General features: G+C 39.9%; 4 protein-coding genes, 2 long non-coding RNA genes and 2 pseudogenes across 34 annotated transcripts; 6 read left to right on the top strand and 2 right to left on the bottom strand.

The window, feature by feature from the left end:
- Positions 1-7,075: 7,075 nt before the first annotated feature.
- Znf655 (zinc finger protein 655) lies at positions 7,076-24,956 on the top strand. 9 transcript variants are annotated; one of them, XM_013364935.4, is made up of 6 exons: positions 7,093-7,369; positions 8,340-8,502; positions 9,892-9,977; positions 10,377-10,503; positions 20,532-20,636; positions 21,200-24,956. In XM_013364935.4, exons 2-6 carry the CDS (start codon positions 8,367-8,369, stop codon positions 22,591-22,593), a joined length of 1,848 nt encoding a protein of 615 aa, XP_013220389.1. In that variant the 5' UTR covers positions 7,093-7,369; positions 8,340-8,366; the 3' UTR covers positions 22,594-24,956. The 9 variants fall into 9 exon arrangements, with proteins under 9 accessions (XP_077879873.1, XP_077879872.1, XP_077879868.1 ...); XM_013364933.4 differs by lacking the exon at positions 7,093-7,369 and adding an exon at positions 7,376-7,586; XM_040277730.2 differs by lacking the exon at positions 7,093-7,369 and adding an exon at positions 7,376-7,575.
- A 2,614-nt stretch (positions 24,957-27,570) lies between these two features.
- LOC144367449 (uncharacterized) lies at positions 27,571-28,501 on the top strand. The gene is made up of 2 exons (XR_013426833.1): positions 27,571-27,883; positions 28,160-28,501. It is a non-coding gene; the product is annotated as an uncharacterized LOC144367449 (long non-coding RNA).
- A 1,059-nt stretch (positions 28,502-29,560) lies between these two features.
- Positions 29,561-32,394, bottom strand: LOC144367624 (mitochondrial import inner membrane translocase subunit Tim8 B pseudogene; annotated as a pseudogene).
- A 7,563-nt stretch (positions 32,395-39,957) lies between these two features.
- Positions 39,958-53,228, top strand: Tmem225b (transmembrane protein 225B). 10 transcript variants are annotated; one of them, XM_078023764.1, is made up of 6 exons: positions 39,958-40,358; positions 41,110-41,189; positions 43,225-43,613; positions 45,191-45,380; positions 46,388-46,525; positions 52,845-53,228. In XM_078023764.1, the coding sequence occupies exons 3-6, from the start codon at positions 43,545-43,547 to the stop codon at positions 53,015-53,017; spliced, it is 570 nt and encodes a 189-aa protein (XP_077879890.1). In that variant the 5' UTR covers positions 39,958-40,358; positions 41,110-41,189; positions 43,225-43,544; the 3' UTR covers positions 53,018-53,228. The 10 variants fall into 10 exon arrangements, with proteins under 10 accessions (XP_077879890.1, XP_040133671.1, XP_077879887.1 ...); XM_040277737.2 differs by having other exon boundaries at positions 45,234-45,380; XM_078023761.1 differs by having other exon boundaries at positions 43,225-43,402; positions 45,196-45,380.
- On the bottom strand, positions 44,883-61,791 carry LOC120887397 (uncharacterized). The gene is made up of 3 exons (XR_013426832.1): positions 61,516-61,791; positions 56,391-56,467; positions 44,883-45,856 (listed from the first exon to the last, which is right to left on the bottom strand). It is a non-coding gene; the product is annotated as an uncharacterized LOC120887397 (long non-coding RNA).
- On the top strand, positions 61,734-106,251 carry Zscan25 (zinc finger and SCAN domain containing 25). 11 transcript variants are annotated; one of them, XR_013426830.1, is made up of 7 exons: positions 62,023-62,370; positions 64,554-64,962; positions 66,010-66,211; positions 66,793-66,884; positions 68,032-68,155; positions 79,261-82,990; positions 83,295-86,152. XR_013426830.1 is itself a non-coding variant. In XM_078023756.1 (7 exons), the coding sequence occupies exons 1-6, from the start codon at positions 62,300-62,302 to the stop codon at positions 103,685-103,687; spliced, it is 936 nt and encodes a 311-aa protein (XP_077879882.1). In that variant the 5' UTR covers positions 62,023-62,299; the 3' UTR covers positions 103,688-103,707; positions 106,115-106,251. The 11 variants fall into 11 exon arrangements, 10 of the variants coding, with proteins under 10 accessions (XP_077879875.1, XP_077879882.1, XP_077879879.1 ...); XM_078023756.1 differs by lacking the exons at positions 79,261-82,990; positions 83,295-86,152 and adding exons at positions 103,650-103,707; positions 106,115-106,251; XM_078023753.1 differs by having other exon boundaries at positions 79,261-79,350; positions 80,137-86,152.
- Positions 106,252-129,428: 23,177 nt separating this feature from the next.
- Positions 129,429-157,196, top strand: LOC101966962 (cytochrome P450 3A9-like; annotated as a pseudogene). Its single transcript, XR_013426831.1, has 11 exons — positions 129,429-129,481; positions 130,293-130,392; positions 139,397-139,510; positions 139,774-139,862; positions 140,555-140,703; positions 147,599-147,727; positions 149,365-149,431; positions 151,706-151,865; positions 153,239-153,463; positions 155,849-156,011; positions 156,634-157,196. The product of XR_013426831.1 is annotated as a cytochrome P450 3A9-like (transcript).
- Positions 157,197-237,077: 79,881 nt separating this feature from the next.
- Positions 237,078-269,773, top strand: LOC101975961 (cytochrome P450 3A9). Its single transcript, XM_005342122.4, has 13 exons — positions 237,078-237,238; positions 239,130-239,223; positions 240,237-240,289; positions 241,830-241,929; positions 244,115-244,228; positions 244,486-244,574; positions 245,883-246,031; positions 259,771-259,898; positions 261,481-261,547; positions 264,180-264,340; positions 265,652-265,878; positions 268,413-268,575; positions 269,212-269,773. The coding sequence occupies exons 1-13, from the start codon at positions 237,168-237,170 to the stop codon at positions 269,305-269,307; spliced, it is 1,512 nt and encodes a 503-aa protein (XP_005342179.2). The 5' UTR covers positions 237,078-237,167; the 3' UTR covers positions 269,308-269,773.
- The last annotated feature ends 18,585 nt before the right edge of the window (positions 269,774-288,358 follow it).

Raw genomic sequence — 288,358 nt, forward strand, 5'->3', positions numbered from 1 at the left:
GACTCCCTCTTATCTTAGCAACAGGATAACTTTTAGCACCCCTATTAGAGATGCCTCTGGTGTAGCCAGTCCCACAGGGACCTTGGTGATGTCTTACCAGGTCCTTATTGTTGTCCCTTGATAGAAGCAGTGATATCCCAGTTTTGTGGCAGCAGCACCCTCAAGCCTATATGTACCCTGCTATAGGGCTGTAGAATCATGCTTTGGTGAATAAGGAAACCCAGCATTGGGTGCCTCTCCACACAGGTGTGGGACAGGCCTCTCCCCAGGTCGATGGACTTCGCAGGGTGGGGCGGGCCTCCTCTTTCAACTATATATATATATATATATATATTTTAAATATTTATTTATTTATTTTAGTTTTTTCGGTGGACACAACATCTTTGTTTGTATGTGGTGCTGAGGATCGAACCCGGGCCACACGCATGCCAGGCGATCGCGCTACCACTTGAGCCACATCCCCAACCCCTTTCAACTATATTTTATTTGTTGATTTTCCTTCAATTTTAGCGATAGATCTCCTGAAATCCCATTCAGTCTTAGGTATTTTAAAATGGAGGAAATATTTTTGAAATCTGAGTCAAAGTTCTAATAGTGAGGAAGGAGAAAACAGTCCTACAAACCTTTGCTCATAGTGGTAGTATGAATCAAAATGAATGCACTCCAACAAGGTGGTGAAACTGAGAGCTAGGGCTGCTGTCAGGATCAGTCACTTATCCCTGATTTGGACAGGTCGTTGTGGGAATATTTTCCTGCTCCAATTCAGTTCTGGCAAAAGTAGAAAGATAGGGTTTTACTTTACATTTCTCAAATGATCCCAGCACCTTAAAATTTAATTTTTTTAAAAAATATTTTTTAGTTGCCTGTGGACCTTTATTTTATTATTTAAATGTGCTGCTGAGAATTGAATCCAGTGCCTCATTCACACATGCTAGGCAAGTGCTGTACCACTGAGCCACAACCCCAACCCCTCTGAAATTTTATTCTTAATGCTTTCCTACTTTATATCAACTAGGCTACTCGAGAAAAAAGACTTTCTGGGTGCAGTGGCATTCCTGTAATCCCAGTGATTTAGGATGCTGAGACAGGAGGATGGCAAGTTCAAAACCAGTCTCAGCAACTTAGAGAGGCCCTAAATAACTTAGCAAGACTCTGTCTCAAAAAATAAAAAGGGCTGGGAATGTGGCTCAGTGGTAGAGTGCTTTCCTGGCATGCATAAAACGTGTGTTAGATTCCCAGCATCACAGGAAAAAAAAAGTGTAAAAACTGGCTGAAGCCAGGTGCAGTGGTGTATGCCTGTATTCCCAATGGTTCAGGAGGCTTAGGCAGGAGGATCACCAAGTTCAAAGCCATCCTCAGCAATGGCAAAATGCTAAGCAACTCAGTAAGACCCTGTATATAAATAAAATACAAAATAGGGCTGGGGATGTGGTTCAGTTGCCTAGTGCTCCTGAGTTCAATCTTCCATACCCTCCTCAAGCCCCCAAAACCTGGATGAGTGAAGTAGTGTTCTTTTGTACTGCCAATGACCCATGAGGCTGAAGCAGGAGGATCCCAAGTTTTAGGCCAGACTCAGCAAATTAGAGACCCTGTCTCAAAGTAAAAACTGAAAATGGCTGGTGATATAATTCAGTGGTAAAGTACTCATGGGCTCAATCCCCAGTATAAAAAACAGAAAAATAAAATTTTTATTTTTAACATAACATTTAACATGGTTCTTCATAAAGCAGTTGACATTTAAAAAATATTTGTTCAAATGGATACAGTATCAATGTTTTTTTTGCTCACTGGTAGAAAGTATAAAGTTCAATAAAGTTCATTCTAGGCCTGCTATTTCAATTCTTGCAAGGGCATGTCTTATATAAGTTAAAGAGATTTCACTATATTACAAATGCAAGGTTATTTATGAAAGATCCAATGAGAAAGAAAACAGTATTATTTAAAATACACATTTCCCTGTGTAATAAACCTATTGCTTCAGCAAATTCTAAGATTTCATTGATCTGTTTACAGTGTATTCTATACAATTCATTTATTGCTTACTTCTTGTCTACTTAGCACTGACCTGTATAATGAAGTTTTTATTTGGTCCTCTCTCATTTAGTAGCTCTCAGTAAAAGAAACATCTTTCATGTGCTAGTGGCACAACAAGAAATGGAGTTGGACATTAGGTTTTAGCTAGCTGAATTTTTCACAGTGAAGTTCAGTCTATCATTGAATTTCAAAATTGAAGAGCCTTTAACATAGCTTATTTTATTTAGGGAAAATTTCAGACCTGGTGGGCTTACAGTTTTCACCCAAGACCACCCTGGTAACCAGACTCCTAATGGCCCAACTCACATTCTATACAAACCCTTCACTAGGAACCTTTGTGAGTTGAAGAGTTATCCCCCCATAAATGACAAAATCCACCTATGGTCTACAGTTTCTCGTTTAAAAGCCTCACAAAGCCCTAAAACTGAAAGGAAAATGGTTTTATACGCACAATCTTTCCTATTGCATCCAAAACGTTTTTTAATTCAATAGGCTTCATCCTGTAATTACCATTAGTGGTCGTGGGTTCTGGGAGGAACTGATGATGTACAACACTTTTGATATGTAATAAACCTGGGTACTTAAAAAAACTGGGGTCCTATGAAACTCCAGAAATTAGAGTGATTTCATCCAAGTTGCTGATACCGCCAGTTATCGGTGATGAGTCCTGTTTCCCCACCTGTTGAAGTTTGAACATTAGAGAAGCATGCTGAGGCAAGCATATAAAGCAGGGTTTATTTAAAAAGGGGTAACAGACTTCTCCCAGGAGGGAGAAGGGGGCCATAGCTGGTATCCTGGTATCCCAAGAAGCAGGTGTTCTGCCCTTTTTATATGCCCCGGGCTTCCTGTGTATGTCACTAGGCCCAGGAATGCTCAGTGGGAGGGCCCAAAGTTGGGAAAAAAGTGGGCTGAAGCGGGAAGGGCAGGATGGAGTAGCCAAGGGCTTGTTAACAATAAAAGGGGCAATTCCTGGGACAGGTTACCTTGACAACTGGTTGGAGCTGGGGCAGGTTCCTGATAAGGGTGGAGGAAGGGCTCTGAAGGAATTAACATTTCAATCCCTCTGGGGACAGTCTCCAACTTCCCAGACTCACTCAAAATTGGCCTCTTTGACCCGAACTGACTCGATTTATCTATACTGACTGCCTAATTCTGGCTTCAACCCCACAGCGGGGAGATCAGGAGCAAGTGGGCCCCAGAAGGGTGCGCAGACTCCTCTATCTGGTCTCTGAAACATCTCACCCGAGCCCCTTATCCAAACTTTGCACCCTTCTGGCCAGGATCCAGTGTGTCCCCGAAGGGAGCAGGGGCTTCTGGGGCCAAGGTGGGGAGTCAGGACACGTGTGAGGACCCTCCTCCATCCACATCATGGGTAGCCAGGGGCACGGGGGACACCTCAACCTTTGCCGCACCCATTTGGCCCCTACCACATTTCAAGGTAATCCCTGGAGAAATCTGGAGTGCCCGACAGAAAAAGGGGCTGATGCGAGCAACCTGGACCCTCAGGTCACGAGAACCCAGAGGAAAGAAATAGTGCTCTAATCGGAAATGTGTCAGCACCCCGCACTGAGCTCAGGATCCTCTCTAGGATCTTGGGAGGTATTTGCATCCGATTTCTGGACTTCCTTGGTACTAAATTCTGGCTTGGGGGATCTCTTTGTTCAGCTTGCCCGCTTTGAGGACAGGGAAACTTGCCTTCACAGATATTTATATTTCACAGATACTTATATTTTTCTTATTGATGGCAGTAATTAATAGTTATAATTATTATCGGTCAATAATAATAATGTGTATGGCTGAGGCTCTGATGCAAGAGTATAGGTAATCGAAGATCAAGGATAAATGGTTTCACAAATTGAAGTGGCTGCTTCTCTTTGGGGCCATGATTATGTGTTGCCAGTTGCGCGGACACTATTTTCAAATATCTGATTTATGTCGTAGATTTTTTTATTATTATAGTGTTAGCTTTGAATTACTGTAACAAGATAACCTGAGATGATTTTTAAAGGAGGAAAATTTTATTTTGGCTGAGTTTCAAAGTTTTCAGTCCATGATTAGCTGGCCCTGTTGTTTTGGGGCCTGTGGTGAGGCAGCACACCATGGCAGGTGGCAAAGGAAGTTACTCATCCCATGGCAGCAGGGAAGTAAAGAGAGAGAAGAAAGTGTTGGAAGTGAGGATCTCAATATCCCCTAGGAGAATGAGCCCCAGCCAGCAAACTTCCTCCCGCTAGGCCTCACCTCTTAAAGTTTTCATCACTTCCCAAGAGTGCCAGTCTTTAATATACTTCTTCTCCTCTCAGCACTTCTCCAGGGATCTGGTTAAAATAGCAGTTTGCTACTTTTATTTTTTTTGGTTCTGGGGATTGACCCCATTGCGGAAAGGATTGTGAAGAAAGAGGACCATTCCTTGTGACTCAAGGAATGAGTCACTGAGTTGTATCCCCAGCCCTTTTTATTTTGAGATAGGGCCTTGCTAAGTGCTGAGGCTGCCCTTGAACTTGCAATCCTCCTTTACAGAGCTGGTGCCATCTGGGAAACTGAGGTAGCACAAAGATTCCCCCCACCTTCAAACCTCAATTCTTGTGATCAAGTCCGAAAGATTTCAGACATATCACAAAGAGTAAAAGGCATGAGTTTACTGAAGGGATAAGAAAAGGGTAAAGGGGACACTCTCAAGGGAAAGTTTTTCCTCTTGGAGAGAAGAGGGACAGCGTGACTCTCCTGTATTCTAGTTTAATTAGGGAACCCAGAGAAACTTTCCAGAGAGTCCCATGCAGGTCTGACTTTTGACTAATAGCAGGATGACACCAGACTTTCCCCTCTGCCATGCCAACTCTGGCTCACTGTGGCCCATACCACTTCTAATTGAATTCTTAACCATAAATTCTTATGGTTAGGATGAATTATTCTTATCTCCCTGGTTTTCAGAATATGGTCTATGAAAGGGCACACACAAGTCACCCCCCCCATACACCCCTTTCAGGGTAACTTGGGTTCCTCTTATCAACATTATTTTGGGCCTGCATTTCTCCTATAGATAACAGTTTGCTGAGGAATGTGACACAACCTGTCCATTTAAGCTAGGCAAGGCTGCAGGCAAATTGCTTCTGGAAATGGGCCTCTTAATGAAGTATTCCCTTAACCTCGTGTCTCAGTTGTCTGTCCCACAACTCCAGCCTCAGTCTCCTGGGATTACAGGAGTGTGCCATCTTGTGCCCAGCAACAGTTTGTTGCTTTGTTCAGATTCCAACTCAAATCTTTTCTCCAGCTGTTCCAAATTGCCCTAGTTACCCCATGTTTCCTCAGCAATTTATCTTAGCTCCCCTGCCCTGGCACTGATGTTTGAATTGAGGTCTTTAAACACGCTTGGCAAGTGCTCTACAACTGAGCTACATTCTCAGACCTTTTTATTTTGAGACATGCACCGTTTTGCTAAATTGCCCAGGCTGGCCTTGGGTTTGTGATCCTCCTGCCTTAGCTTCCCCAGTAGCTGAGATTATAGGCATGTGCCACTTTACCCGACTAGCTTAGTTTTATGTACACATGTCTATCTCAAACTACAAAAGTATAGGGGTGTAATATTTTACTTCTTTTGTGCCTATCCATGATAAGTGCAATAGGGGGCTTATGGTAAAAATTAATGAAGTACTCAATCCCTTGGGAATAGTTGCACGTTAAGCAATGTAGTTAGTGCTAAAAATCATAAATTTTATGAGTTGGTTGTTTCCACCTGTGTCATCTGAAGAAGTGTTGAAAGACCACTTTGCTCAAAAGCAAAATGATAGCTACTGTTTCTTAGAGAACCCTGCTCTGTTAGGGCTCAACAGCTATTGGAGGGAAGGGGACTCTTGAATGGGTCTCCTGTGGTCCTTTCATTGGAAAAAACTGCCTGAATCTGCTAAAACTTGGAAACACTGTATGTACATCACTTTCAGTTTGCTCGTCTCTTCTACCTCTCTGCTTACAGTGTGAGGCACTTTGAAGTGGAGAAATAGCAACTCAGTAAAGAAATCCAAACCTACAGCTACCCTATAATATTAAAACAGCTAGTTATAAAAAGGAGAAATTCATGTGTCATCTGTTGTCCCAGGGACTGTCAATAGGAACAATAGTTAGACATCACCCAAAGGTATATTTCTGTTTAACACAAGACACAGTTTTCAACTGGAGCTGGCCAGCAAGCAATAAACTAAGCAGTGTATTATCTGTCTCTAGTCCTGACTCCATTGTGCCAGGATATTAGAGACTAAAGAACTGTGTCACAGTATGAAGTTGGACTAGATCAATGATGCCCAAGAAGGAAAGACAAAGATGGCAAAATCTCTCAGAAGTTGATGCAGTTTAAAAAGCATACAGAGGGGTTGGGGTTGTGGCTCATTGGTAGAGCACTTGCCTAGTATGTGTGAGGCCCTGGGTTTGATCCTTAGCACCACATAAAAATAAAATAAAGGTCCATTGACAACTAAAAAAAATATATTTAAAAAAAGCATACTGGATGCTGCACATTTCAGATTTTTCTTAATTTGAAATGACAAGTAACAGTAAAGGATAGCATTTGACTTACTATAGACAATGTTTAAAGTTTCTTCCAAATCACTTTTTTTAGTTTTGATTCTGTTAAAAGGTCTTAAGATCCAAGAATACCAGGGGATGCAAAAATGCCCAGGCTCTCCGCCTGCCCAGGTAAGGCACTACCCTATACCCATCCCTGTTTCTGCGTGGCTGAGGCTTTGCACCAGAAACCCAACTGCCTTCCTCAGTCTCGCTTCCATTTCAACTTACACAAGGCTCCCCACCCCCACATTACCCAAGGTCCACAAATTTCAGCCGATCCCAGGATTTGGTGGTCCTCCTTTCGCAGAGGCGCTACTCGGCGTAGGCACCCTTGTGCTAGCTCCCTACTATGACCATTAGCTCAGTCATTGTTCCTCAGGGTGATGGGCCTACTAGGGCGGGCCACCTCCCTGCGGGGAGTCCGAAGGGTCGGCTGGCGTCTGAGAAGGGCCGGTGGGGGGCGCTTTCCTAACGTCTGTCGCAGTCATAGGTGGTGTGATGGCTAAAAGCGCCCATCAGGTGAGTGCGACCGCAGAAGGACGAAGAAAAATCATATGAGAGAGGGTTTACGGCCCTTACTAGAGTACCCACTCCCCTATCCAGGACCCTCCTTCAACGGCACCATCCGGGGCTCTCATCCGGGGCCTTTCTTTCGCCGCCGGAAGTGAAAACGAGGAGCGCCGCCTCCGGGTTGTCTAGAGCGGTCCCGGAAAGGCTGGCGCGGCTACGCGAACGAAGGTGTTCGTGACGGGACGGTCGTTAGGTCCGCCTCTCTGCTCTGGTGAGTCCCCCGGAAGCCGTTCTCGCGTCGCCGTGGGAGCGGCCCGTTGTTTCGCTTCCCCAGGAGGAGGAGGCGGCCCCGGCTGGGGCTGAAGGCTGTTCCCGTCTCTAGGAGCGCGCGAGGGCCTGTTTCTCCTCGATCCTGGTTCTCCCGGAAGCCCGGCGCGGACTGAGGGCCCCGCGGTCAGAACTCGGTGTCGTGCCTTGGTGTGAGCTGGGTCTGTATGGCCCGCTTCGCCTTTTTTGGGACTCTGTTTTCGCCTAAAAGGGAAGTGGGAGGAGGGCAGCATTAGGCGAGGCCTTTCGCGCACCAAGCTAGGAGCCTGGCGAGGGCCTTAACACCGGGTTGTGGAAGGAGGACGTAACCCTGTGGCGTCCTTGGGTTTGAAGGACACTAGTCAAACCTCTTTGAGCCTCAGGTCTTCTGTATGTTCCTCTCAGACTGCCCACCCAGTCGGACGAAGGGTCTGACCCCAAAAGTGGAGTTTTATTATTCTTTAGGCCTGTTCAGTAATTCAAGTGGGCTGTCGTCGTTACCAAAATTGTTCCTAAGGGGCCTCCTTTAGAAAACAATGAGTAATCACAACGAGCATGTTTCTCTTGGGTACGAATTTGAGACTCCAAAACAAGGTTGTACATTTAATTCTTTAAACTCTCTACAGGAAGCTTTACAACATTCACTTGTAGTATATATATATATATTTTTTTTTTTCTTAATGAAATCCTATAAGTTCAGATTTAGTGGATTTCAAATACACCTATGAACCAGGACCTAATGATTTGGATCTTAAGTATCTGAAACTGAGTAATATCTGTTTTTCTTTGTGTTGTTTATTTGGAGTGGGTAATCGTTGTTAACTAGTTTTTATTGAGTACCTACAGTGTGTAAAATACTTTGCTAAGTCTAGAGGATATAAATCAATGTGATGTTTTAATGTATTGCAATAATTTCTCCTAATCTCACCCTGCAGTGATGGTCATTGTCCTCCAGAACAGGGATGGAGGAAATATCGGCCCAGGAAGCAGCAGGATCACCAAGGGTCCAGTTTCAGTCTTTGGAGACACAGTCTGAGTGTTTTCCCCCAGAACCTCAGTTCCTGCAGGACACCGACATGGAACAGGGACTCACTGGGGGTAAGGCAGAGATAGCATTTATAACCAGGAGAATGGGAGTGTAGAGTCTCCTGGGCCTGCCAGGGTGAGGCCAGGAATTTGAATAAGAATTATCCCCTAGAGGGAGGACTGGAAGGGACAGATGTGGCTCAGATCATTCCTAGTTTGGACCTCTTGGTTAAAAATTATTCTTCTTTCTTTTTTCTTCTTTCTTTCTCTCTTTTTTAGTATTGGGGATTGAACCCAGGGATGCTTTACCACTGAGCTACATCCCTAATCCATTTTACTTTTTATTTTGAGACAGGGTCTCCTAAATTGCTAGGTTTCACTGAGTTGAAGGATCTCATTAAATTGCTGAGGTTGGCCTGGAATTTGCCAATCCTTCTGCCTTAGCTTCCTGAGTCACTGGGATTACAGGCATGCACCACTGTGCTCGGCTCATCTTTCTTTAATAAGCAGAGTGGTAGTCATTCATTCTGTTCTGGGTGTTTGTCTTTCAGACAGCCTTCACTTTATCCCACTTAATATATCCAAAATAATTTCTAAGATTTGCTGCTTTTGCTATATCTCACAATCCTTGCTTGACTCTCACTTCCTCTTAGATCCAGGACCTTTCCCTTCCCCTATTCACTTTACTTGCTTTGCCACTTGCCTTTCTGTTGCAGCTGCAGTGTTTGTGACTAACTTAATTCCTTGGTTGAGCACAGTGCCCATTTGAATGCATATGTGTTATATATTGACTGTAGAGTCATATTGTTATCTATAGATAGATTGTCAAGAATTTTTTTTTTCCCCTTTGTTTTTTGAGAATTATGTCTTAGATTGCTGTGCCCAGCTTCAGTGCCTGAAACACTTGTGTGTTGCAATATAGATTGCACCATAGGGTGTAGGGTGCTGTGGGGCATTGTGGGAGTGCAGAAAGGATTGTGAAGAAAGAGGGCCATTCCTTGTTCCTGGGAGCCTAACACACTGGTTGCAGAGACAGTGCCCATTCACAAAAGAGAGAGGCTTAATGGAATTTATAGAGCAGTGTCTGGGAAAGTGTCAGAAGTCTTTTAAATAACCTTGGTCTTGGATAAGTCACTACAAGTCTTTATGCTTTGCCCATCTATAGAACAGGTATAATGCTTGTTCTTCTGTGAGAGCAATATCATGTCAAGGGGTTAAAGTAAAATAGGAGGATTTCTAATAAAATCCTGTATCACAGGTCTAAACATGTGTGAGTAGGGCATGAAGTACTGTGCAGGAGCAGAGAAGACACACCCATTGCTTGATAAATGTTCATTGGTTTTACTAGAATATTGATGTAAAGGAGGTCCCACTGACATCCCTTGGGCGAGAGAGGCCTCTTCTGAAAGGGAGCCCTGGGGAGGGGCTGCTCTCACTCTTGGCTCCTTTCTCCTCCCTCAGCTCCACCTGTTCCCCAGGTGCCTGCTCTTCCCCACGAGGGAAGCCCAGGAGACCAGGCAGCTGCGCTGCTGACAGCCAGGTACCAGGTGAGCTGAGGAACCCTCTGCTTTTCCTCAGTGGCTTTTGCTGCTGATATGAGTGTGACTACTCCCTCATCCCATCCATTAATCCTTGCCTAGATTTTTTTTTTTTTTTTCAATAGCAGACCCCAGTTTGGGAACTGGTCCTCTTCAGAGATCTGCACTTTACACAAAACACTTTTCCATCTCCCCAATACCTGAGCAGACCTTCTTTGACCCTGGTCCTATGGTGGCCACTTACTCGATATTTAAGGGTTATGGGATTTATTCCCTAGGTTCTAATCTGTTTTCCCTCCTCCCCAATGTAAATACACACTGGATACCTTCTCTGTCATCATCCTCATTTTCTGGCCATGGTGCTACAGTGGCCTCATTCCCCAGAGCAGCCAGAATGTGTTATTTCAGGAGTTTGTGACATTCGAGGATGTGGCTGTGCACCTTACTCGAGAGGAATGGGGATGCCTGGACCCTGTTCAGAGGGACCTCTACAGAGAAGTGATGTTAGAGAATTATGAGAACGTGGTCTCACTGGGTAAGGACCGTCTTTCTTATTTCTCAATTTATCTGTTTCTGAGGAGGTGTGAGGTTTCTGAGAAGGTCAGTAGGGTGTGGCTCAGATTTCAGTTTTTTTTTTTCCCCCTGGGGAATTGAACTCAGGGGGGCTTTACCACTGAGCTACATCCCCAGTCCTTTTAAGTTTTTTAGAAACAGGGTCTTTTTTTTTTTTTTTTTTCTTCCCCCTAGGCAAGTGGGCACCAGGGATTGAACCCAAGGGTGCTTAACCACTGAGCCACATCCCTAACCCTTTTTTATTTTGAGTCAGGGTCTCACTAGGTTGCTTACCCCTTGCTAAATTGCTAAGACTGGCTTTGAACCTGCGATCCTCCTGCCTCAGCCTCCCCAGACCTGAGATTACAGGCGTGTGCCACCCTGCCTGGCTAGAGACAGGGTCTCACTAAGTTGTCGAAGCTGGCCTTGAACCTGAGATCCTCTTGCCTCAGCCCTTTGAGTAACTGGGATTACAAGGCATGCACTACTGTGCTTGGAAGATTTCAGTTCTTATAACTTTTGAATTTTCTATTTTTAAAGTTGGCTCCTGAGGGATGGTAATTAAGATTCCTTAGGGGTGTCAAGAGGAGACATTCTGCTTCTTATCCCCACTTCATGTTTCATGGGACTTTTTATTGCCTGTTAGCAAAGAGAAACTTGCTTGTGCTTTGCTTAAGTTCTCACCTTATCTTTCTTTGCGCGAGACTCTAGAGCAGCCTCCCAACCCCCAACTAGACTCTTTGCTTTTGGTATTTCAGTGTCCCCATACCTGATATTTTTCTCATTTTCGTAGGAAGAAGTACCTTTCTAAAAGATAGACTAGGGCTGGGGAAGTATTTCAGTAGTAGTGCTCTTGCCCAGCATGTGCAAGGTCCTGGGTTCCATCTCCCTACCAGGGCCAAGACCTCAGCTCCTCTCTTTTTGATACTTTATATCCAACCTGTTAACTGTTTATAGTGTATCCAAATTTAGCCACTGTTAACTGCCTTCACTGGTACTCCCTTGTGCAAGCCACCATTATGCCTCCCTGGAGTACTGCATAATTTCAAAAGAGTTTCCCTGTTTCTACATACCTTCAGTTTATTCTTATCACAACGTCCTGAGTAGCCCTTTAAAAATATAAATCAAATCAAGTCACTTTTCTGCTTGAAGACTTGCAGTGAGTCCATATTTCATGTAAATAAAAGGCATATAGTTTTATGACTTTCAGAGTACCTCAGCGATCTTGCCTCCCATTACCTTTTTTCCGCATCTCTTCTGTCTTCTTCTTTTTGTTGAGTAGTCAATTCATCTCTAGTCAGGCAAATTTAAGAGACTTTGCTTAAAAGCATGACTCACTATAAATTCATTCCAGTGAGTCACCTAGATGATAATCCCAAGTAACCACACCCAGGGCAACAGAAGTCTTAGATGTTTACCCCACCTTAGTGGGATAATTGAACTGTCTTTCTTTTGTCATTTTGAGTGGTGTAGTAGTAGTGAGGATTAGGCAGCCTTATAGTACTGTTGAGGGGCATCAGTGGGGAGTTGTTGGCAGTCTCCTTGATGAGCATGGTTCCTTATTTCCCAGTCTGTACTCTGTGTGTGTGTGTATACACACATTTATTTACTCATAGCTTTTTTTCTTTTCTCTCTCTCTTTTTTTTTCCTTTTGCTTTGCCTGTTTGGGTGGTGGCATCTAGCACATTTCTTTATTTCCCAGATTACACACAGGAAGGATTCAAGAGGCCTTCTTACCTGCGGGGTGGCAGTCTGTCCACTGGGAAAGTTTTTAGTGTGTTTTCCATTCCTGGCTCTTTGATCTTTATAGGCATACTTCTTCGCCTTCCCATCACCCGGATTCATTGTGTGAATTCCTGCCCAGCCCTGAGTCATACCCAGGCAAGTGCTTTCTCTGGAGAAACACTTGCAGTTCTTACAGCAGGAATCTCCAAGAGATGGTGGCCCAAGTATCGGATTTTCATCGGTAGTGCTCGGCCCTGCTCGGAAACTCCTTTTCCAGGATTGTAAGATAATAAACTTGATTAATTGGATTAGATGCTTCCCGAATGCCACCACTGTGTAAAATTGCAGTTCTTCAAATGAGCTTTGTTAAATTTCTAATATAAGGGACAAAAGAAACCCTTTCTTTGCAAACAGATGGATTTTTGAACCTAGTTTATTTAGAAACCATGCTTGGTGGTCATTTGCATATGTTCTGAGAAACTAAAAAGTTCAACCCCATCTCTTCAGTTATGGTCTTTTCCTGTGGTTTTAGAGTGTGGAATATGTGCTCTGTGTAGCCCCTTTGCTGTAGTAAACATGACCTGCCCCTTGTGTTGCCTCACACTTTTGTGAACCTTTGTCTTTCTTCATTTTTAACATAATTTTCTCCTTCAAGGGCCTGCCTTCTTCCCCTTGATTCTTTGTGGCACTATGTAGATTGATGTATTTATATTAGCTTTGCTGATTAAGTATTCCTTTGTTCCTTAGAACTATTCTCTTTTTTTGTATGGGGGATTGAACCTGGGGACACTTTACCTCTAGGCTACATTTCCTGTCCTTTTTAGTTTTTATTTTGAGACAAGGCTTTGCTCATTTGCTGAGGCTGGCCTTGAATTTGCAATCCTGCCTCAGCTTCCCAGAGTGCTGGGATTACAGGTGTGCACCACAGTGCCCAACTCCTTAGAACTATTTTTAATGGAGGGGAAGTGGGAGGGCCAAAGAGTTAAATCTATTTCAGGGCATCAAAAAAATGTATATTAATAAGTTTGTAAATTGTAAAGTGATATACATAATTGTAAACTGTTAATTTTACCTAATAATTACAGAATTTCCAACAGTTAACCTGTCTATTTTTTGGAGTAAAGAAACTTTGTAGCAGTTTATTGCAGTCATATAGCACAATATGCCGTGAGGCTGAACTACATCCTATTTCCTCTTTCATTTCTGCATACACAGTGCATGCATGCACACTGACAGTACCAGACACACAACAAGAAACCTTCTTACTCAACCTGCTTTTGTGACCAAGTCAGTAGCATCTCCTTAGCAATTATTTTTACAGTCCCTGAGAAGTAATTTTCATATTTGTGGGTTCAGCACGTTCGAAATTAAAAGTTATATATTTATTTATTTTACTTACTGTTTAGGATTGTAACATATAAAGACTTTATGATTATTCCCTGATTTAGCAGTCCTACTGTCTAGTTTATCTCTCTTACCTCTGGCAGTAGCTCTGAACTATGTTTGACACAAGTCATCAGAACTTTGGTCCTTTGGTTATGTGCTTCTACTAGATAGTAAATATATAAACTATAAATGAGTAAAAAAGTAGAAAAATGTTCTTATTATCAAATTTAAAAAGAAGCATGTTCTGTTGAAGTGAATGAATAAATGGTTTAAGGATTGTACCCAAAGAGAGGTGACCTGTGAGTGAGTGCTAGATTCAGGCCCAGAAAGGGTAGGATTGTATTCCACTTGGGTCATGGTAGATGCCCTGTTAGATAATGGTGTTAGAAACATTCTTGTCAGAATTTTTGATGAAGATAAATAAGTCTATAGATCTTGAATGTTTTGTACATACCAGTTGCTTTTTGAACTTGATGCCATGGAGGACAACAGTAATTTTGCACAGAATGTTTTTTACTGTCATGGCTATTTACCATTTACTGAGCAGACAATGTGTTACTAGGTATTTTATATATCTCTCTCATTTAGACCTTAGCATAATCGTGTTTATAGAGGATACTATCCTTACGTGGGGCCCAGGAAAGTTAAGTGATTTTTGCAGGAACAGTGATGGGCTTGGGACACAGTTCTATCTCAAGCCTATGCTTTTTTTTCTTCCTGTTTCCAGGGTTTAAAGCCCCGGGGGCGCTTAACCCCTGAGCCACATTCCCAGCTCTTTAAAATATTTTATTTAGAGACAGGGTCTCGCTAAATTGCTGAGGCAGGTTTTAAACTTGTAGTCCTCCTGCATCAGCCTCCCCAGCCACTGGGATTATAGGCATGCACCACCATGCCTAGTGCCTATGTTCTTTTTGGTGTTTCAGGGAATTAGGTCAATAAATTCAAACACATATGGCATTCTTTTTTTTTTTTTTTTTTTTTTTTGTATTTTTAATGGTTGTCTATTTTGAATGGCAAGAAAACCTCAAAATAACTGTGGTAAATTAGATAAACAGGCCTATTTGTACAGTTCAGAACCAGGAAGAATATGCATTCAAGAAACAAAACCATTTAGGGATTCATTTTAGCTCAATAGGTGTCTACAAAAGAATGCTATTGCTGAGGAAAGATTTTATTTGCATATTTATTAAGGATCAAGAAGAAAAACATGAAGATTCCAGATGGCTAAAGTCTTAGCACAACTCTGGTAAGAGCAATAAGCCAAATAATAAGGTAAATTCTAAATGTTGTTTTTAAAGGCAGTTTAGAATAAATCTCATTTAAAAACTCAAATGAAAAAGGTAAAAAGGTTTGAATAGAAAATTGAGTTATACTTTAAATAAAAGTATAAATAATTTATTTTTTAAAAAATATATATTTTTTTTACCTATAGTTGGACACAATACCTTTATTTTATTTATTTATTTTTATGGGGTGCTGAGGATTGAACCCAGTGCCTCGCATGCGCTAGGCCAGCGCTCTACCACTGAGCCCGAGTTATAATTTTAAATAGGAAAAAATTTAAAGCAAGTGTATGGTTAGAAAGCATAGTATTTTGGGGCTGGGGTTGTAGCTCAGTGGTAGAGTGCTTGCGTAGCATGTGTGAAGCACTGGGTTCCATTCTCAGCACCACATATAAGGAAATTAAATAAAGGTCCATCAACAACTAAAAAATATATATAAAGAAAAAAAAAAAGAAAGCACAGTGTTTCAAGTTAAAATTGTAGAAAAAGACATTCAGGTCATTTGCAACAAAACCTACCATTAATGCTTTCTGTGACAGGCAGTATTGATAGATGGACAAACTATGGATTGTGGAACCAAACATTGATTCTGTTTACCAACTGTGATATGTTACGCAAATTATTTAATCCACACTTGGTTTCTTCATCTATAATACATGAAAAATAATGTCTACTTTTCTGGGTTATGCTGAGGATTAAATTGTACATATTATATAAATTAAATTGTAGATTTTTAATGTGTATAAGTATCTGGTTTATGCTAGTTATTTCAGTTTTTTGGAAAGCACAGCAAGTGGTATGAGCTATAGAGGAGATTTACTAATCCAAATAAAAATTTAGGAACATACTCAAATTATTTCTTTATAGTGGAATTTTCTCAAATTGGACATTGGTTAGACTCTTGCCTAGGAGTTTGAATTTTTATTATAGGAGATTTGTATGTCATTAAGATGAAATGATCTTGTAGATCCCTTTTAGTTAAAATTCCTGTGATTCCAAAATCTTAGGATCTTGGCTCTCCATGTTTTATTCTATTTACCACCCTCCCCCTCTTTTTTTTTTTTTTTTTTTTTAACCTTTTTCTCTACTGTAAATATGGTGGTCTTCTGTTTGTTTGTTTTTCCATATGTATTTTTGAGGGAGGGATGGGTTTCACTTCACAATTGTTTCCTCCTTTCCTTTTGGGTACTGGGGATTAAACCCAGGGTGCTTAATCCTGCTGAGCTATATCCCCAGTCCTTTTTATTTTTTTTATTTTGTGACAGGGTCTTGCTAAATTGCTGGGGCTGGCCTTGAACTTGTATTCCTCTTGCCTTAGCCTCCCAAGTGCCTGGGATTACAGGTCTCTGCCACTGTGCCTAGCACAATTATTATTTTTTTCTAGTAGAATGTTTAAAAGACAGGTTTTTTTTTTTTTTTTTTTTGCTGGTGTTGCAGGTATCAGGGATTGAACCAGGAGTGCTTTACCACTGAGCTAAGTCCCCAGTCCTTTAAACATTTTAAAATAGGCTCTTACTAAGTTGCTTAGGGCTTCACTAAATTGCTGAGGCTGACTTCAAACTTGTGATCCTCCTGCTTCAGTGTCTTGAGTTGCTGGGATTATAGGCCTGCACCTGTAATCTTGGCATCTAAAAGCCAGATTCTGAAATAACACTGAATTTGAATCTTAGCTTTCTTCATCACTTATTTTGACTTGGGGAAGTTACTTAGACTTCTCAGAATCTTAGTATTTCCATTTGTTCAGCGAGAAAAATAATAGTTTCTGTCTCATAAAATTATGGTGAGTGTTAAATGAATGAAAACTTGTAAAGCTCCTGGCATGGTACTTTATACCCACTGAGTCCTTAGTAAACCTTAATACTTTGATTATACTTATATAGTTGACTTTTAGTCTATTTCAAACTATTTTTCTCTTCTATAGTTTTTTAAAAAGTATTTTTAGTTATAGATGGACATAATAACTTTACATTCTTATATTACCTTAAATATGAGTCTAAAATCAGATACTTTACTGGGTGCGTGGCACATGCCTGTTCCCAGCAGCTCAGGATGCCGAGGTAGGAAGATTGCAAATTCAAAGCCAGCCTCCGAAACTTAACAAGGCCCTAAGCAACTCAGCAAGACTGTTTCTTGAATTCCAATTTGGGATTAATAGAGTCAGTTCTTTTCAAAACATACAAACAAGGGCTGAGTATGTGGCTCAGTGATGAAGTGCCCCTGGATTCCATCCCCCATACAACAACAACAACAAAAATCAGATTAACTTCATCCCACATGAAAACATCCTTTTATTGTGCATTTGTATTTTAAATGTAACTGTAGAGTAAATAACCAAAATGTGTTTCGGTTATTAGATACTGAGAAACACCTTAATAAATATCTCAAAGTTAAATGTTACAAATTATGTTATTAAAAGTCCAAGGAGGACTGGGCTTGGGATGTAGCTCAGTGGTATAGCACTTGCCTAGCATGTGTTTGCAGCTCTGAGTTCAATCAGGGAAAAATAAGAATTCTGAATACAATATTTGTTCCTCTCTGCACACCTTGACTTAAGCTTTCATATCTTTCTCTTTTGAGGGAGGGATACTGGAGAGCAAACCCAGGGCCTTGTGAATTGTAGTCAAGTGCTCTACCACTAGGCTACATTCTCATCCCAGCAAAACTATTTTATTTGATGTGAAAGAGCTTAATTAACTGAGTCCAAAAGAACTGACTCTTATTAATCCTCAGCTGGAATTCAGAAACAGTAAGTGCCTTTCATGGCTTTGTTTTGATTTCTTTGCTCATAGGCTCTTATATGGGGCAGCTGTTGTTCATGATATTTTTCAGGCCCAGTGCCATTTTTATATAAGTTGGTAGCTGTTCATATGTTGATACATGGGCACAAAGTTGGGATAAGATAGGTGTTGCGTACATTAATCAAAAGAATTGCAAGATAACATGGTCCCTGCTATCAAAGAGTTTATAAATTGGGCTGGGGTTGTGGCTCAGTGGTAGAGCGCTTGCCTAGCATGTGTGAGGCCCTGGGTTTAATCCTTAGCACCACATAAAGATAAATAAAGGTACACTAAAAAAATATTGGAAAAAAAAAAGTATAAATCAAGTGAGGATAATAATGCCTGAAATTTTTAAGAATGTAGCCAGGTGCACACACCTTTAAATTCCAGCACCTTGGGAGGCTGAGGCAGGAGGATCACAAGTTCAGAGCCAGCCTTAGCAGCTTTTTTTTTTTTTTTTTGCTCATTAATATATATCTCTTTATTAATAAATTTTTTTTGCAATTTTCCATTTTATTTATTTATTTTTTATTAGTTGTTCAAAACATTACAAAGCTCATGACGTATCATCTTTCATACATTTGATTCAAGTGGGTTATGAACTCCCATTTTTACCCCAAATACAAGTTGCAGAATCACATCGGTTACACATCCACATTTTTACATAATACCATATTAGTGACTGTTGTATTCTGCTACCTTTCCTATCCCCTACTATCCCCCCTCCCCTTCCGTCTCATCTTCCCTCTCTACCCCATCTGCTGTTATTCAGTTCTCTCCCTTGTTTTTTATTTTTTCCTTTTCCCCTCACAAACTCTTATATGTAATTTTGTGTAACAGTGAGGGTCTCCTTCCATTTCCATAGTTTCCCTTCTCTCTCCCTTTCTCTCCCCCCACTCGTCTCTGTTGAATGTTAATCTTTTCCTCATGCTCTTCTTCCCTGTTCTGTTCTTAGTTGCTCTCTTTATATCAAAGAAGACATTTGGCATTTGTTTTTTAAGAATTGGCTAGCTTCACTTAGCATAATCTGCTCTAATGCCATCCATTTCCCTGCAAAATCCATGATTTTGTCGTTTTTTAGTGCTGCGTAATACTCCATTGTGTATAAATGCCACATATTTTAATCCATTCATCTATTGAAGGGCATCTAGGTTGATTCCAGAGTCTAGCTATTGTGAATTGTGTTGCTATGATCATTGATGTGGCAGTATCCCTATAGTATGCTCTTTTAAGGCCCTCAGGGAATAGACCGAGGAGGGCAATATCTGGGTCAAATGGTGGTTCCATTCCCAGCTTTCCCAGGAATCTCCATACTGCTTTCTATATTGGCCGCACCAGTTTGCAGTCCCACGAGCAATGTACAAGTGTACCCTTTTCCCCACATCCTCACCAGCACTTATTGTTGTTTGACTTCATAATGGCTGCCAATCTTACTGGAGTGAGATGGTATCTTAGCAGCCTCAGCAACTTAAGGAGACCCCAAGCAACGAAGCAAGACCTTGCCTCAAAAAATAAATAAATAAATAAATAAATAGGGCTGAGGATGTGGCTCAATAGTTAAGTGCTCCTTGGTTTAATCCCTGGTACCAAAAAAAAAAAAAAATCTATAAACAATATTATACAGTGGCATGTCAAGATAAGGAGAACAAATAATAAGTTTTGAAGAGACAAGGGCTTGAGCAAGACCTTGCATGTGTGCTACTAGACATTTGCCAGGGCCAGCACATATAAAAACAGCCTCTTTTTTTTTTTTTTTTGATACTATCAAAGTTCTATTCCCTTAGAAGCAGACTGTTTGTTGTTTTAGCATTGAAAGAGACCTTAAACCATTATGCAAGCCATAGAAGACCATTTTATGTTTGAATGCACTTTTATTGTATTTTTTCTCATTGTATGATATTGTAGTTAGTTATTTATAGCTGTCTCTGCAGTTGGAGTGTGAGGTTCTTGAGAACTTTCAGGGGATGAACCTTTTACGTGGGTTCTCCATCCCCTACATTCTCTCTATATAAGGGCACTTCCTAAATGCTTGTTGAATAAAGAATAATGTACAGTAATTCTAATAGGTAAGGATATTCTTTTGTTTTCCCTCATATGCACTGGAATTGTTTTTTTCCTTTATTTTTAAGAAAATTGAGTTGTAATATTTGTATATCTTGGGCACATTTATGTAATGTTAGGAAAATAAGCCTTTCCATCTTTTCAAATATTAATCATTTTTATGTGTTAGGAAATTCATTCTCTCCTAGTCATTTTGAAATATGGATTATTTTAACCTATGGTTACCCTACTTTGCTAAAGAAGTAATTCCTCCTTTTTGTGTCTTGGTGCTCCTTATTGAGCATCTTCTAATTGTTTCCTGAGATTGGTCCTTGGAGTAGCTAATCTTTATTTATTCTGTTGTTACAATTTAGCTCACTAGGCAGCAGCAGGTGCTTGGGTTTCACCTTTCTCCAGTCAGCAAAGTGATGTTTTGATGATCTCCATTTGATACTTGTAAACCAAGTTTAATACAAAGATTGATCTTTAGGTCACAGATAATGGTAATGATAACTTCTGTGATGACAGGTTCACCCCCATGCACAAATTCCCTTGTCTGAAGAGGGTTTAAATGAATATTGTTGCTCACAAATTATCAACTTACCCTTAACATACCTCGTTCTGGAGCACAAATCTGTGCTCCTTGTGGCAGATCTTTGCCTTCCTTACTTTCCAGGCTTTTCTAACTAATGTCTTCTCAGAACTTAACTTTTCTCTATTAATCACGAGTTAAAAGCGAAAGTGACTGGTTTAGCATCTGGGGGTAAATTGCCACATCCCATTTCCTTCTCTATGAGCAGGATTTCCAATTTCCAAGCCTGATGGGATCTCCCAGCTGGAACAAAATCAACAAGTCTTTGATCTGGACATTAAGAATAGAGAAGTCTTAAAAGATGACTGCTCAGGTGAGTAAGGCAGAATCAATCAGATGGAATTAGTAGGGAAGTGAAGTCCGCTTGTTGAGCCATGTTGTGGCTGCATTGGTACTCAAAACAAAGAGCTCTGCCTGTCCCAGACTGGAGAGCTCCTGCCTCTCTTTTTGATGTGGGGGGCTTGCTGGGAATTGAACTCAGGGCCTCATGCATGTTAGGCAGAGTTCCTGCCTTCCCTTTGTATTTGTTTAGCCCCTTATGCACAAGTTGTGCTAGGTCCCATTCAAGTTGCTTATCTAAAATTCTTTTGGAAGAATTTTATTATTACCTTCTTTGAAAAACCTTAACTGATTATCTTCTTACTCTGCCAGATATTCTATCTATTCCTACCACTCCCTTATCCATTTGGGTCCTACCTGACTGCTCTGTTCATGCCCTTATCTGCTATTGAGATTTTGTGCCTGTTTTTTTTTTAGAGTAAATAAACTTCTCATCCTTGTAGATATTACATCATTTAGTTTCCTCCTTTCTGAGTTCTCATTAAGCACAGGGTACTACAGATTACATTTGCATTTTCTATTTATGTATTGTATCAGATGGAGAGACCAGAGAAGAGAACAAGCTGTTGATTGCTAAGCAGAGAATTTCGGAAGAAGTACATTCATACAAAGTGAGAGTAGGAAGACTCAAACAAGATATTGCTCAAGTTCCTGAGACTAGAGAAGTATATAAATCTGAGGACAGATTAGAAAGACTTCAGGAAATCCTAAGGAAATTTCTTTTTCTGGAGAGAGAGTTTAGGCAAATAACAATCAGCAAGAAAACCTTCACCAGTGAGAAGAACAGTGAATGTAATGAACCCGAAAAAAGCTTCAGTCTGGACCCTACCCTTGATGCAGATCAGAGAGTTCTTAGAATACAGAATATTGATGATAATAAGTACGACATGAACTTCAGCCAGGACTCAGCTGCTGGTAAACATGAACACATTAACCTGACACAGAATTTTCAGAGTAGTGAAAATAAAGAAAGCTTAATGGATCTCTCCCACCTTAGTAAATGGGAAAGCATTCCTACCACTGAGAAATCGTACAAATGTGATGCTTGTGGGAAAATCTTCCATCAGAGCTCAGCCCTTACTAGACATCAGAGAATCCATACTAGAGAGAAACCTTACAAATGTAAAGAATGTGAAAAATCTTTCAGTCAGAGCTCAAGTCTTAGTCGACATAAAAGAATACACACTAGAGAAAAATCCTATAAATGTGAAGTGTCTGATAAATCCTGCGAAACATCTGATAAATCCTGTAGTCAGAGCTCAGAAGTAATTCCGCATAAGAAGAGTCACACCAAAGGCAAATCTTATAAATGTGGCAGTTGTGAAAGAGTCTTCAGTCGTAGTGTACACCTTACTCAACATCAGAGAATTCACAGAGACATGCCCTGTAGGTGTACTATTTGTGGCAGAGACTTCTGTCATACTTCATATCTAGTTGAACATCAGAGGGTCCATCATCCAGAGAAATCCTATGAGTATGATGAATGTGGGTTGGCTTATGTTAAACATCAAGGAATTCGTTTCAGAGAAAAGCCCTATACTTGTAGTGAATGTGGAAAAGACTTCAGATTGAATTCACATCTAATTCAGCATCAACGAATTCACACAGGAGAGAAACCACATGAATGCAATGAATGTGGAAAAGCTTTCAGTCAAACTTCATGCCTTATTCAGCATCACAAAATACACAGAAAAGAGAAAGCATATGAATGTAATGATTATGAAGAAAGTTTCAGTCATAGCTCAGATCTTACCCTGCAACAAGAGGTTCTCACCAGAGAAAAAGTCTTTGATTGCGATGCATGGGAAAAGAACTTCAGTCAGAGAGCACATGTTGTTCAACATCAAAGAATTCATACCAAAGAGAAACCTTATGAATGCGATGAACGTGGGAAGACATTTAGTCATGTTCAGGCCTCATTTGACATCTGAGAGTTCACACCAGGGAGAAGTCGTGTACGTATTGAACGTGGCCAAGCTTTCACTCATAGTCTGACCCTTATCAGCATGAGAGATTCTCACCACAGAGAAACCCTTTGACGATGACAAATGTTGGAAAGCTTTTAATGTTTAAACTCTTAATTGGCTCTTGCATGTCCATACCAGTGAGAATGTGGTAAATTATTTACACTATTTTCATACCTTAGTCACAATTGAGGAAATCATACTAGAATAAAATTCCATTACTGTAATTAATGTGAAGAATTCATTAGACTACCCTGGGTCAGTATCAGATTCATGCCATGCAGAAAAGCTGTCAATGTAATAAATGAGTATGTGTGTGAAGAAATTCACTCATAACCCAACATTCAGTATTAAAGAATCTATACCAAGAGAAGTCATTTGAGTGTAGTAAACATGGCAGATACTTCCATAGATATTAATCCAGTCTTTGTCATAAGAACATTTGTACCAGATGAGAACCTAATACAATGCAGACAGAAATTTGCCACTGTATTTCAGGCTTTAGCCAACCAACATCAAAGTATGGGAGATAAGTTGTTATTATTTGTATATGAAATTGTTAGTATTTAGTTCCAATCTTTTCCATTACAGAAGCCAGACTGAACTTGATAAATGCAGTCCTGTTTTCTCATGGCATTCTTGAATTTAATAAGAGATCTAAATAGTTATGTATATTTTATTTATAGAATTCATTTAAGCTATTTTTTATTTTAACATGGTCTATACACATTTTTATTTTTCCAGAAATTGGTTGTTTATTCACAGCTTTTCTAAGATATTGTTAACACAATACACCATTGTTAAAACACTCCAACTTCTGGAAAGTAGCTCAGTTAATTTTTTTGCTGTTCTGGGCCCAAGTTCCCTCCACAACAGACTCTGGCTGCGTTTTTCTGAGGAACTTTACAGACATAACCTTTGGTTTTTCTGAATTAAGCACCTTCAGATGATGGTTTCTTAGTTTTAAGCTTTTAATCAACTGGTATGCTATTCCTATTTTGATGTTGCTAGTCTGGTATCTTCTTTCCTAAAACAAAGCATTGTCTTTTAAGAAAATTGGATATCAATATGCAGCCAATCTATAAATATGGGGGATTTAATCTCCCTGAGTTTGTGGCAGGCAGCTAAACATTTTCAAGTGACATCCAAGTTTTTAGCTGCCTTGTCTGCATCCACAGCTCTCCAAAAGAGATGCTAAGGACATCAGGGAGCCCATCAGACTCCTAGTAGCCTAGCTACATTCATTCAGTGCCTGTTCTGCATGTCTAAGTTTAGGATTCTTTTATATGCCTCTATTGAAGGCCAGCAATATGCTCAGGTCTGCTTTTGATAGGGCAAACATAAAGAACATTAAAAAAAAATCAGAAAACTTCATAAGGGAATACAGCCTTCCAACAAAGATGTTATGTAATTCTCTAGAGACTATTTCAAGAGTATGGCAGGTCTGTTCTTAGTAAAGATTTAACCGTTAGGATTACTTTATCTGTTTGTATCCCCCACCCCTTTCAATCCAGGATAGTATTTGAAGTGTGGGGCCTTTTGTATAATTATTTGTGTGTCATCATTTTTATTTTCTTTTGAGAGAGGATCTCACTTTGTTGCCCAGGCTGGCCTTGAACTCCTGGACTCAAGCAAGCCTCCTGCCTCAGCCTCCTAAATAGTTGGAACTATAGCCATGGCATTGGCTTATATTTTTGTATTTTAATAGAATCTACAGGCCCTATAAAAGAACATAGATTTTTATTTGATAAAACTGATTACAGATATTGTCTCCAGAGTTCTGGGTCACTGTCATATACCTAAAGAGTTTATAATTTTTTAGATGTGGTCAAAGCATTTTATTGTTTTTCTGTCTTAAGTTTCATAACACCTTGTGAATAAAACAAGTGTTACTTAAAATTCTAGTTGTCAGTCCAGCAGTTGAGACTTTCATTGTTCAGATGTTATAATATTCACTAGAGATCCTTAACAAATATATAAAAATAAATTGCTCTATAAGCCTTTAGTGGCTAACCTCTATTCCAGTTCTGCCACTATATTTTGCTTCTGTGCCATCAGCAAGCTTAGAATCTCATCAGGGCAAGGTAGGGATCTAAATGAAATTGATATATAATGATCTAAATGTAAAAGCAACTGAAAAATGCATGTTTTTTTCCTATCAAATATGTATACCCTTACTTATAGAGACCAATAGTCATCTCTGGTGACTATGTTACAGAGGATTAAGAAATACCTAAATAGCATAAAATGTAAATCACATGTATGCATTTGGTTTAGGAATGTGCTTTTGTACTTCTACTTGAATAAAGGTGTGCTTAATATTCTGAGAATCTGTTTCAAACAAAATCTGAAGGCCTCCGCCAGAAGCATTCAAAAGTCTTCGAATCACCTTCCTGACTGCAACTTTCTTTTTTCCTGAAACTTGCTCTATACAAAAGTGAATCAGCCTGTCTTGTAGGGATACAAAATTTGCTTTTCCACAGACCTCTATAACCCAGCTGAATATTTAGGATTTAAAGGGCTATTCAGTTGGGATGTTATCAGTACATGAAATGAGAGTAAATAGTTTCATGTTTTAGAACTAGAAAGAGTATTTTTTCTTTGTAAGTAAAATACATTTTAAAAAACAAGAAGCCAAAATAGTCCTTGAGTATGAGTAACTTGCCTTTTCAAGCAGATGTTTAATTAGTCCAATATAATTTGAGTTTGTTTAGTCTTTTATGGTCTTGAAGCGGGAGGGAAGAGAAGAAATATATGGAAGGTCATCCAGTTTATCTTTTCTTCTGTTGCTCTACTTAACTTACATGTGCATTTACGTAATATGTACATATTCAAACAATTCTCACCACAATTCTGCAAGAGAGCTGGCTTCTTATAGAGTAACTGAGGTGGAAAGGAGGTAAGCATGCTATCAGATACATCTCAGAGCTCAGCAGTTTTCTTTGATAGCCTTTCACTTCCTCCAGTGATTCAGTGCTGCATTTGCAGCTGATCCCAAGACTCCCAGAGCTCTGGGATCCTGCCTAGGAGAGGATATCTGTTTTTAAGGAGCTAATCAAAGCCCTTCCTTGACACAGGCTTACATAATTTCAGCAGTGTCAGGTTATTAATTAAAAACTCCCAATCCTGATGTGATATCCCTGTTTCATCAGCTAGTTGCACATTTCCATTTCTCAGTGTTCCATGTTTTGTTCTTAAGTTTTTCTGCTAACTAGAACTTGCTGATGGATACAAGTTAATTGCTTCTGGTTAAAGCAGTGGAGCAAAACAGGTAACAAGCAAATTTGATTTTAGGCATTGAAAAGGATACAGGTAGACCATAAAGGTCGGGGTATACTGGAACAGGATCAGAGAATAAGCAAAAGTTGTAGCATGTCAGACTTACACATGGGAATATGGCATTTTCAAGGTAATGAATAAGGGTGCTTCTTACAGAAAAGCCTTACCCTATGAAATTGTATGTAGACAAATGAGCAGCCACCCGCTTTCCCAGTGTTTGAATCCAGATTCTTGCTTTCCATATGCTTCCCACTGAGCTACACCCCTAGTCCTGCCAAGCAGGTTTAAGAGTAGTTCAAAGCAGGTCTTGAGGGAGTCAGCAAAGTACAATGGAATTCTCATGTCTGAAAATGTAACCTCATTCTTTAGAAATTGCCAGGCACTGATATCAATAATAGCCAAAGGGTGCATTTCACTTAATAAAATCAAACTGTTAAGAGGATTACAAGTTAGAGTAGCAGTCAAAGCAATGACTGGAATCATATACACATTTGAGATTTTATTTGGAAAGTGAACCTCTGGTTTCCTTGTCTATACAATATCATGAAAGTTACATGAGATAATGTAAAAGGTGTTGATCACTACTAATAAGTTAATATAAGGGCTGGGATTGTGGCTCAGTGGTAGAGTGCTTGTGTAGCATGTGTGAGGCACTGCTTTTGGTCCTCAGCACCACATAAAACTAAGCAAAATAAAGATCTGTTTCAAAAATTGTTCTTGAAACATTTTTAAAAGGTTACACAAATATTAATATAAAAACCAATAAATTTAGAAAAGAGCTGAGTTCTTTTACATTTAGCAATGTAAGACCAGCATTGTCTGAGGAGGGATACCTTGGATTTGGATAACTGGAGAAAGGATTGGGCATTTTGGGTTTTGATAGGAACTGCCTCCTGTCACTCCCTCCCTGCTGGAACTAGCAAACTGACACCTGTCCCTAACATTTGTAGTACAGTATCAAGTCAGAACTCCCTTTCAATATGATTGTGTGAAGGAATCAATGTTTAATCCAAGACTAAATGATTTCAGATAATGCAATTTACAAATCAACAAGAAAATAAGTACTGTAATTTTTTATTTGCTGACATTTCTCATTCACTCTGCTTTTAGAAAAGTTTAGCCTATATATATTTTTAGCTTGTATTTGTATTTCATTCATGTTATAAAATTACACCTTGGTTATAATTTCCAGCTTGTGTCTTTTTTTTTTTTTTTTTAATAACAGCCTCCAGTTTTGTTCCATTGTCCTTCATGGGGGTAGTTAGTAGCCCTGGCTCTGGTTGGAGTAGGCCAGAGTTCAAACATGCTGTTTTTGGTGCTTATTCTATGTAGCTGCTGGCATGGTAAAATAGGGAAACTACCTGCTTTGTAGGTTTGTGGGGATAATGACCTAACATCAGCCCAAGTGTACCATAACCGGAAGCTGCTGTATGTTAAACAGAACTGTTTATCTCATTCTCAAATAGCTTCAATATGTCAAATAGGCCTCTGGCAAACCCATACTTCTGGCAGGATAGGCCGATTGGTGGCCTTTTCTCCAAGGCTTCCTATTCCGGCCTGCTGGTGGAGGCTGGTCTTCTTATTTACTTATATACTCCAGGCAAAACGGGTAGCAGCTGAGGTGAAAAGGGCTCGCTGGACGGCGACAGAGCTCTGTTCCCACAGGTTAGCCTGGCCTTGGCATGATAAGGGAGGTGGAGATGGCGAGGAGTCACCGACGGAGTACACACGGAGCAGTGGCAAAGGAAGCCTACAACCAAACCAGACTGGGTCCGCTTGGCAAAGAAGGGGAGGTAAAGGGATCGGTCCCACCCCCTACCCCTCTTCAGGGACAGACGGAGGTCCTACTTGATCCAGCTCTGGCCTGCCTTCCCCACTTGCTCCTCGAGAACTTGCATCTGAGTTATCTCTCCGAGCCGCCTAGAGGGGACCCGGAAGTGCAGGCGGAGGACGCTGAGACCCCTCTGGGGATGAGCGAGTGAGTTTCTCGGCTTCGCGGCGTTGCGCTGTCCGCGGCAGAGACCCCGGGCCCAGAGGCTGCTGTGTGGCTGCCGGACCCCCCAAATGGGGTCCGGGTCTGGGTCCAGGCGGTGGGGGGTATCTTCTGTTTCTGCAGGCTGGCTGCACCCCGCTTTCGATCATCCTGCTAGGACAAAGAATGGGGCTTCTGACATCTCCTGCGTTGGGAGCCCCCCTCGGGAAAACGTCACCGTTTCCCGAAATGACTGTGCATCCCTTGTATTCTTTTCTGAAGAATTTTCAGAGAAGATCTTGTCCTTGTGGCAACATCAGACGTTGGACCCAGCCGGTGGAAAGGCCACGTTTCCAGTCTGTGAAAGCACTGTTGGGAGGATCTGCCCTTCCAGCATCAGTTCACTTGCACCAGTTAACTTGCTTGGCGCTTGGAGAGAAGCTCAATAAATGTGTGAATAAATAAATGCGTGAACTCGAGCTGGGGTTGTGGCTCAGTGGTAGAGTGCTCGCCTAGCATGCATGAGGCACTTGGTTTGATCCTCAGCACCACCTAAATGTAAAAATATATTGTGTCCACCTAAAACTTAAGAATAAACATTAAAAAAATAATTGCATCAACTCATATCAACTTCCTGGAAAAGATTGGATTCCTGGCACTCCTGCCCCCTTTACCTGAGGTATAAACTCCAAGGGGGTGCCTCATCCGTGGAGTACAATAGGTCAGCCACCTGCTATTGAAAATGAGGTTGAACTACTATTTTTTAAAATATTTTTTTTAGTTGTAGATGGACACAATACCTTTATTTTTATGTGGTACTGAGGTTCTAACCCAGTGCCTCACAGCACAAGTTTTGTGCTCTACCACTGAGCCATAACCCCAGCCCCAAGGTTGAACTACTTTTATCAGTATTTCTATTTCAATCTGCCAGTTAATCTGGTGCATGGCCATTAAAAAAAATGGAGTTGATTATTTAATTGGGGCACAAAGGTTTAGATAATCCACATCATGGCTTATGTTTGGGAATTTTTCTTGCACAAATTTAGTCTTCTAATTACGTTCAGTTTAACTTAATTTAAACTTTCATAGATAATTACTACCAGATGCTGGTGTTACCCATATGAATTGTAGGCAAGAGGCCTGACATGGGTGGGTGGGGGTTTTTAAACAAACCAGGTCGGGCCACTTGTCCCCAAAACCAAACAGTAAAGATAATGGTGAAAAATTGGAAAATAACTTTAGTCAGTATGTCCATATTGGGAAGATAAAATGAGATCGGGCATCTCAGTCCTGTCTTCAGGGTCCTGAGAGGATCTGTAGGTTTAAGGACCTTAGATGAGCACTCCTCTGGTGATTAACATGCCTGTGTGCAGGGCTGAGTGGGGTCAAGGAGACAGATACAGAATGAAGGTAGAGATGCCAAGCTTTATCCTGCTTTTTGTTACCTACAGGGCATCTGCAGGCCTAAATGAAGAGCCACTACTTTTAGAAAAAGCAGCATCTCTAAGTCCCTGTTATGTGGGGACTAAGTTAAGAGAAAACCTAATCCCTGTTCATCCATGAATGTGGAGTTGAGGTGGGAATAGTCAGTGATGAAGGTCTATGGGACAATAAGCAATGATGAAGTTCTCAAAAGGTGCCAAGGTCTCGGCTTGGCACCAGAATCACGAGCCACCACACACCTTTGCAGGTTCAAACAGCAATTCTTTATTCCAGCTCTCACACCGCCTCCACATAGGTCCAGGGACAATCGCGTTCTGCCGTCTCCCGCACAATTCACCTACCCCACGAGGCTATCTCCAAATCCCATTTTAATTTCACGAGAACTCAACGGGAACAAGCAGCAGGAACACCCTAATCCCAGCAATAATCTTCAACCTCTAACTTCCCTAAAACCCATTATCTTAAACTGGCAACGCCTTAAACTCAAGGAGCCGGTTACTTCCTCAAACCTGATCAGCTCTAAACCCGGATCCGCCTTGGTCCTTGAGCAAGGTCACCTTATTAAAGCATGCATGCAATGTCCCATCGAATGTCCTCTAAGCAGCATGGGGTACGCTTGGCAAGGAAATTTCGATGCGTTATTCCTACTTGGTAATGGCCCTCAGCAAAAAGGAGCTCAGGGCCAACTGGACATTGGATCAGGAAGCATTAAGAAACTCAAGGGCTTGGCTGTGAAAGAATGTATAGTAAAAAAAGAATCAGATTTTAATTGAGGGGGAATAAGACTTGAGGAGCCAAGTGTCCTTGTTAGCCTGCTTAAAGGACTCAGTTATTCCTGATAGTTCACAGGACTTATGCATTCAGTACATGCTCCATAACCTGATTCCGGATACTCTGCCATGTGGCCTCAACCCAACTTCAAGGTCTTACTTCACTGTTCTCCAGACAGACCCAGCAAGATTGTTGTGAAATGCACTACCGAACTGTGCCTTTGTGTCCTTTTTCTCACGAAACTTGCTGTCCCTATACTGCCCTAGTCCTACACATCCCATGACTCAGAGTAGGGCAGTCTTCTCTATGAAGCTTCTGAAGCTAAGTAGACAAACAGATACAAGACATTTACAGGGAAACCTGGAACCTGGTGGCTGATTAAGCAGCAGGGGAAGTTGATACACTTGCCAGTGTTCCCAGTTGTACTGCTCAAACAAACAAACAAAAACAAAACAAAACCTCCAAAACTTTGCTGTTACCCCCCACCCCTAGAGAATTCACATTATTGAATAACTGGTGTGACACAACCTGGAATTTCTTAATTACAGATAAATAAATTTCATTTTTTGAATATTTGATCTGTTATTTTTTAGCACCAGCAAACTTGGTAACAGCGTGATGCTAACCTGACAGTGGATTGACAGCTTTCCCCCACAGGCACTTCAGTCTGCTTAATAACGAGTTTTTGGCTGCTTTTGTCATTCTCCCAGGGGATAACCCCCTTTCTGTACAATCTGGAGTACAAACCACCAAGTGACAGCAAGAGTAGTGTCACTGAAGTGGTCCACACAGCAAGAGTCTAGGCAATTCCTTGGCTTCTCCACACAATTCCTTGGATCCCAACACAGCTCCATAAAGTGATGCACCTGTGCAGTGAACTGTGCCTTCTGTTCTTGGTGGCCACCAGACACCTCAGCCCCCCTCCCTCTGCCTCATCCAGCTTTGCTCTTGTCAGATCGAAATATTCTTAATCCTTATTCATTTTTCAAAGCAGGGCACAGCTTCTGCTCCTTTAGAACTGTGTTGGGGATGTAGCTCAATGGCAAAACACTTGTCTAGTATGCATGGATTTGATTTCCAGTACCTACAAAAACAAAGCAAGATTTTTTTTTTCCAAGTTACCAGTGGCTTAACATACAGATCAGGGCCTTGTGCATGGAAGACAAGCACACTAACACTGAGCCCCACCCCCCAGCCACACCCCAATACTGGGCACATTTTTCAACCCTTAGTATTTTCTGTTGATGTTATTACTCTTTGTCACTCTTGTTCCTTGGTTTTAGAAGTGAGGGTTTCTCCTGGTCTACCTCCTGCCTTCTCAGGGCCTCTACTGACTCCTGTCTACAGGTGTGTGTGTGTGTGTGTGTGTGTGTGTGTGTGTGTGTGTGTGTGTTTTCTTTCTCCAAATGGTACTGGAAATAGAACCCAAGAACACTCTACCATTGAGCTACATCCCCAGATTTTTATTTATTTATTTATATTTTATTTTTAAAATTTTTTCTTCTTTTCTTCCTCTTCCTCCTCCTCTTTTTCTTCTTCATCAGGGATTGAACCCAGGGGCGCTTTACCTGGGTAAAGCCACATCTACAACCCCCCCCCCTTTTAAAAAATGTTTATTTTTTAGTTTTAGGTGGACACAATATTTTTATTTTATTTTTATGTGGTGCTGAGGATCGAACCAGTGCTTCACGCATTGCCGGGCCAGCGTGCTACCACTTGAGCCACACCCTGAGCCTCCCCATCCCCCTTTTTTAAAATATTTTTTTAGTTGTAGTTGGATACAATACCTTTATTTTATTTATTTATTTTTATGTGTTGCTGAGGATCGAACCCAGCGCCTCACAAATGCTAGGTGAGTGCTCTACTGCTGAGCCACAACCCCAGACCTATCCAGCCCTTTTTAATGTTTTATTTAGAGACAGGGGCTTGTCGAGTTGCTTAGGGCCTCACTAAGTTGCTGAGGCTGGTTTTGAACTTGCAATCCTCCTGCCTCAGCCTCCTGAGCCATTGGGATTATAGGCATGCACCACCACACCTGGCCTCATGCCTTTTAAAAAAAAAAATTGAGATAGGGTCTGGTTAAGTTGCCAAGGGCTGGCCCTGAACTTGTGGTTCCCGTGCCCCAGCCTCCTGAATTGCTGGCGTAGGCCGCACACTTAGCTCTAGCTGTTTCTTAAAGATTGATTTCCACCAGTAGCGTCCCCAGCCCTTTCACTTGTCACTTCTGTGGTTGAGCTACCTTCTTCCATGACTTTGGCTGCTCTTTTAGCTGACTCATGAACATATGCGATGTTGACCGGCATTCACAGGTGCATGTCTGAATTCATCTTTTCCCATCACCTCTCTACCTCCCAAGGTTAATTTTAGTAACTGTTTTTCCCAGGTTCACAGAGCCGTGAAGTTATTCTCCTTCCCTGCATATCCAATCAATCACCAAAGATTTTTTCAGGAATATTTCATTCTGTTGTTGCCTGTCACTGCCAATTCCTCTTTTTTAGATGATGTTATAGTTTTCCTGCATTGTTAACATATCCTGTGCCAGTCAGCTTTCTGACACTATGGCAAATACCTGAGCTAATCATCTTGGAAAGAAAAAGTTTATATTGGCTCATAGTCTTGGAGGCTTCAGTCTGTGATTGGTTGGCCCTGTTGCTTTTGTGCCTGTGACAAAGCAACACATCATGATGGAAGCTTGTGGTAAAGCAAAATCGCTCATTTCATGGCTGGAAGAAGAGGAAGAGGGTTGGGGTTCCACTATCCCTTTCAAGGGCACATTCACTCAGTGACCAGAAGACATCCTACTAGGTCTTACCCCTAAAGGGGTAAGTTTCCATCATCTCCCACTAGTGCCTCCTGGGGACTAATCTTTAACACAGGGGCCTGTGAGGGACATTCTTGATCCAAACAATAGCATATCCCTCTCCCACCCAGACTCTCCCCCACACTGCTGTCAGAATGAACTTCCCTGGACATTAATTTTGATAATGTTATTCTCTACCTGTAGGATAAAGTCTAAAATTCTGAGTGAGGCTTGTAAGTTTTTTTTTTCCTGATACCAGGGATTGAATCCAAGGGTGCTTAACCACTCAGCCACATCCCCAGTCTATTTTTATATTTTATTTAGAAACAGGGTCTCACTAAGATGCTTAGGGCCTCTCAAAGTTGCTGAGGTTGGCTTTGAACTTTCAATCCTCCTGCATCAGCCTCTCAAGTCGCTGGGGTCATGGGCACCATGGTGCCAGGTGTAAGTCTCTTCTTTATCTGTTTTTTCCTTATTTTTCTGCCATAACTCTTGCTTCCTTACCACATGGAGCATACATTTTAGTCACATTGAATTTTTTCCTCACTACTCCTTAAACTTAGTATTTCATTTTATGTTTTGGAGGCTTAACATATGCTATTATTTTTGTTAACCTTCTTGAGCATGGTTCAGCTTCCAGCTTACTGTCATCCTTGCTGCCACCCCCAACTCACCTAGGTGGAGGTTGTTATTCCTAATTTTGTTTCTTGAAACACCTGGGTCATATGTGTCCATTATAATCCATCTACTTGTATCTGTGTTATAGTAGTACGTTCATAGATCTTTATGGATTGAACGAACAGAAAGTGTCTAGGATTGCTGTCACAAATTACCACAACTGCATGGCTTCAAAGAAATGTATGCTCACAATTCTGGAGGTTAGAAGTTAAAAATCAAGGTGTGGCCAGGCCCCTGCTCCAAAGCTCTAGGGAAGGACCCTGCTTTGCCTCTTCCTGTCTGAGGTTCCCAGAAGTCCTTGGGGGCTCCTTGGCTTATAGCTTCAGAACCCCAGTCTCTGCCTCCCATTTCACAGAACTGTCTTCCCTCTGTGTCTCTGTATTTGAATCTCCATGTTTTATCTTATAAAGATACCAACCCCTGAATTCAGGGCCTCCTAATGTATTTTTATCTCATCTTAACTAATTACCTCTGCAAAGACCCTCATGTCCAGGTAGACCTGAGTTTTGGTGGGGCTGAGAGGTCCATGTGCCCTAGTACAAGAAGCATTGCTCTTTTTTTCTGTTGTTTGCTTGGATCACATAGCTCGGTAGTTAAACTACTGAAAGAACTTATAGGTTCCTCCTTCCTTTGGCAGATCAGTCAAAGCCACGTGCAGTGGGTGGTGCATGCCTATAATCCCAGTGGCTTGGGAGGCTGAGGCAGGAGGATCTCAAGTTCAAAGCCAGCCTCAGCAAAAGCGAGGTACTAAGCAACTCAGTGAGACTCTGTCTGTAAATAAAATACAAAATAGGGCTGGGGATGTGGCTCAGTGGTTGACTGCCCCTGAATTCAATCTCTAATACCCACCCCCACCCCAAAAAAAAGATCAGTCAAAATACTTTTAAAATCACCTTCACCCATAAGGACATACTTGATATGCCTCTTATTTCAGAGGGTAGCTCCTTTCTTCTGTGGCTTCTCTAGCTCTGTCCCACATTGGCTAGGTATTCTAGGGTTCCAGCCATCTACCAGAATTTGAATCCAAGTTTTGGGCATTTTTTTTACAAGTAGTTCAGACCCCTGAGGAGATGTATCTCTCTGAATTCAGAGTCTCAGTCCTAAAGACTTTTTAAAGAAATATGTTTTTAGTTGTTAATGGAACTTTATTTATTTATTAATTTATATATGGTGCTGAATCAAACCCAGTGCCTCATACATGATAGGCAAGCGCTCTACCACTGAGTCACAACCCCAGCCCAGTCCTAAATATTTTTGAAAATAAATGGTATATTTGGAACCCTCAGTGATTTATACATTTGATTATTTTATTTTTTATTTGTTTATTTATTTTATTTTTATTTATTTATTTTTTGTATGTGTCCATCTAAACTAAATATATATATATATATATATATATATATATTATTGGTTGTTCAAAACATTACAAAGCTCTTGACTTTTCATACTGCTCATGATTCTTTCGAGCTTTGTGAAATTGTTGTGTTAATGTTTTCCCCCTTATATATTTGTATTGTTCTTGTATAGCTCCAAAATCCCTCTTTTTCGGAGAAAGATAATGTTAACAGTTCCCAATATCAACAGTACATCATCTAAGCACAAGTTTTCATTATTAATACATTTATAGTTAGATTCTAAGTCTATAGATATTGATTTTAATTATTACTTAAGAATATAGTCATTAGTTTCATAAAAGGCATACCATATCTGATGGCATATAGAAAACTTAATTTCAGACGAAGGATGTTATACTTAGAGGGAAAGGAGTGAGGGTATGAGGTTAAATTAGCACCTTTGGAGAACTCTAAGCAATAGACTGGTAATTTATGGAAGAATATATAGACTCAACCTCCTATCTGTATTTAGATAGTTACCCTATGTATAGATAGCAAAAGTTAGGAGATTGAAAGTGGGATAGAGGGAATACGAATGAAAAAAAGAAAAAATAACAAGGAAGAAAAGAGAAATAAGAGAGAAGGAAAAAGAAATTAAGATAGAAATAAATAAAAAAATGGGGGGAATGTGGGGTATATGCAATTCTTCTATATTATATTATTTTGGTAATTTGGTTGTTCATGCACAGTTCTTGGTTTCACATATGTTGAAGTTGTGGAAGAGCGAGAAGAAAGGGAGAAAGAAAGAGAAAAAAAAGTCTCTCAGAACACTGTTTTCCTTGCTTCCAGTAGGTGGCGTTGTCTTTTCCTAGCTTGAGCCTCTGTATTCAGGGTGGTGGGTATAGCCAGTGTGGAAGGAAATGAGCTTCCACCTGTATCTTCCCTACTCTAGTCTCTGAGGTAGAAACCAGGTGCCTGTACAGTTGTTGTTTTGCATTGATAGCTACAACCCCCAAAAGCTTGTGGAAAATATTTTGAGCTATTGCAGCTAAGGGTGGGGGAGTTGGAAACCAGGTACCTGGATTAGCCACAGAACCGTGCTGGTAGCCACACCCACTTTGATGGGTTTTAAGGGTTGATGGGCTTCCTCCGGACTAGCACGGTGGGGCAGGGCTGGGCTTCCTCCTCTGGTCTGGCTTGGCTGGCGCCGAGCTTCCTCCTTAGGTCTGGCTTGATTATTTTATTTTTTTCTCTTTCTTTCTTTTATGGTTCAAGAGATTGAACCCAGGAGCACTTTACCATTTAGCCACATCCCCAGCACATTTTATTATTTTTATTTTGAATTAAGTTGCTTAGGGCCTCACCAATTTGCTGAGACTGGCCTCGAACTTGTGATCTTCCTGCCTCAGCTGCCTGAGTCGCTGGAATTATAGGTATGTGCCACTATGCCCACTTGTCATAGATTCTTTTCTTGTGGAGTCAAATTTCCTTTTTTAAAAAATATTTTTTAGTGTTGATGGACCTTTATTTTATTCATTTATTTATATATGGTGCTGAGAATTGAACCCAGAGCCTCACACATATGAGGCAAGCATTCTACCACTGAGCCAAATGGGTTGTTGGGAAATCATTGGGAGCATTTTAAAGTATCTAATGTGTGCAGAGGTCTTTTACCCTGTACTGGGATTGGAGAAAAAGAAACAGAGGAGAGATGGAAGCATCTAGAGGTAGATGACAGTAAGGGAGTAAGTTGCTTGACACTGAGAATATGGGCTGTGATTTTTGGTCAATACCATGATCATAGAGTGAGGGGTTGAAGTAAAGAGAAGGAATTGAGGCTGAGAGGCCAGGATATGAGAAATATCATTTATACAGATAATGGAAATATTACTAAGAGTTGTGAGAAAGGTGTTGGCAAGGCTAACAATGAGGTAGGAGATAAATCTGCAAGGAATTGAGAAAGATAACTGAGAGGTCTCTAGATGTCTACAACAGGACAAGCTCTAGCTGTTGGATGGCCAGGAAACAGCTGAATTCAATTTGTTACCATTGAAAACTTGATATCATTATACCAATTTAAACAACCTTTTTAGTGCTGGGCAAACAGACTAAAGTTTTGAGCATGCCAACCAAGCATTTTACCATTGATCTACACCCCCAGCCCTTTTATTTATTTTAAAATTTTGGAGACAAGGTTTTGCCAAGTTGCCCAGGCTGGCCTCAAACTTGTGACTCTCCTGCCACAGCCTCCTGAATAGCTGGGTGTGCCATTCCACTCAGCAGGATTTACATTCTTTGACTATGTCAGATTGGCTGTTAGATCTCTGGCAATGGACCAACTAGAAGGCAGTTCCTCTAGAACATGTGATCCTTAGCATGCTGTGGGAGAGAATGACTGAGTGTTTCATAGTGGAAGAGGCTTTGTGTGGGGAAGAACAGAATGAGTCTGGAAAGACAGGGAGAGGCTTGGTGTGGAGATGGAGAAGAAATCCTGTTTTCTGAGCTGGGCCTGGTGGTACAGGCCTGGAATCCCAGAGGCATGGGAAGCCCTTTCTTTCTTTCTTTCTATGGTGATGAAGTTCCTGTTTTCTTTGGTATTTCATTTTTAAAATGAATCCAGTTTTGCAGGACTTCTAAGTTTTGGTGATCTGGTCCTGTAGGATAGATTTGGCAGGTTTAGAATGCACCAGAATTTTACTGTCCAGTAGGGTGGCTACTAGCCACAAGTCGCCATCTAAATTTAATTAAATTTAAATTTTAATTAAAAATTTAAAAATCAGCTGCCCAGTCATCAGTAGCCACATTTTGGTATGGCTCTTGGTTATCATATTGGAAAATGCATGTATAGAACATTTTCATAACTGTGGAAAGTTCTGGTAGACTGGAGCCTTTCTAGGCATTAATGAATTATTTGAGTTTATTATGGTGTCTTGCTAAAAAGAATTGTCCTTTATAGCTAGTGTTTAGAACCTTGATGGCCTTATTCATATTCTTAAGAGCCTTTTCCCTACCAAGGTGACTGTCCCTGCCTTGATGACTCATGCTTGTAATCCCAGTGATATGGGAGGCTGAGGCAGATGAATTGAAAGTTCAAAGCCAGCCATGGTGACTTGGCAAAATCCTGTCAAAACAAAAACAAAAACAAAACAAAATATCTTATCCCTGCATTTCAGGACTTGCCATCTGTTTGGCACACAAGGCGAATACATGTGCAAGGGATATAAAAATGTTAGACCCAGCATCCAAAATGAACATGCAGAAGAAAAGGATGGATCTGGAGTTAGGGGAATGAGTGTGTATATTGTTCCATGATACAGTATCACAGCTAATTTTGAAATAATTTGAAGGCCATGACCATTATCTAATAAAATCAGGGCTGTCCATGTTTTAGGCTTTCAATGATGATAGAAATACTGCATTGAGTATTCCTCAGCACCCATTTTTTTGGAAAGATTCCTCTAAGCAGATGACCAACTCTCTCTAATATTATTATAAAACAACTTCTCTAGCTTCAGTAAGCATTTTTTTTTTTTTTTACCAGAGATTGAACCCAGGGGCACTTAACTACTGAGTCATATCACCGGCCCTTTTATTTTTCATTTTGAGACAGGGTCTCACTAAGTTACTTAGGGCCTCACTAAGTTACTTAGGGCCTTGAGAAGTTGCTGAGGCTGGCCTCAAACCTGCGATCATCCTACCTTAGCATCTGAATCACTGGGATTATAGGCATGTGCCACTGGGCCTAGCTAGAAAGCCTTTTTTTTAAAAGTATTTTTTAGTTGTAGATGGACATAATACCTTTATTTTATTTATTTATTTTTATATGGTGCTGAGGATTGAACCCAGTGCCTCACATGTGCTAGGCAAGCGCTCTACCATTGAGCTACAACCCAAGCCCCTAGTAAGCCATCTTTAACAATTAAAATTTGAGAGGAGAATTCTTTCCCCTCAGGACACAGGACAGGACTCAGGGCCTTGCATATTCTAGGCAAGTGCTTTGCTATGGAGTTAAATCCCCAACCCCAGGAGAAATTTTTAAAAGTAAGTTGAAAATGTTTTTCTATTATCTCCCTTAGATACAGCAAAAAGTACATTTTTTTTTTTAAGATGCCAAGTCTCACTATGTTGCTCGGGCTGGCCCTGAAATCCTGGGCTCAAGTGAATCTCCTTCCTCAGTCTCAGCTGGGACTATAGGACTGTGCCATCACACCCTGTGGAATTTGTTTTAGTATATATATATATATATATATATATATATATATATATATATATATATACACACACACACACACACACACACACACATATTTAATCTTTATTCTTATTTTTAAAAATATTTATTTTTTAGTTGTAGTTGGACACATACCTTTATTTCATTTATTAATTTTTATGTGGTGCTGAGGATGGAACCTAGGGCCTCACACATGCTAGGCGAGTGCTCTACCACTGAGCTACAACCCCAGCCCTAGAATACATATTCTTTTAGAATAAATATATTTTAGAATTCTTTTAGAATATATATATATATATATATTAATTTTTTTTTTTTTTGCAACTGGAGATGGAACCCAGGGTGCTTTACCGCTGAGCTATATCCTCAGTCCTTTTTATTTTATTTTGATACATGGTTTCGTTAAAAGTTGCTGAGGCTGGCCTCCAGTTTGTGATACACCTGCCTCAACCTCCCAAGTCTCTGAGTCAGGTGAGCTCTTGCCGCAAGACCCCCGCCCTTGTCTCTGGCCTGGAAGCTCTCGCCTCCAGCCACCTTTTTTGAAGAGTCTTCCGCAGGTTAAAACCAGCGGTGAGAGGGGCAGATGGCCTTCTGCGAAGGCAGAGAGGAAGATGACTACGAGAGGCTGCAGGGGACCCAGGGATGAGAGTAGGAGTCAGGTGAGAGCACGGGTCGCTAGGAGTCAGAGACTCCCGGCTTCCTTCCCGCCCTAGATAATAGCTGTTGCTTATTGGGCGCTGTTTGCTGGCGTCTTTTCCAGGGTCATCCTTGGACCCTTCCAGCCATCCAACAGGAGGAGTTACTATTGCCATTCTACTTTGAGAAAACTGAGACCTAAAGTCTGCCTGCCAGTGATGGTGGAGCTGGAATTAGAATTCAGATCTGGCTGCTCTTGATGACTCTGATCCCCACCCGTCTGTGAGCCTGTGAGCGAGGCCAGTACCGGGAACAAATGTGAGGCTTGGGACCCACCGAGGGAGGTGAGCAGACCGCGGGGAGGGCGGGCAGATCCCCTAGTTTCTGCAGCGCAGGGGGCTGGACCGCGAGGCTCGGCGCCAGGGGGCCTGCTGAGCGGTCTCTGCCAAGAGGGGGCGCGCGGGACGCCCCAACGGAAGCTCCGGGACGCGATCGCTGTCCAGGTTTGAAAGGGTTGACCACTGGCCAAGGGACCCGCCTGGAGGGAGACCCTGCTCAGGACTGGAGGAGACCTCTCAAGTGCCCCAGGTAGGGACGGAGGTGGGCCTCTCAGGGTGGGAGAGTGGGAGGGTGGAGGGCGTGGAGACGTCCCCCTGCCCAAACCCGGATCCCCAGACTCAGCACCACCTGACCCACCCTGGTGCAGGGCAGGGTCCGTAGCCGGGTAGCTAGGTTAGGGTCCATCTTGGGTTCTGTAAAACATCCCTGAGGCTTTGGGGCCCTGGAAGGGTGGAGTTCTGGCATTGAGGGACTATAGGGTTGTCAAGGACTATAGGGTTGTCTGAGACACCCTAGTCAGTGGGAACTAGGCCTCAACCCCAGGCCTACCTGGGAGGTGCTTTAAATCGCCCCTTTTCAGCGTCCAGAGTATTTGGAAATCACTCAATCGAACTGAGGCCATTGGTGGTTGGTGAGGTGAGTGGGCAGCCATGCAGAATTCTGGTTCCCACTCTGATACTGACTGTGACTCCTCTATCAGTCATTCCCTCTCTCTGGCTCTCTTTTTCTTTTTCAATTAAAATTCCTAGGATCCTAGAGTATGGCCTATATCCATGCATATCTTAGATTGCATGTCCTTGGAGCACAGTTATCCAGTACTTGTACTAAGGGCAGTTTTCTGCAGGGTCCTGGACTAGGGCCTGGGGAGGAGAACATGGGCTTCATCACTGGACAGCTACCTTGCTAGGGAGGGAGCACACTGCAGGTAGTGCCTTGGGTCGCCCCAGGTTGGGGAGCAAAGCACTGTGCCATGTGACATGTTGATGTGTCTCTCCTCCAGTAGCTTCCAAGAGCCACTGAGTCCTGTGTGTTTTCATCCCTGAGCCCCACCATTGGCCCAAGCTGGGCAAGGAGCAACCAGTAAGTGCATAGTTGGTTTTTGTTGATGGAACAGAGTATGGCCGTTGCCTGGGAGAGCTGCAGAGTGGACCAAGTGGCACTCTTCAGGGGAAATGGTATCTGAAGGGCTTCGGAGAGCAGAGAGGGCACCTTGGGAAGGAACCCAAGGAGGCTGCGGTGCTCCCGATTGACTGGTGTTCCCCATCAGGGTGGGGACAGGAAGGATGGGTACTCAGAAATTTTATGAAAGGAACATAGTGTGTGAGGCAGGGTGATAAGATGGAAGCATCATGGGCTGGGGATGTGGCTCAAGCGGTAGTGTGTTCTCCAGGCGTGCCTGCAGCCCGGGTTCGATCCTCAGCACCACATACAAAGATGTTGTGTCCACCGAAAACTAAAAAATAAATTTTAAAATTCCCTCTCTCTTTCTCTTAAAAAAAAAGATAGAAGCATCGTGGGGGGAGGAGAAAGCAGTATAACCTCAAGGCTGGAGCTGGGATGAGTGAGGGAATGTTGGAAATAGAGAAAGACAGATGTCACTTCTAGACAGGTTGAGGTTGGAGGGTGGATAGCTGTCAAATGAGATACCCAGTGTACACCATCCCATGCAGTGGCTGTGACTCCTTCCTGTTGAGTTTTAGAGCTAGAAGGGCTCCTCAGCATTCATCACTGTAGAGTGAAGGAGACTGGCCCTGAAATTGACATGACTCATCAGTGTGGCCTGGAGAGTGGAAGATAGAAAGGGGAGACTTAGAGAGAGGGGAGAGTACAATTCTTCAGGTGAAAAGAGGAACTGGTGATTGACAGAAAGGAGGAGAAATTACATTCAAACATTTCCAGGTCACCTTGACAGCACTGAGGAGGAATACCTGTTTAGGCATTAGTATTGGTCAGCATGTTTGGGTGTGGGGATGCAGGAGGGACCCACACCTCTACCCTCTATCATCAGGCTTGTTGGGCTACAGTGATCAGCAGCTCTCAAAGACACCTGTCCCCTTGGCTGAAGCAAAAGAGTCTGCATCTGGACTGTGAAGGGGTCTCAGGGCCTGGCACTGGGCATGAGCCTGCACACCCGGCACAGGGTGCAGGGACCTAGGGAGGTTTGAATTTTAGATGTTTGCCCTCCACCCTGCCCTTAATCCTGAGCTCATCTTTAACTGAGCACCTGAGCACAAAGCACTGAGTTTGGCACTTTGCTATGTATTGCTTCATTTGGTCCTTCCACTGGTCTCAATGGGCAGGTGATATATATATATATATATATATATATATATATATATATATATATATATATATATACACACATTATGCATACATCTATATGTAGTATACACCACACACACACACACACACACACACACACACACACACACACACATTTTTGCTTTTTACCCAAATGAGGAAGCCAGGGCATAGGGAGTTTGAGTTTGAGCAAGTTCCCAGGATGACACAGTTATCGACAGGGGAAGCTGTGCAACAGTCAAGGGTTCCTGATCGAGACTTGCCTAGTATGGCCTAGCTGCTCTTTTAGAAGAAAATATACTGACTGATGGTAGCAAAAGAGAAAATATTTTGGGATGAGAGATTCCATGGAAGAGGGCTCCTTGGATGAGGGCCTTGACTTCCAGGATTAGAGGGAACCTGGGACTTCAGGAGGCTCTCTGTGGAGCACTGAAATTATGAGTAAATCTTTCTTTAGTAAATCTGCTCATTTTTCAGCAGAGGCCTCCTCCTAGCCCAATGGACCCCATCCCCAGTTTCCTGTGGTCAGAAGGCTTGTCATTGAGCAAGGGCACTTGGGGTTCTGGCCTCACGGCCTCCCCCAGGCCCTCATTCTGCAATCTAAAGAAAAACAACTGACACAAAAGAGGCTGATGGAGGTGTGTTTTGTTGGCAGTGGCATGGGGGTTAACAGAATTGAAAAATTGAAACTGTAGAGGTTAATGACCTTGGGAAGGGCTGGGCTGATCTCCTCTTTGTGGAGGAAGTTGGGGCTCCCACCGTGCCCAAGGCCACCCAGTGAATTAGTGCAGACAACATTTCCTGCATGTTTTAGGTCAACCTCAGAGGCCTGGAGGCTGTAAAGTTAAGCAAGACAAAGAAATCCCCATGGACAAGCCTCACCTATGTGCCATACGCAGTGCCTGCATTTCCACGGTCATCATTTCCTTCACCCCGAGCCACGGGAGGATGTGGAGAAGTCCCACCTCTGCCATCACTTTTCCCTTGCACAGGTGATGCTGACTTTAGAGGACAAGAACATGAAGGGACTCACCTGGGCCATAGTCCTGGTCTTGACCTCCCTGGGCTACCTGCTCATACTGCTGGTCTCCATCTTTCCCTTCTGGGTGCGGCTCATGGACGAGGAGACCCAGGATGTGTTTTTCAGTGGCCTGTTTGAGAACTGCTTCCATATCAAATGCTGGAAGCCTCGACCCTTATCCAGTAAGGAGGGCTGGGGGTAAGATGAAGAAAGGGGAGATGGGACCAGTTTGATGGCTGGGTGGAGATAGATAGGGCAGGTTGGGGGCAGAGGACCAAATTTAATAAGCCCATAAGCGCATTTTCTCTGAATCTTCACTCTTTTGGGGTGAGAGGAATGTAGGGCACTGTGAAAGGGTGATCATGTCATGTTGACCACTGAAGTAGGGGCATATGTGTTAGGAACCAAGTTTATTTCCAAGCCATGATTCTCTGTGGGGGTGAGGAAGGGTTTCTGCTGTGCTCCTCAAGGTTGAAGTAGCTCCTAGTGGAGCTGAATTTCAGCTTCCCCAGTGACCGTGAAGTGACAGTCCTGCAGATACTGTGCTCAGGCCTGAGGACCACATTTGAGATGAAATGGACACAAATACTTGAGTTCAGAGGATGGTGAAAGCACTTGAGACTATTTTTACCAACCCCCCCCCAAAACAAACAAACAAAACACCAAAAAACAACCCTTTTCTTTCTTTTGGTTCTGGGGATTGAACCCAGGGTCTTGCATAGACAAAGCATGTGCTGTCATCACTGAGCTACTTTCCTAGCCCCTTTAAGGAAAATTCTGAAGGCCCCAAGGATGTCTGTCTTGGAAAAGACGCGACCCAGGGAAACCCAGGGACTACTTTCTTGGGAATAGGAGAGGCCTCCTTGGGGGAAGATGGCCTGACTATGTGAGCTCTTTGACCTAACGTTCCTCAATCTTGGTGCTACTGACATTTTGGGATGGGTAATCTTTGATATGGGGGCTCTCCTGTTTCTTGCAGGATGGGAAATAGAACCCCTGCCCTCTTCTACCCATGAGATGCCTGTAGTACCACTCCCCACTTAGTTGTGACAACCCAAATTGTCTCCAGGTATTTTCAAATACTTAAGGGACAAGTAAAGGAGAACCATCACTGATTTAACCCAAGGGTAGATTCTGGAATGTCTGGGTGTTCAGAAACACCTTTGCCTTTTGTCTTCTTCCCAGATGTCCATCTCTGTTTGCTAAGAAGGGCATTCAAACTAAATTTCACATGGTGGAAATCATCAATGGGAGAGCAAATCACCCCATATCCAAAAATATATTATTTTTGGTCTATTTCACTTCTCCTATTAAGAGAAAAATTAAATAAGGCTGAGGGGATTCCCTGTGAAGTTGAACATTTCGACCTCATGGAGTTCTGAATTTCCACGGGTAGTTATTTTAGCATAACCAACATAGATGTGAGTTTTCACGATTGCACACACAACCAATTTTTATCAGGAGAGTTTGCTTTTATGTGTTTTATGAAAACCATTGTTTTTCCCAAATGGAAGATACATGATTTCCTCATACATCATCATATATGTTAAGAACTGATGAATGACTCTCATGTCTGACATTGTCAATCTAACTTTCTCCCCATATGCTTCCACTTTGTTGGGAACAAAATGGTGAGGCCGGAGCATTCTTGGGGGGCAAAGTGGCAGGGTCACAGCTTTGGTCCCAGGCTGTGATCTGAGGGTGGTGGAGGCTCTGGGGCCCCCTGTGCCAGGCTCTGAGGGTCTCTTGCCTTTTGGAGGGCAGGGTCTCCAGCTCCAGCCCTGGCTCTTCCTCTCCTGCAGTCTACATCCTCCTGGGCCGGTTCTTCCTGATCTCTGCAGTTATCTTGGCTTTCCTCACCATCTTCCTCACGGTGTCCTCTGCATCTGAACTCTTCCCAAGGACTTGGAAGCACAATGTTGTGTCAGCCACTGTCAGCTTCCTCACAGGTGTGCAACAGCCAGGCAGTCCCTGACCTCTGAGGGCCCTTGAAGGGATGCAAAGGGAGTGGGTGGGTGGTTTCTGTGATATGAAGAGTCATGTGATTTTTAAGGTTCCTCCTCTATGAATTAATTGACCCCCCACACCTGCCCTATTAGAATTTATGATGCCTCTTCCTTGGGGCTTCTCAACACTCTACATTTTCCTCTTTGACCCTGTTGCCGGGGTCATATGCCTGGTAGGTCACCTGGCTAGCCAGGGACTGTCATAGAATCTGGCAAAGAATTGTAATTGAGCTGGGTGCAGTGGCGCTTGCCTGTAATCCCAGAATATCAGGAGGCTGAGGCAGGAGGATCGTGAGTTCAAAGCCAGCCTCAGCAACTTGGTGAGGCACTAAACTACTTAGTGAGAACTTGTCTCTAAATAGAATTCAAAATAAGGCTGGGGATGTGGCTCAATGGTTGAGTGCTCCTGAGTTAAATTCCTGGTACAAAAAAAAAAAAAAAAGAAAAGAAAGAAAGAAAAATAATTGTAATTGAAATATATAAGTGAACTATCAATGTTTCTTGAATGAATGAATGGAAGAGACCTTCTTTGCTCTTTTGAACTTTTTGACATTTGAAAAGAGTGACCAGGCTCCAGGCTGGGAAGCTCCCAGGACTCTGGAGAAGTAGAATACATGCAGGGGGTGGGGAATCTGGTTGAGTTTCATCCAAAGTGTTTTACCTAGAGGGCCCAACCTGAACTGAACCAAGGGCATATACACCAGGGGTCCCAAGAAAGGGGTTTCTGTTGGCGGGACCCCTGGGTGGTGAGGCACATGTCTTTGAGATGAGCTGGGAATGATTGATAGTGTGCTGAGCGGGTGGTCGTTGGCTCAGAGTGAGCGAGGGGGTAGATAGGAAGGAGCCATTAAGCAGGAGCCACATGGGCTCTGTCTGATTCAGTGTGAGGAAGGTTGGGTGAAGACAGGTAGCCCAGGAAGAGAGCAATCATGCTTCCCATGATCCTACAGGGATCTGTGCCTTCCTGGCCATGTTGCTGCATGCCTTGGAGATCCGGGATCTGAGGATGAAGCCCAGTCCACCACAGTTCTCCATGCAGTGGCCTTACTACATCCTGGGCTTTGACATCCTTCTGTTCCTGGTGGCTGGTAAGGTCCTATGGCTGTTACCCACTCCTTGCCCTCTTGTCTGCAATTAGGAGCTTCTCTGGGGGAGCTGCACTGTTCCAAACTATAGCCACTAGCTACAAATAGCTATTTAACTTTAATTAAAATAAAATACAGTTAAAAATTCACTTCCTCAGCCATATTAGCCCCATTTCAGATTTTCAACAACCACACATATCTGGTGGCTACCACATTGGACAGTGTAGTGTGATTTCCATCTCTGCAGAAAGTTCTGCTGGACTGCATGACCTCAAACCTATCCCCAAACTTGGCCTTCGGGTTCTTATCCTTCTTGGTACTAGAAAGAAAACTTCCACATGTCTGTGCTGTCCCTTACACCATCCTGATTTCTAAGGCTCTCTATTCCTGTCCATTTTTATCTTGAAATCTATCAATCTTGTTCCTCACTTTAACCTATTATCTTGAAACATTATCATCACCTTCTAGATTCTTAATCCTGTCTGATTTTGTCCCTACTCCTAATCCTTCCTCTGCTACGTTAACCTGACCCACGATCATGTTCTATTTCTAATTTAAAATATACCAAAAATATACAAAGGAATATTATTTATAGCCAGCCATGGTGGTATACACCTATAATCCCAGCAACTTGGGAGCCTGGGCAGGAGGAACACAAGTTCAGGACTGCAGCAAAATAAAAAAATAAAAAGGGTGGGGGATGTAGTGGAGCATTCCTGTGTTCAATCCCCTGTATCACACATGCACACATACATTTATGAGATATCCGTAAGATACAAGTAATTAAAAATAGAGACACGCAGTTCCCACCATAGATAAGAACTAGCCATATTTCAGTGAATCCGTTGTTCATAAGTTAAACCATTATTTTATGTACCAATGAGAAAAGAGAAACTGGTGTAATTCTAAGATTCTTTGACTTGTAAAACATCCTCATTTCAGAGATGTTAAAATAAGAAAAAAATTTGGAATTGGCTTCTCAAAATTAATGAAATGCGGTAGAACAGTCAGTATCTTTGAAGGTCCCTCACCCCTAGCTCTTCTTGACTTCATCATCTTCTCTCCATTCCAGAACCAGTGATTCTGAGATTTACACTAATTACATTTCCTACTCACTTGTATCCTTAACCAGCAATTTGTTTAGTTTTCCATGTTTTAAAACGTTATATTAATACATTTTACTGTGTTTATTCTTCTGGAACTTGTTATGTTTGATCAATATTATACCCCTTAGAATCCTCCATGTTAATTAAGAGTAACTGAGATTCATTAATTTTTACTACCTTAAATATTTAATTGTATAAATATTTTACAATTTGCCCATTTTCTTATCAATGGACATTGAGGGTTTCCAGTTTTGTTTCCTACTGTCACTGACTGACCTTTGAACTTTTTGTACTTATGTCCTATTGCATTTGTGCTGGATGCTCTTGAGGACATATGCCTAGGACTGAAATTCTTGTATTGAGATGATGCATATTTTCAGGTTTTCCAGATGATGCCAAATAGATTTCCCAAGGGATGATAACAATTTGCATTCCTACAGGCAGGGCAGGACAAGAGAATTCCTATTGCCCCATCTCCTTGTCAATATTTGAAATTATCAGGTTTTTTAAACCTTTGCCAGTTTAACTGGTGTAAACTGTTATGTTATTAATGTGTGTTTCCTTGATTATTAATCACGTTGAACATCTTTGAATAGCTTTATTGACCATTTTTCCTTTTCAAATTGATTTGTCAGAGGTGTTTATATATTTTATTTATTTATTATTTTTTTGTAGTTGTAGACAGCATATCTTCATTTTATTTGTTTATTTTTATGTGGTGCTGAGGATCGAGCCCAGTGCCTCATATGTGCTAGGCACATTTGAACTACATCCCCAGCCCCAGCCGTTTTTATATTTTAAATCATGAACTACATCCCCAGCCCCAGTCGTTTTTATATTTTAAATATTAATCTATTATTATTCTATCTATTATTATTGTTATTGGTACCAGAGATTGAACCCAGGGGAGCTTAACCACTGAGCCACACCCCAGCCCCTCTTTTAAAAAATATGTTGTATATATTTTATTTAGAGACAGGGTCTTGCTAACTTGCTTAGGGCCTCACTAAGTTGCTGAGGCTGGCTTTGAACTTTCAATCCTCCTTCCTCAACTTCCAGAGCTGCTGAGATTACGGGCCTGTGCCATTACACCCAGCTGGTAGTTTTGCCATCTTTATTTAAGTTTTCAATCCATCTTGAATTGACTTATGGTGTGAAGTCGGGCTGCTTTCATTTTTCAAATGAACAGCTGGTTACCATAGTACTATGTGTCGACTACTCTGTCCTTTTGCTCTGACCTGCAGTGCCATTTTTGTTAGTAATCCAGTTCTTGTGTTCCACTCATTTATATCTATCCTGGTGGACAAACCACGCTTTCACTGTTGCTCTAACTTTATACTATTCCTGACATTGTATATCTTGATATCTTGTTGGAAAAATCCTTGCATTTGTTTTCCAAATGTATTTGGTTTTTCTTGGCATTGTTTCCTTACATAGAAATTCAATAATCAGCTTGTGACAATTCACAAAAAATATGATATTTTCTTTGAATTATATTGAATGGTCAATTTAGGAAGCATTGATTTTTTAAAAACTCTTTTCAATAATATTGAATCATCCTATCCATAAAAATGATATTTTCTTCCTATTTCCTTGGGTGTTCTTTAGTGAGTTTTGAAAAATCTCATGGTTTTTCTTTTTGTTTGTATTTTATCCCTTAAATATTTATGCTTCCAGTATGATGATAATAGAAGTGGCAATAATTAAGGGGATTTTTTTTGGGGGGGGTAACGGGGATTGAACTTAGGGGTTTTCAACCACTGAGCCACATCTCCAGCCCTATTTTGTATTTTATTTAGAGACAGGGTCTCACTGAGTTTCTCAGTGTCTCGCTGTTGCTGAGGCTGGCTTTGAACTCTGTCCTCCTGCCTCAGGCTCCCGGGCTGCTGGGATTACTGGTGTGTGCCACCGTGCCTGGCTAATATTTGCTCTTATTTTGAATTCTCCTCCCTCCTACTGTCATTGTGTCTATTCTGCTATTCTTTTTTCCAACTTATTCCCCCCACTCCAACTCAATTTACTCACAGCATCCAGGCATTGGTCAAAACTAATTTAATATATGCAAAGTCCTGAGAAGGGTGTGTTTTGTCAACTTTTTCACTACTATGATCTTTTTTCCCCAACTTCTTAAAATCAGGTCTATGTTCATTGATTATTTCTGCTTTTTCTATTTAGGTAGCTAAGGCTTTAATTTTTCTCTAAAAATTACTTTTGTCTACATCTCCCATTCTGATGTGTAATATTTCAGTTATTGTTCTATTTGAAATATTTTCTAGTTCCCCCTTTTTTGTGGGGGGGGAAGGGGTACCAAGGATTAAACTCAGGGGCATTCCACCACTGAGCCATTTCTCCAGCCCTATTTTGTATTTTATTATAGAGACAGGGTCTCACTGAGTTGTTTAGTGCTTTGCTGTTGCCAAGGCTGGCTTTGAACTTACAATCCAGAGCTGGGGATATAGCTCAGTTGGTAGAGTGCTTGCCTCCCATACACAAAGCCCTGGGTTCAATCCCTGGCACTGCAAAAAAAAATTTTTATATATATATTGACCTCGCTATCCTCCTGTCTCAACCTCCCTAGCCACTCTGATTACAGACCTGTGCCACCATGCTTAGCTATATTTTCTAGTTCCCTTTATGATATATTCTTTTTTAAAAATTTTTTTTAGTTGTTGATAGATTTTTATTTTATTTATTAATATGTGGTGCTGAGAATTGAACCCAGTGCCTCACACATGCCAGGCAAGTGTGCTACTGCTGAGCCACAGCCTAGCCCATGATATATTCTTTGATTCATGATCATTTTATATTTTCTAAATATAAAAAATTTGCATCTTTGTGTTGGCTATTTTTTTTTAAAATTAGAGCTTGATAGTTATGTATAGTAGTTTGGTTCATCCTGACAAAATTATACACGTGTGGAATTAGATTTCAGTTCAAGAGCCCCCCTTTCTGTCATCCTCCCATCCCCATTCTTTTCTTCCACTCTGCTAGATGTCCTTTTGCTCCTCTATTTATTTATATTTGATCAGTTCTCCTTACTTATACACAAAGGTGAAATTCCCTGGGGTATTTTTATATATGCACATGACATGATTTTTAAAGGATTCGTTCTGCATTGCTTTCCCATTCTCATCCCTCCGCTCTCCCTCTTGATCTCAAAGCTTCTTCTACACCACTGATCTGCCCTATGTTTATGGTATCCTTTCCTTCCCTTCAGTTTACTCTAGCTTCCGTATATGAGAGAAAATATTTGGCCTTTGAGTTTCTGAGTCTCACTTATTTCCCGTGGTGTTATGCTCTCCATTCCCACTCATTTACCAGCAAATGCCACACTTTCATGTGTTGGTTATTCTTAACTCCAGTTTGGTGAAACAGCATGAACTGTGTAATCCTATATCTTTAAATTTTTGAAACTTGTTTTATAGCCTATTTTGAGGTCCCTTTGCACAAATGTTAAATGTAAGCTTTTGCGGGGCATGATTGTGCATGCCTGTGATTTCAGCAACTTGGGAGGCTGAGGCAGGAGGGTCACAAATTTGAGGCCAGCCTCAGTAACTTAGTGAAGCCCTAAGCAACTTAGTGATAGCAAGACCCTGTCTCAAAATAAAAAATAACAAGGGCAGGGGAGGTGGGTCAGAGGTAAAGCACCTCTGGTTCAATTCCTAGTACCACAAAAAATTCATCAGTTTTCATAACTGAAAGTGATATTTTCCCATAAATCTTGTCATTTTATACCCTCTTTTTCCTTACATATATAAACATGTTATAAACATGTTACATTTTGTAAATGTATTTTTATTAGAAATGTAAAACATACCTATTTTACACTCTGTGTCTCATAAATTTACTAACTGAATTTATTTGCAGGACTGAGTCTGTTTCTACCATGTGTGCAGGCTCTTGTGGTGGTGTCTGGTTTCCAGGTGTCTGTGTCTGTGTGTATGTGAGTTTCTTCCCACTTGCAGGAATTTTACCAGTGGAGTCTTTGAGACCTGAATTTAAAGTGTTTCCTCCCCAAGGACCTATAGTTGCTTCTGCCTGGTGCAGGGAAACTCGGGGTCACCTAAGTTGAGTGTGTATCTCCAAGATGCAGCTGAATGTGTGCTAAACTATCTTTTACTTTGGTTTTGGCTTCTAAGAATACCTTTCATTGGTGCCAGCTTGGTGGTTAATTTAAAAATAATTTTTAAAAAAATATTTATTTTTTATTGTAATTGGACACAATACCTTTATTTATTTATTTTTATGCGGTGCTGATGGTTGAATTGAGGGCCTTGCATGTGCTAAGCGAGTGCTGTACCACCAAGCCACAACCCCAGCCCTAAAAATAATTTTTTAAAGTAATAATTTATTTAGAATTTTTTGCTGTTTTAAGTGTGAGAGTATCTGGTCTGCTTTAATGCTGAAAATAAAATATGTCTTTTATCTTTGTCTTAGTACATCATTCATTACTTGCTTAAGAGATCTCCATTCCTCTTCCTCCACCTCCCTTCTCCTGATCTTCTTCCCTCTCTTTTTCCTCCCCCTTCTTTCCCCCTCCCCCCTCCCCATCCCCCAGCCAGGGCTTCATGTATGCTAGGGAAGCCCTCTACCACTGAGCTAAACCCCAACCCCTCCATTTGTTCTTATGGACATGGATTGCCCTTTTTCTCTCTTACTTTCCTGAGGGTCTTGAGTTAGGCAACAAGAGCCTGGGTTTTCTGTTGGGTCTTCCTCTCTCTAAAGCTTCTTTGCTCACATTTTATTGGTAGACAATTGCTATGATGCCGTTCAGTCCTGGCCATGGTCCTGTGATTTTTATCCACCTGTTTTTTTTTTTTCTGGCAGTGGGTACTGGGGATTGAACTCAGGGGCACTTGGCCACTGAGCCCCATCCCTAGCCCTATTTTTGTATTTTATTTAGAGGCAGAGTCTCACTGAGTTGCTAAGTACCTCGCTTTTTGCTGAGGCTGGCTTGAACTCATGATCTTCCTGCCTCGGCCTCCCAAGCTGCTGGGATTACAGGAGTGTGCCACCATGCCTGGCTGTGTTCCTTGTTGTATGACATGTTCTGTTTCCCCTTCTATCTCTGTAATGCTCTGTTGGAGAGAAGGACTATGGAGGGTAGATCCAGAACCAGAGTGGCTCACAATTAGAGGAGGGAGCCCCTGACCTCTGATCTACAGCACAGAGCCTGACATACTCTCTCTGATCTCACGTTTTTTGCTGTTACCTAGGTGCCATTTGCCTTTCTCAAGGAAAAATCTGCCTTAGATGTCGCTTGTTGCCCATTTACCAGAGCACTGAAGACGTCCAGGGGACCCTACACTTGGAAAAGCTGGAAAGTTTGGGAGGAAAACTGAGCTGGGTACAAAAGGAGACCCAGCTGAGGGAAGCAACAGTAATCTAGCCCAGGACATTGTCTCTGCCCTTCCTGAAGCTGTGTGGCGACGCTTGCAGGTGTGTGCGGCAACTCCTTCTCTGCCAGTCTCTGCTGCCTTGAGGAGGTGGAGCATCAAGCCAACCTTCCACGCCCTGACATGCACAGACAGTCCATCTTGCCGATGTTTAAAATTTTTTAAAAGTTCTTTGGAAAAAAAAAGTTCTTTGAACTCTTCTGAGCTTCTTGAGTGATTATTATTACTTTTTTTGGAAGGTATATTAAAGAAATAAAAGGGTAATTTGTATTGATCCATACCTCAAAAACCAAGCCTGGAGTCCAGGAGGGGAAGAATTTGACAAGATGAGCAAGTGAAGTAGGGTTTTAGAGAACAAAAACCTCACAGAATATAACTGCAATAGAAGGTGTTTGAGTTAATAATAAAAAAAGTGACATCTCGGGGCTGGGCCTGGGGCTCAGTGGAAGAGTGCTTGCCTGGCATGTGTGAGGCACTGGGTTCCATCCTCAGCACCACATAAAAATAAACAAATCCAATAAAGGCATTGTGTCCATCTGCAACATATATATATATATATATATATATATATATATATATGTATGTGTGTGTGTGTGTGTGTATACACCCACACACCCACACACATACACATACACACACAAACTGACATCTCCAGATAAAACTGTGACTCAATGCAGAAAACTTTTCTTGAGTATATGTTTATGGGAAGGGTTGAGTCTGGTTGAAGGTGAAATCTTCCCCAAGATTGAGCTCCTGAGACTGGATGCTGTAGCTCAGGAAAGTGAGCCAACAGCATATGGACACTTACTTTCTCTCTCCTTCATGGAGCCAGATGGGGCCCTAACTATAGCCAGTCAGCTTATCTCTCTCATATTGACATGAATTTGAATGACATTCTTCAAGTATATCTCATTTGCTGAATAATGGGGCTCTTCTGAGTGGCAGTCTCTCTGATTCCAGTGTCTTTCATCATTTCTACATCTTGGGAAAATCCTGTTCATCTCGACAATCCCAGCTGAAAAGTCACCCATTTTGCAACACCTTATACAACTCTCCTGTCAAAACAGGATTAAATGCTTCTTTATTTCTCTTGCCAGATGATTTGGTATGCATTTCTTCCAAAGTGCTTTTATTATAGATAAACACTAAAATTAGTAAGTTAAAAATAAACAGTCATGCTTTCTCCTGTAGGTATCATGGAATAATTTGAAATAGACTAATGCTGCTGTCAATAATGAGAAAATAGGGTCACACATGCCTGTAATTTCAGCAGCTCCAGAGCCTCAGCAAAAGCAAGGTGCTAAGCAACTCAGTGAGATCCTGTCTCTAAATAAAAAACACTAAATAGGGCTGGGGATGTGGCTCAGTGCCCCTGAGTTCAATACCCAGTATTAAAAAAAAGAATGAGAGTATGTTGATAAAATATAAATATTATTCTAATTTGATGAAATATAAATATTATTCTAATTTAGGATACAAAAACATTAAGAAAAAAGCAAGTAATTGGGCTACATTAAGGACTTAATTATGGCTCATTAAAATTTAGAACTTTATTTTCAGCAAAAGGCGACTTTAAGAGAGTGAAAAGGTAAGCCATAAAGTGGCAGAAGATATTAGCAATACATATGTCTGACAATGGACCCTCTGTCAAATGACAAAAGGAAGGAATACCTCAGTAAGAAAAAGATACAACTGAATAAAAAACGGACAAAAGAATGAATATAGAGAATAAACATATAAGAATGATTAATTCCATTGGTCATATGGAAACCCAAATTAAAACTACCACATCATAATACTACACACACATCAAAATCAATAAGAAAAAAAAAAGACCCTGTTGCACACCTGTAATTCCAGTTGCTAAGGAGGCTGAGGTAGGAAGATCACAAATTGAAGGCTAGTCTCAGCAATTTAGCAAGACCCTCTCTCAAAACAACAACAACAAAAAAGAGTTGGGGATGTAGCTCCGTGGTAGAGTCTCTCTGGGTTCAATCCCTAGTACCGTTAAAAAAAAAAAAGGAAAAAAGAAGAATCATCTAAGAGAACAAAACACATATTGATATTGGCCCAAATGCGGAACAACAGTACTTTATATACATGGCAGGTGAAAATACAGCAGTACAATGTACATATATACCATACAGCTCAGCAACCCTCCTTGGTGATCACTCAGTGAAACTGTGAACATGTGCTCACCCAAACACCTATTTACAGCTTCACCATTCCCCAAAGCCCCAGACTGGAAGTAACCCAAACTCAATAGTAGAATGGAGTAGTATATTTTGATATATAAGACATTGTACAGTAGTTAGAATCAAAGGATAAGTTTGGATATTTGGCATCAACCACAGATTGAGAACAACAATGAATCACAAGTTATTTTCTTTTTTTAAATTTTTTTTAGAGAGAGATAGAGAATTTATTTTTAATATTCATTTTTAGTTTTTGGCGGACACAACATCTTTCTTTATATGTGGTGCTGAGGATGAACCCGGGTCGCACACATGCCAGGCGAGAGCGCTACCGCTTGAGCCACATCCCCAGCCCTGAATTTTTTTTAATATTTAGTTTTTACTTATAGGTGGACACATATCTTTATTTTTATTCTATTTTTTTAATGTGGTGCTGAGGATTGAACCCAGGGCCTCACATGTGCTAGGCAAGTGCTCTACCACTGAGCCCCAGCCCCAGCCCCATCCCACAAGTGGTTTTCAAATGAAAGAATAACCAATAATTATGGAGGCCTAATTGAGTGACTCCATTGTATATATAGCAGGAATTCCCAAAGAGAGTAGGCAAGAGGATAGGCGGAGTGCCAAGGAGACAGTGCCAAAGACACCTTGGCTGCAATAACAGGATTAAAAAGGAAGAGAAATCTCAAAAGAAAGTAGGGAGAAAATGCAGATTGCCTACAAAAGAACGATAATTTGAAAGTTTCTTATCAGTGATGATAGTTAAAATAGAGTAATAGCTTTAAGGTGTCAAGGAAAAATTACAGAAAACATAGAAGTGTATATCGAGTCGAGGGCAAAAATACAGTTACAGAATAAAAGAAAGATAAAGATTAACAAAATTTATTAACCACAGACTCAATAAAATACTAAAGTATGTCTATAAGAAGGGACATAACAAGGAAAGCAGAAGGAGAAATGGGGCTGTGAGACAGAAATATGAGCATAATAACTCTCCGGGATACATAAATTATGACATAGTTATAAATTTGTGTTCAAAAAGGTAAAGCAAAACCTCGACAAATGAGATGGTTAGTTTAAGATATTAAATGAACCCTTTCCATTAGGACTTGTGTTTTGATTGAGAATCCCAATAACAGTGACTTAACCAAATGTAGCTTTGCTTCCTCACCTGAGAACTTTGGAATCTTCTTGCTCTTTCTGTGATGGTCAGGAGATAGTGTCAGCTCCAACCACTATGGTCATGTTCTAGCCAGGAGGATGGGAAAGAAAGAAAAAGTTGGAAAGACCACAGCTAGATGAATCAGCGCTGTCTCACCCTCTCATTTTTTTTTTGTATTCCTGTTTAAAAACATTTAACAGCTGCATTGAGGTACAACTGACATATAATAAAATGCACATAAAGCACACAATTTGATGCATTTTGACTGACATCACTGTGGTGAAGAGAATAAACAGATCTTAGAAGACTTCTTGAGTACATTTTTGTCAATGAAAATTCACTAAGAAAGAATTTAAGACAAAAAAAAAAAAGGAGAGACTTTATTTCTACAAGCAGTTTGCAATTGGCACAAGAGGGATGTAAGTGTATGGCTAGAAGTGCCCAGTCCTGATTGGTCAATACTTAAATGTGTCTGTCAGCAGGTCACAACTCATTGGACAGATCTGGATAGTGAAAGGGACTTTCTGGGGACTGGTGTATCTTGGCTGTTCAAAGAGGATCATGCCTGGGCAAGGGTTGCGAAGCTCAGTTTGTGGTTCTTCCAGGAACACAGAGTAATGTGTGACCCTGGTCACTAAAAGACTCCCAGTCTTCATTTTGAATTTAGGCCCAATTAATTACTTGGTTCCTTTCTTGGAGATTCCTCTTTTCTTAAAGTCCACAATTTGTATCTCTGCCTTCCTTTTATGCTGCGCATCTCCATTCCATTTCTGATTTGCTTTCTGTTACCATATGATGAATTTCTTAGAGTTTTATATCAATAGAATTCAGTATAATTTTTTCAGGCTCACCCATGGTGTGGCATGAATTAATAGTTCATTTCTTTTTATTGCATGGATATACATTACACCACTTACTTTATCCATTCACCCATTGATGGACATGTGGAATTCACAAGGACAAACTGCAACCTACATCCATCTCTCTCCTCCAATATCGATATCATGGGTAACTTGTTGAAGAAACTGGTGCTCTTTGCCACACCTGGCTGCACCTGGCCCAGGTTCAGTGAAGTTAAAGTATGATGAAAGCTTTAGGATCTTTGAGCCAGCTGTTGTCTACATGTGACTGGACTTCTCATAGTTTCATTTCTGCCCTTGTTACCATCTTGGAAGTACTCTGGCAAAGGATACCAAGAGCCCTCATGGCTAAGGCCAAAGGGCAATGCTCAGTTAAAAAAATTTTTTTTAGTTGTAGATGGATACCACACCTTTATATATATATATATATATATATATATATATATATATATATATATATATTAGTTGTAGATGAACATTTATTTTATTTATTGTGGTGCTGAGGATCAAACCCAGTGCCTCACACGTGCCAGGCAAGCACTCTACCACTGAGCCTCAACCCCAGCCCCCAATGCTCAGTTTTGACCTGGAACTTGTTTAAAAAAAATCTGAGCTATGTTAAATTTAACAAAGTCCTTTTGAGCAAGAAAAAGTTTCTAGAATCAGTCAGCTAGTTTCAAATGCTCCGTCTGGCTACTCCAGGAGGTTATGTAAGTCAGAGAAAAGAAAGTGTCATACAGGAACATCTGATTGGCATCATTTGCCTTATATAGGCATAGTGCAATGAGACACTTGCCTTCTGTGGACACAGCCTGTCATTAGCTGAGACTCATTATCTGTTACAAGAATATACTCAATTTTGTTTGTAGCTTTTTACATACTGTGTTAGCCAAATTTGGGCCAAATTTTATACCCAAGCAGAAAAAGACTGATCAGTTTAACATCCTTCACACACTCATCTCCCAAATTCTGAGCCATTTCAGGCCAGCCAACTCCATCTTCTCTTCAAACAAATATGCCCTGAGCAGAATGACCTTGGGTGACTCCTTCACTAACCTGATATTAGCTCCCACCTGTGTATTAATGACTTCCCCATCTGCCTCTCCAGGCCAAACTCTTCTCAGAGTTTCCCAGAAGGACACCTTTGCGGAATAATCTAGAAGCACTTCAAACTCAACATATCCTAAATTGAACCTATTTATTATTTTAACCCTAAAGCTACACCTCCTCCAGTTTCTTCTAACCTAGAATACATCACCCTCTGCCACCACCACCCCACCACCTCTCAGTCAATTAAACTAGAGCCCCAGGAATCAATTTAGAATTACATTTTATTTCAGCAGGTATTATATTCATATGGTACAAAATCCAAAACAATATAAATAGGCATAGAATAGGAAATCAATTTTGCTCCTGTCTATATCTCTCTTCCCATTATTTTTAGTAACTACTTTTCTTAGTTTCCTAGTGTGTTAGTCAGCTTTTCATTACTGTACCAAGTACCTGTGGTAGTCATGCTATAAGAAAAAAAAGTTTATTTTTGTTGGGAGTTGCCCTGGTTCCAAAGACTAACTTCCCCATACCCCAGAAGAGCTGTCCAATAGTGAGCCCTGCTGGTTCACATGATCCTTACCCACCAATCAGACTAGCCCTGCTGGCTCACATGATCCTTACCCGCCAATCAGAAAGCACCCCATGCCAACTATCAAACCGTTTAACCATTAAACTGTCATAACTGTCAAACCACTCCCGCTCTATAAATATGCAGAGCTGTTCCTTAATAAAGGGGCATTTTCTCCGACTTTGAGCCTTGTTTGTTCTTTCAATTTTGAGTCACAATTTTGGAGTGTGTGGTGTAGCAAGCTGTTCATCTCATGGCATTTGGGAAGTAAAGAGAAGAGGAAGTCGCTGGGGTCCCTTCAAGGGCACACTCCCAGATACTGAAAGACTTCTTACCTCTTTTTTTGGGTACTGGGGATTGAATCTGGGGCATTTAACCATGGAGCCACATTTCCAGCCCTGTTTTGTATTTTATTTAGAGAAAGGGTCTCACTGAATTGCTTAGGGCCTTGCTAAATTGCTGAGGCTGTCTTTGAACGTGTGATCCTCCAGCCTCAGCCTCTTGAGTCGTTGGGATTACAGGCACGAGCCACTCACCCTACAACCTCTCACCTCTTAAAAGTTCTACAACTTCTTAATAATGCCAAGCAGTGGGCATTATTAATATCTGAGCTGTTGGGGGGGCACTACCTATCAAAGAATAGTCCTAGGGTGACATAAATAGGATTACCTTATGTATATTTGTGCTAAGACAAGAAAATATTTTTTTTTCTTTTTTAGTACTGGGGATTGAACCCAGAAACCCTTTAATATTGAACTACATTCCTAGCTCTTTTTATTATTTTAATTTAGGGTCTTGCTAAATTACTGAGGTAGGCCTTGAACTTGTGATCCTCTCACTATAGACTCTTGAGTCACTGGGATTACAGGCATGTTGAAAACATTGTTGTTTTAATCTTTTATTATTTCTACAGATATTCATATTACAGTACTGATACATGTTTTATATGCATTTTTGGTCCCTTGCTTTTATTTCTTTATATCTTATAGATCTTGGTGCTTCCTTTTTATAGCTATATATTGTGCTGCATTATGTGGATATATCCTAGTTGGTTTATCCAGTCCCTTATTGAGATACATTTGTTGCCACTGTTTCACACTATCAAGGATACTGCAGTGAATAAACCTGTACATAAATGTGTATATGTATCTACAGAGTAATTTCCCAGGATATCCTCAAAGAGTAAATACTTTTGTAATTATTTAAACAGGCCTTTCCTCCCACAGTTTTATCAAGAGACTGTGTTAAACTTTTTTTTTTAAATTGGATAAGTAAGAAATTGTATCTTAGTAGTGTTTTAATTTGCACTGCTCATATTACCAGCAAAAGTGAGTTTATATTTCATATATTTTTCTTAAACATCTTTTTTTTCAGTTGTTGATAGACCTTTATTTTATTTATTTATATGTGGTGTTGAGAAACGAACCCAGTGCCTCACATGCCAGGAAAGTGTTCTATCACTGAGCCCCAGCCCCAGCTATATTTCATATTTTTAGCAGCCATTTGCATTATTTTCTGTGAGCTCATTTCCCTCCACGGTTGGTGATCTTTTTATTTGTGAAATCGAGGCACTCTTCATCTATTCGTGAAATTAACTTATTTTCCCCCTGTAATGTATTTTCTCCATGATTTGTCTTTGATTTTCTAGGCAAAAGTTTTTGACATCGATATGGTAAAATGTACCCATCTTCCATGTCTCCTGGATCATAATTTGAACTTTCTCCTTTCTTTAATTTTTTGACACTGTTATAAAGGTTTCATGTTTCATATTATAATCTTTGATTTATTTGGAATTTGCCTCCTGTCCCCTTCACACTTCCACATGTGGCTAAGGTATGGATGCAGTATTTTATCTTTTATCTTTCCTGATGACAAATTGGTTCCATTCTTACAAGATGTGTCCTATCATTCAATAAATAACTCCATTTTTTCTTCTTCTTCCTCCTCTTCCCTCTCTCCCCTCCTCCTCTTCCCCCTCCCTGGGGAGTCATAGTTTTTATTTTTGGAATAGAGTCCAGCTAAGTTCCTTAGGGCCTCGCTAAATTGCTGAGGCTTGTGATCCTCCTGCCTCAGCCTCCCTAGTTGCTGGAATTACCGCCGCGGGCCACCGGGTAGGCTAACTCCACCCTTTTGATCAACCTCCAATCTCCAATCAATCTTCCAATTTTACCTCCCAAATAGGTTTCACCTCTAAACCCTTCTGGCAATCTCTAGTCTCACGACTGCCCCAGTTTTGTCTCACCTTTTCACTCCTGGATTACATTACTCAAACTCTCTGGTCCGATCAGTCAGTTTATTTCCCCTATTCCTCTCTCTTATTCAGTTCTCCGGGAGGGTTTCTCTGCAGCCTCCTTCTAAAATCTGCCCTTTTCCGCCTTTAAGCTTTTCGGCAGCTTTCCATACTCTGAGTGATATGCCAGTGTGGCCGGTGGTTCCCGTGGCTCTGCGGTGTGGAAATGCCATCAGTCCCTTTGCATGCACTCTCTGGGCTCGATATGCGTCCTCTTGTGGAAACCTTTTTTGATCCACCTTCCCAAACTGAGCGCAGGTGCTTCCAGGGAGCCCTCCCCGAGCACTCCTACCCCGCCCCCACCTCCAGCACCGCAGGGTCCACGCCACACGGTAAGAACCCATGCTGTCCAGCACTCCCTACCTCGGGCTTTGCCCTTGGGCCTCGCACAAAGCCCTGGCGGCACAGAACGGACACGTGTCCATCGACCAACTCTAAAGCCCCTGGAGAGAGGCGCTGTGTCCAGTGGTTCGTCTGGCGATGCACCGAGTCCTCTTCCCAGGGAGGGGAAGCAGGTGCAGTGGAACCTGTTCTTCGCCAGCCCGGGAGGAGCAGCCTCTGGCGGTCCCGCCACGCAACAATCGAGACGCACCTCTGAGACCTCCGGGAGTCCTAGAGGGGAAACGGAAGGGGCCCTTTCCGGGCGCACCTGTCTGACAGCGTTCTTCACTCACTTCCGGTCCGCCTAGGGCACAAGCGAACCTGGTGCTGGTGGCGGGCGGGTGAACTGGAACCGGGCCGGGCCGGGCCCGTGGCGGGCAGCGGGCGGCGGGAAGGGCTGCGGATGTGCGGCGGGGCCGGACTGCGGCGCAGAGGCCTCGCGGGTCGGGATCCGCAAGTCCGCGCCGCGGCCGACTCAGGTAGGAGCCAGGCTGATCCCGCCCCGTCAGGCTTGGCCTAATGCCGGTGGTCCAGGAGCCCCAGGAGATCTCGAACTGAGGCCGAACTCTTGGAAAAGCGAAAGTAAATTAGGATAGGACGTAGTACAGCCATCTAAAGAACAGCTTCGCAGCGCGTTCTGTTTATCCAGTGCAGAAATGAAAGATGAATGAGGCCCTCTTCATGCTTGCCTGCAGGGGATCAGGTAGACAGACGCTGGTAAACGGTTGCATCTGCAGAGCAGTAGATACCCTAATGGAGTGAACCCATGCAACAGCTAGAAAGTCATGAAAGAGAAATTCGATGCAGCAGAGGAAATACATACTGTAGCCTGGAAAGGTAAAATCGGTTTAAGGGTGGTAGTTAAATGCACAAACGCCCAAGAGAATATTTAGCAGAGGCTCCAGGGGCCGCCTGCTACTTATTCTCTGCTCCAATCGGGGTGATCTGCCCTAGCAAGCCCATATCCTTCCCTGCTTCCTTGGACTCCTTAGCCTAAGGCCTCTCATTCTCCAGTCTATTACAAGCCTCTTTCTCAGTATTACTTGGACTTACATTAATCTCTCCTTTTCAACGCCTCATGTTTTTTTATTTATTTTTTTTAAGAGAGAGAGAGAGAGAGAGAGAGAGAGAGAGAGAGAGAGAGAGAAAATATTTTTTAATATTTATTTTTCGGTTTTTGGCGGACACAACATCTTTGTATGTGGTGCTGAGGATGGAACCTGGGCCGCAAGCATGGCAGGCAAGCGCGCTACTGCTTGAGCCACATCCCCAGCCCCAACTCCCCATGTTTTTCATCTATACCAAGTATTTGGGGAGGCAGACCTTGGCATATATTTTTCTCTGTTTTCTTCTTTAGCCAAACACATCATCACATCCAAGCCACTAGCAAAGTTGTTAATTTTGCCTCAAAATGTTTTGATTTTTGTCTGCTTTGTCACCACCCTAACCTAAAGACCTGTCATCTTTTGCTTGAACCATCTGAAATACTGCTTCCCTTTTTGTATCCTCTATTCTCTGTTGACACACAGTGTGATTTTTTAAAAAATACGTAGTTCCCCACTACACTAAGAAATAAGTGTAAAGCCCATAATTCTTATGGTGGCGCAGGCCCTGGGTAATCTGATTTCTGTCTGGCTCTGGGAGCTTTTCTCATGCAGCTCTGCCCCTCACTCTGCTGAAGCCACTTTGGCTTGTTCTTGATCATACAGAGTGATTTCTAGGTGGGAATGCTCTTTGAATGACTGGCTCACTCTCTATCCTGTAGGTTTCAATTAAGTATCATGTCTTAAGAAAAAACTTCTTCCAGCAAGTTACATAACTGGAAGTAGTTTTTTTCTGCTGTTCCCTGCATGTTTCAAGAGTCAGTGTACTTAGAGTCTGTGCTTGTACAGCATTCTGACATTCTCAGCTGAACAGGGCTAGATGAGTGTAAAATTTTATAACTAGTGGAATCCATTTGAACAACATTGTAATAAATGGTCTTGCTGCTGATACTGCAACAAACAAAACAAACAACAAAAAAACTCTTCAACCTCTTCAAGTCTGTTGTCGCCACTAACAGAGCACCTTATTTATTCCATTTCTAGAACTTGTCCTCACTTGTAATTTTATGTATTTTCTTCGTTATTTTTTGTCTGCTGTATTAGTATGAGTTTCAAGAAGACAAGTTCCTTGTCTTTTTCTTGTTTCTGCATGCCTGGGAAAATGTGTACACACACACACACACACACACACACACACACACACACACATACACACATACACACACACATACACACAGTCATGCATTGCTTAACCATGGAGACACGTCCTGATAAATGCATTTTGTGTTGACATCATTGAATATGATGTCACAGACTTGGAATGACCTTGTGATACAATCAAGAGATGTGGGAAACACAAGATGTATGAGATTGCTTTTGGTGCAATACAGCATACTGTTTTATAGTAAATTTTTGTATTTTAATAGTAGAAGGAGGGTACTCTGAACATAACAATGAAAAGTATAGACTAGTAAATATGTGAGCTAATAACATAGTCATTTATTATTAGTAGAAGTAGGCTATGCTTTTTCACTAGTCAGTGAAAATACTTCAGGTCTATTATAATCTTAAGGGACCAATGTCATATAGACCACTGTTATGTGGTATGTGATTATGTGTGTGTGTTGAATGTGTTTCCTTTAGTATTGAAAGAGTGGGCCCTCATGACTAACCTAGTTATATAGTCCAGTTTATATTATTCCCTGATTGTTTTATTTTGTCTCCAGTGAGGTCTTAAGCTACTTTGGGATGTAAGCTCTTATATATTTTCTATTTATTCTCTGTATCTAATAGGTGCTTGGCAAAATCATTTAGCTGACTTGACGTTCAAGGCATACTTTCAGCCTTTTGAAAATGCATCATTGCAGGTCATTGCCATGTTATTCTGCAGAATGTTCATTAATGTAGACAAAAGTGGGATGGTCTGAGCTTTCATGTGTTTTGTGTTCTCAAAAAAATTTATGCTGTCATTCTCAGTCTTCTGAGAGGGAATGTGAAGATGCTTAAAGAGCGTCCAGGGATGGCGGAAGATTCTCAGCAGCAAATGGGTATTCCTGTGGTGAAAATGGAGAAAGAGTTGCCATGGGGCAGGGCAAGAGAAGACTCCAGTCCTGAGACTTTTCGCCTGAGGTTTCGGCAGTTCCGCTACCAGGAGGCAGCGGGTCCCCAAGAAGCCCTCAGGGAGCTCCAAGAGCTCTGTCGTGGGTGGCTGAGGCCTGAGCTGCACACCAAGGAGCAGATCCTGGAGCTTCTGGTGCTGGAGCAGTTCCTGACCATCCTGCCTAGGGAGTTTTATTCCTGGATCCGAGATCACGGCCTGGAGAGTGGCAAGGCTTTGGTGACCATGGTGGAGGACTTGACAGAGAATGCGCTGGAGGCCAAGGCGGTGGGTGAGAAGAGGGTATCCGGGTCTTTTGCTGTTGCCATGGGAAGGGGTTCTAAAGAATTGAGAGGTTTGAGGAAGCAGTGGAGTGGATGAGGTGTAGAACCACCCCTCTGCTCCTAGACTGCTGAGGAACTTTTTGGAGAGTGGTGGGTTTTTCAGCTGGAAGAGCTGTTCCCAGGGAAGATGCTGGTGTGCAGATGGTCCTGATGCTCCTCTTCAGGCCTTAGAGCAGAGGTCTGGCCCTGATTCCTTTGTGAGTTTCAGGCCTTAAGAAAGCAATTGTGATTGTTTTTAGGTCCCCAGCCCTGCCTTGGGGGAGATACCTGTGGGTACAGGGAACCCACTGGTTGCCCATATCTGTACTGTTTCCATGTTGGCCACTTCAGCTCTTGGGGCTCCTGTGTGATTTTGTGGTGCTGTTCTGATGATATCAGCTGACGGCACCATAAATGTTGCCTGGGACTCTGGCCATGTTGCTCTCATTGTGTGGCACAGTCACCTGATTGATGGCTGGGAAAAGAGGGCAAGGGACAATCAGCCTTCCTCCCACACAGGAGCTTAAAAGAGGACCAGGAAGGACTTTGTTTTTGTGAGTGCGTCTCAGTGTGAGTCCTCCTGGTTGTCCTTGCTCTTTGTAGAACTGCTGTTTTCATTAGCTAATTTATTACAGTGTCTGGGCTTTGCAGTTAAAAAATTTTTGCTTTTACAACTGGGAAGTTTATTTTCTAATAGTGTGTTTTGCTTAGGTTCTCAGCAGGACAGCATTTGGGCTCTTAGAAATAGTATTCATGGGAAATTTGATCAGTGTCAAGGCAGTTAACAACTTAAGCTTGTCAAATAGCATGGGCAGAGACAGTTGCTCAGGGCCTGATAAAGGGAGTGTCACTTCCTTTCCACCTCCTGTCTGATGTTGGAGGAGGAGCTCAGCTGGCTTTTCCTTTGTCTCTCTTGAAGCCACAGTGGTTCTCCTTTTAGGTTTTAATTCAACTCCCATCATAACAGTCTTGACTCAGCCTCATTTTAATTGATGTTGGGAATTTTTCTTAGGTTCCATGCCACATGCAGGGAGAACAGCAGAAGACAGCCCTTGGCAGAGGTGCTTGGGAGCCAGGCGTCCACCTGGAGCCAGTGGAGGTCAAGCCTGAGTGGGGGATGCCCCACGGGGAAGGAATTCAAGTCCTAGACCAAAGAACGGAAGAGCAGCTAAGTCAGGACCCTGGAGATGGGACACAGGCCTTCCAAGAACAGGGTAAGATGCAGATAGCGAAGATGGAAGGGCACAGGGAACTGCTCTGTACCAACTGTCACCACCCTGTCCTTCAAAAAACCCAGCAGTAGTATGTGCAAGGTGTAATTCTGAATGTTCCCGGTTATTTCCTTGACCTCAGTAGGAAACTGAGATGAAATCGTGTACTGTGCCTTGACCCTGGTTTCGGGAAGGCATGTCTAGAATCATGTTCTTTTATTGTTTCTACTTCCTCATATGCCTTCTAGAAACTACCAGGAACTGTGCAATGGATGTGGGAATGTTTATTAAGTGGGAAGACAAACCATACCCCTCAAAGTAATAAGTGACTTTTTTTTGTTACTGAATCTCAAAGAAGTTATTCCTGAGTGTGGCCAGGGAGCATGACAGAGTTGGGACAGTCTTCACTGCTGAAGACAGGGTAGGGGACACTCAGATACCCCTGTGTGGGTCATTGTGGCACCAAGGCACTTTTCTCTGGAGTTTGCAGGTTTCTGAGGTTGTGTGACTTGGATGGGGGACATCTTTGAATGGGATGATTGTCAACAATGTTGATCTTTCTCCTGCTTTTTGTCTCTACTCAGCACTCCCTCTTCTTCAGATGGGTCCAGGCCTCCCTCCAATGAACACCAGAGACCAAGAGATGGCAGCTGGGTTTCTTTCAGCAGGAGCACAGGTGAACCATGCCTCTGCCCTTTTGGAGATCCTGATGCTACTTTGACTAATGTACATTTTCCCCAAAGCTCCACTATGCAAAGCGCCATCCAGAGAGTGGAGTCGCTTGGCCTTTCTACCTCTGCTAATACAGCTGTGTCGTTTTCTCCATTCTGCCACCATCCCCAGTTGTTAATTTGCACTGACTCTTATACCTGGACCTTAAGCCACTGATTGATGTGTTGGTATTTCTCTTACCATGAGGAGGAAGACATTGAGAGAATCCCTGTAGGTGTGTGTCTGCTACGGTGGTTACCCCAGAGATAGATGTCCTTTGTGGGTGCTTCTGCTGCTGCTGCTCTGGAGATGTCCCAGGGATGGCAGCTGGCTCAGGCTGGGGCTCCTGGAGCCCTGAGCAGTGTCTCTTGGTCTATATTTGCCATCCCAGGAGTGGAGGCCCTGTTAATACTTGCAAACCTGCTGCACAGGGTAATGAGAGCACAGATGGGAGGCTCTCGCCCCAGTTGGAATCCCTTCCACAGGGTGCTAAGTATGACCAGGGATGTGGGATTTCCCATGGGACACTTTTCTGAAGGATGTGAGTCTTAAGTTAAGGACTTTCTTGAAGAAGTAAAATAATTATTTGACAGAACAAAAAAAGAAGCAAGTCATATCTTACCTATGGCTAAAGCCATATTTGGGCATCGAGGCTGGGCTATTTCCCGTTCCTGAGGTTTGCAGGGTCGAGGAGCGACAGTGTTTTTTCCAGTTGGTTAGACCAATCCCTTCTGCCATAGAGTTTCTTCCTGGTGTAGTGAATGAGAAAATGAGGACCCAATTCTTTTAATGTGGTGTCATTCTTAAGATGGGGCTTGAGAGGGTGTGGGGCAACTCCCAGGCTCTGTGATGCCTGATGATGCAGGTGACCAAGTGGCATGGCAGCTGGAGTTGTGGGGACAAGCTGAGCTGCTGAAGCAGAGACTCAAGTCAATTACTCTTTCACTGAATTGTCAGGAGGTAGTTGGTTCATTTCCCAGGGCACTGAGAGGCTGGTTTCCTTCTGTTGTCTTACTCTGCTCAGCCCTGTGCTGTTCCCTCTGATCACTGTGGCCATTAGATGGTTCTTCTTTAGGGACTGTCTCTTTATTTATAGCAATCTGTTGTTTCAGGGATTGGGGACCTTTAAAGACATGGCCCTGCCTTTTCCTGAGGAGGAGTGGAGGCATGTGACCCCAGCCCAGATTGACTGCTTTGGGGAATATGTGGAACCACAGAACTGTGGGGTCTCTTCAGGTAAGGCTCTGTCTCCACCCCAAAGGTGAGAGGCTGAGGTGTTTTGAAAGCTCCAGGTCAGGGATCTTGCCCTAACCTGGTGTTGCTGACAAAGGAAGTGGATTTCATGGCAGGTGAGGAGGGAACATGGGCCAGCTGTAGGGAGCATTCCTTTGTCAAGAGGAGGCAGACAGGGGCTGGGGATGTGGCTCAAGCGGTAGCGCGCTCGCCTGGCATGCGTGCGGCCCGGGTTCGATCCTAAGCACCACATACCAACAAAGATGTTGTGTCCGCCGAGAACTAAAAAATAAATATAAAAAATTCTCTCTCTCTCCTCTCTCGCTCTTTCTTAAAAAAAAATAAATAAATATTTTTAAAAAAAAAAAAAAAAAAAAAAGAGGAGGCAGACAATAGAGCAGGAAAACACGAGGCAGCTCTTCTGGCTCCAATGAGACAGGTCAGTCATTAGCATCCCTAGACATCTGTGTGTGTCCCTAGCTGCCTTCGGAGCAAGAGGGAAAACAGCCAAAAAGGAGCACCTGGTCTTATTCATTCAGCAAGTGTTTATTGAGCACTCCCTGAGTGCAGGCCTCACACAGTAGCTTTGTGTTGGGGCAGGAAGTGGCCTGGACTAAAATACAGGAGAGAATTGGAGCATTCTCTGTGTGTATGTGTGCACACGTGCGGTAAGAATTTAGAAATGGGACAGGTAAGTGTGGGCTTGTGTCACAGAGGAAGCAGACTCTCGATGGGCCTGCCTCAGGTGGTGGCTGGGTTTGACCTGTGGTTGCACTGATAGGAGCCCATAGGGGAGGAGGGAGCAGGAGTGAGGCCAGGACTGGCAGTGCAGGGTGAGGGCCTGTGGGGAAGCCAGCAGAGTGCACTACAGGGCATGGGGACTAGGGACCAAGGAGCAGGGGGGAGAATCTTTGTGGGTTGAATGAGAACAGTGGGGAGAAGAAGAAAACGTGGCTGGGAACAAGCCTCCCCTGTTCCCCGCTAACTCTTTTTCCTTTCAAAACCTTGTATTTTATGTGTTGACCCTTCATCTGTACAGACTCCATCTGACCTTTCTCACCTTGAAATACATTGAAGGATGAGCAAGAGGGTCATGTGCTTCTTTCAGGATGCAAGAGGCTCCATCCTGACTTTCTCTCTTCCTAACCATGACCATCTAATTTGACCTCTTCAGGTCTCAGTTTCTTCAGTCATGAAATGACTCACATGGCCTCATGGCATTGTGAGCACAAAATGTGTGGCAAACATGGTGCTAGCACATATTTTTTTTTTTTTTTTTTTGTGGTGCGGGGGGTCGACCCAGGGCCTTGTGTATGGAAGGCAAGCACTCTACCAACTGAGCTATATCCTCAGCCCACATGTTTTTATTAGTTGTGCAAATATTGTTTTTTGGGAGGGGGTTTTGCCCAACTTTGATTTTTTTCCACAATTTTTATTCATGCATTATAGTTGTACATAACGATGGGTTTGTTGTTCCGTGTTTGTACATGCACACATAGAACAATGTAGTTTGGCCAGGATCATTCCCTGGCACTTCCCTTTCTCCCTGCCTTCCACCCCTGGGTCCTTTTCCTCCACTGATCTCCCTTGGATTTTCATGAAAGATCCCCCGCCTTTTCTTTTCATTTTTTCTCTCTAGCTTCCACATAGGAGAGAAAACATTTGACTCTAGACCTGAATTTGACTTATTTTGCCTAACATAATGGTCTCTAGTTCCATCCATTTTCCTGCAAATGACAGAATTTCATTTTTCTTTATGGCTGAGTAAAACTCCCTGTGCATATATACCACATTTTCTTTATCCATTCATCTGTTGATGGACATCTGGTTCCATAGTTTGGCTGTTGTGAATTGTGCTGTTATAAACATGGGTATGCCTTATCACTATAGTGTGATCACTTTAATTCTTTAGGGTAAATACTGAGGAGTGGTATAGCTGGGTCACATACTGTTTCCATTACTAGTCTTTTGAGGAACCTTCATATTGATTTTAATAGTGGTTGTATTATAATCCCACCAACAGTGTAAAAATTGTTTTTCTTTTTCTCCACATTCTCTCCAGCATTTATTTTTGTATTCTTGATGACTGCCATCCTGATTGGTGTGAGATGAAATCTCAGTGCAGTTTTGATTTACATTTCCCTAATTACAAATGATGTTGAACATTTTTGCAAATATTTGTTGGTCATACTTGTACAAATATTATTAACTGATTCTTTCATAAGTCAGCATTCATTCATTTTATTTACCCACAGAGATTTATTTGTCACTTACTATATGGCCAGTGCTTTACCATTCACTATGAAGAGTTAAAATGCTTTCCTCCAGGGTCTTAGAGTTCTGGTGAAGAGGCCAGGTGCATGGTCATTTTGGAATAGGGTGGAGCACCAGGTAGGGGGAATTGGGGACCTGTGTCCAGGGCAAGGTGATGTGGGTGGCAAAAGATGCTGGTGTGTTTTACATAGAAGTTTGTAATTGCAACAGGGTAAAAGATGTGCAAACTTTGGAGATAAATACACAAGGCAGGGGCTCCCGTGATGTGCCCTGGATAGAAGTCCCAGCTTCCCAGAGCTCTAATCCCCATTAGCTGTGTGCCTCTGCAGTGATGCCTTTCCATCCTCAAGAGTGCTTACCCTGTCCTGGCTATTTCTGACTTCTAGAGACCCTGGTGCGTGTTTGTCCTCTCACCAGCCCCGCGTCTCCAAACAGCCTGGATACACATCCCTAAGTGTTTCTGCTAGGTGGCATGGTGTGCCTCTGTTTGGGTACATCACAGGAGCCCCTGCTTTGTGCAGTTATCTCTGTTTTCCAAGTGTACCATCTGCTATGAATTCCAGCCTTCAGGTCTACCTGGGATTCAGTCCCAGAACTTGCAAAGATAGCAGTGTGGGACAGGACCAAGCTGCTTAATTTATAAGGAGGAGATGAGTTTGGGGAGACTGCTGGGCCAGGTGGGTTCTCAGCTCCCTTTCAGGCCTTGGTCTGTTGTCATTAGAGAGTGACTAACTGCCAGCCTTATGGTCTGGATCATAAATGCAGTTATGGGAGCAAACAGATGGAGGTTGGGCTGGTGCAGGAATTTGGAAGCTGATTTGGAATAATGGATGCAGAGAGTAGCATATGCACACACTGACTCCAGGAGACTTGTTTGCAAGATGGTTAAGACCCTGGGGTGAAAGATGAGTGTTCAGAAGAGAAAGAAAGAGGGGTTGCGTAAGTAGGGTGAGACTAGCTGAGGGCTGTGGGCTCTGGTAGAAGTTTGCAGTGTTGAGTAATGTGATGAAAGTGTTATTGCAATTGACCTCTAGGGTGAAGGAGATACAGGCATAGGGCCAGAGCAGGAACCAGACTTGGCAGTGGTGAAGAAGGTGGTTTACCAAGACGTTTTTCCAAGGATTGGTCACCAATTAGCTAGAGAAGAGGAGAGAGTAGAGTCAAAGAGGAGGCTGAGATCCTGGCTATTGGACTGGAAAACTGGTGCTACTGTGAGAAAGGAAGGGAAGTGCTTTCCTAAGGGGGAGGAGAATGGAGGGTTCCATCTTGAGTTTGAGATCCAGGGGGAGATTCTCTGGAAGTAGCTGGAAATCAGTGCCTGGTCTAAGGGCTAAAATCATACCACCTACCATTGCATACCTGCTGTGTATACAGGAACCTTTATCAGTATACTATCCATTTTGAAGATGAAGAAAGTAAAGCTCAGAGAGATTAATTGATTTTTTCCATAATCCCATAGCTATTAAGTAGCCAGTGCCACATTCAAAACCAGTTCTCTGACTCCATTCTCTTTGTAGTAATGTGTCTTTGTCTTAGTGTTTTCATTTCTGCCTAGATATTTTATTTATTTCCCTCCAGCTTTATATTTAAACATTTGCTGTAAAAACTTTCAAACCTACAAAAAAATCCCACAAAAATCACTAAGACTAGTGTACCGTTATAGTGAACACACTTATACCTTTGTTTTTTCAATAATTGTTAATATTTGCCATATTTATCTATAAAATGCATTTTCAGAATAATTTTGGAAATGGAGCCATTTGATCTTTCACTCCTAAATACTTCAACATGCGTCTCCTAACAAGGACATGTGACCTTCATGACCTCATGGTGTGGAGCTGTAATTAATTTGTTTTTTCATGGAGAGGATCCACACAGGAGAAAAGGTTCATTTGGGTAGTTTCCAGTTTTGAAGTGTTAGGAGTAGGAAAACTGAAACTAAGTACCACGTATGAACTTTAACTAGCCCCTGGGGAAATCTGCACATGAACTCAATATTATGTACGTGGAACTTATATTTATTTTCTTAGGTGGAGTTATGATCCTAAATATATGTAGTCCTGGTAGCTGTACCAGCACAGAATTGGTTTGTAACTGGAGCTTCAGTTACAGATTGGGCTCCTTCCTTCAGCCAGCATCTCCCTGCGCAGTTCCCTGCCAGGCTCCTAGGGGGCCCAGATTAATGATACTTGGTTAGGTAGAGGGAGCAGGGTATGCAGGGCCAGGTTATTGGAATGGGTTTGTAATTATTTGAGGAAGGCAGAACATGTAGGTGAATGTAAATTAGCATTTGCAGCAAAGTTATGTGTAAATAAGTGCTAATTGAGGATATCAGTGCAGAAGAGGCTAGGGGACGAGAATAACCAGGGTGTATTTCTCAGAATCACTGAGCTAGATTTTGAAGAAAAGTCTGAAAATGAGAGGGGATTAAAATTTGGCATATATTCTGTATGAGGGTAGGGAGTGGGAAGAAGTAAAGGAAGTTCTGAGTTTAGGATCCACAGAAGTGAAAGGTGTTGAAGTTGTTAGTCACAGGGAAAAGAGAAGCTGCTCTCAGTGGGCCATCCTTGGAAGCAAAGCTCTGACACATAAATTACCTTTGGTAGCTACCATGGAATCAGTCTTGGTCTCTTTTCTCCTGTAGGCATTGGGAGCAAGGAAAAGGAGTCAAAACCCCAGCAGGAAGACCTTAAAGGGGCATTTGCTGGGCTGTCAACTGAGAGGTTTGGGGAAGCTGCTGTCCCTGGACCTGGGCTGGGAGGAGCCTGTGAACAGGAGCCTGGGGAATCCGGGAGTGGCCTGCTAGGACTTCCTGCTTCGCAGCACAGTGTCTCCTTGCCTGAGGATCTCAAAGCGCAGAGTTCCTTCTGGAAGCCTTTCCAGTGCCCCGAGTGTGGGAAAGGCTTCAGTCGGAGCTCCAATCTCGTCAGACACCAGCGAACCCATGAAGAGGAGAAGTCCTATGGCTGCATGGAGTGTGGGAAGGGCTTCACCTTGAGGGAGTACCTCATGAAGCACCAGAGGACCCATCTGGGAAAGAGGCCCTACGTGTGCAATGAGTGCTGGAAGACCTTCAGCCAGAGACACCACCTGGAGGTCCACCAGCGGAGCCACACAGGGGAGAAGCCCTACAAGTGCGGGGACTGTTGGAAGAGCTTCAGCCGGAGGCAGCACCTGCAGGTGCACCGGAGGACGCACACCGGTGAGAAGCCCTACACCTGCGAGTGCGGCAAGAGTTTCAGCAGGAATGCCAACCTGGCTGTGCATCGGCGAGCCCACACCGGGGAGAAGCCCTATGGGTGCCAGGTGTGCGGGAAGCGGTTCAGCAAAGGGGAGCGGCTGGTCCGACACCAGAGGATCCACACGGGAGAGAAGCCTTACCACTGCCCCGCCTGCGGTCGGAGCTTCAACCAGAGGTCCATTCTCAACCGGCACCAGAAGACCCAGCATCGCCTGGAGCCCCCGGTGCAGTGAGGGCACCACCTGAGGAATCCCTGCCCCAGGGTATCCTTCATCTTTTTGATGGGCTTGGAGGACAAGCAGTGATGGCATGCAGGAAGGCTCTCGGGCCATTTCCTTTCCACTGACTCAGACCCAGGCGGAGGACAAGTCTGGCTTATTGAGAGCTCCCAGAGGGCACAGCCACCCATGCCTCCTATCTAAGTGGTGCCTATGGTTTTTCTGGTAACCTTTAAGGGAAACAGTATTCTGAACTTTAGTTCAGGCTGGGATTTTTCCGTCAGTTGAGTGTTTGGACACACCTCCAAGTCCAGTAGTAGGGGCAGAATTTTGTCAGTGGTTGGCAGCTTGAAGCTCATTATCCTGGGTCTCTATCCTGCCTGTGAGATCTGGCTCAGACTCACCCCACACTTTTCCATTTACAAATATTTATTAAACACCTACTATGCTCCTGGCACTGAGAATACCGTGGTGAATGACAGACACAGATAATCCTTGTTATCACAGAGGATTCCAAAGTGCGTTGTGTTGCAAGGGCCATGTGAGGGCCTCCTGTCACATTCTGCCAGCCTGCTCCTTGCTGGACCTCACCTCGGCCTCCACCCCGCTGGGATCTTCTCTCAGGCAGCCTCCTTTGTTTTGCTTCATTTGTAGCCTTTTTCTCTGATTGTAATATTCTTCCCTCATCTGTAAAGTTTTCCCATCCCAGCATATTCCTTGCACTATAACAACAGCTATTAGGAAATTAATATTTTGCTATTGATCATGAATAAACATAAACCGTATTTTTAAAAAATGTTGCATTCTGCCAAAAGATTAGATTAAATGAGTCTGAAAGGTGAACTAGTATTAATGCCCTATATCATGGCACTTTATCTGACATATAAAAATGCTTTTCTATATTTTTTAAAAAATTTTTTTTATTGTTTTAGTTTTAGGTGGACACAGTATCTTTATTTAATTTTATGTGGTGCTGAGGATTGAACTCAGTGCCTCATGTATGTTAAGTGAGTGCTCTACCACTGAGCCACAACCCCAGCCCTTTCTATATGTTCTTATCTGATTCATTTCATAAGTAATTAGGCCCTGCAATGTGCCTGGAACTCTTCTGGTACTTGAGATACATCAGTGAATGTGATAGGGGAAAATTTCTAACTCTGCAGATTGCGTGTTTTAGTGATGCACTTGATCTTCAGAATCTGTGGATACTTCCATGAGCCCTCTGGGCCTGGCAGGTGTTCTTGGTCCTGTTGGCGTACTTCCCTGAGTTGCAGTCACCACCTATCTCTTAATAGTCTCTGTCCTTTTCATCTGGACCCTTACTTCCCGAGATACTTGGGGTCCTGGACACCAATTAGAGATGATAAAGTGGTAGTGACCTATTTTTCATGAGTGCTGATTCAGGAAAACTGATGTTTGTAGGCATTTATAACATTTCTTTAAGAATTAGAAGCTGCAGTATTTTTAACTGTGTTTACATTTTCTTATATTATTTTGCCATCAAAAAGGGTTTTCTTGCTGTTTAAGATTCTGGGCCCGGCATAATGAGGATGAATTGCACTGCAGCAACATTGTTATGCTGTGCCTTGAACACTGGCTGCTAAGTTTTTCTTTTGTCAACTGTGTGTCATTATAATTGCAAGATGTCATTTGTTTGATGGTACCTTGTAATGTCATATTCTTTGAGATTTCTTTCCCCCATTCTGCACTGCAAATGAGATAAGTGGTAGTGATGAGCATTTGTATTACGCAGTCCACTTGGAAACATGTGCTTTTATCACCTATTTCCTGGCAGGCAGCCACAAGTTTACTTTTGACTTAGCAAATAACCCTTTTGGTCCTCCTGGCTTATCTGTGGGGACTGTGAAGTTGTGCTAAACTAGGGTGAAGTGTTATTGAGTCATCCACACAGGGCTGCTGCAGAGGTCCATATGGAAAACCAGTCTCCCAGCCCCCCAATTCTTAGACAAGTTTGGCAAGACAGCCAGTGCCCTGCCAGCCAAGCCCAGTTGGAGGCTTCCTGTCCTCAGGATTTGGGATAGACTCGCTTGAGTGTATTTTTTCCAAAAAATCTGTCTCTCAAAGCCAGGCAGGGACCATGGAGGCTGCTGTATTAGTGTCTGTATTTACTTGAATTAAGTTATTGATTGATTTTGATCATGCACTTAGCTGAACAGGCCTCTGGGTTTTCAGCCAGTTGGAATCTCTTGAGAGAAACTTCAGTAGGAGCTGAGCCTTGCCTTCCTGCTCATTTGTCCTCTTCCATGTCTGCTCTGAGGCCAAAGCATATGGACAATGTTTTCAAAAAGCTTCCATTAAAAGGGAGTTTTTCCCATGGAATTATAGTAGCCTTGTTTTTTATACCCATTGAAATGTCAAATATTTTGCTGTTTTCTATACATTTCTATTCTTCTGGAATTTTATTTCATACCTCTCTCTGTTTATTATCTACCTATCTGTAAATTTTCTGAAGTCTAGGACATGTGAAAGAAAGCTCAGGAGAAATCTTTCATTAGGAAGTTAATGATCTTGTATCTTTGGGCACAGTTGGGGTTCACCACTAATACAAAAAAGTGATATCTAAAATTTTGAACTGTTTAATATAAAAATCTATAACAGAATTGCCAACCCTCAGAATTTCCTTGATGGCTACCTTCTCTCTTTTCATGGGAACCATTTTATAATAGAAAATTTCAAACGTGTAAATGAATCCTTGTGTAGTCATCATTTGACTTTTATTTTAAACTCAGCCAATCTTGATTTCTCTCTACCCACTGCTTCCTCCTTGTCTTCTTCCCTCACTGAAGTGTTTTAAAGCACATTCCAGATGTTTATAAATATTTTGGTATGTGCCTCTGAAAAGTAAGAGCTCTTTAAAAAGATGAATAATTCTTTAGTGTCAAAATATCCAATGATTTTTAAAAACACTAAAATTTTAAAATTACAATTTGTTGGGCCGGGGATGTGGCTCAAGCGGTAGCGCGCTCGCCTGGCATGCGTGCGGCCCGGGTTCAATCCTCAGCACCACATACAAACAAAGATGTTGTGTTCGCCAAAAACTAAAAAATAAATATTAAAATTCTCTCTCTCTCTCTCTCTCTCTCTCTCTCTCTCTCTCTGTCTGTCTTAAAAAACAAAACAATTTGTTGCTTTGTCTTCTAAATTTCATAACCATCTGTCCTTCATTTCCTTGAAATTTATCATTGAGAAAACTGTATTATTTATACTATATACTTTTTTTTAACATTCTGAATTTTGTTATTTGCATATCCCTGACATTATTTAACTATTTCTCTGCCCTCTGTATTAACTGAGAACTCAGAGATATAGAGGTATAGCCAGATTTGTCTTTCCCATTTTGGCAAGAACACATTACAATGGTGGCACATATGGCTATTTCTCTTTATATGATGTTAGGAGTCTAGATCATATATTTCATTAGTAATAATGATGAACAATTATAAAGTACTTAAAATTTATAAATAAATTATCATTTAATAGCTGGAATACTTCTGTAAGAAATTTCCCCTCATTTACCTGTTTTCACGTTAATGAACTGATAGATTTGCTTCCTGTAAAGGTGATCCTTTTTTGTTGTTTTTGCAGAGCTGGGGATGGAAACCAGGGTCTCATTCCTAGGCAAGCACTCCACCACTAGTGTTGGTGAGGAGGTGGAGAGTTGGCACTCTCCCATTTGCTAAAATGGTACAGGTGATGTAGAAAACAAATTTGGTGCTTCCTCAAAAAGTTAGACATAAGTAACCATATGACCTAGTAATTCCACTTCTAGTTATATACCTGCGAGAATTGAAAATCAAACAGATTCATGTACCCACATATTCATAGCAGTGCAATTCACAATAGTCAAAAGATGGAAGCAACCCAAATGTCCATCAGCAGATGAATGTACAGACAAATTGTGGCTTGTGGCACATGATGGAACATGATTCAGTCAAAGATTGAAATGAAGAACTGACACCTGCCACAACATGGATGAACCTTAAAAATATGCTAAGTTAAAGAAGCTAGTCATAGCCTGGGAATATAGACTATAGTGCATTGGTAGAGTGCTTGCCTTGCATGCACAAGACCCTAGGTTCAATTCCCAGCATTGCCTCCCCCCGCCCCCCCCCCCCAAAATGCCAGTCATGAAAAATCCACATAGGGAAGTGTCTAGAATGGATAAACCCATAGAGGGAGACACCTAATGGTTGTTATCAGTGCATGGAAGAGGGGAGAGTGAGGAGGAACAGCTTAATGGGTATAAGATTTTATGTTGGGGTGATGGGTATGTTTTGGAACCAGGCAGAAGGGGTGGTTGTATAACACTCTTTGAGTATAACACATGCCACTGACTTATTCATAATAAAATGATTCATTTTATATTATATGAATTTTACCTTTGTACATTAAAAAAATCTCAGAAATATTAACATTATAAGACATGTTGCTATGGTGCTTATCCAAACCAGTGATGTATGCAGGGTCCCTGCCTAGCCTCCAGCCTCCTGCTTACTGAGGTCAAGTCTTAATTCCAGACACACAAAATCTATAGCCTGATTTGTAAACTGATTGCTTCCTTATTAGTCGTAATTAAAATTCAGGCCCTATACCTTGCAACCAAGAATTGGTGCACATGCTCAATAATTCTTACAGTTTGACTGTGTTTTCCAAAGTTCATATGTTGGACTCCTAATCCCCAAAGCAGCAGAGTGAAGACATGGAACCTTTAAGAATTGTTTAGGCCATGAATGGATTAATGTATTATGGCAGGAATGGACCAGTTATTATGGGATTGGTTCCTGATGAATGGATGAGTTTGGATACCTTCCCTTCTTATGCATGTTTTCTTGTTCTTGTACTTTCTTCATGGAGTAGCAAGGGGACCCAACCCAGATTTGGGTCTCTAGACCTTGGACTTCCCAGGCAGTAAAAATAAATTTGTGTTCTTTTTATTTCCAGTCACAAGTATTCCAAGATAGCAGCACAAAATGAAGACAAGAGTGATTGCTTAGGTATCCAATTGGAAAATGGCATCTTGCATGGAAGGTCAGGATTGGGCTGATCTTGGCTGGGCAGAGCCCCAGGAAAAAAATTACTCAGGTTGGCAGGCACCAAGGTGATTATATCTTCTTGGGGACTCTGGAAACTGTATACAAAAGTGGCAGGTGCTTTTTTTCTGGAGTGATGGTAATTATGAAAGAAGCCCTTGTCTCCAGATCTTGCTAACAGTCTGAATTACAGCTTATGAACTGAGTCACTCCTGAGTGAATGAACCTAAGGGCACTCTCTTCCTTCAGCCCTTGCTACCTTTGACATCAGGTTTGTTTAGGCAGTCCCAGGAAGCAGAAAAATATTTCTTTCTTTTTTTCTAGAAATTTTCAAACTTTGCCCTTCGAATCACCTTGGGCTTCACAACCTGGATTTGAGGAATGATGTTTGTGTCATGTAAAACAAAAAGCAAGGTAATTTAATTGATGATGTTTTGCTTTTAGAAAGGTTATATGTGCAGGGATAAAACATTCAAATGGTATAAGAGGATAATGCTTTATACTATTAAAAATTATGTTTTTCTGGGGGTGGTGGCACATGTCTGTAATTCCAGGAGCTCAGAAGCTGAGACAGGAGGATCACAAGTTCAAGGCCAGGGGCTGGGGATGTGGCTCAAGGGGTAGTGCGCTTGCCTGGCATGCGTGCGGCCTGGGTTCGATCCTCAGCACCACATACAAACAAAGATGTTGTGTCGGCCGAAAACTAAAAAATAAAATTCTCTCTCTCTAAAAAAAAAAAAAAAAAAAAAAAAAAAAAAAAAGTTCAAGGCCAGCCTCAGCAACTTAGGGAGGCTTTAAACAGTTCAGAGTGAAACTGTCTCAAATTAAAAAAAGGATTGGGGATGTGGCTCAGTGGTCAGGTGCCCCTGGTTCAATCTCCAGTATAAAAAAAAAAAAGAATTAAGTTTTTGATAGATAATGTTTATTAGATTGGGGAATTCTATCCTATTGGTTTGAGTTTGTATACTCTAAATGGTTGTTGAATATTATCAAGTTTTATTTCCCCTGAAACTATTGGGAATGTATTGACTATTAATTTTTAATTGATGTCTATGTTTTTAATTGGTTAACTGCCTTTGAGTCAATAAACCCAACTTTGGCAGAGTCCTTTATGGGGCACAAATGCATTCTAAATGGAGGAACCTGCATGGGTGAAGATCTTCAGATGTACCTTGTTTGAATGGATTTCATGTATTTCAGAATAAGGATCGCCATGGAGACAAGAATAGGTGGAGGAAATTTAAGGCCAGTGACTTAGTGAGTTCCTGAAAAGAATAAATGGCCTTTGGACTTAGTGATGATGCTGATTGAGTTGTTTATTTCCCACAGATGATGCACACAAAGGAGGTCCAAGTAGGAGGTTCACAATTCTTTGCCACATTTTTAGGTGAAGAGGGCACCTGATTTTTCCAACTCCAGGTGATGCATAGGCAGCCCTTCTACTGGCTGCGGTCCTGGTCACACTTTCTTTCCAGCATATAAACACATGAGGTTGGTCACACTGAATCACAGCTTGGCCCAGGATGGAAGGCACAGTCCCACTAAGGGCAGCACATGCTCAGCTGAAGGAAAAACTTAGGAGAGAACCACTGAAGGCATTGCTGAAAGCTTGGTCCTTTTCTGATGTTGAAGACAAGGTTTTGAGAAAAAGTTTTATTGCTTTGCTAGCAAAGGAAAAACACAGGGGACTCCTGTCCCAGAGTCTAGTTCTCCCCATCAGGGGAAACAGAGAGTTTTTAAAGAGATGATTCAAAGGCTATATTCCAGGTATGCCCTGGGAGGTTGTAATTCACCTGTTAATTTTGAGCTAGCTATTTCTTAGATCTTCTGGCCTACCCCTGGAGACTGAATTACTTCATTTTTTGTGGTATGTGTTTACTTAAGGACAGATACCCTAGGACGGGAAGAAGGGTAGTCTTGTTTCCCCTAAGATTAGGGATGGGGAGAGGGAGAAGAGAAAAAAAAATGTTTGTTTTAAAAAAAGTAACAGTGGCAGAGCAGCAAGGCCTATATTCAAATCATGAAGTGGACCACTGTTAAAAAGGAAAGCACCACAGACCTGATTCAGAACTTGACCCCAGAAACCTAGGTCCTCCTGGCTATCAGCCCAGTGCTTCTCTGGGAGTATCTCTCTAGGATCCTCCTCTGTAACCTTGGAGTGGGGTGTTAATCAGGCCCCTCCTCACTTCATCAGTTCTGAAGGTCAAAAGAGAATTGAGGGAAAGTTGCTACAAACACAGAAGTTCCTATTGATCTCATGCAGATTCCTTGAGCTTCTCCCAACCGTCTCCTTACTCTTGTGACTAAGAGGGTTACTGACAAGATTTGTTCTTAGGGATGATCTGATTGGCTCTCAGATATACCTGGAGTAATGTAACAGAATTCAGCAGAAGCATATTATAAATTACTGATCACCCTGTGTAACCAGGAACCTCACCCCCTCCCCAAACTTTGGGAATTCTGGTGGCAGCTGGGTTATTTGGGTTTTTGTCTTATTATCTTTATCTTCTCCATCTTCCTGGAAGAGATGTGTGGAAGGCTTGACCTTGGAGCCTGTGAGTGTTTCCTTTTCTCCCCCTTCCACCTTGCAGCTCAGTTTACAAAAGGCTCCACTGTGTGTCCTAGACTTCATGGGGGGGGGGCAGACTCTACTCTTATCTTTTTTCTGCAACTGTTTTTGGGAACAGTGTATCCTAAAATTCACTTTCTCCACTCTGCAAAAACGCAGAACTGTGCACCTCCAAATGATGACATTTTAGAGCACAGGGCACTTGGCAGACGTCCTGGGCAGGGATCTTAGACCCTGCTGGGCCTAGCTGAGGTGTCCCTGGGGATCCTTCATACATATGACCTTTTGTGCAAATATTTTTCTTTTGACTTTATGACATTTTACAAGAATTAGTGGATTTGTATAGAATATTTAAACTATGTTACCTCAACAGCTTGCCTCTGGAGAAGAGGAAACAAGGTATTAATTTAACTCTCTGGAATGTTTTGTGGTTTCTTATTTGATGTTTGCATAATTTATCTATTTATTATCAACAGGAAAGTGGCTGACTGTTGGAAGGCCCGTTCTCTTGTAGCTAAAAGCACTCCTTGGACATGTTGCACCATTTATACATATTGTACATTTCAGCAGTATCTTTCTCCCTTGCTGCTAAGGGGCCACCCCTTTGGGAATAGCAATCTACTGCATGTCAGTCACGTTGGAGTAGACAGGTTTGCAGGATCCAGGACCCACAGCTCTGGGGCTCAGAACAGGATGCATCAAAGATGAGTTGCAGGCAGGCCTGCCCTAGGGAGCACCAGCCCTAATGGGTTTTCATACAGAGGTAGTTGATGGACAGAGGCAGCAAATGAATGGCTTTGTGACCAACCCTCTTGATAAGTGTGAACACAGCTGCCACTATGCTTACAGGTGAGCATAATCAGCTGGAGATCCAGATTCCCTGAGAAGAGGAATGGCCTCAACATTGGTTCCATCATTTATTCCTATGCACAGCATCACTCAAGGAACATATGGGAAATCAGCCTTCCCTAAAGTTCAAGTCATCCAAATTGTCTGACAACAGAGATTTGGATGTCTCTGAAGGTATTAAAACTTCTTTTAATCCAATGGAAGCCTTGAACACAATCATTATTCTATACAAATAAGAATACTGTGAGCATTTCTGAGTGTTTCTGGGAAGGCAGATTAAAGAAGGACCAGGCTGGGCATGGTGGTGCACGCCTGTAATCCCAGTGGCTTGGGAGGCTGAGATAGGAGAATTGTGAATTCAAAGCCAGCCTCAGCAACTGTGAAGCACTAAGCAACTCAGTGAGACCCTGTCTCTAAATAAAATACAAAATAGGGCTGGGGATGTGGCTCAGTGATCAAGTACCTCTGGGTCAATCCCCACTACCAAAAAAAAACTTATGTAAGATCAGTGTTACCACAGGTACTCCATGATCTGCACTGTTGAAATTTGAAGTTAAGCAAAATCTTATCATTGGAGCAGAAGAAAAACATTTCCCCTCTCTGGCCTAGAGTGAGGATCTGTACTTCATGGAAGAGGTAATTTCTTAAACCAATGCCTGAATCTCCAAGGAACATTTACATTTGGGGACTCTTATAAAATATTTACTCTAGGATTGAAAGCACAAAAACGTTAGCTATTTTTAGCCAATTGTGAGTTTTGGAGATCTCAGTGGAGGTGGAGGAGGAGATGGTGAGAGAATGTGATTATTGCTTTTGGGGTTTTGTTGGTACTGCTTGTCTACATGTCATGGACTCTTCTGGTCTCTGAGTTTGTGACTGGTGAGTCCCAGATATATATGCTCACAATCTCTGTGACCTGGCTTTATCTTTAACTTTCTAGGTTTGGTACTATGGACTTCTTTAGAATCCGGAAATTCCTGGGCCCAAACTACTGCTTCTTCTAGGAACTATTCTCTGTCTTACTGCAAGGTGGATGTTACTCGAGTGCCCTCCTTTGCTTCTCATGGTTGCAAAGAGGGAGAAAATTCAAGAATGATTTTTATATTGTCCATTTAAATGTCTCCTGTGTTTTCTCTCTTTTCCCCTCTGACATCCCTGAATACGAGCTGCCTTGTAACCACCACAGTGAGGGACAACACGGTTTCATTAGATTCCAGTCCATTCGTTCCTTTAGAGATGCATTCAGTACATTTGGAACAACCATGGATTTTTATTTTTTTTCTGTTTCCAGAGTGTGTAAAAATTTGATGTAGGGTGCTAAAAAAATATGGACAAATAAGGGGACAAATATTGAAACTTCCCTTGGGTTGACTTGTTATGGTGAGGCACCTTGCTACATGAGATCAATGTCAGCCTAGAGTGTTAGTCATAGCTCTCTGGAGTAAAGCCTCTGGAGTCTGATCCTACCAGTGGTCCCACATGTCACCAGCTGTTGAGGTCCACAGTCTGAATCGGTTTGAGAATGTTACAGGAAATGAATTTTCTCCAGGCTTTGATGGCCCAAGGACTCCCAAGATCACCTTCTGTCTAGCATCTGGCTATTCCTCTGTTCTCTGTTTTCCTTTCCTTAGGTTTCCCCTTAATTGCATGATATACATGATTCAGGTCCTTCTAATATATCCTTTAAATGCATGCTAGCATCTCCTTCCTACATTGATAAACTTTTAGTGAAACTCCTTTATGTCAATTTTGACTTTAATATATATATTTTAAAGATGGGCTGGGAGATATTGGAAGTAATTTATGCTCAGCTTTTTTATAAATTTGTTTTTTTACTTCCTCTGCAAGTGTAGAGTTTTTGTTTTGTTTACTGTTTATTTCAAACCAAGACTTTGTTTTTGTACCAGCGATTGAACTCAAGGATGTTTAACCCCTGAACCACATCTCCAGCTTCTTTTAAAATATTTTATTTAGAGTCTTGCTGAGTTGCTTAGGGTCTCAGTAAGTTTCTGTGGCTGGCTTTAAACTTGCAATCCTCCTGCCTCAGCTTCCTGAGCTGCTGGGATTACAGGTGTGTGCCACCTGCACCCGGCTGAAGCCAAGACTTTTAAATTGAAGTGTTATGGCTATTTCCTTGTCTAACTCATTCTACTGACTTTGAAGAAGTGATGTGGGATCTTTTTAATCCACTGTGTTTCCCTGTGGGCTATGCACTTAATACCTTTGTAAGGTAGTCTGAGCCATTGCAGCAACTGTTTCCTTTGAGAGCAGCTGGAGGTTTGCTGAGAGCAGCACAAGAGGTAGAATTACGCTTTTATGGCAAAAGCAAGCAAGAGCAGTCTTTGCCTCTTCATACCCCTTCTGTGATCAGTGCAGAAACTGCAAGGCTGGTCACAAGGTTTGCTGGGTTGGCATGGCATGTAACAGGGCCAAGAGGCGATGGCAAGAGCTCATAGTGCTGGATCTCCTGTGGCCCAACCCCAAGTGCCCCTTGCCATATACTCATGAGTACTGATCTAATATCTTTATTGATTTTGAAATAATTTAATTTTAATTTTTTTGCAGTTCTGGGATTTAGCCCAGGGCCTTATACTTGCTATGCAAGTGCTCTACTACTGAGCTATACCCCCAGCTCTGATACTGAAATATTTTCTTTTTTTTTTTTTTTAAAAGAGAGAGTGAGAGAGGACAGAGAGAGAGAGAGAGAGAGAGAGAGAGAGAGAGAGAGAGAGAGAGAGAGAGAATTTTTAATATTTATTTTTTAGTTCTCGGCAGACACAACATCTTTGTTGGTATGTGGTGCTGAGGATCGAACCCGGGCCTCACGCATGCCAGGCGAGCGCGCTACCGCTTGAGCCACATCCCCAGCCCCCTGAAATATTTTCATATATAAACTTTTTGGAGAATGGTATAGACAATACCCATGTATGTACCACCTAGACTTTATAAAAGTTGCAATGTTATTTCTAATTGTGATCTCTTTAAAGATCTACTTTGCCTTTAAGTGTTTATTCCCCAATTGACCCATGTTACCCTTCATTTTAGAAAGGAATCAGTGGCTTCCGAGGTCAGAATCCCTAGCTTGAACTAGGAGTTAATGTTGTACAGCTGAGCATATGGAGTGTGTCCATAGTCAGAGATCCAGGCCTTTGGGAGTGGCATATGGAAAGAGCTGGAGCAGGAAGTGAGGGCACCATCAACAGCTGGCAGGCAGCGGGGAAATGCTGAACTTACAAAGGCCCTTGTTGCCATCGGATTGGATTGTTACACACTCCTAAGCTCTCTTGCCAGGCATGGTACTTGGTGGTGGAGAAATAAAATAGTTTTTCTTCTACCAATATTTCCAATTCCTTATCAATGCATTTCATTCTCCCGAGATGTTATATATTCCAGTCAAAATGGACCAAAGTGATGTAGATGCTTCTGTTCCACATCTGTTTGAGTAAGCACTTTCAGTTCCACACATAATCCTGAAGATGGTTTCCATGCTGGGGCATCTCCCATGACTCTGTTATTGAGGGAATTCTCCCTAGGGCATATGTTTGGCTGAGGGACAGGTGGAATGTGCCAGGGGATTCATGCCCAAATGAGCAACACTTCTCTATGAAAAAGGCAGTAATTGGTGGCAGAAATTCTAGCTTCCTGCTCCTTTACCCTCTGTTGGAAGGTCCCAGTTATCAGCAGCAGTGACCTGCTCATTGTCATGCACTGTCTGTTTCCCAATTTCCTTGAGTCACATCTTCATTCTTTCAAAATTCTTCCTGATATTACCTCTCCAATAAACTATTTACATCAAAATCTTTGTTTCATGGTCTGTATATGGGGGAAACCAAGACAGAGAGCCCTATTATATGCTAGTTTTATTTTTAGTTGTAGATGGGTAGCATGCCTTTATTTTATTTGTTTATTTTTATGTGGTTCTAAGGATTGAACCCAGTGCCTCACATGTGCTAGCCAAGCACTCTGCCACTGAGCTACAGCCCCAGCCCCTATGCTAGGGGTTTTATATTCATTTTGTCAGTTAAATTTCACATGAGCCAAGAAGTAGGTATCAGTTTCTTTTCAGAGATGAGCATGCTGAAGTTAGGAGAGGTTCAATAGGATTTAAGACCATGTATGTGCAACTCCCAAGCAGGCTTGTCCCCCATTCCAGGCTGTATTAGGTAAAACCCTTGTATGGGGCTCAGCAGATGTACCCTCTGGATCAAATCTTCCTTTGCATCAGTGTGTGATCTTGGACAGACACGTTGGCTGTTCTTGGTCTAACTCTCATTGCTTTCCTCCAGGATGATCTTCCTTCAGAATATGTCTGTGTCAGTGGTCCCGGAGACCTTGCTCAGATTCATATCTTCTCTACAAGGACTCAAAGAAATCAGCAAAACAGATGCACTATCACACTATCAGTTATAGTTTATTAAAGCAAAAAATATCTTGTTCATCTACCTATCTATATCTATCTATCTGTCTATATCTATCTATCTATCTATCTATCTATCTATCTATCTATCTATCTATCTATCTATCTATCTATCTATTTTCTTTTCTTTTTTCTTCCCACTGAGGATGGCTGTGTAGGCATGGAGCACCCATGTGACTGATTTTGGTTCTTTGGTCTGCAGCTTTAATAAAAGTCAAACCAATACAGCATGGTCCAAGACCTGCATCCTAAATTACAATAGTAGCAAAATTTCTCTGGCACAGTGAAATCCCTCCAGATATGCTAATATTCTCTTACCAGGAATGATTTTCTAAGAGCTAAAAGGTTATCTCCCCAAATGTGGCTAAGAGTCAGTCATTTCTTTGAACACACAGGGTTTGGGCAACCTAGGCCTGCTGTGTTAACCTATCACTGCCTGCTCTCATGGCTTTTTTTTGTCATCAAAACTCAGCACAAACATGAGCTCCTCAGAAAGACCTTTGACAACCAAGTAATCTAGATTACTATCTATTGCTTTCTATCACTTTCCATTGGTTTATTCTCCTCTTTACTCTTCTGACCACTGTATATTTTCTAGCCTGTTTATCATCTACCTCCTCTGTGTAGAATGTAAGCTTCCAGAGAGTAGAGTCTTTATTTCTTGTGGGGACAAGTGCATGGAGTACTGCATACATGGCATACGTTAAGGGTGTCTGAGTGGCAAACCACTCCCCTTGTGCTAGGCATGTGAGTGGCAGGCTGCTTTTCCTGTAGGCATAGCATTGGATGTGAGGCCACATGTTGCTCCATAGCCCACTCCTCACCTTGACTGGTTGCTGCAAGGACAGTTAACAGAAATTGCATTGGTGGCTGCCTGTAATCTGCTTAGCTACTGCCTGAGTATATATACATGGTAACTGCACAATAAAATCAGACCTGCTTCCTGGTTGGTCTCTGGAGGTCTTGATTAGTGACTCCACAGCCACACTCTCCTCTACCCTGTTCTGTGGACCTCCTCGCTGGATGAGAGAGAGCCCATGTAGTTTCTCACTCCTTGTATCTCAAATATCAAAAAGATAGAATGTCAATACACAGGCATTCAGTAAACACTCATTAATGAATGAAGGAGTCCGGAGAACACCACTGTTATGGTTTAAATGGGAGGTGTCCCCCCAAACTCATGTGTTAGACAATGCAAGAATTTTCAGAAATGATTGGGTTATGAGAATCTTAACCAGTGGATTAATTCACTGATATGGATCAACTGGAGGGTAACTGTTGGCAGGTAGGGTTTGGCTGGAGGAGACTAGGTCAATGGGGGCATACTCTTGGGTTTCTGTTTTGTCCTTGGTGATTGCAGCTGTCTCTGTTCCCTGGTTCCATGTCCTGAGCTGCTTTCCTCCACAGCTTTCCACTGTGATGTTCTGCTTCACTCTGCGCCTAAAACAATGGAGTTGGCTGTGTATGGACTGAGACCTCTGAAACTGTGAACCCCAAATAAAATTTTTCTCCTTTAAAATTGTTCTTGTCAAGTCTTTTGGTCCCAGTAGTGAAAAAGCTGACTATAACATACAGATTTTATTTATTTATTTATTTATTTTTTTGTGGCCTAATATATGATCTCCTATGAGGAAAGTTCCACTTGTGCTTGAGAAAAATCGGTCTTCTCTGGTTGTTGGGTGAAGTCTTTTTTTAAATTTTTTATTGTTGGTTGTTCAAAACATTACATAGTTCTTGATATATCATATTTCACACTTTGATTCAAGTGGGTTATGAACTCCCATTTTTACCCCGTATACAAATTGCAGAATCACATCAGTTACACTTCCATTGATTTACATATTGCCATACTCATGTCTGTTGTATTCTGCTGCCTTTCCTATCCTCTACTATCCCACCCACCCCTTCCCTCCCCTCCCCTCTTCTCTCTCTACCCCCTCTACTGTAATTCATTTCTCCCCCTTGTATTATTTTTCCCTTTCCCCTCACTTTCTTTTGTATGTAATTTTGTATAACCCTGAGGGTCTCCTTCCATTTCCATGCAATTTCCCTTTTCTCTCCCTTTCCCTCCCACCTCTCATCCCTGTTTAATGTTAGTCTTCTTCTCATGCTCTTCTTCCCTACTCTGTTCTTAGTTACTCTCCTTATATCAAAGAAGACATTTGGCATTTGTTTTTTAGGGATTGGCTAGCTTCACTTAGCATAATCTGCTCTAATGCCATCCACTTCCCTCCAAATTCTATGATTTTGTCATTTTTTAATGTAGAGTAATACTCCATTGTGTATAAATGCCACATTTTTTTATCCATTCGTCTATTGAAGGGCATCTAGGTTGCTTCCACAGTCTTGCTATTGTGAATTGTGCTGCTATGAACATCGTTGTAGCAGTGTCCCTGTAGCATGCTCTTTTTAGGTCTTTAGGGAATAGACCCAGAAGGGGAATAGCTGGGTCAAATGGTGGTTCCATTCCCAGCTTTCCAAGAAATCTCCATACTGCTTTCCAAATTGGCTGCACCAATTTGCAGTCCCACCAACAATGTACAAGTGTACCCTTTTCCCCACATCCTCACCAGCACTTGTTGTTGTTTGACTTCCTAATGGCTGCCAATCTTACTGGAGTGAGATGGTATCTTAGGGTGGTTTTGATTTGCATTTCTCTGACTGCTAGAGATGGTGAGCATTTTTTCATGTACTTGTTGATTGATTGTATGTCCTCCTCTGAGAAGTGTCTGTTCAGGTCCTTGGCCCATTTGCTGATTGGGTTATTTGTTATCTTATTGTCTAATTTTTTGAGTTCTTTGTATACTCTGGATATTAGGGCTCTATCTGAAGTGTAAGGAGTAAAGATTTGTTCCCAGGATGTAGGCTCCCTATTTACCTCTCTTATTGTTTATGTTACTAAACATGGTTTGTTTTCCTCTTTGATTATTTTCCCCCCTTTACTGTCCTACCTCCCACTGTTGGTTTTCATTGTTATTTTCCATTTCCTCTTCCTGTAATGTTTTGCCGAGGATTTTTTGGAGAGATGGTTTTCTAGCTGCAAATTCTTTTAACTTTTGTTTATCTTGGAAGGTTTTAATTTCATCTTCCATCCTGAAGCTTAATTTTGCTGGATACACAATTCTTGGTTGGAACCCATTTTCTTTCAGTGTTTGAAATATGTTATTCCAGGATCTTCTAGCTTTCAAAGTCTGTGTTGAGAGATCAGCTGTTATCCTGATTGGTTTACCCCTAAATGTAATCTGCTTCCTTTCTCTTGTAGCTTTTAAAATTCTCTCCTTATTCTGTATGTTGGGCATCTTCATTATATTGTGTCTAGGTGTGGATCTCTTATGATTTTGCACATTTGGTGTCCTGTAGGCTTCCAGGATTTGGGATTCTATCTCATTCTTCAAGTGTGGGAAGTTTTCTTGTATTATTTCATTGAATAGATTGCTCATTCCTTTGGTTTGGACCTCTATACCTTCCTGTATCCCAATGACTCTTAAGTTTGGTCTCTTTATGTTATCCCATATTTCTTGGATGTTCTGCTCATGGTTTATTAACAGTCTTGCTGAGCTGTCTATGTTCTTTTCAAGTTGAAATACTTTGTCTTCATTGTCTGATGTTCTCTCTTCTAAGTGTTCTACTCTGTTGGTAGTATTCTCAATTGAGTTTTTAAGTTGGTTTATTGCTTCCTGCATTTCTAGGATTTCTGTTTGTTTGTTTTTTATAACCTCTATCTCCCTGTATAGTTGATCTTTTGCTTCCTGGAATTGTTTATGTAATTCATTGTTGAAGTGATCTTTCATTGTCTGATTTTGCTGTCTAATGTCTTCCTTGAGACTCCAGATCATCTGAAGCATGTATATGCTGAATTCTTTATCTGACATTCCATCTGCTGCAGATATTACCTCTTCTAATGTTGAGTTGACCTGCATTGCTTGTGGTCCTTTCTTTCCTTGTCTCTTCATACTGTTCGTGTTTCTTTCTGCTTGGTGAAACTGTTGTGTTATTGAATTTTCCCCCTATATATTTGTATTACTCTTGTATAGTTTCAGTCTCCCGAGAAGGCGAGGGCGGCAGCTCTGCTCCTCCTCCAATTGGGGCAATGTGCCTACCACACCGGCAGGCCGCTGGGCCTGTTCTGCTGGTTGATAGCAGGTGCGCCTACCTTGCAGGCACGGGCAGTGGCTCTGTCCCTCTGCGGGCCGCTGGGCCTGTTCTGTCGGTGGTCGCAGTTCCGCCTACTTTGCAGGCGCGGGGGGAGGGGGCGGCTCTGCCCCTCTGAAGGCCGCTGGGCCTGTTCTTCCGGTGGGTCACAGGTCTGCCTACCTTGCAGGTGTGGGCGGCAGCTCTGCTCCTCTGCGGGTCGCTGGGCCTGTTCTGTCTGTCGGTTGCAGGTCTGGCCTGTTCTCTTGGTGGTCGCAGTTCTGCCTACTTTGCAGGCGCACGGGGGCGGGGGTATCTCTGCCCCTCCGCAGGCCTCTGGGCCTGTTCTGCCGGTGGGTCACAGGTCTGCCTACCTTGCAGGCGCGGGAGGCGTCTCTGCCCTTCCGCAGGCTGCTGGGCCTGGTCTGCAGGTGGGTCGCAGGTCCACCTACCTTGCAGGCGCGTAGGGCGACTTTGCCCCTCCGCGGGTTGCTGGGCCTATTTTTCCAGTGGATTGCAGGTCAACCTATTGTGCAGGCGTGGTTGACAGCTCTGCCCCTCTGTGGGCCACTGGGCCTGTTCTGTCAGTGGTCACAGTTCCGCCTACCTTGCAGGCGTGGGGGGGAGGGGGCCGCTCTGCCCCTCCGCGGGTTGCTGGGCCTGTTCTGCAGGTGAGTCGCAGGTCCGCCTAACTTGCAGGCGTGGTTGGCAGCTCTGCCCCTCCGTGGACCACTGGGCCTGTTCTGTTGGTGGTTACAGTTCCGCCTACCTTGCAGGTGTGGGGGGAGGGGGCAGCTCTGCCCCTCAGCAGGCCTCTGGGCCTGATCTGCCAGTGGGTCGCAGGTCCACCTAACTTGCAGATGCGTGGGGCGTCTCTGCCCCTCCGCGGGTTGCTGGGCCTGACCTGCCAGTGGGTCGCAGGTCTGCCTACCTTGCAGGCATTGGGGCGGCTCTGCCCTTCTGCAGGCCACTGAGCTTGTTCTGCCAGTGGGTCGCAGGTCCGCCTACATTGCAGGCTCAGTTGGCGGCTCTACCCCTCCGCTGGCCGCTGGGCCTGTTCTGTTGGTGGTCACAGTTCCGCCTACCTTGCAGGCATGGGGGGAGGGGGCCGGGTGAAGTCTTTATATATATTTTTTATTGGGTCCAATTAATCTGTATTGTTGTTCAAATCTTATTTTTCCTTATTTAATGCTTTGTGTCAATGGTTGAATGAGGAGTATTGACATGATGCACTGTTACTATAGTATTGTATTCATTTCTTCATTCCATTCTGTCAAATTTGCTTCCTATATTTAGGAGCTCTGATATTTGATATGTATAGGTTTATATTGACTTAAATTGTGTTGAATCCACCTTTTTATTATAAAATGTCCATCTTTGTTTCTTTAATTTTTAAAAAATTTTTAGTTGTGGATGGACACAATACCTTGATTTTATTTATTTATTTTATGTGGTGCTTGCCACAGTCTGGCTGGGCACAAATAATTGAGAGGTCATGAGCCACTTGTAGGTTCAAACAGGAACTACTTTATTGCCTGAACCCAATGGGAACTCTCCAGAACTCCACCAAAACTCCGCAAGAACCAAGGGGAACTCAATGGGAACTCTGTGAGAACTCAAAAGTAGCGGGCACCCGAGGCAGCAGGAGCCACCCCTTCTGGCAAAATGCCAGGCACCATGTTGACCTGGCCATGGCTCTCAACATCTCCCCCCTTTTGTTTAATTAAACAACAAGTATGTGGCTTAGGGACCGTGCCTGTCTTAGGTTGTCCAATACTACATATAATCCTTACCTGTCATCGGATCAGCTGACCTCAAGGCGTCAGCCTCCATTGCAATTGGTTCTTATTCATCATTGACTACTGGCCCAGCATTATTTAGCCACCTTGTGGATAATGGTTTTTACACAAACACCATAAACAACCTGCTACAAACAGAAAGGGGAGGATACAAAACGTCACAATATCAAATCATTGACAGCTCCTTGTGGAAAAATTGTACCATCGATGACACCATCAGCAAAGATACTCTGGCACTACCACAATTCACTGCACCAACAGAAAATTGACAATGCATACAAGCGATACATAGTCCAGGCAAATTCTGCAAGTAGTTCATAGCAGAGGAATCCATTAATATGTCCATTTCCTCCCAAAGTAAATCGACCCCTTGATTGAGCATCACTTGTTGAGTTACATTATTCATTGATGCATCAGTTTATACAGTTTGTTGTGATAGCTATCGCAGAAGCTGTAGTTTGGTTTTATCTTTGTCTTCACTGGCACTGGGATGAAGATAAGAATTCTGGCAATGATGGCTAAAAAAAATTATGTAACATTCCAGCAGGCACTAAAAAAAAAGCAATTTTCTAAACAATTTAGTATCCTGAATAGAATTAGATATAATGAAAAGGAAAGCTGAAAGTAAACAAATAGATCTGTTAACATCCTTTTTTGTTTACATTTAAAAAAAATCCTCAACAGCTGTTTACCCAATTTAAATCAAACCATTTAAATCATGTGAATAAAAAAATATTTGGATCCATTTTTTATGAGCGCTCCTCATATATGATATATAAACATACACACATACAGACATACAACACAAAATACAAGTGTGCACACATAACACAATACATACAACACATAACATAATAGTAAAGGCCTTGTAGCTTTTCACAGGTGAAATCTCCATTGCAATGTTTAAAAACTCCATAGTCAAAAAATATAACTGATCAGAAAAACATTAACCTAGGTCTGTATGAGCTCAAAAAATAAAGTAGAATTTCATGATGTGGGAGAGGGCAATAATAAAATAGGTATTGAAAAAAGCATCCTGGTTACCACCTGGATTTGACTCTTCTTTTGATATCCCATCCTTCTTCCTGTAACTTGCATATGGGTCTGAAGGTATTCCCACAAGCAAGCCCCAAGGTTTTTTTTTACATTTGAAATAGGCCTTAATGGTGTTCATTATTCATTAGCCTCCAGGTGTGGGAGAACCACTGTCCCAGATGTAAGGATAGCTAAACCAAAGTTCTGGATATCAGCTATTATGGATTTGAGCCAAGTCATCTTCTTTTTGGTCTGTAGAAATCGCTTTAATTATTCTCTCTGTAATCCATATCGGCTGCTGTTCTCCCTGTGGAAACACACAGACCGACCCCAGACTCCAATCACTAGGTCAGGACCTTTCCATTGTCCTGTTAAAATATCCTTCCAAAGTACCTTGGGCTTATGTACATTTTTTTGGACACATGTGCCTTTCCACAGCACTAAGCCCTGATGAATCCAAATTTAAAAAGTTTAGAGTAAAAAGTGTTATTTTAAGTTTATCTTTGGGGGATATATACCCCTTCCCAATTCCTTCTTTTTGCTTTAATATGTACATTTTAATAGTTTGATGAGCTCTTTCAACTATACCTTATCCCTGTGGACTCTATGGAATTCCTGTTATATGAGTAATGCCAAATGATGATCAAAATTGCTTAAAAGAGGTAGAAGTATAGCCAGGGTCATTATGTGTTTTTAACCGTTTTGGAATGCCCACAGTGGCAAAATTTTGTAAGCAATGAGCTATAATATCTTTAGTTTTTTCTTTGGCATGAAGGGAGCCCATAAAAAATCTGGAAGAAGTATCAACTGTAACATGCAAATATTTTAATTTTCCAAATTCTGGCAAGTGTGTGATGTCCATCTGCCAAATATGATTAGGTATCAGTCCTCTAGGATTGATTCCAAGATTAACTTGTGGTAAAAAGGTCACACAATTTTGACATTGTTTTATTATTTGTCTAGCTTGTTCCTTAGTTATTTAAAAATGCTTTTTAAAAGTATTTTCATTGACATGGAAGGATTTATGAAAATTTGTAGCTTCTTCTAGTGTAGAAAAAATATGTATGTCATGTGTAGTTTTATCTGCTAAATCATTGCCCAAACTAAGGGCTCCAGGCAATCCTGTATGTGCCCTGATATGTCCTATAAAGAATGAATCTTTTCTGTCCCAGATTAGACTTTGTATAGTGGAAAACAAAGGGAAAACAGTAGAGGAAGGGAAAATCCTACCAGCATCTTCAAGGGTTACTATAGCATTAACTATATACTGACTATCGGAAAATAAATTAAATACAGAATCTTTAAACATCACAAAAGCTTGTAATACTGCATTAAGCTCTACCTTTTGAGCTGATTGTTTGGGTACTAAAAATGTAAAAGTTTGAGTCAAGAACATGGTGGCCGCGGAGAGCGGCTGAAATGCCTGTTCTTCAGGCCAGGCGAGCGGGAGACTGACTCTGCTTGCTGAGCCCTGTCCTCCGATGGCTGGACAGCAGCCTCGAGCGCCCCGGTCGCCTGTTTGCCGCTGCACCTTGGGGCAGAGCCTTCTCTGGGGTCATTCTGTATCCCACTGCGAGGGGACCCATGCTCTGGAGGAGGGGGCCGGAGAGCCACGGCGGCTGGGGCAGAGAACCTGGCTGAGGAGTGGCGGAGGCCGTGGCAGCACCGCATCGGTCACAGACAAGCTCGGCACCCGTGAGAGCAGCCCAGAGGCGGCGGCGATGTTGGCAGGGTTTCACTTCTAGAAATTTGGTCTGGAAACAGAAGCAGCAGTTTGTATAATCCCAAGAACTTGCTTATGCCAGGAAGTGGTAAGGGTAACATGAATATCATTGAGGAGATCCAACATGGCGGTGGGGACGGAGATATCAAGTCTTCAGCTGCACGGGCATAGGGAGCCGTAAATTGTTTAAATGCTGTTTGCTCAGGATCACTAGGCAATGCTGAGCTGATGTGGATCTGGGGCGAACAGTCTGGGCCCCTCAGAACACACACAGTGAGCCCAGATCAGCTGCATTCAAGCTCTGGTTCGTCTGTTTCTTGTGACTCAGCACTAACGATCCCACTTAAATAACAGGTCGGCCCTTCTGAACTTAGAGGTAAAAGCCAACCAAGCCTTCATAGGCAGTGGCCACAGGTTTGAAACAAGGATTGGGAGAGACAGTCAGGACCCACCCGTTGCATTGGTCACCTGGCAAAGGGAACAAACGGTCACCATTTGCATGGGATACCACCATGGCAGAGAACTGACGTCACAGGCAGAGGGGATAACTTCATTGAAACCAGCTTGACAGGTGTGTAATCCCCTAGCCATCTCTCTCCACACAGTGGGGAAACCTTAAGAGCCCCTCCCAGCTCTCCCGTAAGGGCCCCTCCCAGCTCTCCTGTGAGCGCGATAGCCAGACTGAGGGAATCAAGAGTGGTGCGGGACTCGCGGTGTGGAAGTCCCCACGCGGAACTCCCAGCTACCGCTCCCACCAGTGCTGACAACTGAGGTCTCTTGCACCAGCTAACGGGGATGTGGCTAATGGAGGGCAAGCAAATTCGCTGGGGGTTCTCAGTCCCAAGCTCTACAAATGTAGGGTCTGAGGGAGGCAAACAGGGAGGGTATGCGCAGGCGTTCATAAAAACAAGGCTCCCAGGAGCAGCAGACCTGGTGTGTAGCCAGTATTGTGGTGAGCGTCACAGGTGAGCAAGGCCTGGCTTGAGGAAACACAAGAGAAGGCCCTAGACACTCAGGATTGGAGACCCGCCCAGTCTGGGAGGAAGAGCTGTTGCACAGTGATTGTTTCCCACCTATTGAGAGGAGAAGCTTGATGCAGTGGGCACAGCTCCACCTACTGGAAGAGAAGTTAATCGAACTCTATGACTGCATTTATTATTATTATTTTTTCTTTTTCTTTCATTTTCATTTTTTTGTTGTTGTTCTTTAACTTTTTAAAAATGTTTTTAATTTTTAAAATTTTTTTATTTTATTATTATTATTATTATTTTTTAAAATTTTAATTTTCATCTTTTTTATTATCATTATTTTTGTAAAAAAATTTCTTTCTTTCTTTCTTTCTTTTCTATTTTTTGGTTTCTTTTGTATTTTCATTTCTTTTCAATTTTCTTATTCCCCCTTCCTTGAATTCTACCTGCCTACTCTCATTCTCTTTAGTGATTTCTTCCCTTCCCTTCTAATATCTTTCCTCCCAAGCATCAAATAAATTTATAAGAGTAAACAATAACTCAGCAGTCAAACAGAACAAGAAGTAACATGAGCAACATAAAAAAGCAAGGAAGAAAAGGAGTACAAACAATGAAGGACAGCCTAAATATTCAGGAGGACCTAGAGTCAGCAGAAAAATGGTCATATAAAGAACTCAAGGAATACCTTAGACAGATGGAATGGAACTTTAAAGAGGATACAAGACAGCAAATCCAAACAGTGAAAGAGCACATTGAAAATGAATTACATAAACAGATAAAAGAAGAAGTTAAGCATCTTTATCAGGAGATAGAGATTATAAAAATAATCAAACAATAATTCTAGAAATGAAGGAAATGATAAACCAAATTAAAAACTCAATTGACAGTATCACTAACAGAGTGGAGCAAATAGAAGCCAGAACGTCAGATAATGAAGACAAAATATATCATCTTGAAAAGAGCCTAGCCAACTCAGAAAGGCTGGTAAAAAATCATGAGAAAAACATCCAAGAGATATGGGATAAGAGATATGGGATAACATAAAAAAACCAAACCTATGAGTCATCGGGATAGAGGAAGGTACAGAGATTCAAACCAAGGGAATGAGTAATCCGCTGAATGAAATAATTACAGAAAACTTTCCAGAAATAAAAACGGAAACAGATATGTATTTGGGGTAAAATTGGGAGTTAATAACCAACTTGATTCTAATGTATGAAATGTGATATGTCAAGAGCTTTGTAATGTTTTGAACAACCAATAAAAAAATAAAATAAAAAAAAGTTTGATCAGGGGTAACTACTGCTGCTGTACCATTATTTGACCCATCAGTGAATATATTTGGAGCATTCATGATAGTTGTTTTTCTTGTCATTTTTGGAAAAACTACAGGACTCAAAGACCCAAAAGACAACAAAGGATTAGATGGTAAGTGGTTATCAAATGAAACATTAGATTTGCACATGATTATTGCCCAAGTATTTAAATCATTAGCTAACTCATCAATTTGATCCATAGTATATGGAGTAATAATTTTATTGGGAGAAATTCCAAACACTCCCTTTGCTGCTTTTATTCCTTTGATTATTAATTGTCCTACAGCCTCAGGATACCTATTAAGAATTGTGTTAGGAGAATAAGATAAATGTATCCATAATAATGGACCATCTTGCCAAAATACTCCTGTAGGAATATTTTTTGTTGGTAGTACAATAAATAATAAAGGCAAACTTATATCAATTCTATCCAAATGCATGTTTTCCATATAAGCCTCAATGATTTTTAATGTGTTTCTTGCTTCAGGCATTAACATGCAGGGTAAATTTGGATCTGTTGTACCTTTTAGGATATCAAGTAAAGGTCCCAACTCTCCTCTTGGTATGCCTAGATAAGGCCTTATCCAATTTATGTCTCCTAATAACTTTTGAAAGTTGTTAAATGATTTGAATTGATTTACTAGTATTTGAATTTTTGGTGGGTGGACCATGGTTGAGGATAATAGAACTCCTAAATAATTAATTGGAAAATTTACTTGTACTTTATCTATTGCTATCTCTAGAGTATAATTTTTTAATAAGTTTGTAAGTGTGGCATAACATTTTAGCAATGTGTTTTTATCTTTGTGTGCTAATAATACATCATCCATATAGTGAAATATTTGTAGTTCAGGATTTTGATTTCTAAGTGGCTGGATTGCTTTGTTAACATAAATTTGACACATAGTTGGGCTGTTAGCCATCCCTTGAGGGAGTACTTTCCAATCATATCTCTGATCAGAATCTCCATGATTCAGTACAGGGATAGTAAATGCAAAACGTGGACTATCCTCAGGATGAATTGGAATTGAAAAAAAAATCTTTAATATCTGTAAGTAAAACATACCAGGTTTTTGGCAAAGCAGACAATTGGGGAATCCCTGATTGAGCAGGTCTCATAATAACCATCTCATTATTAATAGCTTTTAAATCTTGCAATAGTCTCCATTTAACAGATTTATTTTTGATGACAAAAATGGGAGTATTATAGGGAGATACAGAAGGTTGTATATGTCCCTTCGCTAATTGTTGTTTGACCAGGTCATGGGCTGCTTGTATCTTTTCTTTAGTCAGGGGCCACTGAGGAACCCATACTGGTCTTTCTGATTTCCGAGTAATTTTTATTGTCTCAGTGACCCCTCCTGAAAACCTAATTCATGTCTATCTATTTCTTGATCTATTTGTATTGGTGCCACTATACTTTATCCTTTTTCTCCTAATCCTTTTCCTTTCCTAAAACCTTGTCTAGCCATAATAATGGGCACCTTTGAATTGATGTTATTTGTTAATGTTAGTCCTAATTGATCTAGGACATCTTGTCCCCTTAAATTTATAGGAAGATGATCCAATACATATGGCTGTATAGTTACTTCACATCCTTCAAGATCCTTTCAATTTAATACCATCACACTTGTATGAGGATTAGTTGCCACTCCTAGGCCTCAAAGTGTTTGAGTGGCTTGTTGTAACGGCCAATGTTTTGGCCATTCTTGATGAGAGATAATGCTAAGGTCTGCACCTGTATCCAGTAGCCCATTAAATTCATGTCCTTGAATATTTAGTTTTAGCATTGGGTGATAATCTAAATTTAAAGATAGCATAGGCCAATCTACACCTATGGAGTCTAATCCCCTGGAACCTCTTTCTATAGTATGACTGGAAAATTTATCATGTAGGCTGGGTATAATTAATAACTGTGCTATTCTATCTCCTGGTGAAATTACTGATATACCCCTTGGAGAACTGGCTATAATTTTTATTTCACCTTCATAATCAGGATCAATTACCCCAGGACTTATCATAAATCCTTTTAGAGTAGAAGAACTGCATCCTAATAATAAGCCTACTGTTCCTTGGGGAAGAGGTCCTTTTACCCCTGTGGGAATGATTCGAACTCCCATCTCTGTAGTTAGTACTGCTCTGGTGGAGGTGCAGATGTCCAACCCTGTGCTCCCTCTGGTTTGTCTAATGAGGGATCTTCCTGGGCACTACCATGATGGTGTTGCTAGGTTCCTCCAATGCCCCATATATTTGTGGTCGTGGGACCCAGAGCATTGGGCACCCCTGTCCATTTTTTGGCAATGGAGCCCAATGTTTTTCTCTATGATATCGTGGGTAAACACCTGGTCCTTGTCCATTTTTTTGATGGACAAGTACCCTCTATAGTGGTTTGAGAATGGCATTCATTAGCCCAATGTCTCCCTCTATGGCATCGTGGGCAAATACCCAGTATTCTACCCCTTTGATCATATCCAGTTTTGTTAAACCCTCCTCCTATGGAGCAACTCCTTCTAAAATGTCCTGTTTGTCCACAATTGTAGCATGTTTTTGGCCTGGCACCTAAAGCCTGTTGTACTGCAGCTGCCAAGACTTGCCCTTGTTCATTAATGTCTCTGCATAATTTAATATATGTGTTTAAATCTCCATGTTTCCATGGTCTAATAGCCTCCCTGCACCATCTGTTTGCTTGTTTGTAGGCTAGTTGTTTTATTAATGGCATCGCTTGTTCTACATCCCCAAGGATTCTGGTAGCTGTTTGTATAAGCCTATCTACAAATTCAGTGTAAGGATCATTAGGTCCTTGTATTACCTTAGATAATTGACCTTGTAAATCTCCATGCCCCTGTAAAGTTTTCCATGCCCTAACTGCAGCTGAAATAATTTGTGAGTACATGGCAGGATGATATCTAATTTGTTGTAGCTGACCCTCATAAGGTCCCTCTCCTAACAACATATCTAGATTTCTTTGAGGATAATCGGCCGCTGCATTTCGCCTAGCCATCTCCGTGCAAAATTCCTGATAAGCAACCTTCCATAACAGATATTGTCCTCCATTTAGCACAACTTTGCACGTACTAGCCCAATTTGCTGGCGTCATGTTCAAGTTGATAATGGATTTGACCATACTTACAGTGAAGGTTGCTTGAGGACCATAGATTGTTACAGCCTCTTTCAGCTGCTTCACTGTTTTGAAATCTAAAGCATGGTGAATTCCCTGCCCTCCTGCCTCCTCAAATACAGGGCATGCTAATCTTTGAGGTCCTGTCTCAGGATCCCATCTATCAACTATGGGGGTTGAGGGCCACTCAGCATATGTTGTCTCTGTATACATAGGTGGAGCTGTTGGTTTGACACTCATGCCCTCCAGTGATAGAAAGGTGTTAGTAGAAACCTCCCCTTGTAACTTCTCCCCTGATAGCCCCCCTCCTCTAAACTTTTTTCCCTTGTCTGACTAACTCGAGAGACTTCCTCTTTTACTTGATATAGGATGTCTTCTCCTAGACTAAGCAAACAAGATTGTACCAACGTCCACAATGGTAATGTGTCAACTGGCAGAATTCCTGGGCTTTCCTTTTCTATTCTTTTTAAATCTTCACCATGATGGTTCCATTGTGATATATTTAACAACCCCTCTTTAGTGAACCATGGGCTACACCTTTGTATCATCTTAACGTATGCCCTAACTGTTCTTGATTTTACTGAGATGCCTCCTTCCTCTAGCAATTTACTTAACACCATTTCAGTTTGGTTTTTACTAATTTTGAATTCCATATTTCTGCTATAAAGATAACGCAACCCAACAAGATAATACAAAACAAAATCAAAACAAAATGAAACAAAAACAGAACAAAAATTTGTTGTATCAGTTTTTTATATTCTTGACATGTGCATCCGTGGTCTATCTCTATTTCTTCCTCAGGGCTGAACAACTTTTCTAGCATCCTATTTATCTCTAGGGGCAGACAGCTTGAAACAGAAATGTAACAAATCAAAAGAATAATACACTCTCTTAATATAGTCACCCATCCTCTCACCCTGCCCTCAGGGGCGAGCAGTTTACCTTATCATTTACCCTCAAGTGTTTCCTATACAGGCTACCAAATACCACAGTCTGGCTGGGCACAAATAATCAGAGGTCATGAGCCACTTGTAGGTTCAAACAGGAACTACTTTATTGCCCAAACCCAAATGGGAACTCTCCAGAACTCCACCAAAACTCTGCGAGAACCAACGGGAACTCCATGAGAACTCAAAAGTAGCGGGCACCCAAGGCAGCAGGAGCTGCCCCTTCTGGCAAAATGCCAGGCACCATGTTGACCTGGCTGTGGCTCTCAATAGTGCTGAGTATTGAACCCAGTGACTTACTTGTGCTACGCTAGCACTCTACCATTGAGTTGTAAGCTCAGCCCCATCTTTGTTTCTTTTAACAGTTTTGTATTTGTTTCTATTAGTTATGCATAATATTAGGGTTCATTTTAACATCATACATGCACGGAATATAATTTTCTCCACTTCTGTTCTCATTATTTCCCCTTTCCATCCCCTCCACATTCTTAGTCTTCCAAGAGCACTACTATGTTGATCTTTCAGATATTTACAGTTTTTTTTCAAATTAGTGCTTTTGATATTTTTTCTTTTTTTATTGGGGAGGGGGTACTCACTGAACTCAGGGGTACTTGACCACTGAGCAACATCCCCAGTTCTATTTTGTATTTTATTTAGAGACAGGGTCTCTCTGAGTTGCTTAGCACCTTGTTGTTGCTGAGGCTGGCTTTGAACTTGCCATCCTCCAGTTTCAGCCTTCTGAGTCACTGCGATTATAGGCATGCACCACTATGCCCAGCTTTTAACAGTTTTTAAGTTGCAATTATTTGTCTGATATTAATGTGGCCATTCTTGCTATCTTTTGTTATTATCTGTGTCCAGTATCTTTTATATCTCTTTTCTTTCACCCATGCATATCTTTAGTATAACGTGGGTATCTTACAGATAGAATCATCTGACCTTTGGCAAAGGTACCAAAAGCATACATTGGAGAGAAGATAGCCTTTTTAACAAAGGTGCTGGGAAAACTGGTTCTTCATATGTAGAAGAATGAGAGTAGATTCTTCTCTCTCACACTGCCCCAAAGTCAACTAAAAATGGATCAAAGACCTAGGAATGAGACCCAAACCTATGCAATTCCTAGACAGTAGAGTGCACTTTGACACATCATACATAAATGGAGTATAACTCCTCATTATTTTTGATTTACACGATATAGAATCACACCAAATCATGTAATCACATATGTACATAGGGTAATAATGTCCAATTCATTCTACTATCCTTTCTACCCCCCTTCATACCCCCTTACCCTATCTCCCTTTCCTTTACTCTCCTCTGCCTAATCCAAGTAGCTCTATTTTTCCCTAGCCCCCACTTATTGTGAATTAGCATCTGCATATCAGAGAAAACATTTGACCTTTGGTTTTTGGGGATTGGCTTATTTCACTTAGCATGATTTTCTCCAACTCCATCCACTTACCTGCAAATGCCATAATTTCATTCTTCTTTAAGGTCCAGTAACATTCCATTGTGTATATATACCACATTTTTAATCCATTCATCTGTTGAAGGGCACCTAGATTGGTTCCATAGTCTAGCTATTTTGAGTTGAGCTGCTATAAACATTTATGTGGCTACATCACTGTAACATGGAGATTTTAAGTCCCTTGGTTATAAATTGAGGAGTGGAATAGCTAGGTCAAATGCAGGCTCTTTTACAAATTTTCTGAGAAATCTCCATATTACTTTCCACATTTGTTGCACCAATCTGCAGCTCTATATGCAATGTGTTCACGTAAATTTTTCCCCACACCCTCACCTCATTTTGATTCCATTCTTATTTAATTACTTCTTTATAGGGCTCTGTCACATCAAGCACCCAAGGAATGCCATGTGAACATCTTCAGCCAAGCACATGTATGTATCTCATTTACTCTACTTGAAAACTGCTCTTGAGAAAGATTACTGTATGGTTCCCAGGCCACAGTTGGCACAATATTCATATTTAATATTCACACATTTGGCTCTGAATAAAGCATGAATGAATAGGTGTATTCACATTTTACACTTTATGGAGAAGCTGTGGATCTTATCTGATACCTATTGAAGAAAATCTTCATTCAGAGATGACAAACTATGACAGTAGACACTTCAGGATTCTTGACAAACTCCCAAGGGAAGAATCAGGAGATATATTTGTGAGATAATACATTTTATCAGGCTGGTGATGGGCACCATGGGAATTTATAAACAAGATGTATGGGAAGAGTTGGTTAGAGTGTCATTACTGCAGAAGGGATGACAATGAGAAAGAAGAAAGAGAAGAGGAAGCACACAAGCACAGCTTATTATAAGTTAAGCAGACTGGGAAAAGGTCTATTTAGAGTTAAGATAATGAGATGGTTTACATTTACAAACACTCAGTCATGGCATCTCTCCCATCAGAAATATGATGGGGGCTTATACGTGACAAGTATTACTTTATAAGAATCCTGTTAAGCCCGCTCCTACAGCTTGTTTTCTACCCATAGAGTAATTACCCATTTATCAAGAATAATAAAATTAGAAGAAATGGCAGACTAGACTAACCCACCCCATATCTCTGTAAGGGTCCTGTATATGGGATTGGGGTCTCTGATGACTTCATGGCTGTGGCATGCTTAGCTGTTAGAAAAGTTTCTGTGCAAAGATATGGAATGCCTAGCTGCTATAGCAATGCCCCGCATGAGGAGGCTCTGTGCTAGAGTCTTATTAGTCTAGACCTTGATCTCAGGCACACAGCTCCTGGAAATAAAGAAATTCTCTTGCTAGAAACCACAATGTTTCACCAAGCTCCACTGGGCTGGAACCTGTCCACATAACAGTAACTTTAAACAATGGACTTCCTTGAGAGCTACACAAAGCTCCTAACAGTGCACATTGCAACTATAGTATGTAACTGAGGAATAAGCTGCATAATGTTGCTAACTCTGTAACCTGCCCAATGAAACAATGAACAAACAATAATATTCTACTGATACCAGTGACCTAATGTAACTTACTGATATAAATAAAGCTGGTAGCTTGGGCAAGTGATAGGTATTGGGTAAGAGGTGATTCTGCCATTCTGCCACTGCACCTTGCTTCTGTCTCCTTTTGAATTATTTACAGGTCTCTGAGATTGAATCAAAATAACAGTTCTTTAACATCACATTGAAACACCAAAAGGCAACTCAGCTAGAAACTGGGATAAAGCCAGAAATATTTTTTTTAGAATAGAAAGAGAATTAAAGAGAGGCATAGATTGTGGCAATGCCACACAGACTGTGGCTCAGAGGAGGAGGAGAAGGTCCCCATCAACAACTTGAAAGAAACTTTCCTAGTGAGTTTAAGAGAAGCAGACTCCATTGTCCAGAAAACTCACAATCTGAACAGAAAATATACTTGGTTATTGCTCAGTAGCCAGATGTGGGGTTAGTGAAAATGGGGAAGTAGCCCTAGTTTAAAAATACTTTTTGTTTGGATTTCTAAAACAATAGGTCTTGTTTTTTCTTCTTGTTTTTCATTTTTATTTCTCTACATAAAACTTATCTTTGTCTTATTATTGGTATACTTTATGTTTGAGAGCCCAGGATGCAAAGGCCACTGTGCATTGCTATTCAGTGGAGTGGTGGGTGCCTAAGTCATGGGTTAATCTGAGAATAGGAGCGAGACTTTGACAAAGACTCAGTGGAAGCTCTGGATAGTGATAGGTGTTGTGGTTGTGGGTTGGTAATTCTGGAGTGGAAAAGAGTGAAGAGTGCTTTCATTTGAAATTAGTGGTCTGAATTTTTTTGATAAGAATTAAGACCAACAGGTGGTGGAACTGGGACAGATTAGGGTTTGGTGGAAAACAGTGACCTATAACATTATACTGTGGCCTCACCCCCTCCCTATGCCCAGTGTTGTAGTTTAGCTCATGTGTGAGATAATGCGAGAGGGTTTAGAGGCAACATGATTGGGCTATGAGAAACTGCACCTAATCAGTGCATTAATCCACTGGATAGGAATTAACTGGGAGGTAACTATAGGCAGGTAGATTGTGGCTGGAGGAGATGGGTCATTGTGGGCAAGCCTTTGGGGTCTATATTTTGTCAGTGATGAGGGAAATCTCTCTCTCTCTCTCTCTCTCTCTCTCTCTCTCTCTCTCTCTCTCACATTCCTGTTGCCATGTTCCCAGCTTCTTTCCTCTGCCACACTCTTTCTCTATGATGTTCTGCCTCATACTAGGCCCTGGGGAATGGAGTTGGCCTCTGAAACCATGAACCCTCAAATGAACTTTTCCTCCTCTAATTGTTCTTGTCAGGTCTTTTGATTGCAGCAGTGACTAACAGCTGATGAACACACCCAGAAATGCTGGAATACTGGATAATGTGCTGCTGCAACCTGGGCATCTTGTACACACCTCCACCACTACATGGACCAAGGCTATCATAATGAGGGGTATGGCATATTCTGAATCCATGGGCTTCCAGGGTAAGAGGGCTACAGCAGCATTCACCAGAATTGCTTTCCCATCCTCAGTTGCAATAACAGGGCTATGTTTAGGGGAATATTGCTTTTAAATGATCAGTTCTGCTCCTTCCACCCCATATTTTCTTCCAGGCAAGGAGGAGGCAGAGTTGAGCATATAGACTCTCCTAACAATTTGATTGGTTTGGATTACAGCTGAGAATGAATAAATAGTATAGTAATTGTGTCACACAATCATCCTCATAGCTGGGGGATATCAAAATTGAAACCCCATAAATAAATATTTCCATTAAAAAAATCTGAGCATGAAGAAAACTTAGTCTTTTTTGTGATTACTTTTGCATCAGGTGCTCATGCAAAGTGATTTCTAATTCATTCTCAGCTGTAACCCAAACCAATCAAATTGATCATTTAAAACGTATTACTATTGATTTTAAACTCTATTAACAAATGAGAAAATGGTTGTGAGATAATAGAATAGGCTAAAGGTTTAAGCATTAGTGATAGTCTATGTAATACTAAATTGTATTGGATTAAGGGACCAAGAAATAAAGAAAAGAGAAAGATGAGAACAGTAGGAAAGGGAAGGAGGAGAGAAGAGAAAAAAAGATGAAAGAGAAGGGAAGAAAATAGAGATGAGATATAAGAAAGGAAGTATTGAGCAATGATTTAATTAAGTAATGAAATTCATAAAATTACGTAGAATTCTGAAAAAGTACATAATAATTATGAATTTCATTACTTAATTATTATTTCTTGGTCCCTTAATCCAATTAATAGAGTGTAAAAATCAACAGTAATAAGTTTTAAAATATATATTAATATATGTTTTGCTGTTGAGTTACCAGTTGCTGGCAGTTACTTTGTCTTCTCAAAGTTATACTAGTGGCTGAAGTTAGTTTGATTATGCTGATTGGATGTTTTTAAGCTAATTAAGTTGAAAATTTCTACAATAGATTAAGCTAAGCAGAAGACAGAATTTCAGAGCTTGCAGATAAGGTTACAGACTTGAACAATCAGACACTATTAAAGAAAAAGATAAAAACAAGTAACTAAGATAGGATTGTATGAGAACTCTGGGACAGTTTCAGAAATCACATTTAAGTCTTGTAGATATTGAAGAAAGAGTAGAGATACAGGCTAATGACATTGATAACCCATTCAGGAAAATGATAGCAGACAAATTTCATCTGATAAATTAATTAGCAAATTGAATTAAAAATATGCCACAAAGATGATACATCATGATCAAGTTGGTTTCATTCAGGGTAGATTTTAAAGACATAAGTGCTCATTTAAAGACCATCACATAATAGAAGAGACTTTCATCACAGCAGTTGTGTAAACAACATAGCTTTTCCCAAACAGCCAACAACATACCTTCAAATGTTTATACCCTCAATCACTGAATCTACAGGTATCAAAATGGATGAAAGCCTGGAAAAAGAACACAAAAACCTTATTGTTAAGATGATTAATGGATTAAAAACTCTGTACAGCAAAGGAATCAACTAAGAGCATTAATGTCAGAGTCCAGCTCCAACAGTGGGTCTCAGGAGATGAATGGATGGTGAGGAGTCGGCGAAAGGGGGTGTGGAGAAACAGCACAGACACCAAAGTGAAGGTGCTGAATCCCAATCTTTACTTGTGAAGTTAATCATATATACTTTTCATTTTGGCAGGCTCACAGTATTTTGTGGTTACAAAACAGGAATCATTATTCAAAGAAACAAAGTATTACACAGCTACAATTAGAATAGAAGAATGTATCTTGGCTTATGCATAAGCAAGCATTTTTCCTTTCAGTTTGTGTTTTGCTTTGAGCTGTTTCTGCTTAGTTAACTTTCAATAATAGTTAGAAATGTCCCAGACTATTAGCCTATACCTTGACTATTCTTTCTTGACTTACTGACTGGAACTGGTGCCACGGTTACGATAAGTGGTTAACTTGAAAAAAGAGGCTATTAATTTTAATCAAACAAGAGTAAGAGCACAAACCATTGTGCACAGGAACAAGAACAAGTTGCCCAGTACTAAGTACTAATCTGTCTTCTTAACATTAATTCGTCTTCTCTAGATTTTAATTTAATTTCTCAAAAACTTCCTTGACTGTTTTTCCTACAGGGTTTTTTTTCATTAAACATTAACAATTTATGTCCCACAGCTGAATCATTGCATTTAGAGCGAACAGATTTATTCTTTAAAAGTAGTTACATTAATTGGGAAAGTCATGTTTTTTCCTTCATACTTAATGGCCATATGAGAAGTCACAACTATACTTATTATAGGAATACAAAAACAAACTAGCCCATTCCCAGAAACATACTGTGCTCCTCCAGAGGATGGATTACTTGTGCCATTCACCTCAGTAGGGCCTTGCCATTGCCTGAGTCAGGGGAGGGGCACAGCACAGTAAGAGAGCCTACAGAATGAGAGAAAATCTTTATAAGTTACTCCCCCGATGGAAAATTAATATCCAAAATATATAAAGAACTAAAATACTAACACCAGAAAATTAAGCCAATCAGTAAATATACAAGTTTAGTAGCCAGATGTTTCTCAAAAAGAGAAATACAAATGGCCAACATGTATGTGAAGAAATGTTCAATATTCTTAGAAATCAGGAAAATTTAATGAGATTTTTATCTCTCTTCATTTGAAATGGCAATAATCAATAACAAAAAATAAATACTGGCAAGGATGTGGGGGGGGACAGTAAGACTTGTACACTGTTTGTGGGATTGTAAATTAGTTCCATCACCATGGAGACCTGTATGGAGTGTTCCCCAAAAGACTAGAGATGGAACCACTTTATGAACCAGCTTATTATTTCTTGGTATTTATCCAAACAATTAAAGTCAGCATATTATAGTGATGCATGCATACCCATGATAGCACTACAATTCACAATTGTTAAATTATGTATGTATGTATTTACTTTTTGTGGTGCCTCACACATGCCAGGCAAATGCTTTACCACTGTGCCTCATCCCCAGTCCTACAATAGCCAAGTTATAGAACCACTCTAAGTGTCTTTCAACAGATAAAATGAATAAAGAAAATGTCACACACACACACATACACACACACACAATGAAGTTTTTAAAATATTTTTAAATTGTGGATGAACACAATAACTTAATTTTGTTTATTTTTTATGTAGTGTTGAGGATTGAACCCAGGGCCTCACATGTACAAGTCAAGCGTTCTACCACTGAGCCACAACCCCAACCCCACAATAGAGTTTTACTCAGCCCTAAAGAACAACAAAATTGTGTCATTTGGAGGAAAATGGAGGCAATTAAATCATATCATACTGAAATTATGGTTTTTTGAGACCATAGGTTTTTTGAGAGAAAAGAGGGGAAAAAAAACCCCTCATGGATAAACCAGCAGACTATTGGAAGGTGATCTGGGGATGGTGGGGAGAGAGGAAGAAAGTGAAGCAAAGGAGGGAAAGAGGGAGTATGAGACTAAACTGTTAGTTGTGCATGCATGAATGTATCACAACAAATTCTAATATTGTGCATAATTACTATGCATCATTAAAAATTGAAAATAAGTTGGACATGATGACACACCTTAATCCAGTGACTCAAGAAGCTGAGGCAGGAGGATAACAAGTTTAAGACCAGCCTCAGCAACTTAGACCTTGTTTCAAAGAGTACAAGGACTGGTGATCTAGCTCAGTGGTAGAGTGCCCCAGGATTCAATCCCCACCACAAAAAAGACACCCTCAATTTCCTCCAAAATTCAAAATAAAGGCATAGGGGTAGGTGCTCTGATATCTGTTGCCCTAATGAAAAGGCTGAATCATATTTCTGGAGTCCTGGGTGCTATGTGTTCTCTCTGTAGTAATATCTGCCATGATACTTGTTGGTAAGGTGTTTCAGTATATTTGGTCACACAGGTTGCTGTTATCTTCTTTCTTATTTAATTTTTAAAAAAAATTATTGGGCTGGGGATGTGGCTCAAGTGGAACACACTTGCCTGGCATGCGCAGGGCACTGGATTTGATTCTCAGCACCACATAAATATAAAATAAAGATGTGTTCACTGAAAAATGAAAAATAAATATTAAAAATTCTCTCTCTCTTTAAAAAATCATTGTTAGAGTTATACATAGCAGTGGGGTTCATTTTGATATAATCATACATGCATTAAATATAATTTGCTTCATTTCATTCCCCAGTGCTTCTTCTTGCCCTCCCCTCCTCCCTGCCCCCTTTCCCCTTCCTCCACTCTACTGGTCTTCCTTCTATTTTTTTAAATCGGTGCTTTATAGATATGCATAAAGGTGGAATTCACTGTGGTATATTAATATATGTACATAGCACATTTGAGTTATATCATGGGCTGGCCAGCACCTCTCCAGGGTAATTTTTCCTGCAGGTGGGGATAAACCACTTGAGAAAATAAACTCTGAAGTAATTAGTGAAGAAATAAAAGACAAAGTCAGAATTATAGTTTTAAGGGAGTGCCTGATAGATTCTTCCAGTCCTGGTACTAGCTAGAACAGAACAATTAGAAAATGCTTCTGGTGGTTTATTTAAGGGGGTACATCAAAGTCAGGGATAAGGTTTCAGGAGTGGAGTCTTGCAGTCAACAGGTTGATTGGCATTTTGGGAAGCTACACCCATGTCTGGGAGTCTGTGGCTAGGTGACTGCAGCAGGTTACCCCATCTTCTGCCCTGTATGGGATATAATTGAGCTGAATAGAAATTCACATGTATCTGGGTGGTCTTAACCAGCAGAATGCCACTGGAAGTTCCCAGATACAAGATTTTCCTATTCACTGGCTATGATGCAGGTTTGGTCCATACAAAGTCCACAAATGGTTCTTGACAGTGTCAATTTCATTCTATAGTTTCTCCCTCTTCCCATTCCTCATAGTGCCCCTTTAATCTCCTTCTTCTTCTCCACAGACTTCCCTTCTATCATGAGATTTCCTTATTTTAGTCTAGCTTCAACATATGAGAGAAAACATTAGACTCTTGACTTTCTGAATCAGCCTTATTTTACTTCGCATGATGTTCTCCAGATCCATTCAATAGCTAGGAAATGTCATAATTGTATTCTTCTTTATATCTGAGTAAAACTCCATTGTGTACATATACCATATTTTCTTAATTCATTCATCTGTTGACAGGTGGCTGGACTGGTTCCATGACTTGATTATTGTGAATTGCACTACTATAAACATTGATGTGCCTATATCTCTATACTATGCTGATTTTATTTCTTTTGGATAAATACCAAGGAGTGAGAAAGCTGGATCATGTGGTGGTTCCTTGTCTTTTGAGGAATCCCTGTACTGCTTTTTAAAGTGATTGTACTGATTTTCAGTCTCACCAGTAATGTATGAGTGTATCTTTCCCTCCAAGTCCCCGCCAGAAGATGTTTTTATTTGTATTCTTGATGATTGCCATTCTAAACAGAGATGAAATCTCAGTGTAGTTTTTATTCTCATTTCCCAGTTGATAGAAATGTTGAACATTTTTGTTAGCTATTTATATTTCTTTTGAGAAATGTTTATTTAGTTATTTTCCCCATTTATTGATTACATTATTTATTTATTTTTTGGTGTTAAGTTTTTTGAGTTTTTTCTACATTCTAGATATTAATTCTTTATCAGAGGAGTAGCAGAAAAAGATTTTTTCTCTTTCTGTAGGCTCTTCTTTCACATACTTAATTGTTTCCCTTGCTAAGTGCAGAAGCTTTTTAATTTGATGCCATCTCACTGATTCTTGCTTTTATTTCTTGAACACTTAGAGTCTTGTTATGGGAGTTTGTGCCTTCTCCAATATATCCAAATGTCACATCTGTTTACTTCCAGCCATTAAAAAGTTTATGGTCTTAATTCCTAGGTCTTTGGTCTGCTTTGATTTGATTTTTATGTAGCATGAGAGATAGAGGTCAACTTTCATTCTTCTACATACGGGTATTTATTTTCCCCAGCACCATTTGTTGAAAGTCTATCTTTTCTCCAACATATATTTTGGGCAACTTTTTCAAGTATCAGATAACTGGAGTATATGAGTTTTTCTCTGTGCTTTCAGGTTTTTTCATTCAATGTGAATTTGGGCCAAGGACTAGATGGCAGTGTTGCATCCCTTTTAACTTCCTGGTTTTATGGCCATGATGTGGTAATGCAGTGCAATATCCCTACAGGCATATAAGATATCAGATACTGGGTTGGCAGTTCAGTGTCAGAAGAGTCAGGATAATTGTTCTTTAAACAAACTTCTCTGTGATTTTTTTTTAAGGGAGGAAAAGGCATACAGGCCTTTGTTGGTTGACACAGCTTGCCCCTGTCTCTAAATTTTACTGATTTTGTTCCTTTAGCACAAGGAAGCAGCACCACACAGTGATTGAGGGTGTGGGTCCTGAAGCTGGAGATCCTGGGTTTTGAATCTCAGCCAAGTCCTGACTAATCAGTGGCTTTTGTCCCTGAGAAAAGGGTGCTCATCCACATGAAGTGGTCTGCTGAGTTTGGGCTGAATTTGAGCTCCTAAATGCCAGTGAATGCTCGCATGCACTAATTAGCACTTGATAAGCCACTGCCAGAGGTCAGGGTCCCTAAAAGCAGAGCCTGTTATGGGGATTCTGGTGTACATGGTTTCTTGAAAGAATACTCATAGGAGAAATGAAGTGAGGGGAGCTGGGCAGGATGGGAGGGAAAGCTGAATAAAACTGTGGTCTCAGGGGAGATTCACTTCAGTCTAACCCTATGGGGAGCTCTGAAGTCAGGCTTGTATTACAGAGTTGAACTCACTTTGAGTTAAGGAGCTGATTTGTACCTAGTTGATATGTCATAGGTTGTGTTTTAGATAGCGTTTTCACCACTCTGATCAAAAGACCTGACCAGAACAATGTAGAGGAGGGAAAGTGTATTTGGGGCTTATGGTTTCAGAGGTCTCAGTCTATAGATGGCCAAATCTGTTGCTATGGCCCCTGAGGTGGGGCAGAACAACATGGTAAAAACAAAATAAAGCAACTCAAGTTGTGGCACCAGGATCCAGAGTGAGAGGTCCATTCACCAGGGACAAAATATATACCCCAGAGACATACCTCCTCCAACCACACCTGCCTACAGTTACCATCAAGTTAATACATTTGAGTGGATTAATGCACTGATTAGGTTAAGTTTCTAATAACCCCATTATTTCACCTCTATTTTTCTTGTATTTTCTTACAGCCTTTTGAGGGACTTCTATTTGGCCATCTATGGACTCAATGGGGAGCAACCACATTTCAAGAGCTCAATCATGAGGTCCTACTGCATCAGACAGTGCAGGACTAATTTTAACTTGGAAATGAGAGGAATCCTAAGGAGAGTTGAGAATTGACCAGGGATAGGACAAGCAGTGATAGGGTAGAAAAATCTTGGAGGTTAATTTCAAGTGACTATGGCCACAGATTGAAAGTGAGTGGAGTAAGAGACTGTGTACAGATTTCAACTACTGCAAATATTGTCACAGGGGACATCTTTACATAGATGATTTTGAGGTCACATCTCTTGCTCTGGCATCTGATACCCTGAATTTGAATCATGTTCCAACATGAACCAGCTGTGTGACATGGGAGCAGTTTCTTTACTCTTCTGGGCCTTGGTTTCCTCATCTGGAACATGAGGATGGTAATAGTATCTACCTCATAGAATTATTTGGGGACTCAGTGGATTAAACACAAAAAGTATATAAAATGCTTCCTGTTGTGTAGTTGATGTGGCCATTGTTTGTTTTTCTTTGCTAAATTATTCCTGAGAATGCATTCCCTGAAGGGAGGTACTGGACTGATTTTCTACAAGAGTGTGATATGGACGGTGTTTCTGTCCTTGAACACTGCTAATATTTCACTTCTGTTAGGTTGTCCTCCTAAAGAAGAAAATGGTGCTGAATCAAAAGAAAATTATTCCAATTTTTGCAGAGAGATCTTGCAGTCACCTGAGCAGCCCACCCATCTGGAGCGAAAAAAGGCATTATTCTTGAAAGAAATCTGCCTGTGCCGGGTATGCATTCCTCTTGGAAGTAATAGATTCTGTGAAAACAGACTGGCATCATCTGGAGTATCTTGCATGTTTTCCTTAGAATTCCAGAATTTGATTTATTCAACCCATATCTGTAAAGTTCTACTGTGTGTCAGGTGCTTTGTCCATGTTGAAGACCCAAAGGTAAAATAGATAAAAGATTCCTGCCTCAAAAGGGTCACATGCTAGGGTTGAGAGATAGCCAATAGGCAGGAACACAAATTCAGTAACTACTTATTGCTTAATTGCCAGGAAGGAAATGAATAGGATGTTGAGAGAGCAAAAAATAGGGCATCTAGTTGCCTGGGAGAGTCAGTGAAGTCTTTCTGAGTACAAGGTATTTTAAGGTGAGACATTAAGTATTAGGCATCTGTCCCATTAGCAGCCAGGGAAAGAGCATTCCAGAAAGCAGAATCAGCAATGCAAAGGGCTGTGTTTTTTCTCTGTGTTTCTTTCTCTGGAACAGGGTTAAATCCAGTTTGTCATGGTGTATATTATCTTTTGATAGTGCTACTGGGTTTGGTTTGTTATTTTGTTTAAAAATTTTGCACTGAGCCTCATGTTAGAGACAGGCAATTAGTCTGAATTTGTTGTTATGTTTTTTAATTTTGTTTTGTTTGTGATTTGGATCTAGTTGCTGTTTCCCCTAGAATGAGTTGGTCACAGTGCCCTCTTTTTCAAGTCTCTGAGTTGATTGACACTGTGGTATCTCTTGGCTTCACCTGTGTATTCACAGCCTCTAGATGGTTGCCCATGGCGCTGTGTCCTAGGACTTATGCCCCTGTGCAATTGCTTCTCCTTTGCTGTAACCTGGTGGTCACTAAATTCTGTATTTTTTGAAATATAGAAACCCATGTACATTGAGTTTAATGTGCATCGTGAGTTGACTGTCACTAATAGGACCTGTGGATGAGCAGAAGTGGGACTCTCCCTATCAGCTGCCTGCTGAGGCAGTGGAAGTGGGTGTTGGAGGAGATGATGTCCTGCTTCACTCCTGAAGGAAGAACAGGAATTCCACAGATAGAAAACTGTTTGGGTCCAAGTCAGGCTCTAGAACCATCTGTGCAGACATAAAGAGACAGGGACATGCCACTTTTGGGGACTGTTGCAATTGGCAAAATGTGCCAGTTTCTTAAAACATCACATATCTCTGAAGAAACCAGTTGTTGCCAGTTGGAGAGGGGTCTGGTGCTATGATTCTGAGGTATTTACATTTTATCTCATGGGTTTGGGGAGCAGTTGGAAGGATTTGAGCAAATAAGGAATGTTATAATATTCTATATTTCATGAGTCTCTGACTGCAGACCGAGCAGAGAATTCCCTGGATATCTCATCCTGGGGTCAGAAAAAAATTGATTAGGAGGTTACTGTCAGAATGATTGCAACCAGAGTTTTGAGGTGAGATTTTATTCCCCACTTCACCAATTTTTCTTCGGGTTCTTTTCTCACAAATTTAAAGAATAAAATCCATGGACAGTAATGGAAGGGAAAAGTAAATGGTGTAAGATTTATTGAAGTGAGAAGAGATAGAACTCCTGATGTGGGAGGGGGCAAGAGAGCAGGAAAACCCATTTTAGAGTGCTAGCTTAGGGGTTATAAGCATCAATCAAAATCTATGTTAAAAAGGCATTGAAAAAATATCAAGGCTATTGGTTGTGATCTTTAGCTTCAGTTTTAATCCTTCCTGTAATTTCCATCAGGGTTCACTCCCACCTTCCATTCCCACCCACCACCTCTCTGGGAAAAAGGAGCTGACTGGAGTATTTTCACCGGTGATCTTCATGGTCTTTTCCATTTGAAATAGGCCTTGATGGTGCCTAGTAATATTTCTACTGGTTAGCCTCCTGGTAGAGACTCTGCCTTTGAATAAGACCTTAATATGAGCCGAGTCTGACCATTATCTATCCTTATTCATTATATGGGGAGCGGGGCACATACCTTAATGTTCATCTTTTTCTTCAAATATTGCCTAATTATTTCCATGTGGTTTTCTGAAATTGGCCAACACTCTGCTTTTTCTTTGACTTGTTGATTTCATCACCTTTTATTTTATGCTCTCCTGGCACCCTAAATGATTCTGGTTGGGAAATATAACTGTTTGTGATGTCTGTTTTTCTCCTGATACCAGGAGTTCAGGGAATATGCAAGTTTGTAGTGGGTTTATGTTTATGGATGTTTCTTTGTAACATCTCGGTAACATTTTGTAACTACATTGGATGTATTCTGTGAGGTGCATAAGGAAATATTTATCCAGTTGGGGAGAGAGGTAACCTGCCAGGTTATTCAGGAGGCTGCTTCATATGCAAACAAGCATAATAGCAGCACAATTTGGAATCACAAGGTCTGGTTCCAGGACCTGGATTCTTGCTTTAGTTCATTGGCAGGTCTATCTCCCATTTCTCTGTTTCCACATCTGTAAGTGCTCATTAAAATAATCCCAGTTCTATTCATGATGTAGGACAAAAGAGGCTGAATAGCCAAGGAATTTTCAGTTAGCAGGTTTATTGGCTACAGGGTTCAGAGGGGCTATCACCTGTAAAATTCTCTGGACCTTGAGTCTGGAAATTCTTGGAACTTTGTATGAGAGAGAGGTTGGCGGTGTACATGAAAAGTGCTTTTTGTCCCATTTTTTTAGATTAGTCAGAGATTTTCCAAGTTTTATCACAAAAGCAGAAGTAACACCATCAAGTCTTTAGCCAAACTTAACTTTTGCAAGACAGAGCAATTTAGTCCTCAAAAAATTAGGAAGTTCTTTCCCAAATTCAGTTTTTTCAGATTTTTTTGTTTATGTTTTGTTAATAAGAACAGTTATGGTAAGGGTCTCTGGAGAAGCTTAAGATTCTTTGGTGGAAGAGGGGGCAACACCATATTTAGCTCATGGAACCACCATCAGGATCCATGAAGGGAGATGTGAAAGCACTTTGTAAACTGTGAAGTGCTGTGGAGGTGTTAGCAGATAGTTTATCAGAGTAGACACTGGATGGAGTAGGAGGTGAGCAGCCATGAACTTCTCTTTTTATTTCTGTTGGCTGCTTGGCAGCTACTTTTAGAGGGAATCACCTATGCTTGTGGGGACAGGGGAATCTACCGCTCTTTGAGTAATTGTTAATAAGCTTTCTATGTTGTTCTGCATTAGGCCCTACAGTAGAAAATCACAAAGAACCTGCCAAACCAGCCAAGGCAGTTCAGCTCCTCTTTCAGGTGAAGTGAAGTAAACTTTTCTCATTATAATCTCCTTATAAAGCTTCCTTCCACCACATCTTGAAATTTGATGCATGAATAGGCAGGTATGTCACTAAGCCTGTGCAGGACTGTGCCTGGCTCTGTGATGAGGAGTCTTCCAATATGAACAGACATTTACTTCCCCAATAAAAGACCCTCTCTTTTTGTTAGGGGAGACATTGCTTTGGGATTTGTCCCTATCCAGGATGCTCTCCATACTTGCTGTAAGTAATGAACTTTTCTTTACCATTTCATCTCTGCGTTGTGCTTATCAGTTTTCCAACACCAAAAGTCCAAAGCCATTAGGTTTGGTTCCATTTTTTTGACAGAAAATCAATAGAAATGCTTACCCTCCAGGGCAAAGGGGTCAAAAAGGACAACCCTCTCCCTCACTCCATCCCTAATCAGTGAACTTACTGTAGTTCTTCACGCTGACCTGTGTATGGTCTATCTTTTAAAAACTATCTTTTTCCCATCCTAGGCAGAGTGATCTGTCTTTAAGCACACACCCACCACAGGAAACAAGTAATTCATACCAGAAGAATGACTCTCTCCCATTAACAGGTGAATTGAACCTCTCACAGGGAAGACCTGGAATGGATTATTTCTTTAAAAACCCTCTTTTCTTGGACTGGGGCTGTAACTCAGTGACAGAGCACTTGCCTAGCATATATGAGGCACTGGGTTCAATCGTTACCACCACATAAACATAAATAAACAAAATAACATCATTCTGACTATCTATAACCACAAAAAATAAATAAAATCCCTCTGTTTTCCCTGATGGGCAGAATCATAGCCTCTGGGATAGGAGTCCCCTTTGCTTCTTTCCTAGTAGAGCAATAAAGCTTCCTCCTTTGTCTAAAATCCATCCTTGTTATTGAATTGGCATCAGGAACAAGACTGAGCTTTTGGTAACACTGTTTTTACTTGAGATAAATTCTGTGAGTGTACTGGGCACAGTGGTGCACATCTATAATCCCAGGGGCTCTGGAGGCTGAGGCAGGAGGATTGCATGTTCAAATGTTTAAGCAACTTAGTAAGGCTGTAAGCAACCTAGTGGGACCCTGTCTCAAAATAAAAAATAAAAAGGGCTGGGGATGTGGCTCAGTTTTTAAGCAACCTTAGGTTCAATAATTGATACTAAAAAAATTCTCTGTGTGTTTGTGCGCAAGGGTGTGTGTGTGTGTGTGTGTGTGTGTGTGTGTGTGTGTGTTGCCCTTTCCTCTGTAGTCCTAGTTGAGAAACCAGTCTAGAATTTTAAAATTAGGACCTCCTTAGCAGATGTCTTCTCCAAGGTACAGTCTATTCCATCTTTGTGCTTGATCCTGCTACCAAGAGCTCTTGATTTCTGGCTGTACTAGAGGGCCTGGGGGAATTCTCAGTGATATGCAAGATAAAGAGAATAATGAGAAGATGGTGTGTTTTTGAAAGTTCAAGAGAATTATAGAGTAGAAAGAGGCCGGCAGTCCTGTGGGGTCCTATGACTTGAAGGACCTTGACTGAGCCTCTTCCAAAGATGAGAAAACAGAGCTAGGCACACCCAAGTGCTGACACACCCCACCCCTCAAGTCCTGTGGATTCTGCTTTCATAACTTTCAAAGTAGGAGAGAGTTAAGGGGTAAAGTAAAAGTCATGATATGATTTTGATCTGGTATGTTCCTAAAGGCTCAAGTGTTAAAGACTCATTTTCTAATGCAGCAGTGTACAGGTGGAGGTGGAGCTTTTGGGGAGGTGATTGGATTATCAGCTTCTCTAACCTCATCTGTGAATTGGTCCATAGATGGATTCATAATTTTATGGCATTATCAGTAGGTGGTAGAGAAGACAGGGTCTAGGGCCTAGTTGGAGTTAGGTCACTGGGTGCATATCCTGGAAGAGTTTATCACATCCCTGGCCCCTACCTTGCCCTCCCTATACTTCCCATTCGCCATGAGTGGAGTAATTTTGCTCCGTGGTACACTTCCGCCATGATGATCTGCCTCAGTACAGTTCAGAATCAATAGATCCAAGTGATTATGGACTGAAATCTCTTAAACTGTGAGTCCAAATATATCTTTCCTTCTTTATTTAATATTTCTCCGTTATTTTTTCTCTTGTGGTTTTAAAATTTTATATTGTGCATTATGATTATACATAATAGTGGCTTTCATTGTAATCTATTCTTACATTCACATAGCATACATTGGTTTATTTCATTCTCATGTACCCCCTTCTTTTTGCACCACCTTCTCCTTCCTCTGATCCCAATTCTCTACTCTATTGTTCTCTCATATTTTCATTTTCTTTCTCTAGCTTCCCCATATAATAAAAAGGCTTAACCCTTGACTTTCTGAATCTGGCTTTCACTTAGTATGATGCTCTCTGTTATGGTTTTGATGTATGGTGTCCTCCCAAAGTTCAGGTGTGAGGCAATGCAAGAAGGATTGGATGAGAAATGATTGGATTACATAGCATAGCCTTAACTCAGTCAGACAATTAGTTCTTGATGAGTTTAGCTGAGTGGTAACTGGAGGGAGGTGGGGTGTGGCTGGTGGATATGGTTCACTGGGGCCATGGATTTGGCATATATATTTGTATGTGGCAAGTGAACACCTCTCTCTGCTTTCCAATCATCATGTGAGCTGGGTCCCTCTGCCACACTCTTCTGCCATGATATTCTGCCTCATCTTGTACCCTGAGAAATGGAGCTGGCCTTCTATGGACTAAGACCTATAAAACCATGAGCCCTTAAATAAAAATTTTCTCCCCATACAATTGTGCTGGTTGGGTCCTTTAGTCACAGAAGCAAAAAAGCAACTAAAACATTCTCCATTTCTATTAATTTTCCTGCAAATGACATAATTCCATTTGTGTTTATGGCTGATAAAAATGTGGGTATACATACCACATTTTATTTATTCAATAATCTGTTGATGGACACCTAGGTTGGTTCTATAACTTTGTTATTGTGAAGTATGCTGTTATAAACATGTATATGCATGTGTTGCTATCGTGTGCTAATTCTGTTGGACAAATATGGAGGATGGTATAGCTGGGTCATATATTGGTTTCATTCCTAATCTCTTATCACAGCAACAAAAATCTGAAAATAGAGGTCACCTGTGTCAAACACTGCTGGGAACTTCAGCAAAGTTTCCTTTATTTCAAAATAATTATCTCAATTTGTAATTTAATATTATTTTTGTCTTTATTTGGTTAGCATCCCTCACCATTAATCAAGGTTGAGACCCATAAGGGCAAAGATTCTGACTGGCTTGTTGGTAGTATTTGGCACATGTCCTGAACACAGCAGACAGGCAACCCTGCCAATCCACAGTGACACTGAGGTGTAGCACACATCTCCTCCAAAGCCATGAGGAACTGTCTCTGGACCCGACATGTTCATTGGCACTCCCAACCATGAGACCCCATCATTTATCCACCAAAGCTTAGATACCACCTGGTTCCCAAAATTAGCAAGATCAAGTTTTACCCAACTGAGAATAATGTGCACTTAGCTAAGTTAGACAAGTAATCTTGCTTGCATTTTTCCATAATCACAATTCTGAATTGTGGAATTTGAACCTCATACACAAATTATTCCAGAGCACTACTGTGCCTCTCTATACCCAGAGAAATTTACTCAGTGCAAGTCCAGATAGGCTTCCCATGAGAGGAACCACCTGGGCCACCATTATGAAAGAATGGAAATGCCATAATGATTGTACATCTTACATTACTGAGCTGGTGGATCACCTGTTCATTTACACTTATATCAGCCTGATGCCTCCCTGAATGTTATCTGAGATGGAACCTTTACCTGTTGTCAATGAGAACAAGAAAAGAGATAAACCATTCATATTGATAAGGACTGTATGTTTCTCATACCTGTATGATTCATTTTATGTGGCTGGACTGTCCTTATTTATGCTACATCCTCATTTGTCTCTATCTGTAATCAGAATAATAACTGGGCATTAGTCATCTGAGTACTTAAATATTTACAACAGACCTTTTAAGGTATGTGGTAAGTGTTTAACTAAATATGTGTGAGGAAGAGAGGCCAGAGGTCACGAGGGCACTCTTCTGGCACATAATGCTTTCCTGCCTTGGTGCAGCACAAATTTAGTATGCAAATCATTTCGTGTTTGAAGATATTACCCTCTATGGAATTAAGTTCATGAGGAATCTCTCTCTCTCTCTCTCTCTCTCTCTCTCTCTCAGTGTGTGTGTGTGTGTGTGTGTGTGTGTGTGTGTGTGTGAGAGAGAGAGAGAGAGAGAGAGAGAGAGAGAGAGAGAGAGAGAGAGAGAGAGAGAACTTCTCCCTTCTCCCTGTGTTGCCTGGCCTTGAACTCCTGGGCTCAAGTGATCCTCTGGCCTCAGCCTCTTGAACAACTAGGACTACAGATGTTTGCCATCCTTCCTGGCTAGAGCATGGCTTCTTTGATTGCCTTTGCAGAACAAGAACCTTTGCATAGGTTGGGCCCCAGCACTGGATGTGTTTTTCATCTCAAGGAATGACTAACCCATCCTTGTTGGTAGAAATCCCAACCAGTCCAACCAGGACCAGAACTAAGCAGGACAGGGGGAAAATCATATTAGCCGTGGTTATTTCATCATCTTAGCCAAATATATGTCTTGAAAAAAGATGAAATTATATAATTCCATAGAGATTTTACATACAAAAAGTATAAAAAAGATTTTGGGTTATGGTGAGATTGTTACTGACAGCCTAACCCTGGGACCTGCCTTGATCCTAGCTAGCTGGATTTGGCTGTCCGCCCACCAAATAAATAGACAGAAGATGGTAAAATGAGTATTGAACTTGATGCTGTTTGATCAACCTGGGAGGAAGCAGTTAGATTGCTTCTCCTTACCTATCCCACAACACAATTATAATTTACAGAAACAAAAGCCAGGTGATATACATGTGTAGATTCGGTTGATCTGAAGAGGGAGCAATCTGGAAAAAAAAAGCAGGAAATACTCACATGCAGATTTAGTTAGTCTGTGTTAGTCCCAGAAGGAAGGAAATCCCCACTTCCATCTCTTTGTTGCCTGTCAGGGTGGGAGGTGGAAGCCCCATGGCCCCCAGCTTCTATTCTCAGCATGAGGAAGTCATTCCCAATGTCAGATGGAGTGCCTCCAAATTCAGTCTGTTTCAAGATTATTAATTGTCAATAGTTCTCAAATGACACCGTAATCTCTCCTTGTTTGAATGCACGCCAGAGATGTAGGAAAGGTTGGTGAAGGGTGAGTATCAGTTGGCACAGAGTCAGAAGAAATAGAGAAGGAAGCACACAAGCACGGCTTAAATTTCTCATTTTGTTATGTTTTGAGAACTTGGAGACTTTGTTACCTAATCCTCAATTTCTCAGCCTAATCAGACAAAGAATTTAACTCAGAGTTGAATTGATGAGCTGGTATGCTTGGGTCCTGCCCTAGTGGGGTCCAGGGAGTCCTGAAGATGTGTGGCATTGGTGAAAAGATGAGACAGGAGTCGTTCTGTTGGAGTAATCGAGAGAGAGAGAGAGAGAGAGAGAGAGAGAGAGAGAGAGAGAGAGAGAGAGAGAGCGCTAATGCAGCTTTCTCTGGGTCATCTTTTATTACAATTTTTCTCATCATTATAGATTCAGAATATGTCATTGATTATATAATTTAAAACTTTGCCAAGATATGACATTTCCTTAACCATGATTGGGGGTACAAAAAATGTAACATTAATTTACATTTTTCCAGGATATTACCTTTTTTATTTAATTATTAAAAGTACAGAATCATTATTAAAATACGTCACTAATTTACATTTTTTAGATTTTCCCAAGATTTACTATTTTCCCCAAGTTATGCTATTTTCTTATTAACTAATGCAAAACTATGTAACCAGAATCTAAGTCTCCTAACCAATCATTAACCTTTAAGTTTAAAGTACACTTGTACTTTATTTCTAATCTAAAATTCCCATCTAAAAAAGTCCCCTTAAATCTTATACTTAAAACATCTTAAAGTTTATAAATCATTCTTAAAACATATCAGAAACCCATACAACTAAAAACTTAAGAATTTCTAAACTTAAGAATCTAAATAAAATATTTCTAGCATTATTCTAAAACTGTATCTTATAAAGCTATTTTAATTAATTCTTAAATTTATCCTCATAAAACTGGTTGAGCTGCTTTCTCAAAGAGTTTCTTTGTTTCTCAGTCAAGATTCACTAGTTCTCATATCTTTATAATCTTTCTCAATAGAAAGTAAGCTCTAAACATCAGTCCACTTTCCACCAATATTAACTATGCTCATCATATATCCCTATGTAAAGTAAAAAAGGGTTTATAAAAAGAGAAGAATATATCTTTATTTGTTTTAACTTTCCTAAGTGTATAATATAACTTTCCTTAATCAAAAATGAGACTATATGTGGTGAACTTTGTAAAATAAGCATAGGTTCTAGTTGATATAATCAATGTGGTGCCTAAAATTCTCATGACCTTTCAGAGGATGATTGTTGTCCATTATCAGATTTGTCCACAATGTACTGAGATAGAAGAACAGCCTTCTACTTTGTACTTGATATGCTGAGGAGTAGTAGAACAGCCTTCAAGGCATGAACTACATGTTATGTTCTAGCCATCTGAAATTTAATTTGTTTGGCATTTAACATGCTCATGCCTCCTGTCAGAAACATAAGCATGAAAATGAAAAGTCCCAATTACATAAAAAAGGGTCTCATGGTTTCGGTTTCCCACCAACCAGTGTGGCTTTGCCAGAATTCATCCTCACTGTGACCCTGTCAAGACAGTGGGAGAGCGGCTTTGCCAGCACTTTTTCTCACTGTGACTCTGTCAAGACAGTGAGTGGGGGATCGCCTTCACCAATTCCCCCTTTTTTATTTTTTAAATGAAGTATTTTTAGTTCCAGATGGGCTGAACGAATTCCATGACTCAGCAATTTGAACAGGACTGGAAGGACAAAAATAAGGACAAGAATAATTAAAATACTTATACCACTATTGATTAAAATAGAAAATAAGGTTTTGCTGGAGACTAAAGAATTCAATTTGGAAACAAAAGTGTCAGCTAATTCTGGAATGGTTGTTTCTGAAATATGTGCCTGGCTAATGTCTTTAATCTTTTCCTGTAATTCCTCTATACCTAGAGTTAAATTAGTGTTTTTCCATAATCCTTGTAAATGACATTGTATCTGGGACCATGTTTTTTTCAGAATAGTGCCTTCACCACTGGTATAGTTTCCAAACACTCAGACCTAACATCACTCACATCAGGAATCTGTTGAGGGTCTCATAATGACAATTGTTCTACTAAGTCTCCTCCTAAACCAGCTCCCAGGGTTTGCTCTCCACCCACAACCACCCATTTACCAAAAAGCAGGAAGCCACCTGCTCAGACACCTCTTGGCATAATGAAAAATCTGGGATAATCTTTTTGGAGTTCTGGTGCTGGATGTGCTCTCTGTGGTGATATCTGCCATGAGATGGGTGGGTAAAGATTTGTGGTTCACTTGGCCATGCAGACTGCTATTCTTCTCTTCTGTCCTTTCACACACATTGGTCATGGACATGCATTATTTTCAGAGTCAGAGGCTATTCTTTGCTCTAAAATCTGTCTAACTTGCTGATTACTGCAGGGATCTCTTAATGGTGGCACAGGAAGTAGCCTGGATTGATATTACTCAGTGCATCCATCAGCTTCATCTTGTCTCTGCCCACTATTTTTTTCTAGAGGACTTCTGGCCATCAGAGTGCTAGCACAACAGCCTGATGTTCCGGGAAGGTGGCTGTGGCCCAAACAAGCCAAATCATCTTCCTGTATTAATAAACCAGGAAGATAAAATGGTCAGCAAAAACTCACAAGTAAAGAACCTGCAGAGGCCCAGCAATCTCACCTGACTCAATGACCAAACGTCCCAGATACCAGCTCTTTATGAAGAACTCCAATAGAGACTAGGGGCTTAATAGTGGATAGTACAGAGACCCTGCTCCAGAGAAGTTCACATTCTGGAAAGTTAAACAAAGGTGGAATCCAACAATGTTGTAGGACAGTAAAGAGAACAACAACAAGAGAAATGTGTTCCAGGGAAAATAGAGGTTGTCCAGGGGAGGAAGTGGCTCCGTGTGAAGAGGTGGTATTGAAAGCCTTTACCAGATGAAGTTTTGACTGAGCTGGGTTTTGAAGGATGATTAAGAGTCTTCTGGGCTGGGGCTGTGACTCAGTGGTAGAGGGCTTGCCTAGCATGTGTGAAGCCCTGAGTTTGATTCTCAGCACTGCATAGAAATAAATAAATAAATAAGAAAGAAAGAAAGAGAAAGAAAGGAAGAAAGAAACTAAAAAATATTTAAAAAAAGTCTTCTATGGAGCAAGAGGGCATTGTAAGCAGAGAAAAGTGCATTATTTAAATATAACTTTTTGGGTGGAATTTAAGGATTTTGTAAAGAGAACATCCAAGGAGACAAAAACTGATTAGAGGACATTTAATTCCAATGTTTCCCTTGAGTTTCTGATAAGAAGCAATAATTTTTTGGCAAAGTTTTTATTGATAATTTTTATAAACCTGAGCTCAAAGATCAAAATAGGCATGTCTCATGATTCACTGCCCACTGCCAAGGTGGAGGGGGCATCTGGCTTCTGCAATAGTGGGTGGGGCACAGGTGATTTTTTCTACTGGCTGTACACCCAGCCCCATCTCCTTTCCCAGTATAAAAATATGCTGGACTGACTTCATTGACTCACAGCTGTTCACAGAAGACAAGCTTGGCACCTTCCCCTGTGAAAAGATAGCTCACATAGCTGGAAGTAAAACTCAGAGAAAAAAATTTTAGAAGGAAAGTAGTGATGGACCTGATCCCAAACTTTTCCATGGAAACCTGGGTTCTCCTGGGAATCAGCCTGGTGCTCCTCTACCTGTGAGTAACTGTCCCAGTTCCTCTCCTCTTCAAACCTCCCATTTCTGTGAATAGGAGGTTTAGTGATATAATTTGATTTGGGGGATGAACTTCTGATTGAGTCTCAGTTTGGACCTAGATTAATCAGCCAGAGTTCTGTAGAGGCAGATTACAAACAATTGGACACCTTCTGAAAAGTGATGCACCTTCTGCAAACTTTCAGAATTCTGGGGGTAAAGAGGGGTCTTCACAAGTTTCTGTGTCATTGTTTATCATTTGTGTTCTATGTGCAGTATAATAGATGTGTAGAAGGCTTGTATCCTGTGGAACAGGTGGTTCCTGCTCCTTCTCCCCACGTCCCAGCACCATTTGTAAAATGCACCAAGTGCACCTCAGGTGCTACCACAGCTCAGACTCAGTTCTTCCCTCTGTTCTGTTTTCCTTCCCTGGAACAGCTCTCTCTCCAAAAACTCAAATCCTTCACCCTGTAATATGCAACTACTGCTGAATGATGAAATTATTGAGCAAAGACCTGGGAGAAATTTTGAACTTTTATTCCTTAAGTTAGCATCAGTGTAGAGTTTTGTTTCTTCCTTGATTTGAAATCTAATTGGAGGTTCAAGAGACAAAAGTTAACAAGCCAATTTTGTATTTTAAACATTTTCCCATGATATTCCAGTACAGGAGCATGAATAAAATGATCTAGTAGAAGAATTCCTTTAAATAGTGGGATTGTGGCTCAGTGGTAGAGAGCTTATCTGGCATGTGCAAGGCACTGAGTTTAATCCTCAGCACCACATTAAAAATAGATAAATAAAATAAATGTATTGTGACCGCCTACAACTAAAAAAATATTAAAAAAATAGTGGGATTCCTGGCTTCATGGAGCAGGTGAAGAAAGCAGTTATTTCTGACTGAGGGTAGAAGACATTGCCCCAAGGAGACCTTTGACTTCTATCTTAAATCCACTTTTGTAAGAATAGGCATTCATAATGAGGTGAAAATAGAAAATATAAACCTGGTTGTAACAGTTGAAGCAAAGGGTAATATTCAGGCTTTTGTTGCATCTATTTTCCCTCCAGTGGCATTTTAAAGTCAATGGAAATGTTTTAATTTCATTCTGTTCAATAGTACAATTTCTTTGAGGTAAGTTCCTCACGTTCCTTCTGAAGGTCAAAATAGGACCCTTGGATTCTGTATTTGTGAAAACCAACCTGTTTAAAAATGACCCATCTTTTTTGAACAATTGAAGGAATATTAATCTAATACATACATCCATGATATAGATTGCACATGTTTTTAAATGTACCTGCCCAGCAGGTTATTCTTACTCAACAGTTTCCCATATGCCAGTGTTCTTAATCTCTTACAGCAGATGAGTAAGGGAGAATGTGAACCAGGGATGCAATAAAAGGCATCCAGATAGGTGTTATGAAAAAGTGGGAGATTATTCCTCTCTGCCCAGGGAAGAAGGCCCAGAGTGGGGACAGCCCCCACTGGAGGCCACTAGAGGGGCCAATGTGATGGTATCAAGTCAGCTTCCTAAACTGACACCAGTGAATGAGGTGACCTGGAAGAAATCTAGGCTGAATTATTCAGGAATTTTCAAGATCATGTTTGTGGACTTATATCAGATATTCAGTGTAGCATTGGGAGCCTAATGATGAAATTAGCTGTTTTGAGGTAATTATTATGATTTTGGGTTTCTCTCAGGGAATGTGAGAGAGGAGATGATGAGCAGATGTAATTAGGGTCATTGGAGTTTTTCTTGTTATTTATGGCCTACATGTTACCTGCCTGCCTTCACTGTTCTCATTCTTGATCAGTGACTCATGAGCCACTATATACACACAGTCCCAATCCCTTGACCTGGATTTCTCTTCCACTTTGTAGATATGGGACCTATTCACATGGATATTTTAAGAAGCTAGGAATTCCTGGGCCAACACCTATGCCCTTTTTGGGAAATCTTCATAATTATCGCCAGGTGAGTGTCATTTGAGCTCTCTATTTTGCCTCTTATGGTTGCAAACATCTGCTTAGTTACTTCAGTAATAATTCAGCTCCATGAGAACTGTGTGAGGGCCCCATCTAAAGCACAGTCAGGTTTACCCTGAGGCTCTGTTTACAACTCCTCCTGGCCTCAGGTTCACTTCTGTTGATGAGCTCAGGACTCTGGCACATCCACACTGTGAGCTGTGGAATTTATGTTCAGCAGACTGTGAGCATTCTCACAGGGTTTTCATTTTTCTCAGTGCAGATTCTAGGAAGACACACTTAAATCTCTGGGATGTTTTATTTGCACAGTTAAAATATTAAATATTACAAATGAAACTTAGCATGAGGAAGATTGATTGCTTAGTTTCTATGATGAAAACTCAGAGCCAGTGTCTACCTATCTGTGTCCTATGTGCAGAGAGGTAGCATCTCCTCTTTTCCTAAGTTGAGCTACAACACAGGAAGGAAGTCCACTTTTTATTTTCTCACTATCTTGCTTACTTACTCAACAATATGATTGTGATAACAAAAATCTCCTAGGGTAGAAGAGGTTGCTGGTGTCTTTAACTCCCTAATTCTACCAGAATTCTAGAGAAAACATGAGATAAATTAAAATGGTACTGGATGAGGAGACAAAAGATGGCCCTGGGAAACACTCATTTTCCCTCAGCCTGGGTTTCCTCATGTGCCCATGGAGGTGATAATTTAGAAGGTCCCAGTATTTCTGAGACAACACAAGCAGAAGAAGAAGTACTGCAGAAGAGAAAGATGTCATATTCATAGACAAGTATTGGTTAAGTATGTATAATACTTAGTGAAAATTCAAGTGACTTTACATATTTCATTTCAAATATTGCATATTTTCTCTTTTATCCTCAGAAGACTCTGAGTAAGAGCTTCTCTCTAACCACCTGTTAGGAACATCAAGCCTGATTTCATGGGATTTGAGTCATTTGATGTGATATCAGTATATTTACAACAATAATGGAATTTCATATTGTTCTTTTTCCTAGGTTTTTTTTTTTAAATTTTGATGCAGAATGTTATAAAAAGTATGGAAAAACATGGGGGTGAGTATTCTGGAAATTTCTCTTTGGTAGACTTGTTATTATGTGGTGCCCCAACACGTGAGGACAACCTCAGTCCAGAGCTTTTGGGATGAAACCCTCTGTGCTGCAAAGTCCTTGGAGGCTTGTCCTGCCAAGGGTCCTGCATGTCATCAGGAGTCTGGGTCTACAGTCTGACTTAGGTTGAGAATGTTGCATGTTTTGGCTTTTCTCCTGCTTTTGATGACCCAGATCTCCTAGCCTTAGTTTATGTCCAATGTGTAGTTATTCCAATCTTTCCCATTTTTGTTTGTTTTTGAGTCCTTTAATTGAATGATATGTATTATTTGAGAACTTTTTTTTTTATCATGAGCTTATAAGTCTATGGCATCATCTTTTTCCTCCATTGACTTCCATTTAGTTTAAAAGCAAAATTTCTTATTTAAATTTCAGATTTAATGTTTGATTTTGAACAAAAGGCTGGGAGGTCCTGGGAAGCCATTTCTGTTCGGCTTTCTTCATTTCCTTTACTTTCTTTCTTCTTTTTTATTGTCATCATTATTGTTGCTCATTTGCCATTTTTAAGTTTTTAGCATTGACTTTTCAATGAAGTAGACCTAAGCATTTCTTTCTCTCCTTCATGCATTTACCTACATTACCCTTTATGCTATGAAGACTCCAGTGGTCTCTGTGGTCAGAATCCCCAACCAGAACTTCATGTTGCTATGTATTGTAGGACTAGGCAGGTGGAATAGGTAACATCAGGATTAAAGTCTGGATTTTTGCTGTAGAATCTGGGCTGTTAGATTTAACCAGCCCTATTTTTCTAATACAGCCTATATGATGGTCGACAGCCTGTGTTGGTTATTACAGAGCCAAGCATTATCAAAACAGTTCTCATCAAAGAATGTTATTCTGCTTTCACTAACAGGCGGGTAAGCATTCACTTTTCAACATTTTAACATTTATTTAGTTATTTTTAAGTTTTTATTTATTCTTTTCAGTTATACATGGCACTAGAATGTATTTTGACATATTATACATACATAAAGTACAACTTCCCAAGCCTGTGTTTGGACATAATGTGGAGTTTCACTAGTTGTGTATTCATATATGAAGATAGGAAAGTTATGTCTAATTTATTCTACAGTCTTTCCTATTACTGTCCCCCCACCCTTCCTTTTGTTCCTCTTTGTTTAATCCAAAGTAACATTTATTTATTAAGTCAATTTTTTTTTAGTTTTAAATCCTCTTCTAATTAAAAGTTTTTCATTTTTTTTATTGTTGGTCGTTCAAAACATTACACAGTTCTTAATACATCATCTTTCACAGTTTGATTCAAGTGGGTTATGAACTCCCAACTTTACCCTGTATACAGATTGCTGTATCACATCAGTTACCCTTCCATTGATTGACATATTGCTTTTCTAGTGTCTGATGTATTCTGCTGTCAGTCCTATTCTCTACTATCCCCCCTCCCCTCCCCTCCCCTCCCCTTTCCTCTCTCTACCCCTTCTACTGTAAATCATTTCTTCCATTTGTATTATCTTGTCTTACCCCTCCTTTCCTCTTATATATCATTCTCACTCCCTTTCCCTCCCACCTCTCATCCCTGTTTAATGTAAATCTTCTTCTCAAGCTCTTCGTCCCTACCCTGTCCTTGTTTACTCCCCTTATATCAAAGGGGTCATTTGGTATTTGTTTTTTAACGATTGACTAGCTTCACTTAGCATAATCTGCTCTAATGCCATCCATTTCCCTCCAAATTCTATGATTTTGTCGTTTCTTAATGCAGAGTAATACTCCATTGTGTATAAATGCCACATTTTTTTTTTATCCATTCATCTATTGAAGGGCATCTAGGTTGTGCTATCTTGAATTGTGCTGCTATGAACATCGATGCAGCAGTGTCCCTGTAGCATGCTCTTTTTAAGTCTTTAGGGAATAGACCGAGAAGGGGAATAGCTGGGTCAAATGGTGGTTCCATTCCCAGCTTTCCAAGAAATCTCCATACTGCTTTCCAAATTGGCTGCACCAATTTTCAGTCCCACCAGCAATGAACAAGAGTGCCCTTTTCCCCGCATCCTCTCCAGCACTTATTGTTGTTTGACTTCCTAATGGCTGCCAATCTTACTGGAGTGAGATGGTATCTTAGGGTAGTTTTGATTTGCATTTCTCTGACTGCTAGCGATGGTGAGCATTTCTTCATGTACTTATTGATTGATTGTATGTCCTCCTCTGAAAAGTGTCTGTTCAGGTCCTTGGCCCATTTGTTGATTGGGTTATTTGTTATCTTATTGTCTAATTTTTTGAGTTCTTTGTATATTCTGGTTATTAGGGCTCTATCTGAAGTGTGTGGATTAAAGATTTGTTCCCAGGATGTAGGCTCCCTATTTATCTCTCTTATTGTTTCTTTTGCTGAGAAAAAACTTTTTAGTTTGAGTAAGTCCCATTTGTTGATTCTAGTTGTTAACTCTTGCGCTATGGGTGTCCCATTGAGGAATTTGGGGCCCGATCCCACAGTATGTAGATCATAGCCCACTTTTTCTTCTATCAGATGCCATGTCTCTGATTTAATATCAAGCTCCTTGATCCATTTTGAGTTAACTTTTGTGCATGGCGAGAGATAGGGATTCAGATTCATTTTGATGCAAATGGATTTCCAGTTTTCCCAGCACCATTTGTTGAAGATGCTATCCTTCCTCCATTGCATGCTTTTAGCCCCTTTATCAAATATAAGGTAGTTGTAGTTTTGTGGATTGGTTACTGTGTCCTCTATTCTGTACCATTGGTCCACCCGCCTGTTTTGGTACCAGTACCATGCTGTTTTTGTTACCATTGCTCTGTAGTATAGTTTGAAGTCTGGTATCGCTATACCACCTGATTCACACTTCCTGCTTAGCATTGTTTTTGCTATTCTGGGTCTTTTATTATTCCATATGAATTTCATGATTCTTTTATCTATTTCTACAAGAAATGCTGTTGGGATTTTGATTGGTATTGCATTGAACTTATAGAGAACTTTTGGTAATATCGCCATTTTGATGATGTTAGTTCTGCCTATCCATGAGTGGGGTATATTTATCCATCTTCTAAGGTCTTCTTCTATGTCTTTCTTTAGGGTTCTGTAATTTTCATTATATAAATCTTTCACCTCTCTTGTTAGGTTGATTCCCAAGTATCTTATTTTTTTGGGGGATATTGTGAATGGAGTAGTTGTCCTCATTTCCGTTTCAGAGGATTTGTCGCTGATATACAGGAACGCCTTTGATTTATGCGTGTTGATCTTATATCCTGCCACTTTGCTGAATTCATTTATTAGCTCTAGTAGCTTCTTTGTAGACCCTTTGGGTCTGCTAGGTATAGGATCATATCATCTGCAAATAGTGATAATTTAAGTTCTTCTTTTCCTATTTTTATGCCTTTAATTTCTTTCGTCTGTCTAATTGCTCTGGCCAGTGTTTCAAGGACTATGTTGAACAGAAGTGGTGAGAGAGGGCATCCCTGTCTTGTACCAGATCTTAGAGGGAATGGCTTCAATTTTTCTCCATTCAGAATGATGCTGGCCTGTGGCTTATCATAGATTGCTTTTACAATGTTGAGGTATGTTCTGGTTATCCCTAATTTTTCTAGAGTTTTGAACATAAAGGGATGCTGAACTTTGTCGAATGCTTTTTCTGCATCTATCGAGATGATCATATGGTTCTTATTTTTAAGTCTATTGATGTGGAGAATAACATTTATTGATTTCTGTATATTGAACCAGCCTTGCATCCCAGGGATGAATCCTACTTGATCATGGTGTATAATTTTTTTGATATGTATTTGAATCCGATTCGCCAGAATTTTATTGAGGATTTTTGCGTCAAGGTTCATTAGAGATATTGGTCTGTAGTTTTCTTTCTTTGAAGTGTCTTTGTCTGGTTTTGGAATCAGGGTGATGTTGGCCTCATAGAATGAATTTGGAAGTTCTCCCTCTTTTTCTATTTCCTGAAATAGCTTGAAAAGTATTGGTGTTAGTTCCTCTTTAAAGGTTTTGTAAAACTCTGCTGTATACCCATCCGGTCCTGGGCTTTTCTTAGTTGGTAATCTTTTGATGGTTTCTTCTATTTCCTCTATTGTTATTGGTCTGTTTAGGTTGTCTATATCCTCCTGACTCAATCTGGGCAGATCATAAGACTTAAGGAATTTATCTATGCCTTCACTATCTTCTATTTTATTGGAGTATAAGGATTCAAAATAATTTCTGATTATCTTCTGTATTTCTGAAGTGTCTGTTGTGATATTGCCTTTTTCATCCCGTATGTTAGTAATTTGAGTTCTCTCTCTTCTTCTCTTCGTTAGCATGGCTAAGGGCCTGTCGATTTTATTTATTTTTTCAAAGAACCAACTTTTGGTTTTGTCAATTTTTTCAATTGTTTCTTTTGTTTCAATTTCATCTCTGATTTTAATTATTTCTTGCCTTCTACTTCTTTTGCTGTTGTTTTGCTCTTCTTTTTCTAGGATTTTGAGATGAAGTAAGAGATCATTTATTTGTTGGTTTTTTCTTTTTTTGAGGAATGAACTCCAAGCAATGAATTTTCCTCTTAGAACTGCTTTCAATGTGTCCCATAGATTCCGATATGTTGTGTCTGTGTTTTCATTTAACTCTAGGAAGTTTTTAATTTCCTCCTTGATGTCTTCTAAAACCCATTGATCATTCAGCATCCTATTGTTCATTCTCCAATGATGCTTGATGTTTCCTTCCTTCTTTTATCATTGATTTTCAGTTTTATTCCATTATGATCAGATAAGATGCATGGTATTATCTCTACCCCTTTATATTGTCTAAGAGTTGCCCTGTGACATAATATATGGTCTATTTTTGAGAAGGTTCCATGTGCTGCTGAGAAAAATGTGTAACTACTTGATGTTGGGTGGTATAGTCTATATATGTCAATTAAGTCTAGGTTGTTAATTGTGTTATTGAGTTCTATAGTTTCCTTATTTAACTTTTGTTTGGAAGATCTGTCCAGTGGTGAGAGAGGTGTGTTGAAGTCTCCCATGATTATTGTATGGTGATCTATTAGACTCTTGAACTTGAGAAGAGTTTGCTTGATGAACACAGCTGCACCATTATTTGGGGCATATATATTTATGATTGTTATGTCTTGTTGGTGTATGGTTCCCTTGAGCAGTATGAAGTGTCCTTCTTTATCCCTTTTAATTAACTTTGGCTTGAAATCTATTTTATTAGATATGAGTATGGACACTCCTGCTTGTTTCTGCAGTCCATATGAGTGGTATGATTTTTCCCAACCTTTCACCTTCAGTCTATGAATATCTTTTCCTATCAGATGCGTCTCCTGTAGGCAGCATATTGTTGGGTCTTGTTTTGTGATCCATTCTACTAGCCTGTGTCTCTTAATTGGTGAGTTTAAGCCATTAACATTTAGGGTTATTATTGAGATCTGGTTTGTTCTTCTAGCCATATTTGTTTATTGATGTTACTAAACCTGATTTGTTATTCTCTTTGACTACTTTCCCCCCTTTACTGTCCTACCTCCCATTGTTGGTTTTCAATGTTATTGTCCATTTCCTCTTCCTGTAATGTTTTGCAAAGGATTTTTTGAAGAGATGGTTTTCTAGCTGTGAATTCTTTTAACTGTTGTTTATCGTGGAAGGTTTTAATTTCATCTTCTATCCTGAAGTTTAATTTCGCTGGATACACGATTCTTGGTTGGAACCCATTTCCTTTCAGTGTTTGAAATATGTTATTCCAGAATCTTCTAGCTTTCAGAGTCTGTGTTGAGAGATCAGCTGTTATCCTGATTGGTTTGCCCCTAAATGTAATCTGCTTTCTTTCTCTTGCAGCTTTTAAAATTTTCTCCTTATTCTGTATGTTGGACATCTTCATTATAATGTGTCTAGGTGTGGATCTCTTATGATTTTGCACATTCGGCATCCTGTAGGCTTCTAGGATTTGGGATTCTGTCTCATTCTTCAAGTCTGGGAAGTTTTCTCGTATTATTTCACTGAATAGACTGTTTATTCCTTTGGTATGGAGCTCTGTGCCTTCTTGTATCCCAATGACTCTTAAATTTGGTCTTTTGATATTGTCCCATAATTCTTTTATGTTCTGCTCATGGTTTCTTAGCAGACTTGTTGAGCTGTCTATGTTCTTTTCCAGTTGAAATACTTTGTCTTCATTGTCTGATGTTCTCTCTTCTAAGTGATCTACTCTGCTGGTAGTATTCTCAATTGAGTTTTTAAGTTGGTTTATTGTTTCCTGCATTTCTAGGATTTCTATTTGTTTGTTTTTTTATTACCTCTATCTCCCTGTGAAATTGATCTTTTACTTCCTGGATTTGTTTGTCAATGTGATCTTTCATTGTCTGATTTTGCTGTCTCATGTCTTCCTTGAGACTCCAGATCATCTGAAGCATATATATCCTGAACTCTTTATCTGACATTCCATCTGTTGCAGCTATTACCTCTTCTAAAGTTGAGTTGACCTGCATTGCTTGTGGTCCTTTCTTTCCTTGTCTTTTCATGCTGCTCACGTTTCTTTCTTCTTGGTGAAACTGTTGTGTTTATGAGTTTTTCCCCCTAATTATTTATATTGCTCTTGTATAGTTGAAAAATCTCCCTTGCAGGGCGGGTAGTGGCTGTGCTCCTTCTCTAGTTGGGGTGATCTCAATACCGCGCTGGCAGGCTGCTAGGCCTGCTCTGCCTGTTGTTTGCAGGTCTGCCCACCCTGTGGGAGCGGGTGGCGGCTCTGCTCTGCCCCCCCTCCAATTGTGGCGATATGACTATCACCCCCTCAGGTCGTTGGGCCTGATCCGGATGCAGGCGGCTGCTCTGCTCTGCCCCCCTACTCCAAATGGAGTGGCGTATCTACCATGCTGGCAGGCCTCTAGGCCTGTTCTGTTGGTGGGTCTCAGGTCTGCCTGACTCTGGCAGTAAGGGGAGTTGGGTGTCGAGAGTCCTTTGGTCCTTGCGGTCACGCCCACAGAGAGATTTTGAAGTTTCCCGGTTGTTCGCCAGGTGGGCGGGGCTATTAGCAGAGCCCGGAGGGCATGGCCATGTACGGGGCCATGCGGGGACCCTTCTAGCTGAGTCAGGCCACTGGGAGCCACGTGAAGAGCAGGGTAGCTGTGTCTGCGTGGTTAAGATCCGGGCGGGTGGTTTGGCTGTTCGCCGAGCGAGAGCAGGGCCTCCCGGGAGAGCCGATATGGCGGAGGCATCTGCCGGTTTGGGCTGCCACTCCGCTCCGGGCCGCCGCCGCCGCTTTCAGAAGCTGCTGGTGGTTGCGGGATTGGACCTCTGCGCCCACCGGGGGGGCTACCTGTAGAGCCGGGTTGCTGCGACCACGTGGTTAGGAACCGGGCAGGTGAGGCGGCTGTTCCCAGAGCGAGCACTAGGCCTCCCAGGGGAGCCCGGATGGCGGAGGCCGAATTCTGGTTCGGGCGGGGCGGGCCAAGTCGCTCCGGGTGTCCGCCGCTTGCAAAAACGGCTGCTGTTTGCAGGAGTTGATTTCTGCACCCACCGCGGGGCCACCTGTCTAGCCGGGTAGCTGTGGCCACGTGGTTAGGGACCGGGTGGGTGATGCGGCTGCTTCCAGAGCGAGCACTAGGTCTCCCAGGGGAGCCCGGATGGCAGAGGCCGAATTCCGGTTCGGGCGGGGCGGGCCAAGTCGCTCCGGGTGTCCGCCGCTTTCAAAAACGGCTGCTGTTTGCAGGAGTTGATTTCTGCACCTGCCGCGGGGCCACCTGTCTAGCCGGGTAGCTGTGGCCGCGTGGTTAGGAACCGAGCGGGTGATGCGGCTCCTCCCAGAGCTAGAGCTAAGCCTCCCGGGGGAGCCGCTTGCGGGAGCGGCTGATGGCTGCGGGACTAGATTTCTGTGCCCGCGTGGCTGTCCAAGACCCACTTCTCTGGGACAAACTGTCACTTCCAATAAACCTACCAGTTCACGGCAGCTCTCTTCTTAAGGGAATTATGCTAGAAGTTCCTCCGTAGGTAGGCTGCTGCTGTTCCAATGGGTCTTTCTTATCCGGTTAAAGTGGAGACGTTAGAATCGCTGCTTCCTCGCCGGCCGCCATGTTGGATCCCCCTCATTAAGTCAATTTTTATCCTGAGATATTTATAAGTTCAGAGAGCATTCCTTGCCAAAAAATTTCCAGGCAGTTGCATGTATAAATTATTCCGTTTTACCCAATTATAATTTCTTACATGACTATAAATTTATTAAGTTCCTATTTCTATAGTAACAGGAAATTGATACAATATAAGCTTTTTATATTCATTTTTTCCTGTTTTGTGTGCCTATATGAATGAATGTGCAGCTCTGTGCAAATGTATCACATGCCTACATTTGTGTAGATTTAGATTGTGTTTTTAAAGTGTTTTCACAAATTCTTCATTAACCTTAGAAATGTGACTGATTTCTTGTGTGTTGACCACATTGGACAAAGATTGCACATATAAATAGGGAAAATCCTATCTGTATGCCTTTTATTTATTTGTTTTTCTATTCCTCTGACATCAGCTGGGAGTTCCAGTATGAGGTTGAATAAGAGCCAGGAGAGTCAACATTTCTTTTGAAGGATATAGACTTTAATCTTCCAAAGTTTACCCCAATTTTAGATGAGGCTGCTGTATGTGTGGATTCCCATACAATCTCTATCTTCACTTTTTAAAAACTTTGGGGGCTGGGTTTATGTCAGTTGGTAGAGTGCTTGCCTCACAGGCACAAAGTCTGGGGTTCAAAACTCAGCATCACAAAAATTTTTAAAAAAACTTTGATTAGTGTATGATAATTGTGCATGATAATAGGATTTGCTGCTATGTTCAATACAGACATATATTCCACACTGCCCGAATCCAGCCTCTATTTACTTCCCAACATGTCCAAATCACTAATCTACACTCAGATGAACGTTTTTACTTGTTTTTCTGTATAATGACTGAACAGACATTGTAGAATTATTCCTCATGCTTGGGAGAAAGCATTCAGTTTGCCACCAGTAAGTATATTGTTAGCAGAAAATGGATTTTTATAGAATCTCTTTGTCAAGTTGAAGAAGCTTCCTTCTGTTCCTAATCTCCTAAATTTTCACAGTGAATGAATTGCTTAGCACCTCACCATTACTTACTTACTCAAGTTTATCAACTTGAAAGAGTAAGTAACACCATTGCCGAGGCTGGCCTTGAACTTGTGATCATCCTGTCTCGGACTCCTGAGCTGCTGGGATTACAGGCATGCACCAGTATGCCTGGCTGGAAGCATACATTTTAATACAAAAATATATTTTAGATGATGGAACTAAATTTCAAGGGTTTTGCTTTGGTGGGCTAGCACCCAGGTGAAAAACAGAATTATCTTCCTTTCCCCCTTTGCCCTTGTAGAAAATATTGGAAGAACTTCCATTAATAACTTGTGTTTATTTCTTTATTACACTTATATTCCAAATCCTTTAAGTTTCAAATATTATTATTTTAAAAATTATTGTATCTAAGCACCCCTTTATCAAGATCTTATGCTGTAAATGCATGTAAAGACAAAACTGGTCTTAGGTAACATACAGTTGACCAAGAACATCTGGTATCTGTCACTAACCCATTTCTGCTCTGCATAGCCTGGGGGTTGTATTAGGTCTTCTTAGGTCTTCTTCCTGTTTATTCTCCTGGAAAAAGCTTCCAATCAAGGGAAATTTTCATCTAAACAAGGGTTGGAATATAAAGTCTAAAGTGGTGTTAGGTACCTGGGTGTCTCTTCCAAACTCTCAGGAGGTTAGGCACTTGGAATAAATACTATTGAGTGTCTGACATAGGTCTAGCTACCTAGTAGGCAGTCACTAAACATTTTTTAAAAATAAATAATGCTTGTTTAACAAACTTTTGCAACTGTGGAGACCTCCACATTTATGTAGACAAAATCTCTTTTCCTTTGGACTCTAGAATTTTGGTCCAGTGGGATTTATGAAAAAAGCCATCTCCTTGTCTGAGGATGAAGAGTGGAAGAGAATAAGAACACTGCTGTCTCCAACCTTCACCAGTGGAAAACTCAAGGAGGTAATAAAATAGGACGGCTTTTCATTGGAAACTGAAAGAATTAATCTGGGCATGGGTACAAAGTGAGATAGATAATAGTCCCTTTCCAAGGGATAGTCCTCTGAATTTGAAATTCCTAAAAACGTTCTCTTGTCTTTTTGTTTTAGAAGAGATATAGTGAGATTCATTATAAATGTCTCATACTTCTTCATTCCGGGAAAGCCATAGCCTTGGGGACTGAGTCTCCTCACTTAACTATGGACAATCTTGTGTTTTTTGTGTAGATGTTCCCCATCATTAACCAGTATGGAGATGTGTTGGTGAAAAACATGAGACTGGAATCAGAAAAGGGCAAGTTTATCAACTTGAAAGAGTAAGTAGCAGGGCAGCTCTGGCATTCTGAGCTCCACCCGGAGCCCCATCCAACTCCCTGCCACAGAACTGAATTCTAAATGTTGAGCTAGTGCAATGAGCAGACAAAGCAAGAGTTTGGAGTCAGAACTCCAACTGTTCATCCAAGAAGGAGGTGCTCCCAGGAGGAGACAAGGAAGCTGGTTGAGAAAGGATCTCTCCTGTATCCACCAAGGTTTGTTTGGCTGCTATTTGTGACTTTGGATATACTAGAAGATAAAGTACTGTCAAGGTCAAGATCACCTTTTGTGAGTCCTTTAGGAAGATTCAGTTATTCCACCCCTGTCCTGCTGAAGCTCAGTTTGTATACAACTGTCATCATCCACATTCTATTTGTGCTACTGTAGTGTGTCTGATTATGGATCTGATTCCTGTGTGGGTGAGCTTCTTGAGTGCAGAGGTGAGTCTAAGTCACTTCACTGTCTCCATCACTCCTGGCACGAGGGCAGTACCTCATTTGCAACTCATAAAGGCCTCATAGTCAGTGTGAAGGGATCATGGACTCATCTGATAGTTCAGCAGATAACTGTGAGTGTGTGGCTCTCTGCTTGTCTTGCCTGGGTATGTGAACTTACTCCTACTTCTTGCTGCATGTATAGTAGAAGGATTGGGAAGAGGCACTGGTTTTAACTTTCCATGTCTTTCTCTATTCAGCATCTTGGGGGCCTGCAGCATGGATGTGATCACTGCTACTTCATTTGGAGTGAACATCGATTCCCTCAACAACCCACAAGATCCCTTTGTGGAGAAAGTCAAGAAGCTCTTAAAATTTGATTTCTTTGACCCTTTGCTTCTCTCAATAAGTGTGTGGACTACCATGTTATTCATTCCCTCTCTCTATTTAAATAAGATAATTATTGATACATAATTAACATACATTTTAATTACCCCACTTAATTTATACAATTCAATGGTTTTCAGTACAAAGATATACTCAGCCATCACTAGTGACCATTTATCAACTCAGAAGCAGGCTAACATTTCATTATCAACTCTCTATTCCCCAAACCTAAGCAATCATGGGTCTATTTTTTGACTCTATAGATTTTCTGATAGTGTGAAATTTCTATTAATGAATCCCACAATATGTGGCTTTGCATGTCTGACTTCTTCCATTTATGATTGTATTTTCAAATTCTTTCATCCTGAAGCATGTGTGAGTTCTTCATTTCTTTTTTTTAAAAGAAATTATTTATTTATTTGTTCTAATGAATTATACATGATAGCAGAATGCATTTCACTACATAAAACACAAATGGAGCACATGTTCCTAGGGTAATGATGTCCATCTCATTTAACCATCTTTCCTACACTCATCCCCCCTCCCTTTCACTTGCCCTATCCAAAGTTCCACCATTCCTCGGATGACCCCCCCACCCATTATGGATCAGAATTCACCTCTGAGAGAAAACATTTGGCTTTTGTTGTTTTGGGATTGGCTTACTTCACTTAGCATGATATTCTTCAACTCCATCCATTTATCTGAAAATTCCATTACTTTATTCTCTTTTAATGCTGAATAATATTCCATTGTGTATATGTACCACATTTTCTTTATCCATTCATCTGTAGATGGACATCTAGGTTGGTTCTACAGTTTAGCTATTGTGAATTGAGCTTCTATAACATTGATGTGGTTGTGTCACTGTAGTATGCTGATTTTAAGTCCTTTGGGTATAAACCAAGAAGTTGGATAGCTGGGTCAAATGGTGGTTCCATTCCAACTTCTCTGAGGAATCTCCATACTGTTTTCCAAAGTGGTTGCACCAATTCGCAGTCCCACCAGCAATGTAAGTGCCTTTCCCCCCACATTCTCATCAACATATATTTTTGCTTGTATTCTTCATAACTGCCATTCTGACTGGATTGAGATGAAATCTTAGAATAGTTTTGATTTGCATTTCTCTAATTACTAGAGATGTTGAACATTTTTTCATATATTTGTTGATCAGTTGTATATCTTCTTCTGAGAAATGTCTGTTCAATTCCTTAGCCAATTTTTTGATAAGGTTATTTGCTGTTGTGTGTGTGTGTATATGTGTGTGTGTGTGTGTGTGTGTGTGTGTGTGTGTTTTGGTGTTAAGTTTTTTGAGTTCTTTATATATCCTGGAGATTAGTGCTCTATATGATGTGCATGTTGTAAAAATTTGCTCCCATTCATTAGGCTCTCTCTTCACCTTATTGGTTGTTTCTTTTGTTGATAATAAGCTTTTCAGTTTGAATCCATTCCATTTATTGTTTCTTGATTTTATTTCTTATACTTTAGGAGTCTTGTTAAGGAAGTCAGAGTCTAATCTGACATAATGAAAGTTTAAGCCTACTTTTTCTTCTATTACGTGCAGGGTCCCTGGCCTAATTCCTTGGTTCTTGATTCACTGTGAGTTAAGTTTTGTGCACGGTGAGAGATAGAGACTTAATTTCATTTTGCTACATATGGATTTCCAGTTTTCCCAGAATCATTTGTTATAGAGGCTTTTTTTTCCAGTGAATGTTTTTGGCACCTTTGTCTAGTATGAGATAACTATATTTGTGTAGGTTTGTCTCTGTATCTTCTGTTCTGTCCCATTGGTCTACGAGTCTCTTTTGGTGCCAATATGGATTTCCAGTTTTGCCAGCACCATTTGTTGAATAGGCTCTTTTCTCCAGTGAATGTTTTTGACACCTTTGTCTAGTATGATATAACCATATTCATGTGGATTTATCTCTGTGTTCTCTATCCTGTACCATTAGTCTACAAGTCTATTTTGATGCAGATACCATGCAGTTTTTGTTACTATAGCACTGTAGTATAGTTTAAGGTCTGATATAGTGATAATACTTCCTGCTTTCTTTCTTGCTAAGGATTTCTAGCTATTCTGGGTCTCTTATTTTTTCCAAATACATTTTATGATTGCCTTTTCTATTTCTATGAAGAATGTCATTAGGATTTTAATAGGGATAACATTAAATCTGCATAACATTTTTGGTAGTATGGATTTTCCAGAATTTAATGGAGACTTTTTTTTTTTAAAGAGAGAGAGGTACAAAGAGGTAGAGAGAGAGAGAGAGAGAGAGAATTTTTTAATATTTATTTTTTAGTTATCGGCGGGCACAACATCTTTGTTTGTATGTGGTGCTGAGGATGGAACCCGGGCCGCACGCATGCCAGGCGAGCGCACTACCGCTTGAGCCACATCCCCAGCCCCTTAATGGAGACTTTTTGCATCTATGTTCATTAAAGATGTTGGTCTGAAATTTTCTTTTGTTGATGTGTCTTTGGCTGGTTTAGGGATCAGGGTGATACTGGCTTCATAGAATGAGTTTGGAAGTGTTCCCTCTTTTGCTTTTTCATGGAATAATTTGAGGAGTATTGGTATTAGGTCTTCTTTGAAGGTCTTGTGAGAATCTGACTGGTCTGGGCTCTTCTTTGTATGTAGGCTTTAGATGGTGTCTTCTATTTCCTTGCTTTGAAATTGATCTGTTTAACTTGTGTATATTATCTTGATTCAGTTTGGGTAGATTATGACTGTAGAAATTTGTCATTGTCTTTGATATTTTCTATTTAATTGAAGTATACATTTTCAAAATAGTTTCTAATTATCTTCTGTATTTTATATATGTCCATCATGATATTTCCTTTATTATCACAGATTTTAGTAATTTAACTTTTCTCTCTCTTTACTTGTGTGGATAAGGGTTTATGAATTTTATTTATTTTTTCAAAGAACCAACTTTTTGATTTGTCAATTTTTTCAATTGTTTCTTTTGTTTCAGTTTCATTGATTTCAGCTCTGATTTTAATTATTTCCTGTCTTCTACTACTTTTGGTGTTGATTTTTCTTTTTTGGGGGGCTTTGAAATGTAATGTTAAGTCCTTTATTTATTGACTTTTTCTTCTTTTAAGGAATGAATTACATGCAATGAACTTTCCTCTTAGAAGTGCCTTCATAGTGTCCCAGAGATTTTAATGTTTTATTAGTGTTCTCATTTACCTCTATGAATTTTTTAAACTTCTCTCTGATGTTTTCTGCTACCCCTTGCTCATTCAGTAGCATATTATTTAGTCTCCAGGTGTTGGAGTAGCTTCTATTTTTCATTTTATCATTAATTTCTAATTTCATTCCATTATAATCTGATGGCATACAGGATAGTATCTCTATTTGAATTTGCTAAGAATTGTTTTGTGGCCTATTATATGGTGTATTTTAGAGAAGGATCTGTGTGCTGCCCAGAAGAAAGTCTCTTCACTCATTGATGGATGAAATATTCTCTATATGTCTGTTAAGTCTAAGTTTTTGATTATATTATTGAGTTCTATAGTTTCTTTGTTTGGAAGACCTCTCCAGTGGTGAATGAGGTGTATTAAAGTCACCCAGTATTATTGTGTTGTGTTTCATTTTACTCTTGAAATTGAGAAGAGTTTGATGAATGTAGATAGCCTTTACATTTGGCCTTTTCATGTTATACCATAATTCATTTTTGGGGGCATAAGTATTTATAATTATAATTTCTTGTTGATGAATGGTTTTCTTAAGCATGAAATGTCCTTCTTTATTCCTTTTGATTAACTTTGGCTTGAAGTATACTTTATTTGATATGAGGATGGAAACCTGTGCTTGTTCACACAGTCCATGTGAGTGGTATATTTATTCCCAATCTTTCACCTTCAGTTTGTGGATATCTTTTCCTATAAGTCTCTTGAAGGTAGCATATTGTTGGTTTTTTAAAAAATCCAATCTTCCAGTCTATATCTTTTGATTGATGAGTTTAGGCCATTAACATTCAGGGTTATTATTGAAACATAATATTCATATTTCCAGTCATTTTGCTTTACTTTTGGTTTTTAACTTGACTTGGTTTCTCCTTTGATTGGCTTCTCCTTTAGTGTATTTCATCCCTTTGCTGATTTTCATTGTTTTTTATTTTTTTCTTCATGGAATATTTTGCTAAGGATGTTCTGTAGTCCAGGCTTTCTAGTTGTAAATTCTTTTAATTTTTGTTTACCATGGAAGGTTTTTATTTTATCATGAAATCTAAAGCTTAATTTTGCTGAATGTAAGATTCTTGATTGGAATCCATTTTCTTTCAGAGTTTGGTATATATTGTTCCCGGACCCTCTAGCTTTGAAGGTCTGGGTTTAGAAATCTGCATAAATACTAATTGATTTCCTCCTATATGTAATCTGATTCCTTTCTATTGTGGCTTTTAAATTTCTTTCCTTATTCTGTATGTTAGGCATTTTCATTGTTATGTGCCTTGGTGTAGATCTGTTGTGATTTTGTACACTTGGTGTCCTGTAAGCCTTTTGTATTTGATTTTCCAATTCATTATTCAGGTTTGGAGAAATTCCTGATATTATTCATTGGATAAATTGTTCATTCCTTTGTTTTGGAACTCTATGCCTTCTTCTATCCCAATAATTCGTACATTTGGCTTTTTCATAATTCAGAAATGTTCTGCTCATGGTTTCATACCATTTTCACTGTGTGGTCAACTTTACTTTCAAGACTATATATTTTTGTGTTCATTGTCTGAGGTCCTATCTTTCAAGTGATCTAGTCTGTTTGTGATGATTTCTATTGAATTTTAATTTGGTTTATTCTTTCCTTCATTTCAAGGATTTCTTTTCCTTTTTATTGTAGAATCTCTATCTCCTTATTGAAGTAACCTTTTGCTTCCTGTATTTGGCTATGTAGCTCTTTATTGAAATGACCTTTTGTTGCCTGTGTTTGCTTTCTTATATCATCCTTTAATTCACAGAATATTTTAATTACATACATCCTGAACTCCTTCTTGGACATCTCTTCTTCTGTGCTGGCCATTGGTTCTAGTAATGTATCTTGGTTTGTTTGGGGCACTTTCTTCCCTTGTTTTTTTCATATTGTTTGTGTGTCTTTCCCTTTAGCAGTATAGATCCAAGGTATTACAGTTTTTTCCAATAGACTTATAGTGTCCCTGAAGAATTCCATGATCTCTCCCTTAAGGAGGAGATTAATATTAACTTATCCCAATGCAAACAATATGCAGGCTTTATTAAACCAAATAGCTTCTATTGAGATGTTTACAGTTTTGTCACAATAGATAGAATTGGTGCATTTAATTATTATCAACAATGTAAACAGTAGGTTGCAAAAGGATCTACAGTTTATAATGGTGGACAAAGAGAGAACTTTAGGGGGTTAGGATGAGATGTTAAGGAGGTAGGAGATGAGGATATAGAGTTATTAGATCTTAGGAAGCATAAAAGAGGAATCAAAATATGTTGGCTAGTAGCAGGAGAAAAGAGAGAAAGAGACTTTGGGAAGACAGATAAATGGGAAGAAGAGAGAAAGGGGGAAGAGAGAAGAGAACAATAAATTATTTCGTTTTTAATATTCTGTTGAGATTTTGCATCCATAATTATAAGATATATAAGTTTTTAGGTCTCCTATGTTATCTTTGTGTCAAGTCTTAGGATCAGGTTAACATGGGAATTTTAGGATCTTTTTACAAATGTTCACTGTATTCTATATTTAGAAAATACCAAATATTTCTATGAATGTTTGTAAAGTGGTAAAGAATTGGTATTAGTTCTTTTAATGTTTGGTAAAATTGTCCATGGAACATCTGGACCTGAGCTTCACTTTGTAGAAAAGTTCTTAATTTCTAATTTAGTCTCATCATGTGATGTATGTCAATATATATTTTGTATTACTTTTTGTGTCAATTTCTATTGTTTGTGTCTTTTTAGGAATTTGTCCATTTCATTTATGTAATTTGTATAATTGTTGTGATAATCTGATTGTTACAACATCTTTATATTTCTTTCTATGTTTATAATGTCAGTATTTCCCCAGTTTTTATTTTGAATCCTACTAACTGTAGCCTTTCTATTTCTGGGTCAGTGTAGCTATTATTTTGCGAATTTTGTTTTTTTTTTCAAAGAATTGCATTTTTTCATTAATTTCTTCTATTGATTTTATTTTTTATTTGATTAGTTTCCACTTTGGTCCTTAATATTTTCTTCATTCTGTTTCCTTTAAGTTTAATTTGCTCTTCTTTTTTTCTGTGATTTATTGTGTAAAATTTGATCATTCATTTGTGATCTTTGTTTTTATTTAATAGATCAGAATTACCCTCTGCACAATGGGCTTTTTATCCATTCCACAATATATATATTAGTTTGATATATTATGTATCCTTTTTCCCCTTTCAATACTTTATTTTATTTCACTTTATTTTCTTCTTTCAACCAGCGTTTATTTAGGTGTATATTGATCAATTTGCCTATACTTTGAGTTTCCCAGTTTTCTTTCTAATAATGCCTTCTGGATTCCTCCTGTGGTGCTTGAAGAACACATGCTCTGTTGGTCCCATTCTGACTGCTCTTTCTTGAACAGCATGATTAACCGCAGCCTCAGACTGAAGCCTAGTTTTATCCAAAGACACTCTATTCCAGTACATGAAGGGGAAAGGGGTCAGAGTTTTCATCTTGCTCCTTTGGTCACTCCACAGAAGAAGAAGGGGCCACTGATCTTACTGTTGTGATGGTGGCCCTATGTATGGCATCCTCTTGCTCAGCCAGTGTCCTGGAGCCCAATCAGTGGTCCCAGCAGGAACAGTTCCTCTTTAGGAACCCTCGTGACTTCCACTTTTCTGATTGGTAGAAAAGATGTAATTGCTCTAGTTAAATTTTACATTTTTCACTGAAATGTCCTTTGTTTTTTCTTTCCCTTGCAGTAATCTTTCCATTCCTTACTCCAATTTATGAGGCAATGAATATCTCTATGTTTCCAAAGGATGCCATAAAATTTTTTAAAGAAAGCCATAAACAGAATGAAAGAAAGTCACCTTCAAGAGGAACAACAGGTAAAATCCAGTGGTGGTTACAGAGGAGGTTCATTTTTGATAATTTATTTGCCTATGGGTGTTTGACTTCCATACTTCTTTGTATATTTTTAAAAGGTAGATGAAGTACTCTTAGTTGAGAGTAATAGAGGGTTTTCGTTTGGGGAGAATAAAGAATTTAGCATCTGGTAATTGAGATACAAGAATAAATCAGAGAGAAAACTGAATTAGAGTAAGATGTATTCCATGCTTTTATAATTATGTCAAAATAGACTCTACTCTCATATAACTAAAAAGAACTAATATAAAAGACTTAAATAAATAAAATTATATATTCCAAATACTGAAAAAATAGTGAACCAAAGAAAAAGCATTTACATTTAAATAATGGGAATGGAATTTAGTTTGTCAAGGCATAAATATTGCTGATAGGAAAAAGTCCCAAATACTCTAAAAAGGTATCCTTGTACAATGTTGTCTAGAATGCAAATTAGGACAGCCTTTATGGAAAACTGTGTGGAAGACCCTCAGAAATCAAATATAGACCCACTGTATGATCCAGCAATCTCACTACTGGGTATATAACCACAGGAAATGAAATCAGTATGTCAAAGAGACCTCTGCACTCTCATGTTTATTGCAGCACTATGTTAAAATTGTTCTTATTAATTCAGCCAAATAGATTTTGAAAACATCTACCATCAGGAAATGATAAATGCAGTTAAAGATGTGTTTAAACTGACATAAACATCAAACAGCATGTATATATATCATATATATATATATCATATATATATATATGATATATATCAAAGTAATCAGGTACCTTACTTAATGTTTTAATATGGATAGCTTAATGTTTTTATATATCAGTTGAAATGATTTTTTTTAAATAGAGGAAAAAGCATTTTATTATATCCCTTCTCTCAATAGATAAAATTTCAACATAAAATTATTTTTCTGGTGCTTTAATTTAATCATATTTTATATTGGCAAAGAAACATTGCATTTCCAAACCTCTCACTTTACAAACTCTCCACAGAAGGCATTCTCAGGGTAGCTGGTACTGTCTGGCCCCTGGAGCAGGCATGGGGTTCTTTAGGTGAAGGTTTTGTTTCATATACGAAGGCCAGCACAAGAATATGTGCAGGCTAGGGAGCCAGGATGGGCCCTCCAGGTGTTAGTACAAAGTTCATAGCTTTAAGCATGGTGGGATCTTTCAAGAAGCTTGCCCAAATATGATGACGAGCTCTAAAAATGTCAGGAGATTAATCTGTGGCATTTTTGGTGAAGAATTAAGGCAATAAAACAAAATATTGCAGTCCAGCACTTCTCCCTGAGCAAACAAATGTAACAGGAGACAAAGCCAGCCACTCTCTGGCCAGGAGGCTGTGTTCAGAATCCATAGAAGCTCACAAGCAGGGATAGCAAAGACCAGTAGCTGTTGGACACCACAGCCTGTTTTCACTCAGGGAAATGTTCTACTCTCCAAAGTTTGTAGATGGATACTTTTCTTCACTGATGACTTAGGAAACTCCAGCTGGACTTCTGTACTTAAAGGTAAGTCATAGTCTCAGAAGGAAAGATAAGTTCTGTACTCTTAATTTTTTTCTGACTTCATAATTAACCTTCTATCTTTGAAATTACTCTGTTTCTAGCATTGTGTGGATTTTCTTCAGCTTATGATAAATTCTCAGAATTCCAAAGATGTGGAGTCTCATAAAGGTAAACAAGGTTGCTATCTCGTCTACTGATGGGGAAACTCAGAGGGAAGTGTATTCTGGAAATGTGCAGGAGATTCTCAAGGAAGAAGAGCATTTCTACAAAGTTGCAGAAAGGCCATGCTTGGATATTATATACAGTAGCCTGAGGAACTTTCTAGAGAAACACATCTAGAACCATGTTCAAATGTTGAAGCTGATATAAACAAGAATTTCTTTCACTAGCATGGTATTTTTTATTAAACTTATTTTCTTACTATTTTTATTTTGATGCTCAATTTCTCCCATATTTGTCCACTGGAATCCCTTTCATGTAGGCTCCTGAGTCCTCTATTATTCTTGTCACCTTTTAATGATTGTTTTAAAAAGTAGCTTCTGTTTATTCAAATAGCAATATTGAGCTGAAAACATAGAGGTTCTCCATGTAGTCTTGAATATAATGCTTCACTATTAATATCCACCACCAGCGAGTTATATTTATCATAGTTCAGGAACCTGTATTGACACACTTTTATCATTCAAAGTCTGCAGATTTCATTAGGGTTTGCTGTTGGTCTTTTACATTCTATGACATGTATCCACATTATAGTATCATACAGTGTATTCTATGACCCTTTAATTTATTTTCCAAGTATTTTCTTGCTTTCTGATTCAAGATATTCCAGGTTTCTGCTCTGTTTCTCCTGACAGCTTTGTTTTTTGTTTTTGTTTTTGCAATTAATGGAACTTAGAAATCCAAATCTGTGATCATCTTGCAGATTTTTGCTTTTAGATACTTTCAGCAGACAAGATTATTAACATGAAATACTTCTACATGGAGCAGAGGAAAGAAATATTTCTGTACCTACTCACATCCAGTGATAATAAACTATTTTTCTCTCTCCTTCAAATTTTCCCCCCTAATTTACTGTAATAGACAAATACTCCCATTGCAGTTCTAATTCATGGTACCCAGTGCCTTGACAACCATCTGAAAAAATTCCTGAATGTTGAGCAATTAATTCTAGATATGAGGACTGGGCTTATGCATTTTTTTAAAAAAATATATTTTTATTTTTTAGTTGTAGGTGCACACAATACTTTTATTTTATTTTTATGTGGTGCTGAGGACCAAACCCAGTGCCTCTCATGTGCTAAGTGAGTGCTCTACCACTGAGCCACAACCCCAGCCCCAGTACACATATTTTTTTGTTCACATATACATATTATCCATCTATCTATCTATCTATCTACCTATCTATCTATCTATCTATCTATCTATCTATCTATCTATCTATCCATTCATCCATCCATCCATCTATGCTGTATGTATCTACCAGTTCTATTCAGCTTTCTATGATGAAGAAAACAATCTATATTTAACTTGTCAATAAAATAACGACTGAACACACGTGCTACTGAGCACTTGATATGTGGCTAGTGCCACTGAGGAACAGAAGTGTATTGACTTTTAATTATTTAAAATTTAAACACCCACATGTGGCAGGTAGCTATGAATGCAAATATCCAAGCTATAAACCTTGACTTTTTGTTGGTGTGGGGGGAGAGGGTTACTAGAAATTGAACTCAGGGGCACTCAATCGCTGAGCCATATTCCCAGCCCTACTTTGTATTTTATTTAGAGTTACTGTCTCACTGAGTTGAGTAGCGCCTCGCTGTTCTAAGGTTGGCTTTGAACTCATGATTCTCTTGCCTCAGCCTCCCACAGGGATTACCAGTGTGTGCAACTGCACCTGGCCCACACCTTGACTTTATAGTCCTATTTAATGGGGTTCATACTCACTGGGATAAAAGATTTGATAATTAAATATTCCCATGACATCATCATAGAAAATCATTATCAGGAAATCTGAACTCTGTAGACCTTTCAAACACTTGTTTTATGTTTTCTTTTTTATCTTGAATTGCATGTTTGGCACTGAGATCATGTTTTTTTTTCAGGACCCAAGTATCTAAAAGTCCATATTGATCATATTGTGTGTCTTAGATAGAAATGGTGTCTCTTGAAATTACCTATCTTTGCTGCTTCTGAGAATGGCACAGCTAGAAGCCAAGTCTAAGAGTGGTGTAGACCTCAGGAAAACTGGATTAAAATTAGTTTTCCTTTGGCTCCCCTATCAGATAGACATGAGAATGAAAACCACTCTGAGAATGACCCTGAATTGCTTTTTCATGGTCCTGTCTAGTTATCTGTGGGTTTTAGTGGGATTTCTCTTCATCTAAACCCTGATGTTGTAATTTGCTGAATTTACCTAAATTTTGTTTTCTCTTCCATTAGCCCTGTCTGATCTGGAGCTTGTGGCCCAGTCAATTATCTTCATTTTTGCTGGCTATGAGACCACTAGTAGTGCTCTTTCCTTCATTTGTATGAACTGGCCACCCATCCTGATGCCCAGACCAAACTGCAGCAGGATATTGATGCAGATTTGCCCAATAAGGTGAGAAGATGGTACCTGGAGAGGGAGGAGAGAGGCGGAGCCTCAACAAGACTTCCTCCTTTTCACTTCCTAGGAGGCTTTGACCAAAATATAGTCATTGATTCTTTTCACCAGCTCTATCTGGAAAGGATCTGAAGAGACAAATGAAGGAGAAAACAGTATTTTGGGGAAAATGTTATTCCCAAAACTACAAGGAATTTTTAAGAGTATAATTTCAATTGTATCCATTACCAGTTATCATCATGACACCTAGGAAGTGTAAGCATGTGTCACCCAAGTGTCCAGATCATTGTCTCTGCTGAACTGTGGCATGAGCTCCTGCCTGGCTGTCTGCTGAGTGAGCCTGGACTTGGTGGGCAGGCCGACTCTGCTCTGCTCCACACTCTAGTCATGTATTAGAGAGAAGTGGTCAGGGGATGAGTCAGGTTTTCTGGCTCCTGAGCCAAACTCTTTACTTCTGCCTTGTGTCCTCTCCAATGTCTCACCAGGCATTAGCCACATGTTGTGCCTGCTTTTCTGACACCTCTGCCTAAACAGGGAGTCTATTGGATATGAAGACACCTGGTCTCTGGGGCTGGCATGGCTGGTTTGGCAGTGAAGTGGGCACAAAGCCTCTTCTTCAGAGCTCACAGTGAAGCCCTGAAGAACTACCAGGAGACTGGTCCAGCAACAGAGCGTGGGGCTGAGAGTGGCTTCCTGTCCTCCTTAGAATGTTCTCTGAAGCTGAACATGACATGACATGGTGCCATCCAATCTTAGACTTTTTTTGGTTGTGTTAGAGTGGAAGTTACCAATTTTTCCCAACATTTTTTTACATGATGTAGTGTTATTTCTAAGATATATATATATATATATATATATATATATATATATATATATATATATACACACACACACACATACACACACACACACACACTCAAAGTAGAATTATTCAAGAAAAATGGTTGTATAATGGGTTATTTCCTCTTTTCTATGTTCTATTTCCTTGAAATAGACCTGTGACTTTTCTAGTGAAATGTTATATTGACTTTCACATATTTTGCCTGAGTGTAATTGTCATATTCTATTAGTTACTTTTCCTCACATGAGAAAAAGTAGTACATGATGCTGCTGAAGATATTACACACTGAATTTGGGATTGTCCCAAAGGTCTCTTATGTTCATAACTACTCTGTACTTTTCAATGGGCCATGGACATGGTTGTCAAATGGACATGATTGTTATTACAGTGCTTAGTCAATTGTAAGAACTACTCTACTTCTCCGTTCTGTTATTCTTGGGACCTCTTAACTTTTTTATATAACTATGTAGATTGTGTTTAAAGTTAGTTCTAAATATGAATTTTCAAAAATCTCTTTTTTTCTCTTCAGGCAGCTGCTACCTATGATACTGTGTTGCAGATGGAGTACCTGGACATGGTGGTGAATGAAACTCTCAAGTTGTACCCAATTGCTGGCAGACTTGAGAGGGTCTGTAAGAAAGATTTTGAAATCAATGGAGTGCCCATTAGGAAGGGGACAGTGGTGATGATGAAGCTATGTTCTTCATCGAGACCCACAGCACTGGCCAGAGCCTGAGGAGTTCTGCCCTGAAAGGTACAGGGCCTCTGGGAAAGGGAATCGCCCTGGGCTAGGGTTGTCCAAGCATGTCCTTTTATTTCTTATCATAGATGACGTACAGGTAGCTATGTAATCATTTTTATATATGTCTTTGCATTTTAAGCAGTTTTCCTGTTATAAATATAACATTTTCTTGTAAAATGATATGAATTTGTGACAAGGAACAAAATAAGTGCTATGTCCATTCACTATCCTAAATTCTTTTTTTTTTGATTTTTAATTGATTTTTAAAAAATAAATGACAATGGAATGCATTACAATTCTTATTACTCATATATAACACAATTTCTCATATCTCTGTTTGTATATAAAGTATGTTGACACCAATTTGTGTCTTCATACATGAACTTTGGATAATGATGTCTATCACATTCCACCATCCTTGCTAACCCCCTGCCCTCTTCCTTTCCCTTCCACCCCTCTGCCCTATTTAGAGTTGTCTATTACTTCCATGCTCCCCCTCCCTACTCCACTATGAGTCAGCCTCCTTATATCAGAGAAAACATTCTGCATTTGTTTTTTTGGAATTGGCGAACTTCACTTAGCATTATCTTCTCCAACACCATCCATTTACCTGCAAATCCCATGATTATATTCTCTTTTAATGCTGAGTAAAATTCCACTGTGTATATATGCCACATATTTTAATTCATTCATCTACTGAAGGGCATCTAGGTTGGCTCCACAGTTTATCTATTGTGAATTGTGCTGGTATAAACATTGATGTGGCTGTGTCCCTGTAGCATGCTGTTTTTAAGTCTTTTGGGTATAAACCGAGGAGAGGGATAGCTGGGTCAAATGGTGGTTCCATTCCCAGATTTCCAAGGAATCTCCATACTGCTTTCCATATTGGCTGCACCAATTTACAGTCCTGCCAGCAATGTATGAGTGTACTTTTTTCTCTATATCCTCACCAACACTTATTGTTGTCTTCATAATATCTGCCATTCTGAACTGCAGTGAGATAATATCTTAGAGTAGTTTTGATGTTCATTTCTCTAATTGCTAGAGATGATGAGCATTTTTTTATATATTTGTTGATTGATTGTATATCTTCTTCTGAGAAGTGTCTCTTCAGATTCTTGGCTCATTTATTGATTGGGTTATTTGTTTTTTTGGTGCTTTGCTTTTGAGTTCTTTATATACCCTAGAGATTGGTGTTATAGCTAATGTGTGAGGAGTAAAAATTTACTCCCAAGCTGTAACCTCTTTATTCACCTCACAAATTGTTTCTTTAGCTGAGAAGAAACTTTTTAGTTTGTTAAATTCTTTAAATAATTATTAATGAATAATATGATCATGTTTTCATAAACATATTTCTATGCATATATAGATATTTTGCAAAACTATATTGTATCATATTTTATTTGATTTTTGATAGTACTTGATAGTATATATTCAACCTCTGCATGTATGTTTTTTTTGGACGTACCAGGAATTGAACTCAGGGAGGATGACCACTGAGCCACATCCATAGCCCTATTTTGTATTTTATTAGAGACAGGGTCTCACTGAGTTACTTAGAGTCTCACTAAATTGCTAAAGCTGGCTTTGAACTTGGGATCCTACTGTCTCTGCATCCCAAGTCGCTGGGATTACAGGAGTGTGCCACTGTGCTCAGTCTGTATGTATGGTTTTTGGATCTATATTTTCAACTAACTAAATAAAGTTTTTTTCTTGTCAGTTTTCCCTAAACAGTCTAATACAATAAGTATTTATATAGTATTTACATATTATTAGTTATTATAAGCAATCCAGAGGTGATTTAAAATATATTTCAGGATGTGCATAGGTTATACAATGTGCATAGGTTTATATTATTTTTATAAGAGACTTGATCACCCAAGATTTTGTTTATTCTGATGCTAAAACTAAATATCCTCAGATATGGCACCATGACTCTGTGTGTATGCATATGTGTGTGTGTGTGTGTGTGTGTGTGTGTGTGTGTGTCTGTGTTTTCAAATTTTATAGCATGTGCCATAACCTACATAACCACTATCTCATTTCATTTTCTGTATTTATTATTATACTGCTTATATTTTATGAGTGTTTTGTTTTCTTTTCTGTCTCAATTTACCATGATTTCCTTTGAAACATCATTTATCTCATCTTAAAAATACTGAAAGCTCCTATAGGCTAAGGGAGAGAAAGGTGGAAAAACTTCTATAGGCTAAGGGGAAGAAAGGTGGAAAAACTCAATAGCTTAACAATTCTCATAGAAAACCACAGCTGGATTTCAATGACCAGCCCAGAAATCATCTTTTACATCATTGCTTGGGGGTGTCCAAGGCACAAACTGAAACAAGTAACTGTTGTGGTTTTAATGTTTTGTTGACTTGTCATCTATTGTGGAACCAGGTTCAGTAAGAAAAACAAGGACAGCATTGATCCGTACATATACATGTCCTTTGGAAATGGCCCCCGAAACTGCATTGGCATGAGGTTTGCTCTCATGAACATGAAAGTTGCTCTTGTCAAAGTAATGCAGAACTTCTCCTTCCAAACTTGTAAGGAAACATAGGTCAGTAAATTTTCATATAAATAATATTTATTTGAAGATATTTTTCCAAACTGAGGAGCCTAGTCACAGAAAAACATATGCTCATTCATCATCTAATTCTTCTATAGTCCAGTGAGTCTCTTTTGCACCATCTTTGAGATTTTAGAGTTCTTTACTGTGGGGGGCTCTAAGTCCATGGCTTTATGAGGAACAAAGTGTAAAAAACATATGGACTCAATGCAGATTAGTGTGACGTGTGTATGTGTGGACTGTGAACTTGAGCACAGTGTAAATTCATCTCCAAGTCTCCTGTAGAGACCCTGTGCACAGTCGTGAGGGGTGGTGACCACAGGGTTCTGATGTTTGAGTTAAGCTCTCCTCACCAGATCTTAGAGAACCTCCCTGTCTCAGGCCTTTTACAGGATAAATGTTTATGAAATAATTTTTCAGATAAATGAATAATTTTACTATCCAATCATGACACATCTTAGGGAATAAGTAGGATGAATTCAAAGTATATGATACTAAAAGTAGTTTTATGTTTGTGGGACATCACTGGGCATAATGAATCTTCTCTACTTTGCTGCTTTGGTTTCTGGTGTTTCATTCATTGCTTCTCCATGTACTTGTCTATATGTTATAGATTCCCCCCAAATTAAGAGATCGAGGTCTTCTTCTTCCTGACAAGCCCATTACTGAAGGCTGTGTGCAGAGATGGGACAATAAGTGGAGCCTGAACTTCCCTAAGAATTTGAGCATTGTTGTCCTTAGAGCCTGGGACCCAGAACATTAGAGAACAAAAATTTATTTTGCGAAGAAAATTCAAAATGAAGATAGACTCTATATTCCTTAATTGATGAATGATAAGAGATTCCAGAGACCTTTGCTGACCTTGCTCAGTGTCTGTGTAGAGTATTCTCTATTTTCTGATGGAAAGGAGGTGCTCACCTTAGTGCCAGACACGAAGACTCACCCTTTCTGGGTCTAATGGGCTCTCTCCTCTCACCACCAGTTAGTCCTGGCAGCTCCTCCTGAGCTCTGATTAGAGAATCAACAATTATCACCAAATTTGTCAATAATTTTTAATGAAAATAAGGGTGGTTGTGGTGGCTTTTGTAGTGACATTGATATATGATGTGTTCTTTGAAATATGCTGTGATAAGTTTTTTAATGAGAAAGTAAATAAACATATCCTTATAAAATGTATCTGAAGCCTTTATGTCCATATAAGGGGATATAGAGTACTGAATCAGTGAGAGTCAAACCAAATCTTTTGATCATTACAATCAGTGAATACATGGAATTTTTCAGAAATTCAAATTAAATTGTAAGATATAGTTAACCCATTCTTAATTTTCCCATTGCTAGAAAAGTATATTCATAATATCCTTGTACAATTTTTGAAGCACATAATTTGTAACGCTTTACTAAGGTAGTTATTACTATACCTCTAGCTTAGATTTAATACTCCTATCCCACTCCCTCTGTTGATACTGTAAAGCAAGAAACATTTGTAGTCCACCTTCAACTCCCAACTTGATAACAAGCATGATGAGCATTGAATTAGAAAGTGGTTGATAGACAATTGTTTTACAGCAGTACTCCTCAGATTCAACTGGTATGAGGAGCTACACAGGATTTTTCCATCTTATTCCTGTCCCTTCTATTCCTTCCCTTTACTTACCTTTCCCTTCTTGAATAAGTCACTCCTAATGCCATTAAATGTGGCCCAGCAATGTGAGGGAACACTTTGTGGTGGAGGAGGGAATAATGGTGGCTTCAAGTCTGATATGAGATACAATTGGAAAGGTGTCCTCAGAAGGGACAACCTGGCCTGGGTATGAAAGCCCAAGCAACCTGAGATGGGCTCCAAGCAAAGGGATGGCCTATCATAAACACTCGTCAACTAAATAGGGTAAAGAACACACACGTGAGCTAAGGAGGGCTTTGGGGTTCTAATTAGATAAATGGAAGTTAGCTGTAAGAAGAGAGATTGTTTAAATAAGTAAATCCATCAAGGATAATGAAATCCAGCTTTCATAGGAAATGCTGGTGAAGGAACTCACTGGTTCAGGAAAGAAAATTCAGATGAGACCTGTGAAGTAAAACTGGATGGAACATATCACTGTGAATTCATGCTCTTCCAGATAGGAAAATAGAGAAACAAATGGATATGGGGTGTGCATGTATTTGTGTAGGTTTGAATGTAGAAATTTAAATTCCCTACTTGCCTGCACTGATGGGACTGGGTAACAGTAACATTTTCATAGCAAGGAGCAGCCTTGATGACCAGATGCTGGAACAAAAATATCATATTTCACTATAGGAAGCAGGGCTGGTTAGAGAAAAGGCTGATTTTATGGTAAAGGCTTGGCAAGTCCAAAGTAAGGCTGGAACATCTTTTTGTACAGAATGCAAGAAAACATTCAGAAAAACTAGAGACATTTTGAAAACACACTGAAGCCAGGCTGAGGGGCTGCCACTGACCAAAAAGTGACCATTTGGTTCACATCATAAATAATTATATGAAAATATTATCATCCATGGAAATAAAAAGTAAGACATTAGTACAAACAGGTATATAAATAAATAGCTAAAGTTGATAAATATATTTACACAGTTTTTTTGAACATGGGTCAGAATACAATTTAATTGAAAAGGATAAAGTGTAACATTACAATAGAGAGACCTGGAAGACACATCCTGAAACAAGGAACAAGAGAGAACAACCTTGGAAATGAATTAAATCAATCATGGGATACCTGATAGTGTTGGGAGTGGTGCATAAATTATAGATTACTGTTTCGTTCCACCACTAAACACTCAGGATCACTCCAGGTGAATTGGGCTGGCACAAAATAATCACACAGAGACAGAGAAGTACCTTTTTCTTTGGGTCCTGTGATGGCTCCTCTGACCTTAGGGGTCTATGGAAAGAGAGAGAAGTGCACTTGCTGAACCTTCTTATTGAGGAGAAGCCATTCAAATGAGGCAAGGGGTAGGATTACAAAGGAACAGGTGAGTGTAGCTCAACCCCTCTGAGTGTCACCTACTCCCAGGGTCATGCCTTGTTATCTGAGCAAGGGAAAAGCCCTAGCCACAAGTCATGGAACTACTGCACCAGACTACAGTGATCTTTCAGATCCTCTTGGTGCATCAAACTTAAAGCTGCATGCATTTGGAGTGGCTCTCCACAGATTTCTTTGAACAATACCAAGGCAGACGCGATGATCTTCTGTGAACTCTCCATGGAATCAGGATTGAGACTGCTCTGTTGCTGTTCAAAGAAGGTTCTGTTCCTTACAGAATTTATTGGTTCAAATAGTCCTGAGTTTAAGTGACAGTGGCCCAGAGATGAAAGAGATATGGGAGAACTTAATATCCTTGAGATACCCACTGCCTGGAGGTAGAAAAGGTATGGGTGCAAGCTGATAAGTTTTTAATATTTCTGCTCACAGCCTTGTTTTTGCTTATCTTGAAGGAGCTTCTCACATTAAATACTTTTTGATATTTAAACCTATATAATAAATGTACAGAGCCCGCTCTGATGTGAGTCAAGGCCCATCAGAGTTTGGTTTTCCAACCAAACCATACTTTCCTATACTTCTATATCTATGTGTCTTTATTTCCAATCCTCTCACCTTCTGATATTCCAGGAACTGATAAAACATGCTGGACCATAACATGATGAAACAGAGAAGGAAGGACACAGTGTCCACTCTGTCATCAGGAGGGAGCTCTGATCAAAACCATAAAGAAACATTAGAGAAACCCAATCTAGAAATATTTCATTCCTAGCAGTTTACTGTTTCTAGTCTGGCTGGTGGAACTCATGGAAACCAATGAATTGTAATGCAGAGTTGAGCTCATATTAAGCATTGAAAAGTGACCTGGACCCAAAGAGGCTAAGGAGACAACAAAACTCAGCACTTGGGTGGATCCTTCTTCTGTAAAGAACATGGTTGTGACAACTTGAGAAATGCAGTGGAGGCCTCTGGACTACATGGAAGCAATGTGTCATGGGATCCAGTGCCTTCCTCTATTTAAAGGCTCTTACAAGGATCATGACTTTGAACAATCCACTCAATACCTTAGCAACATAATGCATTATGATGTTCACACTGCAGTAATGTAGGGGAGTGTTCCCATTGTTAAGGAATACAATGGGTTTTAAATATGAGCTTGACAATTTACTTCCATTTAATTCAGAAAAATAGATCTTTGGACAAATTTCTCTTTTAGTTTCCCATAATTTTGTGGAAAAAGTCACACACCACTTTCTGATTGACACAGCTTTATCCTTTCTTTCAGCTATACTTACTGGTGTTGTTCATTTAATTCAATATAAGGAGGCAGTACCACACAGAGAATGAGGATGTTGGCTCTTAGTCTGGGACCCCTGAGCTTTGAATCCCACTGGGAGCTCTGGGCCAGAATTGTAATGCAGAGTTGAGCTCATGTTAGGCAGAGATGCCAGTTTTTTAGACCCCTTCAGTCTGTTCTAGACTAGCTCACAGAGGAGACAAACTCCATAGTGAAATGACTTTGATTTGTACAAGGGTAATTCTCAAGAATGTATGGAATCTGTGAGCTATTGGCAGGCAATCTTCAGGGTGACTGTGGGGTGGGTCTCAGCTAAGTCCTTTCTCCACTCCAGACCCCTACCAGCTTCATGCCTTGAAAAATTCACTCAGTACCTTTGTGTCCTAGTGCAGTGTTGAGAGCCACAGCTGAAAGGGCTCTAGCAAACTTCCAGCTGCCAGCTGATAATTGGCTCACAGCGACCCCAGAAAACTTCTAGCTGCCAACTGATTGGCTCCTCTGTGGTGATGCTCATTGGGTTGTTTCCCCACCCTTTCAGACCACAGAGCTGCTCATTAGGGGACTTTTTTTGGCTCTGCCCACGTGACCCAGCCAATCGGCCTCAAGAGCAGGAGGAGTGGGAGAGGTTGAGAGGCTTGTGGGAAGCTGGTGGTGGCAGTTGGGCTCTGAAGAAGAGCTGTGTGGTTTGGCATGTGTGTTCTAAAAATAAAGTTCACTTTTTTGACAAGTGGTTCCTGAATTGTGCCCAGCCAGACTGTGGCATTTGGTGGGCCACACAGGGAACGACTGAGGGGTAAGTGATAAGGTAAACTGCTCACCCCTGAGGGCAGGGTGAGAGGATGGGTAGCCATTTTAAGATTCTTCTTTTGTTTTGTTTTGCTTTTGTTTTAAGTTGCCTGTCCCTAGAGATGAGTGAGACCAAAGAAAAACTGCTCACATCTGAGGAAAAACTATTTGCATCTGAGGAACAGATAGGGAGAAAGGACAGATGGATATTTCAGGAGGATAGAAAGGCTGATATAATGATTTTGTGTTGTTCCATTTTTGTTTCATTCTGTCTCAGTTTTGTTTGGTGTTATCTCGTTGGGTTGTATTATAGTAGAAATATGGGATCAGAAATTAGTAAAACACAAACTGAAAGAGTGTTAAGTAAATTGTTAGAGGAAGGAGGCATCCCAGTAAAATCAAGAGCAGTCAGCGCATACATTGATACAATACAAAAATGTAGCCCATGGCTTTTTAAGAAGAAGTTGTTAAATATATCACAATGGAACAATCATGGTGAAGATATAAAAAGAATAGAAAAGAAAAGCCCAGGGACTCTGCCATTGTGGACACATTGCCATTGTGGACGTTTGTATCTTGTTTGCTTAGTCCAAAGCCTTCAGTTCAGACAATGGTAGAGGAAGGAGAAGACATATTGATTCAAGTAAAAGAGAAGGTCTCTCAAGTTAGTCAGACAGAGGAAAAGATTCAAGTAAAAGAGAAGGTCTCTCGAGCTAGTCAGACAGAGGAAGAAAGTTTAGAGCAGAAAAAGCCATCAGGGGAAAAGTTACAACAGGAGACTGATACTAACACCTTTCTATCACCAGAGGGTGTAAATGTCCAACCAACAGCACCACCTCTACAGGAGACTGCTACTAACACATTTCTATCACCAGAAGGCATAAGTGTCCAACCAAAAGCGCCACCTCCATATGCTGGGAGGCCCCCAACCCCCGCAGTTGATAGTTGGGATCCTGAGACAGGATCTCAAATATTAACATGCCCTGTATTTGAGAAGGTAGGAGGGCAGCAAATTCACCATGCTTTAAATTTCAAAAAAGTGAAGCAGCTAAAAGAGGCTATAACAACCTATGGTCCTCAAGCACCCTTCACTGTAAGCATGGTTGAATCCATTACCAAATTGAACATGACGCCAGCAGATTGGGTTAATATGTGTAAAGCTGTGCTAAATGGAGAACAATACCTATTATGGAAGATTGCCAATGAGGAATTTTGCAAGGAGTCGGCTAGGCGAAATGCAGCAGCTGGTTATCCTCAGAGAAATCTAGATATGTTGTTAGGAAAGGGACCTTATGAGGATCAGCAGCAACAAATTGCATATGATCCTGGTGTATGCTTACAAATTGCTGTAGATGCGGTTAGGGCATGGAAGACTTTACAAGGACATGGAGGTTTACAAGGTCAATTATCTAAGGTAATACAAGGAGCTAATGAACCTTACACTGAATTTGTAGATAGGCTTATTCAAACAGCTACCAGTGTTGGGAATACAGAACAAGCAATGCCATTAATAAAACAACTGGCTTATGAGCAAGCAAATCATTGGTGCAGAGAAGTCATTATACCATGGAAACATGAAGATTTAAACACATATATTAAATTATGTAGAGACATTAATGAACAAGGGCAAGTCGTGGCAGCTGCAGTAAAACAGGTTTTAGATGTCAGGCCAAAAAATGCTACAATTGTGAACAAACAGGACATTTTAAAAGGAATTGCCCCATAGGAGGAGGGTTTAACAAAACTAGATATCAAAGGAGTAGAATACTGGATATTTGCCCACGATGCCATAGAGGGAGACATTGGGCTAATGAATGCCATTCTCAAACCACCATAGAGGGTACTTCATTATCAAAAAACGAACAAGGACCAGGTGTCTATCCATGATATCATGGAGAAAGGCATTAGGCTCCATTGCCAAAAAATGTACATGGGGGCCCAATGCTCCAGGGCCCAAGACCACAAATATACGGAGCACTGGAGGAACCCAGCAACCCCATCAGCGTAGTGCCCAGTACACATTGTCCATTAAATCCCTCACTAGACCAACCAGAGGAAGTGCAGGATTGGACGTCTGCGCCTCCACCAGAACAGTACTAACTCCAGAGATGGGATTTCAAATCATTCCCACAGGGGTAAAAGGACCTCTTCCCAGAGGAACAGTACGCTTATTATTGGGATGCAGTTCTTCTACTCTAAAAGGACTTATGATAAGTCCTGGGGTAATCGATCCCGATTATGAAGGTGAAATAAAAATTATAGCCAGTTCTCCAAGGGGTATATGAGTAATTTCACCAGGAGATAGAATAGCACAGTTACTAATAATACCCAGCCTACATGATAAATTTTCCAGTTGAACTGTAGAAAGAGGTTCCAGGGGATTAGGCTCCACAGGTGTAGATTGGCCTATGCTATCTTTAAATTTAGATTCTCGCCCCATGCTAAAACTAAATATTCAAGAACATGAATTTAAGGGGCTAGTGGATACAGGTGCAGACCTTAGCATCATCTCTCGTCAAGAATGGCCAAAACATTGGCCGTTACAACAAGCGACTCAAACGCTTCAGGGCCTAGGAGTGGTGACTAATTCCCATAGAAGTGCAATGGTATTAGATTGGAAGGATCCTGAAGGATGTGAAGGAACTATGCAACCATATGTATTGGATCATCTTCCCATAAATTTATGGGGACGAGATGTCCTAGATCAATTAGATTTGACATTAACAAATAACATCAATCAAAATGCACCCACTATTATGGCTAGACAAGGTTTTAGGAAAGGAAAAAGATTAGAAGAACAAGAACAAGGTATAGCAGCACCAATAAAAATAGATCAAGGAACAGGCAGACATGGGTTGGATTTTCAGAAGGGGCCACTGAGACAATAAAAATTACTCGGAAATCAGAAAGACCAATATGGGTTCCTCAGTGGCCCCTGACTAAAGAAAAGATACAAGCAGCCCATGACCTGGTCAAACAACAATTAGTGGAGGGACATATACAACCTTCTGTATCTCCCTATAATACTCCCATTTTTGTCATCAAAAATAAATCTGGTAAATGGAGATTATTGCAAGATTTAAAAGCTAGTAATAACGAGATGGTTATTATGAGACCTGCTCAATCAGGGATTTCCCAATTGTCTGCTTTGCAAAAACCTGGTATGTTTTAGTTACAGATATTAAAGATTGTTTTTTTTTCAATTCCAATTCATCCTGAGGATAGTCCACGTTTTGCATTTACTATCCCTGCACTGAATCATGGAGATCCTGATCAGAGATATGATTGGAAAGTACTCTCTCAAGGGATGGCTAACAGCCTAACTATGAGTCAAATTTATGTTAACAAAGCAATCCAGCCACTTAGAAATCAAAATCCTGAACTACAAATATTTCACTATATGGATGATGTATTATTAGCACACAAAGATAAAAACACATTGCTAAAATGTTATGCCACAATTACAAACTTATTAAAAAATTATACTCTAGAGATAGCAATAGATAAAGTACAATTAAAATTTCCAATTAATTATTTAGGAGTTCTATTTTCCTCGACCATGGTCCATCCACCAAAAATTCAAATACTAGTAGATCAATTCAAATCACTTAATGACTTTCAAAAGTTATTAGGAGACATAAATTGAATAGGGTCTTATCTAGGCATACCAACAGGAGAGTTGGGACCTTTATTTGATATCCTAAAAGGTCCATCAGATCCTAATTCACCCTGCATTTTAATGCCTGAAGCAAGAAAGACATTAAAAATCATTGCATCATATACGGAAAATATGCATTTGGATAGAATTGATATAAGTTTGCCTTTATTATTTATTGTACTATCCACACAAAATATTCCTACAGGAATATTTTGGCAAGAATGTCCATTATTATGGATACATATATCTTATCTTATTCTCCTAACACTATTCTTACTAGGTATCCTGAGGCTGTAGGACAATTAATAATCAAAGGAATAAAAGCAGGAAAGGGAGTGTTTGGAATTTCTCCCAATAAAATTATTACTCCATATACTATGGATCAAATTAATGAGTTAGCTAATGAGTTAAATACTTGGGCAATAATCATGAGCAAATCTAATGTTTCATTTGATAACCACTTATCATCTAATCCTTTATTGTCTTTTTGGTGATTGCATCCTGTAATTTTTCCAAAAATGACAAGAAAAACACCTATCATGAATGCTCCAAATATATTCACTGATGGGTCAAATAATGGTACAGCAGCAATAGTTACACCTGATCAAACTTTTACATTTTTAGTATCCAAACAATCAGCTCAAAAGGTAGAGCTTAATGCAGTATTACAAGCTTTTGTGATGTTTAAAGATTCTGTATTTAATTTATTATCTGATAGTCAGTATATAGTTAAAGCTATAGTATCCCTTGAAGATGCTGGTAGGATTTCCCCCTCCTCTACTGTTTTCTCTTTGCTTTCTGTTATACAAAATCTAATCTGGGACAGAAAAGATCCATTTTTATAGGACATATCAGGGCACATACAGGATTGCCTGGAGCCCTTAGTTTGGGCGATGATTTAGCAGATAAAAGTACACATGACATACATATTTTCTCTACACTAGAAGAAGCTACAAATTTTCATAAAAAGTTCCATGTCAATGCTCATACTTTACAAAAGCATTTTAAAATAACAAAGGAACAAGCTAGACAAATAACAAAACAATTACAAAATTGTGTAACCTTTTTACCACAAGTTAATCTTGGAGTGAATCCTAGAGGACTGATACCTATCCATATTTGGCAGATGGATGTCATGCACTTGCCAGAATTTGGAAAATTAAAATATTTGCATGTTACAGTTGATACTTCTTCCAGATTTTTTATGGGCTCCCTTCATGCCAGAGAAAACACTAAAGATATTATAGCTCATTGCTTACAAAATTTTGCCACTGTGGGCGTTCCAAAACAGTTAAAAACAGATAATGCTCCTGGTTAAACTTCTACCTCTTTTAAATAATTTTGTTCATCATTTGGCATTACTTATAAAGCAGGAATCCCATACAATTCACAGGGACAAGGCATAGTTGAAAGAGCTCATCAAACTATTAAAATGTACTTATTAAAGCAAAAAGAGGGAATTGGGAAGGGGTATATATTCCCCAAAGATAAACTTAAAATAACACTTTTTACTCTAAACTTTTTGAATTTGGATTCATCAGGGCTTAGTGCTGTGGGAAGGCATATGTGTCCATAAAATGTACATAAGCCCAAGGTATTTTGGAAGGATATTCTAACAGGACAATGGAAAGGTCCTGACCCAGTGATTGTCTGGAGTCGGGGGCCTGTTTGTGTGTTTCCACAGAGAGAACAGCAGCCGATTTTGATTACAGAGAGATTCCAAAGTGATTTCTACAGACCAAAAAGAAGATGATTTTGCTCAAATCCATAACAACTGATATCCAGAACCCCAGTTTGGCTATTTTTACATCTGTGACAGAGCCAGGATGTTTTTTTCAATATCTATTCTATTATTACCCTTTCCCACATCATGAAGTTCTATTTTGTTTTTTGAGCTCATACAGACCTAGGTTAATGTTTTGCTGATCAGTTCTATTTTTTGACTATAGAGTTTTTAAACATTGCAAAGGAGATTTCACCTGTAAAAAGTTATAAGGCCTTTACTATTATGTTATGTATTGTATGTATTATATTATGTGTGCACACTTTTGTTTTGTGTTGTATGTTTGTATATACGTATGTCCCTATATCATATATGATGAGCACTCATGAAAAAATGGATCCAAATTTTTTTTTATTCACGTGATTTAAATGGTTTAATTTATATTGGGTAAACAGCTGTTGAGGATTGTTTTAATATGTGAACAAAAAAGGAGGTTAACAGATTTGTTTGTTTACTTTCACCTTTCCTTTTCATTATATTTAATAATTCTGTTCAAGATAATGTAAATTGTTCAGAAAATTGTTTTCTTTTAGTGCCTTCTGGAATGTTACACAATTTTTTTCCCACCATTATTGCCAGAATTTCTATCTTTATCCAAGTGCTGGTGAAGATAAAGATAAAACCAATCTACATCTTCTGCAGAACTTGCCTGAACTACGTATCACTTGTATGCATTGTGAACTCACTTGTATATATTGTGAACTATCTGTTGGTGCAGTGACTTGTGGTAGTGTTGGGGTATTTTTGCTGATGGTGTCATCAGTGGTACAATTTTTCCAAAAGGAGCTGTCAATTGGCTTGGTGTATCCTCCTCCCTTCTGCTTGTGATGGTCATTCAGCTAAACTTTGGGGGCCAACAGAGGTGAGGAAGAAGAACCTCACCTCCCCGCTGGTACAAAGACCTATCCACAGGTGTGGATGTATGCTGGACTGGTAGTCAATGATGGGTAAGATCCAATTGCAATGGTACCAACCTAAGACTGGAGGCTGACGCCTTGAAGTCAGCTCATCTGAGATGGGTAAGGACCATATGTAGTATTGGACAACCAAAGGTAGGCACGGTCCCTAAGCAACATCCTTGTTGTTTAAACAGAGAGGGGGAGATGTTGAGAGCCACAGCCAAAGGGGCCCCAGCAAACTTCCAGCTGCCAGCTGATGACTGGCTCACAGCCGCCCCAGCAAACTTCTAGCTGCCAACTGATTGGATCCTCTGCAGTGATGCTCATTGGGTTGTTTCCCCGCCCTTTCAGACCACAGAGCTGCTCATTGGGGAACTTTTTTGGCTCCGCTCATGCTACCCAACCAATCAGTCTCAAGAGCAGGAGGAGTGGGGGAGGTTGAGAGGCTTGTGGGAAGCCAGTGGTGGCAGTTGGGCTCTGAAGGTTTTCCTGAAGAGCTGTGTATTTTGGCGTGTGTGTTCTAAAAATGAAGTTCGTTTCTTTTGACAAGTGGCTCCTGAATTGTGCCCAGCCAGACTGTGGCAGTGCAGGGTCCCTCAGAATCCCTAACAGCAGCACAGGGAGATAATGCCGACCTCTATCTCATGTGACAACAAAATAAGGTGATGGCTGTAAAGTGTCAGGACACAGACCAAAGAACACAGAGGGAGTGTTTAATCAGTGTCAACTGCTATTTTAGATCATTCATAGTCTTCAGTCTTCAGGAGAATGATATGGCTTTCGATGCTTAGATGCCACCTTTATCAAATCCAGCATCACCTAACATTTTAGAAAATAAAATTGCTGACACCCTTCACTGAGTTTTCCATTTGAAATCACTGATATCAAAGCTGATATCAGTCAATAATTTCCCCAAGGATCAATCAATATGAACATCCATACTCTAGGAATTCCTCTGTGATAACAACTTAGTGGGAACCATCTTGGGAATATGGGCTTCAGTATTTAGTGGGAAAATTTCCTTTAGATTCAACATGAGCATTCTCCTGTCCTAAGAATCTGTTTTTTTTTCTGGTCCCAGAATCAGGGCAAGTCCTTCCTGTCATGGCTAGGCTGTGTGGTGTCCAGAATAAATGGAAACCTGGGATGAGACAGGTTGAATCCTTCAGGGTTCAAAGATCCATACACAGGACCAAGGAAGAGTCCAGTCAACCTTGGTTAACCCAAGGGATGCTCTTCCTGTCTTGTGGCAGATGGGCTGAGACCTTTATAAAGTTCTTTCTGGGTGATTGCTGATGGGCCCAAAGGGCTTGAGTTGATCTTTCATAATGTATATTCACTTTTTTTGACCAAGAGTTGTAGTCTCCATAAAATCCTGTTTGAATATGTAAAAACTACTCCAAAGTGTTCAGCTGCAGGTGTTTATATAGTTACACATCTACATTTGTTATTTATGTATCCATGTACTGATTTATGTAGCTATTATCTGTGTGTCATCTATTTCCATCTCTCCATCTACCAGTTCATTTATTTATCACTTGTGTATCATCTATCTAACTTTCTGTCTTTCCAACCCAGGCATATGAACAGAGCAGTTGGGTGGCCCTAGACCCAGCACTTCTGCAACCATTGGAGAGACTCCACTGAGTCTCTTTCAGGTGAGCCCAATCAACTCCTAGATTCCTGAGCAAATTAAAGAATCTTCATTGGCTGCGCTTTTGAGTGTGGCTTCTTATGACACAATAGATCATTGGGACATCTGTAGAGTGAGATGTATAATTAAGACAGCAGATGAGAAGTGGGGGGAATTGGAAGAAGAAATGATATCTTAGTTGTGAATGACTGGAGCAGCTGAGGGGCTAAAGTCCACTCAGAGGAAGGAGTGCTGATGTGTATGCAGGGGTGTTCTTTGACATCACAGGGTTTAGTACATGGATGTAGAAGGGACCATGCACCAACATTATGGAGACCCTACTATGTGCTAGTTCTACTTGGCATCAAGTCTCCTATCCTTCAGTATGATCTTTGTTCAGCAGTATTGTGGTTAGAGGACGTGGTAACCACTTTTCAAGAGTCTCCACAATGCTCATTTCCTCCTGGTATTCACAGCATTGTGAGTCCCTTCCTATGTGAAACCCCCAGGATAGGGAAGGACTCCTGAGACTGAGTTGTAAAACACATTAAGGTTTCCACTTTCCACCTTTTGGAGAATTTGCTCTGGTGGAAGCCAGCTGCAATGTTATGAAGACACTGAAATAGCTATCTGGCAATGAACTGAGACCTCCTGCCAACCATCAGTCCTGACTTGCCAGGCACGTGCATGAGATACCTTTGAAGTAGATCATTTGGTCTAATTTTTACATGAGAGCTACTCCTAGCCATCTTGGGTTCAGCCTCATGTAAATCTCCCAGCCAAAACCACCAAGCAAAGCAACTTTGGAATTGTGTTAGACCAGTATGCAAAGAAAAGACCACTGACTCCAATTAAAATCAAATTAAAGCAAGCTTATTATTTCAACTGGCTGGGCTGCTTCTCCCAACAAAAACTGTGGGACCAAAACAGCCCTGTAGATTTCTTGCAGCCTTGATGTATAGCCCAGAAAGTTACACAAAGGGGAGTTACAGATAACAAAACAAAGGCTAGTTTATATTTTTGCTGGGCCTGATATCAGAATTTATGAAGGTCATTAGAGCCTCAGAGAGGGTTATCTGGCCAGCGAAGGCCAAGATTTATGAGGTGCCTCTGAAGTTTCAGAGAGGGATGCTATCTGGTTAGAGAGAACCAGGCATGGTTGAGTTCAAGGCAAAGGCAGGCATTCCAAGCAAGTTCAGAATTTGCAGTAATTTATAGTAAAGCCAAAATTATCTTTTCATGGCTTTTGGCGAGATGGCTCCCAATTTTAAGAGGGAATCTGGCTGGGCCTATCAATTGCTACCCACAAAATCTAACGTAATATAGTTATTGTTTGAGCCCCTATATTGTAGGATAATTTGTAAAAGACATCAGATAACTAATACAGAAACAGAGGAGCTGAGAAAATAATTTTTGAGATCTTTTGAGAAAAAAAAATCTGAGGCTGTCCAGGGCCATGACATTTAGCTAGATTTGCAGGATAAGAAAAACTTGGTGTTAGTGGTGTGGGGTGGTGGTGGCATTTACCCATATATATGTAGGCCTAAGATAAATTGAAATAAATGTGCTAAAAAGGAAATAAAGACTTCATTCAAGTTTTTGGTAATAATGGAGAGTGCAGGAAGCCATCCATGAAATTTATGTGGACTAGATCAGTATTGAAGCCATTGAGTGGGAAGATCTGGTATCTGGGAACTCACAGGGGCACTCCTGCTGGTAACATGGCCCAATACTTTGTGAACTCCCTCCTACCTCTGCCAAAAGGCCCTGCACAACACCAGAGATTGTTGTGACACATTAAGAATTGAACAGCCTGCCTACACCCACCACTATCCTGTTTTTCCTGAAGAAGCAAGCACTGAGACAATACTCCTCCCAAACTAAAACTTTACATCTACCAATCCCCTTTGATCTGTACTGCTATAAACAAAGCAATTGCAGGCTCCATCTTTGTTAGCAGCTGTACCCATCTGGTCAGCTTGGCCCGTCACTGATCCTGCTTGAAACTATATTTATGTGACCTTTTATACTACTTTCTTAGTTTTTTTTCCTCAGTCAGCCAATCTCTCCAGAGGGGAACCTGTTCCCTCCCCAATGTGTAGAATTTGTGCCCAAACATGGGAACCCTTGCAAGGAAATCAAAAGAGAAATGTTATCAGGTGGGTGGTTGGGCCCTCTCTTGCAGGAAGCATGCATGTGCTTATTGAGAGAAAGAGGATAGAGAAAGTTTCTTTGTAGCATGACATCAAGCATGTAGAACTCACTCTCTACACAGATATTCTCAAGACTATCATGAAGCAAATGAGAAAGTCTACAGAAAGAGTTCAACTTGCTCAGTCCCTAGATGTGATTAGGGAAGTTTGTCCATGGTTTTGTGAGGAGGAATCACTTGATTTGCATACTTGGGAAAAACTCGGCAGGGAGCTGCATGCTGGCTATATTTCACCTAACATGCCTAGGAGTACAATTGAGAATGTAGAAAACATTTGAACTGTAATAGAGACTTGCTCATATTTGGGTGAAGATATTGGACGATGATCCTCTGGAGATTTAATCACAGGCCTTAGAAATGTGGTTAAAATTTTAGACCTACTAGAAAGGTCTTCCCACCTTCCAGGACTTCTTTGCCTGCAGGGAATGTAACATGGGAAAAGCAGGGATAGGACCTAAGGGCAGAGCCAAAGCAGGCTCCATTCCTAGGGCACAGAAAGCAGGACAAGCAGCTAGAGGCAAATGCTCTTTTAGATAAAGAGATACAGGAGGATAGGGAGGGATTTCTTTGGAGAGCCTGAGAAAGACCCTGAGAAGAATGATTTAGAGATCTCCATAATTTGTATTTTAATGGTGCTTTTCCATCAAGTTACCATGTCCATGAGGGAAGATAAGACTCAGAGTCCCAAATATGGCGGCCACAAAAATTTTCCACTCCAGCAGGGTCTCAAAGCCAGAGCTGCCCATGGGACCAGTGAAGATATATTAAATTACCAATTTTTAAGCAGTTAGATCTACAAAATCAAGATGAAAATGTGTGAATTCATGCAGATATTTCTTTTAAAACATTAAAAGAATTAAAATTCGCCTTTTCCATGTATGGCCCAAACACACCTTTTGTTCAAAGCTTGATAGAATCAGTGTGTATTGAGGACCTACTGCACTATAACTGGATTATCCTTGCCAAGACTTGTCTTTGGGAGGTGAATATTTGTTGTGAATGGAGTTTTGCTCTGAGCAGGCAGAAGCTAACAGAAGGCATGGAGTACAAATTACGTTAGAGATATTGACTGGGATGGGACAATTTGCTGATTTGGAAAAACATTAAATTGTGATTTACAAACTTATACTCAGTGTGTATGCAATAAGAGCATAAAGAGAATTATCTACTAAGGGAGAGAAGACTCTAGATTTCAGTCAGATCAGGCAAGGGCCTAGGAAATTTCTCAGATTGTGTAGCACATTTATATCAAGCTGTGAGCTGTTTGATTGGAGATCCAAATGACTCTGAGATATTAGTTAAACAGCTAGCTTTTGAAAATGCTAATAAAGTTTGCCACGAAGTAATTCAGCCCCACTGCAAAAAGGGAATGATATCAGATTACATACATCTTTGTTCATATGTGGGACTGGCACAATACAGGGTGTAGGTGTGACAACTGCATTAAAAGTCTTACAACCTCTATTAAGGGAGACCAATTCTAAGAGGCAATGCTTTAATTGTGGCAAGAAGGGGCACATGGCTAGGAATTGCAAATGGTTGCAAGGACAAAAAAATGTACCAGGTCTTTGTTCATGTTGTCAGAAAGGTATCCACTGGGTACCGGAATGCCATGTCCAGAATATCATAAAGGGAACACTTCCATTAATGCAGCAGGGAAATTGGAGGCAGACTCAGCTCCAGCCCTGCCAAATAGTGGGGGCATCACAATTTGCTCTGGAGAAGCTATTGGCTCTGGGTCAACCATCACTCACTCCCTCTGTGCAGGCTCAGTCTCGTGATATATTGGGGACATTTTTTTGCTCAGGAATGGGAAGCTTGGAGCCCCATTTTTTCTTAGAAGTCATTCTGAATCTGAGATGGGTCCACAAATGGTCCCTATGGAAGTTTATAGTCCTTTATCACCAGATGCAATAGGTTTAATATTAGGTAGAAGCATTTTAACTCAAAAAGGAATTCGGGTTTTACTGAGTGTTCTTGATGTAAATTTTAGTGGGGAAATTAAAGTTGCTGTTCAAACAAATTCCATCATTCAGCTTTCTACAAAGGACACCATGCTTCAAATTGTTTTCTTGCCTTGTCTTTCCACAGGGAAAGATTTAAAGGAGGGATGCTGCGAAGTTCAGACTTTTGGGTCCTCAAATAGAGTAAATTGGGCTCAATTAGTTCAGCAAGAGCCCCCCTCTATTGGATCTTAAAATTAATTGCAAAATTTCAAGGGAATTATAGATTCTGGCAGAGAAGACTTTGTGATCTCCAGTAAATTCTGGCCCCAGGATTGGGCTTTATACATATCACCTGCCCACTTAGAAGGCATTGGACAGATCTCTCAGCCTGCTCAAAGTGCTTAATACCTCCAATGAAAGATGGCAATATGGGACTTTTGAAACCTTACATCCTTGATACTTTACCAGTAAATTTATGGGGGTGAGATATTTTGAGCAGCCTAGGAGTTTTGTTAATAGCCCCTAATTCCATGGTGTCATCTCAGCTGCTTAATCAAGGATCTATTTCTACTAAAGTACTAAAAGAAATCAACAGGAAAGACCTATGCCCTAGTCTTCTCAACAAAGACAAATTAAATTATTTAATTCACCTAATCAAAAAATTTAATGGGGGCATTGATCTGTTCCTGGCCAGAAAACAGCAGAAAAAAATTAATTGAATATCTGATGACCTGTCTGGGTTAACAAATGGCTCCTTCTAGGAAAAAACTCCAAGTAGCTCATAATTTAGTTCAAAAACAGCTTCTAGGTGGTCATACTGATCCTACTTTTAGCCCTTGGAATACTTCAATTATTTTTGGTAAAGAAAAAAATCTGACAAATCGATATTGTCATAAGATTTCAGATCCATTAATTGAACTATGGAACCAATGGGAGCTTTACAGTCTGGACTTCCTTCCCCTACAGATATTCCTTTTCATTATCAATTAATAGTAATAGATATGTTTTTTCACTATATCATTACATCCATATTGGCTTTTGGCATCCCAGCTATAAATTTCAAAGAACCCGTTAAGAAGTTTTGCTGGAATTTTACCTGAAGGTATGACCAAAAGCCCCCCATTATGTCAGAATTTTGTAGCACAGGCTGTGGCTCCAGTATGAGAACAATTCTCTGATGTATATATAATCCATTACATGGATGACATTCTTTTGGCTCATGATAGTTCAAATATATTTTAATTTTTTTTTGCTCAATTATAAACCTCACTGCAATGGGTTTATGCATAGCACCTGAAAAGGTGCAAAAGGCTTCTCCTTTTCAACAGTTAGGCAATTTAATCAAAGGACACATGATACATCCACAAAAATCTACAAATCAGAGTTGATGGTTTGCATACTCTTAATACTTTTCAAAAATTACTGGGTGATATTAGCTGACTGCAGCCAAGTTTAGAAATTAACCACTGCAGATTTGAGTCCTTTATTTCAAATTTTACAGAGAGAATCTTCTCCAACTTCTTCTCGACAAGGTATAGCAGAAGCAAGGACTGCCTTGTCTGCCCAGCTTACTAGAATTAATCCACCTGAACCTATGTACTTATTAACATTTTCCTTTATTCATACTCCCACAGGAGAAATTTGGCATTCATTGTGAGTTATTAAATGGCTTCACCTAGCTCACTTTTCTCAAAAGTTGTTGAATCTGGGCTGGGGTTGTGGCTCAGTGGTAGAGCACTTTCCTGGCATGTGTGAGGCCCTGAGTTTGATCCTCAGCACCACATATAAATAAATAAATAAAATAAAAGATCCATTGGCAACTAAAAAATATTAAAAAAGAAAGTCATTGAATCCATTCCATGATTTTATTGCTCAGTTATTAAAAGTAGAACACAATTCTTACAATTGGTTGGAAAAGAGCCTTCTATTATTGTAAACCCTTTTTCTACTTAACAGTCTAATTGACTGTGGCAATCTTCCAATACTTGGGAAATAGTTTTTGCTAATTTTCCTGGTCAAAGAGAAAGTCACTATCCTCATGATAAGTTTATTCAGTTTGTTCTTGAAACTTCATTTATTTTCCCACAAATCATACGTTCTCAGCCAATAGTCAGAACAATAACAATGCTAACTGATGGTGCAAGTTCAGGAAAAGCAGGCTTCTATAGCCATGCTCATACTAAAATAATACAGACATCATATACTTCTGCACAATGAGCAGAACTTCACATTCTCCTACATGCTTCACTTTACTTCACTTGAACCTTGGCTCTAGGTCTATTTTTGATGGCACATTTAGGTACCCAAATAGGATGAAATGCACCTTCTGGGAAAACACAAGCATGATCTATATCCCACATTATCACTGGATCTGGTTCTTTACACTGGCCTGTTTGTAAATCTTTCCACCAAACTAGGCCCAATGGATGTGTTGCAGTTGCATTCAGAAAAAAATTAATGCCTATACTGATAGTGCATATATTGTTGGAGTTGCTAAAAATATTGAAACAGCTACTATTGGAAATATACCATCAAAAGAATTATTTTATTTGTTCCATACTTTACAAAAGACAACTCAAATGCATCAATATCCTTGTTTCATTGGTCATATGAGAGCACATTATAATATTCCAAGTTATTTAGCTTCAGGTAATGAAAAGATCCCTCAGTTTGGCAAAAATTGTTATGATCATGCTACTTTCAATACTTATTCTTGATTATCTTTGTCACTACCCATATAAAAGAAAATACAATTGTTATGATCATGCTATTTTCAATACTTATTCTTGATTATCTTTGTCACTACCCATGTAAAAGAAAATACCCAACATGTCATTTCTTATTGCCTAGCTACTTTGCAGCATTACGCTGTACTTTACAGATTTAGACTGATGAAGTTCCAGCTTATACTAATTGTTCAATAGTTTTGCCACCAATTTTATATTGATCATAAAACAGGCATTTCTTATAATCCTCAAGGTCAAGCCATTGTGGAGCAAAATCACTTATCTATTAAGCAACATTCACATAAACAAAAAGGGGGAAATAAGATCCCCCAAATAAACTTAATCATGCTTTCTTTGTTCTAAATTTCAAAATTTGTAACTCTGAATGTTGCACTGCTGCCAAGAGACACATGTCTTCCACTGCAACACATCCATCGGGCCTAGTTTGGTGGAAAGGTTTACAAATAGGCCTCTGGAAAAGACCAGATCCAGTGATAATGTGGGGTATAGGTCATACTTGTGTTTTCCCAGAAGGTGCATTTCATCTTATTTAGGTACCTAAATGTGCCATCAAACATGGACCTAGAGCCAAGGTTCAAACAACTAAATCAATCCAAAGTTGTGAGCCCTGACCCCCAGCAAGAACAGAAAGGTAGTGAGGAGAAAAACAATGAAGAATGCCCTGCGGGACCAAATGTCTGAACTGCCATCATAGAAACAATTGAAGAATCTGACACAACAGGCAAAGCAGAGGGTTCAACAACAGGAGAAATTAAGTCTCCAACCACAATGTTTATAGCCATGATAGATCTATTGAGCTGTCAGGTAAGTGCAGTCCATGGAGAAACTTATTGGTCCTTTTCCCCAGACCCACCTTTATTAAAGCCAGTGATGTGGACAGGAGAATACATCCCAATATTTACTAAAGATACTCATATGATGGGAGGTTTTACAGATACTCACAGTACACCCATCCATGTGACTGAATTTAATTATACTGGTTACAGTGGACAACTATCTATATGTTGGTCTCATGATAAAAATGCTTGTTGTTTAAAGGTATCATTAAAGGAAAAGACAACATATGGCAGACCCAGACCAGCTAATCATACTGGCACCTGGGACTCAAGATTTTATGTCCAGACAGGTATTAAAATGGGACTTTCTCATAATAAGACAAGTCATTTCCACAGAACACCCACCAATATCTTATTTCCCTAATCATTCTGCAATAGAATTTTGCACGTTTCCTTAATGGATGGAATGTGCAAATGTCTTGCCAATACAACATAAGATTTCTAGAAATAGTGCATATATTTTGACTGGTCTCCAAGAATTGATAAGAGACAGCTACGTAAGGATGCCATGATCCCTGGAGGTTTCCTTGGTAATATTCTAATCTTCAGTGAATGTGATAATCAAAAAGCTCTCTGTTGTCTGATTGCAGCCTTAGATTTTCTACATTATACAGATGACCCTATACCTGACTTAGTAGGCAGGAATTGCAAAGATGGTTCCTGCTATGGCCTGTAAGCCTGTACTCAATCTCCTTATGCTTTAATTACTGGAAATGTTAAGAGTTAAGAAAAAAGGTAATAAATATCTTGTAGCCTGTAAAAGATGCAATCTAACTAATTGCATCACTAGATTTAATAGCGCGAAAGAAATATTAATCTCTTACCAACCACCTTTGTCTTACTACTAGCCAATATTTCAGAACCATGGTATGCTGATGCTGGTGTTCAAGTTCTACAACAGATGCATGCTCAGTTAACAAGACCTAAATGAGGTCTTGGTCTTATATTTCTTGGAGGGACTGCTTTAATCTCATGTATGGCCTTTAGTGTAACAGGTTTGGTCTATATCTCAAAACATTCAACATGCAAATTTTCTGAATAGTTTGGCTCAAAATATTCCAAAGCCCTCCCATAATCAGAAAAATATTGATGAAAAGATTGAAACTAAATTGAACACTTTGGAAGCTACTGTCATAAACCAGTAATGAGCTCTCTGCTCTCAAATGTAAATGAAGGCTTAAATGTCATGCTGACTATAAATATGTGTGTGTTACTGTGGCCAAATATAGTACTTTCAATAGGATTGGGAAAGGTTAAAAATCATATATTGGGTATATGGTATAGCAATAATAATAGCCTTGGTCTTACGGAGTTACATCATCAGATCTGGGATATTCAGAAAAAAAAATCGATCTTATAGACACTACATCTCTAGTTGATCTAATACTTCATGAATTAAATGGCTTTAGTCCTGGAAATATGCTAAAATATTCTGCATTGAAATAATACATTGATAATTCTTATTTGTATCATAGTCAGAACAGATACAGACTTCTTCCAGTAGGAAGAGGGTATCCAGGGTTGTTATCCATGGGAAGGTGTGAATTTTGTGTTTTTATAGTTTCCAGGTTTTTTACTTTTTATACCCCATCCTTTTACCCTGCCCATGTGGCAGCAAGGCAGGAAGGGGGCAATTCAGTGGTACCTCTCCTCATTTTACATTGTCTGCAGGAAGGGAGCCATCCAGGGAATACTCATTAACAATTCCCTGCTGGTAGGGACAATTCCCTGGATGTAGGTGACCTTGGCCAAAGGTAAGGGCAATGACTCCTGAAGATATTAACATTTCATTTCCTTTGAATCAGCTTTCATCTTCCTGACCTGACCCAATCATCTACCTACACTAATAGATATATCTACACTACTGCCTGACTTTTATTCTTGCTTCACTCTGCCCTCCAATTTCTTTATTTATTTTGGTATCGGGGATTGAACTCTTGGGCACTTGACCACTGAGCCATATTGTGAACTCTTTTTTTTTTGAGACAGGGTCTCACTGAGTTTCTTAGCACCTCACTTTTGCTTAGGCTGGCTTTGAACTCGTGATCCTCCTGCCTCAACCTCCTGAGCCACTGGGATTATAAACATGTGCCATCATTCCTAGCTCCCCCCTCTAATTTTAGGGAATACTTTTTGCCATAAGAAAAGTGTATGATGACTGCTCTGGTTGCTTTGACCTGAAAGTGGGCAATTTGGGGCAAGCTGTTTGGATTTCCCTTTTAGAAATCAGGTGGATCGAGGGGTCCTCCATATAAACCTGCTTTGAAAGCAATAGATTGTAAGGTCATTGAGAGGCTGGTGATCTATGAGAGAAACAAGAAGTGTACTGGAATAAGATTAATGCAAAAAATAAATGCCACACCAATGAGTATGATGATGATGACAGAGATTGAAATTTTTTTCTACCAGGAGGTGAAAGAAAAGCGAGGAACTGGGAGATGGTTAAGTGAGAAATGAAAGACAGGGACCATGCAGAGATACACATGAGAGTTTGTTTGTCAGAGTTGACAAATAAAGTCACATCTCTCCATAGACAGAAAGAGACAAAACAGGCTTGGGTTTCAAGACTTTTATGGGGCATGCTCAGGGATTAGAGCCAGGTTGGTCCTAATGTTGGTGGTTATGGGTGGGGTTGGTATAAGGGAGTGGTGATATGCCCTTGGGTGGGAAAGAATGCTGGTGGTAAAGGGTTGGATTGATTGGGGGGGGAGGGAGTGGTGAGCCTTTTTCAGAAATGTCCTGGGATAGGAAAGCAAAATTTTTCTTAAAATGGAGCTGTCACTTAAGATGGCCATCCAGATGCTACGTAAGGACCTTATAGGAGGTATCAGAGAACCAGGAACTAAGAAGCTGTTCCCATGACAAGGCTGATGAGAACATGGCTTCTATCTGGGAATGTAAATCTTTAAGGAGGTTAGTTACATTGCCAGAGTAGTAGGGAATGTAAACACAGCATTCAGTTCTAATAATGACACAAGTGCATCCTTGAGCTACAGTGAGAACCTCTAAAGCCAACTTGTTTTGTAGGAAGGCTTTCCTCATTAGTGTTATTTCTTTTCTAAGGAGAGAAAAGCTTTCCTCAAGCTTCTAGAGGCAGTTTGAGTATAACTGGTTAGGGTCTCTGTGTGCCACATTACATCTTTTAAGCCAATTTATGGAATAAACAGTGAAGCTAGATAATTATACCAATGAAAACCAGATCATTCCCACCCATGTCTGAGATTGGAGAGATTTGCTGGCTGTCCTATACTTGGGGGTCTATCTCTCTTGCATCCAGAGATACCCAATAGTACATCTCCTATCCAGCTTGGGGGAATCCAGGTTCATAAGTTTGTTCTAGACATCCACTGGGTCCCATTGGGTGCTGGCCATCTCATTTCAGGTCTAGAGTACCAATTAGTCCCAAACCAATCATTGGCCTATCAAATCACAATGTTTTAATATAGTGACTCTGAGATATATCCTAATTCCTAAGTAGCATAGGCCATTTGTCATAGGCATGGTTGTGTTGTTCCCAACAGATCAGGACTTCTTAGTTTAGATTCCCTGTGGTGGGTGTAAGCCACACATATCCATCCCAAATATGATAGTAACCATCTTTATATCTTGGACATGTTGGCAGTATGGTGGCAAGTGAGAAGTGGGTGGGCCTAAATGTGATTTAAGAGTTGTAGAGGTCTGAAGGTTGGTTTGTTCTAAAGTGAATTTTGTTTCCATGATCGGGTTGTGATAAAGTTTTATTTATAGGCCATAATTTAGTATCAACATGAGTAACAGTTTGTAAAGAGTGCCTCTCTTTCTTTTGTTCTAACATTAAGAATTGTAATTTTATCTAGTCACTTCCTTGTAAGTGTGATCCCCACTGAGGTAGTGCAGAAGTTCTGGAAAGAGGTATAGTTCACATATCTAGCAATTACCTTTTGGTAACCTAGTGGCATACTGTTGAGCCCAATATAGAAAAGAGTTTATTTCAGTGGATCTGTCTACAACAATAAAGAAAGAGATGAAAAAAGTTTACATATCACCATTGTCTTTGCAAAAGTGATATTTCAGGTCTTCTATTGAGTGCAGGTTTATCATTCCTCAGTTACTTGGGAAGGAGAAGTTTCTCTGGAAGTTGATTGAAGGTGGCAGAATTTTACCCAAGAGTGGTGGATCCAGTTCTCCTGTCCAAGCCCTTTCACTGCAGAGGGGCTAGATAATATTATTGGAAAAATTGCCTTCCAAATAGGGTCTAAATTTGAAGGTATGGTCTGAACCATAATTAGACCCCCAGGATCATACAAAGGTGAAGTGAGTGACTCAGATATGGGATATTGTAAAGAAGGCCTCAGGCCTTAGCCTAAGCAACTCCAAAAACCTTCAGCCTCCCCAGGCACAAGCCTACAAAGCCCTCCAATACATCATCATAGCCTGGTAAACAAGTCATAAACAAGCCACTTGATATAAACAAGTCACTTTCCACAACCCTGATAAGAGTCAGAGTAAAGTCATTTTGTATAAAACTGTCATTTGCCTTAACCCTGATAAGAGTCAGAAGTGTAAAATCAGGGCAAAAGTCACTAAACCATATGTCTTGGAAAACATCACTAAGAAACCTGGCAACACTTGATAGATCCTTAAAGGATGTGCAGAAAGTTACTCCATTGTCACTCTAGAGGCTCTGAGGCAGTCAAAGTGGGGAATTATTTCCTGTAATAAGGCTTTGACTACTTCTGCCTGTACATTTTTTTTGGAGTAGGCCTCAGTCCACTCTGTAAAATTACCTACCATAACCTTTAAATATTGAAACCCACTGCTTTTATACATGTGGGTAAAATCAAGTTGCCAGTGCTTCCCTGGGAACTATCCTGTCCTTTGTAATCCTGGAGACTTTTTGGCCGAGTTATTTGGGTTATTTCTCTTGCATGTCTCACATTATTTGACTCTTTGATGGATTGTCTTTGGTATATTTTCTCCTCAAATATATCTGGAGTTAGTTTGAGAGTGTTTTATTCTCCCAAATGGAAAGACTGATGTAGGATATATAAAATGTTCCATTGAGGGTTAGCAGGTAAGTGAAGTTTATTATTTTCCATCTGAATCCACTGAAAAGCTAATTGAATGCCTCTCCTAGATAAGGCCTGGTGTGTCTCCTTCTGGGTATAATTGAGGTCTTATCTCTGGGAGAGGACCTGTCTATACATAGTAGAGGGGCTAAGATCAGTTGTTGGTTGGTGCAAAGTCCCCTTCCCAGCCTCTTTGGCCTTTTGATCTGCTTGTCTATTGCCTTGTGATATCTTATCTATTCCCTTTTGATGTCCTTGGCAGTACATTACTGCTACCTCTCTAGGTAAATTGCCGAAGTCTGGCTTGGCACAAATCAGGAGCCACTTGTCAAAAAGAAACTAACTTTATTTTTAGAACTACAAACGCCAAACAAAACAGCTCCAGGGAAAAACCCTCAGAGCCCAACTGCCACCACCGGCTTCCACAAGCCTCTCTCCCCCACACCAGCTTCTCAACCTCCCACAATCCTCCTCCTCTTGAGGCCGATTGGCTGGGTTGCGTGGGCAGAGCCAAAGAAGTCACCCAATGAGCAGCTCCGTGGAGGAGCCAATCAGCTAGATGTTGCTGGGGCAGCTGTGAGCCAATCATCAGCTGGCAGTCTGAAGGGCAGGGAAACAGCCCAATGAACATCACCGCAGAGGAGCCAATCAGCTAGATGTTGCTGGGGCAGTCTGAAGCTTGCTGGCAGCTGGAAGTTTGCTGGGGCCCCTTTGGCTGTGGCTCTCAACATCTCCCCCTCTCTGTTTAAACAACAAGCATGTGGCTTATGGACCGTGCCTGCCTTAGGTTGTCCAATACATATGGTCCTTACCCGTCTTCGGATGAGCTGACCTCAGGGCGTCAGCCTCCTGTCTTAGGTTGGTACCATTGTAATTGGATCTTACCCGTCATTGACTACCGGTCCAGTACAGCCACACCTGTGGAGAGGTCTCAGCGGGGGGGGGGGTGAGGTTCTTTGCCTCACCTCTGTTGACCCCCAAATTTTAGCTGAATGATCATGACAAGCAGAAGGGAGGAAGATATACCAAGTCAATTGACGGCTCCTTTTGGGAAAATTGTACCACCGATGATATCATCAGCAAAAATACCCCAACACTACCACAAGTCGCTGCACCAACAGATAGTTCACAATGCATACAAATGACACATAGTTCTGTAAGCAGTTCAGTGCAAGTTCTGTAAGCAGTTCAGTGATGGCTATTGCAGAAACTGTAGATTAGTTTTTTCTTTGTCTTCACCGGCACAGGGATGAAGATAGGAATTCTGGCAATAATGACTAAAGAAAAAATTAGGTAACATTCCAGAAGACACTAAAAGAAAACAATTTTCTTAACAATTTATATTATCTTCATCGGCACTGGGATGAAGATAGAAATTCTGGCAATAATGGCTAAAGAAAAAATTAGGTAACATTTCAGAAGGCACTAAAAGAAAACAATTTTCTTAACAATTTACATTATAGTGAAGAGAATTATTAAATATAATGAAAACGAAAGGTGAGAGTAAACAAACAGATCTGTTAACCTCCTTTTTTGTTTACATATTAAAACAATTCTTAACAGTTATTTACCCAATTTAAATTAAACCATTTAAATCACGTGAATAAAAAAAAATATTTGGATCCATCTTTTCATGAGCGCTCATCATATATGATATATGGAAATACGTACATTGGACATACATAAATTCAAACATATAACACAAAACACAAGTGTGCACACATAATATAATACATACAACACATAACATAATAGTAAAGGCCTTATAACTTTTTACAGGTAAAATCTCTATTGCAATGTTTAAAAACTCTATAGTCAAAAAAAAATAGAACTGATCAGCAAAACATTAACCTAGGTCTGTATGAGCTCAAAAAAATAAAATAGAACTTCATGATATGGGAAAGGGCAATAATAAAATAGATATTGAAAAAAGCATCCTGGTTCTGTCGCAGATGTAAGGATAGCCAAATTGGAGTTTTGGATATCAGCTATTATGGATTTGAGCTAAATCATCTTCTTTTTGGTCTGTAGAAATCGCTTTAGTTAATCTCTCTGGAATCCAAATCGGCTGCTGTTCTCTCTGTGGAAACACAAAAACAGACCCCCGACTCCAGACAATCACTGGGTCAGGATTTTAGTTAATCTCTCCGGAATCCAAATCAGCTGCTGTTCTCCCTGTGGAAACACACAAACAGGCCCCCGACTCCAGACAATCACTGGGTCAGAACCTTGGTTAATCTCTCTGGAATCCAAATCGGCTGCTGTTCTGGGTCAGAACCTTGGTTAATCTCTCTGGAATCCAAATCGGCTGCTGTTCTTCCTGTGGAAACACACAAACAGACCCCCGATTCCAGACAATTACTGGGTCAGGACCTTTCCATTGTCCTGTTAGAATATCTTTCCAAAGTACCTTGGGCTTATGTACATTTTTTGGACACATATGCCTTTCTGCAGCACTAAGTCCTGATGAATCCAAATTTAAAAAGTTTAGAGTAAAAAGCGTTATTTTAAGTTTATCTTTGGGGAATATATACCCCTTCCCAATTCCATCTTTTTGCTTTAATAAGTACATTTTAATAGTTTGATGAGCTCTTTCAACTATGCCTTGACCCTGTGGATTGTATGGGATTCCTGTTATATGAGTAATGCCAAATGATGAGCAAAATTGTTTAAAAGAAGTAGACGTATAACCAGGGGCATTATCTGTTTTTAACTGTTTTGGAATGCCCACAGTGGCAAAATTTTGTAAGCAATGAGCTATAACATCTTTAGTTTTTTCACCGGCATGAAGGGAGCCCATCAAAAATCCAGAAGAAGTATCAACTGTAACATGCAAATATTTTAATTTTCCAAATTCTGGCAAGTGTGTGACGTCCATCTGCCAAATATGGTTAGGCATCAATCCTCTAGGATTGACTCCAAGATTAACTTGTGGTAAAAAGGTCACACAATTTTGACATTGTTTTATTATTTGTCTAGCTTGTTCCTTAGTTATTTTAAAACGCTTTTGTAAAGTATTAGCATTGACATGGAATCTTTCATGAAAATTTATAGCTTCTTCTAGTATAGAGAAAATATGTATGTCACGTGTAGTTTTATCTGCTAAATCATTGCCCAAACTAAGGGCTCCAGGCAATCCTGTATGTGCCCTGATATGTCCTATAAAGAATGGATCTTTTCTGTCCCAGATTAAACTTTGTATAGTGGAAAACAAAGAGAAAACAGTAGAAGAAGGGGAAATTCTACCAGCATCTTCAAGGGATACTATAGCATTAACTATATACTGGCTATCAGAAAATAAATTAAATACAGAATCTTTAAACATCACAAAAGTTTGTAATACTGCATTAAGCTCTACCTTTTGAGCTGATTGTTTGGGTACTAAAAATGTAAAAGTTTGATTAGGTGTAATTATTGCTGCTGTACCATTATTTGACCCATCAGTGAATATATTTGGAGCATTCATGATAGGTGTTTTTCTTGTCATTTTTGGAAAAATTACAGGATGCAATGACCAAAAAGACAATAAAGGATTAGATGGTAAGTGGTTATCAAATGAAACATTAGATTTGCACATTATTATTGCCCAAGTATTTAACTCATTAGCTAATTCATCAATTTGATTCATAGTATATGGAGTAATAATTTTATGGGGAGAAATTCCAAACACTGCCTTTGCTGTTTTTATTCCTTTGAGTATTAATTGTCCTACAGCCTCAGGATACCTAGTAAGAATAGTGTTAGGAGAATAAGATAAATGTATCCATAATAATGGACCTTCTTGCCAAAATACTCCTGTAGGAATATATTTTGTTGGTAGTACAATAAATAATAAAGGCAAACTTATATCAATTCTATCCAAATGCATATTTTCCATATATGTTTCAATGATTTTTAATGCCTTTCTTGCTTCAGGCGTTAACATTCGGGGTGAATTTGGATCTGATGGACCTTTTAGGATATCAAATAAAGGTCCCAATTCTCCTGTTGGAATACCTAGATAAGGCCTTATCCAATTTATGTCTCCTAATAACTTTTGAAAGTCATTAAGTGATTTGAGTTGATCTACTCGTATTTGAATTTTTGGTGGACGGACCATGGTTGAGGATAATAGAACTCCTAAATAATTAATTGGAAAATTTAATTGCACTTTATCTATTGCTATCTCTAGATTATAATTTTTTAATAAGTTTGTAAGTGTGGCATAACATTCTAGCAATGTGTTTTTAGCTTTGTGTGCCAATAACACATCATCCATATAGTGAAATATTTGTAGTTCAGGATTTTGATTTCTAAGTGGCTGGATTACTTTGTTAACATAAATTTGACACATAGTTGGGCTGTTAGCCATCCCTTGAGGGAGTACTTTCCATTCATATCTCTGATCAGGACCTTCATGATTTAGTGCAGGGATAGTAAATGCAAAACGTGGACTATCCTCAGGATGAATTGGAATTGAAAAAAAACAATCTTTAATATCTATAACTAAAACATACCAAGTTTTTGGCAAAGCAGACAATTGAGGAATCCCCGATTGAGCAGGTCCCATAATGACCATTTCATTGTTAATGGCTCTTAAATCTTGCAGTAATCTCCATTTACCAGATTTCTTTTTGATGACAAAAATGGGAGTATTATGGGGAGATACAGAAGGTTGTATATGTCCTTCCGCTAATTGTTGTTTGACCAGATCATGGGCTACTTGTGTCTTTTCTTTAGTCAAGGGCCACTGAGGAACCCATACTGGTCTTTCTGATTTCCATGTAATTTTTATTGTCTCAGTGGCCCTTTGTGAAAATCCAACCCATGTCTGTCTGTTCCTTGATCTATTTGTATTGGTGCTGCTATACATTGTTCTTGTCTTTCTAATCTTTTTCCTTTCCTAAAACCTTGTCTAGCCATAATAGTGGGTGCATTTTGATTGATATTATTTGTTAATGTCAAACCTAATTGATCTAAGACATCTCGTCCCCATAAATTTACGGGAAGATAATCCAATACATATGGCTGTATAGTTCCTTCACATCCTTCAGGATCCTTCCAATCTAATAGCATTGCACTTCTATCGGGATTAGTCGCCACTCCTAGGCCTCGAAGCGATTGAGTGGCTTGTTGTAATGGCCAATGTTTTGGCCATTCTTGACGAGAGATGATGCTAAGATCTGCACCTGTATCCAGTAGCCCATTAAATTCATGTCCTTGAATATTTAGTTTTAGCATGGGTCGAGAATCTAAATTTAAAGAAAGCATAGCCCAATCTACACCTGTGGAGCCTAATCCCTTGGAACCTCTTTCTACAACATGACTGGAAAATTTATCATGTAGGCTTGGTATTATTAGTAACTGTGCTATTCTATCTCCTGGTGAAATTACTGATATACCCTTTGGAGAACTGGCTATAATTTTTATTTCACCTTCATAATTGGAATCAATTACCCCAGGACTTATCAAAAGTCCTTTTAGAGTAGAAGAGCTGCGTCCCAATAATAAGCCTACTGTTCCTTTGGGAAGAGGTCCTTTTACCCCTGTGGGAATGATTTGAACTCCCATCTCTGGAGTTAGTACTGATTTGGTGGAGGCGCAGATGTCCAACCCTGCGCTCCCTCTGGTTTGTCTGATGAGGGATCTGATGTGCTGGGCACTACCCTGATGGGGTTGCTGGGGTTGCTGGGTTCCTCCAGTGCTCCGTATATTTGTGGTTTGGGGCCCCGGAGCATTGGGGCCCCCTGTCCATTTTTTGGCAACGGAGCCTGATGCCTTTGTCCACGATATTGTGGATAAACACCTTGTCCTTGTTCGTTTTTTGATAATGGAGTACCCTCTATGGTGGTTTGAGGACGGTATTCATTAGCCCAATATAATGGAGTACCCTCTATGGTGGTTTGAGAACGGCATTCATTAGCCCAATGTCTCCCTCTACGGCATCGTGGGCAAATACCCGGTATTCTACTTGTTTGATACCTAGTTTTGTTAAACCCTCCTCCTATGGGGCAATTCCTTTTAAAATGTCCTGTTTGTTGACAATTGTAGCATGTTCTTGGCCTGGCATCTAAAGCCTGTTTTACTGCAGCTGCCACAATTTGCCCTTGTTCATTAATGTCTCTGGCATCCAAAACCTGTTTTACTGCAGCTGCCACAATTTGCCCTTGTTCATTAATGTCTCTGGCATCTAAAGCCTGTTTTACTGCAGCTGCCACAATTTGCCCTTGTTCATTAATGTCTCTGGCATCTAAAGCTTGTTTTACTGCAGCTGCCACAATTTGCCCTTGTTCATTAATGTCTCTACATAATTTAATATATGTGTTTAAATCTTCATGTTTCCATGGTCTAATGATATCTCTACACCAACGATTCGCTTGGTCATAAGCCAGTTGTTTTATAAATGGCATTGCTTGTTCTGTATTCCCAAAAACTCTGGTAGCTGTTTGAATAAGCCTATCTACAAATTCAGCGTAAGGTTCATTAGCTCCTTGTATTATCTTAGATAATTGACCTTGTAAACCTCCAGGTTCTTGTAAAGACTTCCATGCCCTAACTGCATCTACAGCAATTTGTAAATATACACCAGGATCATATGCAAGTTGTTGCTGCCGATCCTCATAAGGTCCCTTCCCTAACAACATATCTAGATTTCTCTGAGGATAACCAGCTGCTGCATTTCGACTAGCCGTCTCCTTGCAAAATTCCTCATTGGCAACCTTCCATAACAGGTATTGTCCTCCATTTAGCACAGCTTTACACAAACTAGCCCAATCTGCTGGCGTCATGCTTAAGTTGGTAATGGATTCGACCAAGCTTACAGTGAAGGGTGCTTGAGGACCATAGGTTGCTACAGCCTCTTTTAGCTCCTTCACTGATTTGAAATTTAAACCCTGGTAAGTTCGCTGCCCTCCTACCTCAAATACAGGGCATACTTGAGATCCTGTCTCAGGATCCAAACTATCAACTGCGGGGGTTGGGAGTCTCTTAGCATATGGAGGTGGTGCTGTTGATTGGACACTTATGCCCTCTAGTGATAGAGTGCTGTTAGTAGCAGTCTCCTGTAGAGGTGGCGCTGTTGGTTGAACACTTACGCCCTCTGGTGATAGAATGCTGTTAGTAGCAGTCTCCTGTAGAGGCGGTGCTGTTGGTTGGACACTTACGCTCTCTAACAAAAGGGTCTTATTAGCAGTCACCTGTTTTAACTTTTCCCCTGATAGATTTTTCTGCTCTAAACTTCCTTCCTCTGTCTCACTATCTCGAAAGACCTTCTCTTTTACTTGAATCTTTTCCTCTTTCTGACTAACTTGAGAGACTTCCTCTTCTACTTGAATCAATATGTCTTCTTCTTCCTCTACCTCTGTCTGAACTGAAGGCTTTGGACTAAGCAAACTAGATACCAACGTCCACAATGACAATGTGCCAACTGGCAGAGTCCCTGGGTTGTTCTTTTCTATTCTTTTTAAATCTTCACCATGATGGTTCCATTGTGATATATCTAACAGCTCCTCCTTAAAAAGCCATGGGCTATATTCTTGTATTACATCAACGTATGCCCTGACTGCTCTTGATTTTACTGGGAAGCTTCCTTCCTCTAACAATTTACTTAACACTCTTTCGGTTTGTTTTTTACTAATTGCTGATCCCGTATTTCTACTATAATACAACCCAACAAGATGACGCCAAACAAAACCGAGACAGAATCCAATAAAAAGGGAACCACACAAAATCATTATAACAGCCTTTCTATCCTCCTGACATATGCATCCGTCCTTTCTCCCTATCTGTTCCTCAAACGCAAATAGTTTTTCCTCAGATGTGAGTGGTTTTTCTTCCCTCTTACTCATCTCCAGGGACAGGAAAGTTAAAACAAAAACGAAGCAAAACAAAAGAGGAGACTTAGAATGGCTCCCCATCCTCTCGCCCTGCCCTCAGGGGCGAGCAGTTTACTTACCCTCAGTTGCTCCCCGTGCGAGCCACCAAATGCCGAAGTCTGGCTTGGCACAAATCAGGAGCCACTTGTCAAAAAGAAACTAACTTTATTTTTAGAACTACAAACGCCAAACAAAACAGCTCCAGGGAAAAACCCTCAGAGCCCAACTGCCACCACCGGCTTCCACAAGCCTCTCTCCCCCACACCAGCTTCTCAACCTCCCACAATCCTCCTCCTCTTGAGGCCGATTGGCTGGGTTGCGTGGGCAGAGCCAAAGAAGTCACCCAATGAGCAGCTCCGTGGAGGAGCCAATCAGCTAGATGTTGCTGGGGCAGCTGTGAGCCAATCATCAGCTGGCAGTCTGAAGGGCAGGGAAACAGCCCAATGAACATCACCGCAGAGGAGCCAATCAGCTAGATGTTGCTGGGGCAGTCTGAAGCTTGCTGGCAGCTGGAAGTTTGCTGGGGCCCCTTTGGCTGTGGCTCTCAACAGTAAATGAACAGTTTCTAATAGTTTGAAGATCTGTTTATAGTTTTTAATGGAAGTTCCACTTGTTTGAAATCCTCTCTTTCCAAACTGCTGCATGTACATGCAGGATTAGATAGGTGTATTTAGAGTCTGTGTAAATATTAACTCTATTGTTTTCTAGCTCGAGTGGCTCTCATTAGAGCTATCAATTCTGCAAGCTATGCTCTTATACCTGGGGTCCAAGATTGTGCCTCTAAAGTGTCTTGTAAGGTCACCAAGGCATATCCAGCCTTGTATTCTCCTTGATACATAAAGTAACTCCCATCTGTGAACAAGATGAGGTCCACATTAGATAGGGGAAGTCTCTGAAGGTCTCCTCTGGCCAAGTAGCTTACAGCTAGGACTTGTTGTCAGTCATGTTCCGGATTTCCCTCTAGTGCTTCTGGGAGGAAAGTGGCTGGGTTTAAATTAGAACAAGTTCTTATTTGAATTATGGGTCTTTATAGAAGTAAAGCCTGGTATTTTAGAAGGCAACTAACTGGGAGCCAACCCCCCCTTTTGTATTTAAAATCCCCGAGAGATTATTCATATAGGTAATGAGGTATCTTTCCAGGGTGTTTTTTATTGCCTCAGGGAGTAGCAGGGAAACTGCTGCCATCACTCAACACCAGTGGGGTCAGCCCCAAGATACTTTGTCAAGCTCCTTACTGAGATATGCTACTGACTATTGAGCTGGTCCATTCTTTTGTGTGACCACTCTTGTGACTATTCCTTTTTTCTCTGTGACAAACAGGTTAAATTTTTGCTCCATATGTAGGTTGATGGCAGGGTTTGAAGTAAGGTCCCTTTTAATGCCTTAAAGGCTTTATTATAATATAGTTCCCATATCATGGTTGTTGTTTTTTGGTGTAGCATTTCCTTAAGGAGGATGTAAAGAAGCTTAGCTAATTCTCCATACCCAGGAATCCAAAGCTTGCAGTATCCAATTATCACTATGAAGCCTCTAAGTTGCCTTACTGTTTGGAGAAGAGGGCATTTTCCTATGGTCTCTCATTTCTAGCTTGCAGATTCCTTGAGATAGCTGAATCCTAAGTATTGAACCTGTTGTTGACATAATTGAGTTTTCCTTTTTGAGATCTTAAAACCTCTTTCAGCTAAGAAGTTTAGGAGCTCTGTAGTGGCCTTTGACATTCCTCCTGGGTGGTGGTGATAAACCCAGCCTAACCCCCTCTTAAGATTAGAAACCATCTCATCAAAAGTTATAAAAGGATTATGTCTGTTTTCTGTAAAATATTAGAATTTCTCTTTGGCCTGGCCATATTTTGATATTTTAAACTTTCTTTGATGTTTTAAACTTGCCTGCCCATGCCTTGACCTCACCCATGCCTGGCTTTTCCTGATCAGATACCAATTCTCCCTGAAACCTCAGTGGTATCTCATAAATTCTGGTGTTGGTATCTGAATTTACTTCCTAATTTGAAATGTTGAGCCATTTAGATCATTAACCTACTATCTGCTTTTGTATTATGCTTGTCAAAATCCTCTTAGCTGTAAGTTCTCAAGACACCCCCCCCTTTTCCAACTTTTTAAGCTATAAAATCTCTTTCTTGGGGAGCTGGGGCTGCTGGTCTCTAGCCTGCATTAGGGGAGTCAGCTGCTGATAAGCTTCCTTTGTGTACATGAAAATACAAGCTTGCTTTAATTTGATTTAAAATTGGACTTGGTGGTCTTTTCTTTGCATCAGGGTTTATCATTTTGAGGCCACAGTGAGATCAGACCACAGAATTCTGAAGCTTCATTCTGGGACTCCGAGCTGTAGTGTGGCCCCAGGGTTTGCACACCTTGAGACAATCCAAGTCCCTGGGGTGTGTCCTCAGTTTATTGGATTGCTGGAGTGAACTGCTGCATTAAAACAATTAGTAAGCTTTTGGTGGCAGAGGCCTCCATAGGTAAAGTGGCACTCTTACAACATCTGATATTGGGTTAAGAGAGATCTATTCTGAGGGCAGAAAGGTGTCTGGTGAGGCACATACACACTCCTTTCTGGGTCAGTAGTGAAGTGTTTCTCTGTCCTCTGATACTGGTTTGGTAAGCAATTCCTCTGGAAGTACAGAGAGGTGCCTGATGAGGCACATACACATTCCTGTCCAGAGCAGTAGCAAGACGTTGCACTCCTTCCTGGGTTTGGGGGTCTGGTTCTTATTCTCTTGTGTTTTGTTCTGTGTTCTCTATGTTTTTTTCCTGTCTTTTTGTATGTATCTTCTCTTGTAGAAACTTAAGACAATTAAATACCAGAATGGGTAATAAGACAAGTAAGCCTGTCTTACCCCCATAGGAAAGAACACCCATAGGAAAATACCCTTTGAGCTATGTTTTAAGGAACTTTGATAAATTTTATCCCCTTTCAATAAGCAATATTATGATTATCCCATCTCCAAGAACCACCTCCAAATTTTATGTGAGGCAGAATGGCCCCAGGTGGCAAGCACTATAACTAATGTCACTCTTGGCAATTCTGGCCACCCAGATCAAGTAGGATATATTATATCCTGCAAAAGTGACAACTAGTGCACCCTCATGGATAAAGGTTTGTATGGTCCAGAATGAACAGGGAGGGCAAACCCTGATTGTGACCAGAAAAACTCCCCTGGGGCTCTCAACCATGAACTCTGTCATACAGGGTTCTCAGGAGGACTGCTTCCTCCCCCATACACTTCAGCTCCTCTTTGTCTTCCTGCTGCAGGTGCAGTCAAAGCTGCTCCACTAACTACACCACCTCCTCTCTCTCTCTCTCTTCAGACACTTCTAGAATCACTCCATTCCACCACACTCTGCCTGCTCCAGCTTTCCTAAAGAAGCCAGCCTCTGTTCTTTCCCCTCCCTATACCCAACAGCATCACTCTTATGGAAGACCCAACTCAATTCCTTCCCCCAGATAAACTGCAGGCTCCATTTCTGTTTCTATCCCAGAAGTAGAGGTGACTCCAGCCCCTGTCCTTCCTCTCTAATAGGTTCCAGAAGGTTGCTATATGTAGGTTCCATTTTCCATGATGGATCTTTACAACAGGAGAAACCAGAATCCCTCATTTAGTGTGGATCCTAGTTCCTTGAGTTTCCTGGTTGATTCTATCTTCTTTAATCACCTCTCCACCTGGGAGGACTGCCAATAGGTTCTCCATACCCTCTTCACTATGGAGGAATGGCAGTGAATCCTGGCAGAAGCAGCCAAAGCACTGCCTGGAATAAGCTGTCTTACAAGTGACCTGAAAACAGAAGTGTTTGACCTTGCTTTACCTAATAAGAGACCAAACTTGGACTATGGAACAGCTGAAGGTAGGAGAACACTCAGTGAGTACCACCAGGCTCTATTAGAGAGTCTTAAGAGGGCAGCTCATAAGCCCACCAATCTTTCTAAAGTAGCAGATGTAAAGCAAAGCCCAGATGAATTGCCTTCAACATTTCTTGAACAGCTCCTGGAGGTATACCCTCTCTATACTCCTATAGACCCTGATGACCTGACAAACCTTAAGGCAATTAACCTGGACTTTGTAATTCAGTCAGCCCCAGACATGTGTAAAAAGATTAAAAAAGATAGATGGTTTTTCAGGGAAAAGCAGGTCAGAATTATTAGAGATAGCCCAAAAGTTGCTTGAAAATAAAGATAGCCTAGATGATCTAATGATAAAAAAAGTAAATCAGGGGGAACTCAACATGGTGGCCGGCAGGGAGGCAGCGCTTCCATTACCTCCTCAGCCATGCAGACAGAGAGAAACATCAGAACGTTTGGATTCTGCCTGCTGAGAAACTTCCAGCAAAATTTTGCTGAAGTGAAACCTAGGTGAGGAGTTTGGGATTATTGGAGGTGACAGCTTGCCCTGGTACAGGTGAATCTTGGGCACCCTGTGCGCAGAGGTGTGGGTCACCACTGTCTGGTGACCGCTCGCAGATGGAGGTGTTTCAGCATGGCCAGAGACCATGAGCAGCATAGAGAAACGAAGAGATGGACCCTTTGAAGTGGTTGCTAACCAAGCCTCCATGAAACAGCAGACGGAGAACTGAGACTGAGACCGGGACAGACCAGAGACAGGCCAGTCCCACCCCTCCCATTGGACACCCCAGCCCGGAGTCTGGAGCCCACCTTAGCAGAGAGCTGAAGTCACCAGAGTTCTGGGGACTGGATCCCTTCCCAGCGAAATTGGCTTCAACAAGTGTGTGACTCCTATCCCCCCCAAGATACATACAGCTGGGAAACCTCAAAAATCTCTCCCCAGAGCTCCTTGGGTGTGACTTTAGGGGACAAGGGAAGCAGAGGGGACTCCTGACCTCCAATTCCCCCTACCACCAGCGGCCACAGCCAAGGCCTTCGCCTCCAGCTCCCAGGGGTGTGGCCACTGAAGGAGACCAGGCAAAATAAGCTGACAGTTCCCAGATCACTGGCTCCACAACCTTGGGGTCTGGGTGAATGGTAAATAGAGAGAGTGCTCAGTCATTCAGGAGAACATGGCACTCAGGGGTTGCAAGTGTAACTAGATCTATGGAGAACACTGCCGGTGAGTGGGGCCTGGCTGGCTGGCAGGAGAAAGGGGAGAGGGGCCAGAGATGAGAAAGGGCCCTGGGTTAACAGGATTGGAGAGCCGCCCAGTAGGGGAAGAGGAGCTTCCTTACAGGGATTGCTTCCGACATATAGAAGACAGAAGCTCGGCTTGGAGGGCACAGCTCTTCCTACTGGAAGAGAAGAAAATAGAACTCTAAGAATGCATTTATCTTTTTTTTTGTTTTTTTCTTTTCCCTTTTCAATTTTTATTGTTCTTTCCATTCTCCTTTTTTTAGAAGCAAAAGTAATTTATTAAAATATAGAAAAAAATTATCAACAGATCTAATAGATATATATCATTACCCATGACAAGACATGTTTTACTGTAGCCACGGTCTTTTGAGGATGCTGGAATAACTTTAAAAGAAGAAGAAACCAGACTGGCTGATAACAGACTTTAAGAAAGGGAAATATATTTTATCATACTATATTTTAATATTTTTAAATCTTATTTTGTAATTGATACATAGAAATATAGAAATTGAACACACTAATGGCACACCCTGATATGTTTTGATATGTGTATACATTACAAGGTTAATCAGGTTAAGTTCCATTCTCCTTTATTCTACCTATTTTTCTCTCCCTCTTTCTCTTTAAGAACTTCTTCCTTCCACTTCCCCCTAAATTTCATCCCAAGCATTACGACTTTCATTATGTGTAATTTTCTAAATGCAAATAGGTGAATGTTCCGAGGCTGTCTATAGTGCTCCTAAGTCCCTAGCTACTACCAAATACCCTGATCATTCACCTGTTAATATCCCCCTTCAGTAGAGCAATCTTCCAAAGTAGCCAAGACATAATAACCTTCATACCATCATAGCACCCAACCTAAACATAAAATCCTAAGACCAAACAACAGATTGCTAAATGCGTACAGAATTCATAAGCCCTTTATGAAAAGAATGAATCTGCTTTAAATTACAATAAAGCCCAACATCTCTAGACATAGTATCCCACCACAAAGGAGATTCCACAGAAATACACAAAACCAAAACAAATTTATAGGAGAAAACAGAAACACAGCAATCAAACAGAGTTGGAAAGTAACGTGAACACCATGATAAAACAAGAGAAAAAAGGATTATAAACAATGCAGGACAACTTAAATTTACAGAAGAACCTAGAGGCATCAGAAAAATGGACAGATTAAGAACTCAAGGCATACCTGACTCAGATGGAATGGAATCTTAAAGAAGTCATTAGACAGCAAGTCCAAACAATGAAATAATACTTTGAAAATGAATTACATAAACAGATTCAAGAAGCAAAAATCAACTCTATCAGGAGATAGAGTTTTTTAAAAAATCAAACAGTAATCCTAGAATGCAGGAAACCATAAACCAAATCAAAAACTCAAATGAGAATATTACAAGTAGACTAAATCAAGTAGAAGTCAGAACATCAGATCATGAAGACAAAGTATATCAACTCGAAAAGAGCACAGTCAGCACAGAAAGGCTGGTAAGAAACCATGAGAAAAACATTCAAGAGATATGGGATGTCATTAAAAAACCAAACTTAAGAGTCATTGGGATAGAGGAAGGTATAGAGGTCCAAACCAAAGGAATGAGCAATCTGTTGAATGAAATAATTTTAGAAATTTCCCAGACATGAAAGATGGAATGGACTGCCAAATCCTGAAAGCCTACAGGACCCCAAACATACAAAACTGTAATAGACCAACTCCAATACACATTATTATAAAGACATCCAACATACAGAACAAGGAGAGAATATTAAAGCTACAAGAGAAAGGAGGCAGATTACATTCAGGGGTAAACCAATTAGGTTAACGGTTGATTTTTCATCACAGACGTTGAAAGCGAGAAGATCCTGGAACAGCGTATTTCAAACACTGAAAAATAATGGTTTCCAACCAAGAAGATTGTATCCAGCAAAATTAAGCTTCAGGTTTGACAATGAAATTAAAATATTTCATGATAAACAAAAGTTAAAAGAATTTGCAGCCAGAAAACCAGCACTGCAAAGCATTTTGGGCAAAACACTACAAGAAGAGGAAATGAAAAACAGCACCCCAAACCAACAGTGGGAGGTAACTCAGTAAAGGGGGGAAAATGAATAATCAAAGAGGAAAAATTAGCCAAATTAAAATAAACAAATAAACAAACAAATAAATAAATAAACATGACTGGAAGTACAAACCGTATATCAATAGTAACCCTAAACGTTAATGGCTTAAACTCACCAATTAAGCAACATAGGCTAGTAACTTGGATAAAAAAAAAAACAGTTCCAAAAATATGCTACCTTCAGGAGATTCATATGATAGGAAAAGACATACACAGGCTGAAGGTGAAAGGTTGGGAAAAATCATAACACTCACATGGTCCTTGGAAGCTAGCAGGAGTGGCCATACTCATATCAAATAAAATCAACTTCAAACCTAAGTTAATCAAAAGGGATAAAGAAGGACACTATATATTGTTAAAAGGAACCATTCACCAACAAGACATAACAATTATCAATATGTATGCACCAAACAATGGTGCTGCAACGTTCATGAAACAAACTCTCCTCAAGTTGAAGAATCAAGACCACAACACAATAATTATGGGTGACTTCAACACACCTTTTTCACCGTTGGACAGATCCTCCAAACAAGTCGAATAAAGAAACTATAAAACTCAATAACACAATCAATAACCTAGACTTAACTGACATATACAGAATATATCAACCATCATCAAGTGGATATACATTTTTCTCAGCAGCACCTGGATCTTTCTCAAAGATAGACCATATATTATGCCATAGGGCAACCCTTAGTAAATATAAAGATGTGGAGATAATACCATGCATCTTATCTGATCATAATGAAATGAAACTGGAAATCAATGATAAAAGAAGGAAGGAAAAATCCTGCATCACCTGGAAAATGAACAATATGTTACTAAATGATCAATAGGTTACAGAAGACATAAAGGAGGAAATCAAAAAATTCTTAGAGATAAATGAAAATACAGACACAACATATCGAAATCTATGGGACACAATGAAAGCAGTTTTAAGAGGGAAATTCATTTCCTGGAGTTCATTCCTCAAAAAAGAAAAAAACCAACAAATAAATGACCTCACACTTTATCTCAAAACCCTAGAAAAGGAAGAACAAAACAACAGCAAATGTAGCAGAAGACAAGAAATAATTAAAATCAGAGCGGAAATCAACGAAATTGAAACAAAAGAAACTATTGAAAAAATTGACAAAACTAAAAGTTGGTTCTTTGATAAAATAAATAAGATTGACAGACCCTTAGCCATGCTAATGAAGAGAAGGAGAGTGAACTCAAATTACTAGCATACGGGATGAAAAAGGAAATATCACAACAGACACTACAGAAATGCAGAAGATAATTAGAAATTATTTTGAAACACTATAATCCAATAAAATAGAAGATAGTGAAGACATTGATAAATTTCTTAAGTCACATGATTTGCCCAGATTGAGTCAGGAGGATACACACAATTTAAACAGACCAATAACAATGGAGAAAATAGAAAAAGCCATCAAAAGACTACCAACTAAGAAAAGCCCAGGACCGGATGCGTATACAGCAGAGTTTTACAAAACCTTTAAAGAAGAACTAATACCAATACTTTTTAGTTATTTCAGGAAATAGAAAAAGAGGGAGCTCTTCCAAATTCATTCTATGAGGCCAACATCACCCTGATCCCGAAACCAGACAAAGACACTTCAAAGAAAAAAGCTACAGACCAATATCTCTAATGAACCTAGATGCAAAAATCCTCAATAAAATTCTGGCGAGTTGGATACAAAAACATAAAAAAAAATCATCCACCATGATCAAGTAGGATTCATCCCTGGGATGCAAGGATGGTTCAATATACGGAAATCAATAAATGTTATTCACCACATCAATAGACTTAAAGATAAGAACCTTATGATCATCTCGATAGATGCAGAAAAAGCATTTGGCAAAGTACAGCATCCCTTTGTGTTCAAAACACTAGAAAAACTAGGGATAACAGGAACTTACCTCAACCTTGTAAAAGCCATGTATGCTAATCCTCAGGCTAGCATCATTCTAAATGGAGAAAAATATTGAAGGTATTCCCTCTAAAATCTGGAACAAGACAGGGATTCCCTCTCTCACCACTTCTATTCAATATGGTTCTCCAAGTACTGGCCAGAACAACTAGACAGATGAAAGAAATTAAAGGCATAAAGATAGGAAAAGAAGAACTTAAATTATCAGTATTTGCCGATGACATGATCCTATACCTAGAAGACCCAAAAGGGTCTACAAAGAAACTACTAGAGATAATAAATGAATTCAGCAAAGTGACAGGATATAAAATCAATGCAAATAAATCAAAGGCATTCCTGTATATCAGTGACAAATCTTCTGAAATGGAAATTAGGACAACCACCCCATTCACAATATCCTCAAAAAAAAAATTTAAAATACTTGGGAATCAACCTAACAAAAGAGGTGAAAGAGTTATACAATGAAAACTAGAACCCTGGGGGGATAGTAGAGGATAGGAAAGGCAGCAGAATACAACAGACACTAGTATCGCAGTATGTAAAAATGTGGATGTGTAAGTGATGTGATTCTGCAATCTGTATATGGGGTAAAAATGGGAGTTCATAACCCACTTGAATCAAATGTATGAAATATGATATATCAAGAGCTTTGTAATGTTTTGAAAAACTAATAAAAAATAAATAAAAAAGAAAGTAAATCAAGCCACAGTAGCTGTGCTACAGTTTTTTGAAATTTTCAACCCTAGACACATGCAGACTGCATACAACAGAGGAAAAAGACAGACATCCCTGCGAATAGATCAATGTGCTCATTTCCAGAAATTTGGACATTGGAAAAATGAATGCCCCCAACAAAATCGAAAAATGTTCCCTGGCTGCAAGCCAGAGTCCCTCAGCCAAAACCAGCTCTAACTTTAGAAGAATAAGGGACCATGGCTCTTTCAAACTAGGCTCCTGAGAACCAATGATAACCTTCACAATTGGGGCCAACCTGTAAATTTCTTAGTGTTGGTAACGATGACGCCCTGAGTGCTTCTCTTCTGGGAGCTCAGGTCCATGACACACTGAATGGCGAGCGAACCATCACCTCCAATCCCTGTGAATGGCGCGAACTTTGAATGGCGCACCTCCAATCCTTGAAGTGGCGAGAACTCTCGGCCAATGAAGTAACAGCCTACTCGCCTTGCTCCTCCTCATCCTGCATTAAACCCATAAATATCAACACCTTGTTCATGCTTGCTCTCTTACTCTCTCTCTCCTCCTCTTATCATCTTACTCTTACTCTCTCTTGCTCTCTTACTCTCCCCCTCTCTTCTTCTCTCTCCCCTCTCTTCCTCTCTCTCTCTCTCTTTCCTCTCTTCTCTCTCTCTTGACCCCCTTGTCTTCTGCGACTGGCCACTGTTGTCCTGCTAATAAAATCTTGGACAGGTGAACAATTGTTTTGGCTTTGTTGAGCTTTTCCACCATTTCTCTACATTGGTGCCAAAACCTGGGACGGGGATCCCCGTTGCTCAAGGCAGAATCCCGTTCTCAAACTCCAAGCCCAACCATTCCTGTCATAGTCCACTCGTCTGATCACCTGCCTGACATCCACCACCGGCCTGCAGATTGGTGAGTTCCCCCATCCCATGAGTGCCTGAACTCACCAGAATGAGGGAATTGGCCATTGAGTGTCTGGCAATCCCTCTGGATGTTTTAGGGGGGGAATGCACCCCACCCAGACCCATCAGGGTCACGGTGGACCCTGGGTGCTCTGCTAGGACACCCCTTGGATCAAAATTTCTCATCCCTCCCAGCTGATTCTTCCTTGTGGTGTCTCTTAGATAATTTGAAAACCCTGAGCCTGGCCCCTGATATTAAACCAAAAAGGCTCATAAAATTCTGTACCCAGGACTGGCCTACATACCCCTTAGACAATCAAAACATTTGGCCCATGTATGGGTCTCTGGATCCCAACTTACTCTAGGATCTTTTTAATTACTTTGAGTGATCAAAGAAGTGGAACGAGATTCCTTATATGGAGGCTTTTTTCTTGCTTCAATCTCATCCAAATCTCTGCACCCAATGCAAGCCTCGACAGCTACTCCTTGCTCTCAAACCTCCTTCCTCCTCTTCTTCTCCACCCTCTGCCTCCACACCTTCTCCTCCTCCTTCCTCTTCTCTGCTCTCCACCTCCACTTTTGATCTGGCTGATGAACTGCTCTCCCCCGCCCTCAGCCCCACTTTCCCCACTTTCATCTCCTCCCACTTCCCAGTCTTGTACATCTGTGGCTTCTTCTTTGGACACTTCTCCTCCTCTTTCTCCTGACATTTCTGTACAAACTCCTCCCATTTCCGTTCCTTCTTCCCCGGTCCCTCCACCTCAGTTTAGTCCACCCACCACCCGTTCAGCCACCTGTTCACGCACTAATACAGCACCTAACTCACAAGTCACCACATCTCATCACCTGACTCAAACTTCACATGTTATGCCCCCCCACTTGGGGGGTCACCGGGCTGGATGGAATTTTAAGGGTTTACGTTCCTCTTTCTATGCTTGACCTTTCTCAAGTAGAAAAAATTTGGGATCTTACACTGCAAACTCGGTCTCTTATATTAAAGAGTTTCAATACTTAACTCAAGCCTATATGCCGCAGCCCAGCTGGCTGCACAAAATAGCTGGGGGGTGAGTGACGAGCAACTTGTGAAGATTGATACAGCAGGAGTGGGAGCTGCTTTATTGTAGGACAGTAGGGGTATATATAAATAACTGAATACACAGCTTGTTCTTAATTGACATAAACTAGATACAGCAGTCAACCAATAAGGAATCCTCATCATCTTAACGATTACACACAGCTTAACTTAATTGACATAATCTAGACACAGCAGTCAGTCATTAAGGAATCTCCATCATAATGGCTTGCTGGCATTACTTCTCTTAACTATACACAGCTTAACTTAATTAACATCATCTTAATGGCTCTCTGGAGTTACTTCTCAAACCACTCCTTCTGGCAAAGTGCCAGGCACCATCTTGACTTGTCTTGGCTCTCAACACCTATAGACTCACCTTTCATGATCTCTATATGATTCTGTCCAATACTCTCCTCCCTCAGTAAAGGAGAAGGGTCTGGGACCAGGCTATGGCCTATGCAGACCAGGTTCATGAGACTGATGCCCACCACCCCTTAGGGGCCCAGGTGGTTCCAGATCAAGACCCTCATTGGGATTATAATGACCCCCCCAAGACCTAGGATGTAGGGACCACCCTATTACCTGTCTGATAGCTGGCCTAAAGGCAGCAGTACAAAAAGCTATTAACTTTGATAAACTCCAGGAAGTCATCCAGGAGAAAAATGAAAACTCCTAGACTTACTAACAAAGGCTCTCCTTCAGTACACTAATTTGGACCCTGAATCCCCAGATGGGAGGCAACTTCTTATGACCTATTTTTTCTCACAAAGCTACCTTGACATCTGGGCAAAGCTAAAAAATTTGGAGAGGGGACCCTTGACTCCTCAGACCGAGGTGTTGGCCATGGCCTTCAAGGTCTACCACAACAGAAATGAAATAGCAAAATTCCAAAAATGCCAGATGTTGGCCCAGGTGTTACAGGGCTCCTTCCAACCTATGGAAAGGGGGAGACAACAACCCTCACAATGAGGACCCCCTGGGCCTTGCTTCCAACCTTTGGAAAGGGGTAGACAACAACCCCCCCAACGAGGACCCACTGGGCCCTGCTCTAAGTAATGGCAATGAAGGACATTGGGCTAGAGCTTGCCCTAACCCCAGGGCACCACCCAGACCATGCCCCAGATGCAGACATCCTGGCCACTGGGGATCAGACTGCCCCAATTTCTGGAGGGAAGCTGAGGTCAGTCACCCCACCAGTGACTTTCTGGGCCTAAAAGCCAAGGATTAATGGGGCCCTGGGCCTTCTGTACTGACCTATTCAATTACCAAGCAGGAACCTAGGGTGGTTATCCGAGTGTATGGGTGTCCCATAAACTTTTTGGTAGACACTGGGGCCACATTCTCGGTTCTGAGAGAGTTTTGGGGAACTACCTATTCCTCTGAATCTCCTATTGTTGGGGTAGGAGGTCAAACCATCATCGGGCACAGAACTACTCCCCTCACTTGCTTCTTATTTGAGTTCTCCTTTTCACACCATTTTTTTTGGTTATGCCTCAGTGTCTGGTCCCCTTGCTGGGAAGGAAAATATTATCCATCTTGAAGGCCTCCATAACCTTACCCTTATTGTCCTCCTCTACTTATATCTTCATTATGGCCTTTACTGATGAAGAAGAGACTTTACCCCTTTGTGTCTGGTGTGGAGACTCCAGTGACCATCAGAACACACATTTTCCCTGCCCCTGTAAAATAGTAGATCCAATTATATGGGACACTGAAACCCTGTCCTCTGCAAATTGCTCTCCCATGGAAGTGCATTTTAAAGACCCTAACCACTTCCCAAATGAGGCCCAATACTTGCTGCCAACTGCCAGTCTTAAGGGCCTAAAGCCAATCATTCAGAGCTTACTAAGAAAGGGGTTCCTCCATTCAACACACTCTCCATTCAATACCCCAATTTTAGGAGTAAAAAAGCCTAATGGAACATACCGTTTGGTGCAGGACTTAAAGTTAATAAATTCTTCAGCCAGGCCCATACATCCCCTGATTCCAAACTTTATACTGTCATTTCCTCCATTTCTGAAAACTCCACCTGTTTTTCAGTTATTGATCTTAAAGATGCCTTCTTTTTGATTCCACTATCTGTCTCTTCCCAAGACATATTTGCCTTCACCTGGACTGATCCAGAAACTAGACATTCCCGACAGTTAACCTGGACTGTCCTGCCCCAGGGGTTTTGAGATAGCCCACATATTTTTGGACAAGTCCTTGCTGGAGATCTTAAGGATTTTTTCCCTCTATGCCCCAAATTAACCCTTCTATAATATGTTGATGACCTCCTCCTCTGTAGTCCCTCTTTAGAAACCTCAAAGTCTGACACAGCCACCCTCCTGAATTTTCTTGCTCACCGAGGATATAGGGTTTCTCTGCAAAAGGTGCAGATCTCTCTCTCTGAGGTTGTTTACTTAGGGTTCTACATTTTCCCAGGGAAAAAAGCTATCACAACTGATAGGAAAGTCCTATTGAAAGCCTTCCAGTACCAAAAACTAAAGAGGAGATTCTCTTGTTCCTGGGTCTGGCAGGCTATTTTAGGGCATAGGTACCAAATTACAAGCATGAGCCCTTGTTACTTTCAGCTGCAGCACATTTCAGAACTCTCCAGAAGGCCCTCTTACAAGCAATGGCTCTACACCTGCCAGATGTTAATAGGCCTTTTACTCTATGTTCATGAAAACAAAGGGAAAGGCTTGGGGGTTCTGGGACAAATGTATGGGCCCACCTTTGCTCCAATGGCATACCTTTCGAAACAGTTAGATCCAACTGTCCGGGGATGGGCTCCTTGTCTGCATGCCCTAGCGGCCTCCTATGTTTTATTAAAGGAATCACAAAAGCTTATCTTTGGAACCCAAATCACTGTCACCTCTCCTCATTACCTCAAGGACTTGCTAACATAAAAAGGACTGCAATCCCTCTCTTCCTGTCAAATTCTCTCTCTCGGTCTCTTTCCTCTACAACTCCTCAGTGTCCTTCCAAATCTGCACCCCTCTCAACCCGGCAACTTTGTTACCCATTCAGGCTCAAAGTCAAACAGAGTCCCCAATACATAAATGCAGGGAAATTCTAGAAAACTTCCTCCCATGCCCAATAATATCACTGAGGGACCTCTAGACCAACCTAATTACACCTGGTTCACTGATGGCAGCTCCTTTATGCATGAGGGGATCAGAAAAGCTGGATATGCCATAGTGTCCCCATCACAAGTAATAGAGGCCAATCCCCTGCCTGCAAATACCACCAACAAACAGGCTGATCTGGTAGCTGAAATACAAGCCTGTGAATTGGCAGCAGGGAAAAATCTTACACTTTATACTAATTCCAAATATGTTTTCCACATTATTTTGTCTCATCCAGCAATTTGGAAGGAGAGAGGTCTCCTGAACTCAAAGGGTACCTCTATAACCAATTCCACATACATCACCCAGCTACTACAAGCCTCCCAGCTTTCTAAAAAACTTGGAGTTGTCATTGCAGATCACACCGAAATGACTCCTCCCCCATCACAAAGGGGAATTCAAAAGCAGATCAGGCAGCCAAGTCAGCCGCTCTTTCAGACCCCACTGGATCTCTCATTGCCATGTGTTCTCCATCATTAGCCAATAACTGAGACCCGCCTAAACATGCCCTCTTCACTTACCTCCACTCCATTTTCCACACCAGTCCACAGACTCTCAAAGCCTTTCTCCACTCTTTCTTTACTCTGACTCCCCAGGATAAAGAAGTGATACAGCAAATCACAGCCAGATATACAAAAGAGTGAATTCCAATACATCTTTAAAACTGTGAACCTTCCCTTCTCATCAGGCTAGGGGCCATATTCCCAGGGCAGATTGGCAAATTGACTTTACCAACAGCCCAGAGTAAAAAACTTCAAATACATACTAGTTTTAATAGACACATTTTCGGGTTGGGTAGAGGCCTTTCCCACTTCAAATAAGTGGGCTACCACAGTTGCTAACATCCTCCTAACTGAAGTAATCCCTTGGTTTGGGATGCCTGCTTCAATCCAATCTGACAATGGGCCTGAGTTGTCTCTCAAGTAACCCAGAATGTGGCAAAGACATTGTCCATCCCATGGCACTTTCATTGTCCCTATTGCCCCCAAGCCTCAGGTAAGGTTGAGCGAACCAACCACACAATGAAAGACATCATAACAAAACTATCTTTAGAGACTCATTTAGACTGGGTTAAACTCCTCTCTCTTGCCCTACTATGCCTGAGGGCTTTATCAAAAGCCATCCCTTGCCCCCCCCCCTTTGAGATAATGTATGGTCATCCCCTTATCCCCCTGGGAATCTCTCCAGAGCCTTGGCCCCTCCCCTACCAATATGCTCTTTCCCTTCTCTTCCTTATATGCTCTGAGCTATGGAAGCAACAAGATTTGTTGCTTCCAGATCCAGGGAACTCAGCTGCCTCCTTTCCACTCAAACCAGAAGAATGGGTCTACTTTTTTTCCCCAGGGGAAAGATCCCCCCAACCCCCAAATTGGAAGTACCATTATAGGTAGTCCTGTGTACACACAATGCTGCAAAACTCCAACAGGAAGGAAAGAAACTAACCCCCTGGATTCATATTTCTATCTTAAAACCAGCAGCAAGCCCTCCAGAGGACAATCCCACCACAGCTCCCAACCTTGCCCAACTCCCACAATCGCCCAGATTTACCTGTGAGATATCCCCATATAACCCTCTCAAGCTCCGTTTTTCACAGTCATGCACCACCCTCCATCCCATTCAGGAGAACATTCATAAGAATGGGCCTCCCAATGGATTCTAGGAACACACTGCAACACAGTACAACCCACACCCTTTTTAGACTTATGTCTACTGACTTTATACCTGCTAACTCTCTTTCAAAGTGTAGTGCAGGGAAGGTTAAACCCTGTACCATCCTGTCCCACAAACTCTAGCCAAACTCATCCTAGGAAGAATTTTAAATTCTTTAATGAAACCCCTCCAAAGCACTGTTACCACAGTGATCCCTAGGCCTGTGAGCACAATAACAATAGATACTTGGTGGCCATTGGGAAAAACCCAGGCCTGGCTCCTCCCACACCATGTCCAAGTGGCTGGACATTCAATAGGAAGAATTGCTGGAAGAGGTGATTGATATACCCAGTTGGCTGCCTGATTTGATTAAGGCAAAAACAGTTAAAGAACCTCTTCTCTCTCTTAAACTTGTCAATATCTCTCTCAATCTGTTAAAGGCTACTAATAATACAAACTATGTACAGGGATGTTGGCTGTGTTTGCAGGATAGAACTGAATCCCCAAAACTAATAGCATACCTGATAAATAGTTCTCAGGTTGGGCTCAAGGAGGCCTCTTCAACCCAAGACACCACAGCCAAACTCTCAGGGGTCCCTCTCTACCAGGCTGCTCCATTATGTTTTCAGTCATCAGAAAACATACCAGTAGGAGACTTATCTGGGAAACAATGCCAACCAAAAAAACCTCTCTACCAAAAGGTAGTAAGGCCCACTGCCCACCAGTCTCCGAAGCATCACTCTTATGTGGGATGACTGTATACCACTGTCTGCCCCCTTACTGGGCAGGCACATGTACTCTTGTTCTATTATTTCCCTATGTAGACATAATTCCAGGAGATACAGAAATACCAGTCCCCCTCATGACACACATAAGACCCAAACGGGAAATCCAATTCAGACCTCTCCTTGCTACTTTAGGAATTACAGCAGGTTTGGCAATGGGTACAGCGGGTTTGGTTACCTCCCTCACATACTATGATCAATTGTCCAAATTATTCATAGATGACCTCCAACAGGTGACTGAGTCCATACTTACCCTTCAAAATCAATTAGGTTCCCTAGCAGCAGTAGTCCTACAAAACCGCTGAGGCTTAGATATTCTCACAGCGGAGAAAGGAGGCCTCTGCCTGTTCTTTCAGGAAGAATGTTGTTTTTATGTTAATCACTCAGGGATAGTGAAAGATAAGATTAAACAGCTACAGGAACAACTAGAAAAAAGAAAGCAGCAATTGGCACAACAATCCTATTGGGACCTCTTCACAAACCCCGTCAGCCGCTGGATTCTCCCAATACTGGGACCTCTAGTTGGGGTCTTTTAATTTTGTGCCTTCCTTCATTGCATAAAATTCCTTCAAGGACATTAACAAAATCTCTAACCAAACTTTTAATCAGTTCCTCCTCAGGGATTACCAGCTACTTGCCAACAAGCCGGATGACACTCACGTCCACTCATCCCAAGAAACCTCCACCAAGTGCTGAAAGATGAAGATACCAAATGACAACTCCACCGAAGGGCCATCTCTACCCCACCATTCCAAAGAAATAAGCCCTTGGTTTTCAGCTTTATATGTTCTAATCTGCCTTCTCCTGGGCATAGGCCTTTTTTCTACCAGCCCTACAGACTGGATGACATGCCAGAAATTAATGCTGTTTCTTTTCATAGCCACAGGGCACATTCATGGACTTCTCCCCGGAGGAGATTGATGCCCTCAGCGCATGGATATGGGGCCTCCTGGCCCTCCTTCTCCAACCAACTGACCTCCCTCTCTCCCTGTAAACAATGCCCCTACTCAGCAGGAAGTAACAAGATCTAGTACGACACCCCCAAACGAAAGCAAAAAAAAGGAGGAATGTTGGTATAGATGGCGCCCAGAGTGCTTCTCTTCCAGGAGCTCAGGAGTGTTGGAAAGATGGCGCCCGAAGTGCTTCTTTTCTGGGAGCTCAGGTCTATGACGCACTGAATGGCATGCGAACCGTCATCTCTAATCCCTGTGAATGGTGTGAACATTGAATGGTGCACCTCCATCCCTGAAGTGGCATGAACTCTTGGCCAATGAAGAAGTAACAGCTAATTTGCGTTGCTCCTCCTCATCCTGTGTTAAGCCCATAAATATCAACACCCTGTTCACGCTCGCTCTCTTACTCTCTTACTCTCCCTCTCTCTCTTACTTTACCTCTCTTACTCTCCCCCTCTCTTCCTCTCTCTCTCCCTCTCTTCTCTATTCTCTCTCTCTCTCTCTCTCTCTCTCTCTCTCTCTCTCTCTCTCTCTCTCCCCCCCTTCTCTTTTGCGACTGACCTCTAAGGTCCTGCTAATAAAATCTCAGACAGGTAAACGGTTGTTTTGGCTTGTTGAGTTTACAGAGCTTTTCCACCATTCCTTTACATGTAATGGATACAGGGGCTTCATATTCAGTGTTACAGAAGCCCCTAGGACCCCTCACTAACAAAATTATGGAAGTACAAGGGGCAACAGGAGAAATTGGACCACAGACCTGAGTGTTAATGTAGAACAAGGCACTGTGACTCACTCTTTCATTTTTATCCCTGAATGCCCTTTCCCATTGCTGGGGTGGGACCTTCTAAACAAACTTCAGGCAACTATATCATTTTCAGAGGAGATGCCTACACTACAATTGAGGAGTCCTACAAGAGCCTTAACTATAACCTGCCCATTAAGTGAGGAATATCTGCTTTCTCAAAATCCAATCCAAGCTTCCAAAGGAAAATGGAAAAAATTAATAACTCAAGAAATTCCTACAGTTTGGGCTGAGGATAATCCTCCTGGGTTAGCTAAGCATGCGTCACCAGTCATAATACATCTGGGACCATGCCCATTTGGGTTAGACAATATCCCATCAGCTCTGAAGCTAGAGAAGGAACCAAACCCCATATCAGAATCTCCTAGAGGAGGGAATACTAATTAGATGTCAGTCAGCTTGGAATCCCATTTTGTTGCCTGTCCCAAAGCCTGGGACTCATGATTACAGACCAATATAGGACTAAGGGAAGTGAACAAATGGGTAGAAACCATACACCCAACCATCCCAAACTCCTAAACATTGCTCAATCTTTTGCCACTGGAACATACTGTCTACATGATAATAGATTTGAAAGATGCATTTTTCTTTATCCCTTTGTCAAAACTGAGTCATCCCATCTTTGCATTTGAATGGAATGACCTGGAGCAGGGGATATCAGGACAAATAATCTGGACTCATCTACCTTAGAGATTTAAGAACTCCCCCACCATCTTTGATGAAGCACTCAACAAAGATTTGAGCCTCTTCTGCAGTGAGTACCCTGAGATAACATTGCTCCAATATGTGGATGATCTTTTGCTAGTATCAAGGGACAAAAATAACTGTTTAAGGGCCACCTGGGGCTTGCTGAGAACCTTGGCTCAATTGGGGTACCGAGTCTCCAAGAAGAAAGCACAAATATGTTCTCCTTGAGTTACTTATTTGGCATATGAAAAGGCTGCTGTCCCAACCCTTTATAGAAGCCATAGCGAAGATCCCAATCCCAACTACTAAAAGGTAGGTTAGGAAGTTCCTAGGGGCAGTTGGATACTGCCATCTTTGGATACCTGGATTTGCTGAAATTGCCAAGCCTTTATATACTACAACTGTGGGAGGCAATTTATCTTTAGCTTGGACTGAGGAAAATGAATTAGCCTTTAAAAATTTAAAAAAGGGCTCTGTTTCAGGCCCCTCCTCTAACCCTCCCTTTTATTTCTAAGCCCTTTCATGTTTATGTTCATGAGAAAAAGGGCATGGCAAAGGGAGTTCTTACTCAAAATTTAGGGCCATGGGAAAGACCAATTGTCTACATTTTAAAAAGCCTGGATCCAGTAGCGTGGGGATGGCTCCCTTGTTTATGAGCCATAGTGACTACTGCAATCCTGGTAAAGGAAACAGACAAAATTACCCTGGGGCAGGCTCTAACTGTGACTGCCCTGCATGTAGTGGAAACCTTATTGAGGGATGCCACAAATCATTGGATGTCTAATGCCTGTCTCAGTCAATATCAGGCTCTCCTCCTAGACAAGGACAGATTAACCTTCAATAATTCCCTGGAAATCAATCCTGCTACCCTGCTGCTGGAGAACAACCCAGAAAAGCCAATTTATGGCTGCTCAGAGAAACTGGATGTCATCCAAGGTACTTGACTAGACCTGACTGACGTTCCTCTCACCGTCAGAGATGCAGACCTTTACACTGATGGCAGTAGATATGCGGGGGCAGCAGTAGTTATGGGTCAAAAAGAAGTTATTTGGGAACAGGCTTTGCCCAGGGGCTCATCAGCCCCCCAAAGCAGAAATCATTGCCATAACACAGGCACTGAGATGGGCAGAATGAACATTTACACAGACAGCCACTATGCTTTTGCTACAGCATATGTGCATGGAGAGATATATAAACAAAGACTTTTAACTTAATATCATAAGACTATCAAAAATAAACAGTAAATCTTTCAATTGCTGGAGGCTATCAGATAAATTGGGAATTATCCACTGGCCTGGACACTGCAAAGACGATAGTCCTCAGACCCAGGGTAACAACTTGGCCAATCAAACAGCCAGGGAAATAACTCTTTGGAAGTCAAGATACCAAACTATCCTAGAACTCTCAAATCATACAAAACTCCCAGTTAAAATTGAGGAGGAGACTCCATCATACACTACAGAAGAGATAAGGTTATACTTCTCAGTGGGGGCCCAACAAAACTGTCATGGCTGATGAACTTGCCCAGATGGAAAAATTTGCATATCTAAGCTGTTAGGGAGAAAATGGTTAACTGATCTTCATCAAATGATGCATTTATCCCTCAAGAAGACATCAGAGCTAATCTCATCCTATGTTTGGCTTCCAGGACATTGAGAGATGCTTTAAGATATCTCAAACTGTTGCATGACATGTGCACAAGTAAATGCTAAAAAGAACCATTTTCCACAAGGAAACAGGAGTCAAGGTACTATACCTGGTGAATTTGACTTTATTGAAATTAAACTGGGACTATATGGATATAAATACTTGTTGGTCTTTGTTGAAATTGTCTCAGACTGGATAGAACCTTTTTCAACTCAGATGGAAACAGCGCAAATAGTGGTTAAAAAACTAATAACTGTTCCTAGATTTGGCCTCCCTCTAACTTTGGAGTCTGACAATAGCCTGGACCTCATAGCCAAATTATCTCAATTGATTTCAAAGCTCCTTAATATAAATTGGAAATTATGTTGTATGTACCATCCTCTAAGCTCAGGAAAGGTAGAAAGAATGAATAGCTCACTAAAGGAAACACTGACTAAATTATCCTTGAGACTGATGGTAACTGGGTTGATCTTCTACCTTTTGTCCTTTTGAGCACCCGTTGCACTCCTTATTGGGAGAAATTTCCCTTTATGAAATAATTTATGGGTGGCCACTGCCTGTGGAATACACCAAGATCTGTTGGGAGATATTCCAATCTCAAAGGCACTCAAAGGGTTACAACTAATCATAGATAAGATCTTTCCTTAGGTCTAGGGTCCTCAGCCCATTGGACACAGATTATCTGATCATTCATTCCAACCCAGCGACACTATGTTGATACCTGGAACCCAGGTGGAAGAGCCCTTACATCATGATTCTCTGCACTCCTACTGCCTTCAAAGTTGCTGGTATTCCTGCATGGATCCATCATTCACAGCTTAAGAAGGCACCTGCAAATCTGGCCGAGGTGGTGCACATCTGTAATCCCAGTGGCTTTGGAGGCTGAGACAGGAGAATTGTGAGTTCAAAGCCAGCCTCAGCACCTGTGAGGCACTAAGGAACTCAGTGAGACCTTGTCTCTAAAGAAACCTCAAAATAGGGCTGGGGATGTGGCTCAGTGGTCGAGTGTCCCTGAGTTCAATCCCTGGTACAAAAAAAAAAAAAAAAAGGCACCTGCAGAACCCACTGGAGGAGAATCTAGTGGTCAAAGTTGGAAAGTGACTAAGCATGAACCCATTAAAATTAAAATTTCCAAGACTTAATATTTTGTTACTAACTTCTTATTGTTTTTCCTTGTTACTGTAAGCATTATGTAATAATTTTCACTTGATGGAAGATTTGTGTTTCCTTGGGTTTTAGATATGCTAGCCTCCACATACCTTGCACCTCATCTGTAGCCCAAGTAGGACTTGCCATTGCAGGATCCCCGCTAGTATTAAATTATACTTACTCCTATCAAGGTCCAATAATTGGCCCTATAAAATGGTATAAAGAAAACCAAGAAAATTTCAGTCAGGTATTCAGGAAGTGACCATGGAAACATCTTACAGGCCAGTCTCGACGGGATAATATAAATTTTGGAATCTACAAATTCTCAGCTCACCCTCAAGATTCAGGACAATATTCCTTCTTGAAGGTCAAAAATGGGACCCTGGTAGACACTGGCTATTTAAGTGCTACTTTAAAGGTGGATGTTTCCATGAGAACCCTAAATTCCATAAATAATCAAAACTTTTGATCACAATTGGCTGTTGATACTATGAAGAAAATTTCTTTCTGCATACAAGAAGGAAGCTCAGTCCATCAATTTTTAGCTGATAATCTTATGGGCCTATCTGTAAAATATAATGATCACTTTAAAGTTACTGGTGATAGGGCTACACAGAAAGATTGGTCTGTGTTCCATGCAGAGTGAGTCTTGCCAGCTTCAGTGATTATCCAAAAACATTGTTTATGCAGAGATTGCACCCTTCCCTGACCCACACCAAATTGTTGTATTGAACAAAATATCTCCATACCCAATGGCAAACGACTTCCTACAGAATGGATTTCCTCTGTAATAAGACAACTTTCCAGGCTTTGCCTACAAATTTTTCTGGTATCTTCTCTGTTGGATGGATATTTCCTTTACTGCCATCTCTGGCATCTCCCCATCAAACTACCTGAAGTTTACCTTCCAATTGCAATGGCAATTTAATCCTCTTGCACCCACTAGATGTCGCAATTGCAGTAGCTTTCTTTTTGCCAGTCCTGGGTCTAGTGGTAGGAATACAAAGAGAAATTACAAAATTAGTCTGAGAAGTGTCTGTGCAGCTCCTTGGCCCACTTGTTGATTGGGTTATTTTTTTGTTGTTGTTTACCTTTTTGAGTTCTTTGTATACTCTAGAGATTAGAGCTCTATCTGATGTTTGAGGGGTAAAAATTTGTTCCCAGGATGTAGGCTCCCTATTCACCTTGCATATTATTTCTCTTGCTGAGAAAAAAACTTTTTAGTTTGAATTCGTCCCATTTTTTGATTCTTGGTTTTAACTCTGTGCTATAGGTGTCTTAAGGAATTTGGGGTCTGACCCCCATGTGATGGAATATTAGTCAGCACTAAAAAATAACAAGATCATGGCATTTACAGGGAAATGGATGGCATTAGAGCAGATTATGCTAAGTGAAGTTAGCCAATCTGCTAAAAAGTTAGCCAATCTGCTAAAGCAGATTATGCTAAGTGAAGTTAGCCAATCCCTAAAAAACAATGCTTAATGTCTTCTCTGATATAAGGGGTGTCTCAAAATGGGAGATGGAGGAAGAGCATGAGGAGAAGATTACCACTAAATAGGAAAGATAGGTGGGAGGGAACGGGAGGGAGAAGGGGAATTGCATGGAAGATGGAAGGAGTCCCTCATCATTATACAGAATACATGTATGATGATGTGAGGGGGAAAAAAGAAGTGTATCACATTAGATTGGGTAGAGAGAAGTGATGGGAGGGTAAGGGAGGGGAAGGGGGATTGGAAGGGCATCAGAATAAAATAGACACTAGTTGTGCTGTAGTATATACATGACTGTATAACCAATGTGATTCTGCAATCTGTACACTCAGAAAAATGAGAAATTATACCCCATTTGATTCAAATGTATGATATTTCAAGATCATTGTACTGTCATGTGTAACTAATAAAAAAACCACAAAAACAAAAACAAAACAAAATTAGTCTGTAGTTTTAGCAAAACAGCTAACCTTACTGCACAAGTCTTGGCAGAAATTAATCAAGAGATGAAAGAACTCTGAACCTCAGTATTACAAAATAGAGCAGCTATCAACTTCCCTTTATCAAGGCATCATTTTGGGCTGTCAACAATTCCCAAGCATGTGCTGTTTTAACGTTACAGATTATTCTAATGTTATCCAACAACAGATAGATGAAATAAGACAGGAGATCAACAAAATTCAAATGGATAAGTCTTGGTCAGGCTTGGGAAATTGGTTTCCATGATTAACTTCTCTTTCAGTTTCTATAATTTGTATCCTTCTCATATTAGTTATTGTCCCATGCATTATTAATTATATACTCTGGTTTATTGGGCTACAACTTAATTCTATTATATAACATCGACAGTATTAGCTATATGATTGACATTACTGATTGCTCCCTATCAAAGATTTGAAAGGGACACATATAAGACAAGAGGGGAATGATAAACCCAGAGTAATTCCCTCTTAAGATCGGGAGGAATCTTGTCAAAAGTTATATAAGGTTCATATCTGTTTTCTGTAAAATATTAGGATTTCTATTTGGCTTGGCCATATTTTGATGTTTTAAACTTGCTTGGAATGCCTTTCCATGCCTTGAACTCATTCATTCCTGGCTTTCCCCAAACAGATAACAACCTCTCTGAAACCTTAGTGGCACCTCATAAATTCTGGCTTTCCCTGACCAGATAACAACCCTCTCTGAAACCCCAATGGCATCTCACAAATTCTGGTGTTGGGATCTGAATTTACTCCCTAACTTGAAATGTTGAGCCATTTAGATCATCAACGTACTATCTGCTTTTTTAATATTCTTGTCAAAAATCCTATTAGCTGTAAGTTCTGAAGACACCCCCCCTTTTGCAAATTTTTTGAGCTATAAAATCTCTTCCTTGGGGAACTGGGGCTGCTGGTCTCTAGCCTCTGTTAGGGGAGTCAGCCGCTGATCAGCTTTCTTTGTTTACATGACAATACAAACTTGCTTTAATTTGTTTAAAATTGAAGTTGATGGTCTTTTCTTTGCATCGGGGTTTAACAGTAGCACAGAGGGGGATGTCGTCTACATATTGGAAAAGAACCACACATCTGTCTTTGAATTTTGCTAAGTCCTTGGCTAGGTTTTGTCCAAACAAGTGAGAGCTCTCTTTAAATTTCTGAGGCAACACTTTTCAGGTTAATTGATATCCACTATCTGTTCCTCAAAAGCAAACAGATGTTGTGATTGAGAGTCTATGGATATATAGAAAAAGTCATCTTTTAAATCTAACTCAGTAAACCAAGCAGCAGCAGCTGGGATCTCAGATAACAGAGTATATGGATTAGGAAGTACAGGGGGGGAGGGAATGACTGCTTTATTAATTATTCTAAGGGCTTGGACTAGGTGCCATTTCCTGTTTTTCTTTTGAACTCCTAAGATGAGCTATTGCAGGGCAGTAGTAATTTTTGCTGTTCAAGTTTCTTTCTTTCTTTTTGTAGTGGTGGGGATTGAACCCAGGGCCTTGTGCATGTGAGGCAAGTACTCTACCAACTGAAATATACCCCCAGCTCATGTTTGAGGTTTTGAATGATCTTTAATAAGCCCTCATCCCTTTTCACCTCTGAGCATAGTGGAGATTGTCTCTGATGCAGAAAGACAGAGGGATCCTCTAAGACTATTTTAATAGTGGCATTGTCCCAAATAGTGTTTTCTTGGGAGAATTTATTTATTTATTTATTTTTAGTACCAGGGATTGAAACCAGGGGTGCCTAACAATTGTCCTGCAACCCCGGCCCTTTTAATTTTTTATTTAGAAACAGGGACTTGATGAGTTGCTTTGGGCCTCAGTAAGTTGCTGAGACTGGCTTTGAATTTGTGATCCTCCTGCCTCAGCCTCCTGAGGTGGGGATTACAGGCATATGCCACTGTGCCTGGAAACTCACTGATTTTATAACCTCAACTTGAGTAAACTGTCTGATTACAACGTGAACTTCGTAAGGTTTGTGGGTTTGTGAAGTTATTGTTTAATATTAAACAAGGAGTATTCCACTGATATCATGCTGTAAGAAAACATTAGACATTTGTTATAATTCAAGGCTTCAATTTAGATTGCAACATATTCCAGCTGATTACTGGTCTCATTCGTGGCCCTCATTTGCAGAGCTCAAAGTCTGCAACCTTGGCTATTTGAACTTAGTTCATAGACTCTCACAATCTGTGGACTGAAAACACGTTAGTAGAAGGGACAGACAAGGAAGTCACAAGTAAAAGCATTTTCCGTGGTCAAATATGTTAGTTACCAGTCTGGAGGGGGACCCTGCCATGTGCACTCTGAAAGCTGTCAATTTAGTTTCTCAAAAATATTACATAATATCACATAATATTATATAATATTCCCAACACTATTATTTCAGGTTCAGGAATTTTTAGGAGTTCATGCTAAAGGAGCAATCAGTCACACAGAGAGAGTGGGAATTGATGGAATAAGGTATGTTCTATACAGTCCACCAGAGAATCTTCCATGGGATTGCCTGGTTGCCCATAGCAGTGACCTGCTCATTGCCATGCATGGTATTTGCTTCCCCATGTTCTCTGCATCACATCCCCATCCTCTCAAAATGCTTACTGGGATCATTTCCCCAATAAACTATTTTCATCTTTCTCTTAGGATCTGCTTTTGGGGAAAACTCAGATAGGGAACTCTACCATACACTAGGGCTTTGACAGTCATTTTATCAGTTACTTTTCACACAAACCAAGAAGTATTTGTCTTGCTATTTCTTAGAGGTGAGTGTGCTGAAGTTAGGAGAGTTCAAACAGATACCCCAGAGTCACCAGACAAGTTATTGTAGGGTTACAATTTGGGACCATGCCTGTGTGACTCCCAAGCATGTCTATGCACCATTCTGAGATGCTTTAGATAAAACTTTGGGTTGAGTTCTGCATAAGTGTGTGATCTGAGTGTTATTCATCTAATACTCATTTGTATCCCCTTTCAGTAGTTTGCACTAGTTGTTCTCATTTCTTGAAGTGACCTTCTTTCAGTTTCTCTCTGTGTCAGGGGTTCCTAAGCCCATGCTCAGGTTCAATATTTCTGTTAAGGCCTCACAGAACTCAGTAAAGCAGTTATATTCACAATTATTAGACAATCCACACCTGTTGTGTTAACCCTTCACTGGACACTCACACACATTTTCCTGTCATTCAAGACTCAGCACATGCTAGGACTTCAATTTGGTGCAACAACTCTGGAAAGCAGCATGGAGATTCCTCAGAAAACTTGGAATAGAACCACCATTTGACCCAGCTATCCAACTTCTCAGTTTATACCCAAAGGACTCAAAATCAGCATACTACAGGGACACAGGAACATAAATGTTTATAGCAGTTCAATTCACAATAATTAAACTATGGAACCAACCTAGTTGCCCTTCAACAAATAAATGGATAAAGAAAATGTGGTATACATACACAATGGAATATTACTCAGCCTTAAAGAAAATGAAATTATGGCATTTGCAGCTAAATGGATGGAATTGGAGACTATCATGCTAAGTTAAAGAAGCCAATCCTCAGAACCAAAGACCAAATATTTTTTCTGATATGCAGATGCTACCAAACAATGAGGGATTTGGGCTAGGAAAGAACGGAGTTACTTTGGATTAGTCAGAAGGGAGTGAAGGGAGGGGAGTGGATATTGTGATAGGAAGGACAGTAGAATGAATTGGACATTATTACTCTATGTGCATATATGATTACATGACCAGTGTGATTCTTCATCATGTACAAGAAGGCGAAGTTATACTCCATTTATATATGATGTGTCAAAATATATTATATATCATTCAGCTATAGAACAGGTAATTTCAGGCTGCCATTCGCCTGTGTCTCGCAGACAAATTACTCAGGCTCAGTGCTAAAGAACCCGCGGAAACTGCTTCTTGGAGCCTGCTCCTATCAGAACATACACCGAGCCCAGAGCGGCCGAATTCCAGCTCCTGGAACTGCTCTGGCCCAGGGCTAAAGAACCCACGGAAACTGCTTCTCGGTCCGGGTCCTGCTGAATACTGTGGAGGTAAATACCAACCGAGCCTTCATAGGCAGTGGCAACAGGATTGAGACGGGGCTTGTGAGGGCCGGTCAGGACGACTCACCCGTTGCTTTGGTCACCCGCAAAGGGAACAAAATGCTGCCATTTGCATGGGATACCGACATGGCAGAGATCTGATGTCATCAGAAAGTGGCAGAGAAGATAACTTCATCGATACCAGCAGTGACAGAAATGGTTGGTCTCCTGGTAAAGAAAGTGAGTTACATACACCCGAGTCTCTCTCACTTTGTCATCAAGCCAGAGGGGCATAGCAGAGCCGCTGCCTGCGCCCAAAAAAGGCCCAGCGAAACAAAAGCTGAATAAAGAAACTATAAAACTCAATAACACAATCAATAACCTAGACTTAACCTACATATATAGAATATATCAACCATCATCAAGTGGATACACGTTCTTCTCAGCAGCACATGGATCCTACTCAAAGATTGGCCATATATTATGCCATAGGGCGACTCTCAGTAAATATAAAGGTGTGGAGATAATACCATGCATTTTATCTGATCATAATGGAATGAAACTAGAAATAAATGATAAAAGAAGGAAGGAAAAATCCTGCTTCACCTGTTAAATGAACAATATGTTACTGAATGTTCAATGGGTTACAGAAGGCATAAAGGAGGAAATGAAAAAATTCTTAAAGATAAATGACAATACAGACACAACATACCGGAATCTATGGGACACAATGAAAGCAGTTTTAAGAGGGAAATTCATTTCTTGGAGTTCATTCCTCAAAAAAAGAAAAAAACAACAAATAAATGAACTCACACTACATCTTAAAACCCTAGAAAAGGAAGAGAAAAACAACAGCAAATGTAGTGGAAGACAAAAAATAATTAAAATCAGAGTGGAAATCAACAAAATTGAAACAAGAAAAAAACATTGAAAAAATTGATAAAACTAAAAGTTGGTTCTTTGAAAAAAATAAATAAGATTGAAAGACCCTTAGCCTTGCTAATGAAGAGAAGAAGAGAGAGAACTCAAATTACTAACATACGGGATGAAAAAGGCAATATCACAACAGACACTACAGAAATACAGAAGATAATTAGAAAGTATTTTGAAACCCTATATTCCAGTAAAATAGAATATAGTGAAGATATTGATAAATTTCTTAAGTCATATGATCTGCCCAGATTGAGTCAGGAAGACACACACAATTTAAACAGACAAAGGACGAAATAGAAGAGGCCATCAAAAGACTACTAACCAAGAAAAGCCCTGGACAGGATGGGTATACAGTGGAGTTTTACAAAATCTTCAAAGAAGAATTAATACCAATACTTTTCAAGCTATTTCAAGAAATAGAAAAAGTAGGAGCGTTTCCAAATTCATTCTATGAGGCCAACATCACCCTGATCCCGAAACCAGACAAAGACACTTCAAAGAAGGAAACACTTATACAATGAAAACTACAGAACCCTAAAGAGAGAGATAGAAGAAGATCTTAGAAGATGGAAAAATGTACCCTGTTCATGGATAGGAAGAACTAACATCATCAAAATGGCAATATTACCCAAAGTTCTCTACAGGTTTAATGTGATGCCAATCAAAATCCCAAAGGCATTTCTTGTAGAAATAGATAAAGCAATCATGAAATGCATATGGGAAAACAAAAGACCCAGAATAGCAAAAGCAATTCTAAGCAGGAAGTGTGAATCTGGAGGTATAGCGATACCAGATTTCAAACTGTACTACAGAGAAATAGTAACAAAAACAGCATGGTACTGGTACCAAAACAGGCAGGTGGACCAATGGTACAGAATAGAGGACACAGAGACCAATCCACAAAAGTACAACTTTCTTATATTTGATAAAGGGGCTAAAAGCATGCAATGGAGGAAGGATAGCATCTTCAACAAATGGTGCTGAGAAAACTGGAAATCCATATGCAACAAAATGAAGCTGAACCCCTTTCTCTCGCCATGCACAAAAGTTAACTCAAAATGGATCAAGGAGCTTGATATCAAATCAGAGACTCTGGGCCTGATAGAAGAAAAAGTTGGCTCCTATCTACATATTGTGGGGTCAGGCTCCAAATTCCTTAATAGGACGCCCATAGCCCAAGAGTTAATAACAAGAATAAACAAAAGGGACTTACTTAAACTGAATAATTTTTTCTCAGCAAGAGAAACAATAAGAGAAGTAAATAGGGAGCCAACATCCTTGGAACAAATCTTTACTCCTCACACTTCAGATAGAGCCCTAATTTCCAGAGTATACAAAGAACTCAAAAAATTAGACAATAAGATAACAAATAACCCAATCAACAAATGAGCCAAGGACCTGAACAGACACTTCCCAGAGGAGGACATACAATCAATTAATAAGTACATGAAAAAATGTTCACCATCTCTAGCAGTCAGAGAAATGCAAATCAAAACCACCCTGAGATACCATCTCACTCCAGTAAGATTGGCAGCCACTATGAAGTCAAACAACAATAATGCTGATGAGGATGTGGGGAAAAGGGTACACTTGTACATTGCTGGTGGGACTGCAAATTGGTGTGGCCAATATGGAAAGAAGTATGGAGATTCCTGGGAAAGCTGGGAATGGAACCACCATTTGACCCAGTTATTGCCCTTCTCGGACTATTCCCTGAGGACCTTAAAAGAGCATGCTACAGGGATACTGCCACATCAATGTTCATAGCAGCACAATTCACAATAGCTAGACTGTGGAACCAACCTAGATGCCCTTCAATAGATGAATGGATAAAAAAATGTGGCATTTATACACAATGGAGTATTACTCTGCACTAAAAAATGACAAAATCATGGAATTTGCAGGGAAATGGATGGCATTAGAGCAGATTATGCTAAGTGAAGCTAGCCAATCCTTAAAAAAACAAATGCCAAATGTCTTCTTTTACATTTTGATTAGAAATAAATACCCAGTAGAATTTCAATCTTTTCAAATTTATGAAGACTTGTTTTGTGGCCTAGTATTTGGTATCCCATGGAGAGAGTTTCATGTGTGTTTTTTCTTTTTTTCTAAAATTAAAAAAATTATTGTTCTTTTTAGTTATACATGACAGTAGATTCTGTTTAGATGTATTTATACAAGTATGGAATATATCTTATTCCAATTAGGATCCCAATGTTGTGGATGTACACAATGATGAGATTCACTGTGATGTATTCATATATGTACGTAGGAAAATTATGTCAGATTCATTTAACTTTCTTTCCTATTCCTATCTCCCCTCCATTTCCTTCATGATTATCGTGTGTTTTTGAGGAAAAAATGTGTACTTTCTTGTTGGATGGAGTCTTGTATATGTTTTTCTTGGGTTCAACAGTTCTATAGAGTTGTTTGAGCCTTTTATTTTCTTATTCAGTGTTTTAGTATCCATTATTGAATGGGGAATATTGATGTGTTCCACGATTATTGTGGTGCTCTACATTTCTTCATTCCTTTCTGTCAATTTTTGATGCATATGTTTGAGATCCTGATATTTGGTGCATGTTTGTTTATAGTTGTTATATCTTCTGAGAAAATTCTCATTTTTATCTTTTAATTTTTATCTTTATAAAATGTTCTTTGTTTCTCATATCAGTCTTTGAATTAAAATGATTTTTGATATTGGCATACTCATTCTTGCTATATATTTTGATATATTTTGTATACAGTATCTTTCACTGTTCTTTCTCTTTCAACCTATACATGTCATTTGATCTAAACTGAGTTGTTTGCAGTCATAATATAGTTATTTTCTTTAGTTATTTATTTGATCCATCTGCCAATGTAGGTCTTTAATTAGAGAGTTTAATCCATTTATAGTTGAGGTAATTGCTGATGGGAAGAAGTCACTATTGCAATATTATTTATTCTGCAGCCTCTTGTTCCCTCAATTCCTCCATTCCAGTCTTTCTTTGTGCTTCCTTAGTATTTTGTAGTGTCATGTTTTGATTGGTTTTTCATTTCCTAGTGTGTATATTGAATAACTATTTTCTTTGTGTTAACAATGATGGCTTCATAAAATATCCTAGGGTTAGAAAAAAATAGATTTTAAACTGGTTTCAAATTAACTTCAGTTGCAGAGAAAATCTCTATTTCTTTGCAGCTACATACTGTCCCTTTTTTGGTATTAATGTCACAAGTTACATCTTTACATATCATACCCATTTAGATAGATTTATATTCATTTTTATCTTTTAGCTCTTTTTGTCTTATAAAAGAATGAAGTATGGATCTCCCAACAAAATTACTAATATGTACGTTTTGAGTTTTGTTTATATACTTATCTTTTAGCAAAGTACTGGATATTTTCATGGGGTTTGATATTAATGTCTATCCAAAAAAATTAGTGTCCATTTCTATAAGCTAGCTCATTACAGTAATAACAGAAGGCTACCAGCCCTTGTCCTTTTTCTATAAAATATTTGACTTCCTGGCTTTGCTATTTCTAATTTCACTAGCATTGAGATTTATTAATTAGGTTTTCAAGACATTTTAATTGGTGTGAAGCAATTATGAATTATTAGGGTTCCACATATTCTTTTCTATGGCAATAATTTCAGGCATACAATTAATTATCCTTTAGGGCAAGTAGAGTTTTCCTAACAGATTATTCCTGGCATAAACTGATATATGTATCTCATTATGCCTGAAGTAGCATGATTATATATAATCTAAACTTCTTAAGGTTTATGTGTTAGTTGAGGTTGTTGTTTAATATTCACCAAAGATTATGTCAGGAGGACAGTGCTGTAGAAAAACATGAGATATGTGTCATCATTGGTTGGATATCATATGTGAGCAATGGTCAATAAAATTATGTAGATCAGGCTGTGCCATGCTGTGAGCTACTTCATGATGTAGCATGACATGTGTTACTCCATTGAGTATGAGTGTTGAGGAGAACTGACTCAAATAACCTGTTCATACAAGTCAACAACTACCATTTGCCTAGAACAACCATAAGGTAAAAAGTGATAGATGAGGTATTAATGCTAATGAAAATGACCTGAGAATCTATCAAATTAATCAGAATCATATAGATGCTTGGGCATTTAGTAGAAAACAACAAAAAGGTCCATGAGCTTATGGAACACACCAGACAACTGAATGAGGCAATCCCCTCACCTCGGACCCATAAAAGGAGAACCCCCAAGACTGGACACAACGGCATCCTGGTCGCCTTTTAGTCACTCATCATAAGCTCAGCCAAGGGACATCATCATAGTGACAAATCTTTAATGCTCTCTCATTAGGCTTCAGCACAGTGTCATTTCTCCTGCCTTTGATGACTATGGCCCACACCAGGCTGACATCTCAAGCTGACACTGCAAGATGACAATTTGAAACTGTCACCTGTCTGGTCCCTGGATTAGAATAAGTTCTTTGCTTTGACAGTCCTGCACCCTGAACAAGTTCTTCAATTTTCCTTTGACCACAATTGTATCTGCTTTCTCCTTTTGCTCTCAGTTGAGACTCTTGGGCCTGGTTGCTGCCTTAACCTTAAGTGTGGGTTGCTAAATTTCCTTATTTTGTGAATTTTCTAGTTTTTCTTATGCTACTGTTTTCCTTCTTTCATTTTCTTCACATGGGAATAGATGCCTTGTATGATTTCAGTCTTTTTAAATGTATAATACTTGTATTGTGGACTAACATGTGATGTCTTGTGGAAAACATTGCACATGTTCTTTTTTTTTCCTGTCCATTTAAAAATTTTTATTTGTTTTTATTAGGTATACATGAAAGTAGAATATATTTTGACATACATACATATGGAGTAAGACTTCTCATTCTTCTGGTTGTATATGATGTAGAATTACATTGGTTGTGTAATCATATATACACATAGGAAAGTAACATCTGATTCATTTTATTATCTTCCTGATTCCCATTCACTTACCCTTCCCTTTATTCTCTTTTGTCTCATGCATGGTACTTCTATTCTTCCCTATTCCTCTGCACCTTATTGTGAGTCAGCATCCTTTATCAGAGAGAACATTCAGCCCTTGGTTTTTGGGACTGACTAATTTCACTTAGTGTGATAGTCTCCAGTTCCATCCATTTAATGGTAATTGCAATAATTTCATTTTTCTTTATCACTGAGTAATATTCCATTGTGTGTGTGTGTGTGTGTGTGTGTGTGTGTGTGTGTATATATATATATATATATCTTATTTTCTTTTTTAATATTTATTTTTTAGTTTTTAGGAGGACAGAATATCTTTATTTTATTTTTATGTGGTGCTGAGAATCGAACCCAGTGCCTCACTCATGCTAGGAAAGCTGCTATAAACATTGATGTGGTTGTAATACTGTAGTATGCTGATTTTAAGTCCTTTGGGTATATACTGAGGAGTGGAATAGTTGTTCCATTCCAAATTTTCTGAGGAATATACATACTGCTTTCTATAGTGGTTGCACCATTTTGCAGTCCCACCAGCAATGTATGAGTGTCGCTTTTTCCCCACATCCTCACCAACACTTCTAGTTGTTTGTATTAATAGCTGCCATTCTGACAGGAGCGAAATGAAATCTTAGAGTGGTTTTGATTTGCACTTCTCTAATTTCTAGAGATGTTCTACACTTTTTCATGTATTTGTTGATCAGTTGTATATCTTCTTCTGTGAAGTGTCTGTTCAATTTCTTAGCCCATTTGTTGATTTTTTTTAGTGTGAAGTTTTTGAGTTCTTTATATATCCTAGGGATTAATGCTTTATCAGAGGTGCATGTGGTAAAGTTTTTCTCCCAATCTGTAGGTTTCCTCCTCACGTTATTGATTGTTTTCTTTGCAGAGAAGAAGCTTTTTAATTTTAATATATCCCATTTTTGATCCTTGATTTTACTTCTTGTGCTTTAGGAATCTTGTTAAGGAAGTCAGATCCTAGGCCAACATGGTGCAGATTTGGGCTTATTTTTTCTTCTATTAGGTGCAGGGTCATTGTTCTAGTGCCTAAGTCTTTGATCCGCTCTGAATTGAATTTTGTGCAGGGTGAGAGATAGATGTTTAATTTTATTTTCTATATATGGATTTCCAGTTTTCCCAGCACCACATATTGAATAGGCTATCTTTTCTTAAATGAATGTTTTTTGGATCTTTGTCTAGTATGACATAACAACATTTATGTGGGTTTGTCTCTGTGTTTTTTATTCTTTACCATTGGTTTACATGTATGGTTTGGTGGCAATATCTTGCTGTTTTTGTTACTATAGCTCTGTAGTGTAATTTAAGGTCTGGTATTGTGATGCCTCCTGCTTTGCTTTTCTTGCTAATGATTTCTTTGGCTATTCTGGGCTCTTTTTTCCAAACGAATTTCGTGACCACTTTTTCTATTTCTATGAAGAACATCATTGGGAATTTAATAGGAATAGCATTAAATCTGTATAGCACTTTTGGTATTATGGCCATTTTGACCATAACCTTACTCAATGTTGTTTTTTTCATTATTGAATGTGGACTATTGATGTCTCCTGTTATTATTATGGAACTCTCTATTTCTTTATTTCATTTTGTCAATTCTGCCTATCCAAGAGCATGGGTAATCTTTCCTTCATCTTCTAAGGTCTTCTTCAATTTCCTTCTTTAGTGTTCTGTAGTTTTCATTGTAGAGGTGTTTCACCTATTTTGTTAGATTGATTCCCAAATATTTTATTTTTTTTGAGGCTACTGTGAAGGGGGTGGTTTTCCTAATTTCTCTTTCAGTAGATTCATCACTGATGTATAGAAATGCAATTGATTTGGGGGTATTAATTTTTATCCTGCTACTTTGCTGAATTCATTTAGAAGCTCTAGAAGTTTTCTGATATAATATTTTGGGTCTTGTAAATATAGAATCATGTCTTCTGCAAATAGGAATAGTTTGAATCCTTATTTTTCTATCATATCCCTTTGAATTTTTTCTTCTAATTGTTCTAGCTAGAGTGTCAAGAATGATGGTGAATAGAAGTGGTGAAAGATGGCATTTTTGTCTTTTCCCAATTTTTAGAGAAAATGCATTCAATTTTTCTCCATTTAGGATGATGTTGGCCTTGGGTTTAGCATATATAGCTTTTACAATGTTGAGGTATATTTCCACTATCCCTGTTTTTCTAATGTTTTGAACATGAAGGTGTGCTCTATTTTGTCAAATGCATTTTGTATTTATATTGAGATAATTATATGATTCTTGTCTTTATATCTATTGATGTGATGAATTATGTTTATTGATTTCTGCAATGTTGAATCAACCTTGCACCCCTAGGATAAACTCCACTTGTTCATGCTGATCTATCTTTTACATATGTCTTTTATTCAACTTGCAAAAATTTTATTGAGAATTTTTGCATCATATACAGCAGGGATATTGTCTGAAGTTTTCTTTCCTTGATGTCTTTCCATGTGTTCTTGAGAAAGATATGCACACCCACGTTTTGGGGGTGAAGTCTTGTTTTATCTTTATGGGTCCTCTTGCATTTCAGGTTGTATTAATCTATAGAGTTGTTCCAGTGATATCCGTACTCAATGTTGTTGTGTCCATTATTGAATGTGGACTATTGATGTGTCCTGCTATTATTATAGAACTCTTCATTTCTTTATTTCATTCTGTTAATTTTGGCTCCATATATTGGGAACCTTGATATTTGTTTTGTATTGGTTTATAGTTGGTATATATCTTTTTGTAAATTCACCATTCTATCATCATAAAATGTTCTTCTTTTTCCATTGTAACAGGTTTTGAATCAAAGGTGAATTTTCTGGTGCTAGTATGCCCAACATTGCTCTGTTTGTACTTTTGTGTGGAACATCTTTTTTCATCATTTCAATTTCAACCTATTCATGCCCTTAGATCTAAACCAAGTCTTTCTTAGACAGAATCCATTTGTTTTCTGGTTGTCTTATTCATCTGCCGATGTACGTCTTTTGATTAGGGAGTTTAATCCATTTACATTTGGCATAATTAATGGTGGGAAGAAGTAAGCTTCACAATGTGGTAATTTGTCTTCTCCATCTCCTGGAACTTTTTGTTCCCTCATTTTTCCCTTTCCAATCTTCTTTTGTGCCTCATTACTATTTTGTAGGTACATATTTGGATTCTTTTCTTGTTTCCTAGAGTGTACATTGATAGATGTTTTCCTTATGGTTATATTGGTGATTACACAAGACATCTTAATGTTATTGAAACAATTTAAACTGATTTCAACTTAATCTCAGTTGCAGAGGAAACCTGTACTCCTTTACAGCTGTTTACAGTCTCTGTATGTGATTGATGTCACAGATTACATTTTTTACATGTTGTACCAATTAAGAGAGACTTATCTTCTTTTTTTGCTATTATTTTTATTTTAAAATTTGGAATAATATTTCTTTTATTAAAAAATGATACAATACTATGATACATCTTGACATAATCACAAAAGTATGGACTCTGTCCCCAGCACTCCCTTCCTTGGACCCCCTCCTCCATTTTACAAATCCATTTACAGTTTATTTTTATTGTTTTAAAATTAATGTCCTGTAGATACATGTGGTGCTGGGATGCATCTTGCCACACCCATGCATGTACATTCCAAGTTAAGTCAGATTAATTTCTGTCTCTTATTCTTCCTCCTCAATCCTCTTTATGTACTATACTGATCTTTCCTCTATTTGATGAAATTACCTCTCTCTTACTTTTTTCTCTCTCTCTTTTGTGTTTTTTGCTTCCCCACCACCTGCCTCATTTTTGATTAGCTTTCACTTAGCAGAGAAAAGCTTTGAGCTTTGACAATTCAGGACTGGCTTATTTCATTTAACATGACTTATTTTCATTTATTTTTATTTTTTAGTTACAGGTGGACATGATCTTTCTTTTATTTTTATGTGGTGCCAAGGATCAAACTCAGTGCCAACATGTACTAGGCAAGCACTCTACCTCAGAGCCACAACCACAGCCCAGACTTATCTTCATTTTAAACTTTTAGCTTTGATATCCTATAAAAGAATAAAGCATATAGCTACCAACCCAAATTACTACTTTCAGTTGGTATCTGAAACTTCCCGGTTTTGTTGTTGCTATTGCAATTCATCACCATTGGGTTACATTGATTACATCTCCCAGAAAATATAATGAGGGTGTGAACCATTTACAATTCTGCAGGGTTCCACAGGGCCTTTCGTTTGGCAAATAAAATTTGAGTTTTAACTGTACTTTGTGACAAATGGAGTCCTCCTGATAGTGTTTTTCTAGAGTCTGATGATTTTGCAATCTCAAAGGGCCTTATTAGTCTGATTAAAATATGAATTTCCTAATGTTTATGTGTTAGTTGAGGTGGTTGGTTAATAATCAACAATATATCCTAGATATAGGATTATATCTAGAAGGCAGAAAAACATGCAGAAAACTATGAGATAAGTGGCATCACTGGTGGAAGTCAAAGTCTGACTTTTAGAATTCACTTTGATATATGGTATCTGTGAACAATTGTTAATGAAATCTTGACTTTTCATGGCAGGCTCTAGAGCAGTTCCTAACAGCATGTTCCTGGGTAAGCCAAATTTCCATTCCTATCATAACTGAACTGGTTATAGTCTGAACTTTCTGAGGTTCTTGTGGTCAGGTGAGGTTGTTGTTTAATACTGAACCAGAATTCTGCTAGTGAGACAGTATTGTAAGAAGCTATTGAATACATGTCATCTTTGTTGACTTTATTGGATTTTGACACCTTCTAGCTCGATGCTGGTCTCAGTCACTACTTTTATTTTTATTCTGACTTCGAAGTCTGCAACTTTGAAAGATTTGAACTCATCTCATATTATCCTAACACGTGGAAATAAGAACATGTAGTTGAAAGTTTCAGACTTAGAAGAAGAATGAAGTTATATTCCCAGGAGCAGGTGTATGATAACAGATTTGGGCCCATGGTGACTGGATTTCTGAAATGAGTTCCCCTCAATACTGTTAATGTTTTCCATTCCCTCCCTCAAGATCCTATGTATGTTCTGATCTGGCTGTTTCCCAACTGTCCCAATCTCTGGTCATTTTGCCATTCCCAAACTGCTACCACTTTTTCAGTTTAGTTACAGCAATGACCATACTCCTCAGTACCATTTTCTCTATAAATCTCTTTTTAATTATTAAAATAAAGAATTTGAGGCATAAAAGATGTCATTCAGTCACATCCATGATATCCCAAATGACAGGAGACCATCATGTATATGGCTGAATCGACATTACACTTTTCCTTTCATACATTCAGGACTTCATGGACCCTTAAGTTGATTTCTATTCTTGGCTGTCGTGAATAATGTTGTAATAAACACGGGAATGTGTATGTCTCTCTGACACATTACATTTCATCTGTATAAATGTCCAGAAGTGGGATGCTGGGTCATATAGTAATTATATTTCTATTCTATATTCATAGAAGTCCTCAAAGTAGGCAGAGAGTAGAGAAGTCAATAATAAAACTGGGAGGGGGAAGAGGGGTAGAAATCACTCAGAGGAAGACATGATAGGAGATTGGTAAGGAAGACATGATAGGAGATTGGTTTTGTGCCTGAGGTTTTTTTTTGTACCAAGGATTGCACTCAGGGGCACTTGTCCACTGAGCCACATCCCTAGCCATATTTTGCATTTTATTTAGAGACAGGACCTCAATGAGTTGCTTAGTGCCTCGCTTTTGCTGAGGCTGGCTTTAAACTTGTGGTCCTCCTGCCTCATCCTCCCAAGCTTCTGGGATTACAGGCCTTAGTTGGGTTTAGAAGGGTGATTAGAAGGCTTGTATGAGGCACAGAGTCATTCTAGGCTGAGGAGACTACTTGAGTAATCTCCTCAAAATGCTTGAATTCAATCCAACAAGTCACATGTGAATGAGAGGAGCCATGGGACCAGTCAGTGCAGGTCAGACGAATTTAATGCCAGTGGATTCACTTAAATTTTTAATAAGACTAAATGATCTTTGGCATTACGACAACACTGATAGAATTGCTTATTGATTTTTTCACATAATATGCACTCAGAGGAGGTCAGAGTTTATGTTTATGACCCTTTTCCAACTGCCAGGGTGCAGAGGGCATCCGACTCCTTCAACTCCAGGCAGTGCACAGGTGGGCCTTCTCTTGGCTGGAGCTGTCCCCACCTCCTCTTCCATAATGTAAGAATGCAGGCTGCCATCAATGAATAGCTTCCAAAGGGAAGCTCTGCAGGCACAGTTTTCAAAAGGCAGCCATAAAGGTTTCCCTTTTCAGCTGACAGGAAAACTCAGCTTAGAGAATTGCAGAGGAAAAGCAGTGATGCACCTCCTATTGATTTTCAGCAGATCCTTGAGCTCCTACTCCCTTCCTAACTTCCTATCCTGTGGCTAAGGGAGATTATTGACAAAATTGGTTGCTAGGGATGATCTAATTGAATTTTAGACCCAGACCAATGACCTAGATACAATAGAGGCAGATTATAAACAATTCATCACCACGTGCAGTGGGAACCTCATCCCTTCCTCCATTCCCTTTGGGAATGCTGTAGGCATCTGGGTTGTTTGGGTTTTTCTTTCATTATCTTTACCTTCTCCATTATGTCTGCTGGAGGAGAGGTGTGGCTCTCTTGTGTATGTGGAGGTTTCCTGTTCCCCTCTCTCCCATCCTCCAGCATCATTTATAAAAAGCTCCACAGTGCACCCCATACTTGGTGGGAGGGTCACACTCCACATTCCTTCTTTTATATGACCTCCCCTGAAACCTCCACTCCCTCCTAGATCTTAATTTCTACACCGTGCAATATACAGAACTATTTACCTCCAAATGTTGAACTTTTAGAGCAAATGTGGGGGAGGGATCCCAGAGCCCAGCTGGTCCTTGCAGAGATACACCTGTGGATCCTTCAAACATATGGCTTTTTCTGAAATGATCTGGTTTGGTTTTATGATATTTTACAAGAGTCACTGGATTTTTACAGAATGTTTGACACCAATACTGCTTTAAAGGCTCACCTCTGGATAAGAAGAAACAAGGTATTAATTCAACCATCTGGAACACATCACAGTTTCTCGTATGATGTTGCACAGTGCATCTCTTGCTATCAACAGGAAGGAACCTGAACTTTCAGGGGGCAAATCTCTTTTGGCTGAAAGGTCTATTGGGGCTCATTGTCTTTTTCATAATTTCCCCATTTGCCACTATCGGACCAACCTTGGTATTGCTGAGCCTCTTCCCTCTGTATTTCTTCTTTCCCCAGTCTGATTCATGTCAGTCACATTGGAGTGGAGAGGATTGAAGGATCCAGGACCCACAGCTGTGGGGCTCAGAACAGGATGCATCATGCAAAGATGAGTTGCAGGCAGGCCTACCCTAGGGAGCACCAGCCCTAATGGGTTTTCATATAGAGGTAGTTGATGGACAGAGGCAGCAAATGAATGGCTTTGTGACTGACCCTCTTGATAACTGCCACTGTGCTTACAGGCAAGCATTGGTCACTCATTCTTGTGCATAGTGTCACTCAAGGGAAATATGGAAAATCAGCCTTCCCTATATATCAAATCATACAGACTGGCTGACAACAGCAACTTGGGTATCTCTGAAGGTGTTCAGATTTCTCTGATGTCATGGGAAGCCTTGGATCCAGTTGACATACAAATAATAGCACTGTGAGTACTCCCGGATCTTTCTGGGAAGACAGATCTAGAAAGGGCCAGATTCTAAAATAGGAACATAGTTCAGAGAAAAGAAAAATTATAAAAGCCTCATAACAAAGTGTAAGAGTTGTGTTACCACATGTGCTTCATGACTTTGTGATGTTGAGAAGATGCACTTAAGCAAAATCTTATCATTGGAGCAAAAGAAATAAAAACTTCCCAGTTCTATCTCATTCATTAGTCCATGAATGAAAATCATCCACTTCATGGAATAATCAATTTCCTAAATTGACACAAACAAATGAAATGCCCTGGGAGAATTCCAGTTTGAAGCTCTTAGGAACACTCTAGTTTGGAGATGCTTAGCAAGGAATCACTTTAGGATGGGAGCATAAAGAGTTCGGGTGCTTTTAGTTAATCATGAGTTTCAGGAGGTCCCTCAGTGGAGGTAAAGAGGGAGAGGGCGAGTGCATGTGATTATTGTTTTGGAGGTTTTTCTGTCATTTATTACCTACATGTCACCTCCCTAGTTAGACTGTTTTGGTTCCTGAGTCTGTGACAGGCGAGCCCCACATACAATCACAATCTCTGTGACTGACTTTTTCTTTCACTGTTTAGGTATGGGACCTCCTCACATGAACTTTTTAAGAATATGGGGATTCTGGGACCAAAACCTCTACCTCTTTTGGGAACTACCCTGGATTATCGTAAGGTGAGTCTTGCTCAACCTCCCTGTTTTGCTTCTCATAGTTGCAAAGATCCACTTAATTATATCAAAGTGCTGCTCCTCAGGAGGAAGTTCTGAGATTTATAGGGCCTCACACCATGCCTGGGGATGTACATAAGTTTGGTGGATCAAACCGTCCACTGGTGTCTTCAGATTCCTAACTACCAGAACTTGAAAGAGAGAGAGCTCACGAGGATAGATAAGAGCATGCTTAAGGAGAGACGTGTGGATGTCCCTGGGAATTCTCATTCATTGTCCCTCAGCTTTGATTTCCCACAGAGGGGATAATGCAGAGGTTTGTAGATGTTAGAGGCAACAGATTCACAAGCCAGAATGCCTTAGATAGACAAGCAGTTGTTTCATGTTCACAGATGAGGAGAATCCCTGCCATGTCTACAAAGTCATAAGAAACCTCAAGAAGGACTGATTTCTCCACTTCCAGTATCTCTTGTATTTTCTCTCCTGTCCACTCAGATGTCCCTGATTATGAGCTGCCCTCTAACTTGCAGTGAGGGGAAGTCAGCGTGCTATCATGAGATTCCAGTCATTTGTGCCCTGTTGGTGCTATGGTCAGTACATTGGAGTAACAGAGTTTTGTTTCCTGTTCCCAGGGCATGTGGAAATTTGGTGAAGAGTGTTATAAGAAATATGGGAACATGTGGGGGTGAGTATTCTGGAAACTTCCCTTGGGTAGATTTGTTAGGATGCAGCACCTCAGTATGTGAGGAAAATCTTAACCCAGAGTCTTGGGATGCAGCTCTCTGTTGAAAAGCCCTTGGTGTCTGGTCCTGACAAGGTCCCATATGTCAACATATGTCAAGGTCCAGACTCTGAACACTCTAGTTTGGAGATGCTTAGCAAGGATTGAACTGAGAATGTTGCAGGTAATGATTTTTCTCTAGGCTTTGATGGCCCAAGGACTCCCAGGCTCACCTTCTGTCTAGTGCTTGGCATTTCTTTTTCTACCTCATTCTACTGACTTGGAAGAAGTGATGTAGCCTATTTTTAAAGCAGATACCTTTGGGCTCATGTACTTAATGTCTTTGAAGTGTGGCCCAACTTCCCTGTAAGAGCTACTGGTAGTTTTCTGGGAGAAGTAGAAGAGGTCAATCTTTGTACTTGTATGTTAGAAGCAATTGAGTGAAGTCTCTGCCTTTTTTATCCCTCCTCTTTTCCTCCCATCAGTACTCAGAAACTGCAGGGCTGGCTGCAGGCTCTACTGAGGTGGCATGGCCTATTGAAGGCCAGGGCACAGAGTGATGAATCTCCTATGGCCCATCTACCACTGTCCCTTGCAACGTTATTACTTGAGACCAGTTGATAGTTTGTCTTCAACTTTTTAACGCTCCCCCAAAATGTCTTAAAAACATGTTTGAATTTTATGATTCCAATAATTCAAATATTATTTTAAACAGCCACCATTGCCACTATGACACCAGTAATAGGTTCTACAGAATGAAGTTTATAGGGATTTTATGTCTTGGCATCCTATTTCCTATAAGTAGATAATGCATTAAAAGGGAAAATGACTGTGAAAGACTAGGAACATTAAAGGAAAACCCTGTCAAACTGATAGAGGAATTCATGTGTCAAGAATATACATGTGCAAGGAAAAAATCATTAGGTTATTTAGAGCAAAGAGTTTATATCATACAAAGTGTGTGACATACCAGGTTCTTTTGTCAATGCAAATGAGCAATTTAATAATTCCAAAATCATGCTGTTAATGCTCAGATGAAGCAGATTTAAATTATTAGTAGCACAGCCACATTGGCTCACAATCTGTCAAAGGAGATTTTGTAAAATAAATTATGCTCAATTTTGTAACAGACACTAAAATATTTGTGTAACCAATATCACACTTTATCAGCATAATTAATTTTTTCTCCTTCCAGATTTGAAGTGTTTATTTTGAAAATTAACATTTGTAATTATTGCATTAAATATTGCTGACAACGGCATTAGAATTCTCTCCACAACTTGTGTAAATTCTACAAGGAAAGTTAGTTTTCATTTACTTAATCAACATTTTTTTTTGCCTAAAAGCTACTATGTGCTATTCCAAATATTGTTAAAAATCAATTGTTGGTTATTTCATCATCTTAGCCAAATATATGTCTTGAAAAAAAGATGAAATTATATAGTTTCATAGAGGTTTTACATACAAAATGTATAAAATAGATTTTGGGTTATGGTGAGATTGTTACTGACAGCCTAACCCTGGGAACTGCCTTGATCCTAGCTGGCTGGATTTGACTGTCCACCCACATATTAAATAGACAGAAGGTGGTAAAATGAGTATTGAACTTGATGCCATTTGATCAACCTGGGAGGAAGCAGTTAGATTTTTTTCTCCTTAACTATCCCACAGACATAATTTACAGAAACAAAAGCCAGGCAATATACATGTGTAGATTCGGTTGATCTGAAGAGGGAGCAATCTGTGAAAAAAAGCAGGAAATACACACATGCAGATTTAGTTAGTCTGTGTTAGTCCCAGAAGGAAGGATGTCCCCACTTCCATATTCTTTGTTGCCTGTCAGGGTGGGAGGTGGAAGCCCCATGGCCCCCAGCTTCTATTCTCAGCATGAGGAAGTCATTCCCAATGTCAGATGGGGTGCCTCCAAATTCAGACTGTTTCAAGATTATTAATTGTCAATAGTTCTCAAATGACACTGTAATCTCTCCTTGTGTGAATGCATGCCAGAGATGTGGAAAGAGTTGGTGAAGGGTTAGTATCAGTTGGCACAGAGTCAGAAGAAAGAGAGAATGAAGCACACAAGCACAGCTTAAATGTATTCTCATTCTGTTATGTTTTGAGAACTTGGAGACTTTGTTACCTAATCCTCTGTTTCTCAGGCTACTCAGACAAAGAATTTGACTCAGAGTTAAATTAATGAGCTGGAATAATTTCCAAACACTTAGTCATGTCATTACTCACATCAGGAATCTGCTGAGGGATTAACAATAACAATTGTTCTTATAAGACTCCCCCTAAACCAGCTCCCAGGGTCTGTTCTCCACCCCCAACCACCCATTTACCAAAAAGCAGGAAGCCACCTGCTCAGATACCTCTTGGCATAATGAAAAATCTGGGATCATTTTTTTGGGGTTCTGGTACTGGATGTGCTCTCTGTGGTGATATCTGCCATGAGATGGGTGGGTAGAGATTTGCGGTTCACCTGGCCATGCAGGCTGCTGTTCTCCTCTTCTGTCCTTTCACACCCATTGGTCATGGACATGCATTATTTTCAGAGACAGAGGCTATTTTTGCTCTAAAATCTGTCTAACTTTCTGGATACTTCAGGAATCTCTTACTGGCTGCACAGGAAGTATTCTGGATTGATATTACCCAGTGTATCCATCATCTTCATCTTGTCTATGCCCACTATTTTTAAATTGGGGACTTCTGGCCATCAGGGTACTGGCACAACAGCCTGAATGTCCTGGGAAGGTGGCTGTGGCCCAAACAAGCCAAATAATCTTCCTGGTATTAATAAACCAGGAAGATGAAGTGCTCACCAAAAACTCACAGGGAAAGAACCTGCAGAGACTCAGCAATCTCACCTGACTCAATGACCAAACGTCCTGGATACCAGCTCTTTGTAAAGAACTCTGCTAGGTACTAGGGCCATAATAGTGGATAGTACAGAGACCCTGCTCCGTAGATGTTCACATTCTGGAAAGTTAAACAAAGGTGGAATCCAAGAGTGTTGTAGGACAATAAAGAGAACAACAAAAAGAGATTTGTGTTCCAGGGATAGTAGAAGTTGTCCAGGGAAGGAAGTGGTTCCGTGTGAAGAGGTGGTGTTGAAAGCCTTTACCAGATGAAGTTTTGACTGAGCTGGGTTTTGAAGGATGATTAAGAGTCTTCTGGGCTGGGGTTGGAGCTGAGTGGTAGAGTGCTTGCCTAGCATGTGTGAGACCCTGGGTTTGATTCTCAGCACTGCATAGAAATAAATAAGGAAAGGAAGAAAGAATAAAATATTTTAAAAAAGTCTTCTATGGAGCATGAGGGCATTGTAAGCAGAGGAAAGTGCGTGAGTAGTTATGTAGATATAACCTTTTTGGGTGGAATTTAAGGATTTTGTAATGAGAACACCCAAGGAGACAAAAACTGATTAAAGGACATTTAATTCCAATGTTTCACTTGAGTTTCTGATAAGAAGCAAAACCTTTTGGCATAATGATAACATTGATCAAAGTTTTTATTGATAATTTTTATAAACCTGAGCTCAAAGATCAAAATAGGCATGTCCCATGACTCACTGCCAACTCCCAAGGTGGAGAGGGCACCTGGCTTCTGCAATAGTGGGTGGGGCACAGGTGGTTTTTTTCTACTGGATGTACACCCAGCCCCACCTCCTTTCCCAGCATATAAATATGCCAGACTGATTTCATTGACTCACAGCTGTTCACAGAAGACAACCTTGGCACCTTCCACTGTGAAAAGATAGCTCACATAGCTGGAAGTCAAACTCAGAGGAGAAAATATTAGAAGGAAAGTAGTGATGGACCTGATTCCAAACTTTTCCATGGAAACCTGGGTTCTCCTGGGAATCAGCCTGGTGCTCCTCTATCTGTGAGTAACTGTCCCAGTTCCTCTCCTCTTCAAACCTCCCATTTCTGTGAATAGGAGGTTTAGTGATATAATTTGATTTGGGGGATGAACTTCTGATTGAGACTCAGTTTGGACCTAGATTAATCAGCCAGAGTTCAGTAGATGCAGATTACAAACAACTGGACACGTTCTGAAAGTGATGCACCCTTTGCAAACTTTCAGAATTCTGGGGGTAAAGAGGGGTCTTCTTAATTTTCTGTGTCATTGTTTATATTTTGTGTTCTATGTGCACTATAAGAGATATGTAAGAGGCTTGTCTCCTGTGGAACAGGTGGTTCCTGCTCTTTCTCCCCATGTCCCAGCACCATTTGTAAAATGCACCAAGTGCACCCCAGGTTCTACCATAGGCTCAGACTCAGCTCTTCTCTTCTCTCTGTTCTGTTCCCCTTCCCTGTGACAGCCCTCCCTCCAAAAACTGAATTCTTCCACCCTGCAATATGCAACTACTGCTGAATGACGAAACTATTGAGCAAAGACCTGAGAGGAATTTTGAAGTTTTATTTCTTAAGTTAGCATCAGTGTAGAGATTTGTTTCTTCCTTGATTTGAAATCTAATGGCAGCTTCAAGAGACAGAAGTTAATAAGCCAATTGTGTATTTTAAATATTTTCCCATGATATTCCAGTACAGGAGAATGAATAAAATAATCTAGTAGAAGAATTCCTTTAAATAGTGGGATTCCTGGTCTGGGGTTGTGGCTCAGTGGTAGAGAGCTCGTCTGGCACATGTGAGGCACTGGGTTCGATCCTCAGCACCACAAAAAACTAAATAAATAAAATAAAGGTATTGTGTCTGTCTACACCTAAAAAATGTTTAAAAAATAGTGGGATTCCTGGTTTCATGGAGTAGATTAAGAGAGCAGTTATTTCTGACTGAGGGTAGAAGACATTGACCCAAGGAGACCTTTGACTTCTATCTTAAATCCACTTTTATAAGAGTTGGTATTCATAATGAGGTGAAAATAGAAAATAGAAACCTGGTTGTATCAATTGAAGTAAAGGGTAGTATTCAGGCTTTTGTTGCATCTATTGTCCCTCCAGTGGCATTTTAAAATTAATGGAAATGTTTTAATTTCATTATGTTCAATAGTACAATTTCTTTGAGGTAAGTTCCTCACGTTCCTTCTGAAGGTCAAAATAGAACCCTTGGATTCTGTATTTGTGAAAACCAATCTGTTTAAAAATGACCTCATCTTTTTTGAACAATTGAAGGAATATTAATCTAATACATACATCCATGACATAGATTGCACATCTTTAAATATATCTGCCCCGCAGGTTATTCTTATTCAACAGTTTCATGTATGCCAATGTTCTTAATCCTTTACAGCAGATGAGTAAGGGAGAATGTGGATCAATGATTCAATAAAAGGCATCCAGATAGGAGTTATGAAAAAGTGGGAGATTATTCCTCTCTGCTCAGGGAAGAAGGCCCAGAGTGGGGACAGCCCCCACTGAAAGCCACTAGAGAGGCCAACATGATGGTATCAATTCAGCTTCCTAAACTGACACCAGTGAATGAGGTGACCTGGAAGAAATCTAGGCTGAATTGCTCAGCAATTTTGAAGATCATGTTTGGGGAACTTATATCAGATATTCACTGTAGCATTGGGAGCCTAATGATGGAATTAGCTGCTTTGAGGTAATTATTATGATTTTGGGCATCTCTCAGGATTCCCTGAGAGTGGAGATGATGAACAGATGTAACTAGGGCCATTGGAGTTTTTTGTTGTTATTTATGGCCTACATGTTATCTGCCTGGCTTCACTGTTTCCATACTTGAATCAGTGACTCGTGAGCCACTATATACCCCAGTCCCAATCCCTTGACCTGGATTTCTCTTCCACTTTGTAGATATGGGACCTATTCACATGGATATTTTAAGAAGCTGGGAATTCCAGGGCCAAAACCTTTGCCCTTTTTGGGAACTCTTCTTAATTATCGCCAGGTGAGTGTCATTTGAGCTCCCTGTTTTGCCTCTTATGGTTGCAAACATCTGCTTAGTTATATCAGTAGAAATTCAGCTCCATGAGAGAAGTTTCAAGATTTCTAAGCTTTAGAAATTGTGTGAGGGCCCCATTCAAAGCACAGTCAGGTTTACTCTGGGGGTCTGTTTACAACTCCTCATAATGTCAGGTTTACTTATGTTGATGAGCTCAGGACTCTGGCACATCCACACTCTAAGCTGTGGACTTTATGTTCAGACTGTGAGACTTCTCACCAAGTTTTCTTTTTTTTTTCAGTGCACGTTCTAGGAAGACACACTGGGATGCTTTATTTGCACAGTTAAAATATTACAAATGAAACTTAGCATGAGGAAGATTAATTGCTTAGTTTCTATGATGAAAACTCAGAGCCAGTGTTTACCTATTTGTGTCCTATGTGCAGAGAGGTAGCATCTCCCCTTTTCCTGAGCTACACACAGGAAGCCAAGTCCACTTTTTATTTGTTTACTATCTCACTTACTTCCTCAATAATATGATCTCCTAGGCTAGAAAAGGTTGCTGGTATCTTTAACTTCCTAATGTTACTAAAATTCTAGAGAAAACATGAGATAAATTAAAATGATACTGGATGAGGAGATAAATGATGGTCCTGGGAAACACTCACTTTTCTTCACCCTGGGTTTTCTCGTGTGTCCATGGAGCTAATAATTCAGGTCTCAGTATTTCTGAGACAACATAAGTAGAAGAAGAAATACTTCAGAAGAGAAGGATGTTGTAATCATAGGCAAGGGTAATTAGTTGAGTATGTAGAATACTTAGAGAAAATTTAAGTGATTTTACTATTCCATTTCAAATATCATATATTTTCTCTTTTCTCCTCAGAAGCCTCTGAGTGAGAGCTTCTCTCTAACCACTTGTTGGAACATAAAACCTGATTTAATGGGACTTGAGACATTTGATGTTATGTCAGTACATTTACAACAATAATGGAATTTCATTTTGTTCTTCTTCCTAGGGTTTTTTTAATTTTGATGCAGAATGTTATAAAAAGTATGGAAAAACATGGGGGTGAGTATTCTGGAAATTTCTCTTTAGTAGACTTGTTATGATTTGGTACCCCAATGTGTGAGGACAATCTCAGCCCAGAGCTTTTTGGATGCAGCCCTCTGTGCTGCAAAGTCCTTGGAGGCTTGTCCTGCCAAGGGTGCTGCATGCCACCAGAATTTGGCTCCACAGTCTGACTTAGGTTGAGCATGTTGCATGTTTTGGCTTTTTTCCTGCTTTTGATGACCCCAGATTCTCCTAGCCTTACTTTATGTCCAATGTCTGGTTATTCCAGTCTTCCTCATTTTTGTTTGTTTTTGACTCCTTTAATTGAATAATATGTATTATTTGAGAACCTTTTTTTTAAATCATGGGTTTATAAGTCTATGGCATCATCTTTTTCCTCTATTGACTTCCTTTTAGTTTAAAAGCAAAATTCCCTTATTTAAATTTCAAATTAAATGTATGATTTTGAACAAAAGGCTAGGAGGTACTGAAAAACAGATGGGAAGTCATTTCTGCTCAGCTTTCTTCATTTACTTTACCTTTTTCTTCTTTTTATTGTCATAATTATTGTTGCTTATATGCCATTTTTAAGTTTTAAGTGTTGACTTTTCAATGAAGTAGACCCAAGCATTTCTTTCTCTCCTTCATCCATTTGATGTTAAGACCAAATGTAGAATGTAGTTACACCACTGAGTTCCCTGGTGGATTGATGGGGTTTATATTGGAGGGTGGCATCAGCTATTGTAGCAACTATTCCCTTTCAGAGCTGGTGGGGGTTTGGTGAGAGCCATAGAAGAGGTGTAATCATTTTGCTATACACTAAAAAGAGTGGTAGAATACATTGATTCTTCTTCTCCATCTTCTCTCAACAATCCACAGAAAGCACAGGGCTGAACACAGTGTTCTGCTCAGTTGACATGGTCCATAGATGCCATGTGATCCAGTGACATAACCTGCCCCACTGGATCGCCGAAGGCCCCACTCCAGCTACCACTTGCAAAATTTAGTAATTGTGAGCAGTTAGTCAATTATCTGCCTTCAATTTTTTTCATTAACCTAATAGCCTTTTGAATAATCCAATATTTTGAGATGTGAAAAGTTATGGAGACTCTGGGCTAAGGCTGTAATTCAGTGGCAGATCACTTGCCTAACACGTATGAGGCACTGGGTTTGATCCTTAGCACCATATAAAAATAAACAAATAAAGGCATTCTGTCCACTTAGAATTACAATAAATAATAAATAAATAAGTTATGGAAAGTAGTGTAGGCAATACTATTATATTCATCATCTAGATTTAACAAGTGTTCCAAGGCTATTTCTAATTATTACCTCTTAGGAGGTGTATTTTGTCTCTAACTTTCTCTTCCTACCTACTTTACCCCTTATGCTACGAAGACTGCAGTGGTTTCTGTGGTCAGAATCCCCAACCAGAACTTCATATTGCTATGTAATATAGGACTAGGCAGGTAGAATATGTAACATCAGGATCAAAGTCTGGATTCCTGCTGCAGAATCTGGCCTGTTAGAATTAATCAGCTCTATTTTTCTAACACAGCCTATATGATGGTCGACAGCCTGTTTTGCTTATTACGGAGCCAAGCATTATCAAAACAGTGCTCATCAAAGAATGTTATTCTGCCTTCACTAACCGACGGGTAAGCATTTACTTTTCAACATTTATTTAGTTATTTTTAAGTTTTTTATTTATTATTTTCAGTTATACATGACACTAGAATGTATTTTGACATAATATATATATATATGACATACAACTTCCCAAGCCTGTGTTTTTACATAATGTTGAGTTTCTCTGGTTGTGTATTCATATATGAACATAGGAAAGTTATGTCTGATTCATTCTACAATCTTTCTTATTCCCATCTTCTCATCCTTCCCTTTGTTCCCCTTTGTCTAATCCAAAGTAACATTTATTTATTAACTCAATTTTTATCATGAGATATTTATAAATTCAGAGGGCATTCCTTGCCAAAAATTACCAGGCAGTTGCATGTATAATTTATTCTGTTTTACCCAATGATAATTTCTTACATGACTATAAATTTATTAAGTTCCTATTTCTATAGTAACAGGAAATTGATACAATATAGGCTTTTTATATTCATTTTTCCTATTTTGTGTGCCTATATGAATGAGTGTGCAACTCTGCAAATGTGTCATATGCCTTCATTTGTGCAGATTTAGATTGTGTTTTTAATGTGTTTTCACCAATTCTTCATTAACCTTATAAATGTGCCTGGTTTCTTGTGTGTTGACCACATTGGTCAATGTTTGCACCTACAAATAGGGAAAATCCTATCTGTATGCCTTTTATTTATTTGTTTTTCTTTTCCTCTGACATCAGCTGGGAGTTCCAGTGTGAAGTTGAATAAGAGCCAGGAGAGTGAACATTTCTTTTGAAGGATATAGACTTTAATCTTCCAAAGTTTACCCCAATTTTAGATGAGGCTGCTGCTGCTGCTGCTGTGTGTGTGTGTGTGTGTGTGTGTGTGTGTGTGTATGTGTGTGTATTCCCATACAATCTTTATCTTCACTTTTTAAATTATTTGGGGGCTGGGTTTATGTCAGTTGGTAGAGTGCTTGCCTCACAGGCACACAGTCTGGGGTTCACTCCCCATCATCACAAAAATATTTTAAAAACTTTGATTAATATTCCACACTGTCCAAATCCAGCCTCTATTTACTTCCCAACATGTCCAAATCACTAATCTATACTCAGATGAAGTTTTTACTTGTTTTTCTGTATGTGACTGAGCAGACATTGTAGAATTATTCCTGATGCTTGGGAGAAAGCATTCAGTTTGCCACCAGTAAGTATATTGTTAGTAGAAAATGGATTTTTTGCAGAATCACTTTGTCAAGTTGAAGAAGCTTCCCTCTCTTCATAATATCCTAAATTTTTACAGTGAATGAGTGCTGGAATCATATATTCATTTTTGGGTGGGGAGGGACTGAAGATTGATCTCAAAAGCACTAAACACTGAGCCATATCCCTGGTCCTATGTTGTACTTTATTTCAAGAGAGGGTCTCACTGAATTGCTTAGCACCTCACCGTTGCTGAGGCTGGCTTTGAACTTGTGATCATCCTGTCTCAGACTCCTGAGCTACTGGGATTATAGGCATGCACCAGTGTGCCTGGATGAAAGCATACATTTTAATTCAAAAATATATTTTAGATGATGAAACTAAACTTCAAGGGTTTTACTTTGGTGAGCTAGCACCCAGCTGAAAAAATAGAATTATCTTTCTTTCCCCCTTTGCCCTTGTATAGAATATTGGAAGAACTTCCATTAATAACTTGTTTTTTTCTTTATTACACTTATGTTCCAAATCCTTTAAGTTTCAAACATTATTATTTTAAAAATTATCATATCTAAGCACCATTTTATCAAGATGGTTATGCTGTAAATGCTTGTAAAGACAGAAGTGGTCTTGGTTAACATATAGTTGACCAAGAACACCTGGAATCTGTCACCAACCCATTTCTGCTCTGCAGAGCCCTGGAGGTTGTACTAAATCTTCTTAGGTCTTCTTCCTGTCTACTTCCCTGGAAAAAGCTTCCTACCAAGGGAAATTTTGCATCTAAACAAAGGTTGGAATATAAAGTCCAAAAATGGTGTGAGGTACCTGGGTGTCTTCCTAACTCTCAGGAAGTTAGGAACTTGGAATAAATACTATTGAATGTCTGACATAGTGCTAGCTACCTAGTAGGCAGTCACTAAACATTTTTTTAAATAAATGATGTTTGTTTAACAAACTTTTGCAACTGTGGAGACCTCCAAATTTATGTAGGACAAAATCTCTTTTCCTTTGGACTCTAGAATTTTGGTCCAGTGGGATTTTTGAAAAAAGCCATCTCCTTGTCTGAGGATGAAGAGTGGAAGAGAATAAGAACACTGCTGTCTCCAACCTTCACCAGTGGAAAACTCAAGGAGGTAATAAAATAGGAGGGCTTTTCATTTGAAAGAATAAATCTGGGCATGGGTAGAAAGTGAGATAGATAGTAGTCCCTTTACAAGGGATAGTCCTCTGAATTTGAACTTCCTAAAAATGTTCTTTTGTCTTTATGTTTTAGAAGAGATATAGTAAGATTCATTATAAATGTCACATATTTCTTCATCCCAGGAAAGCCATAGCTTTGGGGACTGAGTCTCCTCACTTAACCATGGACAATCTTGTGTTTTGTGCATAGATGTTCCCCATCATTAACCAGTATGGAGATATGTTGGTGAAAAACATGAGATTGGAATCAGAGAAGGGCAAGTTTATCAACTTGAAAGAGTAAGTATCAGGCAGGTCTGGCATTCCAAGCTCCACCAGGAGCCCCTCCACATGCCTGCCACATAACTGAATTCCAAATATTGAGCTAGTACAATGAGCAGACAAAAACAAGTTTGGAGTCACAACTCCAACTATCTATCCAAGAAGGTGCTGCTCCCAGGAGGAGACAGGGCAGTTGGGGGAGAAAGGATCTCTCCCATATCTGCCAAGGTTTTTTGGCTGCTATTTATGACTTTGGATATACTTGAAGACAAAATACTGTTAAGGTCAAGGTCAACTTTTGTGAGTCCTTTAGAAAGACTCAGTTATTTGCCCTGCTTAAACTCAGTTTTTTACACAACTCCTGCCAACTATGCCAAATGCCGCAAATAACTCACTCGTAGGTCAGCATGAACAAGAAAGAAGAAGCAGAAGCCGAAGAAGCAGCAGAAAAAAGCTACTTTTTTGTATACAGCAGTCTTTTTATAGTATTGTGAACACTATCCCCATCACTCCTTGCACAAGAACAGTTCCTCATTTGCAATACAAAGAACAGCCTTCCAACAGCAATAAATCAGGTCTTAGGCTAGTTAAACATAGTATACAGAAGTCTTACTTTCTAATCAGAAGTGATCCGCTTCTCATGGCTTAATCTACTCTTGGCCCAGAGCATACTGAGCTCTTCTCTTTGTTAAGAACAGATAAAAATTTTCTCAGCGCCCTCCTAGCCCACTTGGCAGAACATCCCGTTTGCGAGCAAGTCCTACCAAGGACAGAAAACATCTCGTTTTCAAGCATGTCCACTGTTACCTTATCTAAACCTGACGGAACCTCCTGTTTGCAGGCAGACCCCATCAAAGACAACAAACATTTTGTGTGCAAGTATGCTTGCCATCACCTTATCTATACCTTGACAGGACATCTCATTTGCAGCAAGGCCCATCAAGGACAGTAAGCATTATGTTTTCAAGCTTGCAGTCATATCTGATTCTCTACACACAACCATCCTCATTCTACTTGTGTTAGTGTGTCTGATTATGGATCTTATCCCTGTGTGGGTGAGCTCCTTGAGTTCAGAGGTGAGTCTAACTCACCTCACTATCCCCATCACTCCTTGCACAAGGACAGTATCTCATTTGCAATTCATAAAGGCCTCATAGTGTTAAGGGATCATAGACTCATCTGATAGTTCAGCAGATAACTGTGAGTGTGTGGCTCATTGCTTGTCTTGCCTGGGTATGTGAACTTACTCCTACTTCTTGCTGCATGTGTAGTGGAAGGATTGGGAAGAGGCACTGATTTTAACTTTCCATGTCTTTCTCTATTCAGCATTTTTGGAGCCTACAGCATGGATGTGATCACTGCGACTTCATTTGGAGTGAACATTGATTCCCTCAACAACCCACAAGATCCCTTTGTGGAGAAAGTCAAGAAGCTCTTAAAAATTAATCTCTTTGACCCTTTGCTCCTCTCAATAAGTATGTGGACTACCATGTTATTCGTTCCCTCTCTCTATTTAAATAAGATCATCATTGATACACAATTAACATACCTTTTAATTTCCCCACTTAATTTATACAATTCAATGGTTTTCAGTACAAAGATATACTCAGCCATCAGTATTGACCATTTGTCAACTCAGAGCAGGCTACTATTTCATTATCAACTCTCTATTCCCCAAGCCTAAGCAACCATGGACCTATTTTCTGACTCTATAGATTTGCTGATAGTGTGAATTTTCTATTAATGAATCCTACAATATGTGGCTTTGCATGTCAGACTTCTTTCATTTATCATTGTGTTTTCAAATTCTTCCATTCTGAAGCATGTGTGAGTACTTCATTTCTTTTTTAAAAGAAATTGTTTATTTATTTGTTCTAATGAATTATACATGACAGAAGAATACATTTCACTACATAATACACAAATGGAGCACAAATTTTCATTTCTGTACTTGTACAGGAAGTAGATTCACATCATTTGTGATATCATACATGTTCCTAGGGTAATGATGTCCCTATCATTCCACCATCACTCCTACACCCATCCCCCTTTGTTTCCCTTGCCCTATCCAAAATTCCTTCATTCCTCTGATGACTCTCCCACCTATTATAGATCAGTACCCACTTATGAGAGAAAACATTTGTCTTTTTGTGTTTTGGGATTGGCTTACTTAGCATGATATTCTCCAACTCCATCCATTTATCTGAAAATTCCATGATTTTATTCCCTTTTAATGCTGAATAATATTCCATTGTGTATAGGAACCACATTTTCTTTATCCATTTATCTGTTCATGAGCATCTAGGTTGGTTCTATGGTTTAGTTATTGTGAATTAAGCTGCTATAAACATTAATGTGGCTGCGTCACTATAGTATGCTGATTTTAACTCCTTTGGGTATAAACCAAGAAGTTGGATAGCTGGGTCAAATGATGGTTCCATTCCAACTTCTCTGAGGAATCTCCATACTACTTTCCAAAGTGGTTGTACCAATTTGCAGTCCCAACAGCAATATAAGTGTCATTCCCCCCAAATTCTCACCAACATATATTTTTGCTTGTTTTCTTCATAACTGCCATTCTGACTGGAGTGAGATGAAATCTTAGAATAGTTTTGATTTGCATTTCTCTAATTACTAGAGATGTTGAACATTTTTTCATATATTTGTTGAACAGTTGTATATCTTCTTCTGAGAAATGTCTATTCAATTCCTTAGCCCATTTATTGATAGGGTTATTTGTTGTGTGTGTGTGTGTGTGTGTGTGTGTGTTTTGGTGTTATGTTTTTTGAGTTCTTTATGTATCCTGAGACTAGTGCTCTAATGATATGCATGTTGTAAAAATTTGCTCCCATTCATTAGGCTCTCTCTTCACTTTACTGATTGTTGCTTTTGTTGATAAGAAATTCTTCAGTTTTAATCCATCTCATTTATTGTTTCCTGATTTTATTTCTTGCACTTTAGGAGTCTTGTTAAGCAAGTCAGAGTCTAATCTGACATAATGAAAGTTTGACCCTATTTTTTCTTCTATTAGGTGCAGGGGCCCTGGCCTAATTCCTAGGTCCTTGATTCACCATGAGTTAAGTTTTTTGCACTGTGAAAGATAGAGACTTAATTTCATTTTGCTACATATGGATTTATAGTTTTCCCTGTATCATTTTTGAAGAAGCTTTTTTTTTCCCAGTGAATGTTTTTGGCACCTTTGTCTAGTATGAGATAACTGTATTCAAGTAGGTTTGTCTCTGTATCTTTTGTTCTGTACCATTGGCCTATGAGCCTGTTTTGGTGCCAATATAGATTTCCAGTTTTGCCAGCACCATTTGTTGAATAGGCTCTTTTCTCCAGTGTATGTTTTTGGCACCTTTGTCTAGTATGATATAACCAAATTCATGTGGGTTTGTCTCTGTGTCCTCTATTCTATACCATTATTCTACAAGTCTATTTTGGTGCAGATATCATTTTGTTATTGTTATTATAGTTCTGTAATATAGTTTAAGGTCTGGTATAGTGATAATGCTTCCTGCTTTCTTTCTTGCTAAGGATTGCTAGCTATTCTGGGTCTCTTATTTTTTTCAAATACATTTTATGATTGCCTTTTCTATTTGTATGAAGAACATCATTGGGATTTTAATAGGGATTGCATTAAATGTGTGTAACACTTTATTTTATTTTATATTTTTATTGGTTGTTCACAACATTACAAAGCTCTTGACATATCATATTTCATACATTAGATTCAAGTGGGTTATGAACTCCCAATTTTTACCCCAAATGCAGATTGCAGAATCACGTCGTTACACATTCATAATTTTACATAATGCCCTATTAGTATTTGTTGTATTCTGCTACCTTTCCTATCCCCTATTATCCCCCCTCCCCTTCCCTCACATCTTCTCTCTCTACCCCATCTACTGTAATTCATTTCTCTCCTTGTTTATTTTCCCATTCCCCTCACAACCTCTTATATGTAATTTTGTATAGCAATGAGGGTCTCCTTTCATTTCCATACAATTTTCCTTTTCTCTCCCTTTCCCTCCCATCTCATGTCTCTGTTTAATGTTAATCTTTTCTTCCTGCTCTTCCTCCCTGCTCTGTTCACAGTTGCTCTCATTATATCAAAGAAGACATTTGGTATTTCTTTTTTACGGATTGGCTAGCTTCATTAAGCATAATCTGCTCAAGTGCCATCCATTTCCCTGCAAATTCTATGATTTTTTCATTTTTTAGTGCTGCGTAATATTCCATGGTGTATAAATGCCACATTTTTTTTTATCCATTCATCAATTGAAGGGCATCAGGGTTGGTTCCACAGTCTAGCTATTGTGAACTGTGCTGCTATGAAAATCGATGTGGCAGTATCCTTGTAGCATGCTCCTTTAAGGTCTTCAGGGAATAGCTGGGCAAGAAGGGCAATAGCTGGGTCAAATGGTGGTTCCATTCCCAGGTTTCCCAGGAATCTCCATTCTGCTTTATATATTGGCCACACCAATTTGCAGTCCCACCAGCAATGTACAAGAGTACCCTTTTCTCCACATCCTCGCCAGCACTTGTTGTTTTTTGACTTCATAGTGGCTGCCAATCTTACTAGAGTGAGATAGTATCTTAGGGTGGTTTTGATTTGCATTTCTCTGACTGCTAGAGATGGTGAGCATTTTTTCATGTACTTGTTGATTGATTGTATATTCTCCTCTGAGAAGTGTCTGTTCAGGTCCTTGGCCCATTTGTTGATTGGGTTATTTGTTATCTTATTGTCTAATTTTTTGAGTTCTTTGTATACTCTGGATATTAGGGCTCTATCTGAAGTGTGAGGAGTAAAAATTTGTTCCCAGGATGTAGGCTCCCTATTTACCTCTCTTATTGTTTCTCTTGCTGAGAAAAAACTTTTTAGTTTAAGTAAGTCCCATTTGTTGATTCTTGTTATTAACTCTTGTGCTATGGGTGTTCTATTAAGGAATTTGGAGCCCGACCCCACAATATGTAGATTGGAGCCAACTTTTTCTTCTATCAGATGCAGAGTCTCTGATTTGATATCAAGCTCCTTGATCCATTTTGAGTTAACTTTTGTGCATGGCGAGAGGAAGGGATTCAGTTTTATTTTTTTGCATATGGATTTCCAGTTTTCCCAGCACCATTTGTTGAAGATGCTATCCTTCCTCCATTGCATGCTTTTAGCCCCTTTATCAAATATAAGATAGTTGTAACTTTGTGGGTTAGTATCTGTGTTCTCTATTCTATACTATTGGTCCACCTACCTGTTTTGGTACTAGTACCATGCTGTTTTTGTCACTATTGCTCTGTAATATAGTTTGAAATCTGGTATCGCTATACCGCCTGATTCACACTTCCTGCTTAGAATTGATTTTGTTATTCTGGGTCTTTTATTTTTCCATATGAATTTCATGATTGCTTTATCTATTTCTACAAGAAATGCCGTTGGGATTTTGATTGGCATTGCATTAAATCTATAGAGAACTTTTGGTAATATCGCCATTTTGATAATGTTAGTTCTGCCTGTCCATGTACAGGGTATATTTTTCCATCTTCTAAGATCTTCTATTGCTCTCTTTAGGGTTCTGTAGTTTTCATTGTATAAATCTTTTGCCTCTTTTGTTAGGTTGATTTCCAAGTATTTTATTTTATTTTTTGAAGATACTGTGAATGGAATGTTTTTCCTCATTTCCATTTCAGAAGTTTTGTTGCTGATATACAGAAATGCTTTTATTTATGCGTGTTGATTTTATATCCTGCCACTTTGCTGAATTCATTTTTTAGTTCTAGTAGTTTCTTTGTAGACCCTTTTGGGTCTTCTAGGTATAGAATCATGTCATCTGAAAATAGTGATAATTTAAGTTCTCCTTTTCCTATTTTTATGCCTTTAATTTCTTTTGTCTGTCTAATTGCTCTGGCCAGTATTTCAAGGACTAAATTAAATAGAAGTGGTGAGAGAGGGCATCCCTGTCTTGTTCCAGATTTTAGAGGGAATACCTTCAACTTTTCTCCATTCAGAATGATGCTAGCCTGAGGCTTAGCATAGATATCTTTTACAATGTCAAAATAAGTTCCTATTATCCCTAGTTTTTCTAATGTTTTGAACATAAAGGGATGCTGTACTTTGTTGAATGCTTTTTCTGTGTCTATCAAGATGATCATATGGTTCTTATCTTTAAGTCTATTGATGTGGTGAATAACATTTATTGATTTCCGTATATTGAAACATCCTTGCATCCCAGGGATGAATCCTACTTGATCATGGTGCACAATTTTTTTGATGTGTTTTTGTATTCAATTTGCCTGAATTTTATTGAGGATTTTTGCATCTAGATTCATTAGAGATATTGGTCTGTAGTTTTCTTTCTTTGAGGTGTCTTTGTCTGGTTTCGGAATCAGGGTGATGTTGGCCTCATAGAATGAATTTGGAAGAGCTTCCTCTTTTTCTATTTCCTGAAATAACTTGAAAAGTATTGGTATTAATTCTTCTTTAAAGGTTTTGTAAAACTCCACTGTATACCCATCTGGTCCTGGGCTTTTCTTAGTTGGTAGTCTTTTGATTGCTTCTTCAATTTCATTCATTGATATTGGTCTGTTCAAATTGTGTGTATTCTCCTGACTTAGTCTGGGCAAATCATATGTCTTAAGAAATTTATCGATGTCTTAACTATCTTCTATTTTATTGCAATATTGGTTTTCAAAATAATTTCTAATTGTCTTCTGCATTTCTGTAGCATCTGTTTTGATATTGCCTTTTTCATCCCGTATGTTAGTAATTTGAGTTCTCTCTCTTCTTCTCTTCATTAGCATGTCTAAAGGTCTGTCAATCTTATTTATTTTTTTGAATAACCAACTTTCAGTTTTGTTAATTTCTTCAATAGTTTCTTTTATTTCAATTTCATTGATTTCCACTCTGATTTTAATTGTTTCTTGCCTTTTGTTACATTTGCTGTTGTTTTGCTCTTCCTTTTCTAGGGCTTTGAGATGAAGTGTGAGCTCATTTATTTGTTTGTTTTTTCTTTTTTTGAGGAATGACCTCTAGGTGATGAATTTTCCTCTTAAAACTGCTTTCATTGTGTCCCATCGATTACAATATGTTGTGTCTGTATTTTTATTTATCTCTAAGAATTTTTTGATTTCCTCCTTTATGTCTTCTGTAACCCATTTTTCATTCAGTAACATATTGTTCATTTTCCATGTAATGTAGGATTTTTCCTTCCTTCTTTTATCATTGATTTCCAGTTTCATTCCATTATGATCAGATAAAATGCATGGTATTATCTCCACCCCTTTATATTTACTGAGGGTTGCCCTATGGCATAATATATGGTCTATTTTTGAGAAGGATCCATGTGCTGCTGAGAAAAAAGTCTATCCACTTGATGATGGTTGATACATTCTATATATGTCAGTTAAGTCTAGGTTATTGATTGTGGTATTGAGTTCTATAGTTTCTTTATTCAACTTTTGTTTGGAGGATCTGTCCAATGGTGAGAGAGGTGTGTTGAAGTCACCCATAATTATTGTGTTGTGGTCTATTTGATTCTTGAACTTGTGTAGAATTTGTTTTATGAATGTCGCAGCACCATTATTTTGTGCATAAATATTGATAATTGTTATGTCTTGTTGATGAATCATTCTTTTTAACAGTATACAATGTCCTTCCTTATCCCCTTTGATTAACTTAGTCTTGAAGTCGATTTTATTCGATATGAGGATGGCCACCCCTGCTTGCTTACGAGGACCGTGTGCGTGGTATATTTTTGTCCCATCCTTTTACCTTCAGCCTGTGAATGTCTTTTCCAATCAGATGTGTCTCCTGGAGGCAGCATATTGTTGGATTTGTTTTTTTTCATCCATGATACCAGCCTATGTTGCTTTATTGGAGAGTTTAAGCCATTAACATTTAGAGTTACTATTGATATATGGTTTGTAATTCCAGCCATGTTTGATTATTTATCTTTTTTTAAAAAAAATTTAGTTTGTTTCTTCATGGTTAACTTTCCCCTCACCCCTGTCTTTACCGAGGCACTTCCCACTGATGGTTTTGGTTATTGTTTTTCATTTCTTCCTCGTGTAGTGTTTAGCTCAAGATGCTTTGCAATGCTGGTTTTCTGGCTGCAAATTCTTTTAACTTTTGTTTATCATGAAAGATTTTTATTTTGTTGTCATACCTGAAGCTTAATTTTGCTGGATACAGAATTCTTGGTTGGCATCCATTGTCTTTCAGTGTTTGAAATACATTGTTCCAGGACCTTCTTGCTTTCAGCGTCTGTGATAAAAAATCTGTTGCTAACCTTATTGGTTTACCCCTGAATGTAATCTGCCTTCTTTCTCTTGTAGTTTTTAATATTTTCTCTTTGTTCTGTATATTGGATCTCTTCATAACAATGTGTCTTGGCATTGGTCTACTCTGATTTTGTGTGCTTGGTGTCCTGTATGCATCTTCAATTTGTATATCTGTTTCCTTTTTTATTTCTGGAAAGTTTTCTGTAATTATTTTATTCAGCAGGTTACTCATTCCCTTGGTTTGAATCTCTGTACCTTCTTCTATCCTGATGACTCATAAATTTGATTTTTTTAGGTTATCCCATAACTCTTGGATGTTTCTCTGGTGATTTTTAACCAGCCTTTCTGAGTTGGCTAGACTCTTTTCAAGATGATATATTTTGTCTTCATTATCTGACGTTCTGGCTTCTACTTGCTCCACTCTGTTAGTGATACTCTCAATTGAGTTTTTAATTTGGTTTATGGTTTCCTTCATTTCTAGAATTATTGTTTGATTATTTTTATAATCTCTATCTCGTGATAAAGATGCTTAACTTCTTTTTTTATGTGTTTATGTAATTCATTCTCAATATGTTCTTTTGCTGCTTGAATTTGCTGACTCATATTTTCTTTAAGGTTCCATTCCATCTGTCTAAGGTGTTCCTTGAGTTCTTTATATGACCATTTTTCTGATGACTCTAGGTCCTCCTGAATATTTAGGCTGTCCTGCATTGTTTGTACTCCTTTTCTTTCTTGCTTTTTCAATCTGCTCATGTTACTTCTTGTTCTGTTTGACTGCTGAGTTACTGTTTACTCCTATAACTTTATTTGATGCTTGGGAGGAAAGGTATTAGAAGGAAGGGAAGAAGTCACTAAAGAGAATGAGAGTAAGCAGGTAGAATTCAAGGAAGGGGGAATAAGAAAACTGAAAAGAAATGAAAAGACAAAAGAAGAAAAAAAATAGGAAAGAAAAATTCTTTTTAAAAAATATAATAATAGGGGCTGGGGATGTGGCTCCAGCGGTAGCGCGCTCGCCTGGCATGCATGTGGCCCAGGTTCGATCCTCAGCACCACATACCAACAAAGATGTTGTGTCCGCCGAGAACTAAAAAATAAATATTAAAAATTCTCTCTCTCTCTCTCTCCCCTCTCTCACTCTCTCTTTAAAAAAATATATATATATAATAATAAAAAAATTAAAATTAGAAGAAAAAAATTAAAAAATTAAAAAAAATTTAAAAAACAACAGGAAAGAAAATGAAAATGAAAGAAAAAACCCAAATCAAAAAAAAAAGAAAAAAAGAAAAAACAAACAAACAAAAAAGTAATAAATGCAGTCTTAGATCTTGAATAACTTCTCTTCCAGTAGGTGGTGCTGTGCCCACCAGGCCAAGCTTCTCCTGTCAATACACGGGAACCAATCATTGTGCAGCATCTCTCCTCCCAGACTGGGCGAATCTCCAATCCTGAGTGCCTAGGGCCTCCTCTTGTGTCTAGTCACTTCCCCACTTTTCCTCTAGCCAGGCCCCTCTCACTGGTGCTGCTCACCACAATACTGGCTACATGCCAGGTCTGCTGCTCCTGTGAGCCCTGTTTTCATGAATGACTGGGCACAGTCTCCCTGTTTGCCATTCCCTCAGACCCTAAGTTTGTAGAGCTTAGGGCTGAGAATGCTCAGCAAATTTTACTTGCTGTCCAGTAGCCACGCCCCTGGTAGCTTGTGCAAGAGACCTCAGTTGTCAGCACTGGTGGGAGCGGTAGCCGGGAGTTCCGGGCTGCGGGTCCCACGCCACGTCTGATTCCCTCGGTCTGCCTATCGCGCTCAAGGGAGAGCTGGGAGGGGCCCTTACGGGAGAGCTGGGAGGGGCCCTTAAGGTTTCCCCAATGTGTGGAGAGGGAAGGCTAGGGAATTACACACCTGTAGCCACAGGTTTCAATGAAGTTATCTCCTCTGCAGCAGTCTGGTGATGTCAGTTCTCTGCCATGGTGGTATCTCTTGCAAATGGCGACAGTTCGTTTCCCTTTGCCGGGTGACCAATGCAACGGGTGGGTCCTTACTGTCTCTCCCAAGCCCTGTTTCAAACCTGTGACCACTACCTATGAAGGCTCGGTTGGCATTTACCTTCGTAGGATCAGAAGGGCTGACCGGTTGTTTCAGCCAGATGGATTAGTGCTGAGTCACAGCTGTTTGTCTATGGAAAGCAGGCAAATGGGAGCTTGAATTCAGCTGATCCGGGCTCAGTGTGTGTTCTGAGAGGTCCAGACTGTTCGCCCCAGATCCACGTCAGCTCAGCATTGCCTAGTGATCCTGAGCAAACAGAATTTAGATTGTTTATGACTCCCTATGCCCGCACAGCTGAAGAGGTCAGAGACTTGATCTCTTCCCGCCCGCTGCCATGTTGGAATTCCTAAATGTGTGTAACACTTTTGATAGTACGGATTTGCCAGAATTTAATTGAGACTACTTGCGTCTATGTTCATTAAAGATATTGGTCTAATTTTCTTTTGTTGATGTGTCTTTAGCTGGTTTAGGAATCAGGGTGATACTGGCTTCATAGAATGAGTTTGGAAGTGTTACCTCTTTTGCTTTTTCATGGAATAATTTGAGGAGTATTGGTATTAGGTCTTCTTTGAAGGTCTTGTAAGAATCTGTCTGTTCAGGGTTCTTCTTTGTATGTAGGCTTTAGATGGTATCTTCTATTTCCTTGCTTGAAATTGATCTGTTTAACTTGTATATATTACCTTGATTCAGTTTGGGTAAATCATGACTCTGGAAATTTGTCATTGTCTTTGATATTTTCTATTTAATTGGAGTATAAATTTTCAAAATATTTTCTAATTATCTTCTGTATTTCAGATGTGTTCATCATGATATTTCCTTTATTATCACAGATTTAGTAATTTAAGTTTTTTCTCTTTATTTGTGTAGCTAAGGGTTTATGAATTTTATTTATTTTTTCAAAGAACCAACTTTTTGATTTGTCAATTTTTTCAATTGTTTCTTTTGTTTCAGTTTCATTGATTTCAGCTCTGATTTTAATTATTTCTTGTCTTCTACTACATTTGGTGTTGATTGTTCTTTTTTGGGGGGCTTTGAGATGTAATGTTTGGTCCTTTATTTATTGTCTTTTTCTTCTTTTAAGGAATGAACTCCATGCAATAAACTTTCCTCTTAGTAGTGCCTTCATAGTGTCCCAGAGATTTCAATTTGTTTTATTAGTGTTCTCATTTACCTCTCAGAATTTTTAATATCCTCTCTGATGTTTTCTGCTATCCCTTACTCATTCAGTAGCATATTATTTAGTCTCCTGGTGTTGGAGTAGCTTCTATTTTTCATTTTATCATTAATTTCTAATTTCATTCCATTGTAATCTGATGGCATGCAGAGTAGTATTTCTATTTGTATTTGCTACAAGTTTCCTTGTGGCATAATATACAAACTTCTTTAGAGAAGGGTTCGTGTGCTGCCGAGAAGAAAGTGTATTCACTCATTTATGGATGAAATATTCTCCATATGTCTGTTAAGTTTAAGTTATTGATTGTATTATTGAGTTCTGTTGTTTCTGGATTTAGCTTTTGTTTGGAAGATCTATCCAGTGGTGAATGAGGTGTGTTAAAGTCACTCAGTTTTATTGTGTTGTGGTCCATTTTACTCTTGAAATTGAGAAGAGTTTGATGAATGTAGATGGCCTTTACATTTGGCCTTTTCATGTTATTCCATAATTATTGTTTGGAACATAAATATTTTTAATTTTTATTTCTTGTTGATGAATGATTTTCTTAAGCAATATGAAATGTCCTTCTTTATTCCTTTTGATTAACTTTGGCTTAAAATCTACTTTATTTGATATGGGAATAGAACCTGTGCTTGTTTACAAAGTCCACGTGAGTGGTATATATATATTCCCAACCTTTCACTTTTAGTTTGTGGATGTCTTTTCCTATGAGATAAGTCTCTTGAAGGCAGCATATTGTTGGTTTTGTAAAAAATTCAATCTGCCAGTCTATGTCTTTGATTGATGAGTTTAGGCCATTAACATTCAGGGTTATTATTGAAACATGGTTCATAGTTTTTAACTTGACTTGTTTTCTCCTTTGATTGGCTTTTCCTTTAGTGTATTTCCTCCCTTTGCTGATTTTCATTGTTGTTTTTCATTTTTTCTTCATCGAATATTTTGCTAAGGAAGTTCTGTAGTCCAGGCTTTCTAGTTGTAAATTCTTTTAATTTTTGTTTATAATGGAAGGTTTTTATCTTATCATGAAATCTAAAGCTTAATTTTGCTTGATATAAGATTCTTGATTGGCATCCATTTTTTTTTTCAGAGTTTGGTACATGTTGTTCCTGGACCTACTAGCTTTGAAGGTCTGGGATTAGAAATCTGAAGAGATCCTAGTTGATTTCCTCCTATATGTAATCTGATTCCTTTCTCTTGTGGCTTTAAAATTTTTTTCCTTATTCTGTATGTTAGGCATTTTCATTGTTATGTGCCTTGGTGTAGATCTGTTGTGATTTTGTACACTTGGTGTCCTGTAAGCCTTTTGTATTTGATTTTCCAATTCATTATTCAGGCTTGGAAAAATTACTGATATTATTTCATTAGACAAATTGTTCATTCCTTAGTTTTGGAACTGTATGCCTTCCTGTATGTCAATAATTCTTACAATTGGCCTTTTCATGTTATCCCATAATTCAAGAATGTTCTGCTCATGGTTTCTTAACTTCTTCACTCTGTGGTCAACTTTACTTTGAAGATTATATATTTTGTCTTCATTGTCTGAGGTTCTATCTTTCAAGTGATCTAGTCTGTTGGTGATGATTTCTATTGAATTTTAATTTGGTTTATTTTTTCCTTTATTTCAAGAATTTCTTTTCCTTTTTTTGCATAATCTCTATCTCCTTATTGAAGTAATCTTTTGCTTCCTGTATTTGCCTATGTAGCTTTTATTGAAATGACCTTTTGTTACCTGTGTTCACTTTCTTATGTAATCCTTTAATTCACAGAACATTTTAATTACATACATCCTGAACTCCTTCTTGAACATCTCTTCTTCTGTGCTGGCCATTGGTTCTTGTAATGTATCTTGGTTTGTTTGGAGCTCTTTCTTTCCTTGTTTTTTTTCATATTGTTTGTGTGCCTTTCCCTTTAGCAGTGTAGATCCAAGCTATTACAGTTTTTTTATCAATAGATTTATAGTGTCCCTGCAGGATCCATTACCTCTCCTTTAAGGAGGAGATCAATATTCACATATTTAAATGCAAACAATATGCCAGCTTAATTAAACCAAATAGCTTCTATTGAGATGTTTACTGTTTTGTCACAATAGACAGAAATGGTGAGTTTAATTATTATCAACAATGTAAACAGTAGGTTGCAAAAGGGTCTACAGTTTATAATGGTGGACAAAGAGAGAACTTGGAGAGGTGAGGATGAGATGTTAAGGAGGTAGGAGATGAGGATATAGAATTATTAGATCTTAGGAAGCATAAAAGAGGAATCAAAAGATGTTAGCTAGTAGCAACAGAAAAGAGAGAAAGAGACTTTGGGGAGATAGATAAGTGGGAAGAGAGAGAGAGAGAGAGAGAGAGAGAGAGAGAGAGAGAGAGAGAGAAGAGAACAACAAATTATTTTGTTGGGATTTTTGCATCCATAACTATAAGATATATCAGTTTGTAGTTCTCCTGTGTTATCTTTGTGTTAAGTTTTCGGATTAGGTTAACATGGGCATTTTAGGACCTTTTACAAGTGTTCACTATATTCTATATTTAGAAAATACTAGGTATTTCTATGAATGTCTGTAAAGAAGTAAAAAATTGGTATTAATTCTTTTAATGTTTGGTAGAATTGTCCATGGAATATCTGGACCTGAGCTTCACTTTGTAGAAAAGTTCTTAATTTCTAATTTAGTCTCATCACATGATGTATGTCAATATATATTTTGTATTGCTTTTTGTGTCAGTTTCTGTTGTTTGTGTCTTTTTAGGTATTTGTCTATTTCATTTATGTAATTTGTATAATTGTTATGATAATCTGATTGTTACAATATCTTTATAATTCTTTCTATGTTTATAATGTCAGTATTTTCCCAGTTTTCATTTTGAATGCTACTAACTGTAGCCTTTCTATTTCTAGGTCAGTGTAGCTATTATTTTGCAAATTTTGTTGTTTTTTTTCAAAGAAATGCATTTGTTTTTATTAATTTCTTCTATTGATTTTATTTTTATTTGATTAGTTTCCACTTTGGTCCTAAATGTTTTCTTTCTTCTGTTTCCTTTAAGTTTAATTTGCTTTTCTTTTTTAATGATTTATTATGTAAAGTTTGATTATTCATTTGTGATCTTTGTTTTTATTTAATAGATAAGAATTTACCTCTGAGCAATGATGGACTTTACTCCATTCCATAAGTTTGATATATTATGCCTCCTTTTTTCCTTTCAAAACTTTATCTATTTCACTATATGTCTTCTTTCATCCAGTGTTTCTTTAGGTATATATTGATCAATTTTCTCATACTTTGAGTTTCCCAATTTTCTTTCTAATAATGCCTTCTGGATTCCTCCTGTGGTGCTCAAGGAAAACATGTTCTGTTGGTCCCATCCTGATTGCCCTTTCTTGAAGAGCATGATTAATTGAAGCCTCAGACTAAATCCCTAGTTTTATCCAAAGACACGCTATTCCAGTTCATGAAGGGGAAAAAGGGTCAGGGTTTTCATTTTGCTCCTTTGGTCACTCCACAGAGGCAGAAGGTGCCACTGATCTCACTGGTTTGGTGGTGGCTATATTTATGACATCCTCTTGCTTAGCCAGTGGCCTGGAACTCAATCAGTGGTCCCAACAGAAACAGTTCCTATTTAGGAACCCTTGTGACTTCCACTTTTCTGATAGGTAGAAAAGATGTAATTGCTCCAGGTAAATTTTACATTTTTCACTAAAGTGTCCTTTGTTTTTTCTTTCCCCTGCAGTAATCTTTCCATTCCTTACTCCAATTTATGAGGCAATGAATATCTCTATGTTTCCAAAGGATGCCATAAATTTTTTAAAGAAAGCTATAAACAGAATGAAAGAAAGTCGCCTTCAAGAGAAACAACAGGTAAAATCCAGTGGTGGATACAGAGGAAGTTCATTTTTGATAGCTTATTTGCCTATGGGTATATAAGTTCCATACTTCTTTGTATATTTTTATAAGGTAGATGAGGAACTCTTGGTTGAGAATAGTATGGTGTTCTCATTTGGGGGGAATAAAGAATTTAGCATCTGGTAATTGAGATACAAGAATGAATCAGAGAGGGAACTGAATTAGAGTAAGATGTATTCCATGCTTTTATAACTATGTCAAAATGGACTCTACTCTCATATAACTAAAACGAACTAATAAAAAAGACTTAAATAAATACAATTATATATTCCAAATACTGAAAAAAATAATGAACCAAAGAGAAAGCATTTATAGTTAAATAATGGGAATGGAATTTAGTTTGTCAAGGCATAAATATTGCTGATAGAAAAAAGTCCCAAATACTCTAAAAAGGAGTCCTTATACATTGTTGACTAGAATGCAAATCAGGTTTGCCTTTATGGAAAACTGTGTGGAGGACCCTCAGAAATCAAATACAGACCCACTGTATGATCCATAAATCTCACTACTAGGTGTATAACCACAGGAAATAAAATCAGTATGTCAAAGAGACGTATGCACTCCCATGTTTATTGCAGCATTATGTTAAAATTGTTCTTATTAATTGATCCAAATGTATTTTGAAATCATCCACCATCAGGAAATTATGAATGCAGTTAAAGATGCATTTAAATTGACATAAACATCAAATAGCATATATATAATCGGGTTACCTTGTTAATATGTACAGCTTAATGTTTTTTATTTATCAGTTGAAATTATTTTTTTAAATAGAGGAAAAAAATTTTATCATATCCCTTCTCTAAATAGATAAAATTTCAACAAAAATTATTTTCTTGGTGCTTTAATTTCATCAGATTTTATATTTGCAAAGAAATCTTATATTTTCAAACCTCTCACTTTACAAACTCTCCACAGAAGGCATCCTGAGGGTAGCTGGTACTGTCTGGCCCCTCATGGAGCAGGCATGGGTTTCTTTAGGTAAAAAGTTTGCCTCATGTGGGAAGCCAAGCACAAGGATGTGTGAAGGCCGGGGAGCCAGGATGGGCCCTCAAGGTGTCAGGACAAATTTCATAGCTTCAAGCATGGTGGTATCTTTCAAGAAGCTTGCCCAAAATCTGATGATGAGCTCTTAAAAATTTAAGGAGATTAATCTGTGGCGTCTTTGGTGAAGAATTATGGCAGTAAAACAAAATATTGCAGTCCAGAACTTCTCCCTGAGCAAACAAATGTAACAGGAGACAAAGCCAGCCACTCTCTGGCCAGGAAGCTGTGTTCAGATTCCACTGAAGGTCACAAGCAGGGTGAGCAAAGACCAGTAGCTATTAGACACCATAGTCTGTTTTCACTCAGGGAAACGTCCTACTCTTCAAAGTTTGTAGATGGATGCTTTTCTTCACTGATGACTTAGGAAACTCCAGCTAGACTTCTGTACTTAAAGGTAAGTCATAGTCTCAGAAGGGAAGATAAGTACTGCACTCTTAATTTTTTTCTGACTTCATAATTAACCTTCTATCTTTGAAATCACTGTTTCTAGCATCGGGTGGATTTTCTTCAGCTTATGATAAATTCTCAGAATTCCAAAGACGTGGAGTCTCATAAAGGTAAACAAGGTTGCTATCTCATCTACTGATGGGGAAACTCACAGGGAAGTGTGTTCTGGAAATGTGCAGGAGATTCTCCAGGAAGGAGAGCATTTCTACCACGTCACAGAAAGACCATGGTTGGATATTTTATGCAGTAGGCTGAGGAATTTTCTAGAGAAACACATCTAGAACCATGTTCAAATGTTGAAACTGATAGAAACAAATATTTCTTTTACCCACATGGTATTTTTATTCAACTTATTTTCTTACTATTTTTATTTATTTATTTATTTATTATTATTATTTGTTCAAAACATTACAAAGCTCTTGACATATCATATTTCATACATTTGATTCAAGTGGGTTATAAACTCCCATTTTTACCCTGTATACAGATTGCAGAATCACATCAGTTACACATCCACGTTTTTACATACTGCCATACTAGTGTCTGTTATATTCTGCTGCCTTTCCTATCCTCTACTATTCCCCTCCCCTCTCCTCCCCTCCCATCTTCTCTCTCTACCCCATCTACTGTAATTCATTTCTCTCTTTCGTTCTCTTCCCTTTCCCCTACTATTTTTATTTTGATGCTCAATTTCTCCCATATTTGTCCACTGGAATCCCTTCTTGTAGGCTCATGAGTCCTCTATTATTCTTGTCACCTTTTTATGATTGTTTTAAAAGTAGCTTCTGTTTATTCTGGCCATAGCAATATTGAGCTGAAAATATACAGATTCTCCATGTAGTCTTAAATATAATGCTTCACTCTTAATATCCACCACCAGAGAGTTATATTTATCACAGTTCAGGAACCTGTATTGACACACTTTTATCATTCAAAGTCCACAGATTTCCTTAGGGTCTACTCTTGGTCTTGTACATTCTATGACATGTATCCACATTATAGTAGCATACAGTGTATTCTGTGCCCCTTTCATTTATTTCCAAGTATTTTCTTGCTTTCTGATTTAAGATATTCCAGGTTTCTGCTCCGTTTCTCCTGACAGCTTTGATTTTTGTTTTTGTTTTTGCAATTAATGGAATTTAGAAATTAAAATCTATAATCATCTTGCAGATTTTTGCTTTTAGATACTCTTGGCAGACAAGATTATTAACACAAAATACTTCTATATGGAGCAGAGGAAAGAAATATTTCTGTATCTACACACATTCAGTGATATAAACTATTTTTCTCTCTCCTTCAAAATTTTCCCCCTAATTTACAGCTTATTTCTGTATTACATAAATACTTCCATTGCAGTTCTAATTCATGGTACCCAGTGCCTTGACAACCATCTGAAAAAAAATTCCTGAATGTTGAGCAATTAATTCTAGAGATGAGGACTAGGCTCACTGCAGCCTGCTAACATACACATTTAATATATATATATATATATATATATATATATATATATATATATATATATTTATTTATTTGAAGGTGCACACAATACTTAATTTTAGTTTTATGTGGTGCTGAGGACCAAAGACAGTGCCTCACATGTGCTACGTGAGTGCTCTACCACTGGGCCACAACCCCAGCCCTAGTATACATATTTTTATGTTCACATATACGTATCACCCATCTATCTATCTATCTATCTATCTATCTATCTATCTATCTATCTATCTATCTATTTATCTATCTATCCATCCACCCATCCATTCATCTATCCTGTAGTATCTACCCAGTTATATTCAGCTTTGTATGATGAAGCAAACAGTCTATATTTAACTCATCAATAAAATAACCACCAAACATATGTGCCTACTGAGCACATGACATGTGGCTAGTGCCACTGAGGAACAGAAGTGTATTGAATTTTAATTAATTAAAGTTTAAACACTCACATGTGGCTAGTAGGTAAAAATGCAAACACCCAAGCTCCAAACCTTGACTTTTTTTGGTGCAGGGGAGAGGGTTACCAGGGATTGAACTCAGGGGCACTCAACCACTGAGCCACATCCCCAGCCATACTTTGTATTTTATTTAGAGACAGGGTATTACTGAGTTGAGTAGTGCCTCGCTGTTGCTGAGGTTGGCTTTGAACTCATGATCCTCTTGCCTCAGCCTCATGCAGGGATTACTGGTGTGTGCCACTGTACCTGGCCCAAACCTTGACTTTATAGTCCTATTTCATGGGGTTCATACTCACTGGGATAAAAAATTTGATAATTAAATGTTCCCATGACATCATCATAGAAAATCATTATCAGTAAATCTGAACTCTAGATCTTTTAAACACTTGTTTTGTGTTTTCTTTTGTTATCTTGAATTGCATATTTGGCATAGGAATCATGTTTTTTCAGGGCCCAGGTATCTAATAGTCCATATTTATCATACTGTGTATCTTAGATAGAAATGGTGTCTCTTGAAATTACCTGTCTTTGGTGGTGCTGAGAATGGCACAGCTAGAAGCCAAGTCCAAGAGTGGTGTAGACCTCAGGAAAACTGGATTAAAATTAGTTTTCCTTTGGCTCCCCTATCAGATAGACATGAGAGTGAAAACCAATCTGAGAATGACCCTGAATTGCTTTTCCATGGTCCTACCTAATTATCTGTGGGTTTTAATGGGATTTATCTTCATCTAAACTCTGATGTTGTGATTTGCTGTATTTACCTAAATTTTGTTTCCTCTTCCATTAGCCCTGTCTGATCTGGAGCTTGTGGCCCAATCAATTATCTTCATTTTTGCTGGCTATGAGACCACTAGCAGTGCTCTTTCCTTCATTTTGTATAAACTGGCCACCCATCCTGATGTCCAGACCAAACTGCAGCAGGAGATTGATGCAGTTTTGCCCAATAAGGTGAGAAGATGGTACCTGGAGAGGGAGGAGAGAGGTAGATCCTCAACAAGACTGCCTCCTCTTCCCTTCCTAGGAGGCCTTGTCCAAATATAGTCACTGATTTTTTTCACCATCTCTATTTGGAAAGGCTCTGAAGAGACAAATGAAGGAGAAAAAAGTATTTTGGGGAAAATGCTATTCCCAAAACTACAAGGAATTTTTAAGAGTGTAGTTTCAATTTTATTCATTAACCCATTACTAGTTACCATGATGATACCTAGGAAGTGTAAGCATGTGTCACTCAAGTGTCCAGATCACTGGCTCTGCTGAGCTGTGGCATGGGCTCCTGCCTGACTGTCCGCTGAGTGGGCCTGGGCTTGGTGGGCAGGTTGACTCTGCTCTGATCCACACATCTTCACTCTCTGATCATGTATTAGAGAGAAGCAGCCAAGCATGAGTCAGGTTTCCTGGCTCCTGAGCCACACTCTTTACTACTACCTTGTGTCCTCTCCAATGTCATGCCAGGCATTAGCCACATGTTGTGCTGCTGTCCTCACACCTCTGCCTAAACAGGGAGTCTATCGGATATGAAGACATCTGGTCTCTGGGGCTGACATGGCTGGTTTGGCAGTGAAGTGGGCACAAAGCCTCTTCTTCAGAGCTCACAATGAGGCCCTGAAGAACTACCAGGAGACTGGTCCATCAACAGAGGGTGGGACTGAGAGTGGCTTCCTGTCCTCCTTAGATTGTTCTCTGGAACTGAAATTGTGTGACATGGTGCCATCCAATCTTAGACTTCTTTTGGTTGATTTAGGGTGGAAGTTACCAATTTTTCCCAACATTTTTTTATGTGATATAGTGTTATATCTAATAATCCTCCAAACAGGATTATTCAAGAAAAAGCAGATGTATAATGGGTTATTTCCTCTTTTCTATGTTATATTTCCTTGAAATAGACATTTAACTTTTCTAGTGAAATGTTACAGTGACTTTCACATATTTTGTCTGTGCATAATTTTCATATTCTATTAGTTACTTTTCCTCACATGAAAAATAGTAGTACATGATGATGCTGAGGATATTACACATTGTATTTGGGATTGTCCCAAAGGTCTCTTATGTTCATAACTAATCTGCACTTCTCAGTGGGCCATGGATAGGGTTGTCAAATGGACATGATTGTTATTACAATGCTTAGTCAATTGTAAGTACTACTCTCCTTCACCATCCTGTTATTCCTGGGATCTCCTAACACTTCAATAATACTACGTAAATTGAGTTTAAAGTTAGTTCCAAATTTGAATTTCCCAAAATCTCTTTTTTTCTCTTCAGGCACCTGCTACCTATGATACCGTGTTACAGATGGAGTACCTGGACATGGTGGTGAATGAAACTCTCAGGTTGTACCCAATTGCTGGCAGAATTGAGAGGGTCTGTAAGAAAGATGTTGAAATCAATGGAATGCTCATTAAGAAGGGAACAGTAGTGATGATACCAAGCTATGTTCTTCATCGAGACCCACAGCACTGGCCAGAGCCTGAGGAGTTCTGCCCTGAAAGGTACAGGGCCTCTGGGGAAGGGAACCACCCTGGGCTAGGGTTGTCCAAGCATGTCCTTGTATTTCTTATCATAGATGAAATACAGGTAGCTATGTAATCATTTTTATATATGCCTTTGTACTTTAAGCAGTTTTCCTGTTATAAATATACATTTTCTTGCATGATATGAATTTGTGACAAGGAACAAAATGAATGCTATGTCCATTTACTATCCAAAACTCTTTTTAAAAAAAATTTTAATTGATTTTAAAAAACTAAATGACAACAGAATGTATTACAGTTCTTTTTTTTAGAGAGAGAGAGAGAGGAGAGAGAGACAGAGAGAGAGAATTTTTTAATATTTATTTTTTATTTCTCGGCGGACACAACATCTTTGTTTGTATGTGGTGATGGGGAACGAACCTGGGCCACCCGCATGCCAGGCGAGTGCACTACCACTTGAGCCACATCCCCAGCCCACATTACAATTCTTATAACACATATAGAGCACAATTTTTCATATCTCTGTTTGTATATAATGTATGTTGACAACAATTCGTGTCTTCATACATGTACTTTGGATAATGATGTCTATCACATTCCACCATCCTTGCTAGCCCCCTGCCCCCTCCCTTTTCCTCCTACCCCTCTGCCCTATCTAGAGTTCGTCTATTCCTCCCATGCTCCCCCTTCCTACCCCACTATGAGTCAGCCTCCTTATATAAGAGAAAACATTCTGCATCTGTTTATTTTGAAATTGGCAAACTTCACTTAGAATTATCTTCTCCAACAACATCCATTTACCTGCAAATGCCATGATTGTATTCTCTTTTAATGCTGAGTAAAATTTCATTGTGTATATATGCCACATTTTTTTAATCCATTCATCTACTGAAGGGAATCTAGGTTTGCTCCATAGTTTATCTATTGTGAATGTGCTACTATAAACATTGTTGTGGCTGTGTCCCAGTACCATGCTGTTTTTAAGTCTTTTGGGTACAAACTGAGGAGAAGGATAGCTGGGTCAAATGGTGGTTCCATTCCCAGATTTCCAAGGAATCTCCATACTGCTTTCCATATTGGCTGTACCAATTTATAGTCCTGCCAGCAATGTATGAGTGTACTTTTTTCCCTACATCCTCGCCAACACTTATTGTTGTCTTCATAATATCTGCCATTCTGAACTGCAGTGAGATAATATCTTAGAGTAGTTTTGATTTGCATTTCTCTCATTGCTAGAGATGATGAGCATTTTTCATATATTTGTTGATTGATTGTATATCTTCTGAGAAGTGTCTCTTCAGATTCTTGGGTCATTTATTGATTAAGTTATTTGTTTTTTTTTTGGTGCTTTGCTTTTGAGTTCTTTATAAACCCCAGAGATTTGTGTTCTATCTAATGTGTGAGGGGTAAAAATTTGCTCACAAATTGTTTCTTTTGCTGAGAAGAAACTTTTTAGTTTGTTAAATTCTTTAAATAATCATGAATTAATGATATGATCATGTTCTCATAAACATATTCTTATGCATATATAGATATTTTCGCAAAAATAGATTGTATCATATTTTATTTGATTTTTGCTAGCACTTGATAATATATGCATTCAACCTCTGCATGTATGATTTTTTGGGGGTTACCAGGAATTGAACTCAGGGGCGATTGACCACTGAGCCACATCCATAACCCTATTTTGTCTTTTATTAGAGACAGGGTCTCACTGAGTTGCTTAGTGCCTCACTAAATTGCTGAAGCTGGCTTTGAACTTGGGATCCTACTGTCCCTGCCTCCCAATTATCTGGGATTACAGGCATGGGCCACTGTGTTCAGCCTGTATGTATGGTTTTTGCATCTATAATTTCAACTAACTATATAAACTTTTTTCTTGTCAGTTTCCCCTAAACAGTCTAATACAATAAGTATTTATATAGTATTTACATATTATTAGTTATTATAAGCAATCCAGAGATGATTTAAAATATATTTCAGGTTGTGAATTGGTTACACAAGTATTTCCCCATTATTTTTATAAGAGACTTGATCACCCAGGATTTTGTTTATTCCAATGCTAAAGCTAATTCTCCTCAGATATGGTATAATGACTCTTTGTGTATGCGTGTGTGTGTGTGTGTGTGTGTGTGTGTGTGTGTGTCTGTGTTTTCAGATTTTATAGCATGTGCCATAACCTACATAATCACTATCTCATTTCATTTTATTTATTCACTCTTATACTCCTTATATTTTATGAGTGTTTTGTTTTCTTTTCTGTCTCAATTTACCATGATTTTCTTTGAAATAGCATTTATCTCATCTCAAAAAGACTGAAAGATCCTTTAGGATAAGAGGGAGCAAGGTGGAAAAACTCCTATAGGCTAAGGGGAGAAAGATGGAAAAACTCCATAGCTGAACAATTCTCATAAAAACCACAGCAGGATTTCAATGACCAGCCAAGAAATAATCTTTTACACCATTGCTTGGGGGTGTCTAAGGCAGAATCTGAAACAAGTAACTCTTGTGGTTTTAATGTTTTGTTGACTTGTCATCTATTGTGGTACCAGGTTCAGTAAGAAAAAAAAGGACAGCATTGATCCCTACATGTACATGCCCTTTGGAAATGGCCCCCGAAACTGCATTGGCATGAGGTTTGCTCTCATGAACATGAAAGTTGCTCTTCTCAAAGTAATGCAGAACTTCTCCTTCCAACCTTGTAAGGAAACACAGGTCAGTAGATTTTCATATAAATAATGTTTTATTTCAAGATGTTTTTCCAAATAGAGGGGTCTAGTCACAGAAAAATATATGCTTATTCATCATTTAATTCTTAGATCTATAGATCTAAGTGAGTCTAGTGAGTCTCTTTTGCACCATCTTTGAGATTTAGAGTTCTTCACCATGGCGGCTCTAAGTTTATGGCTTTATGTAGAACAAAGTGTAAAAAACATATAAACTCAATGCAGATTAGTGTGACATGTGTATGTGTGGACTGTGATCTTGAGCACAGTGTAAATTCAGCTTTAAGTCTCCTGGAGAGGCCGTGTGCACAGTTGTGAGGGGTGGTGACTACAGGTTCTGATGTTTATGTGAAGCTCTCCTCACCAGAACTTACAGAATCTCCCTGTCTCAGGCCTTGTACAGGATAAATGTTGATGAAATAATTTTCCAGATAAATGAGTAATTTTACTATCCAATCATTGCACACCTTAGAGAATGAGTAGGACGAATTCAAAGTATATGATACTAAAAGTAGTTTTTATGTTTGTAGAGCATCACTGTGCTTAATGTATCTTCTCCACTTTTCTCCTCTGATTATTGGTGTTTCACTCAGTGCTTCTCCATATGATTGTCTATATGTTACAGATTCCACTGGAATTAAGAGATCAAGGACTTCTTCAACCTAAAAATCCCATTATTCTGAAGGCTGTGTGCAGAGATGGGACAATAAGTGGAGCCTGAACTTCCCTAAGGATTTGTGCATTGTTATCCTCAGAGCCTGGGACCAAAATATCTGAGAACAAAAATGTATTTTGTGAAGAAAACTCAAAATGAAGATTGACTCTATATTCCTCAATTGAAGAATGATAAGAGATGCTGGACCTTTGCTGAGCTTGCTCAGGGTCTGTGCAGAGTATTATCCATTTTATGATGGAAAGGAAGTGCCCACCTCAGTGCCACATGTGAAGACTCACCCTTTCTGGGTCTAATGGGCTCTCTCCTCTCACCACCAGTTAGTCCTGGCAGCTCCTCATGAGCTCTGATTAGAGAATCAACAATAATCACCAAATTTGTCAACAATTGTTAATGGAAATGAGGGTGGTTGTGGTGGTTTTTGTAGTGACATTGATATATGATGTATTCTTTGAAATATGCTGTGATAAGTTTTATAATGAGAAAGTCAATAAACACATCTTTATAAAATTTATCTGAAGTCTTTATGTCCATATAAGGGGATATAGAGTACTGAATCAGTGAGAGTCAAAACTTTTTTGATCATCACAATCAGTGAATTTCTGAAATTTTTCAGAAATTCAAAGTAAATAGTAAGATAGAGTAACCCACTGTGAATTTTCCAATTGCTGGAAAAGTATATTCATAAAGTCCTTCTGCAATTTTTTTTACATCAGAAATTTATTAGTTGCTAAAAACATTACATTGATCTTGACATATCATATATCTTACATTTGATTCAAATGGGGTATGAATTCTTATTATTACTATGTGTACAGATTGCAGGATCACATTGGTTATACAGCCATGTTTATACATACTGACATACTAGTGTCTGTTGTATTCTGTTGCCCTTCCTGTCCCCCTCCTATCCACCATCTCCTCCCCTCCCCTCCCCTCCCCTCCCCTCACCTCTCTCTACCCCATCTATCATAACTCATTTCTCTCTCTCTTTTTTCTTCTTCCCCTCACATCCTGTTATGTGTATTTTTGTATAACGATGCAGGTCTCCTTCCATCTTCCGTGCAATTCCCCTTCTGTCTCCCATTCCCTCCCACCTCTTGTCCCTGTTTGATGGTAATCTTCTTCTCATGCTTTTCTTCCATGCTCTGTTTTGATTTGCCCCCCTTATATCAAAGAAGACATTCAGTATTTGTTTTTTTAGGGATTGGCTGACTTAGCATAATCTGCTCTAATGCCATCCATTTCCCTGCAAATGCCATGATTTTTTTATTTTTTTTGCTGAGTATTATTCCATTGTGTATATATGCCACATTTTTTTATCCATTCATCTATTGAAGGGCATCTAGGTTGGTTCCACAGTCTAGCTATTGTGAATTGTGCTGCTATGAACATTGATGTAGCTGTATCCCTGCAGTATGCTCTTTTTAGATCTTTTGGGAATAGTCCGAGAAGGGGAATAACTGGGTCAAATGGTAGTTCCATTCCCAGCTTTCCAAGGAATCTCCATACTGATTTCCAAATTAGCTGCACCAATTTTCAGTCTGACCAGCAGTGTACTAGTGTACCCTTTTCCTCACATCCTTGCCAGCAGTTGTTGTTTGTCTTCATAATGGCTGCCATTTCTACTGGGGTGAGATGGTATGTTAGAGTGGTTTTAATTTTCATTTCTCTGATTGCTAGCAATGGTGAGCATTTTTTCGTGTATTTGTTGATTAATTGTATATCCTCCTCTGAGAAGTGTCTGTTCAGATCATTGGCCCATTTCCTGATTGGGTTATTTGTTTTCTTATTGTTTAATTTTTTGAGTTCTTTGTATACTCTGGAGATTAAGGCTCTATCTGAAATGTGAGGGGTAAAAATTTGTTCCCAGGATGTAGGCTCCCTATTTACCTCTCTTATTATTTCTCTTGCTGATAAAAAACTTTTTAGTTTGAGTACATCCCATTTTTTGATTCTTTATTTTATCTCTTGTGCTATAGGTGTCCTATTAAGGAATTTGGAGCCTGACCCCACAAGGTGGAGATTAGAGCCAACTTTTTCCTTCTATTAGACACAGAGTTTCTGGTTTGATTCCTAGCTCCTTAATCCATTTTGAATTAACTTTTGTGCATGGTCAGAGAAAGGTATTCAATTTCATTTTTTTTGCATATGGCTTTCCAGTTTTCCCAGCACCATTTGTTGAAGATGCTATCCTTTCTCCATTGCATGCTTTTATCATCTTTGTCTAATATAAGGTAGTTGTAATTTTGTGGATTGGTCTCTGTGTCCTCTATTCTATACCATTGTTCTACCTGCCTGTTTTGGTACTAGTAGCATGATGTTTTTGTTACTATTCCTCTGTAGTATAGTTTACAATCTGGTATTGATATATTGCCTGTTTCACTCTTCCTGCTTAGAGTTGTTTTTTCTATTCTGGGTCTTTTATTTTTCCAGATGAATTTCATGATTGATTTTTGTATTTGTGTGAGAAATGCTGTTGGGATTTTGATTGGCATTGCATTAAACCTATAGAGTACTTTTGGTAATATAGCCATTTTAATGATGTTAGTTCTGTCTATCCATGAACAAGGTATATCTTTCCATCTTCTAAGGTATTCTTCTATTTCTCTATTTAGGGTTCTGTAGTTTTCATTGTATAGGTCCTTCACCTCTTTTGTTAGGTTGATTCCCAAGTATTTTATTTATTTTTTGACAATATTGTGAATGGGTTGGTTGTCCTCATTTCCATTTCAGAGGATTTTTCGCTAATATACAGGAATGCCTTTGATTTATGTGTGTTGATTTTATATCCTGCCACTTTGCTGAATTCATTTACTAGCTCTAGAAGTTTCTGGGTAGAACCTTTTGGGTCTGCTAGGTATAGGATCATGTCAACTGCTAATTTAAGTTCTTCTTTTCCTATCTTTATGCATTTAATTTCTTTTGTCTGTCTAATTGCTCTGGCTTGTGTTTCGAGAACTATGTTGAACAGAAGTGGTGAGAGAGGGCATCCGTGTCTTGTTCCAGATTCTAGAGGGAATGCCTTTAATTTTTTTCAGTTTAGAATGATGTTAGACTGAGGCTTACCATAGATAGCTTTTACAATGTTGAGGTAAGTTCCTTTTATCCCTAGTTTTTCTAGTGTTTTGAACATAAAGGGATGCTGTACTTTGTCGAATGCTTTTTCTGCATCTATCGAGATGATTATATGGTTCTTATCTTTAAGTCTATTGATGTGGTGAATAACATTTATTGATTTCTGTATATTGACCCAGCCTTATATCACAGAGATGAATCCTACTTGGTCATAGTGCACAATTTTTTTGATATGTTTTTGCATCCAATTTGCCAGAATTTTATTGAGGACTTTTGCTTCTAAATTTATTAGAGATATTGGTCTGTAGGTTTCTTCCTTTGAAGTGTCTTTGACTGGTTTCAGAATCAGGGTAATGTTGGCCTCATAGAATAAATTTGGAAGAGCTCCCTCTTTTTCTATTTCCTGAAATAGCTTGAAAAGTATTGGTATCAGTTCTTCTTTAAAGGTTTTGTAAAACTCCGCTGTGTACCCATCTGGTCTTGGGTTTTTCTTGGTTGGTAGTCTTTTGATGGCTTCTTCCATTTCCTCCATTGATATTGGTCTATTTAAGTTGTGTGTATCCTCCTGACTCAATCTGGGAAAATCATATGACTTAAGAAAATATCCCAGATATATCATGAGACTGAGCCTGTGCCTAGGGAGCGAGTGATGGTTGACCCAGAGCCAATAGCTTCTCCAGAGAAAATTGTGATGTCCCCACTATTTGGCAGAGCTGAAGCTGATCCTGCCTCCAATTTCCCTGCTGCATACATGGAAATATTCCCTTTATGATATTCTAGACATGACATTCTGTTACTCAGTGGTTACCTTTCTGACAACATGACCAAAGACCTGGTACATTTCTTTGTCCTTGCAAACATTTGCAATCCCTAGCCATGTGCCCCTTCTTGCCACAATTAAAGCATTGCATCTTAGAATTGGTCTCCCTTAATAGAGGTTGGTAAGACTTTTAATGCAGTTGTCACAGCTACACCTTGTATATGTGCTGGTCCCACATGTGAACAAAGATGTATGTAATTGGATATCATTCCCTTTTTGCAGTGGAGCCAAAGTACTTCTTGGCAAACTTCATTAACATTTTCAAAAGCTAGCTGTTTAATATCTCAGAGTAATTTGGATCTCCAATCATACAGCCAAAGCTTGATAGAAATGTCTACACAATCCAAGAAATTTTTCTAGGCCCCTGCATGATCTGACTAAAATCTAGAGTCTTCTCTCCCTTAGTAGATAATTGTCCTTATGCCTTTCTGGCATACACAATAATAAGTAAAAGTTTGTAAATCACAATTTAACATTGTCCCAAATTGTCAAATTGTCCCATCCCAGTCAACATCCCTAACGTAATTTGAACTCCATGCCTTCTGTTAGTTTCTGCCTCCTCAGAGCAAAACTCCATTCACAACAAATATTGACCTCGCAAAAGACAAGTCTTGGAAAGGATAATCTAGGTATGAGGTGGTAGGGCCACATTACATGCTGATTCTCTCAAGCTTTGAACAAAAGTTGTGTTTGGGCCATATGTAGAGAAAGTGAATTTTAATTCTTTATTTTTTTTGAACTTTAACTTACTTATTTTTAATTGACAAGTAAAAATCTTATAGGCTTACAGTGTACAGAGTGTTGTTTTGATATATTCCTTGTGGAATGAGTATGGCACACTAACGGATCTTTCATTTTATATTCTCATCATTTTTTTTCGTAATGAGAACATTTATTTTTTATTTTTATTTTTTGTCAAGCTTTTATTTAACGATACTTTTCTTTTTTTATTGGTGTTTTTTAAAACATTACAAAGCTCTTGACATATCATATTTCATACATTAGATTCAAGTGGGTTATGAACTCCCATTTTTACCCCAAATACAGATTGTAGAATCACATCGGTTACACATCCACATTTTTACATAATGCCATATTAGTAACTGTTATATTCTGCTACCTTTCCTATCCTCTACTATCCTCCCTCCTCTCCCTCTCATCTTCTCTCTCTACCCCATCTACTGTAATTCATTTCTCCCCTTGTTTATTTTCCCATTCCCCTTACAACCTCTTTGATTTATGCGTGTTGATTTTATATCCTGCCACTTTGCTGAATTCATTTTTTAGTTCTAGTAGTTTCTTTGTAGACCCCTTTGGGTCTTCTAGGTATAGAATCATGTCATCTGAAAATAGTGATAATTTAAGTTCTCCTTTTCCTATTTTTATGCCTTTAATTTCTTTTGTCTGTCTAATTGCTCTGGCCAGTATTTCAAGGACTAAATTAAATAGAAGTGGTGAGAGAGGGCATCCCTGTCTTGTTCCAGATTTTAGAGGGAATACCTTCAACTTTTCTCCATTCAGAATGATGCTAGCCTGAGGCTTAGCATAGATATCTTTTACAATGTCAATGTAAGTTCCTGTTATCCCTAGTTTTTTAATGTTTTGAACATAAAGGGATGCTGTACTTTGTTGAATGCTTTTTCTGCGTCTATCGAGATGATCATAATGTTTCTTATCTTTAAGTCTATTGATGTGGTAAATAACATTTATTGATTTCCATATATTGAACCATCCTTGCATCCCAGGGATGAATCCTACTTGATCATGGTGCACAATTTTTTTTTGATGTGTTTTTGTATTCGATTCGCCAGAATTTTATTGAGGATTTTTGCATCTAGGTTCATTAGAGATATTGGTCTGTAGTTTTCTTTCTTTGAGGTGTCTTTGTCTGGTTTCGGAATCAGGGTGATATTGGCCTCATAGAATGAATTTGGAAGAGCTCCCTCTTTTTCTATTTCCTGAAATAACTTGAAAAGTATTGGTATTAATTCTTCTTTAAAGGTTTTGTAAAACTCCGCTGTATACCCATCCGGTCCTGGGCTTTTCTTGGTTGGTAGTCTTTTGATTGCTTCTTCTATTTCATACATTGATATCGGTCTGTTCAAACTGTGTGTATCCTCCTGACTCAGTCTGGGCAAGTCATGTGACTTAAGAAATTTATCGATGTCTTCACTATCTTCTATTTTATTGGAATATAGGTTTTCAAAATAATTTCTAATTGTCTTCTGCATTTCTGTAGCATCTGTTTTGATATTGCCTTTTTCATCCCGTATGTTAGTAATTTGAGTTCTCTCTCTTCTTCTCTTCATTAGCATATCTAAAGTTCTGTCGATCGTATTTATTTTTTCGAAGAACCAACTTTTAGTTTTGTTAATTTTTAATTTTTTTTATTTTCATTTTTTATTGGTTGTTCAAAACATTACAAAGCTTTTGACATATCATGTTTCATACATTAGATTCAAGTTGGTTATGAACTCCCATTTTTACCCCAAATACAGATTGCAGAATCACATCTGTTACATATCCACATTTTTACATAATGCCCTATTAGTAACTGTTGTATTCTGCTCCCTTTCCTATCCTCTACTATCCCCCCTCCCCTCCCCTGCCATCTTGTCTCTCTACCCCATCTACTGTATTTCACTTCTCTCCTTGTTTATTTACCCATTCCCCTCGCAACCTCTTATGTGTGATTTAGTATAACAATGAGAGCAGGAAGGAAAGATCAACATTAAACAGATACAATAGGTGGGAGGGAAAGGGAGAGAAAAGGGAAATTGCATGGTAATGGAGGGAGACGCTCATTGTTATAGTTTTGTTAATTTTTTCAATAGTTTCTTTTGTTTCAATTTCATTGATTTCCACTCTGATTTTAATTATTGCTTGCCTTCTGCTACATTTGCTGTTGTTTTGCTCTTCCTTTTCTAGGGTTTTGAGATGAAGTGTGAGCTCATTTATTTGTTTGTTTTTTCTTTTTTTGAGGAATGACCTCTAGGCGATGAATTTCCCTCTTAAAACTGCTTTCATTGTGTCCCATAGATTCTGATATGTTGTGTCTGTATTTTCATTTATCTCTAAGAATTTTTTTATTTCCTCCTTTATGTCTTCTGTAACCCATTGATCATTCAGTAACATATTGTTCATTTTCCATGTGATGTAGGATTTTTCCTTCCTTCTTTTATCATTGATTTCCAGTTTCATTCCATTATGATCAGATATTATTATTATATTATCTCCACCCCTTTATATTTACTGAGAGTTGCCCTATGGTATAATATATGGTCTACTTTTGAGAAGGATACATGTACTGCTGAGAAAAAAGTCTATCCACTTGATGATGGTTGATATATTCTATATATGTCAGTTAAGTCTAGGTTATCAATTGTGATATTGAGTTTTATAGTTTCTTTATTCAACTTTTGTTTGGAAGATCTGTTCAATGGTGAGAGAGGTGTGTTGAAGTCACCCATAATTATTGTGTTGTGGTCTATTTGATTCTTGAACTTGAGGAACGTTTGTTTTATGAACATTGCAGCACCATTATTTGGTGCATAAATATTGATAATTGTTATGTCTTGTTGGTGAATGTTTCCTTTTAACAGTATATAATGTCCTTCCTTATCCCTTTTGATTAACTTAGTCTTGAAGTTGATTTTATTCGATATGAGGATGGGCACCCCTGCTTGCTTATGAGGACCACGTGTGTGGTATATTATTTCCTATCTTTCACCTTCAGCCTGTGTATGTCTTTTCCAATCAGATGTGTCTCCTGGAGGCAGCATATTGTTGGATTTGTTTTTTTTTAATCCATGATACCAGCCTATGTCGCTTTATTGGAGAGTTCAAGCCATTAATATTCAGAGTTACTATTGATATATGGTTTGTACTTCCAGTCATGTTTGATTATTTATCTTTTTTAAAATTTAGTTTGTTTCTCCAGGATTAGCTTTCCCCCTGCCCTCTGTCTTTACTGAGGCACTTCCCACTGATGGTTTTGGTTATTATTTTTCATTTCTTCCTTATGTAGTTTTTTTTTAAGAGAGAGTGAGAGAGGAGAGAGAGAGAGAAAATTTTTAATATTTATTTTTTAGTTCTTGGCGGACACAACATCTTTGTTGGTATATGGTGCTGAGGATCGAACCTGGGCCGCACGCATGCCAAGCGAGCGCGCTACCGCTGAGCCACATCCCCAGCCCCTTATGTAGTGTTTTGCTCAAAGGATTTGCAATGCTGGTTTTATGCTGCAAATTCTTTTAACTTTTGTTTATCATGAAAGATTTTTATTTCGTTGTCATACCTGAAGCTTAATTTTGCTGGATACAGAATTCTTGGTTGGCATCCATTATCTTTCAGTGTTTAAAATACGTTGTTCAAGGATCTTCTCGCTTTCAGCATCTGTGATGAAAAATCAATTGTTAACCTTATTGGTTTACCCCTGAATGTAATCTGCCTCCTTTCTCTTATGGCTTTTAATATTTTCTCTTTGTTCTGATTATTGGATATCTTCATAACAATGTGTCTTGGCGTTGCTCTACTGTGATTTTGTATGCTCGGTGTCCTGTATGCATCTACAATTTGTATATCCATTTTCTTTTACATTTCTGGAAAGTTTTCTGTAATTATTTCATTCAGCAGGTTTTAATCTCTATACCTTCCTCTATCCCAATGACTCTTAAGTTTGGTTTTTTTTATGTTATTCCATATCTCTTGGATGTTTTTCTCGTGATTTTTTACCAGCCTTTCTGAGTTGGCTAGACTCTTTTCAAGATGATATATTTTGTCTTCATTATCTGACGTTCTGGCTTCTACTTGCTCCACTCTGTTAGTGATACTCTCATTTGAGTTTTTAATTTGGTTTATAGTTTCCTTCATTTCTAGAATTATTGTTTGTTTTTTTAATAATCTCTATCTCCTGATAAAGATGCTTAACTTCTTCTTTTATCTGTTTATGTAATTCATTTTCAATATGTTCTTTCACTGTTTGAATTTGCTGTCTCATATCCTCTTTTATGTTTCATTCCATCTGTCTAAGGTATTCCTTGAGTTCTTTATATTACCATTTTTCTGATGACTCTAGGTTCTCCTGAATATTTAGGCTGTCCTGCATTGTTTTTACTCCTTTTCTTCCTTCCTTTTTCATGCTGCTCATGTTACTTCTTGTTCTGTTTGACTGCTGAGTTACTGTTTACTCCTATAACTTTATTTGATGCTTGGGAGGAAAGGTATTAAAAGGGAAGGGAAGCAGTCACTAAAGAGGATGAGACTCAGCAGGTAGAATTCAAGGAAGGGGGAATAAGAAAATTGAAAAGAAATGAAAAGACAAAAGAAACAAATAGAAAATAAAAAAATAAAAAATTAATAATAATAATAATAAAAAATTAAAAAAATAGAAAAATATTTTTAAAAATTTAAAAAAAACAACAAAAAAATGAAAATAAAAAAAGAACCCAAATTTAAAAAAAAATTAGTAAATGCAGTCTTAGAGTTTGATTAACTTCTCTTCCAGTAGGTGGAGCTGTGCCCACCAGGGCAAGCTTCTCCTCTCAATATGCGGGAACCAATCACTGTGCAGGAGTTCTTCCTTCCAGACTGGGTGGGTCTCCCATCCTGTGTGCCTAGGGCCTTCTCTTGTGTCTAGTTGCTTCCCCACTTTTCCTCAAGCCAGGCCCCGCTCACTGGTGATGCTCACCGCAATACTGGCTACACGCCAGGTCTGCTGCTACTGGGAGCCCTGTTTTCATGAATGACTTGGCATACTCTCCCTGTTTTTCATTCTCTCAGACCCTAAGTTTGTAGAGCTTGGGGCTGAGAATCCTCAGCGAATTTTGCTTACCCTCCGGTAGCCACGCCCCTGGTTGCTGGTGCAAGAGATCTCAGTTGTCAGCACTGGTGGGAGCGGTAGCCAGGAGTTCTGCGCTGCAGGCCCCTCGCCACTCCTGATTCCCTCCGTCTGGCTATCGTGCTCAAGGGAGAGCTTGGAGGGGCCCTTAAGGTTTCCCCAATGTGTGGAGAGGGAAGGCTAGGGGATTACACACCTGTAGCCACTGGTTTCAATGAAGTTATCTCCTCTGCCGCATTCTGGTGACGTCAGTCCTCTGCCATGGTGGAATCCCATGCAAATGGTGACAGTTCGTTTCCTTTTGCTGGGTGACCAATGCAACGGGTGGGTCCTGACTGTCTCTCCCACGCCCCATTTCAATCTTGTGGCCACTGCCTGTGAAGGCTCGGTTGGCATTAACCTTCATAGGACCAGAAGGGCCGACCAGTTGTTTCAGCAGGATTATTTAGTGCTGAGTCACAGCAGTTTGTCTGCGAGAAGCAGGCAAACCAGAGCTTGAATTCAGCCGATCTGGGCTCCGTGTGTGTTCTGAGAGGCCCAGACTGTTCGCCTCAGATCTATGTCAGGTCAGCATTGCCTAGTGATCCTGATCAAACAGCATTTAGACAATTTATGACTCCCTATGCCCGCGCAGCTGAAGAGGTCAGAGACTTAATCTCTCCGCGCCCACTGCCATGTTGGATCCTTCGAATTTTAATTCTTTTAATGTTTTAAAAGAAATATCCACATGAATTCATAATTCTCATCTTGATTTGTGGATTTAACTGCTTAAAAATTGGTAATAATTTAAACCCCAATACATCTTCACTTATCCATTGGAAATCTCTGGCTCTGACACCCTGCTGGAATGAAGAATTTTTGTGGCCACCATATTTGGGACTTTGATTCTGAGTCTTCCTTCATGGGCAGGGTATCTTGCTGGAGCAGCACCATTCAAATGCAAATTATGAAGGTCTCCTGCTAAATTTTTCTCCTCAGGGTCTTCCTCAGGGTCTTGCAAAGAAATCCCTCTTCTATCCTCCTGTATCTCTTTATTCAATACAGCATTTGCCTCGAGCTCCTCCTCTTGCTTTCTATTCCCTCATAATGGAGTCTGCTTTGGCTCTGGCCTTAGATACCATCCCTGCTTTTCCCATGTTACATTCCCTACAGGCAAAGAAGTCCTGGGAGGTGGGCAGACCTGTCTAGTAGGTCAAAAATTTTAACCACATTTCTAAGGCCTGTGATTAAATCTCCAGAGGATCATTGTCCAATATCTTTGTTCAAATGAGCTGGTCTCTATTACAGTCCAAATGTTTTCTACATTCTCAACTGTACTCCTAGGCATGTTAGGTGAAATGTACCAGCATGCTGCTCCCTGCTGAGTTTTTTCCATGTATGCATTTCAAGTGATTCCTCAATAAAATCATGGAAAAACTTCCCTAATCACCTCTAGGGACTGAGCAAGTTGAGCTCTTTCTGTAGACTTTCCCTTTTGCTTCATGATAGTCTTGAGAATAGCAAAGCAAATTTCCCTCTCTGTAGAGAGTGATTTCTCCATGCTTGATGTCATACTACAAAGAAACTTCCTCTCTCCTCTTTCTCTCAAGAAGCTATACACATGCATGCTTCCTGCAAGAGAGGGCCCAACCACCCACCTGATAACCTTTCTCTTTTGGTTTCCTTGCAAGGTTTCCCATGTTCTGGTAAAAATTCTCACATATGTCCCCGTGGGCAAGGGAAAAGGTTCCCCTATGGAGAGATGTGCTGACTGAGAAAAAAAAAAACTAAGAAAATAACAAAATAACCACAGGACACAGAAATATAGTATCAAGCAGGGTCAGTGACAGGCCAAGCTGACCAGATGGGTACAGCTGCTAACAAAGATGGAGCCTGCGCTTGCTTCATTTATAGCAGTACAAATCAAAGGGGATTAGTAGGTGTAAGGTTTCAGTTTGGGAGGAGTCTTGTCTCAGTGCTTGCTTCTTCAGGAAAAAACAGGATAGAGGTGGGGGTAGGCAGGCTGTTCAGTTCTTAATGTGTCACGCCCATCTCTGATGTTGTGTCTGGCCTTTTGGCAGAGCTGGGTGAGAATTCATGAAGTATTGGGCCATGCCACCAGCAGGAATGCCCCTGTTAATTCCCAGATACCAGATCTTCCCAATCAGTGGCTTTGAAAAACCAGCCTCTACCTTAGAGCAAAGCCTGTCCAACGAAGGGGACATGACCCTTGTCCTTGGAAAGACCCACAGAGAACACCTAGGTACATACCCACCCTGCTGAGTTGTTTATGTACAATTAATAGGAGAGATCTGTGGAGCCAGGTGTCCCTGACTGAATCTGGCTAGTTGAGGACCCATAGCAACCCCCTAGCAACCACTAGTCAGCATGATACAGGGAAAATACCTAGGATGCCAGATGACCCTCCCAGTAGTTTATGGTCATTGATAACATGTTGGGAAACCATGTAGTTCAGCACGTACTTCCCTCATGGCTTAAACCAATCAGTTCAAACAAATACCCCTCTTTTACTAACCAATCACTCTTACCCAACTTGTTCCCAACAGTGAATGTGCTAATCATATTTTAGAGTTATTTTATGATTTTCCCACGTGTGTAATGATTTGCTAAGAGATCCTATGATGTATGTAAATTCCCTGCCTTCCCCAAAGAGTGTATAAAACTGCTGCAAACCCTGGGATAGGGTCCTCTCAGCATCACCAGTTGCTGTGTGCATGCAGAGGACTGAGCTAGCTCCCAATAAACACCTCCTTGCTGCTTACATGGATCTTGGTCTCTGGTGGTCTTTTGGAGGTTCCTGAATTTGAGCATAACAGCTTCAATGCTGATCTAGTCTACACACATTTGATGGATGGCTTTCTGCACTCTCCATTATTCCCATAAACTTGAATGAAATCTTTATTTCCTTTTTAGCACATCTACTTCAGTTTTTCTTGGGCCTACATATATATGTGTGTGTACCACCACCACCCAACACCACTAATACCAAATTTCTCTTATCCTGCAAATCTAGCTGAAAGTCATGGCTGTTGACGGCCTCAGATTTTTTTTTAGACCTCAAAAATTATTTTCTCAGCTCCTCTGTCTCTGTATTAGTTATCTGATGTCTATTACAAATTATCCTAAAATATAGGGGCTCAAACAATACTATATTATCTTAGATTTTGTGAGTAGCAATTGATAGACCCAGACTGATTCCCTCTTAAAATTGGGAGCCATCTCACCACAAAGCCAAGAAAAGATAATATTGGCTTTACTATAAATTACTGCAAATTCTGAACTTGCTTGGAATGCCTGTCCATGCCTTGAATTTACCCATGCCTGGCTCTCTCTGACCAGATAGCAGCCCTCTCTGAAACTTTAGTGATGCCTCATAAATCTTGGCCTTCCCTGGCCAGATAACAACCCTCTCTGAGGCTCTTGTGACCTTCATAAATTCTGATGTCAGGCCCAGCAAAAATGTAAACTAGCCTTTGTTTTGTTATCTATAACCCCCTTTTGTGTAAATTCCTGGGCTATACAGCTGGGCTGCAAGAAAACTGCAGGGCTGTCTTATTCCTGTGGTTTTTGTTGAGAGAGGCAGGCTGGCCAGTCAAAACAATAAGCTTGCTTTAATTTGATTTTATTGGAGTCAGTGGTCTTTTCTTTGCATTCTGGTCTAACACAATTCCAATGTTGCTTTGCTTGATGGTTTTGGCTGGGAGATTTACAGGAGGCTGAATCCAAGATGGCTTGGAACAGCGCTCATGTAAAAATTAGACCAAATGATCTACTTCAAAGGTAGCTCATGCACATGCCTGACAAGTCAGGACTGATGGTTGGCAGGAGGTCTCAGTTCCTTGCCAGGTTGCTATTTTAGTGTCTTCAGAACATTGCAGCTGGCTTCCACCAGAGTGAATGCTCCAACAGGGGGAAAGTGGAAACCTCAATGTGTCTTACAACTCAATCTCAGGAGTTCCTCCCTATCCTGGGAATTTCACATAGGAAAGGACTCACAATGCTGTGAACACCAGGAGGACACTGTGTCCTTCCTTCTCTGTTCCATCATGTTATGGTCCAGCATAATGTTTGATCAGTTCCCCGAACTTCAGAAGGTGAGAGGATTAGAAATAAAGACACATAGATACAGAAGTATAGGAAAGCAGGGTTTGGTTGGAAATCCAAACTCTGATGGGCCTTGTCTCACATCAAAGCGGGCTCTACACGTTTATTATATAGGTTTAAATATCAAAAGGATTTAACGTGAGAAGCTCCTTCAAGATAAGCAAAAATGAGGCTGTGAGCAGGAATAGACCTATTAAAAGCTTATTGGCTTGCACCCATTTCTTCTCTACCTCCAGGCAGCGGGCATCGCAAGGATATTGAGTGCTCCCATATCTCTTTCATTTCTGGGTGACTGGTACTTGAACTCAGGATTATTTGAACCAAGAAATTCTGTAAGGCACAGAACCCATTTTGAAGAGGGTGTCTCCAGCAACAGAGAAGTCTCAATCCTGATTCCATGGAGAGTTCACAGAAGGGCATTGCATCTGCCTTGGTATTGTTCAGTGAAATCTGTGGAGAGCCACTCTAAATGCATGCAGTTTTAAGTCCTGCTGCACCAAGAGGATCTGAATTTGGTGCCATGACTTGTGGCTAGGGCTTTTCCCTTGCTCAGATAACAAGACATGGCCCTGGGAGTAGGTGGCACTCAGAGGGGTTGAGCTACACTCACTTGTTCCTTTGTAATCCTACCTCTTGCCACATTTGAATGGCTTCTGCCCACTAAGAGGATTCAGCACGTGCTCCTCTCTCTCTTTTCCTAGACCCCTAAGGTCAGAGAGCCATCACAGGACCCAAGGAAAAAGGTACTTCTCTGTCTCTGTGTGATTATTTTGTACCAGCCAAATTCACCTAAAGTGATCCTGAGTGTTTAGTCGTGGAATGTGATAGTAATCCACAATTCTATTCATTCACCACTCCCAACACTATCAGGTATCCCATGATTGATTTAATTTATTTCCAAGGTTGTTCTCTCTGGTTCCTTAATTCAGGATGTGTCTTCTGGGACTTTCTACTGTAATGTTACACTTTATCCTTTGCAATTAAATTGTATTCTGACCCCCCCCCCCAAAAAAAAACTGTGTAAATATATTTATCAACTTTAGCTATTTATTTATATACCTGTTTGTATTAATGTCTTACTTTTTATTTCCATGGATGATAATATTTTCATATCATTATTTATGATGTGAACCAAATAGTCCCCTTTTGGGTCAGTGTCAGCCCCTCAGGCTGGCTTTAGTGTGTTTTCAATATGTCCCTAATTATTTTGAATGTTTTCTTGCATTCTTTACAAAAAGATGTTCCAGCCTTACTTTGGACTTGCCCAGCCCTTACCTTAAAATCAGCCTTTTCTCTTACCAGCCCTGCTTCCTATAGTGAAATATGGTATTTTTGTTCCAGGATATGATCACCAAGACTGCTCATTGCTATGAAAATGTCACTGGTTCCCAGTCCCATCAGTGCAGGCAAGTAGGGAATTTAAATTTCTACATTCAAACCTACACACACACATGCACACCCCACATCCATTTGTTTCTCTATTTTTCTATCTGAAAGAGCAAGAATTCACAGTGATACATTCCATCCAGTTATACTTCACAAGTCTCATCCCAATTTTTTTTCCTGAACCACTGAGTTCTTTCACCAGCATTTCCTATGAAAGCTGGATTTCATTATCCTTGATGTATTTACTTATTTAAATAATCTCTCTTCTTACAGATAACTTGCATTTATCTAATTCTAACCCCACAAGCCCCCCTTAGCTCACCTGGGTGTTTTTTACCCTATTTAGTCAATGAGTGTTTATGATAGGCCATCCCTCTGCTTGGAGCCCATCTCAGGTTGCTTGGGCTTTCATATCCAGGCCAGGCTGTTCCTTCTGAGGACACCTTCCCAATTGTATCTCATATCAGACTTGAAGCCATCATTATTCCCTCCTCTACCTCAAAGTGTGCCATCACATTGCTGGACCACATCTAATGACATTAAGAGTGAATTGTTTAGGAAGGGAAGGGGATGTAAAGGGAAGTAAGAGAAGGGACAGGACATAAGATGGAAAAATCCTGTGTAGCTCCTGGTACCAGTTGAATCTGAAGAGCACTGCTATAGAAACAATTGACTATCAACTAATTTCTAATTCAATGCTTATTTTTCTTGTTATCACGTTGGGAGTTGAAGATGCACTACAAATATGTTTTTTTTGCTATCCAGAATCAACAAGGGAGGTGGGATGGGAGTATGAAATCTAAATCAGAGGTATAGTAATAACTACCTCAGTAGAGTGTTACAAATTATGTGCTTCAAAAATTGCAGAAGGGGGGACGGGAACATGGCAGTGGGCAGGGAGGTAGCAATCCCATCAACTCCTCAACCATGCGGACAGAGAGAGACCTCAGAACTACTGGATGCTGCCTAGTAAGAAACTCCCAGCAAAACTCGGCTGAAATTGAGACCTAAGAGGTGGTTTGGGACTCTCAGAGGTGGAAGCTTGCTCAGGCACAGGTGAATCTGGGCCACCCTGCACATGGAGGTGCTGGCTGGTTTTTTGGTGGCCCGCTACAGATGGAGGCATCTCAGCACTACCAGAGACCCTGGAGTGGCATAGAGAAACAAAGAGTTGGACCCTTTGAAGAGGTGGCTAACCAAACCTCCATTAGACAGAGGACCAAGGACTGAGGCTGGGACCTAGGAGAGACAGACCAGACCCACCCTTCCCATTGGACACCTGAGCAAGGAGACCGACTGGAGTCCACCATAGCAGAGAACTGACATCATCAGAGTTCTGCAGATGTTATCCCTTCCTAGCGAAATCGGCTACAACAGATGTGTGACTCTCACCCCACCAAATACATCCAGTGGGGAAATCTCAAAAATATCTACCCAGCTTTCCATGGGCGTGATTATAAGAGCTGAGGGAAACAGGAGGGACCCCTGACCTCCAACTCCCTCTCCCACTAGCGGTGACAGCTGAGGCCTTTTTCGCCAGCCCCCGGGGCTTAGCTACTGGAGGGGACCAGGAAAAATAAGCTAATGGCCCCCAGCTCCAAAACCTTGGGATCTTGGTGAATGGCAAATTGAGGGAGTGCCCAGTCATTCAAGAGAACAGGGCACCCAGGGGGCTGCAAATGTAACTAGATCTGTGGAGAACGGCACCGCTGAGTGGGGTCTGGCTGGCAGGAGAAGGGGGGAGGGGCTGGAGACCAGAAATGGCACTAGGCAACCAGAATTGTAGAGCCGCCCAGTGCAGGAGAAGGAGCTGCCTCACAGGGATTGTTTCCTGCATATTGAGGGCAGAAGCTCAGCTCGGAGGGCACAGCTCCATCTACTGGAAGAGAAGAAAATAGAGCTCTAAGACTGCATTTATCTTTTTTTTTCTTTTCTCTTTTCAATTTTTAAATTTTCCCTTCTTTTATTCTACCTATTTTCTCTCCCTCTTTCTCTTTAAATACTTTTTCCTTACCCTTCCCCTACCTTTCATCCCAAGCATTACAACTTTCATTACGTGTAATTTTCTAAATGCAAATAGGTGAATGTTCTGAAGCTGTCTATAGTGCTGCTAAGTCCCTAGCTACCCCCAAATACCCTGGTCCATTCTCCTGTTAATATCCCTCTTAAGTAGGGCAATCTTCCAAGGTAGCTAAGACATACTAACCCCCATATCATCACAGCACCTGACCTAAACATAAAGTCCTAAGACCAAACTGCAGATCGCTATATGCCTTCAGAATCCGTATGCCTTTTATGAAACAAATGAATTTGCTTTAAATTACAATAAGTCAAACATCTCTAGACATAGTCTCCCATCACAAAGGAGAGATCCCAGAGACATATGAAACCAAAACAAAAATATAGGAGAAAATTGAAACACAGCAGTCAAACAGAGCTGGAAAGTAACGTGAGTATCATGAAAAAACAAGGGAAAAAAAGATTATAAACAATGCAGGACAGCTTAAATTTACAGGAGAACATAGAGGCATCAGAAAAATGGTCAGATAAAGAATTCAAGGCATACCTGACTCAGATGGAATAGGATTTAAAGAAGTCATTAGACAGCAAATGCAAACAACGAAAGAAGAGTTTAAAAATGAATTAAATAAACAGATTCAAGAAGCAAAAAATCAACTCTACCAGGAGATAGAGTTTATAAAAAAAATCAAACAGTAATCCTAGAAATGCAGGAAACCGTAAACCAAATTAAAAACTCAAATGAGAGTATTACAAGTAGAATGGATCAAGTAGAAGTCAGAACATCAGATAATGAATACAAATTATATCATCTTGAAAAGAGTCTACTCAACTCAGAAAGGCTGGTAAAGAAACCATGAGAAAAACATCCAAGAGATATGGGATACCATAAAAAAACAAACTTAAGAGTCATTGGGATAGAGTAAGGTATAGAGGTCCAAACCAAAGGAATGAGCATTCTGTTGAATGAAATAATTTTAGAAAACTTTCCAGACATAAAAAATGAAATGGATTTCCAAATCCTGGAAACCTACAGGACGCTGAACATACAAAACCATAATAGACCAACTCCAAGACACATTATCATGAAGATATCCAACATACAGAACAAGGAGAGAATATTAAAAGCTACAAGAGAAAGGAGGCAGATTACATTCAGGGGTAAACCAATTAGGTTAACTGCTCATTTTTCATCACAGACACTGAAAGCAAGAAGATCCTGGAACAACGTACTTCAAACACTGAAAAATAATTGGTGCCAACCAAGAATATTGTATCCATAAAAATTAAGTAAGCTTCAGGTTTGACAACAAAATTAAAATATTTCATGATAAACAAAAGTGAAAAGAATTCACAGCCAGAAAACCAGCACTGCAAAGCATTTTTGGAAATGCCACGGTCTGGCTGGGCACAAATAACCGAGCCACCACAAAGCCTTGTAGGTTCAAACAGCAACTCTTTATTCCCCAACTCTCACTGGCACTGCATACACACTACACGGGAACACACACCTTCCACCGGGCTCTGTGCACCCAAATCTCTCTGAACCCCCACGAGAACTCCACTGGGAACTCCAAAGTAGCGGGCGCCCGAGGCAGATTACCGGAGCCCCCCTATTCCCAGAGCAGTGTTCATATACAACTCAATTAATCCAGCATCACAGCTTAACTCAAATCATCATCTCAATGGTTCGCTGCCGTCACCTTTCAACCATTCCCTCTGACAATATGCCAGGTGTCATTCTGGCTCGGCTATGGCTCTCAACATCTCCCCACTTCTGTTTAATTAAACAACAGCATGTGGCTTAGGGCCTGTGCCTGTCTTAGGTTGTCCAATACTACACATGGTCCTTA

Source organism: Ictidomys tridecemlineatus, chromosome 10 (genome assembly GCF_052094955.1).
Source record: "Ictidomys tridecemlineatus isolate mIctTri1 chromosome 10, mIctTri1.hap1, whole genome shotgun sequence".
In the NCBI taxonomy this organism is placed as follows: Eukaryota; Metazoa; Chordata; class Mammalia; order Rodentia; family Sciuridae; genus Ictidomys; species Ictidomys tridecemlineatus.

What these genes read in the sequence shown, in the direction of transcription:
- Znf655 (XM_013364935.4), top strand. Translation starts at nt 8,367, where the DNA reads ATGGAGGAAATATCGGCCCAGGAAGCAGCAGGATCACCAAGGGTCCAG. An exon ending in GGAACAGGGACTCACTGGGG is followed by an intron (nt 8,503 to 9,891) that starts GTAAGGCAGAGA and finishes CTCCTCCCTCAG; the next exon opens with CTCCACCTGTTCCCCAGGTG. An exon ending in CTTAAAAGATGACTGCTCAG is followed by an intron (nt 20,637 to 21,199) that starts GTGAGTAAGGCA and finishes GTATTGTATCAG; the next exon opens with ATGGAGAGACCAGAGAAGAG.
- Tmem225b (XM_040277737.2), top strand. Translation starts at nt 43,295, where the DNA reads ATGTGCCATACGCAGTGCCTGCATTTCCACGGTCATCATTTCCTTCAC. An exon ending in GAAGCCTCGACCCTTATCCA is followed by an intron (nt 43,614 to 45,233) that starts GTAAGGAGGGCT and finishes CCTCTCCTGCAG; the next exon opens with TCTACATCCTCCTGGGCCGG. An exon ending in CCTTCTGTTCCTGGTGGCTG is followed by an intron (nt 46,526 to 52,844) that starts GTAAGGTCCTAT and finishes GCTGTTACCTAG; the next exon opens with GTGCCATTTGCCTTTCTCAA.
- Zscan25 (XM_078023748.1), top strand. Translation starts at nt 62,300, where the DNA reads ATGCAACAGCTAGAAAGTCATGAAAGAGAAATTCGATGCAGCAGAGGA. An exon ending in ATGCGCTGGAGGCCAAGGCG is followed by an intron (nt 64,963 to 66,009) that starts GTGGGTGAGAAG and finishes AATTTTTCTTAG; the next exon opens with GTTCCATGCCACATGCAGGG. An exon ending in GAACTGTGGGGTCTCTTCAG is followed by an intron (nt 68,156 to 73,070) that starts GTAAGGCTCTGT and finishes TTTCTCCTGTAG; the next exon opens with GCATTGGGAGCAAGGAAAAG.
- LOC101975961 (XM_005342122.4), top strand. Translation starts at nt 237,168, where the DNA reads ATGGACCTGATTCCAAACTTTTCCATGGAAACCTGGGTTCTCCTGGGA. An exon ending in AAGTTTATCAACTTGAAAGA is followed by an intron (nt 244,575 to 245,882) that starts GTAAGTATCAGG and finishes TTCTCTATTCAG; the next exon opens with CATTTTTGGAGCCTACAGCA. An exon ending in GCCTTCAAGAGAAACAACAG is followed by an intron (nt 259,899 to 261,480) that starts GTAAAATCCAGT and finishes CACTGTTTCTAG; the next exon opens with CATCGGGTGGATTTTCTTCA.